The 245818-nt window shown below is 49.3% G+C and overlaps 9 protein-coding genes across 30 annotated transcripts; 5 read left to right on the top strand and 4 right to left on the bottom strand.

The window, feature by feature from the left end:
- Nucleotides 1-6026: 6026 nt before the first annotated feature.
- On the bottom strand, nt 6027-19826 carry LIMD2 (LIM domain containing 2). 2 transcript variants are annotated; one of them, XM_063354614.1, is made up of 5 exons: nt 19471-19826; nt 10295-10431; nt 7599-7643; nt 7224-7363; nt 6027-6796 (listed from the first exon to the last, which is right to left on the bottom strand). In XM_063354614.1, the coding sequence occupies exons 2-5, from the start codon at nt 10334-10336 to the stop codon at nt 6637-6639; spliced, it is 387 nt and encodes a 128-aa protein (XP_063210684.1). In that variant the 5' UTR covers nt 10337-10431; nt 19471-19826; the 3' UTR covers nt 6027-6636. The 2 variants fall into 2 exon arrangements, with proteins under 2 accessions (XP_063210684.1, XP_063210683.1); XM_063354613.1 differs by having other exon boundaries at nt 19511-19824.
- Nucleotides 19827-23032: 3206 nt separating this feature from the next.
- On the top strand, nt 23033-42111 carry LOC134524372 (E3 ubiquitin-protein ligase RNF113A-like). 3 transcript variants are annotated; one of them, XR_010073580.1, is made up of 12 exons: nt 23033-23150; nt 23492-23568; nt 23692-23796; nt 24757-24864; nt 25149-25258; nt 25464-25570; nt 26130-26219; nt 27084-27177; nt 27825-27931; nt 28415-28685; nt 37795-37952; nt 41916-42111. XR_010073580.1 is itself a non-coding variant. In XM_063354363.1 (10 exons), the coding sequence occupies exons 1-10, from the start codon at nt 23051-23053 to the stop codon at nt 28501-28503; spliced, it is 987 nt and encodes a 328-aa protein (XP_063210433.1). In that variant the 5' UTR covers nt 23033-23050; the 3' UTR covers nt 28504-29656. The 3 variants fall into 3 exon arrangements, 1 of the variants encoding a protein (XP_063210433.1); XR_010073579.1 differs by lacking the exon at nt 41916-42111 and having other exon boundaries at nt 37795-38268; XM_063354363.1 differs by lacking the exons at nt 37795-37952; nt 41916-42111 and having other exon boundaries at nt 28415-29656.
- Nucleotides 29760-42382, bottom strand: STRADA (STE20 related adaptor alpha). Of its 6 annotated transcripts, none has more exons than XM_063354354.1 (13): nt 42303-42382; nt 42047-42107; nt 40695-40752; nt 39790-39818; nt 36104-36206; nt 35460-35581; nt 35219-35327; nt 34976-35099; nt 33924-34095; nt 33140-33244; nt 32630-32871; nt 31908-31950; nt 29760-31241 (listed from the first exon to the last, which is right to left on the bottom strand). In XM_063354354.1, exons 2-13 carry the CDS (start codon nt 42056-42058, stop codon nt 31089-31091), a joined length of 1272 nt encoding a protein of 423 aa, XP_063210424.1. In that variant the 5' UTR covers nt 42059-42107; nt 42303-42382; the 3' UTR covers nt 29760-31088. The 6 variants fall into 6 exon arrangements, with proteins under 6 accessions (XP_063210424.1, XP_063210423.1, XP_063210421.1 ...); XM_063354353.1 differs by having other exon boundaries at nt 42023-42107; nt 42303-42378; XM_063354351.1 differs by having other exon boundaries at nt 42023-42107; nt 42332-42347.
- Nucleotides 42383-42762: 380 nt separating this feature from the next.
- CCDC47 (coiled-coil domain containing 47) lies at nt 42763-55066 on the bottom strand. Of its 5 annotated transcripts, none has more exons than XM_063354361.1 (14): nt 54930-55066; nt 53011-53192; nt 52560-52825; nt 52324-52431; nt 50795-50969; nt 50355-50476; nt 49607-49672; nt 48795-48896; nt 47892-48002; nt 47226-47311; nt 45817-45875; nt 44989-45098; nt 44658-44825; nt 42763-44348 (listed from the first exon to the last, which is right to left on the bottom strand). In XM_063354361.1, the coding sequence occupies exons 3-14, from the start codon at nt 52818-52820 to the stop codon at nt 44268-44270; spliced, it is 1449 nt and encodes a 482-aa protein (XP_063210431.1). In that variant the 5' UTR covers nt 52821-52825; nt 53011-53192; nt 54930-55066; the 3' UTR covers nt 42763-44267. The 5 variants fall into 5 exon arrangements, with proteins under 5 accessions (XP_063210431.1, XP_063210430.1, XP_063210429.1 ...); XM_063354360.1 differs by lacking the exon at nt 54930-55066 and adding an exon at nt 54741-54803; XM_063354359.1 differs by lacking the exon at nt 53011-53192 and having other exon boundaries at nt 54930-55055.
- A 39-nt stretch (nt 55067-55105) lies between these two features.
- On the top strand, nt 55106-74334 carry DDX42 (DEAD-box helicase 42). The gene is made up of 18 exons (XM_063354349.1): nt 55106-55200; nt 57077-57313; nt 58168-58318; nt 58927-58988; nt 60025-60061; nt 61495-61644; nt 61947-62051; nt 62645-62764; nt 63826-64002; nt 64456-64584; nt 65475-65574; nt 66249-66296; nt 66784-66881; nt 68187-68463; nt 69118-69344; nt 70642-70752; nt 71542-71643; nt 72270-74334. The coding sequence occupies exons 2-18, from the start codon at nt 57093-57095 to the stop codon at nt 73014-73016; spliced, it is 2862 nt and encodes a 953-aa protein (XP_063210419.1). The 5' UTR covers nt 55106-55200; nt 57077-57092; the 3' UTR covers nt 73017-74334.
- Nucleotides 74335-74509: 175 nt separating this feature from the next.
- On the bottom strand, nt 74510-83777 carry LOC134524368 (parathyroid hormone/parathyroid hormone-related peptide receptor-like). The gene is made up of 13 exons (XM_063354350.1): nt 83700-83777; nt 81659-81764; nt 81081-81191; nt 80835-80959; nt 80541-80635; nt 79992-80178; nt 79382-79535; nt 79133-79193; nt 78497-78563; nt 78110-78208; nt 77658-77795; nt 77499-77540; nt 74510-77258 (listed from the first exon to the last, which is right to left on the bottom strand). The coding sequence occupies exons 1-13, from the start codon at nt 83775-83777 to the stop codon at nt 76896-76898; spliced, it is 1626 nt and encodes a 541-aa protein (XP_063210420.1). The 3' UTR covers nt 74510-76895.
- A 1688-nt stretch (nt 83778-85465) lies between these two features.
- Nucleotides 85466-94551, top strand: MYL4 (myosin light chain 4). Its single transcript, XM_063354723.1, has 8 exons — nt 85466-85621; nt 87594-87704; nt 88548-88575; nt 91091-91240; nt 91807-91980; nt 92402-92479; nt 93168-93211; nt 94329-94551. The coding sequence occupies exons 2-7, from the start codon at nt 87606-87608 to the stop codon at nt 93194-93196; spliced, it is 558 nt and encodes a 185-aa protein (XP_063210793.1). The 5' UTR covers nt 85466-85621; nt 87594-87605; the 3' UTR covers nt 93197-93211; nt 94329-94551.
- A 3920-nt stretch (nt 94552-98471) lies between these two features.
- Nucleotides 98472-132262, top strand: CDC27 (cell division cycle 27). Of its 5 annotated transcripts, none has more exons than XM_063354485.1 (19): nt 98472-98804; nt 104875-104950; nt 108271-108418; nt 110604-110729; nt 111711-111808; nt 112326-112480; nt 112591-112805; nt 113470-113584; nt 117078-117193; nt 117632-117731; nt 118383-118590; nt 119426-119595; nt 120904-121056; nt 122314-122522; nt 123198-123315; nt 124411-124539; nt 127417-127491; nt 129325-129505; nt 131767-132262. In XM_063354485.1, the coding sequence occupies exons 1-19, from the start codon at nt 98778-98780 to the stop codon at nt 131847-131849; spliced, it is 2502 nt and encodes an 833-aa protein (XP_063210555.1). In that variant the 5' UTR covers nt 98472-98777; the 3' UTR covers nt 131850-132262. The 5 variants fall into 5 exon arrangements, with proteins under 5 accessions (XP_063210555.1, XP_063210554.1, XP_063210558.1 ...); XM_063354484.1 differs by having other exon boundaries at nt 119423-119595; XM_063354488.1 differs by lacking the exon at nt 131767-132262 and having other exon boundaries at nt 129389-129499.
- A 7946-nt stretch (nt 132263-140208) lies between these two features.
- Nucleotides 140209-244721, top strand: KANSL1 (KAT8 regulatory NSL complex subunit 1). Of its 6 annotated transcripts, XM_063354334.1 has the most exons (16): nt 140209-140239; nt 140873-141032; nt 160068-161454; nt 213047-213188; nt 218326-218430; nt 223624-223739; nt 225234-225429; nt 228406-228571; nt 232784-232969; nt 233333-233494; nt 233820-233971; nt 236240-236358; nt 237521-237578; nt 238667-238779; nt 241249-241495; nt 242435-244721. In XM_063354334.1, exons 3-16 carry the CDS (start codon nt 160151-160153, stop codon nt 242723-242725), a joined length of 3357 nt encoding a protein of 1118 aa, XP_063210404.1. In that variant the 5' UTR covers nt 140209-140239; nt 140873-141032; nt 160068-160150; the 3' UTR covers nt 242726-244721. The 6 variants fall into 6 exon arrangements, with proteins under 6 accessions (XP_063210404.1, XP_063210402.1, XP_063210405.1 ...); XM_063354332.1 differs by lacking the exon at nt 140209-140239 and having other exon boundaries at nt 140256-141032; XM_063354335.1 differs by lacking the exons at nt 140209-140239; nt 140873-141032 and adding an exon at nt 149200-149673 and having other exon boundaries at nt 236243-236358.
- The last annotated feature ends 1097 nt before the right edge of the window (nt 244722-245818 follow it).

The raw sequence follows: 245818 nt of genomic DNA, 5'->3' as shown, positions 1-245818 counted from the left end.
TTGGTAAGAGGACCAGGAGGAGGCGGTTAGTGTGATAATGTCTGGTTTCCTGCTGTGTTTTGCTTCCAGCTGGGAACTCGGGAATACCCCAGAGCTGCTTGCTAAGGGGATAACTCCAGCTCTAGCTTGTGAAGCTCAAGTTCCTTGAAAAGGTATTTATTCTAAATAGCTGGAAACAGTTGTCATAGAATGGTTCGGGTTGGAAGGAATCTTAAAGATCCATCTCGTTCCACCCCCCTGCCCTGGGCAGGGACACCTCCTGCTAGACTAGGTTGCTCAAAGCCCCCAAGTTAAAGGTTTTTGAATTGTTTCGCCTTTGAATGTGTTGTCTAGTCATTTTAGAAAGAAAAAAATTGGAGAAGGCAGGCCTCTGGACTTCAGACAAATGGGAGATATAATGAACTCCTTTCCAGAAATGAAGCCCCCCAGCAGAAGTGGAGGAAACTGGGTGTTCTTGCGTTGAGCATACTGAGGATTTGGGACAGGATAAGCTTTGCCGTCCCAGAGTAGGGCAAGGGAATGCGTAACCGCATTTCCAAATATTTTCAGGCTTTTTCTTTTTTTTCCAGCGTACTATCTTAGGAAAGGACAGAAATAGTGCTCCTATAAAATTTGTCTACGCTACTTGCTGAAATGCTCATTTTTTCCTGGTGCTGCTCTGTCTGTGCAGCTCCATGGTCTTCGGTGTCGCCGTCGCTTAAGCAGCGGTTTGAATGCCACCATGGTCCCTTGAGATGCCCGACTGCCCGGTCCCTGACCACAGCCTTCCCTCTGATCGCCTTTTCCCAGGCCGTGGTGCAGCCGGTTGCTATGTCAATTAAATACTGCAATATTTGTTAATGTTGAATAGGAACAAGTAAGAATAACTGGGTTAAGAAGCTGATGCAATAGAAAGCCCTGCACATGAGACAAGCACATGCGTGGCTCTCGTGTGCTCATCCAGAACAGATGAGAACCAGACAACTGAAGCTGTCCCAGAACAAAAAAATGCCTTGTGGAACCAGAAATAACCACTTCCCGCTGCTTCCTGACACCCTCCTTGTGTGTGTGAGGACCTGAAAATCCCGCTTTTGCTGAAGGGAGGATCTTAGAAATTCTCCGTTACCTTTACTTGAGGAGGTCCTTCCCAAAGCTTCTGCTTTCCGCTCGGTGTGCTCAGTGCTAGCGTTTGCTTTATGAACGTGAGAGTCACCTCTTGGGCCTGTGCGATGGCATGTTTTCTCCTGGACTCCCCTCACGCAAGTAAGTAGCTCTGTAGTAATTCTGCTTTCCATAAACGTGGAATATGTGGTCCTGACTTGAATCTTCGCCGTGCCTGTCCGTAGGTGGTGGCTGAGCCAGCGCTGGGAGAGGGAAGCATCTGGAGGCTTGGGCCGAAGGTAGAAATGAGCAGCCACAAACCCCTTGACCGACACACAAAAGAAATGCAGCTAAAAAGCTCTCCTGCCTTTTTCATTTCTGCTAATTTGTGTTCTCTGCGTAGCGTGGCTCCGGGGAAGGTGACTTAAGGTATTTCCTCTCTAAACCCAGTTCTGAAGCAAATATAATTTAAAATCTCTAAAGAGGTTGGCTACGCTACGCCGCTGCGGCTCTTTCTATGAGGCTAGTAAAGTCTGAACTAGGAACAATGTCTTCTGGATTTAATATTGCTTGGGTGTGGGTTTATTGCATTGTGTCCAGCAAATGCTGACGCGGTTAGCTGTCGTCTCGCTGGTTCTTCTGATGCTGATCTCTGCCTAGAGCTCTGTGTCTTGGCCAAAACTGGACATCTGGAGGGTATGGATGTGTATGGATTCTGACTGATTTTTATTATGATTTTTTTTTTTTTTTTACCCCAAACCAGTTTTTATTACGTGAATTTGTTGGCTTGAGTTTTTCGTCTCTGGAAAATGTCCTTTCTTGAGCTAAAAGGCAGGTTGGTGACAGAAGACTCTGGTGGAAATGAGAAAGAAAGTTGCGGTGTGAGTCATGCAAATAAAGGTTATGTGTTGCTCCTCGGTCGTATTGTTTCTTCGGTGGCAGGACCAGATCGGTGCTTCGGAGGAGAGGAAGCGCAGGTGGCGGTGTGACGTTTTCTGTGCTTCTGATTAAGGGTTGTGACGTTTTCTGTGCTTCAGATTAAAGGTTGTGACGTTTTCTGTGCTTCCGATTAAGGGTTGTGACGTTTCTGTGCTTCCGATTAAGGGTTGTGACGTTTCTGTGCTTCCGATTAAGGGTTGTGACGTTTTCTGTGCTTCCGATTTAAGGGTTTCGCTGTTTTCTGTGCCCCGGATTAAGCATTGGAGCAGTCGTCGGTCGCTGCACCCTGGAACAGCCCTTGGGCTGCTGTTAAACCTGCTGCTCCCGAGCTCTCGCCGCATCGCCTTGGAGCCCAGGAGAGCTGTAGCGTGCTCTGCTCTGGCTGCGACTCTTGCTGCTTCTCTGGCTCCTCTGCTGGAGATATTTTCCCCTGGAGCTGCTGCGTGGCTTTCCCTGGGCTGGAGCAGCAGCAAGAATCTCCACCAGGGACCAGGTCACGACTTGAAAGGAACTTGAAGCAGTTGATCTCTGCCGAGGGCAAGCTCTGTGCAGCATCCTCGAGTAGGTCGCAGGCGGAATCTCTCTCCCTTGCTCTTGCTTGGCTCCCTGGGGGCTGCAGGCTTCTCTGGGAGCCCAGCTCCTGTCTCCCCATGGCTCTGGACCATCTCTCACCCAGGCTGGCGTGGGCTGCCGCTGCGCGGTGCCGCTCTGCAGTGCGGCTCAGCCTCACCAGGGGGAGCGCAGGATGCTTCCCACGTCGATGGCTGGCGTCTGGCCGCTCAGAAATTTCGAATAAAAAAAAAAAAAAAAGCCGTAATAATGATGGGCAGCTATATGTGCCGCAAACCTGTGGTCCTGTTTCTCTTCATGGCTATTTACATTGTTAAATCTTACCCCAGCTGTGAGGTCTGAACATCCTGAATCCTGCTAGCGCCGTGCACACCGACTGCTGGTTCGGGCTGCCGGGCAGGGGAGGCTGCTGGCAGCTGGAATGAGAAAAGACGGCCCTTGTGCTTAAAGGTGGAGATTTGAAGGGAGGGTGTTGCAGTAGGAAGGCATCGTGTCTCCCCAGAAACAGGATTTGCGTGTGCGTTGCCCAAAAGGTCTGCTAAGGGTACGGGTGGTTCAGAAAGGAGGGTTCCAGCCCCGGTGGAGTGAGACTAGTGCTCATCATAAAATCAGCTGGATTTTAGCTAAACGTTAGGGACAAAGAGCTAATGTTTTGGGCTTTTTTTTTTTTTATCTGTTTTACAGAAACCTCTTGGTCTGAGACACTTTAAGCTGGGTTTTCTGCAATGCTGATGCTTCTGGTACACCCCGGCAAAGCGTGTGCTGTCACTTGTGCGGTGAGCCGCCTTTGAAATGTATCGGGCAGATAAAATAAGCTGAAAGTGTTGGGAAAAAACCTCCCCATGCGTGTGTTACCACTAGGGTTTCCCTGTGTGCAGAGCCCGGCGTGTTAATGGGGGAAGCAGGAGGTCGCCGTTCGCTGCTTTGCGGAAGCAGAGCCCTGCTGAACGTCTCTCCCCAATGTGAATCGGATCCTCCTCAGATTCCCTTCCCTCCCCGGAACGGTGGTGCCTGGGTCAGGTTGCTGCAGCCTATTTCGGTGATGTCTAGCCTGGTCGTTGGTTCCTGCTCTCAAAATCAGAAAAGCGATCATACAGCAGGCTGGAGATCTCACACCTCTTGTGCATGCACGTGCTCTCTCCATTTCTGCTCCATCTGCGAGAGTTTTCTGTGCACATGCAAGGAGATGGTGGGTGCTACTGTCTTTAGACAAAATCCCAAATTTCAGTTTTTGTGGAGGGAAGGAGAGAAATGGAACATCATCGTCCTTCTTGCTTGATGTTCTCTTTTCTAACTGAAAGCCCAACACTTAAAAGCTGGATTGGTTTTTTTTTCCTCCCTACCCTACCCCAAAATCATCTGGTATAGTTAAAAATGTTTTCTGCCGAGGTGAGGGAATCGGGAAGTTAGGCCGGCAAGAAACAGGAAGCGAAACCGAGGAGCCTGCTTTCATTTTCTCAGCCAGCCTTAGGAAGGAAGGGGCCTCAGCCTGCGCAGCATCACAAGACCCTCGCCGCAGAGCAGCCACCGCTTGGTTTCTCTTTGGTGGCGGCGAATGCTCAGGGCTGCTCAGGAAGTGGCTCTTGGCGTGGTGTCAGTGCATCGCCCACGTGTCGGTGTGAGGATGGGGACATACCTGCGAGATGGGGACAGTTAAAGCATTCGGTGAGGCTCAGACTCACCTGGAGCCGTGACAGGGTCTCTGTCTGTCGTCCCTGCTGTGCTGGCAGTGTAAATCCCCAGGCAGTCCCCACCCTGAAGAGCTCACAGACCTGCCTTTTAACAAGACCTTAACTGAAAAGGAGAAGTAACTTGTCCAACGGGAGGGACATCAGGCTTCTGGGGTCATCCAACACGTCTTCCCCAAGATCAGGTGTGACTGCGGCCAGCTTCACTGGCGAAGGAGAGCTGGGGTGATGTGCAAATCCAGCAGACCCCCCTGCAGTGCTGCCTGCAGCTCTGGGGCACCAACAGCAGAAGGACACGGAGCTGTTGGAGCGGGGCCAGAGGAGGCCCCGGAGATGCTGGGAGGGCTGGAGCCCCTCTGCTGTGGGGACAGGCTGAGAGAGCTGGGGGGGTTCAGCCTGGGGAAGAGAAGGCTCCGGGGAGACCTTGGAGCCCCTTCCAGTCCCTAAAGGGGCTCCAGGAAAGCTGGGGAGGGACTCCGGATCAGGGAGGGGAGCCATGGGATGAGGGGGAAGGGTTTTAAGCTGGAAGAGGGGAGATTTGGATGAGATCTGAGGAAGAAATTCTTGGCTGTGAGGGTGGTGAGCCCCTGGCCCAGGTTGCCCAGAGAAGCTGTGGCTGCCCCATCCCTGGAGGGGTTCAAGGCCAGGTTGGACGGGGCTTGGAGCAACCTGGGCTGGTGGGAGGTGTCCCTGCCCAGGGCAGGGGGTGGCACTGGGTGGGCTTTAAGGTCCCTTCCAACTCTAACCGTTCTATGATGCTGCCGGGCTGTTGGTGCACACCCAGAGCCCCAGAGGACCTGTACTGGGGGAGTGCCACCGCAGTGACCAGTGCTAAGAACACATCTCTATATGTACCGTCTGTTCCTCCTGGGACTCCTATGGAGTACCCATACCTGTCTTCTTCAATCCTTAGCTCCTTTTTTCTTTTCATGGCTGCATCTGGATTCTCCCAGACAGGACGTGCTCACTGGGAGCTGATGTTATCAGTCAGGGGTGGAATGGGGACTCTTGCGGTTGATATCAAAGGCTGTTGCTCTGCTCTGTGGGCTCTGCAAAGCCTAATTCCTGTAGCATTTGAAAGATGTGGGATTCCTGAACGCTTACTCTTTCAAGCCAGTCTTGCAAATCGTGTGTGGAGGAAGCAGGTAAATAATAATTAAAACCAGACTCACCTGCTTTCACTGTTTTCCCTGCGTTAGGCTCTCCAGCCTGGCAGGTCTTGTTGGGCTCATGGACTTGTATGGACGCTGCCATCCAAAGGTCACAGCTCAGCAGATGAGGTCGATCCAAACCAGATCTCGCGTTGCAGCCGTCAGTCCCCCTCCCATACCCATCCCGCCAGCTGCCGAGGGGACCGAGCCGGCGGCTGCCTGCGGAGGCCGGGCATCCGCAGTGTTTGTGGGTACGGAGGGGGAAACCACAAAATGTACGCGGGGCGAAGGGGCGGATCTAACCCCCAGGAGGGTGAATTCCCTGGAAGGGAGGTCTGGGCTCTGTGTGGAAGCTGGCATGGGGTTACAGCTGGGCTGTGGAGCTCACAGGGTAGCATTGCTGGCGTGCTATCTGAAATCCCGGGTTTGGTCCCCAAAGGACCTGTCTGCCTTGGTTGGAACATTACAGGCAGGTATCCCAGAATAGTTTCTTGATCCTGCAGGGGCCGAGGCTCTTTCCTCAGTAACTGGGCAGTGCGAGGCAGACCTGACCCCTCCTCCCCGCTCCCTGACCCCTGGGAACACAGGACAAGACAGGGAAGGCTGGGAAACCTTGTATTACAAAAATAAAAGAGCGCATGGCGCAGTGTCACGCGTGAAGCTGCCGTGCCGGGCTCCAGCGCAGAACGTACCAATCGAAGGCAAATATAAAAAAGACAAGACACTGTTAAACAGTCGCAGGGCAGCATCCTTAAGGCTGAACAATCCCAGCTGAACTGAGCTGATGTAAACCAAGGACCCTCCTTACTCAGAGCCCCAGCAAGGCAGGATTGGTGTGGCAGGCGCTGGGAGCTCTGCTGTGACTTACAGGCTAGGAAAAGCCCCCGGATCATCTCCTTTTCCATGGTGGGAAGCCTGGAACAGGTGAACAGGGCTGGGGTTCACGTGGGGGCAAATGCTGCTGGTCTGATCTCGTGGGGGAGAGGGGCCTGTGGGGAGAGAGCTCCAGGTCTGGGGGGTCTACCCTGGTCTCCTCTGCCCGCCCTGGGCCCCCCCAAGCATCCTCCAAAGAGGGCTGGGCTGCCTCCCTTCCCTTACCCACAGCCCCTTGGGTCCCCTTTGCTTTACATCAGCTCAGTTAGCCCCCGGCTCAGCGCTGCTCTGTGCCGTCTCTGCTGGGCTCCAGGGAAGAGGGGGGCTGGCCCCGCTCACGCCGACTTGGTCCCGCTCTCCACCTCCTTGTGCACCCACAGCTCCTTGTGCTGCTTGCGCCCAAAGCCCTCGTCGTAGTTGCCTTTACTCTTGAAGAGCTGCTGGAAGTGGGGCTTGCAGTAGAATTCCCCATGGAGCGCCGCGTAGCTGCCCAGGCTGGGGAAGGAGGAGGGCAGGGTTAGCTGTGGGTGGGGGGCACCGGGACAGGGGAGGAGACAACATGCAGGAGGGGACCCTTGGAAAGGGACAGCAGCTCCCTCCAGCCAGCTCAGGGTGTGAGGGGCTGCCTTAAAGGTCTGTGAAGAGCGAGGGGGGTCCCACAAGGCAGCTCAGCCTTGGCTCAGTGTCACCTAGAAGGGATGCTCCGGCTCAGCTCCATGTTACCTCGGGGCTGAACTTGAGGGGAAAAAAACTCCTTCCAAACCAGGTGGGATTTAGCTGAGACTTGGGACCAGGTGGGCAGATAAGCCCTTTTTTTTTTTTTTTTTGCTGCGATGAGTGGGCTGGGGGTCTTTAGCTACCCGATAAGAGGCGAGGCTGTGGTGCGTGTCCTCGCTGTCCGTGGCCACCCGGCCCATCTCACCTGAGCTTGGTGTGGCAGTGCTTGCAGCAGAAGCAGGCGTTGTGGAAGACAAATTTATCCGCCACCAGCCGCTCCATGGGATAGACGGTTTTCTGGCAGGCAGTGCACATCTCCTTCACTTGCGCCTTCAGGCTGAAGGACTGGGCAAGGGGAGAGCAAAGGGAGAGAGGGTGAGGAAGGGGTTTGGGGGATCCTGTGCGCCCACCCCAGCCCTCTTCCCTAACAGCCATGCTGCCGTTTGCTGGAGCATCGGTGGGTGTGAAGCTGCCCCGTCTCCCCTCGCCCTCCCTGTGCTGCTCCGCTGATGCTGGCCCGCGGGCTCTCGGTCCTCCCCCCCTCACCAGGCATCGGTAGGATGTGTAAAGCCGCAGGTACCTTGGAGCGCTGCACCGTGCTGCCTCCTGAGTTGTTCGTTGCCTCCTAAGGAGAGAAGGAGAAGAGAAATGAAAATGAGAGTCTGGACTGACGAGCCTGAGGCCGAGTTGTGTTTAAGGAGGAGCAGCAGAGGGTCAGTACAGCAGCTGAGCTGCAGGGACTTGGGCCACGCCAGCGGCCACTGCCTGGCTGTCACGGGCACGCGGTGGCCGTCTCTGAACTCACTTGCCCGGAGGCCACGACCTCCATCAGGCCCTCGTGTGCGAGTTACTACCTGCGCTGTGGCGCTTTTCCCAAAGAGAGGAGAAGGAAGAGAGGAAAATAGAAAAAGAGGAAAAACCATTTATATGTGGCAGTGAGGGAACTAGGCAGCAGGGGGCTGTGGGGGCAGAGCAGCCAGCTCTCAGCTGGCAGGAGGACAGGACAGGACAGGCCAGGAGCGGGTCATGGCTTTGTTTTCTCCATGGCCCAAGGCATAGCTGAGCTCTTTTATGGTGGTAGCACCCAAGGGGAGATCCAGGCGATGGCACAGCATAAGCATTGCAGAGCACGACCCCAGGGTGACAGCCCTCCCTTGCTCCCAGCCGCCACTGATGAGCAGCTCTCGCCCTCCGCAGCCATCCTTTACTGTCCTTGGCGACCCGGTGCAACCGCCCTGGGTGTCTCAGGGCACGGAGGGCTGGCACCAGCCTCTGGGAATAACAGCAGCAAAGCAGAGGAGACCCCGCTTCCACATCCCTGGGGGGCAGTTTGCCCTGGGGTGGGCAGAGAGGGGGAAAGGGCTTGGAAAGCTGCTGCAGCCCCTGGCAAAACTCCCGCTGTGACCGGCGCTGGCACATCGTCACAGCGCAGGTCACTGACAGCGTCTACTGACAGCAGCTCTGCTTTGGTGCAAGATGCTGCTCTTGCTCCTTCTAGCCAACGTGTACCCCACACGGCTGGAGAGTGGTAATTAACCCTTCTCTTGCCGGAGGCGCACAGGGCTCTGGCGGCGCTGTGGGGGGGGTGTCTTTCCCTGCAGCCGGAGGGTGGTAGCCTGCCAGTTCCCCCCATGTATAACCGGGGTGCCCCTCGCTCTCGTGGAGCAAGCACGTGGCGCTGGTTCCCCCTCAGCGGATGTTTTGTTTCCAAGTTCCTCCGCTCGCCCCGCTATCGGCCGGTCGCGCCGCGCAGGAAACGCCTGTGCCGTAGGGGAGGTCGAAAAGCCTTCTCGAGTCCCCGCGGGCCGTGAGGGTGCACGGGGAGGGCAGGAGGGGCAGTGGGGCACGCTCGGAGCTGAAGACCCGCTCCGTGGCGTTCCGCCGCATGGCGGGGGCGGATGGGAGAGGAGCGATTGGGCAGAGAGATCCAAGGACTGAGGTCCCAGGACCTCTGCCCCCGGGATCTTGGAGCAGGGTCTCTCCTCGCTCTCCCGTCTGCAGCTGCAACAGCTCGTCTCCTCCGAAACCACCTCCCGCTCCTCCCCTCGCTGCCCCACTGTGCAGCCCCACAGTCCCGCGCCCTCCCCGTTAGCGCAGGCTCTCACTGGGTCCACCTGCAAGTATTTCAGCCTGCCTTTGCACTGATGAAAATGCTGCCGCCCTCCTTTCACACAGCCAGGACCAAAGGGATAAACGCGCTTTTAGCAGGGTGGACGAGCCAGGGACGCTTTACAACAGACCTCTCACCCTCTGCACTGTTTGTTCCCAAGGTCGGGGCTGTGGGACCCCAGAACATCACCCCGCTGCCCCCATCACCCCGCTGCCTCCTTGCCCTTCCTCTTGCTGCCGGTCCGGCTCTGCTTGGCCAGCTCTGCCCCTTCTCGCTGCCCCCAGGCTGATCTTCCGTCCCCGTTCCTCCCGCTTTGTCCTTCCCCATCGTTTCTCCTCTGTATTTTTGGAAACGGTTTGTCTAAGAGAGGCACAGGAAACTCTCACTTCGCTGAGCCGCCTCTTCAGACGTTTCCCAGCTGCTCTCGTTGACTGAGGTCAGGGCCGTGATTTTCCTCTCACTCCCACAAGGCTGGAAGAGTGAGCCAAAGTCAACAGAGGGACATGGGCAGTGAGGAGACTCAGGCCGTGTAAAACCAGTTGCGTCCCTCGGCGCTGGTAAAACAACCGCAGGTGCTCTCCTGGGGTTAGCATTTAATATATTGTTTCCAGGCTCAGCTGACCAGAGCTAAGGAAAACGCTGCCTCGTTGGAGCTGGAAGACATCCGTTCCCAAGGCTACAGGGAATCCACCGGTGCTCGTCACTTCTCGGCAGCCTTCTGGCTCCGATCAGGCACACTATCTATTTCATATCTGATATATCCTCCCTCAGGGAAGGGCCATATCCTGTCCCAGCAGGAGATGTTCTTGAGCCTTTATGTTTTTCCATCTCTAATCACTCCAATCCTAAGCAGCTCGCATGCTCCCAATTGTGATCACAGAAAGCCATGGAAACACAAACAAACAGACGGCAACGGGAGAGGAGAGCGGGGTGAGCAGCTCTGCACGGACCAGCGCCTGGACGCAGGCGTTGCGATGTGCTCAGCAAACAGCACCTTCTGCTGGAACATTCCTGTCCCCGGTCTTGTTGTTTGAGGAGCAGTGACTGTGCCTTTGATCACCCTAAAATGTCAGGTCCGGAATACAGCTTCTGTACACAACCCCCCATCCCTGAGAACCAAAACCCGGGTTGAAATTCCCATGCCAACCGCAGGGGATGCTACGTACGTGAGCTGGGGGTGGGCTGGCGGGTCCCGTGGCCTGGAACATGGTTCCTTCCCCTCCTCCGTCTATTTAATCCTGAGCTTGAAGTTTGTGGGCTGATGTTCCCTGGGGAGGTGTCTAAGACAGACCTCTTGCAACACCTGGAAAGGAAATGTCAACAGGAGCGTGGCTGGTTTCGTCACCCCCAGCCCGGCAGCTGCGCAGCTCTGCAGGAGCTGGTGCGTGGCAGCGGCATCTGCAAAGCTTCCTCTGCGGGGTCAGCGCAGCCCCTTTGGGCTAGGGGTTTCTTGAGGGATCCAAGAGATTTATCATAGAATCACAGAATGGTTCGGGTTGGAAGGAACCTTAAAGATCATCTCGTTCCAACGCCCTGCCCTGGGCAGGGACACCTCCCACCAGCCCAGGTTGCTCCAAGCCCCGTCCAGCCTGGCCCTGAACACATCCAGGGCAGGGTTTTAGGCACACCAGACTCAACTGGATTTTAGGAAGCTGGCAGGTGATCTGGGGCACTGAGCTCAGCAGCTCAGTCCTCTAGTGCCATACAAAGATATTCATAGAATCACAGAATGGTTTAGGTTGGACCTTAAAGATCATCTCATTCCAATCCCCTGCCATGGGCAGGGAAACCTCCCACTAGACCAGGTTGCTCAAAGCCCCGATCTAGTGGGATGGGATGGGATGGGATGGGATGGGATGGGATGGGATGGGATGGGATGGGATGGGATGGGATGGGATGGGATGGGATGGGAGAGGGCTGCTGGAAACTTGAGCAGAAGGTGATGTGACGGCTTCTGCTCCAAACCCACTCGTGGAACGCAAAGGCCAAGCCGTTAGCAGCAACACTACGACTCCCAGCCAGAGCCGCCGTCCTGCCGAGGCAGCGAAACCAGCACCCAGTGTTGCTAAAGCCACTAGAGAACTGGTGCTGCTGGAGCAAGGACCGTGATTTCAGTCTAATTTTAGCCCAGAAAAGGCTTGTTGAACAGAGCGGATCACAGCGCAGCAGAGCGAGTGACGGGGATTTTTGTCTTCTCTGGGGAGCCCACGTTGCCTTTGGGCTGTGACCCGTAAGCTGTGGCCTCTGAGGGATGCGCTGAGGGCCCAGGAGGATGAGTTTGACAGGTCTCGGACCAGTTTTAATGCAGCGTAGAAACAAAACACCAGCACTGCAAATCACCCCTTTTGGTAAAAATCAGCTGAAAAGGCACTGACAGATCCTCGGGGGGTTTTCCCCATTGCGCCTTACCTTCAAAACACCCATAAAAGGTCAGGCTTGATGAGCCCTGTTTTGCATAAGCAAGATGGAGATGTGGGGTTGAGCAAAGGGTGCCGAGGGAGGAGCAGAGCAGGGAACAGGGGGGCGAAGGGGGGGCTGGGAACAGGGCAGCGAAGGGGTGGCTGTACAGTCCTGCAGTGACGGGGATGCGCTGGGGGATGGCAAACCAGCACCCCCACCCCTCCTGTCTGGGGCTGCTTTCATCTCCTACTGAAACCTCTCGGCCTCATGTTGTCACCCCAAAACCACTCCTGCTGCCCAAGGTAGACCCCGAGGAGAAAGCCCCAGGGCAGGAGACGTGCCGGGGTGGAGGGCTTGGGGCAGGGGACGTCTCCGCAATGCTGGTCTCACGGTGACATTTGCAAACACGTCATGGGGCTTGGGGGGTTCTTTGGCTGCCTAAAATGTCCCAGCAGCTGACACCAGGCTCGCGTTGTGCCCAGCAAAGCACCCAAAATTACTGGTTGGGTTCAGAGTTGAGAGACCTTTGCTCCAGGTTGTGAGCGGGGGGGGCGGGCAGCGGGAGCTGGGCTCCCCCTCGCAGCCCTGGGGGGGCTGGATGGCCCTCGTCACAAACATTTCACAGCCTCCTCTGAGAATACGGCTCCTCTTTTACCGAAATCATTTCCCGTCTCCTCTGCGGTTTGCTTGTTATTTCCTGCTCGCCGAGCGGGGCGGATGGCAGCACGCAGGCGGCTGCTGCCGTACCCCACGGCTGCTGGGGGCCGGGGCAGGGACAGCCGAGGAGCCACCCCGCTGGCAGGGGCTCATGGCCCAGGCCCACAGCCCCCCTCTGCCCCCCTGTTCCCCGGGACAGGACCTTCCCTCTCACACCTCTGGGGTCTGCACGGTGCCTACAGCCCAGCGCAGACCCCTCCGGTCCCTACCCCATGCAAGCCTCTAATGCAGATGCACAACCCTCCCCCTTTTCACCTGCCTTTCACCTTCTCCCCTGCCTTTGCCGCAAACATTTCTCCACCCCCAGGTTCCCTTCCTCTTCCCTCACAGCTCATCTTCCTCCCCTGCCCCAGACACCTTCTTTCCCTCGGTTTCTTCAGTCTCTCCATCATCCCCCTCTTGCCCTTCCCCATAAGCGCACGTTCCCTGGCTCCTTCCACCTACTCTTTGTTCCTTTGCTTCTCTTGTCCCCAAACCCTGTTCCCTTCAGTGCCATCCCACGTATCCCACCCCATGGCTTGATGTTCTCCACCCAGGCCCATCCTCCAGGTCTCCTTCCTCTTAACATCCCCCTGCCCCACCGTGCACTTCCCCTGCTCGCAGCCCTGCGCCCAGGCTCTCCCAACCTTCGTCCCAAACGAGAGGTCCCCTCGGTGGAGCTGCCCTACGGGCGTGCGAGTAGAAGTTGCTAAACGTCCTTCCTGCCGAAGGGCAGGAGGCAAGAACAGAAATCTCAAAGGGGAAGGGTGTGCTGAAGCGATAAGGGAAACAGAGCAAGTTAGAAACTGCGGGAGGGTGTCTAGGAGGCCCTCAGCTGCTGTCATTGCTCTTCCAAGGAGGCGTTAGTCTGCACAGGGTGGGATTTGAGCCCAAGGCAGTCCACGCAGGCCTCCGTGAGCAGAGGAACCCCAGCGGCACAGGCATTGCTTAAGGACACGCTGCCACATCGATGTTATGAAGCCTTCACAATTGCTAGGGCAGCCCTCCAGCGCGCGGGGGCGGGGGGAGCGCTCGCTGGTTTTCGGAGGAGCGCGGAGGGCATCTGTGACAAAGCAAGAACGCCAAATCCAAGTCTCCACGGTGGAGGCTGGCACCGTAACTGCTAGATCTGACTTCTCCAAACCTCCGTTGCCTAAGGCTCTTAGCCATCTATGCAGTATGGGGAGAGGATTGTCCTCTCCTAGTCACGCAGCCAGCAATTTCAGGTGTTTGGCTCAGGCAAAGGTGAGAACACCTTTACCTTACAGCCTCCATCTTCCTGCCCCTCCTGCGAGCATCTGATGGCTGGTGCAGACAGAAAAAAAACCTTTCTCCAAGGGATCTGGGCTTGTGTCATCTACACAGGGAGATGGAGCAGCTTCTGGTGGCCACAGAGGGAGGTGGATCTCAGTGTTCTCCAAAGACGTGGCACCAGAGCCAGGGGGAGGCACTTGGTGCCCGAGCTGCCAGCTCTGCCTGTCCACGGGTCACCGCAGGCAGCTGCCAGTCCTGCACTGGGGGCTTTTTTGGTGATCTCAGCAAGCTGGTGATCGACCCAGGACCTTGGGGCTGGAGCTGGTCTGGCACCCGCAGGGGACGTGTGTCTGCTGCCTTGCGAGAGCAGCTGGAGAGGGGCTCCCGCTCTGCCTTCGAGCACCAAATGGGGAGCAGGTTGGGGTGAGGAGGGCAGTGTCCGTCCCAGGAGCTGCTCACTTGCAGAGGTTTTGCCTATAGCAGCCTCTCCCGTCCCCTCTCACCTTCCCGCCTGACCCTGGGGCAGACGTAGGGAGAGGGAAGCACCTGGGGCGGCCCCTCAAGGAAATTCCCCAGTCCCCCAGATGGTGACCTGCCTCCGAAGCGTCATATTTCCCACAGCCAAGATGGGTGCTGGGGGCTTTTCCCCCCTTCCCCTCACCAGCGTGGCCGCCCGGGCTGCCGAGCCGGCCCTGCTCCCAGCGGGCCCCAGCCCAGCGCTAGCTAATGGCCTCTCCCAAAGCCGATGGGTTTCCGGCACAGGAAAGCAGCGTGACTGCGGAGGGCGAGAGGCCCCTCTCCACCATATGGTTCCCATTAGCAGCCCTGTGAAGTCTATGTTTACTGCTGGGATCACTGCACCATTGCGAGAGGCTTTCCCAAAGGCAACGCGCGGCGTGGGGGATCCGGGCCCCTTCCTCCTCCATCCTGGGAGGACGCGGAGCATCGCTGGCGGCACGGCGAGGCGCGGGCAGGGGCTCAACGCCTCGGAGAGGCTGTCAAACCTCTCCCCCGGGACATGGTGGGCTAAGCCGGTCGCCGTGGGGACTGACGTCCCCAGGATCGTGTGGAGGATTAGCGCGGCCTACGCAGACGGGGCAGCCGCTGAGCCTCCAGCTCCATGGCCAGCCAGGCCCATGGTGTCTCTCAGCAGGACTGCGTGGGAGGAGGTGGAGAGGGGCTGGAAGAACGCGTCTCCTGAGCCTGGGAATCACCCGGCTCAGTGTCCAGCTGGCCCTGCTTTCTGCGGCCTTGGGGCCTCACGGCTAATCCCCCCCATGAAAGAAAGCGTGCGGAGTTGGCGTCAAACGGGCCAGCGCCAGAACCGGGCACGGCACCGCCAGGGAAGGGGGCACAGCGTCGCCAGCGCTGCTTCAGCTTCTCGAGAGCGGAAAGAGACAGCAAGATGCAGTTTGAGGGGGGTGATGGAGCAAGCCTGGTGGTCGTGGCTCCAGCTTCAGCCATGGGAGACCCTAATTCAGCTTCAGATCTTGTGTGGCTTCGAGCCAACCGCTTGACCTTGCCAGTATTTGGGACCCCGGGCAGGTCCCTGCTGATGGAGGACTCCAGGGAGGAGCAGCTGGGCCACTTCTGCGGACACCACTACCCTGTTCATCAGGTTTCTGGAGAGCAGCCCCACCACAGGGACCCGTCCTTGCCTGCACCCCGCAGCACGGAGCTACCTTCCACCAGCCTGCCCCACTAATCCGCTTTCCATCCACGTTCTGCGCCCGGGCTGCCTCTTGAAAGGCTGCCAGTGGGCAGGAAATCTGCAGCCGAAATGCTGAGGGTTGCTGACAAGGAATAGTTGTGGGGAGGAACAGGGCTGCCTTTGTCAGGGCAACAATGGAGGACCCGCACAAGCGAGGAGGGAGCCCGAGGGAAGCCCCTGCCCACCCGCTCTGCTCTCTCATCTTCGTCCCTGCTCCGGCTTGCCTCCCGTCAGGAGGAGGTGCACGGCCCTGGAAGGAGCAGGGCCAAGGGAGACCCGGCTGGTCCCCAGCCCCTGCCTCTCGGCGAGGGGACAGGTGGGGCGGGAGGATGCTGCTGGGATCCACCCGTTTTCCAGAAGTGGAAACTGAAGGACGGAGCGGCCCATTCCTGGGACCGTGGCCATGTTTAACGGCATCCATTAAAAATCATGGTCTGAAGGGAGTCTCTGCTCCCTGGGATCTCCGGCCTTGCCGGGAGCTCAGGTACAGCAGATACAGCAGAACGCCCGCTGGGAGGACGAGAAGAGCTTCTTTCCAGGCAGAGACAAATCCTCCCCAGCAGTGCCTGGTGACAGAGCAAGCGGCAATGGCCAAGAATCGCAGGTTGGGCGGTTCAGGTCGGACATTAGGGAAAACTGTTTCGCTGGGAGAAGGACATGGAAGCTCTGCAGCACGGTACTAATTAAGTGCAATATAAACCTGGTGCAAACAAGCACAATAGGCAAATAGCAGTTCATGCTCCTTCCCTTCCTTTTCAGTTTTTCCATAGTCTGTTCCATAAACCGTGCTCCACCTGGAAACCTCACCTTCTGGTTTCCTTCATAAGCGTATATCCTTTCACCGTTATACTGGCATTACGTTCCTAGTTCTCCAACCATAATATTTGCCTCTCAGAGGGATTCATAAAGAGTAATTGCACTCTTTATCGGTCTTTTTTGTAGCAGGAGAAGCCAACTCCTTTTCATCTGTTCTCATAAGGTGGGTTTTCTCTGTTCCTACAGCCACTTTGGTGGCCCGCTGCAAGTAGGTGAGCTGGCCTGGATGCCCCACGCTGAAGGAGATCTCAGACCTTTGGATTCTGGTACGAATACTTCTCTGGCACCCCTGAAAACATGCAGCATCAGGTGCTTTTCCTCTATCGCCTCTGCCAGAAATCCTGGATGCTCTGTCTTCCTCAGTGCCCTCCACTTGCTGAGGTCCCTCCAGGCTACAGCAGCTTCGTGTTGCAGCTCCCCAGGTGCCTGCTCTGGCACAACTCTGCTTTAGCCATTTCTAGGACTCCGGTCTCGCCCTCCTGCTGCCAGTGTTTCCTCACCGTGGGTAGATCTCCTGGCTTCTAAAAGGACTGTTTACAAGTTCAGTCTCTGGATTTCTCCTTGAGGAAGGATCCAAGTGTCCTCCTTCCATTTTGCTGTCCCTTCCCTATCCTCTTTCCTGTCTCCACCTAAAATAATCATTTCCCTGGAGCACTGTATCAAGTGCTTTCCTTAAATCCAGATTCATGAGGCCCTGTTGTTTCAGAAGTCAGGTATCGTATCCAAGGAAGATACTGAGCCAACTTGACATGATCTGTGTTAAAACCAGGCTGCATTTCACTCTGCTTCCCAATGTCTTCGATGACTCTTCCAAAACCTACTCTAGAAACTCACCTTTTGTCTTACTCCAATTAATGGACCTGTAATTGCCTGTAATTTCCTCTTTCCCCGAACATAACCTGTAAATGTTATGCCAGCTAATCTCCTCTGGTGGAATATCAGCTGTAAAACACCAGACTTTGGACTGGCATTTCCTATGCGGGTTAGTCCATCTCTTGAGCTCTGAGATGGCCCCTCCTGAGAGCTTCTGCTGTTTCGCCATCTGCAGACGCAGCGCGAGCCGGAGCGAGTCCCGTTCCAGGCACCCGAACCACGGCACAAACACTTGCTGTGGTCCCTGACCCCTGCGAGTGCTGCTGCCTCCTCCTGCGTTTGCTGTCCAAATGCGGATTGTGTCCAAACCAAAACCAAAAAAAAAAAGCCACCAAGATCATATTCATAGATTAAATCTCTCGAAAGATCATTCTTTTTGAGCTGCCTTCGCCTCCATCTTCCCTCGTAGGATCCAAGATGCCGTACGGCCCAGTATAGGACTGGGAGCTCTGCAAGGCCGCGGGATTTCAGTGGAGCAATGAGTGTGCTGGGAAAAGCGAGCCCTGGAGACGCACATCAGGGGATGCTGGGGCTCCTTGTGTCTGAAAACCCTCGAGCGGCCATATGGGAGAGGGTTACGGGCACACCAGATGAATGAGAAATACGTCTAAAGTGTGCTTAATATTGATGGCAATAATCCCTTCACCCAGATTTAATGTTTTCCATCCCAGAGATTTTGCCAACGGCTAGGTAAGCTCTGCGACACCCCCGGATGGCAGGTAAAGATGAGTTGACTGGCAAGCGAAAGGCAGACACCTCTGGGGGAAGGTGGCAGCTGCCTGCCAACGGACAACAACCCTGCGGAAGCTGAGGATGGGCAAAAAGGAAAAGAAAAGCTCCACGGCCACGAAGGACCGGCGGGGGTGGTTGTGGGCTCACGGGACTGACTGGCTGAAGGAAAGCAGAAGAGGAACTCCCTTCCTTAATGAGAAGTCTCGTGGGATTTTTGTTGACCAAAAAAGGTCAGGAACCTAGTTTTGAGCTGTGTGAAAAAGATGCATCCAGTCACTTCGCAAAGCCCAAGAGGCTGGTTCTGACGGACCCTCATTTCTTCACTGGGGATTTGCTTCTCGCGGGGCTCCCATTTAAAAAAGACGTTAACGGTGGGGCCGTTTCGGACTAGGCTTGGTCGGTTGCCCTGCAATTATTCTGTAATCTACGTTAATAATGCTGCAGATGTGCTACTCCTGGCCTTAAATACACAACAGCTCAGCTGGGGCACCAGATGTCTTGCCGGCGAGAGCCCTCACACGATGTCTTTGGTGGACAAAGCCCGGTTTCCAAGCCATGATCGGGGCTGCTGAATTCTCAGGTTCTTTCAAAACCGATGCCCACCCCGTGAACAAAAAGCAGCAGAAAATTGATCAAAAATACGACCTAACAAGGTAGTTTAGCTGGTCTCAAGTGATCCAAGGGGATTAGACAGATCAGACTGGCTCAAAACATGGTAGGTAGAGCCCCACACTGGGACTTGGGAGACCTGGGCTTAATTCCCAGCTCTGCTGCTAATTTTGGGGTGCCAGTGGAGAAATAATTTCATTTTTTCCCCTGTTCCCTTCCCCCCACCCTGCGCCCAAGGAAAAGAGAGCGGCTCTCCTTTGTGAAGCCCTGGGAGATCCCTGGCTGTTAAGGGTTATGTCAGAGCTCGGGGTATTTGTGTTGTTATTAAATCTCACAGTCGTACAACGGCCTCCCCAGGGAAGTGATGAAAGACCCGTCGCTGGAAAGGTTTAGAGCCAGGCTGGATGAGGCGGTAGGAGACACACCATTGAGAATTAGCAGGCATTAACGAAGGGGGATAAGGCAGTCGGGATCTAACAGGTTTTCTTCCATCTCCGCTCTTTCTGATCAGCTTAATAAAATGGATCTGTCCAGCCCCCCTCCGGCACGTACTGCAGCACACAACAAAGAGGGAATTACAGCCCTAAAACGGGGAGCGCGAGCCCCGAAACACTGCACCCCAAGATGCCCGCTGCGACGGATCCAGCGAGCGCAGGCCTCCGCTCGCTCTCGTCCCCACCATACGCTGGGTGCGAGCCCCTTGCCTCCCCCAGCTCCCGCAGGGCAGGGGGTGCTGCCCCCCATCCCCCCCCCCCTTCCTCAGCATCGCTCCCCACAGCCTCCCGCAGCTCAGACAGCGTCCCCTTGCCCCCGCCTGACCCCGGCCGGGCCACCCAGGGCCGAGGACGGACCCCCTTGTGTTCCCCCCACCCACCCTGAATCTGCTTCCCGCGACCACCTCGGCCAAGCCACCTCCCAAAACCGAAAAGTTCCCAGGGCGTCCGGGTGGGACGTCCTCCCGGGGCGCTGTGCAGGGGGGCACGGACCCCCCCAGCTGCCGGGTGGCTCCCGGCCAGTGGTGCTGCTCCCCGGGGCTCTCTGTACCTTCGCATTCCTCCCTCCTCTCCATCCCTTTCTCCCCGGCCGCTTGCCTCTCTCTCCCTCCCCACCGCTCCGTCTTGGCTTTTCTCCCCCAGCGTCTCCCCCCTCTTCCCACCGCCCAGCCGCAGTGGGCGGCCGTCCCCGGGGTGGATGGACCCCCTCGCTCCCCACATCTCGGGGACCATCATTGTCTCCCGCCCAGCCGCTCGCCGCCTCTCAGCCCCGTTGTTCTCCACCAGCGATGGCTCACCATATGCCTGGGCTCCTCACGGCGATGCCGAACCGGAGGGTTTCACCCCGGGAGGGTGGGTGGCTCTGGCGGGCGGTGGGTGCTTCCAGACGGCCCCGATGGCGGGGTCTTCTCGCTCCCCTTCTCCCCGCCGCGGAGGCCGGGGCTGTGGGAGCGAGAGCCGTTTCCTGCGAGCTCCCACGGCCGCCTTCGCGAGCCCTTTTATCGCCGGGCCGCCGCGATGATTGGCTCTGGCGTCGTACCGTCTTCCAGCCGCTCGCTCCTTTGTGTGAAGCCAACCTCTAACCCCAAACCTTCCCCAGCCCCTCTCTTCCCGGCCTCCCTCTCCCCAGCCGCCCCCGAACCCCCGCAGCCTCCCCGACCCCGAGAGCTTTGCCTCCGTTTTCCTCCCCGCCGGCAGCGTAATTTACCCCCCCGGCGTAATTAGCTTGTGCCCAGCCTCTCCCCCCACCCCTTGCCGTGTTCTGCGTGTGCAGATGGGCTTCGCTCGAGCCTTTGGATGTGGCCTTGGGGTTTCTCCGCGTGGCACCAACCCACTTGTGTCAGGTTTCCTGCGAGCATCCCGCAGGATCCGTCCCTCCAGGGTCTGCAAAAGCCAAACTCACCCCACCCCCCCCCAACATCAGCAAACTGCAGAGGAAGGATCTTATCAGGCAGCGGCAGGAAAGGGGGATCCCAATGCTGCTCACCCCCCAGCGGGGCAAAACTGAGCCAGGATGGTTTTGGAAATCCCGGGTTTGCTCCGCGGAGGGGTGATGAGCCGTGCGTGGGAGCCGTGCCCTGGAAGGCGGTTGGTAGCTCGGCCGGGGCAGGTTCTCCAAATCCCTGCCCGGAGGATAAAGGCAGCTTCCCCCGCGCCGCCCCTGGGGTTTGGGCTGAAGGTTGGAGGGCTGGGATTTCCCCAGGAACAAGGCAAAATGTTAGGAATAAATAGGTTAAATATTAATAGTTAAAACCTGACGGGAACTCGGAGGTGGTTTGAGACCAGCCAAGGGAGCCGGGGTGGCCGCAAGCCTGAAAGGCAGAGGGACCCTGTGGCTCCTACTTTGCTTTAACCTCCCAAACCCCTCCGTGGGGGATAAACGGAGGCAAAACACGCGATGGGGTGGTGGGAAGAGCTTTGGTAACGCTGATGCGGGAACAAATATTCTTGTTTGAGCTCCTCAACACAGCGTGGTGCCGCTGGAAAGAGCCAAACGCCGGCTGGAGACGGCCCCAAGACTGAGCCCAGCAGCAGGGGCAGGTGATCTTGGTGTGCAGGGTTTGTCTGTAATTCCCCGTACAAAAAAATACGATTAAGGAATTTATGGCGGTGTTTACTGGGCAAGGGGACGGCAGTGATGTGATTTATCACTTCTGCCACTCTGCATCGCCCAAATAGCATCTGTGATGGAAAGCCTTGCTGCCACCCAGAGCAAATAAAAGAGGACTTTGACTCGATAGTAAAATTAGCTGTTGCCGAGCGGATCCAGAGCCAGCGCCGAGGACGGTCACACGTGTCAGGCAGCGGGAGATTGGCAGGGCTGCAGAAGCCAGTGTCCATCTGGGCACGGGGACGAGCGGGGCAGCACCCGAGGCACTGCCGCGCTGCCCCGCGACGAGGGCGAGCGGGCGGGAGGCCTGCGGGGCAGCGGCCTCGCTCAGAGCACGGCACCCACCGGCTGCCCTGGGCTCTGGGCATGGATGTGCAGGGAAAGGGGTCCCGTCTGCCCCCCGCTGCCCCGGTATCACCAGCGGGGACGCAGTGCGGAGGGGGAGAGGGCCCGCAGCCCAGCCTGGCGCCCGCCGGGACACACAGGGTGGGTGCAGCGCTGGTCCTGCGCCCCCCGCCAGGGGAGACCCCTGGCAGCAGCGTCCTCCCTGCAGCTGCAGTCCCCCGCCAGAAACGCCACGTCCCTGCCTGCACGGCACCGGCACACGCATGCACACACGTGTGTGTGTGAGCACACGCACACGGGCATGCACATATATGCACACATGCATGCACACCCACATGCATGCATACATACCCAGGCGTGCGCACACACATACACACACACACACGCATGCACACACATAGACACATGCACACCCACATGCACGCACACACATGCAGATACATGCAGACGCACACACAGACGCATGCATACATACCCACGCAGGCACACACACAAGCACGTGCACACCAGCACACTCCTGCGCTCTCACACGAGTGCACGCACATGCACACAGGTGTATGTGTGTGGGCACACGCACGCAGGCACACACCTACCTGGAAATACATGCGCATGCACACACACGTGCACGCTCACATGCACACGCGCATACACACATGCATGCCCTGCCACATGCACGCGTACATACCCATGGATGCGCACGCCCATGCACGTACACGCACACGCACACATGCACACACACGTGCACGCTCACATGCACACGTGCATACATGCATGCACTGCCACATGCACGCATACATACCTATGGATGCGCACACCCATGCATGTACACGCACACATGCACACATGTGCACACACAGAAGCATATACGTGTGCACACACACGTGCACATAACATGCTCATGCTCTCTCACATGGATGCACACACACGGCCCTGCCTACACACCTGTGCGCGCACACATGCACACACCCACTCACCACACCCCCACGCGCATGCGCACACACACACGTGCACACACATGCGCACACACACATGCACACACACACTCACCCACACCCCCACACGCGCGCGCACACACGCACACGCACGTGCATACACACGTGCACACATGTGCACACATCCACATGTACACATACGCACATGCACACACCCACACACGTGCGCGCGCACACACACACTCACCCGCACCTGCACCCACATACGTGCACCCACATATGTGCACACACACGTGCGCGCACACACACGTGCACACACCCACACACACGCGCGCACACACAGACACGCACACACACGTGCACACACCCACACACACGCGCGCACACACACACACACACACATCCGCACACACATACACGCGCGCACACACACGCACAGACACGCGCGCGCACATGCTCGTGCTCTCACACACGTGCACACTCGCACTCACACACACCCACACCCACGACACACACGCGCGTGGGGGGGGCGCTGGGGCCCGGCCCTTCCCCCGTTGCCATGGCGGCGCGGAGGCCGCAGCGGTCCGCCAGGCCCGGGGGAGGCGGCGGGGCCGGGGCCGGGCGCGGGGGGCGTATCTCGGCCCTCCCGCACCCGCCGCGCCCGGGAGTCGCCGGGGGCCGGAGGGGACCCCAGCGGAGGAGGCCCCGAGGGACCAGGAGGAGGCCCCGAGGGACCCCAGCGGCCCGGCCCCCCCCCGCTCCCCTCCCCGCCGGCAGGGGGCGCCCTCCCCTGGGGGCGCCGCGCTCCCCGGGGCCCCGACCCGCGCTCGGGCCGGCCGGTCCTCCTGGCCCGCAGGGGGCGCTGCGCGGGGCGGGGGGGGGGGGGGGGGGGGGGGGTGCCCGGCTCGCGCGCCGCTCTAGCCGCCGACGGCAGTGGTCGGCGGCGGAAGATGGCGGAGGAGGGCTCGGTTTGCAGCTTCGTTTTCAAGAAGCGGGGCCTGGCGGCGGGCAGGGGTCGGCGCAAGCGGCCCAGCAGCGACCAGGAGCAGGGTGAGGGCCGTCCGGGGTTCGCGGAGGGCCCCGGCTAGCCCGCCGGGTGTCCGGTCGTTACGGTACCCAGGGCAGGCGAGGGAGGTCCTGGTGCCACCCCGGAGCGCTGCTCCTACACGGAGGGGCCTCGCAGCCTTCCCCAGCCGTGCCGATGTCCGTGTGGTGGAGGGGGTGAAGGGCTCTTCCCCGGCCGTGCCAGCGCCCTCGGGGGTTCCCCCGGCCTCCCGCACCTTCCCGTGGGCCTCCCCAGCCCGCAGAGGTGGGAGGCTGCCGGCACAGCCTGCATTTGGGCCGAGGTCCTGCCCCCGGGCACAGCTTTATCTCTGGGTTTTACCCCTCAGAGAGCAGCGGTGAGGAGGGCAGCACGGTGGTGCGGAAGGAGCGGCGGCGGGAGACCCCTAACCCCATGATCCAGAAGGTAAGGGAGTCACAGCAGGGCGCTGCGCCATTCCAGGTGCATCGGCGGTGGCCTGCCGAGCTCAAGCGAGACACAGCGTTGGACCCTTCCGTCCTTCATACCTGCTGTCTTCTTGCCCCTCAGACCAGGAGATGCACGAAGGAGAGGCCCGCGTACGCGCTGAGCAGCAGTGACGACGAGGATCCATCAAAGGAGATCGGAGTCACTTACAAATCGACAAGGTCGGCGGTAAGGACTGGGCAAGAATGTGGCTCTAGGGTGTGAGGGCAGGTGGGACTGGCAGATCCCACACTTGATAGAGAGAATTTGCCTCTGCAAATGTGGGATCAGCCATTTCTTCTTTTTTATGTATAGATGCACCTCCCTGTCCCTTCCCTTTTAGTAGACGAGCACTTTGTGCTAGGTTTATTCTCCTGATACCCCCTGCATCCTCAGGAGGCCATTTAAGGTTGGCCGTTCCCTCTTAGAGGTGGGAATTAAAACTCCGAGATACCACTGGATTTGCTCAACATCACGCAAAACTTTCAGGAGAGGGAGCACTTGAATCAGGTTTGCCCTACTGTTGGGTTCGTGTTTTCAGTTTTAGACCATCTTTCTCCAGAAAGAATTCAAGGTGACTTAGGTGCTGTAGGAGAACGGGAAGGGAACGGGAGCAGATGTCACCTCTGGGGCTCCAGAACCGTATGGCACCTAAGTTGGATTTTGTTTTAATTGAGGCTGGCTGTAATTATTTGGTTTCTGTGCAGCTGTTCCTGAAGATCTGATAAAACCAGGAACAGGTGTCTGTTTAGTCTATTAAAGAGGAATCTGAACCAGATCCCTGTATTAAAACTGAATGTAAGCCACCCACAGCTGGGTTAAAAGTTCAGACGTAACATCCTGCGTGTAGGTGGGATCGTCTCATGACGGAAGTGTTGGACACGGGAGACCTGAGCTCAGTTTCCAGCTAAGCCGAGGCTGAGCGTGAAGGAGTAAAGTAAGGACAAGCGTTTCCTGCAAGCACTAGGCCGGATCCGGCCCACGGGGGATTCTCCCTGGCAGGTGCTAAGGGGTGGTAGAGACTGGTGGAAGGTAAAGCAGAGCATGCCCAGTACTTGCTCTGTGACCAACCCTCCAGGTAGCCAAGGAGCTCTCTGTCTTGTACAGGTTTTCTCTTCACTGTTGTCACAAGTTCTTCTTGCTTTTCAGAAACCCGTTGGCCCAGAAGACATGGGAGCCACAGCAGTGTATGAACTGGACACGGAGAAGGAGAAAGATGCTCAGGCCATCTTTGAACGCAGCCAGAAAATCCAGGAGGTGAGTCAGACGTGCTCTGTAAGAGTTAATGCTCTGCAACAGGAGAACATGTGCTTTACTCATCCCCCTTCCACACACCAAGAAGAGTTTGAGTCTCTTTCTCCCTGGAAGCTTGAGAAGCCAAGAGTGTAACTCTTGTAAATAGGGGAACTTTCTGGCTTTATTGGCATCTTGGTATTAAGGAAGGCAGGGGTGGGAAGGGAGTCTGGTGTCAGAGAGGTGAAAGCCGATCTGTGTCATGAAGCTTTCCTGATCCTTAATCACCTTTCTTTTTGCTTTCCTAGGAACTGAGAGGAAAGGAAGATGATAAAATTTACCGTGGTATTAACAACTACCAGAAGTATGTGAAGCCCAAGGACACATCAATGGGAAATGCCTCTTCAGGAATGGTCAGGTAGGTTGGGATGAGCCTCGGAGGACTGGGACCACAGGGCAGCTCAGGCACCATCCCCAAAGGCACCTGTTTGGGGCTTGAACTTTGCTGTTGCTGCCAGCTTCTTTCTGTCTTAACGAGTCCGGTGCCTGGTTCTGACCAGGCCCCCAGGGGCCTTCTCCACTGCAGCTGCGCAGCCGGCCTGAGCCTTCTCCCCCCCTTTCAGAAAAGGACCCATCCGTGCTCCGGAGCACTTGCGGGCCACGGTGCGGTGGGACTACCAGCCCGACATCTGCAAAGACTACAAAGAAACTGGGTTCTGCGGCTTTGGAGGTGAGTGGATTTTGCCTGCAGCTGAACGCGTGCGGCACCGGATCTGCAAAGGGATCCAGTCCAGCTTGTGAGCCCGTGTTTGTGGCACCGAGATGTGCACTTCCTGACTTACAGGCACTTGTTTGCAGAGCTGGTGTGTGATGCTGTTGCAGAGTTGGTTTATGTAACGTTCTAGTCATTTGTGTTAGCCCTTCCGAAAGCTGATGGCCTCTAATCAGTGGCCGTAAGAGTCCTGGGAGGGACCCCTGGGATTTCCAGTGACCCACATTCCCACAGGTGTTCTGGCGGCTGAGGCCATGTGAGGGATGGGATTTCCTGTTCCTCATCCTGCTTCCCCTGTGTGTAAATGCTGGAACTGTCGCTGTGGCACACAGCGCAGTCCTCAGGGCCTGTTGACCCTGAGAGGGGTCCTGCGCCTGCTCCAGGAGCACAGGCGGGCAGGGAAGCAATCGGGTCTCACCTGCTGGGCAAAGCTCGGGCTGCCCCTGAATGAGGTGTCCAGGTAACAGCTAGGCTGTGCCGGGTAGAGTGTTAATTCTTCTTTCTTTGTGCTGCTCAGACAGCTGCAAATTCCTCCACGACCGCTCGGACTACAAACACGGCTGGCAGATTGAACGGGAACTGGATGAAGGCCGGTACGGAGTCAATGGTACGGCACCACCCCTCTGCTCTCGCTCTCCCTAAGCTAATGGTGGATGAGGCCACCAGGTCTGCCTCTTATCGTGCCCTAAAGTGAATGTGACTTAGGGATACTGGGTCGCTAAGAAGGAAATGGGTCCTTTGCTGTCTCAAACTGCACAGGCCATAAGCTGAATTAATATTAGAGAGAAAGGACTCTATTCCAAAGCTGCGGAACTCACTGCTGCAGGATAACCTCAGGGCCAGTAACCACTGCAGTGCTGAGCAAACCTGCTGCTCTCACATAACCACTGACTGCCACCAGGGCAGATTATTTCCACTGGCTCTCTCTAAAAGGATAGCACTGCTGTTGTATGGGTCCCAGCTGGGGACCTATCACCATCTCCTGCCCCCCAGCTGCCCAGGAGGTGGGTTGTTTTCATGCTACATCACATCATTATTTCTTACTCAGTTTCCCAGGTGGCCCGAGGCTCATGAGTGTTGCTCGTGAACCGCTGTGCAGCCGTAGGGAAGAGGGTGTTCTGTGTTCAGTTGGAGCTGAAGAGTTTGGTGGCAGGTGGTTTGGAAGAAAATATAAAAAATAGGAGGGGGCTGGAGGATATGTCTCTTTATAGCAGCCAGTGGGCGAGGTAGAAAATAATTTGTTCTTGTGAGATGAGCAACAGGCACGCTGGCTCATTAGATCTAATTATATCTCAGTCCCACATGTGTTACTGACATCAGCAACACCCAGATGCCAGAGCTCTATTGTTTCCAGCGAAGATTCAATCCCACCTGCTGTACTCTCTCCATACCTAATATTTCATGCCCCACGCATGGGCTGGTCGGGCTGCCTCTGCTCTTCCTCCAGTCTGGTTAACTTTGTCTTGTGCAGATGAGGAAAACTATGAGGTGAGCAGCGATGAGGAGGATATGCCTTTCAAATGCTTCATCTGCAGAAGTTCCTTCAAGAACCCCGTGGTCACCAAGTAAGTGGTTGTTTTGGCATAGGGAGCCAAGTGTCTGCTGTCAGTCGAGTCTACTAGTCATTCTGTGTCAAGCCAAATACAAACACTGCCCACAGGCTGGTGGGTGGAACCTGCTTGTTGTCTGCAATGGCTTTCTGGTGGGTGGGGAAATCCTCTGATAACCAGGGAGTCTTGTAACTGCGTCTGGAGCATCTTCTTGGAAGGGATCTCAAGCCTTTGTTGTCTAGGCATCTCTTAAATCTCCACAGATGGTGCCTGATTACATCATCTTTCCCCTCAACTTTGAGATTTTGTTTTCATGCCATCGTTGCTCCTGGATGCTGCATGGCACGCTGCATCGCGTGAGCAGAGCAAGAAGCATGGGGAAGCCAAGAGCTTGCCAAGGCTGAGGAGCAGGCTGGGGGCAGCGTGGACAGCACGCGCTGCCGGCCCTCTCCCACACTGCTGGGAACCTGTCTTCCTGGGAACCTGGCGGCTCTGTGCCATCACATCAGTGAAGCACTGATGAAACCCCTTCCATGGGGACAATGCAGAGGAAGCTCTGCACGTAGCTGACTTTTGTATCCCCCCAGTAGTCGGTAATTTCTAACTCGTGGGCACAGCAATTGTTTCTGGTGACATGCAGCAGCATCTGTGTCTCCATACAGGTGTAGGCACTACTTCTGTGAGAGCTGTGCCCTCCAACACTACCGCAAATCCCAGCGCTGCTACGTCTGTGACAAGCAAACCAATGGCGTCTTCAACCCAGCAAAAGGTAGTGGGCCCCCGTGGGAGAGGGGGCTTTCAGAGGGAGCGTCTGGAGCAGCAAAGGCACCAGCTCCTGAAGTGTCTTCTTGGTGTTTGGCTGGAGCTCATAGCTCCTGGCTGCCAGCAGAGCTTCCTTTAGTGCCGGGAGACACTAAATCATGGCCTGGGTGGCTGCGTAGGTGCAAAATGAGCATCTGTGCTTGCCCAAATGGGGAACTCGGGGAGTGTGGCTCCCGGTGGGGGGATGTGCTGCAGGAGCGGAGGTAGCAGCTGGTCTGATGGTCAGTAACGCACTGATGGATTCTCTAACTGTAACATCTGTTGCCCTGGACTCAGCAAACAGTGGTAATTCCTTGCTGAGCCTTTGTGTGGGCAAATGCAGCTGCCCTGGTTCTTGTGGAGATGGGCGTCTGCAGGACCTGGGCACCTGGCTTTGGTGTGGGACAGCCCCTGCCCCTGGAGTCTCATCCTGCCTATTCCTGTTTTTCAGAACTCATGGCAAAATTGGAAAAACACAAAGGGGAGGAAGAAGAGGAGGAAGAGCAGCAGCATTCAGACCATGGAGAGGATCCACAATAGCAGAGCACCCTGTTTTGTATGTAGCTGAATAAAGTTTTCATAGGAGGAAAAAAAAAGCTCCCAGCAGTTGCCTTGGGGCCAGCAGCTGTACCCAGCTTGCGTATCCAACCAGGAGCTACTAAAACAGTGTCCCCACCGTGCCAGACTCCCTGCTTGCTGCTCTAAAGCATAAGACAGAACAGGTAAGGTCAGACTCGAGAGTCGTGGCCGAGTATGGCTGTCTACCACCATGCTGCCAGCAGGACCCCAGCAGTTGCCCCCGAGTGCAGCAGTGCACTGGGGAAGGAGGTGTTAAAGGCTGTGCATTCAGTTACTTCCTAACTTCTTTTTTTGACCAAGGTGTTGCTGTTCACTCCTAACTTTGCACTGATCTTGCTTGCTTGGGGTTGCTGTGTAAGCATAAAACTATCTCTAAGTTAATTTAAGTCCATAATTGTTAAGCATTAAGTGAGCCGAAAGCATGGAACGGGATGAGAAATATTAGCTTGCGATAAGTTCATCCTTCACCCTAAAAATGCAAGCTCAGGGGAAGGCAGGCTGGAGTGCTGCAGTTATTTGTGATTTATTATAGCTCAGTGTTTTCCCTCATGTCCTTTCTGCCTGCCTCTTGGTTCCTAGGAGGATTCAAGAGAGGCTTACAATGGCAGTGGGAACACCTCTGTCGAAACATCCCTCTTCTGTGAGGAAACCCATCTCCTCCTCGGTCCCAAAGGTTTTATGCTGAGTGTTACCGTGGTTTTTTTCTTGCTGTAAGTACCAGTGACCTAGTCTGTGCTCAGGCTTGTGGGAGAGGGAGAAGGATTTTTGCAAGCTGCAGACTTCATAACAAGATAGGAAATTAAGATCTACTTACTATAATACAATTAAAGCGGGAGCCAAACCTGGTCCTAGAGAGGAAGCAGAAGTGGGCTCGTCCTTTCCAGTAGAGCCTGCCCTTACAAACGCCCCTGCTCTGGCAGAGTGAGTGCGTTCTACTGAAGCTTTCAGAAGAGAGCAAGAGCGGTTGTTTGCAGCTTCTTGCTTTAGTTTAAAGAAATACAGTTTTGAAACACGAAGGCAGTTGCAATTAACAGTGCTGCAAGCTCCCGGGTGAGCTGTACACCAGCAGCTGCCTTCAGCTGGGTACGTTCTAATGGCACCCAGCTGGGGCGCAAGCAGCAGCCTTTGAAGTAAGGAAAGGAGAAGAGAGTAAGCGTGCACAGCCAGCCTGTGTCATCACTTGTGATCCATTCCATCATCTTGCAGCAACAGCAGACTTAAAAAAAACAACTTCAGAAATATTTTATTTGTTTTGGCAAAAAACTAGAGTAACAAACTTTATCTGGGTTCAAGTACAGTTTATAAACACAAGAAGGACCTGTTGCCAGCACCGCTACTCCCATCAACCACACCTACAGGACTGGATTCTCAGTGCTTCGTTACAGAGTAGAAAGACATCCAGCACCCATGGTCCTTGGAAGGGTCAAACTAAAAGCCTTAAATACACCTCCAAAAAACAAATACCATGGACTGGGGGAGAGCTGCCACGGCAGCAGGGCAGAGTCACACAGCCGTGAATCAAGGGGAGCCACGTGAGAAGCAAGCTTTTACCTGTCAGTCAGACAGGGAAGGCAGAACAGCAATGGTAATGGAAGGCTTAACATCAGTTCTGTACATGATGTTCAAGGAGGAGTCGTGAGCAAGAGGATTTAGCATGAAAATGGACTTATTTTTCCTCTGTGCCAGGGTAAGTCACGGAGAAAAAGCTGGTATGAGTGTTATGTGCTGTGAAACCAGCCCAGCTAATGGGAGGCTCAACAAGATGTGCTGTAGGGATAAAAGAGCTGGTACGTTGTACGGGCGTACACACTCGCTTTGGTGACCCAGGCAGCCATGGGAGGAGATGCTGGAATGCCCTGTCTGACCTGGAGTTCAGAGTGCTCAGCCTCAAGTGAGAGGAGTCTCTTCAAAAGCTCTCTCCAGAACTGGAAGATAAGAATCCAGTGCTGCAGAGGAATTCCTGATGCAGCAGATGTGCCTGGAACAGAATCTGGTTATCTTCGATCTCCCATTTTCTATCACAAAGCAGTGACTAAATTTAAGAACATAATCCCTTTTTTCTCCACCCTCCAAACTCACCCTGTAACAGTACTCGGACTAGTTCTAAGAGAATGCCCAAAACTAAGAGCTGCCTGCCTCCCCTTAACTCTAAGGCACCCTTAAAAGAGAAAGAACCAAAGAGGGTAGGGACATGCAGCCTTCGACTGTGATACGAGGAAGCCAGTGATTTTTAGAAACACATAAATAGAGACTAAACAGACTCACTCAACCCATTCAAGTGATCTACCAGCGCTCAGCTGTGAGAACTGGGGCTCTGGGCACTGCACCATCTGGAATACTCCACAGTTCCTTGGGGTTGATCCTTTTCCAGCTCAGGTCTGTCCCATTTGTTTCCAGGCTACTTCCTAAGTAAAGAGGCAGCTGAAGTTCCTTCCCAAGGACCTGTAAACTCTTCTATGTGTAACATTCATCACCTTTTATGAACAGGACCAATAAATTACAATGTCCAGAAAGCTGCTCCAGAACCAGGTGGAGTCCTTGTTTTTCTAGAATTCCCAGTCATCCACATCCAGCTGCTCCAGGTTTGACACCAGCCCAAAAATGCCACTGGGATCCTGGGGCCGCGTTCCTTCAAAATTGGTGATTGGGGTGACAGGGCGCAGAAGTTCAGGGAGTGCTTCAGAAGCACGGCGCTTGATCTGCACAGAAAGGAGAGAAGGGGGCTGCTGAAATGCTTCCCTGCGATCGCCCGTCACAGACAAGCAACAACAGTGCGTGGTTATGGGTAGAAAGTAAGAATACAGTATTATCCTCCCACCTGCACAGAGAGATATGCAGGGCTTTCGCACTGCGTGTCGTAACAAGGAAGTGCTTTGCATACAGTCTTGCCAGTAGCTCTTGGGTACCGTAGTGGTCCTGATACTCCCCTCAGTGAAACAGCCCCCCAACCCTCAGCTCAGAGCAAGCCAGACAAATCATCCCGGGGGCAGGAGAGCCTCTGCCTTTTCTCATGCCAGGGCTGGAGCTCGCCAACCTGCTGCACAGCTGGAAGCAATGCACAGGCCACCTCGGTTTGCTCTCAGTAAGGACGAGGTTAGGACTGCCTTGCCGCCGCGCTCCGTGGGTGAAAAGCTTCTGGCATACAGGACGGGCAGATTTATGTCCTAGAAAAGCCAGTTCCCCTCCCAGGACAATGTGAGGATCACCAAGCTGCACTACAATTAAGACACCCAACTGACGTAATCCTTTCAGATCACAGAAAATTCAGCAACTCGACATTCCCACCCTCAGGTTCAGTGACACAGCAAGACAACAACTACAGAAAAGCCACTGTTCTTTATCTGCAGATTAAATGAGTTCCTTACCTGCTTGAAAAAGGGATGATTAAGCAGCGTGCCTGCACTTGGCCTGTAGAAGGGAGTTAGAATAAAGTAAGCACACAAGAAATTGCATCAATGTTTAAAGTCAGTCAGTGGAACAAAGAAAAAAACAGGGTCCTTCCTGCCTCAGCTATAGGATATCTGCCTTTTGTAACCGGTAGCGCTGTTTATTATGTTCACATGATGTTTTATGCAAGTGGTTCAGCCTTCTGTGCAAGTTACCTACTTGTACACCCCAACATTTGGTCAAGGTAAAGTTTCTGAACAGTGTGGTGTGCTAGGGAAGTTTGTCATGGCTAAAGATGACCTCACACTCCCTACAGAGGAAAATACAGTTCCTGATCACTTTCCATCGATATCCTCCGCTGGCTGAGCAGCAGACATTCGCAGTGATGGGAACTGGGTAAACAGGGCCTCACAGGGACCAGAAAGTCAAGTTGTTCAGTTTATTTTCCTGACGTGTAGCACCACTCTACCCCCCAAAGAAGGCTGCAGAGTAATTCTTCTGGCTCTCTTATAGAAAGTGTCTAAAAGCGTTAACACCACTCTTAGTTTACATACTTGGACTGCTCTTCTCAATGCACGCAGCACATCCTCACTCCACTCCACTTTTGGAAGGAAATTCAAATACCCTCTGCTGGCTCTCACGGTTTCATCAGCCCTAGAATAGCACAGGTCCACGAAGAGCAGCTTTCACCTGGCTTTACCTGAAATCGGGGTTCCGCTGGAGGCACTGCTCTACAAAGTTATGGAAGTAGGTGGAGAAGGTCCGAAGATAAGGGTGCAGGGCTGGCTCTCCGTTGGCCGCTCTCACATTGCTAATAGCCATGCTCTCGCCCATCCCATAGTTAGCACTTGAACGGGAGGTTTTCATAGTCAGCTCATCAGCAGGAATTGTGGTGGTGTCTAGCAGGCAGGGAACAGTTCCATTCAGTTTTTCCAAGAGCATCTGTAAGAGAAGGGGCATAAATAACATCACAGACAAAAAGACCAGATGATTAATATTTCTCAGTGGATTTCTAACGTCCTCCGAATTTGGACGTGACCATTCTGACACCAGAGGTTCAATACAGAAGCACTGCAGTTCTATGAAAAAAGCTGCAATGAGATGGGAAATCAGGAAGGCACGGCACCCTCCTGTCTTCACAGCCCAGTGCAGCAAGGCAGTTCCCCGTGCCAGGATGAAGGATGAGAAAGGAACAGCTTTTAAACCTTACCTGAGTAGAAGGCATGTCTTTAAATGGTACGTGTCCATTTGCCAGCTCACAGGCTGTTATCCCTACACTGTAAATGTCAGATTTTGCATCGTAACCCTGGAGGTTCTAGATGAAAAGGAAAAGAAAAATTAGCCTTGTGGACTTACACGTGATGCATGGGCAATGCCCATGTTTCAATATGCAGAACAGCACCCCAAAATGATTAGAGCAGAAATACAACCCACATATAGGCTGGTTTATTGTGGTGGTGGTAGTGGTTTTTTTGTTAAGACACACAGTTAAAGGCAACATTTATTTAACCGAAATGAGCTAGCTGGTAGGGATGGCATCCACCTTAGGGTAACCGGCATTTAATGTAACACTTCGATAGTGGGAAGAATCTGTAGAGGTACCTACAAGAAAACTATTCAGTGAAACAGAGATCAGATCAAATTCTACCCACTCGCCCTGTGCCTACCCCAAGTCTCTTTCCTCTAGCCTCTCCCCTTCCTTTTCCTTGGATTTGCATGCACTTTCCTCTGGAGGGAAAGAAAAGACAATGCTGTAACACAGGCTTCTCAGCAACTGCCCCTTTTGACAGGAATACAGGTTTCCCCTTGCTAGGGATCATTGGTTTTACGGGAAAAAGGATAGAAAAAAAAAAAAGATAAAGCTCATAATGAGAAAAAGCAGCCTTGTGGCTTTTGTTGTGTTCCCCACCACACTTCCTAAACATGCCATAAGAACTCAGAAAATTATACAGATACCATATAACACTAAAAACTAGGATTTTTTTTTAACACACCTGCTGCAAGACTTCAGGACTGAGCCAAGGCAGGACTTTGATGCTGTATTTGGGGAAGTCATGAACAACCTTGAGTCGCTGCCCATGGTTGATCATACTTAGATTACTTCGCAGGCCAGAGAGGTACACCTTCCCATCCACAGAAATCAGGATATGGCTGGCTTTAACACTCCTGAAAATAAGTAAAAACAGTCAGCTTCTCTGGCCTCAAATGAGTTAATGTTCCTTACAGCTTTCCCAGAAAGGCTTTGTGCGGAAGGGCACTGCAAAGGATTTAAGGCAGGCACAGGCAAGCTGAATTTCTTGTACAGGGCATATAGTAAAAGTAGTAACAACCAATAACCTCAAACTTTCAGCATCTGAAATTTAAGAAGAGGGATGCATCAGAGAAGAGGAAAAATATGCTAAGGCGTGGAGACAGTGATTTAGAAAGAGACTAAGAGAAGCTGTAGTACTAAACAGAAATTCATCCTTAGTAAGCACCCATGGAAAGGATAAAAACCTCAGCTCAAAGTGCAGGACAATACTTGATCAGCCTCCTACCAGGAGTCTGAGACTCCTATCAACCATCCTGAATGCTGCGCAAAACCAGCTTCTACAAACGTTAACAGGACTCTATTCACTTTGCAGGTTCCCAAACAATGTTTCTGTGGCAAGGAGGAGTGCAGGACTGAAGGTTATGGACACAGGACCTTTAACAGGAACAGGGCAAATAACCACTCCGCCACTGTCAGTCTCAATTTGGAGACTATCAGTAGTATCTGAGCAGAGCCTTAACAAGTCAGCCTGTCAACACGAGCTGCAGTTGTGATTTTAGATACACAATGGTCTTTGGGATAAGTTTGTTCCACAGTGACGCTTTCACGCAGTTTAGTAAAAGCAAAAATACAATTTTTCGTAAGTACCAAACTGACTTGCTCTAACAGCAAAGCAATACAAAACTTAATAATGCATTCCGCATCTCTTGAACTATCCACTCCGCTCTAATGATGAGCAGTATTTCTGAGAACTTCCAACAGAAGGAAAATAGGTGGCCTTTTTTTTTTAAATACCTATGTACATAGCCCATATGGTGGATGTAGTCAAGTGCTTTCAATACGCCTTGGAGGATGTATGCGATAGCCAGTTCACTCATCCCATCCATAAAATGGGTACAGATTAGATCTTTTGCAGAACCTAAAAAGAAACAAAACACCTCTTAATTGGTCAGAAAAAAAACCCCAAGGATACTTCAGCTCTTAAATTACATTTCACAGAATGTGATGGTCAGACAAAGGTATTCCCTCTCCACCTACCATAGGCCATGAAAGATGTCACTACCCATAGCTCATTGTCAGCTATGAAAGTTGCTTTGTACGGCACAATGTTAGGGTGGTTGAAGAGCTTGGAAACATGAAGTTCCCCCTAAAATTAAAAAAAAAGATATTTTGATTCAATTTAGTAAATGCAGAAATATGAGTACTGTATTGCTAAGCACTGCGCCTGCTGTCTGTGCTCTCCTAAACTTGCATTACGGTATTAGTGGATTCGCGTTACCTGCAAGAATGTGACCATTTCATTTGTGCAGGCCTCCAAGTTCACTCTTCTGACTGTGACATACTCTCCTGTGGGTTTATACCTGGCCAGGTTCACAACCATCAAGTCTTCGAAGCCTCTGCCTGAAAGAAAAGGCATTAAAGCTTCAGCAATATCTCTGGAACCACACACTTCTGGAAAACTCCTCCAGTCCTTGACCCTTAAATAATCTTTACGTTCATTTACTAAAACTATTTTGGCCTTGTGAAAAAGGGTAATCGTTCCATCAGATACCACCTTCCTTGGCATGTATCCCATTAAGAGAAAACCTCCTAGCCAGTAATATTATCCTGTCTTTCAAGTTCAGAACTGAGGTAGAAATAAAATGATTAGGCCACAGCCCCATCAAGGACAGGGACAGGTTTCAAGCTGCTTCTGCTGACTTTGTACTTCACACTCAGTATCGTTAACCCACCACATGCCTCTTTCAATTGAAAGCCTCTAGGACTGGCATCTCATTTTTTATTAAAGTAATTTTAAGATCAAAGAGGACAGGAATCTAATGTAAAAAATAAGCTATCAATCAAGAAAAGGCCAACAAATACGCAGCAGTTATTTTCTTTGTGAAGCGGACTTCCAATCCTCTAGCCCACGAGTAGCATTACCTATGATAGTGAGCAACTCATAACAGCTGCTGTCTGGTAGGAAGTTGCTCATGGTGTCCCTTTTAGGGGAAGAAGCTATCGACTCGGAGCTCGCCTCATTTGCCTGGGGTGGAAAAAAAAAAAAAAAGTCAGGTCAAGAGAAATAAAGAACATGTGCTGGAAAAATCATCTGCTCCTTATATTATCATACACCTTAAAATAAAAAGACAGTACTGAATATAGAAGAGAGAATTTAATTGTTGTTAAAATAATTTTAAATAGTATTTTATCAATTGAAATCCAGGAGATGCCTCATTTCAGAAGATCCAGACATCTGTGTTTCAAAACATGTAACCATAACAAGTAGGTTCTTAATTACAGCAAGCTAGAATTTCTTGAGGAATATTTGGATACAGCCAATTACTATTCCCCAGGACAGCTTAAGCACTGCTTTGTGGTAACTACCTTTCTCCCGTTACTGTGCCACCATCCTGTTGCCTCAGCAAAGGCCGAAGGAAAGCTTGTTTATAGCACTTCTCTGCACGGTGGCAGTCAGCATTCCTGTCTGCTGCTGGGGCTTCTGGTTTTCAGCTGCTGATCTGTGATAAGACCAGCGCAGCTGAAGCTGCTTAGCTGAATGGTGGAATGACAAACTAACTTAGCCCAAGATATGAAGATCAGACACACATGAGAAGAGAAGCTCCAAATGAAAGCAAAAACTGCAAAGCATTAGTGCTTATAGGAAAAAAAAAAAAAAAAAAAGGAAAAAAGAAGGGAAAAACCCCACACCACAGAAGGAAGCAGCACTCCCAAGCCTGTAATTTTTCTTCACTACATCTGACATAAAGCTACCTGCTTTATTTACATACACATAAATCTTTCCAAGCAGGATTTTGCAGAAGACAAACTTCAATGTTCTTGCAAGTTCTGTTATACCTGCCAACTCCCTCAAATTTCCAAAGTCACAAGGAGAGCATCCTAATGGGGATCCAAATTTATTTGGTGTCTAAGATTGGATTTAGTTATCTCAAATTTCCAGCACATTAACTCCTCCTGACATTTGGAACTCCAGCTCATTTTTTCCACCTCATTCTTCATCAACTGCAAATGCCCTTTATCAGACCTTTTCTCATGGTACAAGAAGCAGAAAAGGCTTGTGCATTTTCCTATAGTGACAGCAAATACTCTTTTTTCCATCACTGAAAGATGGAAACAACACAGTGACAGCTGAAAAACAAGGAACTTGCTATTCTACACTCAGTCCAGGGTAAATGTAGTGCAATAAACACAGACATGAATTTGCTATAAATTACTTTTGGGTGCCTAAGTATATTTTGGGAGTAAGCTAACAGTCAGTCTTCCCAAGTTCCACCTTTTCAGCTGACTTTGAAAAGCACGCGTTTCACCTCTCTCTCCCTACATTTCAAATAGGTATATTTTTCAGTTAAGGGAAAAGGCAAAACTTAAGATTTGTGAACAGTGCTAGGGTATACTTTCAGCTCAAACAACTCCAGCACAGCAACTCAGTCGTGTTTCATGATAGCTAACCCCTGAGATCTCAGCAGTCCCAAATCCTTTATTCTAGTTGTAACATTACACAGTGCTGTTCCTGGGCTGAGAACAGGCAGCAACTTTCCATTCACGATTTCAAACTTCTGTTAAAGATGCCTGTCAATCCTGATCTCAATTGTATCATTCATTACTTCTTCCAGCAATTTCACACAGTTCTGTCAACAGCAGATTGCCAGGAGAGACACACAGGCAGATGGAAACCTCTGAAGCAGAAAGGCACCACCAAGGAAATGAAAGCGGGAGGCTCTGATAAGCAGCGTTATGGAGCGATGACAGCTGGTGAAACACTGAGCAATATGTAAGTGGTTTGCTTTAATAAAGTCCACTCCAGATATAGCATAAGCCAACAAAACAGATGCAGAAAATTAAAAAAATTTAATCTTATTAATGGTGTAGGCTGTGTCAACAGTAATGGAACAATATGGTAAATTCCCTTTTTAAAAGTCTTCCAGTACATCAGAGGTCTTCACTCACCTCTCTTCATGTTAGCAGTGACCAATAACTGAGAGTTAATGCAAAAGGAGCTCTACCAGAAATTTATCAACATCATAGAAGAGTTTAAAAAAAAAAGTTAAACTGAAATGTCATTTATGAAATACTGCAAAAAAGCTCCTCAGTGGTTTCACACAGGACAACTTTTGGTGTATGGTCAAAAGCAAAAGCAGTTGCAAAATGAAGTCAGATATGACTAGCTTTATGGCACGACATTCATTAAGAGCTAGCTTTCCGGCTTGTTGATTTGATTTTAATTTGAGATAGATTTAAGGAAATTAATCTTTGAAAGGCAACTACTGTTACAAATGCCATAAGAAAATCAGTTATGTGATGCTAGTGAGGATCTGCATTTGCCAAATGACATTCATCTGAGTTAGGAAGAGGGAATATCGGTTCTGTTCTGCTGCCTTCCTCTCCACCTCCTCATCCCCTCACTTACTTTCAGCATAAGCAACAAAAATTTTCCTCCCATCCCTCTCTCCAAATTATTTACCTTCTTCTATAGCCCTGCTGGAAAAAGTAAGCTTTTATTTAAATGTAAAAATCAAAATGAGAGTCAGCAATATCCCTGCAAAGGTGTCCAAACCCCAAGTGAATACTGTAACAAAACCAAAACAGATGCTAATCTCAGTTTGCTTCCAGTCCAGCATATGTGTAACACTCAGCAATTTAAAAAAGGTGTGAATTTACTTGACTTTATACGAAACATTCCATATACATCTCATATTTTGAGCTTTGTTTGTGCCAGTAAATTACAGACACTGGCACAAAAATCAATTATAAGCAGCTTGAACTGACACAGTTATAATCAAATCACACATAATTCATGTTTGTAATTAGCTTAAACTAGAGCAACACCTGCACAGAGAAATGTTTCAATATGGTGTGGGCAGGTGGGAAATAATTTAGACAAATATATTCTATTGTAAGTTGTGTTGAGCATTGTTCATTACGAAACGGATAGTGTGCAATCAGGGTCTGCAAAACAAAAAGCATCAAGGTACAGTTCTCAACTGCCACATTTTGGCTTTACGTTTTTGAACAGACATTCCATGTTTACTTGTGATTTTAATTTTTAAGAGGCAAAGCTCTCTAAGTATGCATGGAATTGGCTCTGAAGATGACCAGACAAGAGGAGATAAAGTCACTTCAAGCTGAAAATTACATGATATTTGGTTTTGATGTTGGAGCCTCTGTTGTGGCTGCACTACAGGGAAATCAGAACCAACGTGTTCAGAAGGGAACCCTGGTTTTGAATGGAGCACATGAAATTTTTTGAGCCTAGTTTTCAGAAGTCCCATAAACTAACCTCTTCCTTTTATTCTAAAAGACAGTTATAAGAGATTAGCATCTCTGAAGAATCAGATCTAAATCATCTCAAAAACAAGACCCCTGGGGGGATGGGGGAACAACGACGCAAATACAAATCCAAGAGATTAAGATTAAAGTTTTGCCTTGTGACATACAGTTTGAAAACCACACACCAAAATCTCCACTCCAGGGTGAAACCTGTTTCCACACTTGTAGAGCTAAATATAGAGATGAAATATATAACTAAGGTAAAAAGAAAAATCAAACTTCCACAAGGAATAATCTCCATGCAATGAACCACAGCACCACAGCCTGCAAAAGTCACTTACTTTTCTCCGAGAGTCACCCGGAGGCTGCTCTGGAGTAAAGAAATTAATTGTTCACCATGTTGTGTTCAACAGATACCCATTAAAAATAGAGTTGGAAAACTGAGTAAATAACCCTGCATGATACTTCTTGATACCAAATATATACAATATTTTTTAGACAAAGACATTTAATTTACACATAAGGTTGCAGCACTAAAAATAATCCAATGGTAGTACAGGTATGGGAACTAGAGATTCAAATAGTGCTACTGTTCATATATTCAACATAAATGTAAGGTTACAATTTTCTTACTATACCTCTAAACACAATTTCAAAATGACATATCTAATTCGCTTACATACAGCAGAGACTATCTAAAGTTTATTTAAAGTAGTGAAAATTCTTTCACTCCACCTGGAAGCTCAAGATCTAGACATCTTTCCTATGCTCTGATTGCTTTCCATGTCACTGACCAGGAATTACGCATCCTAGTGGGCAATTTTGCTCCTTATGCGCAAAGCAGAACAGAAACCAATCAGCTCTCCTGCAGGCACACTGGGGAGCTATCATCAGTTTCAAAATCCATTCTTACTTGAAATATTATAATTAACCTTCCCAAACCCTAAATCTCTATTTTGCATAGGAAAAAAGTGATTATGCTCAGAAATCCAGAATGCAGGGTCTGAAAATAGTACTGCCATCAACATGAAACTGATTTCCAAATAACTTGCTAGATCTCGGACGCTTCCATGTTAACTTTATATGGAATATAAATATTGAATAACCCACTTGAATAACCAGATCTGGTGCTACAACCAGATCTATTCATCTCTTTTACTGTTAAGATACATACAACCAAACTCACAGACCTTGCGGCTAAAATAAAACATTTCTAACAATGTCATGTAACAGGAGGAAAACTTACCTCCAAACAGTTCGAACTCTCTTAAGCCTTCAACAATGAATTTTTCAGACACCCACCGCTGAGAGAAAGAAAAAATCCCCCAGACAATTAGTTATTCCATCTAGAGACAAGTTTCTTTTCCCTTTCCCCCATAAAAAAAACATAAGAGAATCATAGCACTTCAAGGATTTTACTGTGGTCTGACACTGATTACCTGCAACATCAGAGCTACATCCTTACTTTGGACAAGGATATTCTCTCCTTGTGCCACTGCGATGGCAGGCACCCAGCAACCACAGAGGTGCTGTTGCTCTTCCTGACCAGCATGCACTTGCAATAAAGTTAACATCATTTTAGATACTCAAACAAGAACTGTTACACATGCACAGACAGCAAAAATAATAAGCACACTACAACTCCCTTATATAGGCAAATAAAAGTTATTTGCTTCGGTGTAATAGGGTTAAAACCAGCTTTAACTATTTACAATTAGGTGATGTCTTAAAGAACTTAAATATTTTGGCTACGTATCTATTGACTGAATGATGCAAAATTAGAACACAAGTATTTTAAAGCTGCTATTCTCTTCCCGAATTCATGCTTAAGATTCAGAGCAAGCATTAGGTTGTGCAGAGAAATGTTTCTACCAGTCCATTCAACTCTGTGATTCAAAGAAAAATATATATAAACGCACAATAGAATATGCAATTTTAGGCTTGCAGAGTGTTGATCATGAAGTTAGCATTACATAAGCAATCACAAACACTCCAACACTAGAATTTGTCTACTCAGTAGAATAACTGAAAAAAATAGCTTATGTTTTTCAGTGCAAGGGAAGCCAGTCCTAGAAAGCACCAATGAGTCTTTAGGTGATGATGACTCAAAACTCCTATATAACAATATCATTTTAAGGCATAAAAAGTGGTTTTCTCGCATGAAACGACCTCACTTAAAAATGCAGAATTAAACAAAGCTGTTGTGTTTAGCTTTCCAAGCTAAGTTTAGAAAAACAGAAACTCTGGATGGTGCAACACAGGTCAGACAGTAACTTCTTAAAGAAAGGTAGGAAATACTCAGCATTACCGCACTTTTTCTTAATTGCGAGGCTTATTACAAACCCCTTGCACCGCAGGTGCAGGTGTGCAAGCAATAAATACTTCGGCGCAGGGCCTTTTTAACTAGTACCTAGCTTGCACAGCGATACCCTGCCCTATAATTAGCACGTTTTCATGCGTTTTTAAGGTGCTTTCCAGGAGGCCGGCCCCGCCGCCGCTCCTCTGCACAAGCGCAAGGCAGACTCTCCCGACAGGCCGGCGTCTGAGGGAAGCTGAAAGGTGTTGAACACTCACCCTAATCCGTTCGGGTTTACTTACAAGAAAAGACATGGAATCCGCCTTTGTGTTACCACACGCAGCTCGTAAAAGGACGGGCAACCTGCAGGCACAACAACAGCGGGTCACCCCCTCACTGAGCCCCGCCACGGCCAGCGCTCACCCGAGGCCCAGCAGCCCTAGGCCGGGAGGGCCCTACCGGAGCGGGGGCGGCCGGTAAGAACCGCCCGGGCCCCTCAGAGCAGCGACCTCCCTCCCAGGGCAGCGACCTCCCCGCCGGCACCCCTCGGCCCCTCACCCGTTCCTCAGGCTGCGGCCGCCGCTCACCGGCAGGAGACGCTGCGCGTGTGACGCCAGCACGCCGCGCCACGTGATGCGGCTCGCACGCAGGTCGCGCGCGTGACGTCAGCTCGGAGGCACCCGCCCGCAGGAGCGGCGGGAAGCGGCCGGCGCCATGTTGGTTCCATCAACGAGCAGGCGAGGCCTCGCCCCGCACGGCCCCGGCATCAAAGGCAGGGGACAAGTCCTCCATCTCCACCCACCCCCGCCCGCACAAGGGGAGAGATGCTTCCTCCAGCTATGGGCCCTCTCCCAGCAACTACAGCCCTCCCAGGGAGCAGGTCCTGGTGGATCCTGTCCAGCAACACGGCTACTGCGAATAGAAAACCTACACTGAAACCTACCCAGGACAAAGGGGGCTTCGAGATTCTACTAGATGAAAGGAACAACGGAGTCCATCCAAGTAAAGTAGGCAAGCGGAGTGTTTCAATTACATTTTACTCTTCATTAGATTGTTCATTTGAATGTTCATATTACAAAATTAGCTGCCATGGCCCACAAACATATGGGACTTCAGGAAAGCTGTCCACTTACTCCAAAGAGCACAAACTAGTATTTCCTTTCAGAGAATTGTGTGAAATAATACCGTATTAATCTTTAAAGCTAAATAGTGCTAAAATTTCACATAATCTACATTAGTTTTGTTTTTAAATAATTTTACCAACCATTATAAAATTAATGTATTTGCATGTATCAGATTACAGACATTTGCATTTAAATCAGTGTGAAGTATCCCATGCTGGAACAAGAAGTTTAAGCAATTGCTGTTTCAACAGCAGCTCATTCTTATTGCCTCAGAATCAAGTTTGCACAAAGTACTGAACAAGAAAATGCAAGACATTGTTTCCCCACAAAACTGTTAAAAGTCTGTTACAAGCAACAATAAAACGCCTTCAAGACAAGAAGCATTTATAAAATGCAGTGCCCTCTCAGTTAGCGAAGTGCTTGCACGGGGGCATTCACTTCATTTTCTCCATTTATATTCAAAAACCTGAAATGATAATTTCCCAGATGAAGAGGATACATGTCCTCTGAAACTTTTTCACTTGCTCGGGAAAATTGGCAATTAGTAGATATCTCACTGAATCTAGCTCCTGGCTGAAGTAAACTCAGCAGCAGCTGCTGAAATCGGGAGAAAAGTTTTTGAGGCAAACTTGTACAGTTAAAAATATTCAAGGAAAGCTAGTTGAAGCTGTTAACTCACCATGCACTCGCTCCTGAAGAAACACCACGCTGACATTACAGACTTCACATTGTACTAAGCTTGCAGCATTCAAAACCACAAGTAGGAAACTGTTCATGTATTCCATTCCCTCGTATCTAACCCATCTCTATGTTTACACATATGCCAATCAGGTGACCGAATACTGTTTCAGTCCCTTGTTTGTTAAAAAAAAAAACAACCAAAAATAACTTCTATTCTACTGGGCTTAAATCCCTGAAGAATCCATACTGCGTATGGAAGGCTCTTAAGTTTTGTGCCTTTACAAGCTTGATGCAAATAAATGCACAGTAAATGTTTACTGCACAGTTTTCCTCCCCTTAAGTTTTCCCCCTTTCCCTCCCAATAACTAAAACCAAAGTTTAAAACCAAAGCATGAATATGTTACCAGCACACGTGGACAGGTTTACAATCTTCTGTTTTTAAAGAACAAATGACAAAGAGCATTCAAGAATATTGCAAAATTTTTTAACAGACAAGTAGCAAAAATTTGTACCACCTGGAATAAAACTGCCCAGACAAAGCTTTCTACATACACCTGCATGTTGCTGTAATACTTAAATAAGTAACACCAATGCAAGGAACATTTCTCTTAATGGCTACTCGTGTTGAAAGAAGTGTAGGATTATGGAGTTAAGTAGGTCTTTGTACCCTGTGAATTAAAATTCTGCAGGTGGCACTGAGACGCTTTTCACAATGGAGTCACATAGCTTTCACTTTGATTTGTTTCATCTTCATCTGCTTCTTCTCAAGTTTCTTCTGTTCACGCCGCAAAGCGGCTTCCTACAGGCAAGGACAGAAAGGTCTGAATGAACATTGGTGAGCTCTTCAAAGAGGAAGCTCATCATTTCAGAAGAGCCAAACAAAAAAGACCCTCAGTACTTGGGTTCACATCTCTAACCACATGAGCGGGCTCTTCACTGGCAGCCTTCGCATGTTTCAGAAAGCAAATGTACATACCCCAAAATTTGTCTGCCTACCAGCAAATAAGAAATCAAAGTTGGCCATTGCTGGTATGCCTACGGGCAGCCTGGGAGATACCACAAGAGAAATGTGCCAGTGGCTTCTAACAATCTGAAAAATGCATCTCACCTCCAGCCGACGCTGTTTTTCAGGATCCTCTTCATTCATGATTCGCTCCTTTTCTGCCCGTTTTTTCTCTTCTCGACGGGACTGGGCAGCCTCCTGTCTTTGCACGTGAGTCAGTTTAAGGAAGTTCTCTTCCACACGAGCCCTGTTTTTATCAGCTTTTTGTTTACCCTTTTCACAGAGAAAAGCAAATGCAGTTAATACAGATTCCCCATGAGCAGGATGCAGTATCTCTAGTAGTCAGAAACAAAAGGCTCCCAATCTTAAGGATCCAATGGTAATGGTTGCAATTTCATACAATACTCAGAAGACAGAAAAAATATACCCTACTTACTTCTCTGTTCAGACGGAACTTCTTTGCTTTGTCAATAGAGTAGATAACCATGCTCATCAGAGGCAGCAAAGACTCCATGTCCTTTGGGGAAGTGTTGCCTGAACCAGGCACTGAAATAAAGAGTTACTTGTTAATTCAGAGAGGTTGGCAGGATTCTTCTACTTGCTATAACGTTATTTCCTTATTGCTCACACCATTCATTAAAGAAAGATGTTATTAGCCTTCTCTTTAGGAAGGACATAACTATCTAAAAGAGGCATTTAGCTTTGGAGATCGCATTTAGATTCCTCACACAGTGACAGGCACACTTCCCACACACGATCCTTCTTAGTTTTAGCAGGACGGAATACAAACATAAGGGTTGAATTCAGGCTCTGACATTAATGTCACTTGGAGCTATGGCCTTGAATTTTGAAGAGAACTATGGGCCTTTTCTCGAATAGGCTTCCAACAGGCTGTTTTTCTTCCAAAACAGGGTTAACCAAGTAACTCTGTGGAAGTTCCAACTGCAAGGAGTGTGGCTTGAAAACAAGCCATCTTTCAATGGTGCCCTAATACAACCACCAGTAGAGATCGGAGCATGAACTAAGATCAATAATAGCAAGACTGAGTATCCTATTATCATGACGATATGCTGCCCAGTCCCCAGCGTTATTACTGCCTTATGTTTCCTGGTTAATCAATCAATGATCCTGTTACATGCACTGTTACAAGTCATTCATCACACATTGTCTTCCATAGATGACAGAACTTGAGCATGTAATTTGCACAAATGAAACACAACACTCCCCCGGGTACACATACACACATGTACAGCAGTTCTCTTACCGTTAAATGTAAACAAAAGTGTCTTTTTAGTTTCGGGCAGTTTTGTAAGCTGACCCTCCCTGGTAGAAAAGAAAAAAGTGTCTGGAATGAGTGAAGAAAAATATGGGCATACAAAATACCTAACGTTGTTAAGGAAAACCTCATTAAGAACTAAGAGACACTTGCAAACTACTCCAATAAAATAAACAAGATTAAAAGGCTGGCTGTAACCCAAATTTAAGTTTCAAACTATTCAGATTCCTGAAGTATTTAGTCAAAAGCACACAGTGAAAAGGCATTAACGTAAATACTAACAGCACCATCCAATCCGATTGTCAGAGGTCATCTGAGCTCTAAGGCAGCCTGTATGTTTTTAATGACATTCAGTTTTACATATGCCCTGTTGTTTATACTACTACACATCTTCTGTAACTACCAGTTAGGGGAAAAACAAAAAATTATTCAACATAATTCAAGTCTTCACTGCCCCAAACCCCACAGTATTCTAATGTAAGAAAGTCAGACCTACATTTCACAGATCCTCCAAAGCCTAGCAGTTTCAGTACAAGGTGCACATACTGCTGTCTTATAATTAAATCAAAGTATGTTCCTTTTTTGGAGGACGGTTTGAAGTTTTGATATGGATCATTTATTTATATGCCTGTGAGCATAATACACCCTTGCAAAAGTCTACATAGTAATTCAGATAAGATAAATCACCCACCGCTTGGCAATTCTGCAGCAGCGGCTAAAAGCACCTCAAGACTAGGAGGCTTAGAGAAACACAGGAGATACTGCATCTGTGTGTTTCTGAAGCACAGCTGAGAATCAGCCTGAACAGAAGTACCCAAGCGATGGGATTCAACAGCAGAATGTTGAATTCAACCAGGCAAGGGCAAGCAACCTTGATGGTTTAGTTTGGTTTTTTTGTTTGGGTTTTTTTTGGTTTTTTTTTTTTGTTTTGTTTTTTTTTTTTTTTTTTTTTTTTTTTTTTTACACTGCAGACTTTTCTCTAGTTCTCAACGCATTCAAATAGCATCCGAGTTGATGTGTTGATTCTCCTCCTGCAGTGTTATTTCTTGGTGCTTAAACTCTAACATGCCGTGTACCTTTAGTGGAATTACTCAGTTGGTTTCCATGCAGCTGTGTACACTGTAGGTGCCTGGTGTTATCTGAAATTTGTAGCTGCCCAAACTACAGCCTAACTAGCACACAAAAATAAATATTAAGGCAATACAGCACCTTGATCTTCTAAACTAATGCAGCATTTGGAAGCATTGGGAGTGTATTTATTCACCTGTTTCACCTTTGCTCCCAATTTCTCTTTGTGTGCATTCCAGCAGGTTTCACAGTGCAAACAAGTTTGTCAGCCTCTATTTTGCTTAGTGTTACAATAGCTACCGGGAGGAGAGATCTAGCTTTATACGTACTCTTGCATAAGTTTTGGACCGGAGAACTGGTCCGAGAATTGGACGGACTCAATCTTGTCAGCATAGTGCGTGAGGAAATGTATCATCTAAAAGAGAAACTGGGGTTAGTTTTTCCCAACACCAATCCATCTGCAGCCTACCCACTCCATATGGGTTTGCCAAAGTGCCCATGTATCACTCAGAAAATTGCTGTGCTCAGCTTGCCACAATGACACTGAAATTTAAATTGTCAATTATTTTAGCTTTTACTAGAATGGGCCAAATGCGTTGAATTAACACGAGCAACTCAGATATTAGATACACAGTGCTCATTTGGGATTTTCCAATCAATTTGATAACATGTCAACTTTGAGGACCTGCAAGCACACCATCAACGCCCTCCTTCGAACTGGCTGTTGAAGTTAACTTCCAGGCTTTGAAAGGCAGTTTTAACTCTGCAGTTCATGTTAGACTAACAGTTGCTATGTAAAAGGAGTAAAGACATGAGAATTGCATCCTTCTTATAGCCCTTAACCTTCCTTAGGGTCTTGATTTCTCTAGATCTCACTAGGGCCATTTGTCTCTCCTGTTGTGATGTTAACAGGAGATAAAGAGTAGAACTTTCTTGCATAGGCTGTAAGTACCAGGGTTACCAAGGAAGATTTGTACTAGTTCATTTGGGATTACCTTAGCGTCCATCATTCCCTCTGTGACCTCCCCCATCTCCGACAAGATAGCCAGCGAATCTGGAAGCCCGTATTTTGCACCAGACTTAGGTTTATCACTGCAGAACTCACTCTGTTTCAAGGAGAGCAAGGGGAAAGAAATAGAAACAAACACATGCTTGTAAGTATCTTATCAGACTGAACTGTTTCAGCACAGTGGGACCCCTAAGAGTATCTGATAAGAAACAATCAAAATACACTAACTTGGTCCCTCAGTCTGGCTGGGGACATTTCAAGCATAAAGTAAAGCATGCAGTACCAATAGTCTTTAAGTTAGTATTTCTCTTCAATAGTCGCTATTTTAAGGAAAAATATAAAACAACTGTAATACATCCACGCTGGAATGCTCAAAGTGGATTAAGGCATTTTGCTTACATTGTTTGATAACAGAATAAAGCCAACTGGCATCCTACCAACCACACTTCAGTGCTGTTACCTGAGACAAGTTATGAGTGAAAAGATTTGCAAACCACTGCATATTATCACTGGATTCTTTGCAAGCTTCAGGGCTTGAACATACGGAAAGTTTTAATTTCAAGTCATATAAAAGCAGATGACTTAGACCCAAACTTCCCACATCACATATCGCTAATTAGGTTTACTTTTCAATCCTTGAAAAAGTCATTTCTGCAAATTAAATGAGGTGAAGTGACACTCGTGTGTATCCCAAGACTATACTTCAGCCTCCTCCTAAATGAGCTATACACCATTTCCATTAGATGAAAATGTCTTTTCCCCACACACTAATTCCAACAGGTCAGTCACAAGTTTTCAGCTGTTCCAAAGAAAAAAAGCAATCTACCGATTAGAGGTTCTTACATCCTACTATTTATCATGTTAGTATTCCCACTGCGAACATACATACCAGGTCCTGCATCTCTTTCTGAAGTCGCACCAGTGCTTTTCTTGTTCCAACAGCAAACACATAGGTGTCCATATCTTCATCATTCATTGTTACTTTTATTTGCTGTGGGACAGAACATTATTAGCCCTTATCAGATTTATATGATGTACTCTGCCTTCAGACTACTGACCAAATGGAGACCTGTGTCTTCTGCGAGTTCAGTGTTTGCCTGATTTTGATTCGTAAGAACAAAGACTAAGTGAGGCCATACACAGCTAAGATAAAGGTTGTTGATTTAAATCATGGATACATGGAAAGAATATTCACAGTGTACACAGCCACTGTTCTTCCAAAATGTAACTTCTTTTGGCATTTATGCAGCTAAGAGATTCCCCTCATCTCCAAGAGCAAGAGGTGAGGCAAAAAGTAATATTATAGGATATAATAACCAGGTCGGCACACGCATTAAGCAGCTCTGTTCAGGCAGACTGAACAGACAGAAGAACAATAATTAAGTACTTCAGATCATAAACCCACTTTTTATCAAGATGAGGTCTTAAAGCATGATAGGACTGTTCACAAAACCACTCAAACAATAAAACCCATAGATAAAACAATTTCCAGTCATCAGCAGCTTGCCTTTCCCAGGCAGAAAAGAAATACGAGTGATTCTTTCAGATTGTTTCGACAGTTACTGAACTGGAAGATATGGAATACTACAGAAAGACACCTAGCAGTTCACTCGCGTGTCATAAGAACAATCAAAAGCAGCAGAGCAGAACCAAAGGAATGCAACAATTTATCACAGCTGATCTACAGGGCTGAGTACATACCACTTGGTCAGAAGCTGGCCTCATCATGCGTGCAAGAACGTTCAGTAGGTCTTGTCTCTTAAGAAACTAAAAACACAAGTTTGTAAACACAAAGAAGATAGCTGAATATACCTATTCAGTATAGGTATATAATATATATTATAGTATATAATAGGATACAGTGAAGTCTAGCACTTCATTGGCAGATAGCAGTGGGGCTCAAGGAAAAATAAGACAGTTATAAGCAGATATTTTTCATAGAATAATTTAGCTTTTAGGGGCCCTTTGGAAGTCACCTATACTGCTCAGAAGCAGGCCCCTACTTTTTGCATTAGATGGGTTTCTCAGGGCCTTGTTCCCTCAAGTTAGGAGCTGAACCAACGTGTGGGGCTGTTCCATCCCAAGGTGCAGAACTTTGTATTTGTCTTTGTTGGACTTTTTTGGAATTCCTGTTAGTCCATTCCTCCAACATACTAAAATGGCAGCTGGGCTCTTCAGCCTAGTTACCTGTGTTTACGCTATACTTCTGGTTTCTATCCTCTTTCTGTAAGCATTCACTCTTATCTACTTTGGTGGGCAGAAGGCAGGCCTGTATGGATCTTTAGTCCAACCAGTCTTCCCTTCACGTGTGTATATTCAGAACCCTGTATCTAAATGTGAGCGAAAGAGTTGAGCCGGGACTCCTGGCTACTCACAGTGGAATGGAAAAGCCTCTAGAACCTGAAAACTGGTGACAGGTAAACAGTACTACAAACTCACTCATCCTTACCTTTAGCTGGATGAGCATTCCTTCACAGCACACCCTTCCAGAGCACCACAAGTTATAAATGTGTTCATTTTCTTGATTTAGTTTCCCAGTGCTTGTAGCTTCTTTATTAGTGCCATCATCCCCTGAAGAAAACAACAGTTAAAGAGAACTGCAGTCTGAAAGTCACAAATCTAAACACCGAAGCTCATCAGTAGGCTTAGAGCTTGTTCCTGGATTACTTCAGTATCACTGCGATGTTTCTGAATAATTTATACTACGACACCATAACCTCATTTCAGCACTGGAAGACTAGCACACTATTTGTCTACACACGGAGTGGTCATTAGTGCTATCATGCATCTGCCCAGAAAAGATTACTCTTCTCTATAGCCTACATGGTGGTCTAAAACCAGCTTTATTCAAATAAACTAAAAATGGAGCCTAGTCATAATGGAACTCACCAACAAGAGCAAAGTTACTTTCTAGCAGCTCCCTGTGAGTATTGAACCACGCATGAGCCAGGCGGTTGTTTTTGTTCTTCCCAATGATGTAGTTCATGATGTAAGCAAGAAGACCTGTTACCATCAGGATCTCCATGTAATAACTCTCCCAGCTGTTTTGAAGGTGAGCAGGGACCTATGGTCAGTGAACAGAGACTATTTTACATATTGAATGAGCGGATTCCAGACACACAAACAATTTGAAAAAAAGAGTACTGGAGAAGCTTCATCCCAAACACAGCAGTAAGCTTCAAAGGCAACAGGACAGAGCTAAGCCGACATAATGCATTTGGCAATACTGGGGCACAGTAATCACACAGGAAACTACTGATAATAGCATTCCCAAAATACCTGGCTAATACAAACAAAATACGTGTCTCTTCCAAGTGAACCTGTGCTAGCACGCATCCCTCGCAGTAGTCAACAGCCCAGCATTTCAATCCCCGGATTATTTGAGCTTGATGCCTTGCTCATCACAGCATTATCTGATCATCATTTAACTGCTGTTGAAATCTGAAGTAATACCCAAGCACCTGGAGCATTTTCAGCATACCACCAAGAGCCACAGACTGCGTGGGGAAGCAGGGAAGTCTGCCTGGCCTTGCCATCTGCAGAGATCAGTTAGCTGTTCTGCTATCACTCTATCACCCTTCAATCATAAAAGCACCCAAGCCTTAATTTTCACTACCAATGTCAGCCATAATTCTTAAAAAGAGATCTCAGTGATAATAAAAACACTGGCCTCAAACGCCTGATCATTCTGTAAAAGACTCTCTTGGGAGGCAACAAGATGCAGGGTGGACAGAGAGATTGGCTTCAAAAACTGTCACAGGAGTCCATTTCTAATCTGAAATTTTAGCCATAGACAAGCTATTGTACACATATCGTCATTGCAACCTCTACTTTATGTCTTGACAAAGCACCCAGACGTTCTCGGATGTATGTTTTTCTCTGGATTAAATGAAGGTCATCACTCTAGCTCCTCCGCTTCTCCCCCATAGTCATAAGGGTAAAGGAAGCTGAGTCAGAAAATGCTTTGGTCAAAACTATGTTTCAAATGGTCTGTTTTAATGAAGAATTTCCTGATCTATATTCCAATTACAGTTCTCAGTTTGAACACAGATTACAGCTTTGATCCAACGATGGGAGTTCTAGTGGCTTAAAACAGAGATCAACAGACCAAAGGCACCTGCCCTGAAGTTTTACTTCAGGAGTTGATATTTAAAGTAGCATAAACCAATGAAGAGCAGCATGGAATTGGGAACGGGCACACCTGGATCACATTCTGCTGCTATCCTGTTGCATTATTGCAGGTATTTCTTGTCTCCACACTTCTTCCTATTTCTGCACTGTCTCTTTGTTAATTCAAATAGCAAATGCTTTAGGAAAGATTCTCGCTTATGTGTATGTTTGTACACCAATGACATTATTAGCATACTGCCTTAAAAAAAAAGTGATGAAACACCAAATATAGAGAAAAATATACCTACATTAACTATTGTTATGGGGTCTTTATTTTTGCTAGGAGACGCATCTGGTTTCTCTTCATAGCCTTCAAACTCCTCATCATCATACGGTTCGCTCTCGGTATCACCTTCCTAAAGGACAAAATCATAAACAGCATGAAAATCCAAAGCCCGTTAAGCAAAATCCAAAAAGATAAGTGAGAAAGTAAGGTGTAGAGATACTATTAGGAAACGCACAGAGAAAGGAGATGAGGCATTACCTGGGCATCTGCATCATCAAAGTCTTCCTGATTCTCGTCCTGACCTTCAAGCTCTACAGTGGCTTCTTCTTCATCATCTTCTGTAGTGATGATCCTCTGAGGAGACTCTGTGACTGCATCTTCACTAACATCTTCAAATTCAGCAAAGTCATTATCGTCATATTCCATAATGTCATCCCCATCCTCAAATTCATCATACTTTGCCACAGAAAAACTCCATGGGATAAACAGGACAGCAATAAAAATATATAAATTCTTCATTTTCACTGAAAAAAAAATTAAAAATTATCAAACACTGCAAAAAGTCCTTATCAATCCTGTTACATCACACCTCCAGTAATACCCAACTTCCACGAACAACTTAAAAACACTATGGGGGTCAGAGCAGAGAGAGAAATAAACCTCTGCCTGATCTTGCCATCTTCTGTAAAAAGAAAGTGAATACTCTTACAAGAAAAAATAACCGTGAGGTTCTAGACTCTCTTGCTTGCAGCAGGAGTGGCAAGTTCATATCTGGCAAGTTCAGATGAGCGAGTTCTGGAAGCGGAGATGTTCCGCTGAAAAACTGACTCTCCAATAGCATCTCTCAGTCAGTCAGCGTTGCCAGCTCATTTCAAAGACCACACGCTGTGCCTACAGTTATTATTAATTAGCAATTAGACACAGTCAGCTCAATGAATGTGTAACAGCAGCAGTAAATCTTTAAAATGCGCTGAATTCATTCGTTTTAAGCAGCAATGCTCCAATAGCCTCTGCTAGTTTAAAGGTGGTTTTCTAGACCGCATGCTCAGAATCAGGTCCTACGACATCCCAGCACTATTTCTGTTTAGAGGTAGAGACCTTTTGTTGTAAACTCTACCAAAAAAGTGCAGGAAGAGGATGGAAATTGCACTGGTCCCCAAACCACCAGAGTAAACTGGGGCTCATGAGCTCAAAGCTCTCTCTGCTGATTTGCCAGAAAACTGCAGAGAGTTTGTGAGTTCATCTTTTTTTGCCCTCAGGTTCCTACGTCTTCCTGTGTGAGCTCCGAACAGTCCCAGTCTCCCACTCCGACCAAGAATTCTACATTGCCAAGGTCCGAACTGAGCCTGAAAAGGCCATAATAACCTTACTCCTGCATTTTGCAAATACCTACAGAGGATCGGCTGCATCAGACTTGGCAACAAGACTCATTTTACTCCCTCCCGCAACCAGATCTGAGTGGGAACTTGAATGTTAATGAGCTCGTTCTCTTAGAAACTTGAAATAGAAATAATTTGTTTCTAAATTAGACCAGCACTCCTCCGAGTACCACACGCAGGGAACCCACTGCTACGAATAACGAGGACGGCTAAAATAAATGCCTATGTCACAGACTTCTCATTCTAGCAAAAACCTGAACAGAGCATGTTCCCAGAGACATTAAATGAGATGGGAAGTAGAGCAAGGCAGAGTGAGCCCAGGAATTTAGCACATTGTTTAGGCATGTTACAGTTTTATGCTAATTTAAACAGAAAAACAATGCACTATTTATGTATTTGCATCCAGAGGTTAAAAATACCAAGAAAACAGAGCCACCTGCTCAACCAAACCCCCAAGAGTTTCACAATAAGAATTTTGAGAGTATTAGAGCGTATCCACTTTCAAAAGACCCTACAACTCCCTAAAACCTGCAAAATAAACTTCTGCAGCTGATGGGTGAAAACCAGGACACGCTCCCAGCTCCGCCGTCTCTGCCACAGGGCAGACGGGCTTCCCAGTACCAACAGCTCCACGACACACAACGCGCTCTGCCGGGCCCTCCGCGACCCGCCGCCCGTCCCGGACCGACCCACCGACCTCCGCAGAGCCCGGAGGGACGGGAGCGGCGCCGGGTCCCCTCGGCGGTCCCCTCGCTCCAGGCACCCGCCGCCACTCCCCGCTCCTTCCAGGGACACAAGGTCAAGGTTAGACAGGGTGAAACCAGCTCCTGCTCCCGAGCCCGCCGCTCCCCACAGCTCTGCCCCAAAGCCCCCCGCGGGGCACGGCACAGGCCCCGCACGCCCGGTGCCCTCGGGGCCTGGCCGCCCCCCTCGGGGGCACTACGGGGGCCGGTAACGGGGAGTGGGGAAGGGGTTGTGATGCTGTTCCGGCCGCCCCCGGGGAGGCGGGAGCGCGGTGCCCCATCCCCAGCGGGGCGCGGGGCCGCCGCAGCCGCGTTACCTGACTCACGCGGCGCCGCCACTTAAGGCCCTGCCCTCACCCTCCGCTCCGCGCCCGCCGCCGCGGCCGCAAGCGGCGCAGCCTGCGTGCTTTGCGTAGCGGGGAGCATGCGCACTGCGGCGGCCGCCCGCGCTGCCCGTGCGCGGGGTGTGCGTAGAGCGTGCGTAGGGCGTGCATGTGTGTACGTACGTGTACACGCGTGGGCAGTGGGCAGGAGAACCCCCAGCCTCACAGCCGGGGCTGCCGATGACGGCGGCCCGGGACGCCCCGGCCTATGCCCGGTTCCTTCGCCCTCCTCCCGCGGCTTCACCCGCCGTCAGTGCGCATGCTCGGTGCGGCGGGCTGACCTCAGCACGTCACGCACGTACGCGCGTTGGTGCGTGGGTACGTCGCGTCTCCACCCCACCCCCCCGCCCCGGTAACCGGGGAAGCGGCGGCCGGCGGCTGCGGTGCCCGAGGGGTGAGTGAGGGGGCGCGGGGCCGGGCGGCGCGGCGCGGCGGCTCCTCCTCCTTCTCCCCGCCGGCGGCCCCCACGGGCGGGAGGTGCCGGGACCGCGGCCTAGTCCGGGCTCGGGCAGCCTGGGCCTGGTCCGCACAAAGAGCCCGCCCCCGTGCCGGGGCCCCGCGGGCGGGAAGGGCTGTGAGAGGCCCCGCTATCGGCTCCGTGGGCCAGGAGAGCGTAGTGAGGGCGAGCCGTGCCTCCCGCCGCTGCCGCCTGCCCTGGCGCAGGGGGCTCCCCGCGGCACCGGGCCGCCTGTCTCCTGCGGTGCCCGGGAAAGGGTGATGGCGGGGGGCGGGGGGGTGTCCCCTCCTCTCGCAGCCGCCGGGAACGGGAGCGGCTAAGACATATTGCTGCCTTTCTCTCACATCCAGGGAATCCGTAGAAAGGGTCTGTGCCTTCGCTTTTCCTCCCTGGGAGCGGCGTTCACAGGGAAGCAAAGCCTCGGCAGTTAGCCCGCGGTCTCACTCTGCGTTTCGTTGCTCTCACTGGTTGGCTCTGTGGGCAGACAGACCAAATTTTGTACATTTGCGGCTGTATGACAGAATAAAAGAATGTTTTCTTTTGTTTCCTTGGGTGTTGGGAGGGGAAGAACAGTCGATAAGTACAGCAAGGAAGATCCCTTAAAATCAGATGTGATAACTTAAGACTGCTTGCTGTGCTGTCAGCAGCAGAAGTGCGAAGTTACACCTTTCATCCATTTGTTGTACATTTTGTTCTATTATTTGCCACACATCTGCAGGTGTGAAAGCTGCAAGGTATGTCAGTGCAAGTGGGAAAACAGGACATCTCTGTCAGCTGCTGACATGGAGATCTGAACAGCAGAGTTTTCCCCAAAGTCTCCTAGTGAGCTTTGGTCTAGGCTTGAGATTTATTGAGCGACTCCCAAGCTGGCAAATGTTCTGCACAGGGACCAGTACCAGTATGTACTCTCAGATTATTTTGAAGTTGTTTCTCCTGACAGTGAATTCTGATCTCATTGGAGGATCCTCACTCAATGTGAGGATTTGTTTACTAAGACTTGGAGCCTTTGGGCCATCTAATTATAATGCACTTGAAAGCAGTGGGTGTCATACTGTCCTTGGCTGCCTTAAAGGTATGTCTCACTTGACCATGCAGATGAAATAATTAAATTACTTGGAACGGGAAGTGTGTATCTTAGTATATCAGTTCAGTCTGCTCTTCGTCTGACTTAGAAAACGGAGTTCCAGGGCGGCATGTTACATGGAGTATTTAAAATGCGGTATGAAAAATGTAGGTTGGAGAACATATACGTGGCTAAAGATGCTTTCTGAAGAAGAGGGAGTTGACTTTTAGGCAGAAGTGTGCCTTGTCTCATAATGGAGCGGTGTGCTGTGTGCTGCTTTGGGCCCCCTTTTTTAGAGGCTCCTAGATTGCAGTAGTGTGGTATTTACAAAGCTATGAAGCACTCAAGGATGGGGCTGTATGGACATGCAGAATATGTACTGAGTTGACTTTTCGTCTCTTGTTCCTCATGATGTTCAAAGTTCTGGCCTTGGGTTTGTTTGTCTTAGATTGCAAAACAGACAAGACAGGCAACATCTTAAGTACACTTGAGTAGTCATTGAGGGGCATGATCTGCTTTGGAAGACAACCTCTTTTATTCATTTTTCAAATAGTGGATGCATTCGTACTTACAAAAAAAAGAACAAAGCTCAGTCCCTTTTGGGAAACAGATTAAATTCTTGTCAGTCACATTTCCACAAGTCTCTTTATCATGACTGAAGTAATCCACTTACAAGAAAAATTGTGACAATTAAATATTTAACTGTCTAAAGCAGAAAGGGCATTAATTTGTCTTTTCTGATTTTAACAGATATATTGGGGACATCATGAATTGGAATAAAGGTGGACCTGGGACTAAGAGAGGCTTTGGGTTTGGTGGATTTGCCATAACACCTGGGAAAAAAGAGGAGCCTAAGCTCTCTCAACAGTCTCATAGTGCTTTTGGAACAGCCGGTTCTTCTGCTGCATTTGCGAAATCAGGACCTCCTCAGCTGCCTTCTTTCTACAAAATTGGGTCAAAGCGAGCAAATTTTGATGAAGAGAATGCGTAAGTATGGTTATTTCTTGTGTGTGTCCTAGCTCTGGATCTCAGTGTTTTAAAGTTTCCAAGGTCAGGGAAAGTATCTGTGACATTTATGAGGTTTAGTTCTTTAGAAAAACCTGCTCAAGAATCAATGCCTTAACACTGCATTATGGTGTAACAGAACCCCAGGAGCTTTATGGCAATCGGGTCAAGAAAAACAGAGCTAGTCACCTGCAGGTATCCTTGCTTTGCAGCAGACTTTTGGTGTCACTCTGGACTGATTATTTACCCTTTCTCTGGGTGTCAGCCCATCGTCTATAAAATGAAAATGATAATACATCCTTGCCTTTAAATGTATTTAAAGGACTGTGAGGTACTACAGCAGCCCGTGGAGAGCTCTCCTCTAGCTTTCCCCTCCCTAAGAACGTATCTCAGCTGAGCCTCAGTCAGCTCAGTCTCATTCATGCTGTGGTCTGAACAAGACTTTGCCTGAGGTGATGTGTTCAGAATTGGAGCCGAGCAGGATACATTTAGGGGTTGTTTGCACAGGGGAACATTCAACTCCACTTTTCTTTACTAAGAAAGCTGCATAAATGCATTGAATAGAAGGAAGGCCAGAAAATCATCCTATATTCACCAGCCTGGGAGGGCCACTCAAGAAGATCAGTTTCATCACATCTCTTTGCACTTCTACCACTTTTAGCTTACAAAATGAATAATTGTGAATAACTGAGTAAGTGTCAACATTTATTCCTGTGTACATACTGACTTTTGTTATCCATCTCTGTGTGGGAAACTTGACTCAACTCAGAAACCACAAAAGACAGCATGGTGCTGTAGATTATGTGTTGACTGAGCCATTGTTTGTTTCTTTTCAGGTACTTTGAGGATGAAGAGGAAGATTCCAGCAATGTTGAATTGCCGTACATTCCCGCAGAGAATTCCCCCACTCGCCAGCAGTTTCATTCCAAATCAGCAGACTCTGACAGCGATGATGATCCTCTGGAGGCATTCATGGCTGAAGTGGAGGCAAGACCTGGCTCGTGAAATATTTATTAATTTATGGGGCCATACTTCGCTCCAGTCAGGAGCAGCAAGTGTCACGCATGGCTTTGGCAGATGTATTCAGAGAGTCACTTAGCTTTTGGTTTTTATGTAAGATGCTATGTTAATTAGAACTCAAAGGTGGATTAGATGGGGAGAGGATGGATATGATTTACAGTAGCTTAACTAGCTGTTTTAAGCATGTCAGGGCAATACCACAAAGAGCTTTGTGTATCTCTGAATATGAAATTAAGGTTTTGTGCATTTTACACTACTTGAATTGAAATGATTTGTATTTATCAGGAGCTGTTCCTTAGCTACAGTTCTGTTACTCACTGGATTCTACCACAGTGTTTTCAGGAGGAATATGAAGAATGTACTTTTTCAACAACATTGCCAAGAAGTTACAGTGTATAAATTTCAAAGGAATTAGTAGACTTTATTTAGCATAGTAGGATATGGAACAAGAGAAAGTTTAGTCCAAAGAAGTGTTGTCTGTGTGGCATGATGGTCTAGTTATGTAGGAACATTTTTCCCTTCCATGTTTTATTATCTTGGGGTTTTTAACATGTCATAATTTTATGACCTGTTAGGATCAAGCTGCTCGAGACATGAAGAGACTTGAAGACAAAGACAAGGAAAAAAAGAATGTTAAGTAAGTTCTCTTTTATAATTCTCATGCCTGCCTGTGACTTGTATGGTGCTAAGAGAATTCCAATGCATTTTGTTGATGATGATTGTTTTGTAGTCAATATAATATATAGATAGTAAACAGCGTTAATCAGTGCATGATATCCCCCATGGGTAAAGTTCTGTGCAATACAAATTTAATAATAGGAGGGATGAATCCATTGCGGCATCCTGTGGTAAAATGTAACAACACTGCGAGTTATCTCATGCGAGAAGCCTTTCTAGGCCACACAAACTGGGGCAACGCATTGTGCTACTACCACCTTCCAGATCAGCCTGAATACTTTTTCTTCTTTCCACATCCTTGCAGTGATCAGGATGCTTTAGTTTAAAATTCCGTTAATGTGAGCAAAATAACTCAGTGCTGCTGTACCTGTAGTCCTGGAGATTCTTCCAAACTTGAACTAGGTTTTAAGACACTCCCTGTAAATCTGATGTATTAGGTAGCATGTGACAATTGGGATACTGTATTTGGAATTTAAAAACAGTTTACAGTTTTGCAGCTTATCTGTCTGTTTTGACCAAGAAAAATAATTATGCTATTGATTCTTGATATAAATGTCAGATACATTGTTAGAACTTGCATTGCATGGGGTTGATCAGATTATACATGGTCCTGAAACAGAACACCGGATCCAAATCACCACCTGGGGAAGTTCTGAACTGGATTTGCACTTCCTGGCTCATATTCCTCTTCAGTTATGGGACTTCTGTAGCATCAAGAGCTTAGACCAGGATGATCTTTGATGTGGCATCTACTGGGAAGACGGAGTCCTAATCTTTCAGTCTCGTTAATAGAAGTAAAAAGAAGTCTTTGCAGGGTCGCTGTTATGGTTGGCACCAAATACGAAAACTCCATGGGTTGGGATTATAAATGTTACTGAGTTATTAGTGTTGTGTCTTCCACGAAATATGGAGCTCAGCACTAATCACATGAAAGTATGGAGCTGAGTATGTGGAACACTTGCAGGGAAGTTTTTTTTCTCCGCTTGTTTTTCCAGGGGTATTCGAGATGACATTGAAGAGGAAGATGACCAAGTGAGTTCGTATGCAGTCTTTCTATCTTGTTTTTTTTTGTTGTGTTGGGTTTTCTTTGTATCTTCCGTCCCCAAATATATAGCTACTAGGTACAAACAAAACTCCAGTATCACGCACAGTAGCCGGACAATTCATCAGGAAGCTCTAGTGGCTACCCTGCTGTCTCTACCCTTCTAGGTGTTTCACTTAAAAAAAAAAAAAGAATATTAGGAGACAATTTCATTCTTTTTTGACTCCGTTTAAGATTTTTTTCAGTCAGTTTGAACTTCAGCTTCCAGTGTCTGAGGGTCTCATCAAATTTGAAATTAGCAGAATCAACTAACCTGGAGCACCAGTGAGAGGCTGTTAAACCATGGAGGCTATTTGCAGTGAAATTTCATGTCTGTTAAGGGCAAAAATTGTGCTTTTTGCTCTTTATTTTCAGAGGAGCTCCAGTTCTGATTGAGGATTATAGGCATCGCTGCGACAGAAATAATAAAGAGGAAAGACTTCATTTCAAAATGTACCTTACTACTAAGTTGTAATTAATAACTGTTGTGTTATGAGCAATAACGTAGAGCATGGAAGGGTTGTCTGGCCTCTAGGCCTTTGCTTCCAGTTTGGTGAGTGTAGCTGTGCTAAAGTTTGAGCAAAGGTGACTTACACTTGGAGACAGCTGTTGTTCAAGTGTGTTGTGTGCGTATCTATGTGACGGAGTGGTAGTTGGCCATGCAGATGAAAAAGCCAGATGAGTGTATATACACTTACTTGTAATGGAACCTTGCTTTAAAAATCTGAGCTTAAATAACTACTTGAAAGTCAAGTGAGGCTGATGTTTTCTCCATGAGAATGCCTTGGTGTGCCAGTGAGATTCTGAGACACATACGTATTTGTGAGCTGTACGTATAGCATGTGACAGTGACTTCTGACTTGGCCTTGTGTTGAAGGACTCTTCTGAAATAGCTTCTTTCCCGTTTGCTGTTGACTCTCTCAATGCAAAATAAGTGTATTTTCATTTCTTGGAGTCTAGTGAGGGGAAGTGGAGAACCTATTTTTGGCATAGTGAGTTTAAAAATATGTAAACATCATATGCTTAGTAACATCGTGTTGTTTTTTAAAAACCTGCAGCGTTTTTACTTGTGGAGTAGATTCTTCTATTGTTAAAGCCTAAGAAGTCTTGGTAGAAGGAGTTGTTAAGCAGACATGTGAGAGAAGAAGTTTGGTTTTTGAAAGCATTTTGTGGTTTGACACTTTAGTTGCTTTCTTTGTACTTACTGTCCTTCTTCTGGAGATAACTGTTGGTATTTATTAGAAGAATCAGGTCTAGTGAACGGTTTTTTCCTCCATGGTGGGTGTGAAAGCAAACAGCCATCTAGCATATACATCATTTAAACAAATATAGTAGTATTTTTGTATCCTATTGTATGTGATTTTACTGATATGTTTTGCTGCAGGAAGCTTATTTTCGCTACATGGCTGAAAACCCCACTGCTGGTGTGGTCCAAGAAGAGGAAGAGGATAACCTGGAGTATGACAGTGATGGGAATCCAATTGCGCCGTCCAAGAAAATCATTGATCCTCTTCCACCTATTGACCATTCAGAGGTAGGAAGGAACTTTAGTCCACTCTGTTCTGGCTGAGGCATTCTAGAGAGCAGGAGCTAAGATGGAGGTTGAAATACACTTCTGTCCCCCGTGTGTACTGAAGTCATACACTTCAGTATGACTCAGGCGGCAGGTGCTGTGCCACTTGAGTCATACTGAAGATCCTTCAAATGACTTCACATTAAACTAATGTTCTTGCAGATAATTAAGACCTTTTTCTCAAAAGGACCCTTTCCCTCCAAAACTAAGTGTACAGAGAGAGAATCTTGAGTCCTGGACTAACTGAGTAATTACCCTTGCAGATCGAATACCCACCGTTTGAGAAAAATTTCTATGATGAGCATGAGGAGATCACCAGTCTCACCCCGCAGCAAGTGGTGGAGTTACGTCATAAGCTAAATCTCCGGGTAAGCTGGTCGCAAAACTGTCCTCCTAGGATCTTCTCACTCCCATTTTTTTGACTGCCTTAGTAGTTTTAATGAAGATTTTCACAGGGAACACCAGTTTTTGAATACCAAGCCTCTTGGATACCTTCAGTGACTTTGATTTAAGGGAGCTTGGTTTTCCTCAGCAGTTCTTAAAAGTCTTCTCTGGACTTCTCAAAGTGGGCACCCAGGATTGCCAGTTGCATGGTTGCATTCGGACTAAAGAACTAGGAATTGAAACCAGAAATATTATATGCGAGAATTCTTTGCTATTTGTGACATGTTAATGTGGTGGCTTTCTGTGAAGGGAATTATTTGGGGAAGAAGGAGACCAATTATACAAGGGGGTAGTATGATGTTTAGTAGCTTATGTTGATTGACAATTTATCTGAATTTTTGTACCTGAAAGTCCTATTTACACAACACATCTGGAAATTGCACTTTCTTAAACTTACATCTATTAAAAAATAAAAAGCCATTTCCGGAGATAGAGAGACACTTTTTTCATCTTTCTACATATTGCTCTTTGTTTTTCTCTTACTTTTCGTGAACAAAGATATGTTTCTGTTTCTAAGGTCTCCGGTGCCGCTCCTCCAAGGCCTGGCAGTAGTTTTGCGCATTTTGGGTTTGATGAGCAACTTATGCATCAAATTAGGAAATCTGAGTATACCCAGCCCACTCCTATACAGTGTCAGGTGAGTGTTGTTACTTCTCTAACATCTAAAGAGAACTAATAGAACACACGCAAAGGTCCCTAGTCCGTATGACGATATGTAGTTTCCTATATAGAGCTGTCACAGAGAAATATAATTTCTATTTTTGTAGGAAAATAGCTATGATATTTTTTGAATAGAAGTATGCTCACTTTTATTTCTTGTTAAATGACCACTGTAAATAAATCTATATACTTTTCTTCATTTGTCTGTTAGTGAACAACATTCAAGTGACATCTCTTGCTTATAGAAATGTATGGAAGTTTTTTTAAGATCTTTTTAGAAATTTTATTAAAAATAACGATAGCAATAGCCGAGTTGAGTGCCATACATTGTCAGCTTTCTTCCTTTAAATAGCTTATATTTGGATGCCTTGTAACTAGACGAAATATGCAACAAGGCATTTTTTAATTTCTTTTGGCAGTTACAATAAATGCCACATGAGCTGGACCGTTTAACTGCTTATTCCTTGGAGAGCCTTGCAAGCAAAAGGGATTCTACTGCTTATGTAAACTGATTACCATAAGTAATTACGGTTATCAATAATGTGATTATAACCACACCGCTTCAGATGCTTGTCTTGAAGTAAAAAAAATGACATAGTGCTGTGTCCAAGGGATGTGCGTTAGGACCTTAGTCCATACTACTTGTAAAAACCTGTGGTTGAGAGATCCTTGTAGCAACCGTAGGGATTCAGCACTCAGAATGGCTAAAGAAAGAGTAGGGTCAGAGAATTTGTCTTTTAGTGTTCTTACAGCTGGTCTAGATGCGTTTGTGGACATGTAAATATATCCTTGGGGTGTTGTACTCTGCCCAAACATTGGTTTCATGTAGGACACCAACAGTCATAACGTGATAATTGCTTCCGGCCCTTAAAACAAACTAATTCAGATCTGGCAATAAAACTGTGGAAGGATCGATGTATGTTGCTATGAGTCTCCTGTAATGTGCTTTCGTCTTGTTGTCTGAGTTGTCATGTAAGATCTAGCACAAGAATATGCTATGGTAGGCATAATATGGGTTTAGAATCTCCTTATTTTTAGGGTGTTCCAGTTGCACTAAGTGGCAGAGATATGATTGGGATAGCTAAGACTGGAAGCGGAAAAACAGCAGCCTTCATCTGGCCGATGTTGATTCACATCATGGATCAAAAGGAGCTTGAACCGGGGGATGGTCCCATTGCAGTGATCGTATGCCCGACCAGAGAGCTTTGCCAACAGGTAGGTGTATAGAAAGCATGTATGTGCCATACGGTGTTCTTACAGAAGAAAGCAAAATTCTGGGCAGAAATTATCAGAAAACCTCAGTAAACTCTTACACCTGTTTTTGTTGAAGGATCATGACAAATCGGAAATTGTTAATTTTTGCACGGGGCTCCCATATTATTCCCAAGTATTAAGAATGCTGGGAATGCATTGCCACAAATTGTGTATGTAAAAGGATGTATGTCTAATAGGTTAAATTGCAATTGGATGCCTAAATAGGTTTCCCAAATAAAGTATTGGAAATTATCCACAAGTATTGAAGTATTTAGCCCAGAGGATTTCTGAATAATTTCATTAAGTTATTGGCTGAAAAGTGGATTTCAGGAGCTGGACTGTATTTCCGAGGTAGCTATATTTTCTCAGATGTGTCTAACGTGGACTGTGATGTGCTGTGTTTAAAATTCTCAGATCCATTCTGAATGTAAGCGCTTCGGTAAGGCATATAATCTACGCTCTGTAGCTGTGTATGGAGGAGGAAGCATGTGGGAGCAAGCCAAAGCCCTCCAGGAGGGAGCAGAGATAGTTGTCTGCACACCAGTAAGTACCTGAACGTGCACAGTGCAATTTTTTGCTGCTTAACTGAAGCTGAGTCAGATTTTTAATATCGTCAGCGATGCAGAATTTGTTCTCTGATTGCTGAAATCTAGGTTCTTCACAGGTTGTCGGATGTTGAGGGCAAATATGCTGGGATTATTTGTGTTCCAAAAGAAATTGAAAGAGATTAAGTACGATTTCCAATAGAAGAGAGAGTAGCCAGCAAGATCTGCTTGAATCAGTGTCAGTTGTGTGCAATACCGGTGTCTGATTGCTGAGCTTTAAATTCCTGAAGAGAATTCCCAGAATGTCATGAACCTGAGTGCCATCGTACTGAGTCAGCGTAGATTCAGTGGCAGTAACGCTGAAGGGTTGAAACATTGAATCGGAATGGGTGTTAATGCTGAACCAGGGATTTAAATGAAGACCTTCGTCAACTGACTTCGCTTATTGCAAAAACTAGTTGCGAACTTGTGCAAAACTGAGCAACTAATGATTGGGAGTTTTATTGTGGCTATTTATTGGGATATTAGGCAAGAAAACAAAGCATGAAGAACCCTTGTGCCAAATATTGTGGGATTAAATAGCCAGTTCATAATTAAAATTTAATTGTACTGAAGACTAGAGAATTTTAGGATCTCAGCGCTGTTAACCTTGAAAATCCAGTCCTAAAATTCAGCTTGTGCAGTACAGTTGATGAGAGTTTCAGGAGTCTGTTTCTGTGACTTGAATACTGACACTTACTTCTTTAGTGAAGCCTTAGATATTTTCTGTTCTAAGTCTCTGGTAAGTGAGGATAAAGTTAAGTGAGGAAAGTTAAGTGCTTGAAGGTCGCATGTATTAATGTATTTTAAAATATGCTTTAAAAACTTGGCTTTTTTTATTTTTAATAGGGTCGTTTAATTGATCATGTGAAAAAGAAAGCTACAAACCTTCAGAGAGTCACTTACCTTGTGTTTGATGAAGCTGACAGAATGTTTGATATGGGTTTTGGTATGTAATGAATGAAGGTCACTGTTTTGGAAAACAGCGATGTCTAGTTCCCAGCTTAATACGGTTGTTTATAACCCCTGTATCTTCATATACTTGCAAATACATTAAGGAAGTACTTAAGAGACAATATAGACGTATTTAAAGGTCTAATATCTGGTGGTATAGAGAGATCACCAATGTCCTGTTGATGTTGAAGTCCAAAAAACCTGATTTTTATTGTAGAGTTGTTGAATAACTTTTGGGAAGTTTTGTCTTTGATTCTATGTGTACAAACTAGTGGTGTTAAAAGAACTTTCTACTTTATTGGAAGAGGTTTGGTCATTCGGATCGGCATGATTTTGAATTTGTGCTCAAGAATCATGGGACACAGCAAAGATTTGACAGTACTCTAATACTGCAAACAGAGGGAGGCATTTTTAAGATGCACAGGGTATGCACAGGCTCAGCTAGGGTCTTTGCTTCTGGTACTTTTTTGCTGAAGGAACTTCCAGAAGTTTATTTTTATAGCAAAGGAACTTCTGTTGTGCAGCAAAGAGCAGCTGGAAGTCACAGTGTAACATGAATTCTGAGAGGCACTCATTCCCTCTGTGGTTATTTGTTAAATAAAACAACAAAGTTGCATTTTGAGTTATTCTGCTAAATAATGAGCATTACCTTTTCCCTCCCCTTTCCAGAATATCAGGTCAGATCAATTGCAAGCCACGTACGTCCTGACAGACAGAGTAAGTATAAGCACGTTTCAGGCTAAACTCCTGAGAGTCGAAGGCGGGTATATGGTGGGCTACCAGTTAAGAATCTGGAACAGAGATTGGGTTTCCTGTTCTTGATGCAGCCGCGCAATGAGAGTGTGCTGGTGTTAATTCTCAGTGTGGGCTGTTGGGAGGGAGCGCTTGTGAGTGTGGTTAAACGTCCGTACTTGTTCATCATGTAATCCCTCCGCAGACTTTACTCAGGGAAAAGATGATTAGCTGCATTAATATTAGTATGCCTTGAGATCCTGTGTTGTAAGCTGCCGTGAAAGAACGTTCACAGCGGTGCCGCTTATTATGCACTTCTAGTTTCTAATGCCATGAAATGCGTTTCCACTTTGAGGTATTTTAATAGTGTGATTGATAATTTTCATTAGAACCGGTAGAACAAACTGTAGCTTCAGATCACTGACAAGGAAAATGTATTTTTCACTGAGTTCGAATACTGTTTTTCTTTTAGCCCTCTTGTTCAGTGCCACTTTCCGTAAGAAGATTGAGAAATTGGCCCGAGACATTCTGATCGACCCAATTCGAGTTGTGCAGGGAGACATTGGGGAGGTAATTACTTCTAAGACAGAGAAACAGACCATCCTGGTTCTATTGTCTGAAAGTTATGTTAAACTGCTGTAGTCGTCATTTATATTTAAGAGTAAATACTTTGTGCCTAACAAAAAACAGTAAGGGTTTGGGCTTTTTCTTATTTTATTGAGCTTTCTTTCTGCCAACAAATACTCTTGTAGTGATGGGAGGTTTCATCAAGGAGTGAAACAACATTAATGCAGTGATTGATTTTTATTTTTTTTTTTTAATGAGGAGAATCAGTGGGTATATCCTTTTGTTTTAAAACTATAAATAAATAGCAGTTTTTGCAATGAAGGATTTCAGCTGGTTTATGTGGGAAAGTTGATTCTATACTTGCTTGACAGTAGCAGTTGAACTATTAGCAGACTGGGGATTCGGTAATACATCAGTGAAGTGGGCAGATTACACTTGCTGTGAAGAAACTTTGTTTATAATGTATGAAAACTGTTGAGAAGTTTCACAAGATGCCTTCAGAACATTCTTCTTTTAACCAGTTCTCTGCATATTTTTTTTTTTTTCAATCAGGAATGTGAGGCATCCCTTTTTAACAAAAAATTAATGGCTACCTGAAGCCCCTTCTTTGTGGGAAAATGTTCTTTCTAAACGTCGCTTAAGAAGCGAAGCAGCTTTCCTAGCTCAATCACATGGTTTCTTTTCTTTAATCTAAATTATTACTCTGTTAGGAGAGCATCATCCTTGGAATAATTAATGTGTAAAAATTAAATATTTCGGAGAAACTTCCAGAGGGCGCTGTGGGCTCCACGGCACTTTTATTACCTGCAATCGGGAACGCACAGGGAGTCTGTTCATACCTCCCTTCTTCCTGACTCCGAGCGCACGTCACAGCTCACAGAGGAACTTTCTCTGATTGCCATATGAATAACTTCTACTGATGAGCATCCTCTCCATCTCAGACCCTGCTCTTGCACAGCCTATTTTAGATGTTAGTAGCATCTGTCGCAAGAGCATCTGAACTGCAAGTACCCATCTTTAGATCAGTAGGGTGCTAAACTGCGCCATGCCAAAGGCTGCACTTTGCCTCTCTCAGGTTTAGCAGAGAGTAGCTCATTTAACCCCTGCCCTTTCTGCGCTGTGAAAATAAAGCGCTCGGCATTTAGACAGGAGCTGAAACCACTTTTAAAGGAGAATTTTGGTCTCCTGCTTCTCCACTTTGCATTCTCACACCTAGTTTAAATTCCTGGGTTTATTCTGCCATCTGTGTGTGTTTGCCACGCTGTCATTTCTGTCCTGTGTTATTGCTTGTCTTACTTCTCCCTCTAGGCAAATGAAGATGTTACTCAAATTGTGGAGATTTTCCCCTCTGGCCCTAGCAAATGGAACTGGCTGACTCGACGCCTCGTGGAGTTCACATCTTCTGGGAGCGTTCTCCTCTTTGTCACCAAGAAGGCAAATGCAGAAGAGCTGGCCAATAATCTTAAGCAGGAGGATCATAATCTGGGGCTGCTTCATGGTGACATGGACCAGAGTGAGAGGAATAAAGTCATTTCAGAATTTAAGAAAAAGGGGATCCCAATACTGGTAGCTACTGATGTGGCAGGTATGTGATGTTCTACGAAACAGCAGCTCAGACAAGATACCAGCAGAAAGGCTAACACATGTCAGTGGAAGGCAGCAAGGCTGGCGTCTACACCTGCTGGGCATGGTGTTACAGACATTTTTTCAGAAGTACCCAGTGTTAGCAAGGTGGTTTATTTTTAAAGTCTTTTAATGGTGTTTAAATTACAGTCCGACCAATATTTTTTAATATACAGAAAGAAAATAAGCTCATTCTTAAGGAAGTAGTTGCTATTTGTTAATCAGCTGACACATTATGCATGCTGAAATGAAGAGGAAATGGATGTGCTTGAAGCCTCCTCTAGAACAGCTTCTGTACCCAGATGTTTAGCTGAACAATGAGTGAATTTCAGTGTCCTTTAATAAAGCCCTCTCTCTTCCTTGGAATAACAGTCATTTAAAGAGACCTCTTCCATCTCCAGTCCTGGGAACTTGGGGATGGGTGTAACTTATACTGCTCTTGGGGAAGCTATTGCTGCACTTAAGGCACTAAAACTTGTTGTTATCTTAACTGGGGTGTGATCCTGTGGAAACTCCTTTTTATGCTGGAGCAGAATGAAGTGATATACTGGTGTGAATGGGATTGCTTTGAGGTCATTCAGGATAATCACGCTTACCTCTATGTTCTTTATTACAGCTCGTGGGTTAGATATTCCTTCCATTAAGACTGTCATCAATTACGATGTGGCTCGGGACATAGATACGCACACCCATAGAATTGGTCGTACTGGCAGAGCAGGCGAGAAGGGAGTTGCCTACACTCTGCTGACTCCCAAAGACAGTAACTTTGCTGGTGATCTTGTCAGAAATCTGGAAGGTGCTAATCAACATGTTTCCAAAGAGCTGTTGGATCTAGCAATGCAGGTATGAACAAGCAAGTTGAGTAGAGGAAGGTTCCATCCATGGTTAGCACAAAATCAGCTTTCTCGTTCCATCATGTGTTCGCAGTGACCTTTTGGCAACCTATACTGTTTTTAAGTAGGTTTTCTAGTGTTTTTAATGGCCCGTGAAAGAATCCATGAAGACATGAAGATTTTGGAATGCAGTATGTAATCTATTTTGGGGTCAGGCACTGCCGAGAAAATTAGGAGCTGTAATCTGGCTGATGCCAGCAGAACACCGCAGCTTCGGCGTCTCATTACAATCAGATTTTCGATATGCATTTGTGGCAGGCACCTGGGAAATGCAGCTTAGTTGAAAGCTAAACTAGAAAATAATTACAGGGGCATTCACTCTGTGAAATGGTTGTTGCTTGATCATTATACCTGCTTGGCAGTGCTGTCTGGCAGGCTTGCTATATATAGGTTTGTCAGATAGCTGAAGCAATTGTACTTGCACCTCTGAACTCACCAGCTCTTTAAGTTCTTGTCTTTTGCTGCCCGTGTAGCTGCAAGAGAGCGAAGGTTTTTTGGTTATTCCCAAATGCAGAGATTGATTAGCATGCTTGTGGCTTCATTGCCAAGCAGCTTGGGCACTCATCTGCTAGAAGTAAATATTTTTTCCGAGGTACAGAGGGAGCATTTCCAGAAGGGACGGAATTTGTGAGGCAGAGCTCCGCAGGCTGCCTTTGAGAGGACAGTATGGAAGCTAAATGGCTTGGCTCACGGGCTTCTTCAGGTTTGAAGAAACTACAGGACATAAAAAGAGGTGCAGCCAAGCATTATTTAAAAACCTGGTAATAGGAGGAGGTCTGGTTGGAGTGCCCTTTCCTGGCCACTGCATCTTGCAGGAAGTTTTGCTGACCGAACCTCATTTCTCCGTAGCTGGGCAGCGGGCTACATCGATAAAACCCAAGTATGAGCAAATGCAGAGCTCCCAAGTGAGTAGCATTAGAGATTGCATTTATTCCTGGGTTTATTAGAATGCAAACCCCCAAAACTTTAACATGGATGAAAGTTCAAGACAAAAAATGAGTTTTCAGAAAAAGCATTTGTAACAAAAAGCTTCAGACCCACATAACAGAACTGTTTACAGTTTACTTCCAAAGCGCTGTCTGTCACATCCCATCCCCTTGCAACAGCTGTGGTGTTGAATGGGGAAACAGTGCATTTTTATTGTTCTTTTGAAATGCTCAAAATCTTTCTTTTCTGAGCCTCATTGCATGCATTTATGAAGCTTCTTATTCCATGTGTTGAGAAGCATTTGTCCTTCTTTTGCCCAGAATCCATGGTTCCGGAAATCACGTTTCAAAGGAGGAAAAGGCAAGAAGCTGAATATTGGTGGTGGTGGCTTAGGATACCGTGAACGTCCTGGTCTGGGATCAGAAAATTCTGTAAGTAGAGATGCTGAAGAAGTTGTTTACAGATTTTTGTAACTTTTAAACTTAGTGTTGACTACTCTTTAATTTAAATAATCTTCTTAGTCTGGAGTATAGCCTCTGCTTTCAAAGGTTTTCATAGCTCAGAGTCTTGCAGTTAGTATCAGAAATATCTCAGGCGAAACTGTCCTGTGCTGTAATCCTCTTGTCAAGAAATGCCGCCTTTAGGGCTAGAGTGATCCAGAAGGTTTGGAGATTCTACTCAAAATAGACTGTCAATGCAAAATAAACGCTAACAAATTACTTGAAAAGCTGTTTCCAGGCTGGTTCTTGGCAGCAAAAAAGCTTGCAGCACCGGGAACGCTTACTAAGGTATGTCCACACTAGGAAAACAGCTCATTGCCAATGTGTATGGGGACAGAGTTTAACTGCAGACGTACTGAAAACACGTCACGTTCAGCATTTCTCCAAAAGTCACAGCTGAAGCCTTGTCCACACTTTGTCTTGGCAGTGACCTCTATGAAAATCTCCATTTGATTGCATTTTGCTTTTGCTTGTACTGTAAGGAGCTGGGAAACCCTCCCACTGTTGACTAGTGAGTCACTAAGACTTAATGCATCTTTACTTTTCTGTCGTCCTCAAGGTCATGGGACAAACTGTTCTGCTCAGTGCTCTCCAGAAGTTTGTCATCCTTAGTAGGTGTATTTCCTGAGTGCAGGGTCAAGGTAGATTTGGAGAAAGGCTGAATTGAAAGCGTCTGTGTTGGATAAATCTCTCCAGTTGTCGTTTTGTCTTTTTGCATAGGACCGTGGAAACAACAACAGTGTGATGAGTAACTATGAGGCATACAAGCCATCCACCGGGGCAATGGGAGACAGACTTACAGCAATGAAAGCAGCTTTTCAGGTTGGTTCCATCATTTTTACTCCAAATTCTAACTCAAGAGGAAAGGACATAACATGGAAAAATTTTACTACTGATGATTGAAGACAACTTTTTTCTCCCCTGAAAATGTAGAAACCCCGTTGACTTGAGGGAAGTTGAGTTTTTTGGTAGTTGTGGCCGTGTCTCATCCACTTGGAGCACGCACTCAGCATGGCAATCCAAAGTGGAAGAATTAGTATGCAGGCTGGACACAACATGGTCGCACAAAGTTAATTTACCAAACTTATTTTGTTTTCTGCTGCCTCTTTGCTCGCATTCCCTTCTGGATTCTGCTCCTAGGGTTGATCCTATTTAGGTTGCTTAGCAGCAGTAGTGTAATTGCAATCAAAAGAAACGGAGAACAGAGAAACCCTTTCTCTTCAGTGTAAAAATTAACCCCACAATGGAGGAGTTCCCTTGTTTCTGTGGTCTGGTAGCAGACATCCGTTACTAATTCTGGGTTCGTAAGCACAGCAGGAACGTAATCACTCCAAGACTGACTCCCCAGAATTCAAGACAGGCTTGTGTATGCATGATGACTGCGTGTTTTGTGGTGCAATGTAGAGGCAAACAGGCTCTCTTTTTTTCTTTCCGTTTCTTTCCGGCAGTCCCAGTATAAGAGCCACTTTGTTGCCGCAAGCTTAAATAATCAAAAGACTGGTAGCTCCGCTGCTGGTGCTAGTGGCTGGACCAGCGCTGGGAGCTTGAACTCAGTACCGACGAGTTCAGCACAGCAAAATGCTGCAAATCCTGACAGCCCGATTGCAGCCACCGCAGCAGCAAAGGGTGTTCCAGGTTTCACCAGCACGGGGAATTTGAGTAGCGTTCCCACTTTTCCAAGCGTCGGAGTACAGGGCTTCAACAACACCAATGCCAGCACCAACAATCGAGAAGGCATCGGCAGCAGCAGCACCGGCGTTGCTGCCGCTGGCGGCGGTGGTGGCGGTGGCAGCAGCGGCAGTGGTGGTGGTGGTGGTGGCGGCGGCGGCATTGTCAGAGAACGCTACAACGACAACCGGAACAGTCGCCACAATGAGATCCCGCGCCGCGGAGAGGGTGGTGGTCGCTACAATGATGTGCAACGCCATGGAGAAGGAGGCGGTCGCCACAGTGACGCTTACCGCCACGGAGAGGGCCGACACGGCGACAACCATCGCCACGGTGAAAGCCGGCACTTCGCTGATGTGGGCAGTGGCAATCGCAATAATGGTGATAGCAGGAATAGCAACGAAGGTAGGAACAACGAGAACAGGAATGGTGAGAACAGGAAGGATGCCAACAGCCGAGACAACAAGACAGATGGTTTTGCTGTCCCAGAGCCCCCAAAACGTAAGAAGAGCCGGTGGGACAGTTAAAAGCTGGTGTTTCGCAGCCTGGAATCTCTGCAGGTAGTATTGTCTTTTTCCAGAGGATTTTTTGGGGTTTTTGGTAACTGGTTGTTGAGCGTCTGGGGGAGGAGAAGGAAACCATGCAAACTACCTGTGCAAATCTGGGCCGGTACATCTGCGGACAGATTCACTCTAATGATGTGTACACACAGTGCTTAGTCAAAGAGAAATCATTTTGATAAAGCTCCCTGGGTTCTGCTTTTAAACATTCAGTGCTCAAGTGACTCTCTGCTGGATTTAAAGAGATCTTCTTGACAAGAAAGAAGCTGTTTCACGTCCTTGGAACGTTAAGAAACTGTTGTCCATAGAAGTATAAAGTAGTCTTTTCTTAACCAGCGTTCACATTTAAAAACACCAGTCCATCTAGCGATGCTCAGGAACCCACCTGTTAAACATTAATCTTTCAGCAATTTGTTCAGTATGGTGAGTTCTTCCCCAATCTCTTCCTTTTACATATTCCCTTTTCCCCAAATAATTTGGCCTCCAGGTTGCCCCTTACATCTCTCCCCATCAACTAAGAATGTGTCAATTTGCGTTGCTGAAGGTGGGATGAAGCAAGTTGATTTTTCTTTCCTTTTTTTTTTTGTTTTTTTTTTTTTTTGTTTTTTCCCATTTTTTATGAAGCTGTTCAAGGGATCCTTCTCCAGCCTGGCTAACCACAAATTCCCATGTAGTGTAGGATGGGCTCCCTGGCTTGTTTGTGGTCAGTACATCAATCCCAATCCCATTGCCCAGGTATTTTTTTGCCTTCTTTCCTAATAAACCTTCATTTTGGTGGAAGCCTGCATAGCAAACTCGTTTCTCTGCTGTGCCTACGCGCCCTCTGTTATGAGAGGGCTGAGCGCTTTCTTCTAATTAAAAACAAAAAAAGGGAAAAAAATGTAGATACACCACAACAGTCAAAGGCTGGTGCCCCCCGTGAAGCGTAGCTCGATGAAGAGGCTTCACCCAGAAATTCAGGGACCTGCTGCTCAGAAGCCTTTAGGGAGAACCTGAGAAGCGATTGATGAAGTGGAACAGCTCAAATATCGCCCCATATTGGACACGTGTAGTTAAAACTGTAAAATCTTGCTTGGCCATTTTTAACTCGTTGTGTGTATTACCCGTTTTTTAACATAATTCTTTTTTGCGCCATAAAGGTAAGGAAGAACTCTTTTGTTGAAACACGTCAGCACCCACCTCTGTCTTGTTTCTACCGAAAGAAGTATCAGAAACTGTCAGGTTTTTGTGACGTTGTGATGTTTTCTTTATCAGCTGTGCGTTTACTTTCTGCTTGCTCTAGTAAATGTTTTATTACTGGGACAAAAATACCTAGCACGTGCTTTTTATTCTCCACTTCTTCCTTTGGCTCTTCTGGCATTTGGATGGAGATTTGACTGACGGGAGATTTGACTGTGTCTCTCTCTTTCACCAGAAGTTGTGGGTCGTAGTTGATAAAAGACTTCCTGTGTGTTTTTCCTCAGTATCTTTCACCCCAAACTGTTTTACAAACCCCATTTTAGCTTCAAAGCCTCCCGGGGAATAGATTTTTCTCCATTTTACGAGTGGGGAGGATACAGCCCGGGACGCGTTGCTCATCCCAGGCTTTCGTGGTTGGCCTGGACAGAGAACTCAATAACGGTCTTGTGATCTGAGTCGCGTCTGTACTGGTTTCAGTTAAGACCCCAACTTGGTTATTTGGGCCCCCTCACTAACTAGCTCTAATCTGTTGGGGGTTTTTTTAAAAAATTAACTCTCACTTGAATTCTTTCATCACGGTCGAGGCAGAAACCTCACGGCACTGGTTTGAGTTCTGCCTGTTTAGTGTTAAGACAAGTATGTTTCAGGGCCGATGTGGCAGGGGTTTAGAAGCTGTTGCATTCCCCTTTGCTTATCCCACTTCAGGTTAATCACTCTGCACAATTAAAGATTTAAGTTTCAAAACAATCTAAAAAATAGCTCCACAGTCTGAACGCACCATCTGTTCCCTCCCTTCCTGGATCTCCGCTCGCAGCCCCTGGGACCTGGCCCCGTGTGTGGCTTATGCTTGGGGTTTCTCCCCTTCTTTTTAACGCATCCCTCTGCTGTTCGATGGGATTATCGAAATTCCTCACCCCTCCCTCAGCTACCGGGAGCCTCTTGAGACTTGAGCGAGTAAATATTGATCACTAACAGAGAGCTATAAATGTCAGTTCACGGGTCCGTGTTAGATACATAAGAGGGTCGATGCCTTCTCCGCAGAACAAGGTAGCAGTGTGAGCAGGCCCCCAGCTCCCCCGAACGAGAACCTCTCTCCTCGCGGTGCAGGCTGCGCTGCTTGCTTCCGAAGAGAGCAGAGCACAGCTCGCAGCTGAGCAAATCGATTACGGGAAGCTCGGGTTGGTTTGTAAAGTGCAACCCTGGGATTCTGCTCCTGCGCATCAGTCGCCTCCTCTGCCTCTCATCCCCCAGGGTGGGGGAAACGCTGCCAGCGCCCAGCTGCGCCTCTTCCACGTCGCGCAGTGCTCGCTGCCGCAGGTGGGAGGTGGTGCAGGTGCACCTGACTCTGCACCATCGTCTAGACCATTTAAAGAATATGAAGCCTGGAGCCCGTCCCTTCCCTGACGCGCCTCCTGGCTGGCTGTCCCTCCGCTGCTTTCTGATCCTGGAGACTCACTTTGTGTCTTAGCTTTTCACTGGAAGATCTGGGAACGCACAAGATTAGTTATATGTTTGCTGTCGCTCTTTATAATAAAATGACTGCCTTGAGGGACTGTGCATCATTAGAGCAGGTAGGAAAAAAAATTCTCCATGCTACTACCAACAAGCTGTTTTAATTCTAACTGGCGTATGTGCCCCCCCTCCCAACAACGCGGCAGTTCTCCCCTCCCCTGTGATCTGGCTGAATTGTCTGGGCTGGGCACCACAAGCTCCTTGGGAATGTCTTTTCCCATCAGGGTGATGATGGGATGCTTTCCCAGGCAGCGCACGTGTAGGCAGGGGGAAGTCAGGGCTGCCGTGTCCCCCAGCACGAGCAGTGGGAGCAGACCCTCGGGGCTGTGAACCCAGCTGCGTTTCCAGCCCTTTGCACCCTCTGCTGCCCCACAGCAACCGGTCGCTGGGTGTGAGTCCATAATGGAGTTTGAGGACAGAAGCAAACCTTACAGACTGTCTTTTTATTCACTTTTTAGCCTGCGAAAAGATCACAGGGCCCAGGCTCTTGCATGCAGTGGCCTGTTCATTTACAGACAGCCGCGACGTAAAGCCTGGGGGACCCAGGAGTTTTGCCGCGTCCTTCCCAGCCCGTAGAGCTCAGCCTCCCTCCCTGAGCCCACTGCATCCCGGTGACTCGTGCTCCCGGTTTGTGGCTCAGCGTTGTGGGGCTTCACGGTATCTGTCAGCTGCAGCAGGATGGAAGTAAGGGCAGGGTGAGCAGCAGAATCGCCCTGTGGGCACTCTCCACTGCCAGCCCCGGGCTGTACGACGCAGGAACTGGTGCTAAACGGGGGAGCAGGATGGGCTGATGGAATCGGCTTTATACAGGCTGGAGCTGGAGTCCCTTTCCAGACTGCCAAGGTAAGACTGAGCCTGGAGGATTGTTTCCTGGTGGTGAGTCAAGCTTTGCATGCACAGACGTCACTTACATCAATCGCTTGCGCGTGGAAGGAGATGAGGTTTCGAACTGGCCGCTCATTTTTAGGCCAGGTGGGTACAAGAAGGAGCGAGAGCACGTGGTCCCTTTGCAGCCTGGCTGTGAGGGAGAGGGAACTGTGGTGTTCCAGCTGCTGTCCCCTAACCCGGCGCTCCGTGCAAGCGTAAAAGGAGCCCAAAGCGGATCTGCATCATTCCAGGCACAGCTGGATGTCCAGATGGGAGACACCATTCACTTCATAGCATCGTCTCCAGCTCTTTGTTTAGGTTGGGGTGACGCTGATTCAGGTCTGTTAAGTCCACCGTGTTTTCCCCACAGACTTTCTGGCTCATCTCCTGGCTCGGACAGGACAAAAAGTGATCGGAGGCGAAGGAGCTGGGGATGTAGCCGGGCAGGCTGGCCCGGGCGGGGAGCAGCAGCCCCCGCTGCTGTGTGCTGCCTGCCCCGCGCCCGGCCAGGCTCATGCTGAAGCTGGTGGTGGCGTGGGAGGCCGGCCCGCCGTAGCAGCAGCTCCCCGCCGTGCCGGTGGCTCGTGCCTTCTGCTTGAAGTCCAGTGCCAGGCTTCTCCGAAAATGGGCTTTCTTAATCTCCGCCTGCACCTGAGGGAGCGAGCGGAGATGGCTGCTGGTGCCCAGAGGCAGCAAAACAGGCATCCCCTTCCCCTCCTTTCCCTGTGGTTTTCACTCCTACTGATTTCTTTTTTTTTTTTTTTCTTTTCCCCTTTCCAAATCCTACCGAGAGGGACGGATCCGAGTGTTCCCTCTGGTTATCCCAGCCTGGGTTAACTTCCCTGACCCCACAGGGGCTGTAACAGGGAGCTGCTCACGCTTCTGACTTACCTCCCCATTGCAAAAGCAGTAGATAAAAGCCACAAAGAAACCCTGCCGAAAGAGAGAGAGGTGGAGTTTGAGTCCTGGGCCGGGATGCTGTACGTGTGCCTCCCTGGATGAGCGTCGCTCGGAGTTCGCAGCAGGGCTGGCAGCCCCGTGCCGACGTACCTGAGAGGAGTTAAAGAGCATCTCGTAATGCATCTGGATCTGCCACAGGACCCCCGAGACTTCGGTGTAGGGCATGGCCATGAACACCACGTAATGGACTCCGAAGAGCGGCATCAGCACCAGCGTGGACTTCAGCAGCTTCCTGCGAGGAGAAACGCTCCGAGCCATTAGCTGGGACCTGCCACCCACCCTGCAGCCCCCCCTGGCAGGCGTTGGCAACCATCCTAGCAAAGAGGGCAACCGCTTCAGCTTCTGCTGGTGCCACAGCTGGTCTGTGCACCGCTATTGCGCCCTGTCCGGCTTGGAGAAGGGAGCAGGCAGAGCCCGAGCTCCTGAGCCCGCTGTTCCAGTCAAACTGAGCTGCCTCTTCGCTCAAGGAGAAGCCATCTCAGCTAAACAGGCAGAAAATGAGGCAAAACGGGCCCGGGACGTGGGTTTGCCACTGCCAGCACTTGCCTGTACTGCTGCCGGGGGTCCAGCTTCCCCGTGTTCGTCTCCCAGAGCTTGGAGGCCAGCACCCGGACGATGTTGAGGAAGAGGAAGAAGTTCACCTGCCGACAGACAGCCGCGGCCGTTTTGTTGCCCGCGGTGCCCTGGGTCTGCCCGAGCGGCCCCCCGGGGTGAGGACGGGCAGCTCGGGGTGAGCTGCAGGCAGGGACGCGGGGGTGATGCTGTGGTCGGAGCGGGGAGGGATGCGCATCCCTCCGCATCTTGTGGGCCCTCCCTGGGTGCCAGGGTGGCTGGGGACCAACCCCAGTGACCACAGGCCAGCAGCTCTGGGTCTCTATCGATCCCCTTTCCCCAAGAGGGATTGGGAGATTCAGCCACGGGATTCTTACCACGATGGCGGCCAAGATGGGGACCTGATAAATCCACTTCATGTTCCCCGCGCTGAGATCCCAGCACCTGAAGAGACCGGCAGAGACACCTTGGAAAAACCTGAACTCACTGGTGAGGAGAATCACCAGCTGGTGGCCCCCTGCGCCCCCAGCCACCCTCACCCCCCCTGGGGGAGAAGTTCATGGAGTTTGTGCAGACCTTGAGCCCAGCAGCAGCCATGGCACGAACATCCGTAACCATCCTGGTGCTGCAGATCGCTTTTAAATTAGCATTAACCTTCCTGAGAGCTCCTTGGCCCTCTAAAACTCTTGCTGTACATCCTGTGGCTTTTCTCATTTTAAAATGCTTAACTTCAGAACGTGCCCTTTAGCATTTATCGTTGCACTGGTTATTGATCAATTTATGGTGTAAACCTGCATCCGGCTTCCTCCCAAATGCAGAACAAAACCGTTGTTGGTCTGGATTACTGGCAATTTTATGAACAAGCCTTGTATGTGTGTTGATGCCTCTTGGGTTTTTTTGAAAATTTTAATATTTAAAAGTTCTGGTGCCCACAGATTTGATTTTTTTTGCTAAGCATTTGCAATCAGTCTTTCCCTGCCCGAAGGACTGTCAGAGAAGGTGGACCTACGTACTGCGTATCCGCCAGGGAGGCCCTGACGCTGGCCCAGACGGACACAAACACAGCGGGGAGACCTGGAGGAGCAGGAACCAGAGTGAGAACCATGGATGAAGCGCCACGTTTGCAGAGCGCGCCAGTTGCTGGCAGCTCGTCTGCGTCCCACTGCCCTTATCTGGGCACTCGGTGCTGCTCAACCATGGCTGATGCCACAGCTCCTAGCTGGTCTCAGCAGCCACAGCATTGGGTTGGGGTCCGTACTTACCCCAGCCGATGATGATGAGGACCCACAGGTAGTTCTTGTTGGAGAGGAAGGCCATGAAGATCAGGCTGTGCAGGTAGAGACCTTCCACCAGGATCCAGTAGTGGTTGGTGGCCAGAAAATAGAGGAAAAGAGTCACCACCACCTTGCAGCCAACCTGAGAGAGAGGTCGGAGGGGTGCTCGTGTCAGGCTGTCCCCTGAAAGCAAAACCTGGTGGCTTTTGCTCTCTGGCCAGCAAAACCTAGGCTGTGCCCCATGCATGGTTCGTGTTCCTCCTCTTGTGGGGAGATACATCTCCCCTGGGATATTCCAGCATCAGCCGTAGGGCAGGAGCTGTAGGTGTTTCCCATAGGAGAGGTATTTCCCAGAGCAGGGCACCCTGAGCTCAGACAGGCTGCGAGACCCATGTCCTCCGTGGGTCTGATCTCTACCGTGGGACCAGGACAGGGAGAAGCGGGCCAGAGCTAGAGGTGGCCCTTCATCCCTCCCCAGCTGCATCGCTCCGGAGCCGCACAGCCCCCATCTGGGAGGGTCCCAAGTGCATCCCCTTGCGCCAGGGCTCCTAAATCCCCTTTGCCCTGATCCTGCCCCCGGTGTCAGCGCGCCACTTGCCAGGTGGCTCCGTTGTCCCAGCGAGGGACCCATTTCTGCCTTGAAGTCGTCCTCTCGCATCTTCTCCGTCTCACTGGCCAGTGTCCCCGAGTAGAGCACCATGTCCTTCACGAAGATGCTGACCGCCCGGCAGATGAAGGAGGTGAAGAGGTGGACGTGGATGTAGTTGCGTGTGCAGTGCAGGCGCCTACGGAGAAGAGGTATGACAAGAACCCAGCCCCCACCGCCCAAGAAGCTCATGGCACGTGGGGTCAGGCAACGGGGGGGTCCCAGAGAAGGTGGGTTCCAGGGTGTCAGCCCTCCCTGGCACAGAAGTCAGATCTGGGGGCAAGTGGGGTGACAACCCCTTCAAGAGCAGGGTGGAGCGTTTGGGGAGCTGGTCATGCTGGCGGTGTCTGGGGGCTTTGGGAAATGGTCTGATGTTTGTGCTGGGGTTCGGGGCCGGTTCCCGTTCCCTCAGGGGCTGCTCCCCCTCGGGGGGTCGTGTGTGCAGGCGGTGGGGAGAAGGCGGTTCTCCCCCACGGGGATGGGAGTTCAGCTCCTCCTTACTTGAAGTACGAGAGGATGCAGACGGCGACGACGAGGGAGGCCAGGGAGATGGAGTAGCCGATGGTGTACATCAGGTGCAGGCGGTCAAACACCTCCTGGAAGAGAAGGGCTGTGCTCCATGACCCCTCTGCAGCCCCGGCCCCCTCCTCTGCCCCCAGCCTCTGGGGAGGGGCAGGGCTTGTTTGGGGAGCGGAGCGGGAAGAGCCCCCTGCTCCGGGCAATTCCCCCGGCCTTTGCTGCTTCCCTGCTCCCCATCCCGACCCCTTTCCCAGCACCTCCCATGAGCAAGGTCACCTTCTCGTGGCTCCGGCTCTCGGAGGAGAAGAGCAGAGCGCATTCGGTGTAATTGGCCCAGGTCTTGTTGATGCTGAGAGCCATGGCCCAGGTCCCGTAGGCGCTGCAGTACCTGTAGGCGTGACCTGGGAACGGCGACGGGCGCCGTGACAGCGGCAGGACCCGCGGGGAGTCCGAACACGTCCCTGTTCGGTGAAGGATTATCACCAAGGGGAGGTCACTCCCTGCGCAGGCGCAAGCGCTCACCTTTGTGGTTGAAGTCGTAGATGTAGTCGGGGCAGGGCACCGACACCTCCTGGCTGGGGGAGCCCTTTGGCCAGCAGATGATCCCGTCCCACTCTGGAAGGCAGCTGGTGTCTGGCCAAGGAGCAAAGACACATCTCACTTTGGCTCCGAATGGGGTCACGTCATAACCTCCGGCGTCCCCAAGCCTGCGTGGGACCAGGGCGAGGAAAACGCGCTGCCACACCATCACCCCTGGGCTGCAGAGCAGGGGGAGCCAAGGGGGGCCGGGGAGCGGGACGCGTCCCATCACATCCCACCTCCTCCTGGGGGGGGCTGTGGCCCATCCACGTGCTCTCCTTCGCAGCGCACACAGGGCAGCCAGCGCTGGCTACTCAGGGTGATGATTTAATTAGCACCTAATTGCACCCAGAGCAGAGACGGTGCCAGGAGCTGCACAAACCCACACCAGCACCCTGTGGCCCCCAGGAACCGCGCATCTCCCTGGCCCCATCTCACTCCCATCGGAGGGGACGGTGTTTCCCGGAAGGCAGCCAGCTCCACCGGGGCTGCCTGACCCAGGCGCCGAGGCGGGACGCTACCTTTGATCTTCTCCAGTTGGGCTTTTATGTCTCTCTGGCATTTCTCCTTAGCTTCCACCAGGAGATAGATCTGCTCTTCTTTTGTGAGAACATCATCGGGGTCGACCTGCCCAAGACAAAACCGAAGTGACGGCCGCTGTCTCTGCGTGGCTTGGCTTGGGCCGGGGGCGTCAGACGGCAGCTCGGCTCAGGTCTCCTCACAATTAACCCTCCCTGGGAGAGCTTGACCCACCCTGGTAATCTCCATGTCCCCAGAGAGCTGCCACCACCTGTTGGGTGACATGAGCCACCTGTGGCTGGGATCTGGGACCCAGGAGCTGGGAGCGGAGCTGCTCCTTCCCAGCAGCACCCAAAGGTGGTTGATGAGACACCCACAAACGCTTCCCAGCTCGGGGCAGGACCGGCGGCACTTCTGCTGCCACAAACCACCCCGTCGCCCCTGCCACCAACCCCTGAATCCAACCGGCTAATCAACACCAAGTCCAAAATCACAAGGGGCTCAAGGGCCGTTGAGGGATCGCCGTCTCCAGCCGTGGAAACGCTTTGCTGAACCCCACAGCCTGGAGGTCTCGCTCAGAGCATCAAACAGGACCAGCCTCGGGGCAAGAAACAAGAGTCAAAGCCCGTGCAAGAGACAGGCAGGGAAGGCAGGAGCACGCATGGAAAATGGATGTGCTGGTAGGAAAAGCTAACGGAGCAGGCACGGCGTGGCCGGGCTCTCCCAGCCCTCCCCAGGCGAGGTGGGTTTGTGTGACTTCGGGTAGATCCAAACGATACTGGGAAGAGAAAAGCGCTGCCACCCTTCCTGCTTGTGTTTTTCCCTCCTGCAAGGCTGAGGCTGACCACGAGCCCCCTTCCGCCCTGGCCGTGCTCCATTGAGAAATGCGTCTACTTTCATGTTTCTGGGCTAGAAATCAGGGCCGTGTCAGGCTTCTGCCCCGGGTCCTCCTCACCCACCCCACCAGCAGTGCGGGACGTCCCTGTTGCCCACGACAAGCCCTTCAGAGCCGGCTCTGGCAGCCCCTGGCTCCAGTGACTGGCGGGGGCTCAGCGCCGTGCGATGCAGACGGGGGCAGCCTGCGGCTCCCGGCCGTGCTGCACGGGCAAAGGTCTTTTGGGAAGTTTTGGACTGAGATGCTGAGTTTGGAGCCGGGATGGAGGGGGTTTCAGCCTGGAGAAGAGAAGGCTCCAGGGAGACCTTGGAGCCCCTTCCAGTCCTTCAAGGGGCTCCAGGAAAGCTGGGGAGGGACTCTGGATCAGGGAGGGGAGCCGTGGGACAAGGGAGAAGGGTTTGAAACTGGAAGAGGGGAGATTTAGATGAGATATTGGGGAGAAACTCTTTGCTGTGAGGGCGGTGAGCCCCTGGCCCAGGTTGCCCAGAGAAGCTGTGGCTGCCCCATCCCTGGAGGGGTTCAAGGCCAGGTTGGACGGGGCTTGGAGCAACCTGGGCTGGTGGGAGGTGTCCCTGCCCAGGGCAGGATTTTGGCACTGGGTGGGCTTTAAGGTCCCTTCTAACCCGAACCATTCTGTGATTCTATGGTGAAACAGCTTTGGAAGTGAAAAGGAGCCGGGATGCAGCGGTTTCCCGTTGACTCCCAGACTGCCCACAGGCGAGCCGGGCCAAATCCTGCCCCAGAGAGGGGACCCTGAGCTCCCGTTCATGCCCTTCCCAAAATCAGCCATGGGGGTGGGTGGGCAGAGGGTTGTGGGGGTCCCGTCTCTGCCCTCGCTGCCTCCCTCCAGCCTCGCCTGTGCTGACTGTAAATGGCCCCACTCCTCCTGTTCCCCCGACGCCTCCGAGGCAGCGAACCCTGCCCTGGATGCGTCTAAGAAATGGAAAAACCATCACATTGCGGTGTCTCCATGGCTGATGGAAAGCTTTTAGCGGGAGGGAGAGGCTCTTTGCTCCTGCCTGGCATCTCTGCGGAGCGGGACGTGCAGCCGGGGGGCACACAGTCCCCGACGGGAGCGGGTCGCACAATTAGCAATATTTAAAGCCAGGAGAGGGACCGGAGGAGCCCGTGGGGCCACGCAGACTTACCAGAGCCCACGTGGAGCTCAGGAGGCAGCAGCAGAGGAGAACCGCGGTGATGCCTCCCACGGGGACAGATGCCTCCATGGTCCCACCACGCCGCTGGGACGGGGACCTCAGGGATGGGGAGCTGGAGAAAGCAAAGCCTTCACCTGGGGATGGCTGAATTGCTGCCGGCCCGGGGTCGCAGGTGATGGAGAGGGCTGGAGCCTTCGGCAGGACAGGGCATCTTCTGGGAGCACCTTCCCGGCCGCGGTCCCCGTCGAGGCGAGGTGACGGCAGGGACACAGCCCGTCCCTGGGTGCTCAGGGCTGGGGGAGCACCCCAAGGGGAGTCCCCTCTCCTGGCAGCGCTACAGGGAGCCGCTCGCAGGCGTACCAGGCAGGGGGGTTTCTCCCCCCACCGTGCTCGCTGCTATCCGGTCTCAGCGTCTCGCCTGCTTTAAGCAGCTCCCGGGAGCGTGTGCAAACAATTCCCATTCGGATGGGGACGGCAGAGGTTTATTGGCTTAGCCCTAGGTGCTAAAATCCTCTTCGTTCAAGGCAGATTCCTCTTCTCTTTTCAGAAACTTCTCTCACTGCCTGGTGGCTCATTTGTCAGCTGTCAGAGCATCCCCCCCGCTGCCCCCGCGCTGCTCGGTCCCCACAGCCCCGGGCTGCTCCCAAGGAGCCGAAAAGGAACGAAGGACGGTGGGGAAAATCCCAGCGAGGTGGCTGGAGGCAGAGGGTGCAAGCACGTGAGCGTCACCTCGGCACTGATGCTCCCGAGATGGGATGGCTTTCAGGCAGACGCCAGTTTAACCCTTTTCCTTCTCTCGGGAGGATCTTGGGGAGATGTGCCGGGATCGGCCCCGCTCGGACAAGCAGCGCCCCACTTTGTGCGCTTGTTTGCCAAGGGACCTGACTGCGCAACGGCGTTCAGCCCTCTGCGGAGGGACGCTGGTGGCAGCGAAATCAGCGCTGCTCCGGCCCAGGGGGGAGGCAGGACAGACGGACAGGCCTGGCACCAGGCAGTTCCCACCCTGATGGGTGCCCCACGCAGCCCCTGAATGCCACGAGCCGAAGCGGCAGGGCTGGTGGGTCACAGCGGGTCCCACTGTCCCCATCGGAGCGGTCCCTTGTCACCCGCACCCCCTCGGGGAGACCCCAGGGCTGTCCCCTGCGTTTCGGGATCATGCGGATGCCCGGCTTGCTCCCAGCGCCCCGCCAGCTTGAACACCTTGTGTCCCCCGAGCATCCCCCTGGGGAAACGGGGCACAAAGCGAGGAGTCCGGGTTGTCATCAGCGGGATGAGGCTGAAATTCCCAAGCCCAGTGACAAACCCTGGGAACAGCAGGATCCCAACCCGGGGCCTCACCCCTGGCCCGTGTAACCCATGGCCGGGCGCAGCTATTGCTGCCTCCATGGGGGCAAAATCCCGCGCAGGGCAGAGCCCCCGCAGCCTCCCTCAGGATTTTCCTGGCAGGGTGGCTCATCCCGCTCCCAACCACCCGCCCCTGGGGCTGCTCGGTCAGACTTTTGCTCAGGTCCTGCGGCGAGGGAAGGCACATCAGCCGGCTGAGAGAGCAAAGCAAATCCGAATGACAGCGCTCCGGAGGTGCTGCTGCTCCCTCTGATTAAATCAGGCAGGAAAACAAGCCTCCCGGTTGCTTCCCCTGCCACGGCAATCAGCTGGAAATCAAGGAGGGATTAGGAGCATCTTTGGCAGCTGCCCGTCTCCCCGGCCCAATTTAGCCACCACCCCGGACCATGGCGTGGGTGCCGACACCAGCCTGGCGACATCGGCTCCGCAGCTCCCGCGCATGCTCAGCAGGATGCTGCATGGGCAGGAGACAGGAGCAGCAGTTAAATTGCAGGACTAATGTCTTCTGAAGGCTCTTCTGGGTACCGATTTCCGACCCAGAAGCTGCCAGGGATGAGGACGGAGTTGAGGTGAGGTTATTTTGGAGTCGGATGGATGTGTGGATGGATGGATGGATGGGTGGATGGATGGATGCTGGCTGAGGGGGAGGCAGCAACGCTCAGGGGCAATTTGATTCCCACTGCAGGCGAAATCTGACCCGCGCTCTGAGTTTGCAGTTAGCAAAACATGTTGTGGTTTTTTTGTTGGTTTGTTTTTTGTTTTTTGGTTTTTTTTTTGCTAAATTACTTGCTATATTATAGAGAGATCTGGAAAGCAATCATTGCAAATGACGCCCACCCAGCCCCATCATCCTGCCCCCTCAGCTCCCCGAATCCACGCTAGCAAGCGCCAGATGACGGCAGACGGCAAATTTCCCAGCAGTTTGCGGCTACTGCCTCCCCCCAAAGACCCCCGTAACCCGGCTGGCGATGGCTCAGCCTCCGGCTTGAGCAGCGTTTTGGCAGGGAAGAGGTCGGGGGGGTTCTGGGCACTGGGCTGAGCTGGTGACACCCCCTGTCCCCATCACCCCTAGCCCTGCAGCAGCTCCGGAAGAGCAGGATTAGACCTACCCGGCCATGCCAAGCCTGAGCCGCTGCAATACAACACGACCTGAACCAGCCTGACTCAACCACCCGAAAATACAAATACAGCTGCATTTTCTACATCTATGTATACAGCAAATTTAAATATACACGTATAGAATGAGTGTATATATGTGCAAGTATAACGGCTCAGACTCCAGCCAGCACCAGGATCTCGCAGCTCTCGCAACGGGACTGAGCATCCCACAGGATCCTGTTCCACCCAGCGGCTTGAAACCGTCCCTGCAGCCCAATTTAAGCAAGCGCCGGCCGGAGGCCGTGCAGCATCTCCACAGCAGAGAAGATGCTCTCATCTACTGTAATTAATTTTTCCCCATTTATTTCTGCTACCAAAATACCAGCTCTTGAGACTTCACTGCAAACTAGGGATGGGTTTTCCTCCTCCCATGATCTGTTGCGATCTGGTTATCTTTAAGTTGATGGTTTAGGATGTCGCGGCGTAACTCTTGAGCCCCGTTTGCTGGGATGCTGAGCCTCGATGACTACTTCTGCCTCTCCGATTACTTCTTTCTGCTTCTACCCCTTCCGCGGGTCTCCAAGCAGTTGGGAGAGGAGGGTGAGAGCAGGAGCGTCTCCCACCGGAGCCTGCCCAGTGCCTGGAGAGGAGCTGAAAGGAGACCCGATCGCCCGCTCTGCCCTGCGGGTTTTGGGGATGTACAGGACCGTGAAAGATCCTGGGCTGAGGAATGAAATGCCCGGCCTTAACCATCATTTGCATTACCCTCATCGGCCATCCTGACGAAGGTTACATGGTCCCTTGCCCGCAGCGTGGCCACGCAGCTCCTCCGAGGTCCTGCTGGAGCCTTTTCCAGTGAGCACAAGCTCAGGCCTGGGGAGAGACTGGGGCAAACCAGACCCTGAGCACGAGCCGGGGGGACGGTTCAGAGAGGACTGAGCTCCTTTGAAGCAGCACTTCATGAATCCCGGTCTTAAAAACGGCTCTGCAGCTTCCCCCCTGGCAGGCCTACCTAAAAACAGACGTGCTTTTCCCGTGGCTACGGCAGAGGGTTTATCAGCCGTTGTGTTGCTATTTCCTTGCCAGGCACCCGGGGCCGTTCGCGTTTAGGTTTTCAGTGATCATTTAGCGAGCGGCCCCCGTGCAGCCCACCCGGTGCAGGTGCCGGGGGGGGAAAGACATCCCCCCTTTTGCGGCTGGCGGGGGGGGCAGCTGGTGGCTTTGCTGCGCTGGGAGCTGATGACAATGGGCAATTGTCAAGTTGGGGCCCCTCTCGTTTGAGTTTTCTTCCTTTTATAGTAAGTAGCAGTTGCTCCAGCAGCTGGCCTGCCCCTCCGGGGTGAGGACAGGGCTCCGTATATAAGGGAAGGAGCAGACTTTGCCTTTCATCCCCCCGTTCGGTTGCTTCGCTGCGCGGCAGGACTCATCCCTCCACCTTTGCAGAGACCCAGCGTGATGCCGCTCAAGAAACCCGACCCGAAGAAGGAAACAGCCAAACCGGCTCCAGCCCCGGAGCCTCCCAGAGAGCCTGCCTTCGACCCCAAGAGCGTGAAGGTGAGTGAGGAACGAAGACGTCACCGTCTTTCTTCGTGCCTGTCATCGGCCAGGCACGGGCCACGCAACGCGCCACGCGAACGGCATTAGCCAGGCTGAGCGCCAGGGTTGGGAGGGGAAAATGAGCAGATTGCTCTGATGCTGCGGGCTGGGAGCGATGCTCTCTGCGCTGGGAGGAAGATTCAATCTTCCCCCTTCCAGCCCTGTGCGGCTCTCGCCCAAGGAAACTGCTTCGTACTCACACCGGGACGCTGCTGCCCGGAGCTCCGGCTGCGGAGTCGAATGCCCCACAGCTCCTGGCTGAGACACCGCGAGGGGCCCCAGCAGCATTAAAAAGCTTTTCTGCCACCCACTGTCTCCATCCCAAAGTATTCTGCCACCTGCATTGCCTCCTCCACGTGAGAACATCTTTCATCCAAGTCTCTGCAACGGGAGATCACTTTTCCTGTGATTTCCCAGGATATAGTCACATTTTTAAGCCAGAGCTGTGGCAGGAGAGTTATTAAGAGCAGGCTCAGCACGGAGGCTGTTCAATCACTTGAACTAGGGATCAAGCCTTGAAATAACATCCTTTCCACCCAAAATAGCCCTGACCATGGTCCGAGCATCCCCAATGCCTGCCCACCCTCTGCCAGCAGTGCTTTCCATAGGGATCTTGGCTCCGCAGGGAAGGCGGGAGTACTCCCGGGCACAGCATGCCTCGGACATGGCTCGGATACGGCCCCGTGCCCCGCGCAGGCTGCGGAGCCTGGGGAGGGAGAGGGTCAAAGGCAGGGGAGAGCCCCTTCATTCCCCGGTGGTAACGCAGCCCTCACGCCCGGCTCTGTCCTCTTCTCCCCACAGATCGAATTCACCGCAGAGCAGATCGAAGGTAAGCGCAGATTCACCTTCTCCCAGAGATGGCATTAGAAACGGGGAAGTCCTTTTTCCAGGTAGTTTTTTTGCAGCAGACATGAAAGCCGAGGCTCCACACATCAAATCCTCTCCGGGTACCCCATTCCCCCCAACACACTGCTCATCCTCCAGGATGGGCTCCTGAGGTTTCCTAGCAGGTAGAAGGGATGTATGAAATCAGAAAGTCATGTCCCCGACATCAGGCCAGTAAGGAGATGGGGAAGAGCACTGGTGGGAAGGGAGGAGGCAGGAGACGGAGATGGGAGCGATGCCGGAGGGCAGCGGGAGCCAGCACACGGATGTAGCTGGGGCTGCAGCACCAGGCTGTCGGGAGCAAGGAATGGATCCTGGCTCCTTGCTCTGTGCTGAGGATGCCCCAGTCGAAGAGGATAATCCCCGGTTCAGAGCCTGGCAGGGAAAAGGTATTTTTCCATTCATGGTGAGAGATGCAGCCTGGTTCAAAGGTGGATTTGTGTGTGAGGAGCAGCCTCTGGCGATGCAGGGACAGCCCCATGCCGAGGGGCTGAGCTGGGATTGGGATATCTTATCTCTCCACAGGCAGTTTTAATGCCTCTGTACAGGCTAGGGAAGGGACAAGATCTGTGGGCAGATCCTGGTGGGAATACTGGGAGGAGGAGACCCAGTATCCTGCAGGCTTGGCCCCCAAACCAGCTTTTGAAAGGAGAAAAGAGAGCCTGTGGGAATGTGAACAAGTTAAAACGCGCAGATGTTTGAGTTTAACCTTCAGCAATGTCCCAGAGCATGTGACATGCTCCCACGGCTCCAGGTAGTCAGGAGTGGACATCGCCAAGCACCCTCGTAGCGGTGCCTCTTGACCCAGGGACTCGCAGGCGGTGATGTCCCTCCCTGGACACCCCCAGAGCCAGATGGAGGGACCTCACTGCAAAGACGGAACCACTGTGAGGTCAAGCAGGATAACAGCAGCACCCCGAGGTGCTGGCGGGGATCGTGGACAGGACTACAGGGACATGGCATGGACATCGTGGGGACGGGTCCAGGGGACGGTGAGGCTCAGCAAAAGATATAAAGATGCCAAGTAGAAAACAGAGCAAACCCAAAGCCCTGGGCAAGGATTCCCACCAAACCCAAGGCAACGCCTACCAAACCAGGACATCTCCATCTCCTCATGGAGACTGCGATCATCTCATCCCACCCAACAGCAGGAGGAGCAGCAGCTCCACTTTGAGTGAACTATTGTTGGACATCATGAAGAAGATGGAGCAGAACCTGGAATTCAGTAGTGCCATGGACAAGATACTCACAGCTCTGAGAGTTCAGGTGGAGAGGCTGGAAACGCTGATTACCCGCTTGGGCTAGTCAATTGCTCAGGTGGACTCGCTGGCCTGGAGGCAGCAGGGTGAAATCCAGAAGTTTGTGGAGCATCTGCTGCAGGAAAACCACCATCCTGCTGCCTGCGTGGAGCAGCTGGAGAGGCAGGCACTGGCCTCGGGGTCCTTGCCTGCAGAGGAAGAGGGTAAGGACTTGGGGGGGATCCTGGAGGACTGGTTTCCCACGTTTTGCACCCCAGCGCCAGTGAGGAGCCTGTTGTAGTGGAGAAGATTGAAAAGGGTTGAAAAGACAGGCAGAGACCAGGCTCCGAGCAGTGCAGGTGCGTGGTTGTCTGCGTAGAATCGTAGAATTAGAGGATCATAGAATCGTCTTGGTTGGAAGGGGCCTTTAAGATCATCGAGTCCAATCATTGACCTAACACTGCCGAAACCCCCACTAACCCATGCATGTAGCCAACACTGGTGTTAAAGAGAGAGCCCAGCAGCAGGTCAGGCAGCTGAAAAGCATCACACACAGAAGGAAAGCAATCCTTAATGGTTCCTAATGTAGGTCCCCTTCCTCCGGGTAAAATGTCACACTCCATGGCACAATAATTTATGGGACTGAACTTGGAAATTAATCTCCTGTGTCCTTCCACGCAGGGCTGGCATGATATGTGGTCTGCAAGGCTGGGGTGGACATGGTCACCCTTCCCTGAACACAAGCAACGCCGTGCTGTGTCTGCCTGGCTGGGGCTGGGGGGACACCAGCAGAGCGGACAGGGTGTTGCAGGCGTCATGGGGGTGCAGCAGGACAGTCATGGGGTCCCCAGGAGGCCCTAGTCGAAAAACAGACGAGCAAAGGGGATGTTTTGCAGCAGAGACAGCAGCCTGCACCTGCAGCTAGTGCTGCCAGCACAAGGTGGTGCACGAATCCCAGCAGGATTTGTCCCGCCAGCTCCCCGCGGGTGGCAAAACCTGCTCGAGAAGCTGAGAGACTCGTTGAAGGAGTCTGGCAAGCTTCGGTGGCTCCTTGCTCAAGCTAGCGCAGGGCTGCCTGCCCTGGGCAGCAGCCATGGGTGCAGAGGGCATTCATCAGGCACATCTTCATCCCTTCCCTGCCTGCCAGGCAGGACTTGCTCCCGGCGGGGTGGGAAATGGGGCCAGCATGGCAGAGGACATCCGAGCTCTTCTTCCCTGCAGAGTTCAAAGAAGCCTTCAGCCTGTTTGACCGGACGCCCACGGGAGCCATGCAGATCACCTACACGCAGTGCGGGGACGTCCTACGGGCGCTCGGTCACAACCCCACCAACGCGGAGGTCCTGAAGGTGCTGGGAAAGCCCAAACCAGAAGGTGACAGCAAACTGGGGCAGCGGGGACAGGGTGGGACAAGTAATCCCTGTGCTCGCTGGCAGCAAGTGAAGGATTACGTCCCCTCCCTGTAGGAACAGCCCTGCAAGACTAAGGATTTGAGAAGGAAATGACGCAGAGAGGCTTCATTCCTGCAAAATTCCTTCACTCCCCCTCCCTGTGCCACGGCTGACGTAAGGGATAGGCTGTCCTCAGCTGGGGATGGTGGCAGCTGATGCTTAGCAGACCATATCCTGAGCTGGTGCAAATTGGTGTAACCTGAGCAGTCCCAGTGCAGCCTCATTGCTCCGGTGACAAAGGACCGACCTGCTCGTTTTAAATTTTGGCTGATATCAGCAGTCTGTGTGCAGTCCCCAGATGTTAATGCTTCATTCCTCACATGGACCTTCCCATCTCAAGTATAATATACTAGTAGTCCCATCACCTTGTGGGGTTCTCCCCTGTACTTAGACGGAAATGAGAGCAGGGAGGTTAAGCAGGAGGTCCTCAGAGGGGGACTTCAGCCCAGTGAAGTTAATCTCTGACCCCGTCTTCTCCTCCCCTTCCAGAAATGAACACAAAGATGCTGGACTTCGAGACCTTCCTCCCCATCCTGCAGCACTTCACCCGCAACAAGGAGCAGGGCACCTTCGAGGACTTTGTGGAAGGGCTGCGCGTCTTCGACAAGGAGGGCAACGGCATGGTGATGGGGGCCGAGCTGCGCCACGTGCTGGTCACGCTGGGTATGGGCTGGCCCTGGGCAGGGGAGAAGGACACAGACCACCCCTAAGCTCTTCCTGGGCAAATGACCTGGGTTAGTTTGCTGGTCTCACGCGTTGGAGAGAGCCTTTTTATTCTGCTGCTTGTAGGTTTTAGTAGGAGTGAACGGCTCCTGAACGCGTGGCCTTTTCCGTCTTATGCCACACCTTCATGCGTGATCTAGGTGAGGTGGAGGGTCTGCAAAATCCTCAATTATCAGACAACTGCTGCAGCTTGGTCCTCTGTCCACAATCTCCCACCAGCGTTCCCCAGTTTGTAATGGCACACAACTCCTTTTCAATCCCTTTTTCCTTCCTCTGATGGCTTTGGCTCTCTGCAAAAAGGACAGTAGGGTCCTGGCATGCTGAGAACCCTTCCCCTCACCTCTCCATCCTCCTCCTCCAGGGGAGAAGATGACGGAAAGCGAGGTGGAGCAGCTCATGGCAGGTCAAGAAGATGCCAATGGCTGTATCAACTATGAAGGTAGGAGCAAGAGATGCCCATCAGGGCCATCTCAGACACGGTTGTCTTGTCTTAGGGTGCAAAATGTGTCCTCTGCAAGGACGTTAGTGATTACTGATAGGGAGGTGGGGATCAGCCTCCAAAGCTTCTCCGAGGAGAGTGGCAAGACATGGCAGCTGGGGTGGGAACAAGGCGGTTGTGCCAGTGATTTCCAGTAAAAGCAGAAGACAGCATGTTTCCAAGGGTTTCAGGACTGTTTTATCCCCAGTTTTCGCACTGCTTTGTTGTAAGCTATCAAAAATAAAAAAAGCCAGCATCTTTCACAGCAGAGGCTAATTGGGAACATTTGGAGACCCAGACCGTTCACGGCTCCAAGAGGGCCAAAATCTGGCATAAGAGGTGGTTAAACCTGGGAACCCCTAAAATTGGGGAGTATTGAGGAAAAGAAGGTACCCATTTCCCTTGGCCTCAGAAAATGGGATAGCGGTACCGTCTTATCTCCAAGAGGGGTTTGGTATCACTAAACTGGTTTGGAATGGCAGGCATAAGGTGGGAACAGAAGGGGAAATCTCAGTCCTGGCAGAGCATGTCCTCTTCATCCTTGGGGTGCCGCGGGCTGGGGGTACCCCCCGCTGCCCCTCTGCCCACCCCACCACAGCTCACAGCATCCCTTGACCTCTCTTGCTCTCATTTCTCATTTCCTCCTCAGCTTTTGTCAAGCACATCATGTCTGGCTGAAAGAAGAAACTTCAGGTGAGTTTATCAATCAGGGTCTCCTGCTGCTTACTCCGAAATCGGAAATCCTGCAGGTAACAGCCAGGGGCAGAGGAACCAAACCCCTGCAGCAGACTAATGCCACAAGAGTAATCCCAGCTCTGAAAGCACAAAAAGCTGCATTCATGATAACGGACCTCACTTGTAACTCATGCCATTCAAAATTTTCGGGACAGCATCAGCCCCGTGACTGTCAGTCGTGATCTGGTTAATTGTGGCGATTCTCTGCTCAGAAAAAAAAAAAAAAAGAGGTTGGTGTGGTTTATGACGGTACATTTTCTAACCCACCAGGAGCTCAGGTGGTCATCAAACAGCAGCCAGTGGGAATACATAATTAAAAACCCGCAGCAGTGAATGACTCGATGCTAAGAAAACACGAAGTACATAGCGAGGAAATTTCTGACCTAAGTAATACCAACATTCCCATTAACATTAGAAAGAATATGGAAAATGTACCATTGATGCTTGCTAAGCTTTTTGTGTTTCTCCAAGTCTGTCTGAGGAAAACAGACAAAGAGGTTTCTTTTAGGGTGAAACATCCCCCTGAAATCTATTCAATTTAAAAGAAAATCCAAACTACTAAGAGCTGGCTTCAGTCTCCCCTGCCAGTTTCTTATGGCTTCGTTATCTCACTTACTTTCCTTAAACATATTTCTTCTCCTCAGCTGTGTGAAAGGCAGCAGGGGGAAAAAAAAAATAAAAAAAAAAAAAGAAGAAAAAAATATGACCTTCAGATTCTGCTAAATACACAAATTAAACATTTTAAAATCTCTTTCTTTCCCCCCCTCTATAAATCTCTTTAAACATCAGAAGGTTAAAACAGAGACAGATGGAAATCTGAACTTTGAGTGTTCAGCATCCTTTTATCTTTTTTTTAATCCATTTCTCTCCGGTTCCTGTTCATCGGCTCAGCAATATAGGTGGTTAGGTGGCAAACGCTGCCAGGGAGATTTAATTCTACACAAAACGATTTGCATGAAACACTGGCTTTTTAATGGTGTAGAATTATGGCTATTGACATTTTGGGTTCATCTGAGAAGGCGCATTCTCGTCTCAAAGGTTCATTGCGTTAAGCCCTCTCATGCTTCTCTCCCAGGCTCTCGGAAGTGTTTGAACCCACCTGAGCACCACGAACAGCAAGATTCCTCCATCCACGTCCCTTCCTCCTTGGATGTCACACATCTGCGGAGATGTTTCACCTGAGCCACCATGGAGAGTTGGCCTCGGTATACAGTGAGAGATCTCCCACTTGGTTTTAAACCTTAAGTTATTCTTTTCAGGTTTTTCCTGTGACATTTGGCTCATTAAATTTCATTCCTTCCTCCCTTAAATGGTATCTCCGTCTTGGCTTTGGACTACTCAGTGAAGCAATAGATGGAGGAGACGCCCTGGTCTCCACCAGCTATCAGAGATAGCAGGATGTTCCCACAGAGAGGGGAGAAAAGGCAGGTTTTATGACCGTGAGGTTTTAGACGTGAGGGAGGAGTTCGAACTTGGGGGTGAGGGTCTTTGTTCGTCACCCCACCCTCGGCGTGGGGCCAGGAGCTGGGCTGCAGTCTGGCCACGTCTTGCCGATGGAGGTAGGTAGGCCTGGAGCAAAGCGAGCATGAGGGACAGGTTGCATCAAACAGTCCCCCTGTTCTCGGGAGGTTCTCCACCTCCTCTCTGCCCTAAGCCCAGCTCTTTTTCAGACCTGTAGCCCATCCACCCTACAACCAGGCTGCCCCACGAGCATTCCCTCCAGGTGCAGGCTGAACTCCACTGTGGAGCAAAGAGGGACCTGCTTAGCCCTGCCATTGTCCCTGTCATAGGAGAGACCGGCAAGCACCTCTCCTTCACCAACGCGCTGCCTGGCCCAGCCAGAAAAGGCCAGAGGCCCTTTAAAAAACCAGAAACATCAGAGAAAACATTAAAAACATGATTTTTTTCTACGTCATTGACAGGTCCAAAAGTCTAGTTTCAAAGGTGGGTTTCCAACAAGTCGAATCCTGATGAATCAGCAAGAGGGAAGGAAAAAGGGGAAGTGACGGGTATTTCTGGGCCAGGTCCCACCTCCACCCTCATGGCACGGGACGGCGGGTCCCCGGGGTGCGGGTAGTGTCCTGCCTGGGATGAAGCCCAGCCAGGACAGGGCTCCCTGGATGGTTCCTCTCCAGGCAGACCGTGTGTTTGCAGCCAGAAGCTGTCTGGGGGCTGTGTGACCCAAGCCGGTGTCTCTCTCCCTCTTCCTACCTGCAAAAACATCACCATAGCATCATTAGAAGTGGTGAATAATTCATGACAGATAACACAGCCCTCCCATCAGCAGAACACCTGGGAGCAGAAAACACTTTGCTTTGCTTTGTTCCTTATTCCAACGTTCTCACTCTGTGACTTTGACTAGAAATTGAAGGCGTTTTGCTCTGATGTGGTTGACTTCAGCTGCCACTTGCTCATTTCTGTGCAGCGACTGAGTAACAGCTGCTTTCAATTCCCACTGCTTGATTCAAATGCTCATAAAAAGCAACATAAGCTGTTTATAGATGCAAGATTAGATTTTAGCTTCTGTCTGTGGTGTTTCGACAGCTCCCATTAGGGAGAATCTGGGCATCTCGCATCTTTAATGCACTATCTGTGCTTTAACCTGTTAAAGGACTGCGGTGGCAGGGTGAGCAAGGACGCTGCTTGCTGCACACTCGCTCCGGGGTCACGTTTGCCCTTGCCACCACGGTGGCATTGACTCCTGCAGAGGAACGTGCTGCTGCAGAGAGCAACGGAGCAGAGGAGAGGCGGGGGACCTGCCCGATCTTGCAGAGGAAATCCATAGCAGAGACTGGAGGCCCTGCTAGCTGTGATATTCCTGCCCTGGCAAGCCAAGAGGCTGCACTCTCGCTCCTACATGCAGAGTACAAACCCTGCATTAGAGCCTCCAGCTTCTGCGCAGACAGGACTGACACTGTAAATTAAAACCAAAGAGACTCCTGCAAAGAGACAGGCAGAAAGAGAGCAGTGGAAAATGACAGAGAGAACTAGAGAAAAACGTGAGGGCTGGAAATCCAGCCTTTGAAGCACCCTCGGGGTAACAGCCAGCCAGGCTTTGCTTTGGGGACCTGTTCTGTCTCTTTAGGATAAGGCAGAGCTGATTTGTAGCAAAGCAGGTTGGAATGATGCACTTGAACAGGCACAGGCTGTGCCTCTATATAGCTATATACCTCTATATCTCTATAGCTATATACCTCTACATGTGCCTTCATGTCCTGCCTCCTCCTCTGGAAAAGCTGAGGATCCCGAGGAGCAAGTGGGTTTAGTCCCATGGATATTTATAAAATCATCTGTGGACACCAGCGAGTGATCCCCCACACGGATCTGCACTTAAGGACTGGAGGAATCTCCATAAATCGAGATGTCCCAAGACAATAGTCAACAGTGTCCTTTTATAGTTCAGGCACTTTACTTGGAGTCCGGGGGACTCTGAGGAGAGGTAAAAATAACCCCCCCACACTCCAAGGAGAGCCGATGGCTGTGTCTCCTCAGGCTGTGATAAGACAGAGAGACTCATACCAAAGATGGTCTGGATGTCAGGAGAGTTAGTGCTGTGTCCTGTCAAATGGAAGAGACAGACGGAGCCAGCTTTCATCCTAAGGAGTTATCAGCTGCGCACGGCAGGGCAGTGAGATGGGGATGGGGCTGATGAGTACGGGCTGCGCTCCCTCGGACCCCCGGACCCACGTACGCACACGTCGCCATCATCACTGTCAGCGTGAGGGTAAAGGCCTCTAGGGAAGGCAGACACTCCACTGCGTCATGTCGTTTGTACCTTTCGTGTTCGGCAAAATGACTCGGGTCGACTCGATAGCGAGCCAGGGGGAAAGCACTGCTCCATGACCCACTTTTTGTCTCAGGTCAGGGACTGAAAAAGGCTTTGCCTTTCCGTGCCAACCTGCTCACACCCTGAAAGCAAACACCTGCAGATTTACTGGAGCGATAACAAACTTGTAAAAAACGCTTTTCAGAAATGCAGAGAAAGACGCGTAGAGTGGGGAAGCAGGCAGGCCAAGCACGCAACTTTTCAACGTAACCCCCACGCACGCAGCTTTTCTTCTCGGGTAAAGATGCAGCCCCCTGCTCCCCCCTGCGCTCTGCAGCACACCAGGCAGTGCCAGGATCCGTCCGCCAGGCAGTTGAGTGCAAGTGCAAAAGGTATCGGAAGGAGCAAGCGAGAGCAGAGAGTCCATGTGCGTAGGTGTGCGCGTGTGTGCTGGGGGTGGCGTTACGCAGTAGTTGTATTACAGGAAGCCCGCGGAGGGGTTTGGAAAAGGACAGCCTCTGCTAGTTGCAGATGGCTACTAATAGGTCAGTGTTTTTAATAAATGGAATTTTAGTTGTGCATCTTTATTCCATCCCTTTGGATAGGGAAGAGAGCTCTCTCTGTGCCAGGAGATAGAATCATAGAATTGTCTGCGTTGGAAGGGACCTTTAAAATCATCGAGTCCAACCATTAACCTACCACTGCCAATGTCAGTGAGATGTCAGATAAACCGGCACCTGCAGATTCAAGCTGTAATTGTCAAATAAGCCCCCTTGTCCCAGTACCCCAATCTGCCCAATTTAGTCCTGGCCATCCTGGGGAGAGCTGGCAGCACATGACCCCAGGACACCCCTGCCACTGCAGGGGGCAAGACCTGCGCCGTGCTGTCCCCCTACACGGGGTGCAGAGAGGAGCGAACCCCCAGCCAAAGCCAAGCACTGGGGCCTGGGCCAACACCGCCCACAGCAGGCCTCCCCTTACGGTGGGAGACGGCAGGCCAGCACTGCGAGGGGTCCTGGCGGTTCCTGACAGGCTCCCGTAGCCAGGATACCCCAGAACCCCGGTTTTTGGGTACAAAGTGCAAGTTTCTAACTTGCATGGGTGCAAAGGCGCTTTCAGGGAGGAGCCTCAGGCCCCGCTGGGGGTTTCACCTCAGCCCCCTCACGCCGGGCGCCAGCGCTGACGGCCGCCCGCCCCGCTGTGAGGGGCAGAACCCCCCAGCTCCGTATTCTCCCCCTCAGCCGGCCCGTGTTCGCTGCCGTGCCGGCGATCACGGGCACCGAGCAGAGGCCGGGGAGGCGGCACGGCCGAGGGGGCCGCGGCCCCCCAGGGCCCGCTCCTTCCCTCCGGCCGCCTCGCTCGGCTATCTCCGGCCGCGCTCGGCCGTATCCGTCAGCGCTCGGCTATCTCCGGCCGCGCTCGGCGCTTCCGCCTGGCTGATGACGGGAGGGGTTTCCCAGCTGTTTTCCGTCAGCACTCGGCTCTTTCCGCCTGGGGCTTCGGGTATTTCCGGCAGGCAATTCGGGTGTTTTCGCCGCCAGCTTCGGGCGGACTCGGCGCTTGGCCGGCCTCGTTCCTTCCCTCCCCGCCGCCTGCCCCGGTAACGGTCGCTGGGAGTTTAAATGAGCAGGGGCCGGGTCGGGCCGCGCCGCCGCCGGGACACGCACTGAGGCGGGGCCGGGGCCGCCCCGCTCCGGGCTCGGCGAGGAGGAGGAGGAGGAGGAGGCGGCGGAGAAGGAGGAGGCCGGGGAGAGCAGGATGACGGTGCTACAGGAACCCGTCCAGGTACCGACCCCTGGGCGGCTCGGGCTAGGGCTCGCCGCCGCGCTCAGGCCCCAAGGCCCGGCCTGGCCTGGCGGGGGGAGCCGGACCCGCCGCGCTGCCCGCTCCCCGGGGAGGCCTCCCCGCCGCCGGGCCCTCTCCTGCGGCGGGGGGCCCCGCTCCGCTCGGGCCGCTCCCGGGGCGGGGGGGGCTGCGGGCGCTGGGCGACCCCTCCGCCGGTGGGAGCGGGCCCGGCCGCTCTCCGCCGCCCTCCCGGCTGGGAGCCCGTGGGGCTGCCGGCCTTCCTCTCCCCTTCCTGCGTCCCTTCCTCATCCCCGGCGCCGCTGGGACGAGCTGCCGTCGCCCTTTCGGGCCCCCGCCCGGGGGCAGCCGGCCTCCCCGCTGAAGGGGTCGGGCTCCGGTGGCCCCGCAGCTGGGTCGGCTTCCAGAAAAGGCCCTTTCGGCTTCCCCCGTAGATCCCCTGGGAGACCTGTTGATACCTCTCTCTCTTTCTCTCTCTCTCTCTCTCTCCGTCTCGCTTACCTTTCTGCATTTGCTGCTGTTTCATTTTTGAAATGCTCACGGCGTGCTCGGCTCTGTACGTGTCGTGCAAATGAAGGATGTTCCTTCTTCCCTAGGACTTGGTATCTTCAGGTTGATGGGAGACCTAGGAGAGAAAATCATGTAAATCTTGTTTTTAATACCGTATTTTAGTCTCACTGCAATTACCCCGGCGTTCCTGCTCTTGTTCTTAGTCTTCCCATCCAAAAGGCACAATTCACAGAATTAAGAGTTGCTTCTTTCCACCTTTCCAGTATGCCCATTACACTAACTATTCTGTAATCTTCTGTTAATCAGTCTTCTTATTCATGTTCCCATTCTTTATTTGATTTTTATCGTTTTAACAGGATGTGTGGGGGGGTCCTAGTTATGTTAGGAACCTCTGACTCTTAAGTGTCTTGGTAGTATGAGACTGTGTTCTATAACAGAAATAGTGAAAATTCTTGCTTTTGGCTCTCCTCTTTCCTTTTACTGAAAAGGTGAGAGGGGAAGAACAACTTCTCCTGTGGAAGACCACCCTGCTGACTGGACCCTGTCTGTGCAAGATGGTGAGAGTGATGGCACTCTTGTAGGGGTTTGTGTCCTTGATGCCACCATTCTGTTCATCCACTCTGAGAGCAAGGGTCAATGTGGTGCTGGAAATGCTTTCAGCCACCTGATCCCTCTTCTGCAATGGTCGTACTTATGCCATTGCCGTTACCCTTGGAGCTTGACTGGTGTTTTGCACCAGCTGGGTATTCTAGGAAAACATAGGATTACAATAGAAAAGGAAGCAAAAATGCACTGCAGAGTGAATGACAGGAAACAATATTTAATAGTTCCGGTACTGTGCTAATTAGACTAACCAAGTGGAAAATATTTGCTATTCTGAGAGTTCCCGGATAGAAATGTGCAGTCTTGTTTTCATTTTTCAGAAGGGTAAAAGACCTCTCTAATGTCATTCTCTATTCTTCAGCTCTTATCAGCTTGGATGTTCTGATGCTATGTTAAATATATCTATTTAGATTCTGCCCACTTTCAAATGCCAAATAATTCCTTTATCAGTGGTTCTACTGCTGTTAGCTTTGCTGCTCTTTCTTGCTTACAGCAACAGTGGTAAGTGCAGGATTAGTTATTTGTTGTGGCCTTGGTCGTATTGTTGCTTTTAATGGTAAGGAGGCCAGCAGAGCATCATCCTAAACAAGGTCAAGGTTTGAGTTCTGCCTGGATCTGCTGTTGGAGCTGTGCTCCTCTCTGGGCCGTGGCTGTCAGCAGCGCTGTAGAGATCGGCCCGCTGTACTAGGGGACTCTTCCAAACCAGCTCACGCTCGCTTTCTCACTACTGTGATGTGTCCACTGAGCGGTCTCCACTTTGCGGTACGCATCTGGGCGAAGTCAGTTGCATTTCTGAATTCCCGTTTTAGCTGGAGACCGTGCACTTAGCTCTGTTTTTCTGATTATTTTTTTTGTTAATTATATGATTGGAAAAATTGACGCTACTTCTCACTTTTGTCATTGCAGAGATTTTTCCTGTCTGTTTGTCTGTTCTCTCCCAGCCTTTCGGATGTCTACAGGGCTTAGCATTCCAGGAAAAAACTGTCATCTTTACAGTTGTGATATGCAAAGCATAATAGAGAAATAGCGGAATCTGTGTGTGCCTGTTGCCTTATAAATGTCAGGTTTTAATTACATGACATGAATGGCCTAAAAGGCATCCTGTTCACTGGTTGGATTTTTACTAACTTTTTTAATCCCTTAAGATGAAGAAAAGTGCCAGCATTTACAGAGACAACAGACCTCTACTGTGCTTCCTGATGTGGTAAATTTAAAACTCCTCACCTCAAACATAAAGCCTCGTATCCCGTGAGCTGAGAAACAGACTGGATGCCTTCCAGATATTTCTGAAAAACATCTTGGAAACAAAATGAACATTTTCTTTGGAATTTAGCTGTTCAAGGTGATCATCTGCCGTGACCCACTTGAGTGGTGTTTGAACTCCAAGCTGAAAACATGCGGTGCCAGTGTCTGCTTATTTAACGTGCAGAATTTGCGTAACTAATAAACGCAGCACAGCTTATCACGGAAAACTCTCCTCCCCTCTGTCCACCCTGAAGAAGTCTTAAATCATGATAGAAACTGCTTAGCATGTCAGTAGGCTATACAGCTTTGAAAATAATTTCCAAGGCTATATAACTGTCAGAAGAGAACACCTGTCTCTTAAGAGCTCTTTGGCTTAGATGCGAAGTGACACTTGGACAATGCACAGGATTTTCTGGATAAAAGATGGACCTGTCTGAATCTGCTTTTATTTTCTTGCTCTCCTCTCTGAGGAAGCTTTGCTGCAGAGCTGCGGCTGGTATGGTAGTTTTGGAATTCCCTGTTCACTTTGCATTTGCAAATTAATGCATATTTAAAATGAGTGACTAGGACCTGGAGATTTATCTGGTCTGCAAGCCTGCTTAAATAAAACTTAGACACGCTTCAAGCTTCCCTCCTGTCCATGTTTGTAGCCCTGAGAACAGTCATTGCAACCGAAGTCCCTCAGCTGCTTTGTGTACCCTTGAGGAGGCTTCTTTGGGTTTCTGTTGACACATTCCATGTAAAATTTGATAAATACGGTAGGGAGGAAACCAAGACTGCATTTGGGTTGTACCTTTTGTCCTGCTCTGAAGTCTTTGGGGACTAAATAGTTTTTATCGGATAAATGCCCCCTTTAGGTTTTTTCTTAAGACCGCTCTTCTGGTGTGGTTTAGCAATCATCATGTGCCACTAATGCTGCGTTGCTGCCTTGGACTTCTGCTCGAACAAACTAAACTACTACCCTTATAAAGAGATGGGTGTTCCTGAACAAAATTTGCTTCTTGAGAGGCGCACAAGAAATTTTCATTTATGGTAGTTCAAGACATCTGTTCTCGTAGAAAATTGTTACTGCCTAGGTGTGGCTGATTCCCTGCCACCATCCTTTCCTCTTCCTGCTCTTTTAGGAGAGTCCAGTCTCCAGCATTCGTCTGCTGAAGGCATGAGTCCAACTTGCACCTTTTGGGTTGCAAAATGACAATTATCATACCAGGGACGCTACCAGCTGACTTCTGGCTTTCACTGGGATTCTGCTCAGCAGTGATTGTTATTTGAGCCAGTAGGTAGTGTGACTTTTATAACGTGGCTGCGATATAGCCAAAAATTACTTATGTCCCCTCTTAGCCTTTGGCAAGGTTGTTTCTGGCAACTTGCTGCTGTTTGAGAAGTCAAATGACACTGATTTCACCACCCCCACCCCCATACCTTTGTTTTGTAAGCAGGCTGAGTTACATCCCTGTAAAGACAGTATTTTTAACCTGAAGACGACACAACTTGGATAGATTCATCTAAATGTCACTCGTGACTCAGTAAAGGAAGAGCTGCTCCTGAGAGCAAGAGAAAAAGGAGGCCTTAGGCTGCTCTGACTTGGGTATACTCTGAAAGATTTTTAACACCCTCCTTCTGTCTCATACTTTTTGTACCTCACTGTCTGTGGTGCATGGAACAATGTACAGCCTTGGAGCTTTTCAAGGTAAAAGGGAGTAATCACTTCGGGCAGATGCTGTGGCTGAAGTTATCTGAAGTGTGGAATACAGCCAGAGAGAAATAATAAGGTGTTTGTATTACAATAATCAAACTGAGAGAATTCATTTTTAAATACTTTCACACGAGCTTAAAAGGACCTGTTGACTCTTTAAGTATATTGTTGGAACCTACTGACAGAAGAAAATAGTATGTCTGTAGAGTCGTTGTGTATAATATTCTATATAGTAATTGGAAGCGCTGGTGTGTACTGTTCATGACGGCTGTGTAGGCTTGCGTGAAGAGAACTCGCACATTTTTCACACCCTGAGTTTGTCAAGTTTGTGTTGGAAGAAGTAGCATATGGTACATGTAACTCTATGAGACGTCTGAATTTTTTTTTTTAGATGAAATTGGTGCTTGCCTTTCCTACTGGGAATAGCATTACAGGGCGCTGTTTCTTTAGCTCTGGAAAATTTCTTTTAGTTCTGGATGTCTGATAGGTATCAGAAGCTAATTCTGTTTGTCTTCAGTTACTGATGAATACTGGAAAAATACTAGACCACAGCGCCTTGAGTTCATAAGTTCAGATCTCGTTTGGATTGGTAATAACAAAACTACTGTAAAATGGCTGTTTGCTGCATATGGGAAACTGGTTTGGAGTGGAGCAGGACTGTCTGATGGGAAGGAACCACCATCCTGATACCAGCCCTGCTAACCTCGAACACAAACCCCGATAAGCATGCACACCGCTGCTGGTAACAGGTGGGGAGGAAAGGCTGAATAGATCTTAAAAGGAATTATTTTTCCCATCCCACCCCTCCCTTGCAGATAACAGAAGGCTTTTAATCTGATCTGAAGAAAATTGGCTGAGTAGTGTTTGCGGTGAAGCCTGCGTACCCCAGCCCTCTTCTTTTGCTGGGTGGCTGTTGCTTGTAGTTCAGCTGCTGGCGACAGCGGTGCAAGTAACGATGACAGCTACTCTAACGGTGTACGCAGTCGGTACACCTGTATGTGCGTTTCATTTGCGTTTCACTGGAGTAGTGCCATCTTCCCAGTCTGCACAAATATTGACAGTCCCACACTCCTGCAAACGATAGTACCCTCCAGCAGGTAGCTGGTTTTGACCAAGTATGGGTATAGGAGCAAAATGCAGGAGGAGGTTGCCTTCATATATATCTGTACATATATCAATTTGTCCATCTCATTTGCATTACACTCATTCTTGTGCAATACCTCACAAGCTTAATTAGTGGCAGTAAAGAGGTGGCTGATGAGCAAAGACCGAAATGAAACACTGCAACAAAAAGCAGTGGATCGTGTTCATCTTGGTTCTTAAGGGAACACTGATATCCCTTCAAGGAGAATGCTGCATACCTAACGTAATTAATCAACATCAATCTTATATGGACAGCCTTGGATACCAATGTGATTTCTAGTCCTGTTGGCTTCTGGTTTGGCATGTCTCAAGAGGAGGTAGTTTAAATGGGTTTACGTGTAATGCCATTAATGGATTTGGCACCCTAGCTTTTTCCTGCCTCCGCTGGCCCTCCTTGGGCAGAGCTAAGACCAAACAGAATACTCTGGTAACCAGTTGGGGGGTGTTTTTTGTTCTTACCCTTATTTAACATGCTCTTCTTTGGTGGTAGTTGGCAATAATTCATGCCCAGTTATGCACCAGGCTAAAACTCACTCACTCCACTCACAGTAACGAGTGCCGAAATAACAGCAAGTACTTCCACGTGTTGACTGAGGTTTAGATGGTTGTGTATGGTAATTAGCGAGCAACGCTCTTAGATTGGTTCATGACTTCAGTGCGAAGTTGTTGGGTTTTTTTTAAGTCTCCTTACTAGCAGTTGAAACAACTAAAACTTGGGCTGCGTGCTTATCATTCTCCATTCTTACTATGACTCCAATAAAACAAAATTGAACTTTGCCTTTTGACAGTAGGAGCTGACGAGTTCTGCATTTTTAAAGCTTCTCTCTAAATTTAGATTATTTTCTTGTCTTGCAGGCTGCTATATGGCAAGCGCTTAACCACTATGCTTACCGCGATGCAGTGTTCCTTGCAGAAAGATTGTATGCAGAAGGTATGTACTTTGCAAATATAAAGTTGATGATTTTTCTTTCAATTTTCATTTAGGATTTTTGAGCCTCTGGTCCTGCTTTGTTTTACTCTTCTTGTGATAATGAAGTTTAACTTTCTGCTTGGGGAAAGCGGAAGAATGCTTCGCAATTAGGTTGGAAAATCAAATCATGAAACGGCAGCAATGTTATTTTACAGCAAAACCTCCTTAAAAATATTAAACTCAGAATTGTGTGTTTAAGTACAATGTTTACAGTGATCTGTTGTTTGGTATCAAATGGGAGAGATTTTTTTTTTAATAACCTTGAGCATTACATGTCTTCCAAGGGCACTTGAGGATAGATGCATACACAAATTCTGCAAATTGTCTTGATGGTGAAAGCTGTCTTTGTTAATAACTCTGTTCAGATATGTTGATTGGTGTGTTAGCTGAAAGAGATAATCTTGTGATGATGAGAGAAAAGTGTAGTGAAATTGAGACAATGAGAATCAGAACATATGGAATGGGTATCTCCTGTTGAATTCTTGCTAATTTTTACTTCATTGTAATGCTGTCACATCTAGGACGTCTGGGATACTGAGCAGGCAGCAGTAACACAAATCTATGCCTTTCCTGGTCCCTCAAAGAGCTCTTTCTTCTTGTGTTCTAGTCCCTCTTCTTCCTTAACCTTTCCTCCATGACCTCAGATAAGGTTTTTGTTCTTCTCTACTTCTTTCTCCTCCAGCCTGGTGTTCAGCTTTTCTTCTCTGTTTTGAAAGGTGTTGTCCCCTAATCACTAACATATTTTAGCTTAAGGGTTGGGTTGGTTTTTTTCATAAGTGTAATATAATTTCTTATGCTAAACAACTTGAGCTTATAATGTGAATTAAACTGCATAACCTGTTTCATGCTCTGTGTTTTGTGACAAAATATTTTGCTTTCAGTGTTTTGCCTGACATGCCCACAAAGCATATCTTAACAATGGAAACACAAATCTAATTTTTGAGAAATAAAGACTTTTTTTTTTTCTCCTTATGTCAAAGTTACCCGTGAAATCTGAGGTCTTCCAGATGGTGCTCAAATGAGAGGTGTTGTGTAGAATATTATGGAATCTTATAATCTAGGTGTATGGAAAGGAAATAGTGTTTTAAGGATGACTTCTGTCCCCTGAATACAGCACGTTGGGAGATGCAGGGAAATGCTAGACTGAAGGTAGTTGCCAAGGATGTAGAAACGAAGAGAATCCACTTTTTGCAGCAGCCAAGAGAAAAATATACGACTTGATACTGACTCTATCTTTGCAGGATCATCTCTGCAAGAGTACTTCAAACAGCTCTTTTCAGTGACCAGCAGTGCTGAGAGAGAACAGCATGCATGCTGTCACTGGGTTCAAGCAATTAACTTGCTAACAAAACATCTGGCTTCTGCTTAAAATAAGTTATACTGCAGAGGAGAAGCTGCTGGCCTCAAATGCAGTGACTCCGTATGGACGGTGGTGATTTTTACCCTGAGAAGAACTTCTTTGAAGTCCACCTGCAATTACTGTCCTTGTAGGGACATCTGTGGCTTGGTAGTTTCCCAGAACTCTTGAAGTGTGTTAAATTTAGTGGAGAAAAAAAATTGATTTAACTTTAATTTTCGAAAAGATCGTAGTGTTTTTAGGCTAAGGCTAATAAAATGTCCTCACTTTGGGTCTTCAGTTTCCATTGTCGCTGTCTGGGTGATGACACAAACTTAAAATAGTCAGTTTTCAGCGTAGCGAAGGATTTGAGCAGGTTGCCCAAAGAGGTTTTTGTACAACGCTCATATTGATTTTTCTGTTGAGTTCCATGTAGGTAGATAAAAAAAACCATCATCAGAATTGTTTCTTTTAAGGCTGAATTCCATTTGCACAGCAGTGTGTTCTGAAAAGTATAAAGTAATGCGGGTTTCTTAATTGGAGAGTTAAGTTGCTTGCCTTTATAGGCAGCCTTTCTTTGATTTCAAAATACATCATTGCATAAGGGTGACTTGAGTGTAACATTTTGAGAAATGCAAAGAATAGGGTAAGATTCCATGGTTGTTTATAATCCGTGAGCGTCTCTGGATGTCTCTCTCTAACTCAGGGAACAGTTAAAATGAAGACATACAGATATTTCACATCATCGTAGCTTAATGCTCGCATTAACACCACAGCACGGTAATGCTCACTGTTGCCTCACGAAAGCGCATTCTCTGGCGTTTAAAGTTTCGGCTGATAATTCTCAGTAAGGTTTTAAGTTACTCCAGGGGTTAGCTCTGTCCTTTATGCTGTAATCACAAGTAAAATCAGCAAGTCTGACCTCAGTCTCAAATCTGGATGCCAAGTCAAGCTCTGGGAATAGAACATTCTCGGCGCGGTACATAATTCATCTCTGCAATGGAAGCAGACATCAAATCTAAATACTTCCCGTTTCTGCCATAGAGAAGTGTTTCTATCTTGATTATTCCTGTTTGCTGTTTAGATAAAGATGATTTTTCCTGAAGCTTGACTACTTCATTCAGAATTTAGAAACCTGTGAGGATTCAGCTTGGGAAGAGGATTTGTAGGAGCGTTTGTCCCTATCACTACTTCCTAACATAAAATAAAGTATTTGAATGGTAATTTCAATGTCTCCAACGAAATAACGAGTGTAGGCAGCAAGAAGGACAAGGCTTGGTGTTGGGGTAGAGGTGACTGGTAATTGATGGACTTTAAAAGTCATTAAAATTGGAAAATCTGCTTCATTAAGTCACATGAAGATACAGCATCAAGCGCTTTAGAAAAATAACAGAAGTAAAATTGCAAACAGGAAAAGACCGCTTGAAATTAGGGTTAAAACTGTTAAATTAGGCTACAGTTGATCTTACTTCTAAAAGCTCTTCTACTTCCTAAGAGTCAGTGTTGTGCCAGTGCTTATGCGCTGGTTAAGCTGGCGCAGAGCGTTACCAGCGGTGTGATGATACTCTGAGCCAAGTCTTGGTGTGGCCGAAGACTTGTTAAAGTTGCTGTGTTCTGCTGGGAATGACTGCTTTGCTTGACTTGCTGTTATTTTTAGCAACAAGCTGGCTAATCACTTATTTAGATCAGGTAGCCAGAAAGATCAAAGTTCTCCTACAACAGTAGATGTTACGAGTTGGTCTGATTATACAAGAAAATGGCGTATGGAAGTCTGCGATATGCTGACAAATAAAGAAATGCGCTTCGTTCAGTAATGAATTTCTCTAATATCAATAGTTGGTTTCTTTTCTCTTATTCCTAGCTGGCTTCTACCCCCTGCCCCTAAATTCTTTGTATCAAAAGGGTAAATGACCAACTGATTATTTTTCTTTATTATTTTTTTTAGTACATTCAGAAGAAGCACTGTTTTTACTGGCAACGTGTTACTACCGCTCAGGAAAGGCATATAAAGCATACAGGCTCCTAAAGGGACACAGCTGTACTACCCCGCAATGTAAATACCTGCTTGCAAAATGTTGTGTTGACCTCAGCAAGTAAGTAAATCCTTTATGTTCAGTCCAGGGTTACAAATGCATCTCTTCTTTTTTTTTTTTTTTTTTGGATTTCTCTTTAAAAGCTGCATAAACTTGTAATTCACTGGTCCTTCAGCTCTAAAGATTATAAGTTCAATTCATTTTGCTTACAGATGTGGACCTAAGGAATATTAGCCCATATTGCAGAAACCCCTGAAAGGTATTGAATAACTTACAAAGGAGCTGTCAAAGTGTATAGGGGGAGAAAAACGTTGATTGCTGAGATGACTCAAGGAGATCACTCTGGGAAGCGTTTGGTTTGGTTTTGCATTTCCTCTGATACTTCGCTTATTTCATTAAGTGTTTCCAGTATGAATTTAGTGGATGGGCCACTTCCCTCAAACAGTAAGCTTGCTCCTCTTGCCCAGTGACTGTTAATGCCTGGGTGGGGGAAAAGGTGGCAGACAGAAATATATTTTTTTCTTTTTAAAAGCCAACAACAAACCCACCTTGAGTCCTCATCCAAGAATGCTGCATTCGATGTCAAAATTAACCTTGAGAGGGACATAGGAGCGTCAAGGTGTCTTGCTGGTTTGCTGGTGTCTCACAGGAAGAGCATGTAATGAAGTAACTCAAGCTCCAGGCCCTAATGCCCTGAGAGGTTGTTGGTGAGGGTATTTCACTTCTGTGTAGACCTTCCAGGCTATTGCAGCTCAAATGTAGGAAACTCTGGCTGAGATACGGAATGGCGGGGATGAGGCACCAAAGCCAAAACCTGAGTTCAAAAAACTTAGTTCGAAATACTGTGGCAGTTATTGACAGAAGCTAAAATGTCTCTCTGTAAAACCTTGTGGTTATGTGTTGTGGCTTTTTTGGTTTGGTTTTTTTGGTGGCCCTCTTCCAATGACCAAAAAAAAAAAAAATTGTTTAATTTCTTTAGAATAGGTAATATGTGACGTTTGGTATTTCACACAGTATGATGCGATTATTTTGCAGGATTTGTGATCCTACTCACAACACATAACCAAAATGCGGTGCTCTCCGGAGGCAGCAGGGGAAGCTCTGTAGTCTTTGATAATCTCTTTAGTAGGCGAGTCCTTTGACATCTTTAGCAAGGATGTCTTGACTTGTTGTGTTTCTCTTGACACTCTTTTAACACTTTTGGAGCTGTTAGGATACAGGTTTCTTTGCATCTTCTGTTGAAAGGGAAATCATGTTAATGCTCTTCTTGGCAAGATCCCAGTGGAATTAGCTTGAAGCTGATCGTTCCCTCCCTTGCTTTTACAAAATCTGGTGTGTGCATGTAGTACATCAGCTTCTGAACTCATTTCCGTTAGATGGGTGGGATTTCTTAAATGTATTCTTTAGAATCTGTTAAATTTAACTGTCATTGCTGCTGTTACAGTTATATGAGCCCGTTTATATGGATGTACCTTGTTTTCTTGTGGGAATGGTCTATACTGATGGAAGCATCTAACCACAACTATAATTTCAAGTTGAGGCAAGAAGAGGTGATTTGTTTATGCAGGTGTCAGTCTCAAAACCCAGAAGAACACCTCCCATCCCCACAAGTTGTATAAAGTTGTTTTCAAGCCTATTAGCGAGTGGCCCATTCCATGTGAGCGGTGCTGCTCGCTGTAGGTGGAGTAGATGCAAACTGAGCCTTTGTTCTCCTTTTGAGCAGCTCTTGCAAGAAAGCAAGGCATTAAAATCCAAATTCTGTGCCATATCCCAATATTGAATCTTAACTAAGTGCATGGAGCCTTACAGATTGTGTTTCTTAGTTGGGATACAAAGCCAGGCTAAGTGTTGTCTTGGCTTGTTACTAAGTAAAGTACCTTCAAAAATCAAATGTCCAGAAGATTTTTCTTGTCCTCTGTTTAGTGTTCTACCTAAGATTAGTCACTTCTGGAAAAGTATATTGTATTAGCGTCTCTGGTTTTGGAGTGGGCTGGAGTTTTGGGATTTGTTTTGGTTTTCTTCGCTCCCAGTAGAGAAGTTCGGCTTCAGAGTACCGCGTACCTCCATGTTGCTAGAGGAATCCGTCACTTATTTAAAATTCATTTGCAGGAACTAGCTTGTGTGTGGTTTGAAACTTGTGAACACTGACAATGGATTTCTGTTTTTGTTTGCAGCAGCGTGAAAACACTGGACTACCAATACTGTGAGCCTTGTAACCCCTTTAAACCTCTTGTTTTTTAAAAAGGCTTGCAGAAGGAGAGCAGATCTTATCTGGTGGAGTCTTGAATAAACAGAAAAGCCATGATGACATTGTTATGGAGTTTGGTGACTCTGCATGCTTTACACTCTCCTTACTGGGACATGTCTACTGGTAACGTTGCTTTTTTATTTTGTCTCATAAAGCTTGGGGGTTTCTATTTGACCAAGCCAAATTTTAGTCAGATATATTTTTAGTCACCCCAGGATACACCTGTCTTCGGGTTATATGGCCTGCACAATTTTGGACTGCGATAGATGCAGGTAGATAGTTATGGAAACCATCTAATTTGGGGAATGCGAGAATGGTTTATCTTTCTCCTAGAGTTTATGACTGACTGAAAACAAATTCTTCTTTTCTGGGTTGTTAAGCAAGCAATACAAGAATCTTTTTTTTTATATATATATACCTTTGGGTTTGTTCTGTATTCTTCCCTAAGAGACACGCTCAAGGCCTGTTTCTCCGTGTTGCCATTTTGATTTTTCTGTATCTGTTTTACAGATGTATAGCTGTAACCTTCAAATGAAAGTTTTGAGGACTGTCAGTCAGAATAACTTTACAAATTTAAGTGTTTTGCTTAGATGCAAGAAAATGCTTAGATGCATTTACCACATCTTGGTAAATGTGAACAGATTGAATAGGAACAGTGGGGTTCTGGAGTTCTTCCCTGGTATACCTGTTCTCAAAAATATTTATTTCAGAAGAAGCCTATCTTTGTAGCCAGATACTTAAGTATTCAATTTACCCCCTAATTTAGGTGCAAAAATATTATCCATAGATATATAAAATGGCTGGAAGGCTAGCAATTGGGTTGCTGTTTGCATAAAAGAAAAAAGCTGTTGTGAAGAACAGCATCTGTCTGAAACGAAAATTCTCAAGCTCTGTTAGTGCTTCTGTAACTTTTTTTTTGAGGACTGTGTCTAAATATGTCAAATAACTTCAAAAGCACTCAATATTACTCTGTGGTTTGAAAAATGAGGACTGTTGCCGTGACTCTCAATGTGTTTTTCTTTTTCAACTCCTCTTCTGGAAAGCTATCTTGAACAAAAGCGCTGTTCTTAAGTTTCCCTATAAACTGTTACATTCTTTTTGCAGCAAGACAGACCGGCTTGCCAAAGGATCAGAATGTTACCAAAAGAGCCTTAGTTTAAATCCTTTCCTCTGGTCCCCTTTTGAATCGCTATGTGAAATAGGTAAGTCTGCAGAACCATTTTACTAGTGAAGATGTTTTCTGGTTAAGTCAAGCTTTCTGATTTGCTGTCGCCATGTGGCAAGGTTTGTTTTACTTCTTGTCCAGAACTAGTAAGGAAAATGCTAGCAGAATTATTCGGGAGTAGTTTTGTGAGCAATCACACATTCGAAAACTCTACCAGTGTTTAGAGCTTTTGTCTTGTTTTCATCTATTTTTTGCTACTTATACGCTTTTGGATCTAACAACACTACATGCTTTGCAACCTACAGTTAGTAGACCCTTAGCAACTATGCTTCTGAGAATTACTTAAAAAAAACAAGACTGTTTTTTTAATAAAACTGATTGTCCAGGGTTTTGTAGTGGAAAAACACTTCTGATTTAGTGTAAGGGGTTTTAAAACAATGAAATTGGAACACACCCCTCTTAAAATACCTTCTCCCCTGTCCTCCTTGTTTCAGCCTGAATATTCAGTGTGTAGACTTAGGAATAACTACTTAAATCTCTTTCCGATCTTACAGGTGAAAAACCAGACCCTGACCAAACGTTTAAATTAACATCTTTACAGAACTTCAGCAGCTGTCTGCCTAACACTTGCACAACGTTGGTATCTAATCACAACATATCCCATAGGCAGCCTGAGACTGTCCTTATGGAAACGCCACAAGACACAATTGTGAGTTTTGCTAAAATCATTGTATTTAAAGCAGTCTTTCCAGCTTCACTGAAGAATGCTAATCAGAAACTACACTTTGTGAGTATCTAACAGCCGCCTTCCATTTTCAGGAGTTGAACAGAATCAACCTAGAATCCTCCAATTCAAAATATTCCTCCTTGAACACGGATTCTTCTATGTCTTACATTGACTCGGCTGTAATTTCACCAGATGCTGTCCCGCTCGGGTCAGGAACTGCCATATTGTCTAAACAGGCTCAAAATAAACCAAAAACCGGGCGGAGTTTACTGGGGGGACCTGCAGCTTTGAGCCCTCTAACTCCAAGGTAGGTTCCTGAGAGAGACAATTTCTGTCTACAGCCGTGTCTGTTATTTGAAACAGGCAAGATGTCTGGTGCCCCACAACACGCTCGAGCACGCGTGTTGGTAGTGTATTATAAATAATGCTGCAGAAGTGAAAGCTAAACGACTTTCGTAACTGCTCTTGGTCCTAGTGTTCATCTCTTCTGTTTTTTAAACAAGCAGTTAGTATTTGATTAGAAGAGAACTGTTGATTCAGTATATTGCTTCTTGTGATGGTCACACTGGAAAAAGTGCTTAAAGGAATATGTTCTGCTCTGGAATAAACTTTATTATGAAAAGCTACTCTTAAGAGCTTTCCTTGAAGAATAGCTCTCTTCTGAAGAGCGTGTGTGTATATATTTTTTTTTCTCTATCCTACATGCCATCAGAGTTAAACAGTGTTATATTACAAGCTGTTAATCTTTGGATGGTCTGTGTCTATTAGTTATTATGCAGGCTGGCAAAGTTGTCTCTTTCAAGTGTCTCTTTATGGATGAGGCTAGTAAGATATTAGAGGGTTAACATAAATCCATGAAGTAGTTCTGAAATAAAGTTGATCATCTGGGTCCCGGTTTTAATCCCAGAATCAGGCCAGCTCTAGTGGTCTGACATTGAGACATTGACCCTTCCTCTTTGTTTTGTTCTCAGCTTTGGAATTTTGCCACTAGAAACGCCAAGCCCTGGAGATGGATCGTATTTACAAAACTACACAAACTCTTCCTCTGTAATTGATGTGCCATCCACAGGAGCACCTTCGAAGAAGGTATCTTGCGTTTTAGAATGTGATTGCTGTTCTGTGGATTTGACGTTGCAGTGTGCTTTTAAAGAAGAACCCATGTTTCAGGAAAAAAATCCCAACGTTGTACAGGAGCTGAGTTCTGCTAACAGTGAGGAGAACACAACTTAGCCCCTGTTCACAAAATTTGTGTTGAAAAACAACTTGTCTGAGCGTGGAACTGATTGCAGCCGCCTTTAGTTCTAGAAACGGTTTGGGTTTAGTGAGAATTAAATTTATGTCTAATTTGTCTGCAAAGTGTGGGGTTTTTTAAAGGAAAAATACCTGCTCTTACTAGTAATTATTTAACGCCGCAAACTAATATTGTTCGCCAGCTCATGTATATTTATAGGCTAGTGAGGTTGGGGGGTAAGCGGAGCAGTTTAATTTGACTACAACTGCTTGGGTGTCCTTTGTTTCCTTACAAAACTTTTTAGACTTTTCTTAAATGTTAGTTGAAATAGAATTTGTTGTAGAATAGTCTATTACATTGAAACAACTGTTTCTAAAACCTCACTAGTTTGTTTTTCTTTTGAAAAATCTTCTTTTCAGCTAAGCAAATGAGGCAGCAAGAAAAAAAAATATACCTTATCTCAAGTAAAGATGTTTGCGTTGTAAATAGTTTCAGCTTATCGTGTCACTTCCTTTGGCTAGCAAAAGAGATTTTTGTTTTCTCCACTCTTATAATGATACGCAATAGTCTCTTATTTCTCATGAAAACAAGCCCTTTTCCCCCCTCCCTCAAAGCGCAGGGGCATGTGCAGGCTGCCCGGCTGGTGGTGCCCGAGGCAGCCTGAGAAGGTGCTGTATCTTCTGCCCACCTGCCATCAGAGGGGAGCGTTTGGACACTGATGAGTCTAAACAACAAAGGATTCGTAACTCTTCTGTGTTCTGACTCTGAAGACAGTCCAAACTTGGAGTTTTCACTTTAAGATATATATTTTTTTGTTTAATTAATGTCTCTTCGGGGATGATTTCAAATAATCCTAGAAGCCTCAAGTGAACTGAAGCCACTGCTTTCTTGCAAGCTGTTCTTGAGTTCTAATCTGCGGACCAGCGTAATCAAAATACTCCTGCTGGTCTGTGGAGGGCTGCCTGATAGAAGGGTGCTGTTTCACTCGGCTAAGTCTTGTGTAGAGGAAACTAAAAATTGTCTTTTTTGCTCAGTAAGAAACTGCCATAGTTGCCATAGTGATAAATGAGAGGTGGAATGTTGATGACAGTTGAAGAACCATTTGTTCCTTTCTAAAAACAAAAAACCTGAGGATTTTTCCCTGTATTTTTAGTAAATCTACAAGCTGCACAAGGGATGCTAGTGTTTTATAGGTGGCTAGCTCTTTAAAGCTTAGTGCAAGTAGTAGTGTTGAATTCTTCCAAAAGTAGAATTCGAATTTCCATACTTGATGCTCTGGACAAATCAGTTGGTGCTCAGTTTGTGCCATCCTGCAAGTGAAGTTTGGGAGCTGTTAAAAACTGCATTTTTCTTCTCTCATTGGCCCAATATTTAAAAGAATAAAAGCCAGTAAGCAGATAACTTTATTTTTTTTCCTTCCCCTTTGGATGGTCTTCCACGGCCTGTGACTGGGAGCTCTGGAGTCTCATTGCAGGAGCCATTATGGTATCCTGTCTCTAGGCATCTCGTTATGCAACAGTTTCTATCGGTTCTTAATTGTGCGCTTTTTTTGCCTTTGTGTTGGGGCTGGACTGTGCTAAAACAGCCTGCTAGAAGGATGCTTTGTATGGTTCATCCAGTTCCCATCCTGTAGTGGCTCAGGACCAACCAGTTTTCGATGGTACAGCTGAAAACACTGGCTTGTGGTGGGTTGTACATACGTAGGAAGGTAAACTGTCATGAGTCTGAAAAATTGAAATAGCAAAGTGCAGCTCTTCAGTGTAGTACTCGTCTGCATTTAATGTCACGCGTGTGCTACTTGCTAGGTGAAAAGCTTTGGGGAGTCAAGTCATGGTTGCTGCTGCTTTGTTGCTGAATTTTGCTAATCCATGCATCTGCTTTCTGCCCAGATGCATCTGTGCTGCTACCTAAACACAAATATTTAATACATCTTAATAAACAGCTTAGAGTTCTGATGCATCCAAGAGTTCTGATGCATGCTTTGTCCAATGCAAATAATTACTTGGCCTGTTTCATTTCTGCTCTTCAAATTACTGACTTAGAAAAGGTTTAGTGTAGCTGTGGCTAGAATGTGCACGACTTTACGGAGGCAGTTTCCTAGGAAACACTTACGTAAATGAATGAAACATCAGGACGGATCCAAAGGCTTCCTATCTGAGTGGGCAAGCGTGCTTGCTGGCCGCCTAAACTGTCCTCCGATAACAAAGAAACTGAGAAGGGAAGGACAAAACGTTAGAAGTCAGAATGCATAAACTGATGTTGCATGTGCTGCCGTTGATCCCGCTTGTCGATTTCTGGTGTCTTAAGGAACATCTCTTCTAAGCAGCATCACTGGGTTGAATGTTAGCGTCCCTGGAGGGGGGCAGAAAGATAGCGTTTGAGCTTTCTTTGAAAGGCAGGGAGGGGAAGGACCGGTTCTGAATCCTTTATCGGAAGTCTACACATCAGACAGCGAATTTCTATCTGAACTTGTGCCTTAGGTCTCAGATTCACAGTCACGTTATCACAGCTCTAAGCCCCCACACCTCAGCTGTGCCAGGGTAGGCATCAAAGTGCACATTTTGGTTCTCCGAAGATGTGTGAAGATACAAGACAATGTTCTGGTGCTAAGTCCTGTTACATGCTTGTAACCTGTGGCAAAGAAAAGGTACAAAAAACGTGCGTGTGAACACAAAGCATTAGTCCACTGGCACGTAGGAATGCGCTGCTCCCTGTTAGTGAGCGTAGGACTCTGCGAACTTTCAGTGCTGTATAATGCAGGTCCCTTTTGAGGAAGCAGTTTAGTTCTGTATCGGCTCCAAAGGCCAAAGCAATAGTGATTTGATTTGTGAAATACCGATTTACGCTATGAACAAGCGTGCTAAACAGGAGAGCGGCGGGCTCAGACGTTGTGCGGTCTGCGCCTCATCGAGGTGTTAATGCTGAGTGGCTTCTGGATGTAATTGTAACACGATAATTCAGAAATCTCTTCTCGTGGTTGCGGGGTTTTTCTTGTACAACTTTCTCTGTAGGAAGAACTTAAATATGACATCTTTTAATTCCCTCTTATTCTTGCACAAACATCTTAACATATAGTTTCCTGCCACTAGATGGAGATTTTATATCTTTCAAATAATGTGCATAAAGTTGGTAAACTCGGTGTTACTGGCATTTTAGCAGGTAAAAGGAGAAATGCTTTGGATGGCTGCCCCTTGGGATGGGGAAACCCCTCACTCCTGATTGAAAGAATCTCTATTTATCCTCGTTTGTTCAGTGTCTGATAGGCACAATGGGTTTGGTTTCATGTAGCAGAGGTTGTGACTTCTTGGTGACATAATAACAAACCTGTAGAAACTTTGTGTTATGCAGACTGTCAGCAGGATAAGCCAAGCTGGAACAAAATCTGTCTTCTCGCAGAGCGGCAATAGCCGGGAAGTCACTCCAATTCTTGTTGCACAAACGCAGAGCTCCGGCCCACAGACAAGGTAGGGGAAAAAAGATACCTTGGTATTACCTTTTGCATCTCCTTTCTTGAAGGAATTTGGTGCTGTATTTGCCCAACTTGTGCGGATGTTCCTGCAGAATTTCTCTCTGGATGAGGAAGGAGTGAATATTTTTTTTTGTGAGGTAAAATAACTCCAGTGTGTAAGTGGGAAGCTTGTACATGGTGGTTGGCCTGTTTGTTTTAAATCTCCTTTGCAGTTAGACCACTTCATCAGTAAATGAAAAAGTAGCTGGAAGGAAATTCTGCTCATGTTCTTGCCATGCAACAGGTAGATTTGGGGTTTTTATCCCTCAAAATGGGAACATCTGTACTATAGTACTTGGGCATTTTTCTTTAAAACAAAGATAAAAGCTGGTTTTATTAAAAATGGAGTGAAGAACTTTAATTTTTCTTTTTTTAATGTGCCGTTTGTTTTCAGTACAACACCTCAGGTATTGAGCCCGACAATTGCTGCTCCACCAAACGCACTGCCTCGAAGAAGCTCTCGCCTGTTTACTAGTGATAGCTCTACAACAAAGGTAACAAACTTCAGTACAGTTTCTTACCCGTGCCCCTGTACTGACTAATAATTTCCCATATACGTAGCAATTCTAGCAGCTTAAGAACAGGTCCTATAATGAGAGGAGCTTATGAAATATCTGGCTCTACAAAAACTTGTCATGATGCCGTAATATGTTATTTTTTTTTAAGCACTCAAGTGCTCAACTGGAATAGTAGGAAGAAGACTATCATGAAGAAAAGCAAAGGCACGTACTGGGTTGAAAAATGCAGTGGTGCTGTCAACCCGTTTGAAAAGCGGTTGTGTCATTCAGATATATTTATTGAATTCATTTTGAGCAGATACTTTTTTTTTTATTTTTGCCAAAACAAAGTTATGTTCATCTGTTTTCCGCTCTTCAAACAATGGAGCGGAACACTAAAGCGCAAATACTCGTGGACTGTAGTTAGGTGATGTGAACTCTTGCTGTTTAAAGATGAACTACTAAACATTTGTGAGGTTATTAGGTGCCTGCATACTTAAGTTTAAAAGTCAAACGGCTGGGCATGGTTGTCAAAGCTGCAAAGAGGCATAAATATAACTTTACACAAGTCACTTCCAAGTTTAGTCTTCTGAATTGAAAAGACTTTTTTTTTTTAATATACGTAACTCTTACTTTTCTTAATTGCAGGAAAATAGCAAAAAATTAAAAATGAAGTTTCCACCTAAGATTCCAAACAGAAAAACAAAAAGTAAAACAAATAAGGGAGGAATAACTCAACCAAACTTAAATGATGGTTTGGAAATTACCAAACTGGACTCTTCCATCATTTCAGAAGGGAAAATTTCCACTGTTGCACCACAGATCCAGGCTTTTACGCTACAGAAGGCAGCAGCAGGTCTGTTTGAACACTATTGGACTCCAGTAGAGTAAAACTTAGTATATCTCTATTTGAAGGTTGAATGGGGAAAAAAAAATGTTGCTCCAGTGTTCGCTTCTTTCTTGTTTCGGTTAGCCTGCAGCTATCGCTTTTGTATAATTATGAAAACTGATTGAATTCAGTATCTTCTAGTTAACAATACGAACATGTGAAGAAGTATTCAAAGCGGCTAGCTGTAAGCAGGTGTATCTTGCGAGCGCTGATCCTTATTAATGATTAAAATATTTCCAGGCAAGATTCTTGGAAACTGATTCGAAGGCGCTATGAGTAACCCAGTCATCTTCCCTCAAAATCGGGTTTATACAGGCTGTTCTCCCTTCATATTTCCCATTTGTTTAAAAACAAGTCTTTATTCAGATTGTCAGAAAATCCTAGACAAACTGCTGAATTCTTCTCTTTTTGGCTCAGTAATGTTTCCAGGCAGCAAGAAGATGTATCCATGGATACCAGACATGTGGAAACTGTGTTCAGACCTAACAAAATGTTTGAATAGCTGCTGTAAATGCAAAACTCCAGTTGCCCTGAACTTCAGAGTTTCTCTGTGCCTGAGTGTTCTGTTGCTGGCTTAAGAAGTCGTTACTATCAGACTTCCATTAAAAAGGTTGATCTTTGGAATATTATGCCTAAATTAAGAGTGTATAAGCCTGTGTTTGGGAACTCCTGAGAGATTTTCATAGGCGAGTTCAGGAGCAGTGCCTGCCACAATGGAGAGCTTACGGGATTAGCAGTCTCAAGTAAATAAGTCTCAGCCGTCTTTTTTCCACTTTCATTTATTGTATTTTTCTCCTAGAAGGTTTGATGAGCCTTCTTCGTGACATGGGGAAAGGTTACTTAGCCTTGTGTTCGTACAACTGCAAAGAAGCGATAAATATTTTAAGCCATTTACCATCCCACCACTACAACACTGGCTGGGTGCTGTGCCAAATTGGGAGAGCTTACTTCGAACTCGCAGAGTATATGCAGGTAGGAAGGGTGTGGGTTGGTTCTTACTCTTTGCATTTTCACATTGCACAGCTTTGCCCAAAACCTGCGGATGTCCTGTAAAAGCAACGGGGAGTTTACAGTTGAGATGACTGTATAAACACGAAAGTTATATCTGAAATTGATTTGGACCTAAATCTGCATCAGTAGTCGTTGAACTTTCCTGAAGAAGCTGAGTTACACTTTAGATTTCTTTTAATGTTATTTCCTCTTGCATCCAACCGTTGGGGTCTCCTCCTTGCTTTTCCCCGTCTTCACCCACAGCTGTGCTGATGTAATTGTTCATACTGCAACGTTGTAAATTAGATTCCCTGAAACAATTTGAGTTCTAAAACCAAAAACTCCTCTCGCCCTTTTTAGGGTGACCTAGTTTCCTTTGCAGCCTCAGAAATGACGGCGTTGGCACGGCTGAGGTGATGTCAAACCGCTGCAGAAGCGAGCGGCTAAGGGTGATCCAGAGTTTAACTCTCCTTGTCGCTGATGTCCTGAGAGCTGGTGTGCCCGCTTCCTCAGAAGTTTTTTTAAGCACACTTCAACAGGTCGTGTGCAGGAGACAAACAGAGTAGGCTTCAGAAGCGGTTTTGAAACTGTGCGCAGAATCTGATTAGAGATGGAGCACGTTGTGCTGCTTAATAGTTTATTTTGAAAACTGAGGCTACAGACTCTAGTGGTTTCCTAAAGCCAGGCTTCTTCCCTTGTTGCTGCTTTGAGTGTTGTAACCTGGCACTTTATGGAATAGATATCTATGTCAGAAAGACTTCATTAGCTGACAGTTGATAAGAAGGGTGGCTATTTCAAATGAAAGTAAAACACATGTGTGTGTTGTCGCATGCTTATGCATGCCCGTGTCAGCTGTGGTCACTGCAGTGACTGTCATGTTGCCTTTTGCCTTGTAATTATTATGCACAGTGTCTGGAGGGTGTCGCACTCGCTGTGAGCGCGATACCTGCCATCTGGAAGAATGGCTGATAATCACAACTCGCCCATAAATGTAGGCTACAACTTCCTGATTTTTGCGGATAACTTTTTTTGCCTCGCTTTTGTGCCGTGATAGAAACAGTAATGTAATGAGTCATCAGTAGGGAGGACTGGCCGCGTTTCTGGGGACGCAACTATTGGGGTACAGTCGCTTCCTTCGCTTGAAGGGGAAGTTACAGGGCTAGTAGCTCTGCGTAGTACACCGAAAACAAAGAGGGTGCTCAGTCTGGACACAGGAGGCTTCTAACCTTGACTTACGTGCTCTGCTTTGGTGGGTGGTATTTTGTTTTTAAGTTTAACTTCTGTTCCTAGGCTGAGAGAATATTTTCCGAAGTAAGGAGGATTGAGAACTACAGAGTAGAAGGCATGGAGATCTATTCGACTACGCTGTGGCACCTGCAGAAAGATGTTGCGCTCTCAGTTCTCTCAAAGGATTTGACGGACATGGATAAAAACTCACCGGAGGTAAAAATGCTGTGGACGTGAATGAGAAGAGGGGAACTGTATGGGGCAAAACCAATTATTCGGAACAAAGCTCTCGGCTTTAATCTCTTTCAAGTGTATTCTCCTGTGTGAAGTGCGTGGCAAAACTGGAGAGGGAGGTGGCAGGATTGTCTGTTGAACTGATGATGCCTGAAATGGCTTCTTGGAATTAGAATATCAGCTTACATGGAACAGGTTGAAACCTTTTATCTGTTAATGGTTATTTAAATTTGCATTGGCACCATTCATCCAGGAAGATCATGGGTTAGTCAGTCGCTCCTGCTGCTGCCAGTGTGCAAAGATAAGGAATATCTGTTTCCTGTACCACCTTTTAATTGCTGTAGTTAATTCAATGGCACTGTAAAACATATTTGCTCTGGAACTTATTTTCAGACCTAATGTTGCACTTTTTTATGCCAAAGTCCATTAAACTGCAGAGTGTATGGTAACATAAAGTTATGATACGCAAAAGGCCAGGCGTCTTTTAACAGGTGCCACAGTAAAAGTAATAGATGTATGTGTTTATAAATGTTTTCTTAATAGTTGAGGAAACTCTAGATTATATTGGGATTATTTTTTTTATTTTTGGAGGAGAGAATCCTGTTCACGTTGTCTTGTTCGCTTGGCTAATAGTGAGGAAAATAAACCAACGAAGGAGTTGCTAGTTGTATTAAGATATCCTGGAGAGAAGAAAATGCAAATTCTAATACAAGGAGCAGAGAACTGTTATGCAATTTAGCGGTGATGCTAAAAAATATGGGAAAGCAAGGAACCCTGGGCTGTGATGCTCTACAACCTCGGTGCTGAGCAGGAGGGAAAGAGGAGGCTGCTGCTAAAATTGTTGTTCTGCAAATTTCCAGATTTGTCAGTTGGAGGCAGCTGAAGAGTGAAATTGAATGTGCCGTCTCCCCCTTCATTATTCTTAAATATCTAAGATGTTTTATTTCTAGCCTTTTCAACAGTTGTTAGTCATCAAAGTATCTAATTGGCACAAACGTCTCGGGTGTCCTTAAATTTTTGATTTCTGTATTTCAGCTTGTGTATCTGTAAGGTGTATTTAGGCCTGTCTGCCTCTCAGGAATGAGACTTAACTGTTTTATTAATATTCTTATTTTTTAATCTAGGAGGGAATTTACATATAATCATGTAAATCAGTGTGGAAAAAAATCTGTTCAGCTCAAACTTAGTCACTCTGGGTTGTAAAAAGTGTGCTGATCTTGAGACGCTGTTTTTTGCCAGGCTTGGTGTGCTGCAGGGAACTGTTTCAGCTTGCAACGAGAGCATGACATTGCAATCAAGTTCTTCCAGCGAGCCATTCAAGTTGATCCCAACTATGCTTATGCCTACACCCTCTTGGGGCACGAATTTGTGCTAACGGAAGAACTAGACAAAGCATTAGCTTGTTTTAGAAATGCAATCAGAGTCAACCCTAGACACTATAATGCATGGTGAGTTTTGCTTCATCCTCCTCTTCATTGCATGTGATACAGAACTCCTTTTGGAGAAGTAGCTTTTGGATGCTGTCGCTGCTGTCGTTTCCCTACCGCCCTTCTCTTCTCAGAGAGCAAAATTATTTCTGTAGACGATGTGGGCCTCCGATATTTATTAAACACTTAGTTCCACAAGGAGGGCAAGAAATTGGAGGGTTTTTTTGGTTTCCACAGATCTTCTTGGCTGTATAACCCCAGCTGTTTCGTTCTTGTGTGCAGCACTCCTCGTGCGTCTGGTCGATTGTTCTTTAATTGCAGTGGGAGGAATGAGGGATCTGCCCTCATAGTCAGTTTCTTACAGCTTTTTCTGTGGAAAAAGAAAAAAATGGATAAAGCAGTCAAAGTTAGATCTAAAAGTCACTTAGTCTTGAGAAACTTTTGTATGCTTTTTACTTTGCGGCTGTTTAGCCAGTCTTCCCCTGTATCAGATACCAATTCTTCAAACTACCCAATTCAGCAAAAAAAAACCCCAAGCTAACTTTAGACATAGCTTTTTGCCCCACAGGAAATAGTTTCCCACTCTGGATGGGGTTGGCAAGTCTGTAGACTGTTTCTGCCAGGTCATACTCACTGCCAAAGACTAGTTTGATTACGATACAGTCTTATTTAACGGGATTGTTTCTCTGCTTGCAGGTATGGGTTGGGAATGATTTATTACAAACAGGAAAAATTCAGTCTAGCAGAAATGCATTTCCAGAAAGCACTTGATATCAATCCGCAGAGCTCAGTCTTACTGTGTCACATTGGAGTAGTAAGTAGATTGCACTTGGTCCTTGTGTTTTTATCTGCTTCTGTACTTTTTTTTTTTTTTTTGCAGTAGAAAAGTCATTGTGAATGTTTTTAGGGAAAAAGCCTAACAAATTCAGAGTACCTATTGAAGGGTCTTAAGTGCCACACGAATGAATAACCACAGGATTAATGTCTCAGAAAAGAAACCCTCCTCTCTCTCCAAGTTACTTTTAGCCAGTAATGAAATTATACTGTCAGGTGATGTTTGTTACTCAGCCAAAATAGTAGTGATAGGAAAATCAAGACTGTGTGCAGATATTAATGTGAACAGAGTATTTATAGGGGTTTTTTTATACTTAATAGGTAAGAAATTAAGTGTGTTTTTTTAACTGCTGTCGTATCCACTTGGATGAGCATTTCCAGGTCTATAAAATGCGAGAGCACCCGTCTCTCCTTTCATAGTGCAGTATTTTTGTCCTGGCTGTATTTCCACATTATCCTCATTCCAGTCACTTGTAGATGTGACAACTTCCTACTTAAGACACTTTACACCAAACGAAGCTTAAGCAGCAGGCAGCTGCTTCAGCCACCGTCCAGTCAATTAAATTTACAGGGCTGTTTGAAGAGTTGGTCACTTATTCATCTGCAGTCCTTGGAAAACAGCAGCCTCGCTAGCGGATGCTCCTTTACGAAGTTGGGTAGCAGTTCTCAGATATTTGTGATGGTGACTTAAGGCTGTGTAAGGGTGATGGATCGTTACCTGCTGGCCTTCACTTGCCTTGGATGTGGTAACAAAGCTGTGTCAAATATTACAGGGATAGTGGCTGCTTCTCACTTATATACGGAGAAAGGCGTTGAGTTTCCCCCTGGCCAAATGTTAAATACTTTCCGTAATCCATCGGGTGGGGAGGGAGTTTTGAGGTGGAGACGAGGTGAGGTGAAGTTTTCTTCTTGTAAGGAAGCTTGTTAAGACTTGGTCTAGAATTAGACAAATATTTATTTTTTTTTTTTAAAGGAACAGATTGTAAGTAAATGTAGTCAAATGGATTTGGCCTTGTCTGGCAAATGAGCTGTTACTTTTTTCCCCTTTAAAAATTGTTCTCTCTTTCTGTAATAGGTCCAGCATGCACTGAAAAAATCCGAAAAGGCTTTGGATACTTTGAACAAAGCTATTAACATTGACCCCAAGAACCCGCTATGCAAATTCCATAGAGCTTCTGTATTATTTGCGAATGAAAAATACAAGGTAAGATTTGGTACCTGTAGACAACCTTAAGTTATCTTCAAATAGCTGTAGCTAGGAGTGGGGATGCACTGGAAGCCAAATGTTTACAGATTAATGCCGGGAAGCATCAGGGCTTGCAGGAAGAGCCTGGGACATTGGCCTGTCTTGTAGAGGCTAACGTGAAGCGTTAGCTTTGATAAGTGCCACCTTCACCAAGGGAAATATGTTAAATTTTTTGATGGTGTTAAAATCTGGGGCCAAGAGGTGATGCTTTTTAAATTATTATTATTTTAGTCTGACCCTGGAAAAAGAAAGGAAAGAAGGGGAAATCATTGCAGCTGTCACTGACACTTGATTGTATTATCGTGAGTTTATACTAAATTACTAAAAAAAGGTCGGTAAACCATAGTAATTACAGCAGTAAGAACCAGCTATTTCAAAAGCTGTGTTATTCCGGTGGGCTGACCCTGGCTGGACATCAGGTGCCCACCAAAGCTGCTCTGTCGCTCCCCCTCCTCAGCTGGACAGGGGAGAGAAAATAGAATGAAAGGCTCATGGGTCAAGAGAAGGACAGGGAGAGATCCCTCACCAGTTACTGTCACGGGCAAAACAGATTCGACTTGGGGATTAGTTTGATTTATTGCCAATCCAATCAGAGTAGGGTGATGAGAAAATAAAACCAAATCTTTTAAACGCCTTCCCCTTACTCCTCCCTTCTTCCCGGGCTCAACTTGACTCCTGATTTCGTGACCTCCTCCCACCGAGTGGCACAGGGGGACAAGGAATGGGAGTTGTGGTCTGTCCATCACTGTTGTCTCTGCCCATCCGTCCTCCCCCTGAGGAGGAAGGAGCAGCATCCTCGCACTCTTTCCCAGCTCCAGCATGGGGTCCCTCCCATGGGGAGACAGTTCTCCACAAACTGCTCCAGTATGAGCCCTTCCCATGGGCTGAAGGCAAGTTCCTGAAGAACTGCTCCAGCGTGGGTCCCTTTCATGGGGTGCAGTCCTTCAGGAACAGACTGCTCCAGCGTGGGGCCCCCACGGGGTCACAACTCCTGCCAGCAGATCTGCTCCAGCGTGGGCTCCTCTCTCCATGGGGCCACAGGTCCTGCCAGGAGCCTGCTCCAGCACGGGCTCTCCACAGGGTCACAGCCTCCTTCAGGCACTTACTTGCTCTGGCGTGGGGCCCTCTGCGGGCGGCAGGGGGACATCTGCTCCACCCTGGACGTCTGCGGGCAGCAGGGGACAGCCTGCCTCACCATGGTCTTCACAGGCTGCAGGGGAATTTCTACTGCAGTGCCTGGAGCAGCTCCTCTTCCTCCTGCACTGACCTTGGTGTCTGCAGAGTTGTTCCTTCACTCCTCTTTCCTGGTTGCTGTCACGCATATTTTTTTTTTTTTCCCCCCTTAACCCTGTTATCCCAGAGGTGCTACCACCATTGGTGATGGGCTTGGCTTTGGCCAGCGGTGAGTCCATCTTGGAGCCAGCTGGCTTTGGCTCTGTTGGACATCGCGGAAGCTTCTGACACCTTCTCACAGAAGCCACCCCTGTAGCCCCCCTGCTACCAAAACCTTGCCACGCAGTAAGAAGCAAAGCAATTTTGGTCTCGTCTCCTGCTGACCTGTATCCTGTTTGGAATGAGTTAAGATCTTCTGGCTTTCGAGTGACTCTTGTCCTCTGGCCTGGGTTTTTTTGGCCACAGAAGACAAGCCGCGGTCTGGCTTTTGAAACCTCGCTTCAGAAATGCGTGTGCACACGGAAAGGGAAAACTTTACTTAGAACGTTTTCTTTTAAAACTCGTAACTGAACCAATTCAATATAAAATGCATTAAGATTAAGGACTTACTGAAGTGCCCATTTGTAGATTGGTTTTAAACTTTAAAAGCAGAGGATAAACACAAGAGGGGAAAAAAAATAAATCTAATAGTCCACTGTCTTATTGCTAGTGAAGGAACTTGTTGACCATGGTGAAGTAATGTTTTAGGAAATAAAACATTTAGACTCTTTCCTTTATCGGACTTGATAAAGTAACACTAAAGTTAACGCTCTTCACATAAACTACGTAAAACTTAATGAAACATTTTGGTTTTTAGCACCAGTACTAAGAGAATTTTGATAGTGTGATAAATATGGCTAGCGTTCAGTAAATAAATGCAGGCTTACGCTTCCATTTATGTGGCAAGCCCTAACTTGAGATTGTGTTCACGTCGATAGGTTTTAGGGGGTTGAATGGAACTCTTTATAACTAAAACCAATGTTTACTTTGAACTGCGGAGTAATTAGGTGGAACTTATTAATAATGCCAGGTTACTGTCACAGCAGAATAAATTAATTGTGTCAACAATTAGTTGTTAGTAAAGTAGAACTTTCACTAAATATTTTGGACTTTGAATGCCTCATATAAATCTGGTCATCGTTTTTAAAAGTCCACAGATAGATATCTAAAACCAGAACTGCTTGAGAGCAGTACATCCAGCACAAAACACATCCATGTTCTTTTTTCGGAAGCTCGGTAATCTGTAGGAAGTGCCCACCGTAAATACACTGTCAGCCGCTTGTCTTCTACCCTGTTACGCTTTTTTGGGGGTGATGGGGGCATTTAATGTCAGTTAATGCGTTGTAGGAGACCAAAGCCCAATAAACTTGCTCAATTTGTGTAATAACGTGGTGGTAATATGCTACAATCTTTAATGGGGAAGCTAATGTAAAAAGAATTTTAGATGTTTCTCGTGAGATTGCACTGTTGTTCTTGGTGGAATATACTGTATGTAAATGCCAAATTTATTTTTTTTTATTTCACATTGGTGCTAACTCACAGTTTAGTGATGTCATAACTGGTTGCAGACCGCTGGCTTGTACTTAATAAGCTCTTTTTTTTTTTTTTTCTCTTCCTCTTCAGTCTGCTTTACAAGAACTTGAAGAACTGAAACAGATTGTTCCCAAAGAGTCTCTTGTTTACTTTTTAATAGGAAAGGTAGGTAAAACCTAACGGTGCTCATGAGTCCTTTGGTTTCCCTTGTTGCAGAAATGTGTGCCTAATGAGAAAATTTGATGCCTGTCACCAAGCTGCTTCCATGCAGAGCAGTATTCTAAAAATTCCCAGAGCTTTAAATAAGGCTCACTGCTCACAGTTTTATTATGTATCAGCTTTTAAATGCAAAAGACAGTTATTACCGGAGCAGCCTTGAGCTGTCTTTAAAACATACCAAGAAAAAATAACCCGAGCTAGTGTTATTCTTTGCCTGCTTTGATTTCACCACTGTCACCTTGAAAGATAATTAATTAAAATAACTAATCGGTCCTGATAAAGATACTCCACTGAAAAGACATACAGTGGTTATGCACGCAGACATGTCTTTCACAGAATCAAGATTTGGTTCAGTACGATAGCAATGATGTGATCAATGGAAAGCCTTAAAATTTTGAGGGATAGTCCGTCCCTCAGTCAGCAGTGTTGGGTAGTTGCGTGTGTAGCTATTAAAACGTTGAATCGCCTTCTAATTTGTTGTATCGGAAATGCTGAACAAGGGGTAAGTGTAGAAAACTCCTAAGTCTCCATCAGTAGCCTCGGTGTTCTTTTCAGCTGACGGCCTCCCCGAAAGAGTTGAAGGTTATCGGTTTGAGAGAAGGAGACTAATAAGAGTAGGGTAGCACAGGAAAAGGTATTACTAGTTTGTCAGCTGCGTTTACATTCCAGTCTTCTTTGTGTTCAATGCCAGGGAAAAGTAATCTAGTAATAGAAATCTCCCTTCCCACCATCTTCTCTGCTAATATGTTTTAAGTAAGTTCTGCACTTTTCTTCCGTGGGGTGTCTGTTCAATAGGAAGCCACAACACAAACTTTACCTCTAGCGCAGTCCTGGAGAGCTCTTCATCAGCCAGATTTCTTTATTTCTTTAAGCTGGAGAGAGGTAAAAGGATTTGTGCTGAAACTTACTGACTGGTATTTGTAGCTGGACCTCTACGTTGACGTTAGAGTTGCCATGTCCTGCCAAACTTAAGTACTTTCACTGTTTAAATGCTTAACACAGATAAATTACTTGCTCATCTGTCCCTAATGATAAGGAGAGCTTCAGTGCAAGTTGTGGTGACGAGGGAAGTGAAATACGGGCTGGATTCTGCAGGGCAGTGTTGTCTTGGAAATGTTGCCGTTCAGTTTAGCAGGACAAGCTGGGCGTCACTTAATGGCCCGTTATTTTCTCTACCTGCCAATGAAAAATGCCACTTGAGGATGTAAGAACGGCCACGCTGAGCTAGATCAAAAATCTGTCTGACCGTGTGTCCTGCCTTTGCTAGTCCTCAATAGGAGAGCTGTAGGGAAGAGTATAAGAGTATCATTGTGTGCACGTGGCGATACTACCCCAAGCAATTCTCTGGGCCTCTGACACTGAGAGTCTGAGACTTTGGGCTTTTCCTGAGCCACGAGTAGATCTGGGGTAACAATGACTCAGGAAACTGAAAGGGTGGCGAAGGGGGTAAGACAAAACAAAACATGTACGCTAATAGCTCTTACACCACCCTGCTGCCAAGTTCCAAAGCTTAAATTTATATCTGAAGATCCGCCGCCTCGTTTTGTTTTTTTTAATCTGTCAGCTGCTAGTTTAATTTTTTGGAGACTTAACTAGAAACACTTGCTCACTCTTTCTACACATATTTGCTGTTTCCCTTGGGACTCGTATAATAAATCTTCCATATCTACCCTCTGGCTTTTCACAAAATATCAGTTAACTGTGGCTTGGCATGTTTGTTGTCCAAACCTTCAAGTAGCAACTTCATGTAAATGTAGCATTTTACGCTTTTTATTTTAGGTTTATAAAAAACTGGGTCAAACGCATTTGGCCCTAATGAATTTCTCATGGGCAATGGACTTAGATCCCAAAGGAGCCAATAACCAGATTAAAGAGGCCATCGATAAACGTTACCTACCAGATGATGAGGAACCAATAACCCAAGAAGAGCAAATCAGTGAATGTTACCCCTATGAATCAGGTTTGTATTTCCAACCTTTTGTCTTTCAAGAAAGTATTTCCACTTAGGTGGTAGGAAGAATCCCAGGTTTCACAAGTGAAGCACACCCCTCGGCTGCTCGGCACGTGAGAACTCCAGAGGCTCTTCGTTCGGAAGAATTCATTCATGCTTCCTACAGTAAGCGTGGAATAAAGGATTGCGACATTTCTTTAGAATCTGTAGATGGAGTGGGACAGAGATAATGATGATTGTAAATTCATACAAATTGTGGTTGGCTAATAGTATCTTAGGAGAGCAAGATGTTCCCAGAGCCGTACATCTTCCCTCATGGAAGCACGGAATCATTTGAAGGTAACTGAATGGTGATGGCAGTTGTCTGTAGAAGCTTTGTCAAAAGTTAAACAAACTGGATATTGGGCAAAAATATTTGGGCTGCTAAACATGACAGTAGCTTTTGATCAAAAGTCATGGAAGCAGTTTCATTTGAATCAAGAGAAAATAAACCATTCTGTTACAATACTTGAGAATAACTCCCAAGAAGGAATGGCCTGGGTTTCTCTTCTCTCTCAACTTTTTATTACGAGCTAAAATGCCATGAAGCATGGGCAGCTCTAAAGCAAGCATCGTCATAAATGCTGACCTCCTTGGTGCAGGCTGAAACGGCGATAGAAAATAAATACTAACAAGCAATTTAATTCTTTTCCTCCAAAGAAGACAGATTTTTTTGGTTTTGATTCTTATCAGTAGATGTATGCTATGTTCTGTAATTCTGAATCTTGAGCTGAAAAAGTTGTCACGTTTTCCTACTGTATATCATGTTGGTTTTCATTGAGCCTGTGCACAGTGTGCTTTTTAATATTGGAAACTTCTCCTGCACTGCACTTCCTCAACGAGCAAGAGGTTTTGGGTTGGTTTTTTTTTTTCCTCTCCCCGTTGTTGCGGTTGGGTGAATTTAGAACCCTGGCTCGCTGGGGGCTGAGCGTGTTTCTGACCAGAAGATGGAGACAGAGTACTGGAACTGCTCAGCGACACCTACACCAAACAACCTCCCCAAAACAACCAAAAAACACAACTCCAAAGCCCACAACCCACACCCCCCAAAAAAAAAAAAAGAAAAAACCATCAGAAAACCCTCATGCAACACCCAAAACCAACCAAAAATCCAACCCCCAAAAGAAAACAACACCCAGCCTAACACTCTTACTTTGTTTAAGCAATTCCCTTTCCCTGGCGGTGCAGATAAATTGTGAAGAGTTTCACGGTCTCGCCTGAATAACTCTTGGGACGTGCGAGACAAGCTCGAGGAAACTCCGGTAGCGCTGGGGGAACTGGCTTTAATATATTGGCTGGTGGAAGTCATTTTGTGCGTTACTGGGGCTAGCTTGGGCCTGGCTGTGGCCACTGTACAGAATCAACGAATCGTTTATTGCATTAAAGCACTAAAAGGCTCCAGTGTTTCTCCACGTCAAGCAGCTTGGATATTTGGGAATTTACACTTAATATGCTAAATTGTACTATGGAAAGCAGACTCGAGTCACGTTCCTGTGTGTGAAGAATGACCATCATTAGATATTTACCTTCGTTCTAATTCTGACAAGTAGAGAAGTTCAATATTTAAGGGTCGCCTCTCAGTATGCACGCGTTTATCCTGCGTGCTGCGCTCTCCTTACTCAAATACCAGTAGGAATCCGTGTTTTCCCGGAAGCTCCGGGTTAACCGGCATCCGAGCTGAGCGAGCAGAGAAATCCCTCAGCATCAGCAAGGTCTCGCTGCCTTTACTCGCAGCAGTTCCCTTCCCACCGGTGTTGTGCGGTATTCCTTGTCACGGAAGCAGGGAGCAAGTCGGGGCTGCCTAACGCTACTAATTGAGTATTATTTGATTGTAAATTGAGGGGTCGCAATGCAGCGGGTAACTAATGCGGGCGTTTCGTGTGGCTGGTGTGTTTTGAAGGAGGGGGAAGGTTAAATTGCTCCTAAGGCAGTTTCGGAACCCTCCGGACCCATCCCTACGTAACCAGGTGTTTGGGATTGCAGATTTTTAACAGAAGATGGCTAAGGCAGCGTGTTTTGTTAACGTGTGCTACATGTTAATTCCTTTCTAAATGCATTTATTAGACTTCATTAAGCTGGCAGGGGTCAGTGTATTAGAAGGAAAAAGGGAAGAGCCGTGTGGCTTTAAAGCATTTTGAGGGGAAGCCCAAACCTGGAGGTGATCGTGGGGGAATCTTTGTAGTGGGAGCAGCAGAAGTGTTTGACCGCTCCGTGTTTCTTTTTCTTTCAAGTTGGCACAGACGAGTCCCAAGAGAGCAGCATGACGGATGCAGATGACACGCAGCTCCACGCCGTTGAAAGCGATGAATTTTAACCTCCGAAAGCCAGTATATCTGGGCTTGAGCGTGAGACTGGTACTGTTGTGTTCTCCCCTTCCTTCGCATCCTGGGTCTTCACGTCACTGAGCCAGCATTGTCGTTGTTCTCCACTGACACCATGAGTGCACCACTCAGACTGCAGCTGTACCCAGAGTTAATGGCAGTGCAATGTTCAGCTGCTGCTGACTCTGCCGAGTTGGCTCTTTTACGTTTATGAAAGCGACTGAGGAGGAAATGCTATTTTTGGAACTCCCCTTTGCTGGAAAAAAAAAAAAATATCATGGAAGAAAGACTTGTGGTTTGCTGTAACGAAGCCAGTAGATGTGGGGATAGTACTAATGAAGCAGTGTCTTGTTCTTTTTCCAGAAATGTGTCTTAGTTTGGTTCTTTCTTGGTAAGCAGAGTGCTGAACTTCGTTTCCAAGTTCTTCAAGGACAGTGTTGACAAGCGCAGGCTGTTAAAGACTTTTGCGTATTGTAGTGTAACTTAAATGCCAGGGAATGTAAATGACCTTAAAGCCGCAATGTCTCCAGTGAACAAACCCGATGCACGTGCTCAGGACTGGGAGTGCGTCCGACTACGTAAAATACCCCCCGTCCCTACTTCAGAGCGCAAACTTGCAGGAGTGGAAATCACATGGCAGAACCAATGCTTTCGTGTTCTAACCCCGAATTAATTTATTCACCTAGTTTCCGAAAGGTCAGTGTTTACTTTGTACTTCAGAGCAACGAGTCAGCACCACCTTCCTTCATTTCACACGTACCCCTTGACTTGTTCTTCCCCTTTTGAGAATAAAAATTAATAAAGGGCAAAAATCACAAGAGAAACGTAGGTACCGCTGTAATGTGAAAACATCAGACCTTTAATCCGGAGTGACTGTTTCTAAGCCGATAGACCGGGAAGACCGTGGAAGCCTTAACACAATCAGAACCTTAGTCAAACGCATCAAATAATCACCTAAGATTAGTATCATTTTTAAAACTCTTTTGTAAAGTGTGGTCCAAGCAGGATGCAAAAACGTGCAATTATCCGTCTTTCTCCTTTTTATTTTTTAAGCTGTTCTTTAAGAGTCTCACCCCGGGAACACTTTCCTCTTCTACAGAGGCTGCTTCTGTGAGAAGAAAGCTCCGCCACGTTCATGAGTCCAAAATCATCTTTTTCTGTCGCATTCTGCAACGATTGGTGCCCTTTACGCGGGGATGATAAAGAGAATGTACGGTATAAGCAGTTTTAAAGAGCAATTTATGCGTAATAAATTGGGAATGATATAAATTTCATAGAAACATATTTGTCGTGATCGGTCTTAATGTTTGTGGGTTGTTTTGGTTGGGGTTTTTTTTTTTTTTTTAACGTATTGGTTTTTAGGGCTCTTTTAGTTACCTTTAGAACTTCAGGTTTTTAATTTCTGTCCTTGTCTTAACACTGGGCACGTCTCCCGTCACAGCTTCTCTCTGGTCATCAGCCACACGGACACCTTTATCATTTGAAAAAATAATCCTCAAGTGCTGAGCAAAAATATAATTCTCACCTTTTTTTTTTTTTTTTTTTGAAGTAGGAGGATAAGCAGTGGAAAATAGGCTTAAATTCCCCTAATGGCGTGAAAAAGAATTTCTAAAATCTGAGGAATGATATTAAAGGAGCTTTGTGCCTCTGCCACGCGCTTCTGACCAGTTTGTGTCTGGAAGGTTGATGATTTGACTGAAAATCGTGACGTCTTTACGCTGGCTGGAGCGGACCCCGTCTTGCACGGCTTTTTGTGGCCATGGAGATTTTGGGGTGATTCCCTTTTCCTGAGGAGCGCACACACACACACACACCCCCCTCCCCGCCCCGAGGAGGAGACGGGGCTGAGGTGTCCCGAGAGCCGATGTGCATCCGCGGCGGAGCCCGCGCATCCTGCTCCGGAGCGACCCGCGTCCGTGGTCCCCTCCCGCAGCCTCCGCGAGCACAGCCCTCGCCAGGAGGAGACTCCACGCAGCACCTCAGCGTAAGGTCTGGAGGCAAACGCCACCGATTAACACCTTAATTAGCCTCCCTTTGCTTCCCAATGTATTTTCCAAGCAAAAAGCAGGAGTACGCAGGTGCTCCTCGCGATTCTTTTTCCATAGGAAAATGCCACTTGTTTAACTAGGGACCAGAGCTCTAGGAAATTGGGTGGCTTTTCCCCTTTGGTTCTCTAAAAAACGTGAACGACTGTACTAAAACTTTCAGCATCCTGGAAGAAGCTCTTCATTCAGCCGGGATGTTGAAAGGATGCTCATGCCACCTGGGGGATTTAATACTCGCTTTATACGTACATCAGAGCTTAAAGTCATTTTTTTTTTTCTTTTTTCCCAAGAATCTCAACATTTTGACCACGCTGCTATTTTACCTTCTACATAGATACACAAAACGAGTATTTAATCGATAAGTTGTTGCTCCCTTTGAAGAGGGGCGGGGAGAAGGCGGGCGAGCATGAAGGCACTCTGGCGGCCGGGTTAGAGCAAGTGAGTTCACTGAAAAGAATTAGGGAACTGTCATTTTCTTACAACAAAACTATGGAAAAATGCAAAGTGTGGGTGTGGTGTGTACTATTTGCATTGAAACAATGTAATTTGTCTTTTTCCTTTTTTTTCTTTTTTTTTTTTTTTTTTTTGCTTTTCCTGACTTTTTATTTCGAAAATTGTACAGTCTTGGGGGGGGGAAAAAAAGTCTTTTCTGTTAATATATTTGCGATTCATTAAAGGATGTGGAAAATCCAAATAAACTACTTTTAAAAGCAAGGCTTATCCCCAGCTCCTTTGGGTCGGTGTTGGGATTCATCCGTCAGGCGGTGGGGGAGTGTGGGGGAGCTGGAGGGGGGGTTCAGGACACACCTCGGGGTAGGTGGGGGCCGGTTTCCGTCCCGCGGTCGCTGCTGATCCTGGTGTCGCCCGTGAATCTGCCGCGGGCTTCCAGCAAAACGGGCTGCAAGCGTCATCTTCCCGGGCTGGCATTTGGGGTGAGGTGTGGGGTGTTGTTACACCTGATGTTCGGGGCGCGCGGGGAGGTCTCTGTTCATCACTGGCTTCGTCCTGCAGCTCGCTGAGAGATGCAGCTCGCTCCCAGGTACGGAGTGGATTGTATTTTTTATTCTGCCTTCTACGGCAGGTCGTAACATCGTTTGTGGCTGCAACTGCTGTTGGCTCAGCAGAGAAAAGATTGCGGACTTGGCTGTACCTTCCCAGAATCCCAGAATCCCAGCCTGGCCGGGGCTGGAAGGGCCCTCTGGAGATCACCCCCTCCAACCCCCGGCCAGAGCAGGGTCACCCAGAGCAGGTGGCACAGGAACGCGGCCAGGCGGGGTTGGAATGTCTCCAGAGACGGAGACTCCCCCACCTCTCTGGGCAGCCTGTGCCAGGGCTCTGCCACCCTCACAGCAAAGAAGTTCCTCCTCCTGTTGAGATGGAACTTCCCAGGGGCAAGTTTGTGCCCGTTACCCCTTGTCCTGTCCCCGGGCCCCACTGAGAAGAGCCTGGCCCCATCCTCTTGCCCCCTGCCCGTTAGCTCTTGCTGAGCGTTGCTGAGCTCCCCTCTCAGCCTGCTCTTCTCCAGGCGGAACAGCCCCGGGGCTCTCAGCCTTTCCCCAGCACAGAGATGCTCCATCCCCTCAGCATCTCCACAGCCTCCGCTGTCCCCTCTCCAGCAGTTCCCTGTCCTTCTTGACCCGGGGAGCCCAGCACTGGCCCCAGAGCTCCAGCCGTGGCCTCCCCAGGGCAGAGCAGAGGGGGAGGATGAACCCCCCTCCACCTGCTGGCCACGCTCTTCTCGATGCCCCCCAGGATGCCATTGGCTTTCTTGGGCACCAGGGCACATTGCTGGCCCGTGGGCAACTTGTTGTCCCCCAGGACTCCCAGGTCCCTCCGCAGGGCTGAGGAAAGACTTCCCTTCAGCCCTGGAGGAAAAGCTCACCAGGAGGGTGATGGCTGTGTAGGAATTCCTCTTGCTGCGTACGCCCTCCGTCGTCTTGGATTAAAGCTTTTAGCGCTCATTTTTGCCCGCTATATTGGCCTAATCCAGTAATTGTTGTGAGAGCCAAGTTTGCCTGTAAAAGTGACGCTGGACTTAACCCTTTCCTACAGCCAGTTGCCTCCCCTTTTTCTTCCCCCGTGTTTCCTTTAATCCTGGATTCTATGACTGCGCAGTACAAACGCAGTCCCGTAGTTACATTCCCTGCTCCGCCGTGACTTCCCGCCCTGCTCTACGCGCGGCGGCGAGAGCCCAGTTATTCTTCCTGTGTCTCGGCAGCGGCGGCGTCCCTGTCGCTCAAACGCGGGTGACGACGGAGGCTGGACGCTTCCTAGCGGCAAAACGACGCTTTGTTAACGGCGGGCTGAGCTTTAGGTGTCTCCAGGGAAAAGCAAAGCATTCGTGAAATTTGACTCGCGAGCTGCGATAACTTCGTTCCGTGTCTGAACCGCAGCGATACGAGTTGTTAGTATCGGGATTGCCAGCTCGGGAATTTTTTTTAGCACCTGGACTTTACAAATACCTACAGCTTCTTTGCTGGTGCGTCGCGCTCCGCTCTGTCGTTCATCGGTAACTTTGCTGCTGCGTCACCTCCCTATTTTCTGTCCCTCTAACGAACTTAGTGACTTTATTTGAGCAAGACCTGGTCCGGGACCAGGCACTGGTTCATATTTCTTAAAAAATGGAGTGGAAGAACGGGGTTCCTAAGGCAGGAAGCCTGGTATTCCTGAGCCTCAGAGGAGCGGGGATTAAAATTATATTAATGCAGAGTAAGATTTCCTCTGCTGCTTTCGCCTGTCTGCTTTTCAAATACAAGCTTTTCAGTATTTGTGGAGCTCCCGATTTCTCAGTTGGGTCCAGCTGCCGGATAAACCCCGGGAGACGTCCCTTGCTTTGAAGTCCCGCGGCGGCGGGGAGGCAGGGACAGGAGGGGACCCGGTCCCTCGCTCGGGGTCACGGCACTGGCCCCAGACAGCAAACGCCTCTCCAGCCTCTCTGTCCTCGCATCCAGCCAGGCGGAGTCACGGAGCAAAGGGATGGACCGGGAACGCTGGACCCAGAACAGCCCGGGGAGGTGGAAAGGGGATGGAGGAGGGTGGAGGAGACCCAGGAGCTGCTGTGGCAGCTGGAACAGAGACCTGAGACTGATGAGAAACGGGGAGCGGGCATGGTGGGGTGACATGTGCAGGACCTGGCTGGGTGACCGTCCCCTCTCCAGAGCCAAGGATTCACCCCTTCACCCAGGATCGGACCAATCTGGGGCTCTTTTGGGTTTCTCAGGACTTCAGCGGGAGTGATGCTCAGCAGGGCCAGCCTCTGCTCTGCTGCAGCATCGCGGCACCCGCGAACCCGGACACCGATGGCTTCTGCATCCGCCAGTGCCCATACGTCTCGTCCGTGGCTCTGGCTGCGTTCCTGGTCCATCCATCGGGGGTTTGGGGGTCCACCCCCGCTCTCGTGTGATGCTCTGACCCATCCTCATCTGGAACCTTCTCTCCTGGCCCAGGCTGTTGTATTCGGCCTTAAAGGATGGGTTTTAAATATCCTAATAGTACCAATAAGGGAAGTCTCAGAAATGCCATCCAGATCAGAAAAAAAAACACTTTTAAAGGTAAATTCCATCAAAAATACCCCAGAAAACCACAGCCAGAAAGGAAAGATGAGTTCCTTTCTGACAATCTTTACATTCAGACATTTTACCGGTTAAAAATCTCCTCCTTTTTCAAAATCCAGCAGTTTGTATCCACTCACGTGCGGAACGACAGAAATTGTTGTCGGGACATTTGGGAAGCGAGCTGAAGGAGCCAAGGGGATTCCTTTGCTGCTTTCTGCCTCTTTTGGTTTCTCGGGTGTCGCAACAGATTTAGAAAAGGCACTTTCCGGTGAGTGTTTCTCCCCCAGACCCGTCGCGCTGGGTGAGCGGCGCATCAACTGCACCCGCTTTTACACCCTTCGTTAAGGCAATCTGCTGCGTCGCTGGCAATGGCCTGCAGAACACGGCCATGTTCTGGATTTTCTGGGAAAACCAGGAGAAAGAGCTGGGTTTCAAGGACAGTACAAAGCCCACCTTCCCTGGGGAAGGAGAGGCAGAGGACGGTGTGTGTTCGGGAGACGGTGAATGCGGCTGCGCTGTGGAGGGCGTCTCCCAGCTTTCGTTCAACTATAGAGGAGTTTGGCCGCTACGTTGAGCAGGGCCAGAAGTTCCCCCCTGCGCCCTCCCTGCACCAGAAGTGGTGGGGAGAACTTCGCGTTGGTCCTTAAAACCGAAAACATGGGACGAAGGGAAACAGCCTGCCTGTATCCAACACCAGGCGTGTGGTAATCCTCTGGCTGAGATGGAAGTCTCCTGCCTCCCCACGCCGGATGAATGACCAACGTCTGGCTAATCCTGCGTAAAGCCTCTGGGTCGTGGTGTCTCTCCCTCCATCGGCATCGGCCGGTGGATGGACCTACCTGGATTTTGGGGAGGCGCAGGAGCAAGAAATCCCGGCTCAAACCCGTCACAGCTCGGCTTGCCCAAGGAGCCAGAAACGGGACTTTCTTCCAGCAGAACTCACGACGTTGGAGATATTGGAGACGCTCAGACGTTGGAGACACTTTCTGATGGCACAAAACCTCCTGGAGATTCCTGGGGTGGGGTGGGGCACTGAGGACCGGGATGTCGCCCGGGATGTTGACGCTGCTGTTGACGTATCTGGAGCATCCCAAACGTCCCCTCTGCTGTCCCAGAGGGAAACAGGGACTTGTCGCACAGAACGACCATCAGCAAAAAGTCAAGGAGCTTGTCTTATCCTCGGGCTGTGGGACGGGGAGTCGTGTCTCTTATTTGAATTAAACCCAGCCCGTCGCTGGGATAAAAGCTAAAAGGCAGGAAAAACTCCAACAGAAGCAGTACCTGGGCGAAGAGCCCCACCGTGGTGTGTCCCGGGCGAGGAGGTGGAAGGAGATGCCAGTGGAAGGGATTTTCTTCTCTGGGAGAAGAAGGTGACGCTGAAGCTGTCCCCGCGCCAGCAGCGTGGGGCTCATGGGGGCCCGAGGAGCCGCTGCTGCGTCGCGTCGGTCGGCTGGAGCCTGGGAAGCACAACACGGCTCGGGGACAGCCCGGGCACGGGGACACGGGGCAGCGATGCTGGCCCTCCTGCAGCCCCGGGGTCACCCATGGGACTGGGACCCATGTCAACTGTGGGACAGGACCCTGGTGTCACCCATAGGGTGGGTGCTTGTGTCTCCTATAGGACACATACCTGGTGACACCCATGGGGTGGCAGCCCGGGTCACCTATGGAATAAGAGCCTTTTGTCACCTTTGGGACACACACCTGATGTCACCCATGGGGTGGGAGCCTGTGTCACCTCTGGGACAAGAGCCTGTGTCACCTGTGGGACATATACCTGATGGGTGACAGCCAGCCCATGTTACCTATGGAACAAGAGCCTTTGTCACCCATAGGACATACACCTGAAGTCACCCACGGGGTGGGAGCCCATGCCACCTATGGAATAAGAGCCTTTGTCACCCATGGGACATGGGCCTGGTGTTACCCATGGGATAAGAGCCTTTGTCACCGGTGGGACGTGGGCCTGGCGTCACCTCTCGGACAAGAGCCTGTGTCACCTGTGGGACCATACACCTGGTGTCACCCATGGGATGGGAGCCCATGTCACCTATGGGACACAAGCCTGGTGTCACTCGTGGGACAGGAGCCCACGTCACCTGTGGGACGCAGGCCCAGCATCACATATGGGACACGGGCCTGGTGTCACCTGTGGGACACGGGCCTGGTGTCATCTGTGGGACGTGGGCCCGGTGTCACCCGTGGGCCAGGAGCCCGGTGCCAGCTGCGTGGCCGGCGTGCCTCGGCACCTGTGGGACGTGAGCCCCATGTCACCCGTGGGCCACGAGTGGCCTGTGGCCCGCGGGACACCCCGCATCCCCCGTGGGCCACGCTCCGGTGCCACCCGTGGGGCAGCGCTGCCCCGCCGCCCGCCGGCCCCCCCTCCGCATCCCCGACCCCCCCACCCGCGGCGAGGCCGCCGCCGCCCCCCGCCCGCCGGTCCCGCGGCCCGGCCGGACCCGCGGCTGCCCCGGGAGCCGGCCCAGCGCCCGGGGCCTCGGGGCCGGGCCGGGCCGGGCCTGCGGGGGGGAGCGGGGGGGCGGCCCGGCGGGGTGCGGGGGGTGGCGGCGGCCGGGGGGTCCCGGGGACGCGGGGGGTGCGGGGCGCGGGGGGGGGGGCGGGCAGGGGGCGAGCCGCGGCACGGCATCAATCACCGCCCGCCCCGCCCCTCCCGCGCTGATTGACGCCTCGGCGGCCAATGGGGAGGGCCCATGCCCCGCGCTCAGCCAATGGGGGCGGGGGAGGGCGGAAGGTCCCCACTTCAAGGCTGGTTGAGCGGCGCAGGTAGGTGCGGGGCGAGGCGCTGCCGGTGCGGGGCGGCCCGGGGGGGCGGCGGGGGGACACCGGGCCGCAGCGGGGGGGACACCGGCACCGAGCGGGACCCGCCGCCTCCCCCCCTCCACCCGCGGGCGGCGCCAGGCCAAGTCCTGCGCCCCCCACCCTCCACCGCCGTCCCGCAACTTGGCTGCGGGGGCCGGGCCGCGGCGGGGCTGGAGGGGGGGGCGGTGGCGGCTTCCCCCCCCCTCCGCCCGCGGCCGCCCGGGGAGTTGGGGGCCGGGGGTGGCTGCGAGACGGGGGGGCCCGGCCGCAGGGCCCGGGGCGCCGGGGAGAGCTCCGCCCCGCCGCGCTGCCCGGGGGGGCCGGGCCGGCTCCGTGCGGAGCGGGGACCCCCCCACCCCCCTCCTCCTTCTCCTCCTCCCGCCCCGGGCCTCCATTTTAGCCCGGGGAAACGAAGCTGGGCCCGGGGGGCTTCTAGAAGGATCCGGGGGTGGCAGCCCCCCGCACCCCCGGCCCGCAGGCCGGGCCCCGTCCCTCCGGCCGGCCCGGGGCGGGATGGGCGGGGGCGGGGGGGGGGGGGGGCGTTACGGAGGAGCCGGGGTCGCGGCCCCCTCTGCTGACAGCTCTTTCTTTCCCCAGGTCCCGGATATTTATTTTCCCATCTCCTCAAATAAATAAATAAGAAACTTGCCGAGCTGCCAGGCGCCGGGGGAGGCTGGAAGGATCCCGAGGCCCTTCCCTGTGCCGACCGCTTGGACCGCAGGTGGCGAGGATGGGCCTGGCCAAGATGCCCAGCAAGGTACGGCCTGTCCCCTGCCCCCCCCCATCCCTCTGTCCCCCTCCCCGCCCGGCCAGGCCAAGCTGTGGGTCCTGCCAGCCCCCACACCGGCCGGGCCGAGCCGCCTTTGCCGGCGGCCGTGTCGGTTCTGGCGGTGCGGGGTGAGTCTGGAGCCCCGCACGTAGTTTCTTGGCCAATCCGGAACTTTAAAATGGAGGTTGGGGAATACGGCTGAAAATGTGGCTTCATCCCGTGTGCGTGCAGGGTGTTGTTTTTTTTTTTTTTTTTTTTTTCCCTCTAAAACCGTTCCAATGCCTGGTACGTAGTGAAGAGACGTGTGGCCTCCTCTTGGGAGCGTGCGGGTGTATTTCCTGGTGTTACCTGTCCTTGTATGTGACAGCATCGAGACATCAAGGTGTGACTTGCCCAGAAAAAGAAAGAACTTCTTTTTCCCCCTTATTGTGTGCATCCTTAAACCCCGGGTTTACAGCAGTTGGGTCCTTTTTACTTGCTGATACGATCTGGTTTATATATGTAATATTGAGAGTTTTGTGTGTACCCATCAGAGTGGTCTTGGCTTCATCCCATGAAAATTGAAGGTCTAAACCTAGGTTTTCACGCTGATATTTCCGTGCCTCCGCCTTCCTGACGTGCGGTGCAGCCGTGGTGCTTCTGGGTCTGGAGTGGAGGCGGCAAGGGTTTGCTGATGCTTGTTTTGAGAAGTCACTTCCTACCTTGCTAATGTTACTACACATTAAGAATTGTGTCCTAAACACTCAGGTACAGCACTCGAGTTCTGTGAAGCTGAGTAAAACCTAAAGGGAAGTGCTAAAGGGAAGGATATTTCCCTCTTTTCATAAATCTACAAGCCAAAGCAGCCTGACTTTAGGCCAATTATGGAGGCTGAATTTAGACAAATTCTCTTGTAATGGGAAAACCAAAAATCTTTACTCAATCCTTTCACTCTGACCTTAGGCAAATCTGCTGTGGTATCTGATCTCCAGTTGGCTAACCCAACAGTAAAGGCTCTTATCCTGTGTATGCATAATAACAGCAAGTTGTTGTGTGGGCTTTAAAAAAGGAATTAAAGCTCCCTCTTATAGGTTTTGGAGGTTATCACTAAATTTCTGGGAAGCCTGTGCTCGTAGGACTGCTGAAAACTGGTAGGAAATCGGCAGATAGCTTCTCTGGAAACTGGTCTTTATTTCCAAAGTCCAAAGAGGGGTTTGGCATGTGGCTGTGTGGAGCTTGACACCCGTGTGGGCGCTTGGGTCGCTCTCGGGTGTTGCCAGCCCTGGCGTTTCGGTGCGTATGACAACTCGTGAGGGTCTGTGGCAGTCGGCAGAGGTGTTGCTCTGTCTAACGAAACCTTGCGATTCCCAACGCGAGCTCGTTAGCCTCGTGCTTCAGTCTGGGAAACTTGGCGGAGTAAAAAAAAAAAAAAGGTAAAATTTAAGACCACTTAAGCTATTGTGAAATGGAGTGGCAGTGTCATCTTCATGTTGGTGGCTGGGGAAGCTGGAGGCAGTGCCAATGCCGTGCAGCCTGGCCGCTGGAGAGGGAACCCTGGCTCCGGATTTGGGAGGGCACCGGAGGCACCTGCTTTCCCCAGCGGAGGGGCCAGGGATGGGCACGTGGGAGGGTGAAGCCGGGTCCTTTCTGCATCCCGTGGGCTGGCAGGAGCCGAGGGGAATGAGTGGTGGCAGTGGGTCACGTGTAACCAGCCAGCGTCTGCTGGAGGGGGTGCCGAGGGGGATGTGCAGACCGTCGTCGTGTCACGACATAACTCTGCTCAGCATTTTCGCTCAGAGGTGTTTGCTTCTTGTGGCCAGGATGGAGTTGGACCTTGGTTTTTTGAGTGTATGAGCGTGTCATCTGTTCCTGTGCCAACTGCTTTAAAGCTCTGATTAATACATATTTGAGTGCTTTTGTACACTGTATCCCTGAGTTGCGCTCAAACTCTAGCGCCTAATATTATCGTCACAGTTTGCAGTGCTTTTTCGTCATAGAATAGAGCAACTTATAAGTTGTAAGTTTTGTAAAGCTCTTTGCCTGCAGCTCCTCAGAGGGGAGGGAGGGTTTCTGGGAGCAGAGGAGCAGGGAACGTCTGCCTGGTCCTTCGCACCTAACGGGCACAGGAAGAAACGTGCAGGCTCCGCTGCTCCGAAGCTCTCTGTGCTGTGGTGGTGGTCGCAGAAACGGGGCACTCGCTGCCTTATTCCTCTTGCTGGTGTTTCCCTGTCTGGGCACTGGTTCTGCTGCGCTTGACTTGCCATAGGAGGTATCCTTAATAAGGAGAACATGGAGGGACTTGACTTTTTCCACCTGCGATCTCCGATGTTTTCCTGTGGTGCTGAGGATTTGAAGGCAGGTGGATTTGGCTGGGACAGAGGAATTTGTGTGAAACCCTGAAACTCGGGGCTCAGACTTGCAGATTGTGTTATCTCTGGAACAGACGTGCTCGGAGCACAGCTCTGATCTCAAGATGCTAGCTGACTCTTGAGCATGACCGAAGGAGTAAATAATCTAATATCCTGGTCATCGACTATGCTTCAGTCTGGTTAAACTGCTGCTCCGGTTTGGGATTAAACTGAATTACAAGCAGCTACCAATAGAGCAGTAATTTTTTTTTCCCTGAGTCTGGAAATCCAAACAGCAATAGGATTGTTCCAAGTGCCCTACAGCAGAAGTAGAAACTAATTCTCCTGTTAGAGGACCTGTGAAAAGCCACGTGAAAAAGAAGCGTATAACGTGAATTAACGAACAGAGACTCTTAAAACAAGTGTTAATCTTGCTTGTGGCAGAGGGAGAACTTCCGTGTCCTGGTGTCAGCAGTGACTGGGGGTCTCGGGTTTGCTGTTGACTCGTGAGAGGGAGCGGGAGGTGCAGGATTTGGTAGAAATTGAATCTATGAAGATGTTCAGCGAGCCTTAGCCATGGCTGGTGGATAAAGGAAAGTACACCGAGACTTTCCAACTGGAAGGCGGAGGAAGGGTTGAGTTGTGCAGCAGGGGTAAACCTGGTCTTCCCCTCAGCCCCGTGCTGCTGGTACCATACCCAAGCTGCTTACCAGTCGCTGGGTTCCTAACTAATTCTTCTAACTTTTATTTAGATGAAAACTCCTTAATCTATTTGTCCATCATACAGTGGAACTGAACGTTACCCCGAGCAGTGGGAACACAAGCGTGAAATCTCTATGCTCTAACGATACCTAACCCGTAAGGTGTATTTCAGTGTTGAGATGTGAAAGGGTTGTCCCCTAACACTCCATTAGCCTGTGTCTCATGGTTTTATAAGACGTGGGCTTTTACATGATTAGTGCAGGATCACATTCCCCTCTTTTGCCTTTATTTTTTTTTTTCTCCTCCTCTCCCACGATATAACTACCTATAACCTGAAATGGGAAGAATTCAACTTTTAAAAAGTGTGCCATTACCTTACTTATTCTGCTAGTCATTTGTATTTTATTTTACTACTCACATCATTAAATGTCTGGGATCGTATAGCGTAATCTGCACAAAACATATTGATTTCCATAAGGAAGCATTGCCTTAATTCCTGCCGTCATGTGTTTCTTAAGCAAATACCCAAGAAAACTGATGGGATCTAAGGCATCTGGGATCTCTGGGATCTTTTGTGCCGTTTCATACCTGTGGTTTGGATGGATCTAAGCCAACGCGATAATATTGTTGGCAATTCATGGGGACCTACGTGATATAGGGTTACAACTAAATGAGGATTTGGATGCTTTACCCTCTGCAAATTGATAAAGCCTGGCTATCAGTCCCCAGCTGGAATAACGGCTTAAAAATTCAGGGTGCTTTACTGAGTCCTCAGCTTGCCGTTCTGCCTTGGAATTCTTCACTGTATTCCCCAAACTGGTACAAATAGAAGTTCCCATGAGGACTTTGGGAAGTCGGGCTCTTCTGTACAATGTGCGTCGGTCTGATGCAACAGCGTGGAGTATTCGAGTATTTCTTGGCACGCTGAGACCAACGTCTCTGGCAGGCACTCAAACATACAGTTACCTTCGTTAAAGTCTTACATTCCCAGCCTCTCATCCCTACAGAAACCACGTAAATATGTTTCACAGTGGAAACCATAATTGATTCAAAATAGCTTATTGCTATGTCTTAATATCAAATGCCCCTTAACTTCGCAGCAGATGAAGAGAATTTCCCCCCTGGCATGGGTAACAATGGAGCTGTGACCTTGAGAGGTACCGATGGAGCCTCCAATGTGAGAACAAGCAACGCGTGTTGTCCTTGGAACGATGAATGTCTGTATCAAGTGGCTTGATCTAAATCATCAAGGGGCTTTTCAAACAAGTGGTGGCACTTCTTATGTGCATCAGTTGGCTTTTTAAGTGACTAGTATGTCACCTTCCTGTTTATATCAAGCAAATTAAAACTTAATCCATTGATTTGGAAGCGTCCCAAGGAAGATCCAGGTTTGTAGCCCGACCTCGGGATACGTTAGTAGAATAGAGACCTCCCCGACCAGGGAGGTATCTGGGTTGCTGAGCTCTAGCAGCCTCTGCATGATTTACCTTCACGTGGCTCTACTTTCTGGTTTTTAAGGACTTTGCTCTTTTTCTTTCATTCTTAGTGAGCATTTTCAGAATAGCTGGCTGGGATGTGCTGTGTCCGTCACAGCTAAGGAGCGGCTTTCTTAATGTCATTGGACGCTTTCTCTAATGTTGAAGAATGTCAGAAGAACAATGATCACTGCAAGGGTTTCTTGTTGTTGCTACAGCTTACCTATATTTAGCTTTAAACCAGATGAGTCTTGCATCTTCTGAAGCCTCTGTGGCCATGGACACTCGAGTTTGCTGCTTTTTGGTGGGATATCTAATGACCTTGCAAATGAAGATGCAAAAGTTGTGGTTGTATCTGTAGGGAGTCTCATCAGTGTGTTCTTTGGTGGCTGTTGCCTTCTCTACCTTCAGGATGTTTCTCAAGCCGATCTAGTATCTTTGCAGGCTCAAGAGTCTCCCTTCATGTGTCCTAGTATATTTGTTAATATATGTACAACTAGGCGTATAATTATTGCGTAGAGGTGGGTACAATCAAAGCGAGTCATGAGGATTAATTGGTAGAGGCAATGAACGCGTGTGGGAAAGACAAGGTGATGACCAGGTACGAGCAGTTGAGCACATAACGCCATGTATTGAACCCTGTGGTTTGTATGTTCTTGATGCTTTGCAGAAAGGGGGGTGACTTCAACAAAAGATTTAAAGGCGGGTGCTGTAAAAATGTGGATTCACTGGGGAGAGCTCCTCTTGCCCACATGGGGCGTCTCAAGAGTAGTGACGAAGCTGTGGGAGGGACTCGTGGGCGAGGGCGGCTGGTCCAGGAGTAGCTGGGTGACCTGGAGGAGATGTTGCGGTGCTATTTTGCATGGAAAATGGAGCTTGGAAGGGCTATAAAAAGGTATATGATGTGCCAGAGGCCAAAGTTGTATTATCTTAGACTGCACGGCAATTTTTGCTACATCATCTCCAGATCAGGTTGGATGATGAAAGCTGTAGATGTGTCTGTGCTGCAGGAAGATCCAGATCTGTACCAGGCTGTCAGGCTGGAGCTCTCGGCTCTTGGGGAGCCTTGCCTCAATTAGCAGAAAATTCTGCACTGCAGAATGTACAAATGATTAAAAACTTCCTTGCACGGGAATTTCTTTTAACTTCCTCCACGACAGACCGCCCTCCTTCTTCTGTTCCAGTATAGAAATGCATTTGTTGCTACTTCTGCTTTTTAGCTGGACTGAATTCAAGGTATTTTTAAAAAAAAAAATATATAAATAAAATCCGAGGTATGTATGCTGTTGTAGGGTCCTGGCTTCCTAAAGAGCTGCTCGAATGCAGTGGGGAGAAGCAGGTCAGGAGAAAGCGTGAAGTCTGAATTCATTGTGTGATATCTTTCAGAAACTGTATTTCTGTTACCCTCAAGAATAGAATTTATCCTCCCTGTGACCCGGTTCCGTGCTGGATACAGGGTTGCTGATAACACGCTGTCCTCCTTGGCACCATTTCATCGTTGACTGGAAGCCCAGTTCAAGGTCTCCAGACTCATTTTCCAAGGCTCGGCGTGAAATTGCTGAGCCTGGGTAAGTGGTGCGTTGGGACGGGGATCGGCCACCCGGGAGGGGAGGGCTGTGACTGCAGGGGACAGGAGCAGAACCGGCTGCAGCTCCCTGCTGGGGCACAGCAACCACCACCGGCCTCTCTGCTGACCTCAGTGGCTCATTTTTCTTGAAAAACACTTAATTATGAGCTAAGTTTTGAGCACTTGTGGTGGTCAGCAGAGGCACGGTTGGGATGTGGTCTCTAGGGCAGTTTTGGCAGTGAGTGTAGGTGGCCGCCCAGGCCCTTAGAAAAATGATGAAATGTGTTGCCCGTGGATTTCCTGACCCAAAAAGACCCAGTTCCACAGCGTGATTTGTTAAGCCGTATATTGCATTTTAAAGAGCAATAGTAGTATCTTGACTCTGTATCTCCAAATCCTTCTTAAAGGAGGGGAGTGTTGCTTCCCCCCCGCCCATGGTGGTGGGATTTGACTCTGTATCTCCAAATCCTTCTTAAAGGAGGGGAGCGTTGCTTCCCCCCCGCCCATGGTGGTGGGATTTGAAGCAAGAGGAGGGGGGAAAAAAAACCTGTCTGCGTGTGCTGCGTAACCAGAGCGGGGTTGCCCGTACTGCCTACGGAAACAGCCTTCATAGTTCTTACCTAATTCTGCAGTCGAGACAGTACAACTCTTATTTGGTTGTGTTTTTTCTTTTTTTTTTTTTTTCTTTTTTTTTACTCTAAACCCAGCTCCCTGGGGCAGGCGCTGCTCTCCGCCAGTATGTAACAGCACGCGCTGTTGTAGCTTTTTCCCGTTGCAGACAAATGTTGGTATAAAGTACTTTTTTATTGGCATAACTGCATTCCCACTGTAGAGGCAGCATAGCTGTAGTGAGGGGGAAGTACTGCGCTGGCTGCAACAGAAACCGAATCAAAATCATCCCGTAGACCCGCCTGAGGGGGGAGAGCGCCTTCGCTGCGCAGCGAAATTAGGCGGTTTTGTGGCATTTGGTGTGTCGGATGAACCTGTGCAGGGGGACGGATCGGCGTCACCCTCCTGCAAATGGCCAAAAAACCGAAGGTCAAAGAGGTGAAATGGTTTCTGCACTCCCAAAACGAATTCCTTCCCGCCTGCGCTGCCTGTCGGTGCGTCCTGGAGTTTGTCGAGGAGGGGGTGAAAGTATCTGGATGGTGGGGGGAGAAACCCCCTTCTCAACGCCGATCACACTCCCGGGGTTCAACCGCTGAGGTGTCTGGGGAAAAAGCCCATTGGTAGCCCTTGACTAGGGGAGAGATGGATCTCTGTCCGCGGGCGCAGTAAGGGGGGGGGTCCTCGGGTCGTCAGCCCATGGCCGTGACCAGATTTTGCAGTAACACCCCCCAAAGCTGTGCTGGCTTTGGCATGCTGGGAACTTTAAGGATTTTAATGGAATTCTTACGCATGATTTTAGGGGAATAAAACTGAAGCACCTGCCAGGGGGAATGCGAAACGAGCCAGTAAAAAAGCTCCTGGGGGCTGCAGGTGGAGAGGGAAGAGTGTTGTTTTTGGGGCAGAAAACCCACTTAAAAGGGTGAAGGTTTTTCGGCTGAGAGCCAGATGTGGATGGAGAAAGGAGATGGAGTGGTTTTTTGAGGGGGGAAATGCTTGAAACGGTGAAAGTTTCTGCAGGGGGCGGACCCCGCGGCGGCGCGGGGTGTTGGACTACATCTCCCAGCATGCCCTGCGCCCCCCCGCCCCTGCGCGGGGCCGAGCGCGCCTGCGCGCTGCGGGGCGCCCCCTGGCGGGCGGCGGCGGGACCGGCAGCCGCCCGCAGGGGCGTACGCGGCGGCCGGACAATAGGCGGTGGCGGCGGCGGCTCCGCCCCGTGTCGTGTTTCCTCCCCCCCCACCGCTGCCATGTCCCCTCCCCGGCGGCGGCCCCGGCCCCTCCCGCACTGCAGCTCCTCCGCGCGGCGGGCGCCCGGCGCTGCGGCGGCGGCTCGGCGGGGCCCCCTGGCTGCGGGCGGGCGGCGGGCGCCGTGCGCGGCGCGTCCGGTGGGGGCGCTGCGGCGCCGGCCCCCCCTCCCCGTTCCCTCCTCCTCCTCCTCCCCCCCCCCCCCCCCGGTGCATTCTCCGGCTGACGGGAGGGGGAGGGCAGAGAAGGAGCCCGGCCGCCATTTTCCGAGCCGCGCCGCCGCCGCGCTCGCCCGGAGCGGGGGGGAAGAGGGGGGAAAAGAAGAAAAGCGCCGCAGCGCCCGCTCCGCCGCGCCCCGCCGGGCCCGCCCCGCCGCCGCCTCAGCGCTCCGAGCCGGGGGTGGGGGGGCCGCTCCCCACCCCCCCCCCACCCCCCTCTTCAAGCAGCCCCGCCGCCCGCCCGCCCCAGCCCCGGACTGCGGCCGCCGCTCTGCGCCCGCCGAGGGAGACGGCCGAGCCCATCCCCCCTGCCGCCGGGGCGGGCCCGAGCGGGCGGGGGGGGGCGCCGGGGCTGCGGCCGGGGCTGGCGGCGGCCGCCCCGGTTTGCGGCACCGCGGCTGCCCCCGGGCCGGGGTTTGTTTGCAAACTGCGCCCGTTCGGCGGGGGGGGGCCGAGCCCGCCCGGACCGCGCTCGCCGCTCGTCACGTGGTAGGTGCCGCTCGCCCCGCGCCGTTCGTTCCGCTCCGCGCCCGCCGCCCCGCGCCTCCCCCCCGCCGCCCCTTTGTTACCGCCGCCGCCGCGCCCCGCCGGGCCCCGCTGCGGGGCGGCCGCCGCGCCCCAACTTCTCCGCCCGGCGGGAGGCGGCTCCCCCCCTCGCGCCCCCCCCCTCCCTTCCCCTCCCTTCCCGGTGGCGGGGGTCGCGGCGAGGGGAATGACCCGGTGGCCCGCTCCCCCCCACCCCCGCCGCCCCCGGTGCTGCGGTTCCCTGGGGCGGGGTGCGGCGGAGGGGGGGGGGGGGGGGGAGAATGGCGCCACTTTAAATTGAAATCCCCGGCCCGGAGGCGCCCGTAGGGGGGGGCGGCGGGGTCCCGCCGGGCCCCTCACGTGGCCGGCGGCCCCGGTCCCCCCGGGGAGGGAGAGGGACCGGGCGGGGTGTGTGTGTGTGTGTGTGTGTGTGTGTGTGTGGGGTGGTGGTTTGGGATCATCCTTCCCTGACCGGGGAGGGGATCACCAGTCTGTGACCGGGGGGTGGGTGGGTGGGGGGGGGGCACACGCGAAGTTTTAAAAGTAAACAGAAAAAAAAAAAATATTTTTTTTTTTTTTTTTAAATTGCATAATCTCAATCTTGCAAAACGCGCGGAGGGGAGCGCGGCTCGGCCGTCCCCAGCCCCGCCGGTGGCGGTGGCGGTGGCCGGGGGTGCCGCTGCCCCGGTGGGCTCCGGCGCTGTCAGCGGGGATGTGTCACGGCGCGCTCCCCCCTTCCCGGGGCGCACAATAGCGTAATTTTTCATCCTTAAGCCATTTTCCTGTATTTACTTTCCGGTTGCTTTTTTTTTTTAATTTTATTTATTTATTTTTAAATTTTTAATTTTTTTTTTATTTTTTTTTTTTTTTTTTCGCACCGGCCGTGCCGATCCGGAATTATTTTTTATTTTATTTTTTTTTTTCTCAGAACAAGCAGGCAGAGCCTGGCTGTCCTGAAATCCTTTCCGCGATCTGTACGTGTGTTTACTTCCATCACGGGATTAGCGTCTCCCAGTGCTTGATGACAGAGAAATTTGCCTCCTTTGGGGTACAAATGAGGGTCGAGCGAAAAAGAAAAAAAAAAATACGGCGGCCAGATTTAGTGGAAACTAGCCTTATTTTCTACGGAAAAAAAAAAAAAAAAAGCAGAAGGTCTTTACAAACCGAGGTGTTATCTCTCTGCATATTAAATTTGTGTACAGGTGGATCAAACCGCCGGCACGGTATAGATTATATTGCCTGTTATGTAAAATGCACTTGAATGACAAACTGTAGTTTTCCATGAAACCGGTCAGGATATGGGAGGAACTGCAGGGCTTTTTTTTTTTTTTTTTTTTTTATTTGTTTTGACTGACCATTATATTTTGAACTGGTTTGGGCCACGTCCGTGTTCGCGGTTACATCATGTCATGTGTTGGGTGCAGTGTGATTTGTGCCTCTAAAAATAAGGGGAGGTAAAAGCCCGTGTCTCGGAGGTGGGAAAGTCGGAGAGTTTTTCAGCCCCGGTACGGTCCTGCTGGCGACGGGGAAAAAAAACCACTTTGGGGGGGAATTAAGGTGTTACGTGTGTGTGACTAATCCTCTGCCGTAGTTAGGAATCCAGCGATCTGTTCGTATCTAAGCCTTTTTTCTTTAAAACTGTATTTGTCCCTTTTATGGCCTTTGTTTTCATGGAGGAAACCTCTGATGCTCTTCCCCCGGCTTTAGCCTAGTCCTCTTGAATTTTCATTCTGGTGCAGGTAGCAACGCTGTTCGATCTGATCATATTATTTCTTTAATTAGGAAGCCAGCGGCCTTTTAAACCGGCAAAGGGGGAGACGGAGCGGGGGCTGTAAAGGCGAAACTGGGGGATCCCCCGATGGCACTGGGATCCTTTCCCTTGCCGCGGTGTCCGCTCTCGGCCACCGTCGGAGGCAAGAGATGGGCGGCATGTTTTTTGGCGCGGGAGGGATGGGTATGTTGTTGTGGTGGTTTTTTTTTTTTTTTTCTGTAGCCCCACTGCCAAGGTAGCACAGCTGTGTGGGGCTTAATGGATTGATATGCTGCAGGAGCAGTTAATTGTGGAACTCGGTTGTGATACTGTTATAGCTGATTTGTAATGATTTAGCGATGGGGATGACTTGTGTTCCCTCTTCAGAGGTGATAAAGCAGCAGATGACCAGGCAGATGCGTCTGTGTGTTGCTTTTATGTTGGTTTTTTTTTTGCCTCCCTCTTTTTTTTTTTTTTTTTGTCCTTTTATTTTTTTTAAACGCTGTATTCGAGTCTCATTTGCTCTCAGAGATCATCCGGTAACTGGAGAACTGGTGAAATTCTGACATCACGCAAGGCAGGGGTGAAAACTGAGCAGTTCTTTGACCAAAGTCACTTCCTTTTGCCCTGTTTATAGCTGTGTTTTTGTGAACGCAACTGCCATTATCTAATGAACCCTCGGAACAAAGACTGTCTCTGGAGTTTCAGCACTCCACCCTTTCTCTGCTCAGGCAGCGAGTGGTGCGTGTCCTTAGGAACCTCAAAAGACTTTTCCAGGGAGGATAAGACTTCTAATGTATAGCAAAGTAAAGATAAGGACTTGTTCCGTCCTACCAAGGCAGGGAAAAGGTGAAGCTTGGGGAGGGGGGAGGAAGGGCGAGCAGCACGTGTTTTGATTTGTGGGCCTCCCCCCACCTCCCCTTCCATATAATTTTCCTTTTCTGGAAAACTGTATTTTTTCTGGAATTATTTTCTGAGAGTAGGTCAGCAATATCCCTGCCCATCCCTGTTTAACAGCACCTGCTTTTGCATTTTTGTGTGTGTGTTTGTTTGTTTGTTTTTCTACTGGACCGTGTGGGGAAACAGGTGGGCCCACTTCTGCCTAAATGGGAATTTAATTCAGCGAAAGTGTCTCAGGTGGATCACATACCGATTAGACCAAATAATAAGTAAGTTCTGCACGCATGCCTCGGTTTAAAAGTGTTTATTATTTCATTAAAAAGAGCCTCTTAGCAGTCGGGCAGGCAGGTGATCTGAGAAGCGCCGTTTCCGCTCCTGCATTTTATAAATACCATGTCCCTGCTCATAACTTCCAGGAATACAATATCTATCTGGAATGAAAAGCAGCAAAGACTCGAGCGAGAATCCTTCCCGGCCCTGTAAATAGCGGTTTAGCTGCGTCTTCAAGGACGTAGTTTTGTGTAACAAATCGTTTAAATTGGAATAAAGGCTTTCTGTTTTTTCTCAGCTGGCCAAGGAGTTGTCGTTCGCAAATCAGCGAGAGTCCTGGTGAGGCAGGACTTGAGTAAACATAATTCCATTAAACCCTGCGCCTGTCCTCTTCGGCCTGAGTTCAGAGCCGCGTTTTTGGCAGAGGACAGTTTGGATAAAGTCCTCTTCAGGTTTCAAAGAAAGTTAGAAAATAAGTGTGTATCTGCCCCTGCCACGAACCGCTGGGAGCAGAAAGCTGCCAAAGTGTAACTCCCTTTAGAGAACGAGACAAACAGCGAAATGGGATATGCTAATTGCCGGGAAGGCTTGATTCTGGAGGACGGAGTTTTGACAGCGCGCTAGCTGAATTTAAGCGTCAAACTGCGCTGTTTAGCTCACAAAACGAGGAAAAAAGGTAACAAAATCACACCTGAAGAGACGGCGCGGGAGTAGCTGTCAGCCTGAACAGGCCGCATCTTCTTCTGTCCCTTAGTTAATCCCTTGCTGCAAGCTTTTTTTTTTTTTGCAGGTTTGGTGGAAAGACAAGTGTTTTAAAAAACCACAAAAACCAACTAGCTATTTTAAAAAAAGTTTAAGTGAAACGTATCCTTCTGTATCAGGAGGTGCTTCGGGCCTCGGAGACGTTAGCAGGAGATGGACCTTAAAGTTTCAGCTCTATCAAACGTTGGGAGTTCTCGCTCTGAAATCTTTATAACTTCCTGCCGAGGTCTGCAGCGACAGAGGTGCGATGGGAAAGGTTACCCTCCAGTTGCCTTCACGCTAAATGAGAAACAGCAAACCGGGTTCCCGCTGTAATTATGGCCTGTAAAAAAGAATCTGGGAGGCGTGATTGAACATCGCCTTCTTTTACACGGGTATCTCTCTTCTGGAGTTCGCGTCCTCTTGTTTTCAGTGGCTGCCATGGCAGTCTTTGTGGATTGTTCTCTCTCCTCTGAGATCCGAGGAGCAGTCAGAGCTGAGATCTGCCGTTAGCTGAGCGGACGCGTCCCGGAGAACTGCGTTATGAACTCCATTCAAAATAAGGTATTTAAACACAGCAGGAGGCTGGTCTGAGATTGGGCAGGGATCTAGTGGTTGGAGATGCTTAATTCTGCTCCTCTCTCTTCTCTTATTTCCTCTTGAGGATGTGGATGGTTAACGCAAGGCACTCTAAAAGACTTTGTAGTGACAATCTGTGCCTTGCTTTAAAATATCGACATATTAAGGTGGTGCCATTTATGGGGCGGGGTTTAAAAGTTTTGGTAACAATCCTAGGCTTTTGAGCAAAGGTTGGTATGACCGCACCTAGTGAATGAAAATGTGCCTTTAAAATTAAAAGGCAATTCTGTTTTTTGTTTAACTTGCTCCCTGAGTCCTGAGTTCAGGTTTTCATATTTCCTGGGCAACTTGCCCAGATTATGCGAAAGAAAAACAAGATTTCTCAGATACGGGATAGGGGGAGACCCGGATTTCACAATTAAAGCTTGCTTTTTTTTTTTCTTTGTCTCGATCAAACTGCTGCTTTGTGCAAATGTCCCATTACTGTTTTTTAAACCACGTTTCTTTTTATATGACTGTAAGCGGTAACTTCATTCTGAAGAATAACTTAACATACCCATACCCATAGCGATGGGTATTTTTATCTCCGGCCACTTGGTTTTCCAGGTGAAGGCATTCTTCCTTACGGTTATTCAACTTGCCAGACTTTTGAGTGGGGAGATGACAGTTAATCTGGCTTTGTGGCTTTTGTTTTTCTTTCTGACATCGTATTGGTAAAACCTTCTCTACCTCCGGTTGTGCGATTGATTTGGTTTATTTAGATCCAGTGAGAATTCACAGGCGTAAGAGAAAATTCTTCTTGAAGGAGGCCTCACCTTGCTGTTTCCAGAGCTGACCAAAAGATGCTGCCACTTGTGCGGACCGGCAAGTGGAAACAGCAGCTTTTCTTTTAATCTGGAGGGCTTCTGGTCAGAAACAAGGGCTATAAAAGCTCAGTAATATCTTTCTTATTTGCCCCGGTGTATAAGTATGGGATGTTCTTAATATTAAAGTTCTTATTTTTCCCAGAGAGATTAGGTGCGAGTCTGTAGTGTTAATAGATGTGGAAGGTACTCGTGTATTTATTTGAAAAAAAATAATCTGTGGTTCTTATGTGTGTTCTCAACCTTTTTTTCATTAATATTTTTTTTTAAAAAAAGCCTGTTTCCCAAATGTAGGTCACTATAAGCGTACAGTCTGCCAAACGGCACGTGATGGCTGGATTATCAATAAGTTTATCGTCCTGTACTTGCCTGTCACGTTTCCTTAATTAAAGCCTTGAGAGTTACTTCTCATGTAAATCCTTCTCTCAATTGGTAAATATCTGTCTTACAACTGTAAAATGTTGAAAGGTGATAAGAAAAGGCATGTAGAGGATCTGTTATGCATAATAGGTGTAACCTTTGGTAGACGGACATTTTTGATGCGGAAAATATTTCTAGGGCTCAGGGTGTGTTGAGTTATCTGCATTTTAAGTTACTCTGCTGAGGTCAGAAGCATAGGTGATGTATTTCAGTTGCAAAATTAAGTGTATAGGGATTTTATTCTAACAGTTTTGTTTGTTGGGGTTTTTTTTGCTTTTGTTTGGTTGTTTTTTTTTCTAAAAGACTTCTGTAACCACACGAATTCAAGAGTCGGCTGCACTCTTGATTCGTAGTGGGGGAGGAGAGGGGAAGTGGGAATCGGTATAACACTCACTTCCTTCGGGGTAGCTCTGCCTTTGCTGCTTCTGACGCAGCAGCACCTTCGTGTACGTATCCCCTGCAGAACCTGTGTGGTGGTAGGACAGAGCTTTGGGGGTGAAGTGGTCTCAGCTGGGGGGAGCCCTGCATCTAAACAGGGGTTATTTGTCCTTTACGTACGTTGAACTGAAGTCTCCTCATGGCCACCCGTAACCTCGTCTGTCTTCATTTCTTGTGCAAGTTGTAGGAAAAGGGGAAGGCGCCCAGGTGGGTTTGGGCAAGCGCCTCGTAGGAGGAGATCTGGGGAAGGAAGGAGACCTCGCAGCAACTATAAAGAGCAGTCCCGGAGCGGTTTGGCACGTGATGAAACTAGACAGTAGGTGCAGGAGTTTGGATATAATGTCAGGGGTTTAAGCTGTAATTCGGGGAACATACATACGCAAGGTAGAAGCGTGTGTCACCGAGGGATCGAAGGCAGAGGTGATGTGGCCAGGCGGGTGCAGGACTCGGTGGCCTGAGAAGGGTGGCCATGGGGGAACTTGTGTCTGCAAGGAGATGTGCTGGTGGGAAGGCATGGAGAGGAGCTGGAATGAGCATTTAGCTGGGTGGGCAAAGCAGGGGCTATTGATACCTCCTGTGTCCAGGACTCTGAGCAGCTCCCCAGATCTTCTCATGAACCTCCCCGGAAGCACAGGTGCCCAGTTTGTCCCCAGGAAACTCTAGTCACAAAGATTTCTGAGAGCAAAAACTTCCCGTGTTCTTGCTGGGCTTATTTTTCTGAGGTGTTGCACAAAATCATGTGCTTGGAAACCCATGATTCTGCTTTCAAGGTCTGGTTGTAAAATTGGGTTTTAAAAGCAGACGGTCTTGAATAAGTCAGCATGCTGAGGGATTGTTTTCAGGGGTGTTGTGACCTGATAGCTTCTCCGGGGTATAGTGTGACTGGGCACGTTCCTCGTGCCTCTTCTGACGTCCCGTCGTTGCCTCGACCTTATCCCCACTTTTCCCTTTGCTCTGGGTTTAAAAAGCTTTAAGAGTTTGAATGTTGGTGTAGTTGATGTGGAATCGTGGGTGAAGCCACCTGAGTGGGACTGGTGACTTTCCTCCCTCGGTGGCCTCGCGTGCACTCGGGAAGCGAGGGAAGATGGGCGAGTTACGATTACCCTGTTTTTACCTGCTTACTAGAGCCTTTCATCTTCCCTCTGTTAATTAATGCTAACTGCTCTGCAGTGCTCTAGTTTTAAAGTGAAAATGAAGAACGTGCTTGTGGATGTTGAGTGTTATCTTCAGACACGTTGTAAATGCCACGATGGTCTTCCAGGAGCAGCTCCTTTTGGATCTTCCCGAGTGAAGTCCAGCACAAGGTGTTGAGCAGGGCTGGAGCTTCTACTGCAGGAGACCCGTTGCGGTGGTGGAACTGGAGCGGTAATCCACTGTCTACCAGCAGGACTTCTGCAGGAGAAGCCTCTTGGTCAACTCAAGTGCTGGGAGCCGTAGACCCTTGGCGGAGAAACACTGAAAAAAGGGACCCGTGGGTGCTCACATCAGTCTAGTGTTGACGGGTGGTAGCAGTTTGGTAGAACTTCCCAGAACGGTTTGAGCCCTAGAGGCAGACAAAAGATTCAGGATAATTCTTGGAAATACTGTCAAAATTCTCAAAACGCCTTGAAAGTTCTTTGGAGTGGGAACATGCCAATGGCCTTTCCTTTTCTTTATTCCTCCTTCCTATGGTCACCTCCGAGATGCCTTACCAGCCTCTTCCCTCCGGTCCCCTGTTAGGAAGAAATTACTGATAAATGCAATATGGCTTTAATAACAACCAAAACTTATAAACAGAGCTGGGGGGAAACATACTTAAAATATTCCTTAATGTTTTTTCCAGGGGTTGTTCGTAAGAGTAGAGGTCTAATTTGGTGTTAGGAAAAACCAGCGCTGTCTGGCACGCAGGTAGTTTATAAGGACTTAAATAAAAAAAATGCACCCAGTAACTTTTGGAGGTCATCTTTAAGCTACTAGAACAAAGCCTTATTCTTAAGAGAGCTTTCCAGGCTCCCAAAGTATTTTAAATGCTGTCCACCCAACTAAAAGTGAAGCCAAGGAGGGCTGCAGCAGCCGAGCGAGGAGGATTTTCTTTTTAAAGTGAGTTTGCTAACCCGGAGGAAAAGGCCGTATGAAAGTTTTGCTTCCGTTTTCTACTTCTGTTATTTTAACTGAAGTTGATGACCTACAAATTTGCTGTAAAATGCTCTGCAGCCTAGGTAAACTCCTCAGTGGCTGCAGCGTGGTGCAGATACGTTGATGAAGAATGATTGCATTCAGCGCCCGAGTGCAGGTTTATCTGCTTTTTTTCGCAACTTGGCTATTTCCTGAGCGGCTCTCGGTACCTCGCGGTGCTGGGGTGGGGGTTGCGGTGAGGAGCACTGACCCGGGGGCTGCCTTCGGAAGGCACAGCGGCGCGTTCCTGCAGAACTGAGAGCGCCCGTGGAACACTCATCCCAGCGTATGTGTCTCCGGTGAAGGTCCTGGTGGGAGGCTGGAGTGGGGGAAGTCCTTTATTCTGACAGTCTTCCTCCCTCCTCTCCCAAGGGCGTCTTAGCTACAAGTGGAAAGTTCCCTGCAAGTTCCTTTTTTTTTTTTTTAAATTTTTTTTTTCTTCTCCTCCTGAATAGTCATGCTCAGTCTTTATTTATGGACCAAAGTGGTGACTAAAAGCCGTTTTCCGTGAGGGTGCAGTAAATTTTTAGGCCTGCAGTATGCTTTGTTTCAGTCAGGACAAGGTGTAGTTGATTATGAAATACGCTGAGCTCTGTCAACGGGGGGCTTCTGAAGTCTGAACCCACCTCTAGCATCTCTGTATTTCTGTTACAATAGCTTCAGTTTATTTTTTTTATCTGTTCCTCTGTGAGTGTATCCTTTCTTCCCCGCCTTCTTCCTCCGTGTCACCTAACTGGCTTGGGCCAGAGAGTTATCAAGGCTGTAGATGGTCTGAATCGTAGACGTGGTGAGGGGCCTGCCAGTTGGCCAAGACACCAAACACAGCGAACAATTGAGCTTGCCCTGTGGGCCCTCCCTCCACTGGGGCGGTGTGGGTTTGTTTCTCTGACTTTTCGCAAAAATCCAGTCTTCGGTACTTGGTGTTTTTCAGCCCCGCTGTCTGCCTGTGGTCCCTGCGATGGGGAAGCACCTGGTGCGACGCCGGGGGAGCAACTCGTGGCGCAGCTGAACGAGGCTGGAAACAAAACTGGCTGTTAAGTTTTGCTCGTTCAACATAGTCAAACTTGAGATAGTCCTCACTTTTCCTGTAAAGTGGTATATTAATTTGGCCGTTGGGGTGTCTTAATGAACAGCTACAACAAGCTTATGCAAATTTATGTGAAATGAGAGGATTGGCACATCAGGCAAGAGATCAGGGCAGCTTCTTATTATTAAATTGACATTGAAATAGCTTATGAAGGTGCTAGATAAATTTTGCAGCAAAAGGAAAATAAAGAAACTGTTGCACTGCTAGCACAGCCTGTGCTGTGGGTTAGGTGAATGCCGTTAAAAAAAAGGAATTAAAAAACACTGATGCTTTGAGTGTTAAAGGAAGGAGGGAAGTGACCAGAAATGTTAAAGGTGATGGAGGGGGAAAGGTTGCGATATACATGAATGAAAGGTCTGTGGTTATTTCTCTTGATTTGTTGGATCTCGTTGAGTTAAGCCGGTGGCCGGGTAGTACAGTGAGAGCGTAGAACTGCTCTGTCATGGTGTGCGGGTGGGTTAATCTTTATCTGTGCTCTCGAAAGAGAAATGGGATTTGTGAACACTGGAAATCACCTGGCTCATTCGGAAATGTACTTCTGGGAAAGTAGGTTTCATATACGCCAGGGAAACGACTTTCTTCAAACCCCAGGCTTTCAGGGAAGCGGTTGGGGTTGCTGGTGGGTGTGGGGTGGAGGGGTTTCTCCAGCCTCCGGGAGGTTAGGCATATGGAGATTTGTTCCCCTCAAGCCCTGTCTCTGTTACGTTTCATAGTTCTAATTTGTTATTTTTAACGCACCTGAGCTGGTGGTAGAAGCGGTGAAAACTGTTTTATAGACGTAGCTCAGGGATTTTAAAGATGGAGTTGGTGAGCTGCTGGCTTTGAGGAATGGGTGTAACCAGGGCCAGACCTGGTGAAGGCCTGGAAGGATGCGGGTGTGCTGGGACAGAAAGGCCAGGATAGTTGTTCCAGGCAGGCAGTAGCTACGGGAGATCCTGAGGACCGGCTTGCGTCTTGTTACTTCTGTTTTTACCAGCCTGGTGCCCGGGTGGCTCTGCCGGGCGTGAGGCTGGTGGTCGCAGAGGGAGGATGCTGTGCGGGACGTGAAGCTTGTGTGGTGTTATCAAGCGTCGATAAGTCTCACCGCTGTTGTCTGTCCTGTTTTATTTTCTATAAACACGATGCCTAACTTTGTGTTTTCCCTTCCCTTCCGCAGGCTGCCCTCGGGAGAGGCAGTGGGAGGCAGCGGAGCTGGCCTCGGCACCGGGAGAGGCTGGACTTCCCGTCTCTCTGTGCTGAATGGCTGCGATGGCGCCCGCTCTCACTGACGCAGCAGCTGAAGCTCACCACATCCGATTCAAGCTGGCTCCCCCGTCCTCCACCTTGTCGCCTGGCAGTGCCGAGAGCAACGGCAACGCCAACAACATCCTCCTGGCCGCCAACGGCACCAAAAGGAAAGCCATTGCTCCGGAGGATCCCAGTTTAGATTTCCGAAACAACCCTACGAAGGAAGAGCTGGGCAAGCTGCAGCCGCTAGTGGCCTCTTATCTCTGCTCGGATGTAACATCTGTTCCTTCAAAAGAGCCTCTGAAGCTGCAAGGAGTCTTCAACAAGCAGACAGTCCTTAAATCTCACTCTCTCTTATCTCAGTCCTTCTTGAAAACAAGTGATCTGTTGGGGAGGCAACCGGTGTTGGAATTCACTTTGGAGAATCTAAAAACAATGAGTACTAATAGCCAGCCACCTCTCCCGCAAGCGCCTGTAAATGGCTTGGCCAAGAAATTGGCCAAAAGTACCAATTCAGACCATGAAAACTCTAGTTCTCTGAATGGTGGGAAGTGTGCTCCTCCTCCTGCTGCCCTCCAGGGTGTTGACTATAACGCAGGAGGTTCTGAATTGGGGGACTTGAAGACCGGGTTGACCAATTGCACTCTTCCACACAGAAGCCTTGATGCAGAGCACACAACTCCATTTAGCAATAATAGCACTGCAAACAAATCTTCCCTTAATTCCACGGAGCAGCAGCGGGTGCTGGAGGGTGGCGGTGGAGAGACTAGGTTGCCCGGTGTTGCCAGTCACTCTGACTTTGGGAGCAGTAAGTTGGAGGAGCAGAAACCTTCTCTGTTGGCCGGTCACCACAGTGCTCTCGACTCGGAGATGAGGACGAGGGCATTGCTGCGACGGCAGGCAGACATTGAGAACCGTGCCCGCAGGCTGCAGAAACGCTTGCAGGTGGTGCAGGCAAAGCAGGTGGAGAGGCACATCCAGCAGCAGTTGGGTGGCTTCTTGGAGAAAACTCTGAGCAAGCTTCCAACTTTGGACCCCCTGAGGCATCGGAGCCAGCTGATGTTGACCAGGAAAGCAGAAGCAGCCCTGAGGAAAGCTGCGAGTGAGACAGTTACTTCAGAAGGCTTAAGCAGCTTCTTGAAGAGCGATTCAATATCGGAAGAACTGGAGAGATTCACGGCCAGTGGTATGGCCAACTTGAGATCCAGCGAACAGGCGTTTGACTCGGATGTGACTGACAGCAGCTCGGGAGGAGAGTCTGACGTTGAAGAAGAGGAACTGACCAAAGCAGACCCAGAACAACCCCACGTACCACTGTAAGTACCAGTCACGCTTCGCTTACCGCTGGCGGGGGGGGGCGAGGTGAAAGGTGGCAGATGAAAAATCGGGATTTTTTAGGAACACTCTTCTCTCTTGATGGGCTCAGACCAAAGAAGTAATTGTTAAAACCAGTGTGGTGTGATTTGCAGCACGCTTCCTAGTTCAGGCAGCACGTGCAGCGTTGAAGGTAAAATTCTTCGTGCATTCGGTAGTCGTTGGTGGTTTTGTGGAGCAGCAAGACCTGGAAATACTGGCTGGCGGGAGCGGTGCAAGCATGCCACCAATCCAAACCCGAAACACTATAAACGGTTCTCTCCATGATGGGTTGGACCTGTCCCCTGAAGTGAAATGTTTGTCTTTTTACAACGGGGATCTTTGTTGTAAACCAGTTATGTAAAGTAAGGCCAGTCTGAATCTTTGTAGCTGACAACATATTTCTGACTGGGGAATTATTTTTTTGGTTTTTTGTTAAATGAGCTGCCTGGAAAAAAGAAAAACTCTGAAAGGATTTGGTCCAAGTACCAGTGGAAGTGTGAAGCGAGCGTGTTCGCTCGAATGCCTGGGAAATTATTGTTGGGAATTCTCTTCTTGTCTGTGAGTTGAATTAAATGATGACAACAGCCTCATAATTATGTTGTTAACTCAATGCTGTTTGCATAAGTGTTAGGTGTCAGTTTGTGTGTGGAGGAGGAAGATCCTCATCAAGGGAAAAGGTCTTGAGACAGGTCAAGGAAGAAGGGAAACTTTCCTTCCGAAGACAGGAATTTTCCCTAGGAGTGCATATCGCAGTATTTTGCACAAAGCTCTTAAAAGGCCATATTCTGTGTGTAGCCTGTGTAAAATCTCGCTTGCATCAGTAGATGATCTCTTCCACCCTGATGGACCTATTGAACTTAAACCTCAGTCTGTGAAGTATAGCTACGGTCGACAAAAACCTCCCCGCAGCAGCCACAGGGGTCCTGTTCGGAACGGGGACGGCTTTCCCATCGAAATAGTCACCAGGACTTTTGCATACCTGCGCTATTCCGGGTTTGTTCAGATCCCTGGGGAGGAATAACTGTTGTCCGAAGTGTGGTGTTAGTGGCCGGTCCAGTACGGCGGGACACAAATTTGACTGAATTAGGTGGGTGGATGTGAACGGTGCGTGTACTTGGTAACTTCAGTGTCCTCCAAAACCACGCTCATATGGATGAGTGCCGATAAACAGATGTTACAGCTCTTGAATATTAAATTCCAGCTGAATGTCACATCGTGTTTTGGGATGTTAGCATAGGATGAATTTGTGTATGTGAAGTCTTAAACGTGGCATGAGTTCGGCTTTCTCCCAGTGCAAAACTAGTAGCTGAGCATGTGATCCCTGCTGGCTGGACATAAAGGCGTTCTTGCGCTCTTAGAAAAGAGAGTTTAATAACTTTATTCCTGTTTTATGATGTCCACAAACTTGCTGTTGGGATTAGTCGTGAAATTGCGTTTATAAGTATTGTAATTGTTATTGGAGGAGACATTTGATTAAAATTCTGTCCAAAGTAATATTAAACTTCCCATATTGTGGGTTTCATAGATTCACGTGTTGTCTAGCAAAGTGAAATTTCTTTGCCACTCATCTTAATCCCAAGAGGAAGTGCGGTATTCGGAGACGTGATGCGTGAAATTCTTTGCTGACTTTTCTGCCCTTTGTGTTAGTCATGCCTTTACGTTCCCCAACCTCCTGAGCACTCTTTAAAAAAAGCCAAATATTTTAAAGCTAATAAAAAGAAGGCTCCTTCTATTGGCCGTAGGTTCAGAAGCTGGTGTGTACGCGTACTGGCATCTAGGCCAGGCCCACCAAACCTCCTTTAAAGTTTTTTGCCCGTGGGTATTTAGTAATTAGTCTGCCCGGCATTGACTGTCCTGTTGGCATGAGTGCTTTGACATTGGGTCTCGCCAGCTCTGGCATCGCTGGCGCTGAGGCTGAACGCGCGTTCCTGCTTGTTAGCAAAACTCCCAAAGTCAACCTTAAAAGCTGGTACAAGCCTCTGAGTGCGCCTAAATATCATTCTTTTCAAAGCGGTGCTGAGGCAGGAAGGGGAAGAGCTGACTTTTCCACTGGGAAGCCGCCTTGGGCCAGCTCATTGTACAGAACCATTGTTTTACGATGGGTTTGTGCGTGAGCACAGAAAAGCGAAGGCTTTTTTGCAGGGTTATTCTGCAGCTTGCGGAATTTTACTTATTAGGGGGAAGATTTTTACCCTGATTATTTTCATTTCAGTAACGAGACGGAATATCTTAATGAGCGTAAAAATTTCTGTGTCATCCCTTGGCTGTGTTTTGCTCCTGGGTGCTCCTGCCTTTTCCCAAGCAACTGCTCATTTTTTTTTTTCTAGATCTTTAGTGAGAGTTATGCTCTGAACGCTGCGCCTTGTAGCCTGCTTGCAGTAAGTGGCCATGTCGCTGACTGCCTCTGGGATTCAAGTAGAAGCATGCAAAAGAAACAAAGACGTGTTTACATCATGCTTAGATAAGAGTTGACCTTTGAGTTTTTCTGGCATGGTGACATTCCAGAATCGGTATCTGGTCAAGGACGGACTTCGAAGCATTTGTACTGTTCCGGCCCGCCTGATCTCGGCTGTAGAGCAGCGTCTCCCTGAGGAATTGCATCTTTCCAGTAGAGTTAGGGATCTGTCAGAACTTGGTGAGTCCTTCTAAAGCAGTGATAGACCTGCTGCCCAGGAAGGTGCTGTGGTTCAGGTGCGTAACCAGGCCATCGTGTAACGCATAAACAAAGCAGGGAGGTATTCGTTACACCTTTGTTGGGAAGCCCTGCCAGCTAGGGCTTGGTTTAACGAGGCGCTCTTGATTCTCCTGCCGCTGATGGGGAAAGAAAGTGTGTACAGGCAGGGTTGGTTCATCTGCGTTCTTAGGTTTGTGTGGATCGGGGACCACCAGGTTGCGTTTCGTTCGCTCTCAGATTGATAAGACACAATTCTTTGCTTCCCAGCTAAGATCCTCTTCTGTGGCGCAGAGTTAGGCTGAGGAGAAGCTCTGCCTCTGCTCGGTGGTGGCGAAGGCAGGTTGGAGCCTCCCTGGTGGAGAATGGGACTGAACTTCTTCAGGTGTGACGGTAGGCAGCAGCCATCTGCAAAAGCCCTGCTGCTTCAGAAGGACCTGGATGCTGCTGTTGGCACGGTCGGATCAGGAGCTGCTGGTGGTGGAAGGTCGCTCGGAGCAGGACACGTGAATCCCTCCTGGTGCTGGGGGGCTCTGGCTTGGGTGGCCGGGCGATGGTTTAGCAAGTCATCAAAGTCCTGGTGTTTCCCTGGCCCTGTGTTAATCCACAGAAATACTTCATGCAGCTCCTGCATCTTCACAGTTGTTGCTTTTCTCAGGCTGGTCGGTTTCTTTGCTTGTCTTCCATTTCCCTGTAGACTGGTTTTGTCAGAATTCACCAATTATTTTTGGCTGATTAGTTACCTCTGTCGAGCAGCAGCATAGGCATTAGCTGGTGCGCGGTGTGTGATTCAGTCTCTGCGATCCCCAGCTTCAGTCCGTGTACTATGGAAAAATTTTCTGAAAAGGTAGCGAAAACAAATATTTAATTGGAACTTATCTTTTAGTTCAGGTTTCTTATCTGGAAAGTCACTTTTCACGGCAGTTACATCAAGCTGCTGGGAGTGAACTGGAGTTCGTAGTGACTAACTTCTCACAGCAGCTTTTACGAGGGTCGGAGAATACCGACGGCGTGTTCGGCTGTGGTTGTTACAGTGCCTATGGCCACGATGCCTAAGCACACTTTAATTATCCCCATTTACTGGTGGGAAATCCGAGCACCTTGTGCACTTTGGTGTTGCAGTGAATCATTTCGCAGCCTTGGAACCCGTGCGGTGACTCCTCCCTGGGCCGCGTCACATCGCGCTGCCCGGATTTCAGAATTGCTGGACTTGGAGCAGTAATGGAGATTTCTCACTAAAACCTGCTTTTCTCGGCGCGCCTTTCCAAGTCCTGTGTTGGAGAGGGATGTTGGAGAGATGGCTCTTGCATCAGTGGTTGGTCGAGGGGTGGTTGCGGTTGGTGCATCAGTTGGCTGAGAAATAGGATTTAGAAATTCTGATTTTTCCTCCCTTGATTATATTTTTTCAAGGGAGAGCATGATAAGGAAGCCTATATCTCGAAAGCTACTAAAACAGCATTTCTCAAGCCTGTGGCAGATCCCACGCTGTGGGGACTAAGGAAGCTTTTCCAACTGGTCACAAACGGGTTTCACTAACTCTGGATTTATACAGAGCAATCTCTAAAAGTTTGTCTCTACTCTTTGTGACTCTTTCAGTTACCTGCTTGGCTTTTTTTGGTGTTTTTCTTGGTTTTGATTTCTAGCTGTGATTGTAGCTACCGACACCAGCTCGGTGCCTGACCTTCTAGTTCTCAGCTATTTAGGAAAACGTATGGATGTCGTACCTGAATTGCTGGTAATCCACGTGCTGCTCAGCAGCAGTATGTTGGTTGAGAGATGTCTCTCAAGCGTCTTTCATTTGGTAAGAGAGAAAGAGAGCAAATCCTCAGCGTGTTCTTGCTTTGCATTTGAAAGCGGAAGAGCGGAGAGCAGTTCATTGTTCAAAAATGCTTAATCAGGTATCCGGAGTAAGTAGGACACTCCGCCAGTCCCTCTTGCTTTTAAGCAAAGAGGGCAAACGAGAACACTGCTTGAGAAAAGATCTTACGAAAAACGAGTCAGTTATTTCTCCCAGAAATGTTGGTCGTTGTGCACCTTTTATAGATAAAATGGGTGTCTAATAAATCGTGTCTGATTTATTGGAGTCTGGACCCTGGCGCACAGGGGTGTGGAAGGGAGGTGAAGTGTTTCGGTGTCCGTGCTCCCGTGTCCGTCCCCAGAACTCGGTTAAGGCAGTGCTGTTGGCTTTCATCCTAGAGGGAGTTCGATGCGTTGGGTTAAATTTATCTTTCGAGGATGAAGTCACAGTTGTTTCGGCGGTGGGGGGGGGAGCAGAAGGGAACCAGCCCTCGGTGTTGGGGGGAATAACGGCAGAGTTGGGTGCTGCGGCGCGGGAAAGCGTTTGAATTTGGTGTAGGGAAGGTTGAATGCAGGCAAAGCATCTTTCTGCGCCTTTCTCGCAGATGTCTTTAGTGATGGTGCAGGGTTTTGGGTTGTCCTGTTTGGACTCAGCTCTTCTCTGCCTCTTTCTTGGGCTGCTGGGCTGGTGTATGAAAGGTAATTGGGAGGGCTGGACGCGGTTTGGTGTCCGGCACTACCAATAAACTCCACTTTGTCTGTATGTAGCCCTTAGACAGCGGGGCAGCGAGCGAGAACAGGCTCTAGGTCAGTGTTTTTTAGGACTTGTGGGTGACACTTTGGATAGGGTTGCATAAATACGTACTTGACTGTTCATTGGAAAAAGCCTGTCACAGCATCCGAAGCAGCAGAAAAAAAAAAAACCATTTGTGAAGTTTGTGAATGTGAACTGGCATTAAAGCCCTGGTGTGGTAACTCATCTGCTTCCCTACGGTCGCGTGTGAAATTGAAGTTAGTGTTTGAGCAAGGGAAAGGGGCCCTGTTTAGAGCTGATCTCTAATATTGAAGTCTAATATACTGATGTGGGGGATGGGAAAAAGACTTTTGTATTACATTACACCAGCACCTGTAAGCAGCTACGGTTTAGAGCTGTGTTTTTATTCGTGCTAATACTGACACAAGATGAAAAGTGACTGTGTGGCTGAGATTAAAACTGGAGCAATGGCAAACATGGCATTCCTTAAGGAGATTGTAAAGGTGCGCTTCACAGATGTGCTTTTCGTCCTGAAAGATTTCGGGTTTCATTGTTCACCCCATAACGTGGGCTATTTTGCCCCCCCTCCTTTGTTCTCTCCTTCGGCAGATAGCTTCTGGTTGCGCTAGCTCGGCAGCAGCAGACTTCCAGCTGGGGGAAAATGTTTTCCTTGCTAACCTGGCATTACCCCAACAGATTTTTCCACGGAGCATGTTTTGGGCACACCCTGGATATGGTGCGTTTTGCAAGTGTCTTGTTTCAAAGGCTCGGGGAGCTGGATGGCTTTGCTGGGCCATCCTCGGATAAAACGCTTCAGGTGGAAGAGAACTTAAAAAACTGACTCAGGTTTTACTTGCTGGATTTCAGAATGAAAGGAAGGACTTAAAAATACAAATAGGTGAAGGCCTGGGTATTGACTAGTAATTCATCTGGGAAGAGGAAAGAGAAACTGGAATTGCAGTTGAGTCTGTTGCAGTTGTCCGTCGTGCCTGTGGAGCCAAATCGGAGCTGGGGATGGTTGGATTCTCCACTGCCCTGGAGTTGTCTCCAGCATCCTCTGGTTGTTCTCTGCTTTTGGAAGACATGATCATGGAATCATAGAATGGTTTGGGTTGGAAGGGACCTTAAAGATCATCTCGTTCCACCCCCCTGCCCTGGGAAGGGACACCTCCCACCAGCCCAGGTTACTCCAAGCCCCGTCCAACCTGGCCTTGAACCCCTCCAGGGATGGGGCAGCCACAGCTTCTCTGGGCAACCTGGGCCAGGGGCTCACCACCCTCACAGCAAAGAATTTCTTCCTCACATCTCATCCAAATCTCCCCTCTTCCAGCTTAAAACCCTTCCCCCTCGTCCCATGGCTCCCCTCCCTGCTCCAGAGTCCCTCCCCAGCTTTCCTGGAGCCCCTTTAGGGACTGGAAGGGGCTCCAAGGTCTCCCCGGAGCCTTCTCTTCCCCAGGCTGAAGCCCCCCAGCTCTCTCAGCCTGTCCCCACAGCAGAGGGGCTCCAGCCCTCCCAGCATCTCCGGGGCCTCCTCTGGCCCCGCTCCAACAGCTCCGTGTCCTTCCTGTGCTGAGGACTTCAAAGCTGGATGCAGGCATGTGATGATGTGCTGGTCGTTGATGTTGGTTTCCTTAAGTAACATCCAGCTTTTTTTTTTCTTCTCCCCCCTCTGACCTTCTCTGTGATAAGGTTACTGCCTGGAATGCCTGCTCCGGCTCTGACCTCAGCACTGAAGGAGCTATTTATGGGAAGGGTACCTGGCACCGGCGCGCAGAGTCAAGGATTTGGTTCATGGTGCCTGGGATTTCCATCTAGAACATGTTTTTTCATTAAACTGCACCACATCAGCAGTGAGGGGGATGATCCTTTGGTGAAGGAATATTTAAACGGATCAGGGACTTGTGCTGTTGAGAGCTTAAATTCACCGGTTTGGTTATGAAGATGGGGTGTCTCAAAAATTCTCCTGCAGATTGGTGGTGTTGAAGGTAACTCTCTTGTTGTCTGCCCCTCCCCAAAGCCAGCCTCCAACTTCACATGCCAAAACACACTTACTCCAGCAGTTGGCCGTGGAGGTCATCACGGTGATGTATTTAAAGCTCTTCTGTTAGTTGTAAGCCGTCAGGTTAGTGAAGGTGAACAACTTGGCAGATGGCTGTTTTCTCCCTGGTGCTCATGTGCAACCATGATGTCTTAACGGCAAAACGAGATGTTCCCTGTGATAGTGGTGGCAGAGTTCGGCTGGCACATCTCGTGACGCTTCAGCTCCTGAAACAGATTAATTTGTGCTTGTCTTATGAATGAACATAAGCGTGCTCTTTCCAGAAGTGTTTATTTCTGATACTGAGCCCATTTTAAAGAGTTGTAGCTCCCTTTATCTGTGAAATACGTGCATCCTTACGATGTAAAATACATAGTTGGAGTTGTCTCTCACTCGTGTAGTGGAACAGCTGGGGGAACGGGAGAAAGGGGTAGCTTTTGACAGAGATCTCGCTGCAGTTTCAGGTGTCTCCTTGCGGCACTGTACAGCACTGGGTTTGTCAGGTAGTTCCGAGTGTCGTTTCACTTCTTAAGAAGTGCCTCCTGACGGGGTGGATTTGTGAAGTGTGACTTCATTTGGCTGCTTGCTTAATAAAATATTCAGTAACTTAAAGCATTGAAAAAAAAAATAATTATATACCCCCCACTATAATGGTGGCTTTTTTTTTTTTTTTTTAATTAACATTTGGTCATCAAATTACCAAAAGAGGGAAATAAGGAGGATCAGGGTACTCCTTATGCAGCAGCGCTTTAGGCTTCTGTATTTGTGACATTTTAGCAGTTTCCATAGTAACACGTAACGATGTTGTAAGAAATGTTGCAGGGATTTTATTTGTATAAGGGAGGACTTTAAAATATTAATGGAAGGCAGCATGAATCGGAGGGAAGCCTAATCATATTTGGGAGAAAAAAAATTGATGCTAGGTAGAAGAAAATGACTTAAGGTATTGTCTGGAGCGAACAGCCGTCTGTAGATTGAACTCGTCTTGGCCAGCAAACAGAAAATAAGAGAACTTGGGAATGTTTGCCACAAAGCCTCTCCTCTCTGATACTATAGGTAAAGGTTTGGAAATATTCTGCTGTTGCTCGGTCGCCAAGTCTAGGTAAAAAATATTTTATCTCAGAAATAACTTTTTGTCCCAGCCCGTGTGCAGTTGGAGCTCAGTTCCGGTCCCTCTTTTATGATACTGGTTAAATGTTTGGAGCCGTTACCCCGTTTGCATTCATGGGGGTTTCTGTAAACGTAGTTGGGTTAAAAATTGGCTGTCTCCGTGTAGAAGCCTTTGTAGCAGAGTTGCTCATGCAGCTTTACAGGCAATCTGCATTTAGCGAATTCCCTGGCGGCTCCTACTTAATGACCGATATCGAGCTTTTGCTGTTTCAGGGCTGGTGACGTTACATTGCGTTACCAAATCCGATCCACTCTTGTGTAAGAAGCAAAGGGGTTTTGTGTAGATGCAATTGGCAGAAATCACAAAAAAAACCTGGTTTCTTGGAGGAAGAGGGTTCAGAGAGGGATGTTTGTGTGTATATGTTTAAGTTTCGGGTAAGACTGAGTTGTGGGTCAGCAGCCATCCACCTAGCCCCGTATTTCCACCCAGTTACGCAAACGGAGGCAGTGGAGGGCAGAAAAAGGCACTGCGGTTTAGACGGCTTTGCAATTAAATCACTTGGAAGAACCCGGCAAGAAATTCCTACTTTTCAGATTCGCTCAAACGTCATTGCACGAATGCCTCACTTCTGTGTATCTTAGCTGTGGTTTTCTCTTATCAAGTTAGATGTTTAATCTTTCCATTATAAAGATCGGTATTGAGTCTTCTGAGGTTCTGGCCGTGCCCTGGTAGCCCGGGGAGCTGCCGTGAGCCCGTCCTGGCGATGGTTGGTGCCCTCTGGACTCGGCTCGCTGCTGCCCGGGGGTTACAGACAGTTCCTTGCCAGGCTCTTGCACCGCCACTTTCTCATTTTTCTCTCTCCTAATTACAAAGCTTGGGTGTAGCAACAGCCTGTTCTGCCTTGCCCTTGTCTTCTCTCTGCATCTGAGTAATAGTTAACACATTTCTTCTGCCCATTTGGCTTTGGAGAAGACACCTCCTTTTGATGCAGCAGCGCTCGGTCCTGGCTCATTCCTGGGCCTCTGGGTGTTGTGGACGCTGCTGCTCCTTCTCCACGTGCTTGTGATCTGGTGGGATGAGCGGATTCACTCCTAGGAGCTGTGTGGACATCAGTTCTCGCTATGTTATGCCAAATCACAGACTGGCAGGGGCTGGAAGGGCCCTCTGGAGAGCATCTAGTCCAACCCCCTGCCAAAGCAGGCTCACCCCGAGCCGGTTGCACAGGAAAATGCATCCAGGGTTTTGAATATCTCCAGAGACGGAGACTCCCCCACCTCTCTGGGCAGCCTGTGCCAGGGCTCTGCCACCCTCAGAGTAAAGAAGTTTTTCCTCATGCTGAGATGGAATTTCCCGTGTTCCAGTTTGTGCCCGTTACCCCTTGTCCTGTCCCCGGGCACCACTGAGAAGAGCCTGGCCCCATCCTCTTGCCCCCTGCCCATTAGCTCTTGCTGAGCGTTGCTGAGCTCCCCTCTCAGCCTGCTCTTCTCCAGGCGGAACAGCCCCGGGGCTCTCAGCCTTTCCCCAGCACAGAGATGCTCCATCCCCTCAGCATCTCGGTGGCCCTTTGCTGTCCCCTCTCCAGCAGTTCCCCGTCCTTCCGGAACCGGGGAGCCCAGCACTGGCCCCAGAGCTCCAGGTCCCATCCTGCCCTGGTGCTGTGAGTGTCACCATAGAGGAAAACAGAGTGTCCCTGTGTCCATGGAGAGAGGCAGGGTCTGATCCAGAGGGAAGAGCTGAGCTGGAGATAGGCGGCTTTGAAGGTGTTTTGGTGATCTTGGCTCGGCACGGCTTCGGCAGCTTCCGACCAAATTTACCTCCTCTGGTCCCAGTTCCTGATCTGTCTGGTTTGATGTGCAGAGGTAGTGGCTCTCCATCTTCCCAGTGGCATTTTTCACTGCTGGAGGCTCACATCCCAGTGGCCAAGGGGAGAATATTTCTGTTTCGCAGCTGTTACTATTCCTGGGCTGGGGCAGTAGCATGAATAAAAGTTGCACCAGCTAAATCTGCCTATTTTTGTGTGAATTGGAGCCCTTCTCCATGTGACTTCTGCTATTCCAGTGCTGGCTATTTCAGAAAAATGAGACAATTAGCCTTCTGTGGATCTGCATTTCGAATGCAGAACACTTGCAGGGCTCTTGCTCCATGTATGCCACATTTTGTGGTATTGGCTTTTTACTGTCTCAGACTAAAACAAGACAATTCTTCTCTCTCCGCTCCTTCTGTGTCGTACGTAGCTCTCCGACCACTTGCAGAAATTTTTGAAAGTCAAAGGGAAGATGCTGTTTATACTGAGATAGCAGAAAATAATGTGAAGAAACAACCACATTAGGAAATCTTTCAAGGCATTAACCACTTTTCCCGTGTCAAGGCAGATTACAGTGATACAGGCTGATTTTCAGCAATTTTTCATCGCAGTGTACACACCTGAGTGTTGTCTAGTGACCTCTGGAGGGTTGGTTTCCCACATATTGGTCAAAGCCTTACCTTTTTAAAGGAAATAATTCTGTTTGAGTAGTAGCCGGCTACTTAAAGAAGATTCTTCAGCGCGATGATTCATATTGTGCCTAAAGACAGCTTTCCATATCCAGCCCTCGCTCACTCCCCCTACCATCCCCCTCTCCCTGCCTCTGGAAATGGGCTAGAAGCCCGAAACAACTTAACTCTTGGTTATTTAAACCTATTTTGAATAAGTGATGCTTGTTGAAAATCTTAACCTGAAGGCTTTGATTGACATTGTCTTGTGCATTAGGTCTTAAACTGGCTTATGAAGTGTGTAACTTTGCTGTTTGGGTTTTTTTTTTTATTTATTTTATTTCCAGCTGCTTTTTTATGACCATGAGCCGTTCTTTGAATTCTTACGAACGGGCTGAAGTTACATCTGTCTCCAGTTACAGCGGTTCTGTGCTCGTTTGCTCCTTTGTGCGAATCTTTGACTTGCCGAAGGTGCCCTGCTGCCCCTGCTCTGCGTTAGCTCTCCTCTGCTATTGCTGCCCAGCTCTTTTTAATATAAGGAGGTCTGGTTACTTCTGCAGCTAATTTTCCTGCGTGCTGGCTGTCGCGGTAGCGTTTATTTTCAAAATAGGATTGTTTGTGGAGAGCAAGCTTTTGTAACCCATCCTAGTTGTCATGGCACGGATCTGCCTGTTTTTCCCCCCTCGCCGCTGTTCCCGGGTGCGCTTTGGTTATGTTAAACTCCTGAAACCAAACGCCTCTTCAGCCTGGGTACAGGTAAGCCCTAATCAGATTAACCGCTCTGCAAATGGAGTTGCTTATTTTGCCTGTGTTTTCTTGTGCTTGAGCAAGTGAATTTGTGTGCGAGGGCAGGGCGCTCTTCTGTGATGAATGAAAGTAAAAATGACTCAACCAAGCTCTTGGTGGCTGTATGAAGATCTAGTGAACGTTATCGACTGTGTTTACTTGAATTCCCTATCTTTGTGTGTATGATTTTCTTTTCCCTTTGCTCTTTCCCTCTCCCCCATGGGCAGTGGTTGCACGTTTGCCATCGCCTCCGCTTTACGTCCTTGGGTAATTTCTGCGGCACAGTTTCTTCTGAACCAGGGTTTGCCCACTGCTCGGGTGGGTGGCTGGGATGCGCAGGGCCTCTTGTTGTCTTGCGCCCACTTTCCTCTCTGTTCCTTCGTTTTTCCATCCTTTGTTCCTTCATTTTTCCATCCTTCCCACCATTTAAAAAGATAGTATCTGAAAAACTTCGTGGCGCTCAGCGATGCAACTCCTGGAGAGGCGAAGATGCGTAGAAACTTTTATGTGGTTGTGGTTGGTTTGTTTTTTTTTTTTTTTTTCATCATCGTTGTCATGTCTGAAGGCTTTGGTTATAAATTCCCAGAAGCTCTTAGTTGTGATGCTTGGCGCAAGCGATGTGTGCGAGACTTCGACGCTGGGGAGGTGACCTCCGCAGCCTCTCGTAGCGGTAACGAAATGGTCCCCGCTAATGAGAGGCAGTTGCTGTAGCTGAGCATTACTCGAATCTGCCGTCGGAATCCTCTCTTCATTGTTCCGCTCTGATGTTGCGGCATTCCTCAAAATCACTTTCATGTAGTTCTCGTCTTGCTTGTTAGCAACTATCTGCATCCAGAGCACTCGGCTACTTTAAATTTGCCTTATATAATTGAAATCTCCCCCCACCCCCCCTTTTGGAGCTTTCTAGTAGGATTTTTTTTAATTTATTTTTATAGTTTTTTCCCCTCTCTGATGTAGGTGTTTGAGTTTCTCAACTAGCCAAATTAGTACATAAAGTAATCTTCCTGTTCTGGGTCTTGCTGCAGTAGTCTTACTGGAAAAAAAATATTTGTTTTCACCTAAATTATTAGGCCTGGGAGAAAACTCCTTAATCTTCCTTCCGCTTTGAGAGACTGAAAGCAAAATTTCAAAGAATCCGTATCCGGTGAAGCCTTTTCTCCCATAATATTTTTTTACTCTGGTCCTGAAGAGATTGGCTGGAGTTGTGAGGCGAGTTGGATGCTTATTGCCCAGCGACTGGGGATTTTGGTCGGATGAGAATTACTGGGATGTGTGTGCGCCTGTCCTTGCTGCCCTTGAGAACTGCTGACCTGCTACGAATGGGAGTATTAATTGAAGTAACGGAGCTCTCGTGCGTTTCGCTTCATTTCTGGGAGTAACTTGGCCAAAAGCATCTTGCTTTATTTGTTTAGCTGATGCTTGGCGAGATAAAGGAGGTTCTGAGAATTTGTGATTATCTGCTTAACTGTGGCTTATGCTGTTGTCTCCTACAATGCAGCGGAGCAGATAGGTAGCACCCCTCCTCCTCCTCCTCCTCCTCTCCGCAGCGAAGAACAGCAGCTGCCCGCCTTCCTCGAGGATTAATCATCGCCATCGTACCTCTGATCAGGTTTTGACACACATTAGGGCAGAGAGCTGAACAGAAAAGTGTCGTCTCGCTTCACAAAAATGTCTTGGAGGATGAAAAAAAAAAATAAAAATCCTAGTACTTTATGTACTAGTTTGGCTAATTGAGAAATTCAAACACCTACATCAGAGAAGGGAAAAAACTGTAAAAATAAATTAAAAAAGGCGCAAAAATCCTGCATAGATATACCCCTTTTTTAATAATTGTAATTGCCTCTTAGCTTAGTGCTGGCTAATATCACTTCTAAAGTCCTGGCATTTATTGCAAGAGACTGGACGATAATTTCAGAGGGACGTTTTCCCTTTGTACCAAGTTCTGTCTGTATTTTATTTTTTTAAGCTTAAAACATCCTGTCGTCTCTAGCACTCGTCGCGAGCTTCCTCGCCCTTTGAGCGCGATGAGAGTCCGGGAGTACAATGGCTGCATTATGGTTCTGGTTCTTACCGCAGCTCGTTCCAGCTCGGCTAATGAAAAAAATTTGTCGTATCTCTTCCAGAGCTGGGAATCCTCTAGGTCTGGGGAAGCGAAAATGCGTAATAATTTGGCTGCTCAGCCCGCTTGGCCCTTTGGACCCTTGGAGGCTGTGGAGTAATCGACTTGCAGCGATGGCTCTTTGTTTCCGACACAATTACTTTTGTGTTGGCTTTTGTTGCGAAAGGCTTGGCTTCAAAGTTTTTGAATGCGTTTGAAAATGTACCATGTGTTTTACGCTTTCTTCTGACATGTGCAAATAACGTTGACGCCAGTCAGGAGAAGGGCCTTGTCCTGAAGCGGCGAAGTCTCAGGTTCGGCCCAGTATAATTTGCTCCGACGGCGAACGATGCTGTTCACAGTGGCATCGTCCATCAGACATGGGGCTGTTGAGTCTCCTCTCAGCCTGACAACGTCGTCTGCAGCGGATTTTAGAAATCTCAAGAGGTTGAGAATCTGCCTTCTGTTCTTTGCTTTGTGTGAACCTTTTTAAATCTTACCAAGCATCACGGGCTGGGAGATGACAATGTACTGCAAACTGTTTTCCTTTGCTGCCTTTGCTCTTGGGTTGCCTGGCTGAAAGGTGACACAGCTCGATTTTTTGGGGCTCTCGTCCTGTCTTGTGGACACGTCGACGTGACACGCTCTGCTTTTGCTTGTAAGGAAAAAAATAAAAAAAATCTAGTATTCGCTTCTATAGAAAAGCATAACTCCTGGAAAGTAGTGAGTTTAAGGCAAGTAACGCTCCGTTCACTCCCTCCCTCTCCTCTAAAAGAATAAGAAAAACCTTCTGAAATAAACACTTCTCTTAGGAAAAACTCCTGAGGAGATTGATCTCATGATGTTCTGAGAAACTGAGGAGGGTTGGGGTAACGATGGAAGCCCTGCCTCTTGTACGAGATGTTTCAATGCTGCCAATCAAAACATCTTCTAAAAATATCCCATCTTCTAGAAGAATCTACTCTTGCAAATCGGAGCCTGATATTAAATAACATACTGTTGATTGCGAAGGATCCAAATTAAAGAAACAGACCAATAGTCATCTCTCTTTTCTCCCTTTCCAGCTCTTTATTAAATTGCTGGATATTTGTTGCAGGCTTCACACAGGATGCAAATAAAATTAGTCTGAGCACGAGCTCCTTCCAGAAATGTGGTACTTGGACTGCAGGAGAGTTTGCTCAGAAGGTGGAAACTGGCTGGCTTTTCTCTACGGAGACTTTTTTTTTTGTCCTGTCGTATGCCTGGTGTCTTGGCATGAAGGAGACATTATCTAGTCCTCTTCAAAAGGCCTGAAGTAGAGCGTGTGTCTTGGCTGAACCTGATTGAAAGGGCTGGGGAGAATCTATCCAAGAAAAATAAATTTCTGGTGGAGCAGCCAACAGCGTGTGACATGAACCGCTTTGGGAGGGATGGGGTGGCAGGAATAGAGCGGTTTGATTTGGCTCTGGGAAATAGGAGGATACAGTTAAGATAGAACCATCTCTTTTAGCCTAAAATAATTCAGTTCTTGGTGTTTTCTCACCAGTTCTTGTTCCTGTGGTATCTCTTTTCCACCTTGTACCCTGTATTTTCTAATCTTCTGTAGAAGAAGAGCATCTCCCTGCTCTCCCGCTCTGTAGACCCTGGAGCCGGGTACCTGCCGAGGACGGGGATCGTTGCTGACGTTGGGATCTGGGCTCCTGCCCACCAGGCTCTGCATCGCCCAGAGCCCTGGCGGGGAGATGGATCCCGTGGAGCTGCTGGTGTTGGGTTCCCGGGGCTGTAAAAGCTCGACGGGTTTATTAGTTTGCAGAGGTGCAGTTCGTAGGGGTTGGTTTGCTTGGGGAGGGAGAAGAGCGTGGGTGGTGTGGTGTTGGACTCATCTTTTCTAGCTTATCCATGGTTGCCTCTTCCCCGACCCTGTCCGGCCCCTTGCTCCCAGCGTTGTGATTTCGGGACTCCCCGGTTTGCATTACCATCAGGGAGGAGCAGCGTGGCGGCGGCAAACCTGCCACATCGGCTCGACACAAACCCGCATTGTCCTTGACAAGGAAAGAGCCTTCCAATAATTCACCTTGCCAGCAAGAAAGAGGATTTTTTTTCGTTTTTGTTTTTTTTTTTTTTTTTTTTAAGAGCCAGCTGAGTTGTTTGAAATCAGCGCAATGTTTAGTGACACCGAAGGAGGATATACTTCTGCGGATAGGAAAAGCTGCTTAATTGCTGAAGACGGCAGTTTATTCCTTCAGTCTATGGAATTTAAGTCTGTGTGAAAACCAGAAATGTGGCTGTGAACTCGTTAGTTTGATTCCTTGCTCACTGCCTCAACATAGTAGAAAGCATCTTGCACTTGCAGAATGAAATGATGCATCTTTTTGTATCTACGTGACATTAAATTAATACTACATTCCGTGTGGCTTTTTTATAAAGAACCAGGAGCATTCCGCTCTCTTGCAGGATTGTGTTAATCATTAGCAACTTAACGAGTTGAAGTACCGTGGCCACCTAGAGATGTGTAAACAGCCAACAAAAAGCTGAGACGCGCTGAAGGATATTTCAGGTAGTGTTGGGATCAGAACCAGGCAGCGGAAACCCTGAGTCACAGAAATAAATGGGATTGCCAGCGCGTTTACCAAACGGTAGCTGAATCCGAGTGTTCTAAAATAAAAATGGTCTTGTTTTCTCTCACACGTGTTGACGTACAATCCTTTTTTTAGCTGTTTGTGGGGGTTTTTTTTAAACTATAGGGAATTGTGAATAACTTGTAGGGATTTATAGTGAGTTGTGGAAGCCCTGAAAGATGTCCAAGCGTTTTGGAGTGTATGTGTGTATGTACACAATGTGTGCGTGGTGGACAAGAAACTTTTTTTTTAAAGAAATCTCTGTGTTTACTTATATCCCAGCAGTTTGCTTTTGAGGCCCTTGCTCCCATCTTAGTTACAGGAATGGTTCGGTTCATTGGCTGTGAGGAAGAAATCTGAAATCTCTTTGTCAATGTAATCAGAATATAGTTTTATTAAAGCAGGTTTTAAGAAGAGTGGGGAGCGAGGCATAGGTTAATAGGTAAAAACAAGTGCGTTTTGAGAGGTTGAGTGTGAAATCTTCCTGCGCGTAACAAGTTACTCATAGTACAGCCAAGTCACCGAAAAACGCCACCTGCTTGATTTCTTCAAATCCACAACTCAGTCTTGCTTTTTCTCTATGTGTCGATAATTTTTTTTTTTATGGAGGGTTAGGCTGGGCCGCATAACTCTGTTCCTGTGGCCGTTTTTGTGTGCTTTAAAAGAAAGCATAAAAACAAAGTAGGAGGATCTGCTCTTTGTGGTAGGTTTCACTCACGTTGGTTAGAGGTTGTTTTAAATTTTGAAATGTGACGTTTAACATCTCTTCTAAAACTTGTCATAACTTCATGTGGGTAACGGTATGCAAAACACTTAAACATGGCTAAATTCTTGGCTTGTTTGGTAGCCTACTGGAGGAGAGGTTAATAGTCTTGGTTGTTTTGGGTGTTCCTTATTTGTAACTTGCAGTTTTCAGAAATTCATTGAGGTTTCTTTTCACTGTTGTTTCACCATCACTTTCCCGGTGAGCGCTGCTGCCAGAAGCAGCGCAGCGTAGAACACGCGCCGTGGAACACGCGCCGTGCTGCGGCTCGACCTGCCGTGTGTCTCAGCCCAGCCTTTGGGATTGAAGACAGAACTGTTTAACCCCCACCTCCGAAAAAAAAATAAAACCCAACCTTCAAAACTGAGTTTACCCCAAACTCGCTTAGCAAGTAGAGCATCTGGTATTGCATGAAATTGTTTTTTCAACAACATTTTGCAAATAGGCCTGGAGATGCGTGGGCAGCAGGTCCAGGGAAGGTGATTCCGCCCCTCTGCCCCACTCCGGTGAGACCCCCCCTGCAGCGCTGCCTCCAGCTCTGGGGCACCAACAGCAGAAGGACGCGGAGGTGTTGGAGCGGGGCCAGAGGAGGCCCCGGAGATGCTGGGAGGGCTGGAGCCCCTCTGCTGTGGGGACAGGCTGAGAGAGCTGGGGGGGTTCAGCCTGGAGAAGAGAAGGCTCCGGGGAGACCTTGGAGCCCCCTCCAGTCCCTAAAGGGGCTCCAGGAAAGCTGGGGAGGGACTCTGGAGCAGGGAGGGGAGCCATGGGACAAGGGGGAAGGGTTTTAAGCTGGAAGAGGGGAGATTTGGATGAGATGTGAGGAAGAAATTCTTTGCTGTGAGGGTGGTGAGCCCCTGGCCCAGGCTGCCCAGAGAAGCTGTGGCTCCCCCATCCCTGGAGGGGTTCAAGGCCAGGTTGGACGGGGCTTGGAGCAACCTGGGCTGGTGGGAGGTGTCCCTGCCCAGGGCAGGGGGTGGCACTGGGTGGGCTTTAAGGTCCCTTCCAGCTCTAACCATTCTATGATTCTGTGCTTTGCCTTGGTCCGAGAGATTCTGAGGAACTTGCAGTCTTGAAGGAAAGCTGCTGATGGAATGGTGTTTCATGCTAGCCATAAAACCCATTTTTTTAATATGGATGTCTCTTAGCGTGAGGCAGCTCTGTGTTCAGTGTATCTGGGAATAACGGCTATTTGACTGTTGGTCTAATTTGTGAGAAAGCTGAAGGTGGAATCAATTAAGACCTTTTTTATTCAGATTTGTCCTTTTGATTCTTAGAGCATTTGAATATTGGACTTTGTAGCTCCAAATGTCAGAGTTTGCTGCCTGGCTTTCAGGAGTGAGCTGCTGCGGCAGGTAACGGAGCGCGTGGTCTGGCTTCGGCGCTGCTGGTATTTTGGTTTTTATAACTTGCCATGGCAAAAGCGCAGGGCTGTTATATAAGTAGCTTGCGAAGGTGGCACTTGTCATTAAGAAGAAAACAGCCTGTAAGCTTTGCTTAATAAGCCTTCGAGTGGAATTAAGGGGTTGCAAATAAATTTGTTCTTAATAAACTAAACTGAGTGCAGTTACCAGTTGGTCTAGGGCTTCACTTGTAAAATGGAATAGACTTCTCTAGACTTCTCGCAGCTTTTTTTGGAAGTTCTGGTAGTTTATCAAAGGATATAAATCATGAGTTCTTTGTCACCTTACGAAGGTCAAAATCCGGACAGGTGGATCTGAGGAGGGAAGCTTTGCTCAAAATGGGTAACGGCTGCTTTTTAGCTCCCCTGGGCCTTACTCTGTTGTTTTTTTCTTTCACCCTTTCTTTTTTTTCCTCCAAACTGGAGACTCTGAAGTACATGGTATTGCACTTTTAAATAGAAGGGGGTGTATTGCCCATGTGTCTTCTCTGTCTCCGGCTTGCCCTTGTAACAAGCATGCCTAGTCAAGGATGCTCTCAAGGATGAGGCTTTTGCAGCCTGTTAGCATAGTTTACTTACAGAGTTTTCTTTTTGAAGTAAAATAAGTATAGATGATTCTTGACCAAACCCCAAGTGGGCTTTGCAGTGTATTATTTTTTTCCTTAGAGAAATAAGGGGAAAGTGCTACTCCGGGAGGTAGACTTTATCAAGGAAATGTAGCTAAATATCCTTCTGCAACTCTTCCCTGGTGAGCGTGAAGCATCTGTGCCGTCTGTATAACAGTTTATATCGGGTTGAGAAAGAGCAGGAGACTGTTTGGATCAAAAAGAAGCGAGCGTGGGGGCATCTGGAGCCTCGCTCACGTGGTGTCATCGTCCCTTGGCCTTGTGGAGGTCTGAGGGTCACTGGGCCACCGTGGCCACCTCCGCTCTACTCAGTGGGAGCTTCTCTGGTCTTAACAGGTGTCTCCCTGAAAATATGTGCCAGTATTTTCTGTCTGCTGGTAAAGAACACTGTTCCTTTGTTGCCGTTTGGAGAGAGAAGGGAAGGCAGCCAAGTTCAGTGCTGCTTCACAGCGGAACATATCTCATTGCTTTGAAGTTGTCTACTTTTTAAAATAAGATCACCTAGACTGTAGCTCTGAAATTCTTTATTGCAGTCACTGAAATATGTACCAGTTAGTAACACCTTCTGCTACTAAAATTTATTCTACTAAAACTCAGTCCATTTTTTTTAATCCTTTTCTTTTGTTACACCTCTGATGTTTGAGAGAGGAACCGGTTCTTTTGCATTGTTTTGCGTGATGTATAACAAGCCCCAAAACACATCTAGCCCAGTCCTCTTTCTCGGTCTCAGATGCCGACTCTGCCAAATACCCGTGTTCCAACTGGGTAAAGAGACACTCAAAGACTGGGCGTCTCTCTCGTTCCTAGGAGACCAAAGCAATGAGCCCGATGCAAAGAAATAGTGCCTGTCACAATCAGCGTTAGTAAAGCCATCGCATAGGTGGTATTTTCTGGAGGGTGTTCCGATGAACTTGGTGATTTACCCATTCCTTTGCCTGGGAGTCTCTGAATCCGGGTGCAGTTGGGAAAGACCAGGGTGTTCCGCGGGTGGGAGCTTGTGGGAGGGAGGGTGCGGGTGGCAGTCGAGTGGTTTTGTGAGGATTTTAGTACAGGTCCTGGGAGACAGAATTCTTGGAACATGTCACAAAATATCGTCTCCCTTTATAGTGGTTGTGTTTCCACGTGGAGGTTTGTGTGTGTGTGTCCTCTCCATGTCCCTTTCTCAAAAAGGAGCTTACTGTGGAGCTGGGGGGGTGTGTGTGTTGTGTTGGGCTGCTGGAGTTCAACAGCAGCAGATTTAGTTTAACAAACCCCACCTTGAGACCCAAACCTAAGAATTCCCAGCACAGATTAAGCTCCTTTCACCCAACAGTTCTCCTCTATGTCTGACTCGGTTCTAACTTTCCCCGTCCTGAAGGATAAGGAAGGGCACCTTGGGGAGGGGTGTGGAAGGCTGACCACGCTTGATCTGAGCATCCTTCTGGTCTCGGACTCTGTATACAGAGTACATGGGATTCCCTTCCTTTGCGCTCCCAGATTTGCGCTCTCACCGTCCACATTCTCAGGCTGCTTGGTCATTGAAACAACTTTGGTAATTTTATGAAATTCTTGTCAGGTTTTAGCTTGCTTTTTGAGCATCCTTCCTTTGCAGTAGCGATAGCTTTCCCGTGCGCTGCAGGACAGCACAGCTGATTGTACCGAAAGACACTTCTTTGAGCCTTTGTTGGAAATAAAAGCCTTTGGGAGGGAGAAGGGGGGGGTTAATACGCTGTTTGATCAGATGTTGGCTTCCTTCCCAACCTGGGGGCTGGGACCCTTTGGAGCCCTATTCCGTAAGAACAACAGAGCGGGGTAGATTTAAACCAGCGGCGAGCCCGTCCCGGCGCTGCCCTGATCCCCCGCTGGTCGCGCTGCTCGGCCAACTTCAAATAGCTGGTGCTTCTTTCTGAGAATGTCATGAACTCCGTGGTTTGTGTTCTTTTAGGAAAACCTCTTGAGCGAGTCTTAAATCGTGTGTGTATGGCTAATTTAAAACACCCCTTAAACTTGTAGTGTATCCTTTCCCCATGGAGGAGCGTGCTCGTGCATACGGCGTGAATTTGTCTTCTGCGGGAAGCACTAAGCACGTGATTTGGACGCTGCTGTTGGGAGGATGATCTCTTATGGCTGAAAGTGCTTGTGATCATTCCTGAAATAAATTGCTTTTATTTCCTGCTCTTGTCTTGCCAAATATCCTAAAGCTATACGTTCACCTTCTTTCCCCAGCAGTATGGGGAGCTGCTGGGTACAGCCAGTCCCCCGCTCCTGTTCCAGTTACTCTGAAAGCAAAGAAGAAAAAACTTTAATGGGTACTTCTTAATTTCCTTATTAGACAGTTGAGAATCCGTATGGGAGGGAGACTTCATGATATCCGCATTCTTACTGTGTGGGGAAGATTTTACTTCACAGCTCCTCCCCTCTTAAACACCAGAGCCTGTAGTGAAGCCGTTCTGTAGAGAATTATGCTTAAATGGCATCGTGAGCACTTGGATGAGCATGCTCAGACCATTAAATTCATCTTGCATACTGAGGTGTGTGTGAAAATACATAAAAGCTGTTACGTTCTTCACTAGTACACACCCTTTCCTCGTTTTCCGGAAAATTAGAGTTAATATCTCACTAACTCTTGCAGCTGTGGTTTATGGCCTCAGCGACTGCTTATTTTTGTTGTGGTTGCAAATACTTGAACATCATCTTGTTCTCATTAGGTTAAGGATGGCTCCCTCTGTCAGTAGTGGGGCCTTGAATCGTGAGCTTGGGATTCAGACATGGGAAACCCTTGTGGTGGGATAAATTGGAACGTAAGCGGCAGCGTCCCAGCTGCTTGGCAGTGGCTGTGCGTGTTCCTGCCCCGTTGCGTTTTTCATGGAGGGGGAAGGCCTTTACGTTGCTTTAGGATGGGAGAGCGCGAGAGGCGGGTACTGGATGTCCCCTACCCCAAGTCATGCTCTGCCTTCCTTCTTCTGTGCCGGGTTGCTCCAGGGTATGAGCTCCCTGGCTCCTCGGAGCAGCTCGAGCGGTGGAATTTCAGAGTTCAGAAGTTAGCCTGGAGATGTACAGCTATTCCTATTTTCTAATGTTAAATCTTTCTCTCGAACAGATTAATAAATAAAACCAGTGGGCAATTGCACGCAGATGCCTCTTGTCCTCCTGGCACAGCTAAATAAATCCTAAAGGTGGATTTCGACCTCTCTTATTCCGAGGAAACTGCTCGGCTTCTGCTGGAGAGCGGCTGCTGGTGGCGTCTCGGTGCCCGCGGCGCGGCGTCGCTCTGCTCGCGCAGCCCTGGCAAGGTGATTAGTTTATTTGAGAACTGGGAGTATGTTGAAAAGGTTCTGTAATCAGCAAAATACTTGTCACATAAAAATTGGGCTTGTATTTTCTGTGTTGTGGTATTTTAGGTTGAAAGTTTAGAGTCGATTGTTATTTTAGGTACACATAAGCTCCGGCAGAGCTAGCGTATCACTTATTTTTAAATACATTTTATATATATGCGTGTGTGTATCTCTGAGACGCTGATAAGGAAAGTAAAGCATGGGAGAGGTAATTGATTAATGTCCTTCCATGCTGAGACAGGTAGTTCAAATTAAGGTGGACTCTAATTGATGGAGTTGTGTAAGAAGTTTCCTCTTTAAGGTCACGTTTTTCTCTTCTGGATTTTCTTTTGACTGGCGTTTGAAACATGTTCCGGGATTTCCTTGTCTTCGTTCAGCCCGTCCACTCCCTGCGTTCGCTCTCTGACCGTTGTACTCTTAGCCCAAGGTTAGCCCTGGATTTGATGGTGCCGTGTGTTATTTGGCGAGCTGGAGGTGTCGGGTGTGTTTAACTTGTTCTGCGGAGGATTCCGGTGCTCCGGCCCCGGCGCGCCTGCTCACAGACCGCCCGTCCCGCTGAAATTTGGAATCCGGCTCATCCCAGACTGCTGCCTGGCTTCTCCAGCTGGTCATCATTAGTCAGCAAACGCGGGTTTTTTTCCCTTGCTCCCTTCTCTGCAGCGAGCTGGTCTGGGCTCTGCTGCTGGCGGGGGGAATTTTCCCAGCAAGGCTGTGGCCACAGTTAAGGCTCGGCTCTGCCCTGCTGCCTCCGATAAGGAGGGAGCAAACAGAGAGGGGCCGTCTGCGGTGGGCCAGAGCGATTGTCATACTGCACCTTTTGTTAAACAAATTCCTTTCCTACTTTATTTTAAAAGAAAAAGGGGTGCGTGTGTCAGAATTCCCCTCCTACATAGCAGCAAAACTACTGATTCTTCTTTTTTCCCCTGAAACTTGCAGTCCCCTCCTACTTCTTGCCTTCATGTCAGAACCAACCTTTTCGTTCCAGCTGATGAATGCATCCCTCCTGATATTTTCTGCATTCTCTGTCGGTACTCCGGGATAGTAGCATTTGTTTGTTCCCCTCCCTGAAATGCGCAGGAAAACAGGAGTGGCGCAGCGTTACGGCAGGAGCGGGCTCAGCCCGGCGTCTCGCCCGCGGGATGCTCTCGGAGCAGCGGTCCAGGGTCTCAAGACTTACAAATCACCGTAACAAGGACAACATTCACAACTCCAGCCAGGCTGGTTTTCATTAAGGGTAAGAAAAATGTGAATTCCTAGGAATTTTGTGAAGTCTTTTGATATGCGAGTACTCAGTGATGTACTACAAGATCTGGAGGAAAATAAACCTTTGATTAAAGAATAAACTCTGTTCCAGAAACTCCCTGCGCAATACTTGGAGGCTTTTTCAGGTACGAGGAGCGAGACCTGGGCTTGGATATTCATTCTCTTGAAGAAAGCCGCCTTGCCGTGGCTTTCCATCAAGCTGCCATGCTTTCTGTCTAAGCTTGTAAGCTTCTTTGAGTGCTCCTTGTCTGAACCTCATTTTGGAACTTACTATACGTAAATATTTATATAAATATTTAATATTTATGTGTAATGTTTTGGTTAAACCTTTTGGAGCTTTTCTTTCACTGAAGCTTCTCATGGAAGGGGCTTGCTGTCTCGCTGTGGAGGTCAGAAAAACTTTATGTCCCATAAAGTTGGGACTTTTCAAGCTCTGCAGGTATCCTCTGACGAAAGTTAAGCTGCTTTTTTGCCGGTTTTAAGGATAATCTTCTGCCAGGCAGGAACGGGGGTTGATATTATTTCATTTAGGTTTAGGGTTGGAACTTGGCTGCGTGGATTTCTCTACTGTGTCTACAAAAAAGCCGACATTTGTGTAGCTGTGTACTGACAAGCAGAAAGACAAATTCGGAATGATCTGCTCTTGGAAAGGATCCAAACGTTTTAATTTGTGTGTATGTAATTCTAGTATCTCTGCTGGAGCCAAGTCTGCTCTCCTTAGACTTGATGATAATGCTTAGCACATGTAGTGTTTTCATCTCGAAAGCGCCACACAAACATTAACTAACCTAGCAGTTAAGGTTTAAACTTTCTTTTAGCGAACATTTACTTAGGTTTGAAAGCGGGCTGCTGTCTGCCCTGCTCCGTGCAGGCTCTGCTGCGTTATATACGTTGACTGGGAGCGCGTCGCAGGATGGGCTGGCGCAGGGGGCTAAAAATACTTGCTGATGGTTCCTCTGGGCAGTGGAGGAAAAAAAACCTCAAGTCGCTTTGGAACGTGAATTGCTTTACTGCTCTGACCAGAAACCCAGCGACAGCATCGCAGCTACCGCTCCGAGCGGAGCCCTGAATTGATTCTCCTGGCCAGAATCTTTAAATTTTCATGGAGGGGCCCAAGTAAGTGGTGGCATTTCGAGTGAAATGACGAGGCAGCAATGAGTTCTTGCTTCCACTCGCTCTGCTCGGGGGCCAGATCCGACTACTTTCCTGGCATCATTGCGTGTTCCAGAAACCACGAAGCTCTCCTGCCTCAGTTGCCGTACCACTGGTGGTGGATTAATCTCCATCGGAGATCATTCCAATACCAAAGGAATGAATTTGGTAAGCGAAATAGTTGAAATAAACACAATTATAGAATCATAGAATGGTTTGGGTTGGAAAGGACCTTAAAGATCATCTAGTTCCAGGGGACTCCTGGAACGCCAGGGACACCTCCCATGAGCCCAGGCTGCTCCAGGCCTCATCCAGCCTGGCCTTGGACACCTCCAGGGATGGGGCAGCCACAACTTCCCTGGGCAACGTGTTCCAGCCTCACCACCCTCACAGTAAAGAATTTCTTCCTGATATCCAATCTAAATCTACCCTCTTTCAGTTTGAAACCGTTACCCCGTGTCCTACCATTACACTCCCTGATCCAGAGTCTCTCCCCACCCTTCCGCCCCCTTTAGGGACTGGAAGGGGCTCTAAGATCTCCCCAGGAGCCTTCTTTTCTGCAGGCTGAACCCCCCCAACTTTCTCAGCCTGTCCTCATAGGAGAGGGGCTCCAGCCCTCCCAGCATCCTTGTGGCGGCCTCTGAACCCGTTCCAGCAGGTCCATGTCCACCTTACTCTGCAGGTCCTTCTGTCAGGACCTCTGGAGCCACATGGTGATCCATGCGTGGGGGAATTGGGCAGGTCGGGGACGCTTTGGTTTCCAGGGAGGAGAGGACACGTTACAGGGGCGTTCAGTCCTTGAGAACCGTTCCTGGCTCCCTCGGCATTGCGGCGAAGCTTTAAAAACCTTTATCTTTGTGCTTTTGCTGGTGGGTTATTGTTGCTTCCTTTAGTTCGCTTAGTGGAACAGGTGGCCTTATTCTTCGGTGTCTTGGCAGATTTCCTCTTAAGCCTTATTTTAGAGAGTTGAAAGAGGAAGAGGGCATGGGGTGCTTTTTGAAGCTGTATTCACCAAGGGCTGTATTCCCACCAGCGTTGTGAAGTCCAGAATAGTTACTCCAGGATTCTTTGCTCTTTGGAAGCGATTACGGATTCTCGTCTTGAAGTAGGGGGGGACGTTGTCCTCTAAAAGAAGAATATAGCCAGGAGAAGCATTGAAACGTGGAAAGCAGGATCACAGGTTTTATTCTCTGCCCCAGGATTTATCCACTTTGTCTCAAGACACGCGCAGGGCTTGCAGGAGCTTGCGAAGGCTTGGAAAGACGAAAATAAACATGGTCAGCACTCTTCGTCTTTGAATAGTAGGTGGCTGAACAGAATTGCTGCATAATGAATTTTGACGTTTATTAACTCCCTCCTCCCTCCCACTTTTGTCCCACTTTCTGTACCTTTGAGTAGAGCCTGACCCAAAGTGTCTGGGGAGCAGATGTGGGGATGCTCTGCTGCTCCAATTAGATAATGCTTTTTCTGGTTTTACATATGTTTTCTGTAATAACAGTTGAAAATGGGTGCAGCCTGTTCTTTTCCTGCGATGTGAAATCAATAGAGAGGCTTAATTTTTCTTTTTTTTTTTTTTTTAAAAAAAAAATAAAAACTTCTGTTATTACTAAATACATTTCAAAAGGCTATAGGTTTTGTCAACAGTCTGAGCAGCAGAAAGGGAGGCAGGTGCTCGTGACAGGACCTTCCGTGTGTGCTTGAGGGAAAACTGCACCCTGATATTGTAGGAAGAGTCCGGCAGAGTCCGGCTGTGTCACCTCTGTCACACCATGTCTCTGTTTCCATTAACTGCAGGACAATCTGAGTAATCGGATTCTCCGGTGAATTGGAGCTGGGACACTTTCGGTTGCGGGCTCTTTTCTTGGTACGTGATTCATTTAGTTTAGACGGGGACTTTGGGCGGATGACTGTAGCTGTGGTGAAGCACCGGCACTGCTTATTAGGAGTAGCTGCAAGAAGAGGTGCTTGTTCCAAGTCTGTTCCACCTCCCTGTTTCCTGATGACGTATTTGAATTTCTCCCTGCTCGGATCACCTGTAAGAAATCAGACACCCACAGGTTACGTGACCCCGGTCTCTCTCTCTCCTCACTGTGAGGAGACTGGTAAAGGTCTTTAAATGATGTTTCCAGTCAGATTTTTAGCAGTCAGCTGCTGGAGGGTTGCTTTTCAGGACCTACCTGCACTTGAGTTGTCAGCTGTATTTCAATTTTGACCCAGCCCAGACATTTTGGGATGCTTCACACGTGGCTGTAGGGCTGTAACCCCGACACGCAGCTCGGAGACCTGCTTGAAGCTGTCCAGGTAATGCGCTCGCCGGCTATAAATAACTAGTGACTTCCCAAACATAATTAGTTTCTTTATTGTCCTCTTAATAATGAGTGAAGCGGGTGTAAGCTCCTCCCAGGTCACATCCCCTTCCAGCTGAGGGAGGCAAGCACATCTTCTGCCCGTGCCTGAGCATCCCTTGCTTAAAGGGTGGATATTTGGGTACCAAACGTTCCTCGCTGCCGGGTGCGAGGATGGCGACGGACGCAGAGCTGAGCTGAGCTGTGCTCTCTTACAGGCTGGTTTCCCAGACTAAGGTGCCCACTTCTGCCCTCCAGTAGCCACGGAGAGAGACTCTGAGGCAAGTAGTAAATCTACGTAAGGAATGGCATCTTGCCTGACAGTCGCCTTCATTTCAGGCTTTTCTTGAAGGCGTCGGATCTGATGTCGGTGCTTTCTTGCTGGATCCTTGCCGTCTGGGTACCTTTTATTTTCTATATGTGCCTTCAGGCAGCCTGTGGTAAACAAAACTTGCTGTTCCTGATCCTCATCCAGCCATCTTTCAAATTCTCATTTCATTGATGTGCGCGACAGTGAGTTGAGGGCCGTCTCAACACTCTCTGCACCTTTTCGGGGAGAATTTAATGGAAGCTAGAATGGAATCCTTGGATTAAAGCCTCCCCGGTGGAGCTGATTCCATGAAGTGATCCAAACACTTGGCTCTGTCTCTCAAAAATACCGCGACAAAGTTAGCACGGCTGAACGTTTGAGTACTTTTGGTGCTTGCTGGGTACCGATGGTTGGGACGCGTGGCTAGGACCGAAAACATTTTCTGCCGGAGTGCTCCCCGGATGAGCGCACAGTTGAGTGTGGAGAGCCTGTCTTCATCTTCCAGCCGCCGGCCTTCGGAGCAGGACAAGGCTGAGATGGATAGGGCGGCGCGATGCATTGGGCAATGGGACAGAAAAGCCACTGGAAGGAGCCAAAATGATCCTGAGAGAACTGGCAGGAAAAGAAGGAAAAAAAGCTTAAAGAAATGGTGTCAAGAACCATTTTTTATTTTTTTTTCCTGTAGCCTTAGATCATAAGGCCAGATGAGATCATCGTAGAGGCTGTGTGATTTCGCTGAGTAAATTCCTGTTTGCTTGAGCTAGTGTGGATTTTCAAAACCACTTTTTACGTCTGGCTTGAATGTGTTTGGTTTGATCCCGTAGCCATCAGTTCTTGTTTCCTCCCTTGCCCGTTGGGTTGGGAAACCGTGTAGCAAATACAAGTGCATGTGGACGCGATCTCATTGCCTCTTGCCGCCTGAAGAGTGCTCAGATTTGAATACGAGATGTGATGGCTTTTAAAGTCTGGTGTCATTGTGACTTGACTTGGAGTTTTCTTGCTGGTGGATGAATCATTTCTCTGTCTTTTTTTGTTGGTTTTTTTTTTTTTTTAACAAGGCTTCATAGTGGTGGTCAAATGCCAGCAATGTCTTTCCTGAATGACCAGAAAACCCTTTAAAACATCTTTTCCCGTCTTTATTGGGATTTAAAAAAAAATCCCAATACTGTAATTCTGGCCTATATTCTTTTGTCTGCTAAATATGGTCAGAAGTGTTAAGTGTGTTTTCCTGCTTTCATGTGCTGTCAGTACAAGTAAGCCGTCTTGCTGTCAGTGATGCCTCTTACTACTTTTTGTTCCTTTAATTAAGGTTTATTTAGAGCTTTGTTTCTCCACAAACTACTCAAAATGCCTCCTGTTCCTCGTCTTGCCTTTGGGTTGCTCATCACCTGGGATGTGGTTTGTCTGCTCTGTGTGTGGCTGATGCCTTGGTCGAGAAGCTGTGGAGTACCAAAGATTTTTTTTTTTTCAAAAAGAGTTACCTTGAAACAATTAAACACTAAAAAGAAAAAGTTGGTTTGTTTTTTTTTTTTTAAAAATATATGGAGCTTTAGATTTGAAAAAAACCAACCGTTTACAGAAGATACTGAAATGGGGCTGCAGTTCTGACGCGCCTGGTTCTGCGATGGGAGGGATGTGTCGGGATCGTGTCAGACGATGAGATTAAGCACCCTTTTTCTGACCGATAGCTAAATGTGCCGGCGTAATAATTCCCTTTAATGCGCACAGGTGATAGTTGTCTTGTAAAGTTTGCACAGAGGTTATATTGACGCCAGCGGGAGTTTTGCTGGAGACTGAAGGTAGTGTGCCCTAAATTCGCGCTGTCCTTTAGACCGTAATTATAAGTGCACTTTGGCTCCGTTCCCAGGAAGACGTTGACACCTCTGAATTGGAGTTGCTGGGAGGTGAACGACGTCTTGTGCTCCGAGATGTGATTTCCGCGTACAGGGGGGCCCCCCACCCAAAGTAAAACGGACTTTGCACTTCACATTTACTACTCGTCAACTTTGGAGCACGGGGCGGTGAAACCAAACTGGGGTTTCATTGAAGAATTCCTCGGACGCTTCTTTCTTGGCTGAGATGCTCTTGCCCCCTTCTTTGTCCTCGCCTCCTTGCGCTGTGCCATCTGTCTGTCATTTGCTTTTTCATTTCTCTGACCTATTTATGAAATATGTTTGCACAACCCCTTTATGCAATGGTTGCAGAGGAGGGTTTGAATTGTGACCAGACTGATTTCCTCTTCGTTGAATTTGTCGGCTCCGACGACTACCCAGCAGATTCGGTGGGGTATCTCTGGTCTCGTTTTAAGTTGATGTGTTGTTTCAAATCCAGGCCTGTGCAGAGAACTTTTTGGTTGTGGTGAGGCAGGACACGGCAGCAGGGCAGCCCTGGAGGTCGGGGTTTGTCTGCCCGAGCCCTGGCAGGAGGTGGGATGGGTTTGGGTTGCAGCGTTTGCTCGCTGGAGTTCAACTTTCACAAAGAGGAACTTTATTTACGAAGCTTTGGACAGTGATTTCATTGTCCCAGAAATGCCTGGCATGAAGGGGAGCATTGAGGCTCTGTCACGAGTCCAGGTCCCCGAGTCCACACCTGTCGGTGGGCGGCCGCAGCCGGTCGCTCCCTGTGCCCGGGGTTCTCGCCTTTCTCACGTCGAAGGATTAAGGCTCGGATCTGCTGCAGCTGGTCTCAAACACTGCAGAAGCCCAACAGCGGACTCTGGAAGCAGTACAATTGCTTTTAGCACACAACGTTAATGATGAGACGCGCTGCTGCAGTAGCAACCAGTGTTGACGTGCCTCCTTTCTTGCTCTTCATCGCATATTCCAGAGAAAATGGAATATTCTGCCCCTCTGCTCCACTCCGGTGAGACCCCCCTGCAGTGCTGCCTCCAGCACTGGGGCACCAACAGCAGAAGGACACGGAGCTGTCGGAGCGGGGCCAGAGGAGGCCCCGGAGATGCTGGGAGGGCTGGAGCCCCTCTGCTGTGGGGACAGGCTGAGAGAGCTGGGGGGGTTCAGCCTGGGGAAGAGAAGGCTCCGGGGAGACCTTGGAGCCCCTTCCAGTCCCTCAAGGGGCTCCAGGAAAGCTGGGGAGGGACTCTGGAGCAGGGAGGGGAGCCATGGGAGGAGGGGGAAGGGTTTTAAACTGAGAGAGGGGAGATTTAGATGAGATCTGAGGCAGAAATTCTTTGCTGTGAGGGTGGTGAGCCCCTGGCCCAGGTTGCCCAGAGAAGCTGTGGCTGCCCCATCCCTGGAGGGGTTCAAGGCCAGGTTGGACGGGGCTTGGAGCAACCTGGGCTGGTGGGAGGTGTCCCTGCCCAGGGCAGGGGGTGGCCCTGGGTGGGCTTTAAGGTCGCTTCCAGCTCTAACCGTTCTGTGATTCTGTGAAACCAGTAAATCACCAACAACCCTCCCAAATCTCTCCGTAGTAAGTGTTCATGGTAAAGTCGGAGCTTAATGCACTTGGCGAGCTGCGGTGCAGGACCTCGTGTCCTACCTAGCAACTCATGTAGCAGGGAGGGAGTGCTTTTCAGTTTGGGATTTTTTCATGCCTTGTATAAATAGTTGAAAAAAACTTAACATAATCGGGATTGGATGGTGCCATACGCATAGGGAACAATGCAGTATGGTTGGATTTGTTCTGGAAAGGGTATTATATTGTCTAGGCTTTTCTGCTCGAGATAGCAAAGGAAAAAACAGAGGGAGAGGGAGGAGGACGCGGAGCAGCGCTGATAAGGCGGCTCCCTTTCAATTTCCTGCCCGCGCGGTGGGGAAGGGATATGTCCTGCCCCTGATGGATCTCGGGTTAAGCACCTCCATTCATACATCTGTGTGCATTTGCTTCCAAATAATGCGTTGTTTCATTTATTTTTCCCGTAATTGAATGTTACCCGGGCAGAGGTGGCTGCGAAGGGATGGCAGGATTTTGAAAACTTACAGGACTTTCCGTGCCCCCGCTCTCTCAGGGCTTTCTCGGCAAATTTATCTAGGAAATTTTGCCACTTCCTTTGAAACTAATTATTGGCCGGTCTCCGATGCACAAGCTGGCAAGGTCGCTGTGAAATCAGAGCTTTGGGGGAAGGGTGGATTTAAAAAAAAAAAAAAAAAAAAGGGGAGGGGGGGGGAAACCTTGATGTCGGTGGATCAGATCGTATGTTTTCTTTTGTAGATCAGGCATGCTATGAATAAACATATTCTAGATTACTACAGGAGAGGAATAGCTATGGCTTTTTTGCTTTCTTTTTTTTTTTTTTTTTTTTTTTTTTCTTCTTGAGACATTGAGGAAAGAAAATGGAGCACAAGGGGGACAAAAAGAGTTGCTGAACAAAGCGTGTCCTTTCCTCGGCTCTATGAAATAGCCGAAGCGTCTCTGGGAAGAACCTGAGCTGCGGGGAGGGAGCGAGGAAGCGGCCGGGAGCATGTAACCGGTCGTGACATACGAACGGCTGCGCATTCCTGCTCCCCGCATTTGCATAGAAGATGCCTCGTGTAGCAGAACTAATAAAAAGCCCGAACAATAGCTCTCGCCTACGAGTTACTACAAGGAGTGGATTGTTAACCTGCTGCTGACCTCCTCCCTTTTTCTTTGATATCAAAAAATGAAATCAAGTCCATATAATCACTTCTAAACTTGTGCGTTTATATGTATAAGAGAGATATTTTGCTCCAGAAGAGGCATGCTTGCCTGCAAGCTCCAGCCCTTGCAGTCGGAGAGGGTGGCTGTGTGATTAGCGATGAAATAAGGTGAAAAACCTCCCTTTGTTCTGCTTTTTCTTGCCGACCTCCATCCACCCTGCTTGGGAGGGTGTGCTGTCTTGATCAGAGGGAACCTTTTTTGGCATGTGTTTAATTAATTAAAAGAAAGAAGGTAGTAAATTGATGGTTACAGTGGAATGTCTCCTGTAATACTAAATCCATTCCAGTCTAAAAGCAATCTTCTGCCTGGGACAATAAATACACCAGAGATAACAGCTACTCTTGAAGGTGAGCCAGAACTCCTCTGGCCATGTTATAGATGAGAAAAAGATGTCAAGCAACGCGTCCAGGATCAAAAGGCAAATCTGTGGTGGAGCAGAGAATTAGCAGATTCAGGACTGGAGTCCCAGCTTTGAGCTTCCTAAACCCTAAGACCTTCTTCTTCCCCGCCACCGCTCTGCCATGTTGCAGAAGAGGGATGTCGGATGTTCTGTAGTGGTACATCTGTAGTGTCCTATTCCCGAAGGGAAGGCTTTCCTGCATGATATAGTAAATAAGTTCAAGTATTAGAGTCCCAGATACATCCTCACGGATATAATCAATCATATGCACTGCTATCAACTTCTTGTCCTTATTTTTTCTGTTCTTCGCTTTTCTTCCTGGTCAGATGCGGATTTCCTCCTTGGAGCCTACCTGGGGTTAATTCCCTATTTCTGCTCTCGGTAATAGTTCACGTCTTCTATAAATCCTGTGGGCTGATACCTTTTGGCTCTGTAGAAGAAATGTGGCTGCACACTTGTGACTTCATGTATTTGGATTCTCTGCGTTATCCAGAGCTTATCATCTGAAGCTTGTCTCCACTGCCCAAAGCACGAGCGGAGACCTGATAACCATTTGGTAACAGAGAAAAAAATATGTTTTAGAGATGTAAACAGGTCACGAACTGAGGGAGTGACATCGAAGGAGTTTGGATCAAAATCACACATCACCAGGAGGTTTGTGCTTCAAGCTGTGCGCTGTAAACGGAGTAATTGGCGCGCGGTCTGGGTATCTGGGGTACGGCAGAGTCTTGCCCAGCGCAGCAAGAGTTGTGAGGGAGGCGGTAATGACAATAAATGTGGCATTTAGTGGCACAGCCTGGGATGTTGTTGTCTTACCAGAAGAACTGGAGAGAAAAGCCAGGAGTTGATTCTCCAGCCCGTTAACTTTTAAGCTAGTTTTTGAAAGTGCTCAAAAATCACATCGTTCATTTCCGTGCCCTTCTGAGCGCTCCGGAGTGGAAGCGAGTTAAAGGCTTCTATGTGTGTGCATGTACTTGAAATAAAAACTGCGTTTCATATGGAACTTCCATTATATTGGGAGGTGCTGGTGGTCTGTTTTGCTCTGGCTGTGAAACCTGCATGTGGTCTGACCAGAAGGGCGGGGGGAATTTGTATTTTAGTTGTTGAACTGCAGCTCGTATAGTGGAATTCCTTTGTCTGAGGTACTTGACTTGAGACTAAGTGGATTTTCTGAGCGTTGCGAGAGGCAGGTTTGGGGAGAGAACAGGCAGCACTTCAGTGTCACATCTGCTTACGCCTGCTCTGATGTCCACCTCGGCCCTTGGTGACGCTTGGAGTGAGGAAACTCGTATAGCCAGTTTTTTCTTGCCTTTGCATAATGTTTTTTTCCGTGTTGAAGATGTAAATGTGCTATAAATGATGACTGCAGAAAAGCTGCAGTTAAGAATTTACTGTTTTCGTGAGCATCTCTGGTTTTGAGAACTTACTTCGTCACCCTTCACAGCGGATGTGAGCGAGGGGGTGCTTTTCCCTTTATCCAAAGGAAAACTTACACCTGAAATCTGGTGCAACTCTGGGATGATCAAGCGAAACGGAGACCTGTGTTAACTGCTCTTTCTCCATTCCCACGTGGCTTTTAGCTGGGTGTTGCTCTTGAAGCTGATACCGTGGCCATCGAAATAGCAACCTGGGGAAAGAGCAACCCGCTTTGTCGCTGATCTGCCCCACCACATACTTCCAAACTGGCCCAGCATGGCCGCCTGTATTTGGCACGTCCTGACTGCTCCTTTCACCGGGGTGGCCACGGGGCTCATAGCCGCTGCTGGAACCAGATGTAGCCCTTCGGCCAGCGAGCTGCCACCGCCGGGACGTGTGACACCGAGGAGCCGTTAGGATGGGGCACCGGGGAGCGCCGGCGGGTTTCTCCTCTGTGGGATCTCACGGGGATTCAAGGGGCTCCTCTGGCAAACGGTGATTTTCAGTTTGGACGGTTCTCGTAGGAATTCCAGCGTTTGTCAGCCGCGCTAGCTCTGAGCCCCGCAGAGAAGAGCTCTGCAGACTCATTCAGGTCCTGCTTCCTTCCCTCTCCGAGGCGTGCGTGCTCTCTCAGGGTTTGAATTACCCCATACTCTTTTCAGGAAAATAAATAGGGTATCTGTAAGTTTAAACATTAAGGCCTTTGTCAGCCCACAGCGAGTAGCAGAGGCCTCCTGTGGATAAAACTATGTTTGGGGGGAGGTCCTTGTTTTACAGTGCATTGAGTTGTGCTGAAGGATGGAGGCTTGACAGCATTGAGACTGAAGTCCTCTGTCCGGGAGACAGGTGGAGCCCCAGCAATGAGCCTTTTCCCCCTTTTCTTTTCCCCCTTTTCACTCCAAATCGCTTGTGCCAACGTGTTTTGTCCTTGCCCCAAAGGGCAGTGCGTGCAGCCGGGCTGGGGGAGAGGACGTCGACTGACATGGCTCCCTCGGCAGCCCTCAGGTGGCTTGCCAAGTGGAGTGCTCGATCCTTTTTGTCTCGATCATTTCCTTGCAGATCATCCAGATGTTGTTTTTCAGCAGAAGCGTGTGCCGCCTCTTACCTGGGCCGTGCCGTGCTGCTCGCCGAGGGACAGCCTCGCGGGGACGGGTCTGATCCTGCGCTCGGGTCTGTGCTCAGTCAGATACCCCCCTTCTTGCTGCTCTCCCTGCTGTCCTGAACAGCTTTGCCAGCCAAAATTAAAGTTTCTCCAGCGCAGAGTGCATCTGTTACTGGTTAGGCGCGTGCACCGCCAGTATGACCCGCTCTCCTGAACTCGCCAGCTCCCGCTGAAGCTGGGGATGAATCTGGTTTATAGTTACTTAAACGGAAAAGACGGATCACGGCTCAGCAGTGACGCTGCTTCCCGCGGTACGGTACTGCATCGCCCTGCTCTGTGATGCACAGACCAGCTCCAAGGCGCTCCAAGGCAGACTTTCGTACGATTAAATCAGCATTTTGTTCTCGTAGAAATCGCGGAGTTTTTACTTGCTGCTGGCAAACGTTGTTCGGAAGATGATAGTACAGGCTGCAGTAGTGGTTCTTAAACTGTGCTCTGCGGGGCCATGCAGAGGGACTTGCAGATTCATTAAATAAGCTTTTTGATGGAAAACTTGATAAAGGAGCCAGGAATGCCCAAGAAATTCATGGGTGTTGGCAGACGTCCGCTGGTGTGAAAACTGTGGCAAGCGCGAGCGGAGGGAAGTGACATGATGCGTCGGTTTGCTGCATGCAGATGAGAAGTTCCCTGAAAACCCTTCATTAGTGACATTCATTAGTGGCCAGAGTTGCTCTTCTGGAAGGTTCTTCGACCTGGTCAAAGCTCAGTCCTTTCTTGGAAAGCAGAGATGCTCTTTTGTGTCTCCCGTTTGATGTTCGAATCCTGTGTTTCTTCAGTCCTTTGTACGCCGGAGCGTCTGCTATAGAAGGGGTTTCACGTGGCCGAACAATGCAGATTGTGCCTTTCTTCTCCTAATGGAAATAAAACTCGATTTTCACAGCCTCCAACAATGCTGTGTTTTGGCCATCCTCAGCCACCCCTCCAGGACAGCTCTGCCCAGAGCTCCCCCCAGTTTATCGACCCCAACCCCAGCAGCTACCCCTGCATCCTTACTGGGATCCTGGCTTCAGATTTGATCCAGGGCCGTGAAATCTTTCTGCGTCCTTTGCTGTGGAACATAATTGCTAATTCCTTAATTTATGCCTTCAGATCATCTGTCTCCGGTGCTGCTTGTCCGCAGCTCGGTAGCCAGAAGCCCTTCTCCCTGTCCCTGCCCCCCCCCCCAGTGCTCCGTCACTGCTTTGTGCTGTGGTTCTCCATGGCTCCGGGCAGAACTGCCCGTAGTGTGATTCACGTTAGTCTCCTGTCATTTCCCCCCCCCTTTCTGTTTCTCTGTGGACTTTTTCATGCTCCTGTGCTGTAGAGTAGTCCTTCGGCCAGGATTATTTTATCCCACTTCTGGCTCGGAGGCCAGAAACGTATTATTTCTGCGTTAACTGGAAGGGCTCTTTGGGTTGAGAGAGGAAACTTCTCTTGGATCGGTGCCAGAAATAGCACGTCTGCCCCTTCCCTCGACTAAACGACCTTCAGATTTAATATTGATGTGTAGCTTTATCCTCGCTCTATTTTAGACTAAAGAGGCGATCTTTGTCTGCTGGGGGGCCGCGTTAGGGCATGCCTCTGTGGGGACGTGTATTTGCGCGAACTCTGCGCGGTGAGCTGCCGAGGAGCCGAGCGCTGCCACGGCAGAGGGCATGGATATCTGCAGCTTTACTCACGTATCCTCTTTTCCGAAAAGGCTGGTGCTTCTAGGACTCTGAACAGGGATGACCTCCTGGTCCTCCAAGCAAAAAAAAATGCCACATTTTCATTTTTTCTACAAGTCTGAAGCAGCTCGGGTGGAAGGCTGGGCAGTCAGGGCAAGCCCCCGGGCGAGGGGGATGCGCTGGGATTGCTCACCTCTCCTCCGGCAGCACAGCTCTCCCGCACCCCCTGGGGAAGCGGATCGCTTCTTGCTTCTCCCCTGGAAAACAGGGAGCTCCGGGAGCCCTGGGACGGCACCTGAGGGATGAACGCGTACCACTGATGCCGTTACACGTCTGTTTGCTGCTTCAACATTCCCTAAAATGCATGAGTTCACCCTTACTCCCTGCCCACCCCAGCCCATTTCAGCCGTATTTGGCATCCATGACAGCTTTGGCTGGAATTCCTTCTGCCTGTATTGTCCTAATGTTACTACATGCTCCAAACAAATGTGTTTTTCTTGATTCCTACCTCTGCGTGAGCTTAAAAACCCACTTGCTCTAATGAGCAGTGAGAAGACTGGAAAAAAACACAACTTTATAGAGACTTTTGTGAAAAGGGTTTAGGGCTTTTGTGCTTCGGGTACGGAGCAGAGCTTAATTTTGTGACGCTCAGAGCTGTATTTATGACACAAACTTCACGTTTTGGAATTCTGCATTTTGAGACCTGTATTTGCAGAGCTCTCTCCTTTTCCTCCCAGGACGTTAAAGAGCAGATAGAGTGGATGAGGTCAGCTCAGCTCTGCAGACATTTCCCAGGCCGGGGGGAAGCAGCCTGCTTCAGTGGAATCACTTATCCTGAACTTTCATTTTGATCTGGGGCCGCAAAACCTGTGGAGTTCAACAAAAACACCCTCCCCCGGTCCCTGTGATCCGTGACAAAACACCCTTTGACCTCTCGGGCCTTAACGGCTGCATAATAAGAAGTGAGGAGACTGGAGCTGCATTTTCATTCCGGGAAGGATCAGAATATCCAATGCTTCTCACTCTGTCCCCGCTTCCCAGGTGCGGTCGGTGGGGGAGAAGAGGAAGACCCTTCATCTCCTGCAAGCTAAACCAAGAGAATAAATAATGTGATTGATTTGTTGACAGTGATTGCTTCAATCCTGCTTGGATTGATGGGGATCAGAAGTTGAAAAACAGTTTGGGCAGACGCCTGCATCCCCCGTTAGTCTGTAGCGAGTCCTTACCAGCTCCATTGCTGGGAAGCGTGGTCAGCAGTGAAGGAGAAGTCATCTCCTCCTCCTGCGAGGAGAGCTGGGGCCTGGGGATCCAAGGAGTTCTCCACTTTGGGATTAACTATAATTTTTCTTGGGTATCTCATCGTGAGATTGTTTTGCAGGCGCTGCCGGAGTGGAAAGCTTTGCAAGGCTGAGACGGCTGTAGTTGCACTTGCTTGGATCAAGTTGAGTGCAGCGCGATGAGGAACCTGCCTTTGCCGGTCCTCTTCTCTTTATGGTGTGAGCTGGAAGGTTTTAACGTCCTGGAGAATAATTCCATAAATTCAGCCTTCAGTAAACTCTTCTGAACAATGAAAAGCATGTCCCAAATAAGTCCTGTTCTGACACGGTGTTGTATTAATGCTGTTCACCAACCGGAGCTCTGAGCTGCCGTCCTCGCCCTGGCAATAATTTAACATAGTTTCTGTATTATGGAATATTGATTTACTGTGGAGCATAAAAATGTGCAGTACTCAGCAGAAGGGCCTCACCAATTGTTATGCTCCAGGAACACTGCTGCTCAGGAATGTGAAATAAATTTTCCCTTTTAACAATAGGCCCTGATTTGCATAGTCTCTATTCTTGTTTCCCCAGGGATTGTGCCACTAATGGTCTGTAGCGAGCGCTCCCCCACTTTGACACCGAAATACTCTATTTGCACACATACAAAGGGCTTTGCTGTTGAACAAGTGTAATAACTTTTCAAACGGTTTACTCTGTGCTGTGATTGTCTCCTCTCTGTTGCGCGCTTACTTCTGTTTGAAGAATTTAAGACACCGAACACCCCCTTCCTTCTCTTCTTTGATGTTTTAACTGCATTAATTTCAGGGAAGTTTGGTTTACAGCAATCCGAAAAGTCACATCCTCCTGTGCTGCCACGTCTGAGGTGGTGTCTTGTTGCTGGTTGAAGGAGACCAGGAGCTGGGAGGTGGCTTGTTTGTTCGATCATACACCTTCTTGGAAAACATCGACTCCTGCTGCAAGCCCTGGCTGTCCCAGCCCGTGGGGTGGGTTTTGGCCGAGGGTATCGCAGCAGCTTTTATTTATTTTACAGCATTTTCCTAGGGAGGATGGTGGTTTTCTACAGGCATGGGTTGGGGGATGCTTGGCTTGTGGTCTTTGCTGGTGAGTCCGCCTGCACGCACTTCTCTGGCGCTTTGGCAGCAGACGGAGTTTTGGGATGGAGTTGCAGTGTTGTGCAATTTGTCAGGTTATTTTCAGGACCTCTTACTTTAAAGCAATTCAAGAAGATGGCTTGTTGTAGTTGTTGCTGGTTGTGCTCATGATGCATTAGCGCAGATGGTAAAACCGGCCTCTGTTACCACTGTATCCTCCTCTTACTGCCCGGGAGTCGCTGGTCCCCAGCTCCCGAGTCTGCCAAAGGAAGGTGGGAAATCTCTTCTTGAAACCCCACCTGTAATGTGAAGAGGAGGGGGGGAAAAAAAAAAATAGTAGTGAAAAATTTCCATTGGCTTAGTGCTTCTGCCACTTTCTGCTTTCTAATGGAAGAAGTCTAACTTCTGATGAAAAATACGTGTCTAGAAAAGGTAACGATTGTACTGCCCTCTGCAACCCAGCGCTGCTAGGAAGCTGTTGTAAGCAAAATTATCATATTGATAGGGAGCCTTCGTCGCCAAAAAGGAGGATATGCTCCTGCAAGAAATGGGGTGTGAGCCTGAGCAATCCTACTGTAGGCATTTTGGGGGGAAAAGTGGGCATCTTGGTACTTAGTTCGTATTGTTGCCAATGGTGTGTTAATCAGAGCTTTAAGGGGGAAATTCCCAATGAACTGGAAGCAGAGGTGGAGCAAACTTTGTTGTTCAGTTATAAACGCCTTTCGTGCATGGTATGGTCTTACCTTCTCGTTCCTGGATTTAGCTGCAGGGGGTAACAAACTGCCTTGCGTTTTCTGGTACGATGATGATCAGGCGAATTCTGCGCGTCGGCAGTATTCGCGGTCCTGCCGGCTGCCGTGCCTGCAGAGTTGCTTGTGAGCATGTGGAGAACGGTATTGAAAAGGTGCTCCAATAAATTCTTCTTGGAAACGTGGTATTTTTCAGCTGGCTGCTCTGCTGTGCATCCGGAGAGTCGGTTCTGCTGGCGTGACAGCCAGCTCTTCGTGTCCGCGCTCCTCTGATTCCCACCTCCGGGCCCCAGTTTGCTCCTCAACCTTCCCCTTCTCCCCACACCTTGCTCCCTAGTTCGTGGGTGCCGAAACGGGATTCAGATGTGGGCCAAAATACTTGCACTGGCGTAGCTGAAAGAATAAAAATCAGAATTTTAGGCTATTGTCACAGAACAATTGTTGCTGTTAAGGGCTGAAGAGCAGCTGAAGTTTGGAATGGCTGTTTTTCAGACAGTCAGCTGCAGAAATGCTTGGGGCATTGCATAAATGTCATAGCGCGAAGATCTGGGGCACTCGGATTTGAAATATCGCAAAAGTTCAAACCTAGCCCTGGCAACCAGCGTGAAGAATTTCAGCAAAGATCTTAAAAGCATTCAGGAAACTAAGAAAGAAAAAACCAACATCTGAAGTCCAGTTCTGAGTCTGAGCAGAGCCTTCTGCTGGGCCCTGCGATTTTGCGTCTGCCTGGTTGATGTGCTGCCAGATTTGTGCGTTGGTCATTGAACTCAACAGAAAGCGAAATCGTAAGGGTACGATGGTCATGTCGTTGGGATCTCTTTACAGTTAATGGGTACACCACGTCGCAGAGCCCTTATGGTCAGGGGGCGTTCTGGGCTTTGGAATATTAGGGCTTCTTTTTTTCTTCTTTTAAGCAGGTGACACCTTGAGATAGCTGAAGAAGTTAAGCACAGGAACCGGGGGAAGTGAGCTTGTTGGGAGCAGAGGGCTGGAGCTGCATCGGGGGGTGCATGTTGGCCTGGGGAGTCGAGCACTTTGGGAAGATCCTCTCCGCGGTAGTCTTTGGGAACAAGTGAGATGGAGGTGTTAAGAGGAACACTAGTAAGGCGGTAGCACGATGTTTTGAAACCAGGAAAAGCTGGGAGTGCTCTCCAGCGCTGAAGTGGTGGTTTCTAGTCTACGTGTTTTCCCCTCGTGCTTCCATGTGCCTGCGGATTCACCCATTAATGGAAGGAAGCTGAGGCTGACAAAGTAGAGAGTGCACATTCTTCACCTACGCAGGGCTGACGGGAGACTCCTGTTGAAGATCGGCACTAGGCCATCGGTGGCCTCTGCCTTGGCCTCTTTGCCTGGAAAGAAAGAGGAGCAACTTTCTAAAAGTTGCTTTTGCTGCAGGTCAGCTGAGGCAGAGGAAGGCAAGTTCTGAAAAAGGGTCGTAAGGTCCCTAAATACCTGTTGCAGGCAGATGTGGGACAGTCCAGACCGCTGTGGGCTCTGCTGTGCAAGTGTTGTCCGGCAGGGCAGGACCGAGCGGAGACGGGAAGCTCTGCCGGGAAAGCATCACCCCTTACAGCTCTCTGCCTGTTGTCCCAGTGACTGGCTCCCGTGTCCTTGTTTGGAAGGTGTCTTCTTAGTGTCACGGTGCCGTCAGTACGTAAGTCACGCTGTCAGCTTGGCACGGGGGACAGGAGTTTATTTCTGTCCTATGGGATTCATTCCCTGGGACTCATTCTGACGCCCGCTGGCACGGAGTTGAGCCGGGCCATGGTTTGGTTCCCGTTGGCTTGGCCATAGGTGACGTGGGAGCAACAGAGGGAAGCACAGCAGTGTGTTGACGAAGCATATTGACATCCCATGCAGACTCCGCTTGGGAGCTGGTGTTTGAAATCCCACAGATCCTTCTGCTGATGGCCTTCATGAGTATTTTAGGATCACCATCAGAACAGATGATGTTTATTGTGTCCTTCTTAAAACCAAAACTAGTTATGGGTTCATAGAATCATGGAAAGGTTGGAGTTAGAAGGGACCTTAAAGATCATCCAGTGCCACCCCCTGCCCTGGGCAGGGACACCTCCCACCAGCCCAGGTTGCTCCAAGCCCCGTCCAACCTGCCCTTGAACCCCTCCAGGGATGGGGCAGCCACAACTTCTCTGGGCAACCTGGGCCAGGGGCTCACCGCCCTCAGAGGGAAAAATTTCTTCCTAATATCTAACATAAATCTCCCCTCTTCCAGCTTAAAACCCTTCCCCCTCATCCCATGGCCCCCTTCCCTGATCCAGAGTCCCTCCCCAGCTTTCCCGGAGCCCCTTTAGGGACTGGAAGGGGCTCCAAGGTCTCCGCGGAGCCTTCTCTTCCCCAGGCTGAACCCCCCCAGCTCTCTCAGCCTGTCCCCACAGCAGAGGGGCTCCAGCCCTCCGGCATCTCCGGGGCCTCCTCTGGCCCCACTCCAACAGCTCCGTGTCCTTCTGCTGTTGGTGCCCCACAGCTGCAGGCAGCAGGGGGGTCTCCGCAGAGGAGAGGGGCACTCAGCCTTTTTTGAGAGACCATTCTCCCATTTCCAGGCTTTTTGAAAGCTGCTGTGTGTTCCTCTTGAGGTTCATGGGTTTCTGTTGGGATCGTGGATGGGACTGAGAAAGGGCCAGCACAGACAAGGCGAGTGACTCAGCATCACCGACACATCGTGAGTCACCACTGCAGGTTCCAAACCCGGGAGGTGGTGGGCTCCAAGTTGTTACACATCGGGATGAAATGCTGTATCATCAGCACACGAGCCCATGTGCCTTGTGTGATGCCTGGGGCGGCGCGGCGTTGCCCCCTCGGGTGGTGATGTTCTCCAGCTGCTCTGCTTTCGGCTGTTAACTCCATTCCTGCAGCACAGCCAGACCCTGAGCTTGGCATAGGGGTGTGCGAGAACTAAAGTTCCGTGTTTCTGCAGGTGATGCGGGTGGTGGCTCTCCAAACGTGAGGTAAATAAAATGATGGTTTTCAGCTTCCCGATGAGAAATGGAATACAGTTTGTTCGCTGTGTGTGTCCCTCCATAGAATTTGCTGGCTTATTCCATGCCTATTTTCTGGGATTCCTCTTACATGGCATGTGTTCTTCTTCAAAGTATTACATTTAAGGAGAGAAGGATAGTTGTGTAGGGTGGCTTGTGTTTTACTTCCTTTTCTGAGGATGCTTTCTGAAACCATTTGCACTTCAGAAGTATAAATCTCGTTAAGATAAGCCTGAGGTGGCGTAGACGGTGATGATGGCGTTCAACAACATAAATATTTCCCCATTTTATTTCAGGGGAAAACTGCTTTCTCAAAGAGGGGATTCAAGTATATTTTTGTTAATGCAGCTTCTAAAATGGGTGGAATTGTCCTGAATCACAGTAAAATCCGTAGTAGGCAGGAGGGGCTGTGGAGGTGGTTCGGTAGCTTTGGTTTTTCAGTGCAATGCGCAGGTTGGGGGGTGGGTGTCCCCTGCCACCCCCCGCCTTGGCAGTTGTTTCACTTCGGTATTTTTCATTTCCCTGTTTTGTTTCCCCATCCGTGTGGGTCCGTTTGTGGATGGAGCTTTGCAGCCTTCCAAGGGTTTTTTTGGATCCTTGGGCTGCACTTACCTTCCGTTAGGAAGGGATTTGGGGATATTTTGGGGACAGAAGCTGCCATGAGAGTGTAGCCTGGGGCAAAGGCTTTGGCTGCAGCAGTGAGAGGGGAGAAGGCAAGAAATGAACTCCAGTATGGAGCATTGCCGTGGGCTGAGGGCCTGCTGGGACCTGTGGGTCCATACTGGTGCTGAGCCCTGGGCTGGACACCGATTCCGCAGCTGGAGTATCAGCAGTTTGGATTCTGCTGTGCACGGCTGCCACAGGCTGTGCGGTCTCGTCCTGCCGTAATTTCTATGCAGGAGTTCAGGCATCTTTTCATGGCTGGCCTGGGCCAAGTTTTTTTTCTTCTTTTCTTCTCTTTTTTTTTTTTTTTTTCTTTTTTAATAGAAATGAGCTAGAGATGCCAAAACAAACCTTTCATATCCTGATCCGAGCGATGGTTGCTCTGTAGACAAAGCCTTGCATGCTGTGGCCGGTGGCGTGGTTTGGCTGGTTCCTCGTCATCAAAAAGGAGGGCGGTTGGGATCGGCTTTATTTGAATGCGACCGATGCGTGGCCCCCCCGGGGTTGCTGGTGGCCCCCCCCGGTGTCACTGGCGGCCACCCAGCGCTGCCCTCTCGCTTGGGCAGAAGCCTGGCGTCCTTCCTTAGCTCTACCCAGGATCAAAATGCCTTAGGATTTGTGCTCCCGAATTTCCCCCGGGCAGTGGGGTGTTTTTTTGTTTTGTTTTTTTTTTTTTTTTTTTCAGTGAGGAACAGTGGAAATAACTCTTTACTCCCAGCCTCTGGAGGTCTTCGTTTTTTCTGAATACGGGAATGAATGAACCGAGTGGAGGTTTGAACTAGATTTAGCTCATTGCCGAACACATGCTGTGAATAGAAGAGCCCTTCAGAAGCTGATGTTTCTGTCCGCAGGGTGGGGGCGGGTGTTCAGCTGAACAAATTGTTCGCTTTGGCTTCTTCGCAGGCAGAAATGTTATGATCAGCTAATGAGATTGTTCTTGAGCGCTGGTGGGGTTTTCTCTTCCTCCCTTGGAGTTGTCATGCAAGTGTATTTGGCAGAGTTTTAACTCTTGCTCCACCCAGAGATCTGGTTTTGCACTGGTCTGGAGAAAAAAAAAGTATAAAAGCTTGGTGGTCTGTTGTAGAGGGTTAGGGCAGAGGAATGAATTTGGAGACTATACGGGGACAGGGGCAAACTGGAAAAATATCAGCTGAGTTGGGCGCGAATCTCTTCCTTCCTTTAGTGAGGCACGATTGAAGATCATGAGAGCGATTGAGAAAGTTGCAGAGTTAAAAAGTAGGGCTTGAGGGGGTGACAGTTAGATTTTGTTTGTTGCCAGAATTGTGTATGCGAGCAGAGCAGATGGTGTTTTACTTGGGCTCGTCCTGGGTTTCCAGGGTGCGTTGGTAATGCTGTCCCTAGCATGGACTTTTACAGCAAGTGTCCTGATATTTTATTTTCAGTACTGGCATTTGAGCCCCTCAAAAGATAAGCAGAGAAAGCGAATGGGGAACTTTTTAAAACCCGTTTTTAATGCTAATGTTTCTCAGTTTCTGGTGGATCAATGGGAGTTGATTGAACCACGGGATGTCTCTTGGCATCTCACTATTGTTCAGGTGCATTGCCATTGCACCAGTACGGACATGAACCATTGCGTTGCATTCGCGCTACTAAGCTTTGCCCTGGGGCTGCTGCCCTGTGGTAGGTAACGCAAGGAAAGCACGCGGAATTAATATGGAAGATTTGCCCTTTAATAGAGTTGACAGCTGAATGTCATAAACTGTCATATTTGAAATCGCTTTTGTGGTCTGTTGGCAGGTTTTGTCCCTGCTGAAGATCCCAGGTGGAAATGGGAACTGAGCTCTGGTGTGCCCCGTTTTTGTTCGCTGTAGCTGGCAGCAAGATCCTTCTTCCAGTTACGAAGAGTGGATTGCATCGAGTGCTGGTACTCGGGCAGCTCTCAGGAAGGCACGAAGTGCACCTCTGAGCATTTTGGCAGTGGCGTGATGCAGTGGGATGTGGAGTCGAGTACAGAACTGGGAAGAGGAAGGCAGCTTGTGCAGAGATTTTTGGAGCAGAATCAAATTTGGCATGGAACCGTGGCTTCCTGCAGTTCCAGATTGGCTGGTGCGGTCGGAGAGATGTGTGTGACTGATGAGGAGATTGCGCACGTGTGTTTCTTCTTGGTTCCTCCAGGAGAGGACAAGTGTGTGAGGTGCCATACGAGGCCAAAAGCAGGTTGCTATCAATCCAGAGCCAACGAGCTGGGATGTTGGGAGCAGTTCATGGCAAACCAGTAGCACCCAAACCCCCCGTCAGATCCAAAGCCTGGTAGACCCATGAGGGATGAATGTGGACAACAGCTCTGGAGCAATCCCAGGTTTTCAGTGTGGGCCATGTCTTTGGTGGGAAAGAATGGGTTTTGCCAGGGTGGGACTGTAGCAAATCAATATAGGGGGTGGGATCGGATGACCCAAGAAATGGAGAATTTGGCCATATAGCATGAGAGTGGATTGGGATGGAGACCTCCATGAAGAACGAGCTCCATGCAAGCAGTCTTGCCAAAGAAGCTCCATGGGACATTGTTTTACCGTCTTCACTCTCTTCCTTCTCCTTCAGGAAGTGAAACGTTGACCCAGCTGTGTCTCGACCGGGTGTTAGAGACTAAATCCTTCTCCCCACAGCACAGGCACATTCAGGATTGCCAAAGTTGGAGCCCTGGTTGTAGGTCATCTGGCAATCGCCTCCAGATTGCCAGTACTGAAGCCTCATTTGGTGAATAGATGATGAATTATCTTATTCAAGAAGTGTCCTATACTCTACCTGTTGCGTTCTGTCCTAATGCCGTGGTGAGCCTCCCACATGAAGTCAGATAATACCTAACCCAGCCCGCCGCTGGCAGGCGAGGGAGGCTGAGGTTGTAGGACTTTTGGGAGAAGGTCTCAAAATCTGGGGCTCTGAACTGTATCTGGTCATCTTTGGTGGTTTCTTCCATTGAAAGCTGCGTGGGAAGGGGGAGAGTAAATATAGAATGGCCTCTGTGTTGGTAGGCGACTGCATTTCAGGGGACAGAAAAGCCCCTGGGTATATGCCAATAAATAGTGGAGGAGGGGAGCCATACGGAAGGTGCCTGGAAAGCTGCAGCATGTCACCTCGTCCTGCAGCATTGGACTGTGTCCGCTGGGAGGGAGATGCTGGCGGTGCAATGGCTGGGGACTTTCCTGCTCCTGCCCGGCCGCAGGAGGGTGAGGAGAGCCGGCAGCACCACACCATGGGGTCCAGCTTCACTGCCCAAAGCTCCTTCTGGCTCCCGGTGACTCTCTCCCATTGCTGTTCCATTCCGTAGGCTGCTTGGAGGCGGGAAAAGTTTTTTAGAGTTTTTCTGTGTCGTGTTTCTCTCTCTTCCTGGCATTGACTCTTCTTTCTGCCAGTGCAGCCTGTTACTCCTCATTGAACATCAGGATGATTTGGGTTTGCTGAAGTGCTCTGGGTGGCAGAAACAATCTCACTCAGACCCTGGCGGCTGCTTCTCATTCATTACTGCTGACTCCTGGAAGTGGTTCTGGTACCTAGTTCCCCTCCGGTCTGTAACTTTCCAATCTAAAATCTTGTAACTTCATTTTTCTGTGCTGCTCCGTGTCATTATCAGGATGGTTTAGCAGCAGCTGGTTCATCTGCTCTGTTCGCTCTGCAGCTGGGCCTTTAGTAGGGCAGTGTCCTGGTGGAACATAATTCTGCTGATCTCCTGTTCCCTCAGTTTGGTGCCATCTCTGTCTGCCCCACATAGAATCGTGGAATGGTTCGGGTTGGAAGGGACCTCAAAGATCACCCAGTGCCACCCCCTGCCCCGGGCAGGGACACCTCCCACCAGCCCAGGTTGCTCCAAGCCCCGTCCAACCTGGCCTTGAACCCCTCCAGGGATGGGGCAGCCACAGCTTCTCTGGGCAACCTGGGCCAGGGGCTCACCGCCCGCATGTGCAGGTTCACTCCACGCAAGGGGACCTAAGGCTGCTAATTCTGTGCGCACACTGTTTACGATAACCACCCACCGCTGCGGTTGGTGGGATGCTCTCCCCGTGGTCCAGCCGAGCACCGCGCCGGCTGGGCGCACGCGGGCGAGGGACGGCTGTCGTTGCCATCACCTCGGCTGCTGCGGCCGCTCTCCTGTGCACACCGACGCCTGCAGAAGGGGAACAGGTCAACCTGGGAAATCGTTGGGGTTTTTTTTAAGCATCGGACCCCTAAATAATTCATTTTCTGTGCTGTTTCATGAGCTTACCCTCCTGTCCCAGCGGGAGGGGCTGTCCCGTGCCATCAAAATAGGCTGTATTTTGTGGAGGTCGCCCGGCGCATGTGCAGCAGCCTGGTGAGCGGTTTCCTTGGCGGATGCAGGATTTCACCGCGCTGCTGCTGCTGCTGGCGTTACTGCCCACACCAGCTCTGCCTCTCGAAGCACAGGACTGCTCTCAAGACAAGCCATCACCGACACCGCTCCCTGCAGCCATCTGGCCGTCTCTTCAGCCGTCGTCTTTGGCTTAATCCAAGCCCTGTTTTGGGCAAGTGCAATAAACTCATTTATTAGTTCAAGTCTGTAATCTTTAGAAAGAAAGGAAGTGGGTTCCCTCCCCAGAGCCGTGTCTGGCCGAGGTTTCGGGCGGCTGCCGGTGCTGACTGCAGCGACTTGAGATGCTGCGTTTTGTGCGTGGTTGCCGCTTTCTAGTGCTTGTCGAGAAAAGAATCGCTCCTGCAAAATATTTATATAGAGAGTAAAGCTAAAGAAGCTCCAGAGCTTGTTACCCAACAGCTGATTACATGAGCAAAACACATATATGTTGCTGACAGCACATGGCAGCAAAGGGTGTAATTGAACAAGCTCCGAAAAAAGCTTAATTCTAAATATAGAGGACCATGCTACGCTCAATACTGTTTTGGAAAGTGTGGCTGAGCCATCATTATGTATCTTCCCCTCCTCCACCTATGCCGCAGGGTGTCGGAGGATGAAGTACACGTTACTGTGTTTCGCTTTCTTGGTTTATTTTTGGTTTAAATCCAGTGGGTTTTTCTGGGGTAGGATGTGTCCTGGTTTTAAGGTGAAGAGCAGGTCTGCTGCTGGTTACCCTGCCCTGTCGCTTAGGAATCTAAATGGGCGTAAAGGGGTTTTTATACGCAATCTCAATTTCTGTGTAATCTGAGCAAAAAAATGAGATGTATTTAATGGACCCAGCCAGAATTATTCCAGCAGGCGCAGGTGCTTTTGTAACATTGCAGAAGCAAGCCAGGGGGCTGGCAGTTTGGAGGTGCTTTCAGCAGCTTTTGATATTCCTAAAACAATTCCCAACGCTACATGGATCCCCTCCCCAAGAGCAAACTGAAGCCTGCTGAGATCTGGCTTAGAGCCCTAAACTTTCTAGGGGTCTGGATGGTCTGTCACATCCACACGTGCTGAAGATGCCAGAAAAGCAGCCACAGCCATTGCAGAGGTCTTTCCTGATTTTAAACTATAAAAAAAATTAACCCTTCTCCAGTAAAAATGGTTCTTAGCTTCTGAAATGCAGAGCCCCACCATGGCAGGGGGATTAGAACAAGGTGATCTTTAAGGTCCCTTCTCACCCAAACCGTTCTGTGATTCTCTGGAAGGAGAGGATGGTAGAATTTCACTGGAACTTGGCTGGCAGAGAAGTGACGTGTTCTGGAAAGTCTTGTGGGAAACTACGACGTGAAAACCCTGCCGGTGCCGCAGGTGATGGAGTCAGAGCCGCGCCGTTTTCCAACGATGCTCGGAGAAACGTCTCTGCGAGATACAGCAGATCCGCTCCCCAAACGCCGCCTTTCTGGCGGGGGGGGGGGGGATGGGAATTCCATGCCATCCGGGCTCAGGCTGGAGATCCCTCGCAGGGAGGAGGGACCGTAAAGCTTTCGAGGCGTCATCCTTCTTGGAATGGAGTGAAACGTGACGGGGCTGAGGTCTGGGTTAGAGCTGCGTGATGGGGTGATGCCGGGGTGGTGGTGGCAGCTGCTCAGCCCATTGTAAACCAGATTAACCCTGTGGTCACTCCGCCTTGCTGGGAGGGTATGTCGGACCTTTACCCAGCCCCGGTGCTCAGCTGCCTCGGCCACCTTTTGTCTTGGGCTCTGCCGACTGTATCCTCGGTGTAAGCGATGGAGGATTAAGATCTGGCCTTGCTGTGGCATCCACAAATACTAAAATGCCCACCAAACCTAAGGTCAGCATTAATCAAAATAGAGCGGGCACGTTACGCAGGGAAATATTCCAGAGAGAAGGACTTCAGCTCCTAAAAATGCTTTGAAAATGGTCTTGGAGAGGGATTGGGAGGACGGAGAGGGCTGGGAGGACTGTAGGCAGTGGATACGTTTGCCCTTTTTGGTGGAAATCTGGCCTCGTCTAAATTGGCACTGAAACGGCGTCGCCCACGCAGCCGCGAGGTCCAGCAAGAATACGGAGAACGTGTCTTGTTCTAAATCTGTGGGTTTCGCTTGCTGTTCGAAGGCACCAACTCCTCCTCTTCAGAGTATTTCTATCAGTAGATCTGAAACTTGTAATAACCCTGGTGCTTTTCTGGGTTTTTTTTAGGCAAGTGCATTTGGTAGCAGGGCGCCTGAACAAGTGCGGGTGCATAGGAGGTGTAGATTTTTCTAAGAACTTGATTATTGCTGTTGCTTACCCTCTCTGCAGCTGGGGGTGCTTCAGCGGTAAATCTCATTTTCCCACGTGCTGCTTTTGCTGTAAGGGCTGGTTTCAGCTTTGAAACGGGTTAATCTCAGCAGCAAACTTCTGGGTTAGATTTTGGAAGAAAAATCTGGACGTTCCTGTGGCTCCCCTGCCCCGTGCGCTCTCGCTGGGTTCCGAAATGCGACAGAAGGAGGGGGAGATGGGCGAGGGGAATTATTTCGTGATTAATTTCTTAATTGCTAAACATCCAGGTGTGGCAAAGGCTTTGTGCAGTGGCACTGGGTTTGCGCGTGCGCTTTCTGCTGATGCTTTGTTTTCTGCACCATGTTGTGGTTTTCTTCCTTTCTGGGTAGCCTTAGTATTTATCCACCGGAATCAGAATGCTTGGGGTATATTTTTATAATATTATAGCTTTTAATGTGAGAGGGCGGAGCCGTGGATTTCTACGTACCTTACGGTCTTTGTGTTCCTTTCTGCCCTGGCGTGCGGTAGTTTTTGTAGGGTGTTTTTGGAAGAGTGGACCGTAAAATGCAGTGGTGTAGTCCCTGCCCTAGCGAAAGCATATTTATGCTCCTGCAGAACCGTACCTGGTGTTCGCAGCAGAGATAAAGACGGTAGGAAACCAGTCAAGAGTTGCAAAGGCTGTGGGTTCCCCCCGTGCACCCACACGTCCTCGCCTTCTCTCGCCTCGCGCCGCCAAGCCCCGCAGATCAGGAGGAGCCGGTGCCTTTGTGATGTTTTTTCCTGCTCGCTCAAGCCGTCAGATGCAGAAATCAAGTTTTCTTTTCTATTGCCCGCTTTCCTTTGCAATGCCTCCTTGCAGGGCAGCAGCCTGTGCAAGGCCCTCTTACCTCCGTTGCTCCTCTCCGAGCGGTGGTTACTCTTAAAACCGAATGATGGTGTGTTGTGAAACTTGCCGCCGAGTTCTAATGGTGGCCACGTGGGACGCGCTGGTGTTCAGGCGTATTTTGGGACTGACGCCAGAGGTCTTTTTTTCTTTCTTTTTTTAAGAGGCTGCGTCAAGGAAGGGAGGGCAGATGGGTTTTGTTTTCTCCAAGCCTTGGAAAAGTGGGGCTGGCAGATGTGGCCAGGTAGGACTGGAGCTGCTGGTTCAGCGAAGCGTGGAATAAAATCTTAACGCTTGCATAGGCAGGACTTCAATCACTGGGTACCAAAAGTTGTTTTAATGTTGCTCTGCGGAGGCATGGCTTTTGTAGCACGTCTGTAGTTGGGTTGGTAATTATTAGCAGTGGGTAGATGGTATCAGTCATGCCATTCAGTGTGTAGCTTTTGATCTATCTGTCAGTTCAGCTAGGTTTTTTTGTGGACTGTATAATTAAAATCACACTCAAAATAATCCCCCCCCTTCCCCTCTCTGTTTTTCCAGGAGGCGAAGGGCAGAGTGGAGATGGGCAGCAGACCGTGCAGCCATCGTCAGTCGCTGGAATTGGCTCCAAGCCCACGTCTCAGACCTGGAATACCGAATCCGGCAGCAAACGGACATTTACAAGCAGATTAGAGCCAATAAGGTGAGGACCAGGAACGCGTTTGGATACGTGTGGTTTTGCTATCTGCCTCCTAACGGCTCTCCTTTCTGATGGAGCGGAGACTACGCAAAGTCTGATGCTTCCCCCCGCCCCCCGCATCTCTCAAAAAGCATATTGCACAGTTGTGACTAATGGTAATGCTATTTGGCATGGGCTGAGTGTAATTCTTTCCCCCGGTTCAATATGGTAACATAAAGTGAGCAATACCTTGCTTTAAAGTCCATCTTTGGCTACTGAACAACACTGTTACTGTTACAACAGCACGCGTGTTGCTGTTCCCCATTGTTTGAGCCTTTCTCTTTTTTATTTAAAAAAAACCAAAACAAAACAAACAAAACCCTTCCCATTCTTTCTTTTTGGGAGTAGCTGAAGATGGGGATAAGGAATGACTTAACAAGAGGTTTATTGGGGAAGGGAAGGGACTGTGGAGGAAGTTAACTTCAGATGCCATCGCATAGCGCAGGCTTAAAGTTGAGTCCGTATCATTAAAAAAAAAAAAAAAAAGACTGTTTCTAGGTGCTGACCTTTCTCTGTGGAAGGAATTATTTTTTTCAAACTTGCTCTCAGATTTTGGGAGAATGGGGGAGAGCAGAGGAGGGCTGAGGAAGGAATTGTTAGCCAGGCTTGTTCGGGCATGCAGGTCTAAATGTCAGGCCTTGGAGGGAGGGATGTCTGGAGTTCGTGGCAAGAAGGCTCGGGGTATTGCATCAACTTACAGATCCTCAGGAGTTCCGAGTCCACCAAAGGCTTTTCCCAAGAGGAGCGGTGGGGAGAGAGGCTTCCGGGAGGGTAGAAGCACAGGCAGGGGAGGGAGACTGGACTTTTATGCAGCTATGTAGAAAAACAGGCTAATTGAGTGAGTGAGGGCTATAAATGAGGAGGCGAAAGAGCGTGGCTTGCTGAACGGAATACGTTACCGAGATCAGAGCAAAAGGTTTGTGGGAAGCGGTCTGGATGTCAAAGTAATGAACTAGTTTCAGAATCATCTTCCTTCCGTCTTAAGAAAGCCGATCATGCAAGATGGTGTCTAAATATAAAATACAAAACAGCTAAACATTTATATCCTGAAAGTTAAGTAATGAAAGAAATGAGAAAACTCATCTAACGAAGCGGAAGATTTCAGTGCTTTCACCAGATGATGACAATTTGACAGACTGGGGAAACGGCCCGAGAGCGGCTACAAGCATCCCGTGTGTTTTTATCTAGGGCTGCAGCCTCGAGGTCTGGAAGGAGAACGTCACGGTATTGTGTCAAAGTTGAAAAGCACAGCTGAGGTTTCGGAAAACAGGATGTCATCTTTTTTGATTTTTTTTTTTTTTTTTTTTTTTCCTCCAAACAAAACCTCCCCCACTGCAATAACCTGATGCGTGAATTTAAGATCCAGCACACCACTTAGATCCGATGTGGAGGGTTTGGCAGTGGCTGTCCCGCAAGAACAAAAGCAAGGAAGCGGGTACCGAACACCCCGTCTTTGTGGTAGGACTTCACAGAGATCACTGGACACCCAGCTCTCGTCGTCTCGGTGTCGTTGTGTTCAAGGATGCCTTGTGAAACGTGTTCTGTTTTCATCCATGAAAAACTCAGAGTAAGGGTCATAAAAGCAGCTTGGGAGAAGAGGAGGAGGCTGGAGAAGCGAGTGCGGGTTTTGGTAATGCAAGAGTCTGGTTGGAGTGGGTTTGGCTTCAAATTGTACAAGGACAACAATTAAAGAATTGGGAGGCACCTTATTTTTTCTGTCAACGTAACTTAACTCCAGCTTATTTGGCCATAAGGAGATTGAATTCCTGCAGCAGCCACGTTTTAAAGTTGCTATTCTATTTTATTCCGTTTTTTAGGCTATTTACCTTTATATGTTACGGTTTACATCCCAGTGTACCCTTCCAGAAAGATGCATTGCTTTGCCAAATGGAAGCGAGAGAAGGGTCAGGCGGTCGAAAATAAAACCTTCTGTTTTGAAGGTGCGCTGCTGCCGGGGCGTCTCAGCAGTAATTGTGTTTTCAGCACATTTGGAGCGGCTCGGTCGGAGCCTGGTGAGATGCGGGAGAAAACAACAAACCAATAAACCTGCATTCAAAGTTAGTTGTAAAGCACTGCGTTTTCTGGCGCTTAAAAATAGCAGACTGTTGTGCCTTGGGTTTTGTGTTGGTTTTAAAGAGTGCATGCAGTTAATTTAAGGGGACTGGATGTCCATAAAAGCAATAAGGTGGTTTTTGTTTCCCTTCACAAATGTGCTTTGATGGGCCTTTTTTAGACGGGGTGAGGCGCGGTGCTGGTCCCCCCCCCACGCAGAGTCTTTGCACCTCCCTGCGTGCGTGGGCGGCAGATGCTCCATGTTTGAAAAGGAACAAACGGCATTTTTCATCTTTTTTTGTGTCTCTTACGAGTTTCACTCTGAGATGGTCTAAGAGGTAAATTAGGGCGAAGGGCTCCTGCAGGAATTCTGTGCCGTGGTGGAGTTGGGTGACATACAGTGACTGTAACTCCTTGAAGACGGGGTTGTTTTGCACATCGTCTCTGCAGACCCGGGTTCGACTTGTTCCCGGACCATCCGAGATGGGTTCGCTGTGTCCATTTTGAGCTTTTGTTGTGGTGTGTGTGTGCAGCTGGTCCCGTGGGGGGGGGCGGGCTCTGCTTCGAGCTGCTGAGTCAAGAGAAACCCCGTGATGGGAAGGGTGGGATGGGAGCGAGGAGGAGCCTCTTGCTGGAAGAATTTGCAGCTCTCGCATGAGTTTCCCGTGTCTGCAGTGGTATGTCGGGCTTAGGGCACCATAAGAGATGCTGCTGTCCCTCTGCGGGGCTGTTTAGGACATTCAATCTCTTTCTGATGTGGCTTAATGTGTGTCAGCCCTTTTCGTCGCCCATTAGTCCTTTGGCAGAAGCTGCTGAGTATTACAGGACCACGAGACATCTGAGATCTATCTCTGTATCTGTCTCTGTCTGAGACCTGTACGACTGACTTCTCATTAATACCATAATTAGTGATAAAAATGGAAGTAAAGAACCAGCAAACTTGCCCATAAATATTGGAGGGGGCCTTCCTTTTCCCTTTGTTTTGGAGAGTGCTGGTGAAAAGCAAGTATTGTGTGACCTTGGAATAGATCAGATGTGCTGCTCCTTTCCCTTTCCTGAAATGGAGATGGAAATTTGATGTTGCCCTTCTGATTCTTCTCTCTTATTCAGAAGCGTATAAATAACAGAGTTTTAAAACTCTTAGAAGCAAAGCGGAGAGCATGAGCCCTCAGTAGGAAGATGCTGCCCAAGCTGTAGGTCCATAGAGGCTGTCTGGTGGGCCAGGAGCTGGGAGAGGAGGACTGGTGTGCACGGTAGGTTCGGGCAGCGCGGTTTGTGTACGAGGGCACGAAAACCCAAGCTGTGACTGTCACAGGGAAGGCTGCTTAACTCCTGCTCCTTCCTGCGGCGTGGAGCAGCTCCCTCCATCCTCTTCCTTTAAACTGAAGGCAGAAGTCCTTGGTGGCTGTTTCTGTTCCTGACGCCCATGCCTCCCCATCTCCCCTCCCTGAGCAAATGAGAAGCCCAGGTGCTTTCTGGAGTGTCAAAGGGAAGCAGTTTCCTTGGTTCCAATTTTGGATTGGAACCAGGATTTTGGATTTGGAAACCAGTCCCAGTTTCCCTCTTTTTCATGTCCACTGTCTCCTACACCTGACATCTGGAGATGAGCGCCCTCATTGCTGAAGCGTGCCTGAGGATGTTTCCAGAAGCCATGGTGAACTGTCATGGGTTGCTTTTGGAGAGGGATCTTTCAAGAGTAGAGGGAGAAGCACAGCAGCATTTAATTGAGATTAGACTTCCAGCCTCTGACATCCACTAAACGTCCTTCTGGGATGTCAGAAAAATCGAGAAAATCATCATCATGTTTATTCTGGAAGCTGGCTACTTCCTCATTGCTGGTCAGAGGCCACGTATAGTTGTATTTAGTTTATGAACTGCTTTTAAATAAAGTATCCCTGAACTATGGGCTACCACAGTCTTTCTGGAAAGCCACCGATCTGTTGTATAGAAAATTGTGTCAAGGCATAAGATGAGCCTTAGAAACGACTTCCATGGCCACGTGCCGTGGCATCGGGTCATGTACGATTTGACTTTGTGGACTTTGAGGGAAGCTTGGTAGCTCCCTCCTCTGTCCAGATAACATGTCCAGGTTCTTTTCCGGCCTCACTTTCTTGCGACACACCGTGCAACCTCCAGAATTGTTTTCAGATGACTGGTCTGACCGTTCTTAATCCGAGCAGCCCTTTCCGTAGCTCCTTGTTTGACCAAATGCAAACTTGTTCTGGCTTGTCCGTTCTGGACTATGTTCATGGCCTGTAGGTTCCACCAGCTCTCTAATCCCTTGCACATTTTAGCCTGCTTTGTTATAAAATATCTCAGGATATGCATAATGATAATGATTTTCTTTTACTTTGTGTTGTTTAGAGAGAAAGCAGTCCTGCCTTCAGAGTAAGCTTCACTGAGAGTAAAACATAAATAGGACAACATATGTTAAGTCTGATAAAGCAGTGCTCTGCCACTGTGCTTTGTCCCGCTAGGTTTATAGCAATGGCTTGTTTATCAGTGCTTTTCTTTCCTGATTGAATTTTGTGAATATCACTTCTTCGAAAAAAATCTGCTCAGAGTAACGAGTTTGATGGTAGGTTTTTTGGCACCCGCTCAAAACGCTTTGCTTGGCTGCGGTGGCGAGTTCCACTTTGTACTCCGAGCGCCGTCGTTTTCCTGCTCCGCGCTACGGCAAAACGTTCTCTTTGGTTTTGCTGGCGGGCAGCTCGCTGAGCCTCCTCGCGTGCAGGAGGAGGGGAAGGGCTGGGAAACGGGACGGCGTTTCAGCAGTTTTGCCCGAGAGGGAGCTAACCGTCTGCTGTCAATGGGCTGAAGGCATGTGATGTGGCTTCAGCCCCCGTCCTTCCCCGCTCCGAGTTCAGCGGGGATGTCAGGAAAATCCAGGCAGCGGGGGATTCGGTTTGGCATCGTGTCTGAAAAATGCGGTGGGAATGCAAGCCTTGCTGCGCGGCGGGTGTAGTTTCTGGGGGATGACGGATGAGCAGTTTCCCGGCTGAGACCGAAGGACCTGCAGTTAATTCCTCTTCCCTTCCCTCTCTTCCAGGGGCTGATAGTTCTTGGTGAAGCATCAACCCCTGATCCTGCTGTAGATGATGCATCCCGTCCCGTTAGTGCTGAAGTTAAGCTGGAGCCTGGGGCTGACCGGCTGGTAAGTGCCAGCAGCAGAAGTGACTGGGTCCAGATTCTTCACGGTCATGAATTTTTGGGTAGGGAAGTTTCGTCCTTTAAGTTTCGGTGGAGAAAGATGCGCGAACCGCGTGTGTGGCGTGGGACCGGCCTCCTGCAGAAGGACTTCACGTGGGAATTCACTGTTGGTCTGCGTAGCTCGTCCCCTCCCAGGTTATTTTGGGGTTAATAAACGACAGGATTTAAACACCTTTTAGCACAGAGTTCCTCGGGGTACCTTTATAATATGCATTAGCATTTTGCGAAGCTTAAAAACCCTAACTAATCCTTTCCCTCTAGCAAAAAAGTACCTCAAACTGAGAGCAGCACAATTAGCAAAGGCTTCTAAAGATGCGGCTATTAATATCTGCCTGAGCGTTACCCCTTGGAAAGGGAACTAATGATTTCAGTGAGATGCACTGGAAACGTTGCGGAGTGCCAGGTATTTATTATTTAATGCAGAAATGTAGGCCACGGACTAAAGGCTTGGTCGTACTCTTCAGCCTGGCTGTGATTGCTTTTGATCCTGGGGGACAGGTCCACGTATTAAAATGGAGGATGTGGAAGAGGTGTTGTACTAGGAAGAAGGGTGGTCCCTGCGTGGCTCAAATCCCTGCCGCCAAACCGCGGCGCTCCTGCTTTTCTGTCCTAACCCCGCTTTTTGGGAGAAACCGAGCGTCACTGCAATGGCAGTGCTTGAGCTTCTTAGACCAATATTCAGCATCGATACAGATAAAAAACTTAACGAGAAGTGACCATAAAATTGTACTTCGAGTGTTTTCTCTTATCGCTGGCAAGACTTTGTCAGAGTTTTCCTGATACTGAGCGATAATCTGAAATACTGTGAAATTTTTGATTAACGCCGGACCGCAAAGGGGTTATTACGAGGGATTGTAACGTCTCCTCGCTTGACGCTGGCTTTCAGATGGCTGGTTGGAATTTAAGTCTTTAATTAGCAGATTAGCCGAGCCCAAAACTCCGCTGTGCAATTTGGTCCAACGCACAGGTTTTGCTCGCGACGGAAAATAGTAGATGGTGCTTGAGATGAAAACAGAGCCACGCCGGGGGAGCGAGGGGAGGCTGGAGCGCCGGGACGACAGGGGCTGCTACAGATCGTGATTGAATCACAAGCATTACGCAGTGTCTGGTTTTGAGCAGTGATGTCTGTCTGTCATGTGTCATCGTCCCGCCCCCCCCAGCCCTTCCCCTTTCTGTGCTTTAACCCAAAAAGCGCTCAGAGAATAATAAACAAGTGCGGTGACAGTGTGCTCCAGTTCCCGTCACAAATAGCGTGTTCCTGCAGTGATGAATTGGCCGTTATTTGGGAGCTAATCTGTATATAGCAGGCTGATAGCGGAGATAAATGATCAAATTTAACAGTGATAGGAAGAATATTTTCTTCCTTATCTGTTTAAATCAGGCTGTTTATTTGACACAAGTGTATTTTCAGCCTGGAATCTGCAGATGGAAGGACTGTGTCCCACCTGGCTTTGTCCCTGCACACTAAAGATACGTTTCATATACTTAGAAAATCATCACATTGTCCTTTTTTAGGTTGTCTTAGACATCGCCTCTGTATGTAGAGAATAGAAAATGTCTGTAGATTTCTGATGTATGGGAAAAAATCGCTTGGCCAGTGGTGTCTGGTGTGGCTGCTCGCAACCATCTCGTCGTTGCCGTGTTTATTTGATTTCCTGCTTCCTCCCCTTTCTCAGCCCTTTCACTCGGGTCTAAGCTCTTCAGAAGGAGACCTTTATTACTGCAGCACTAGCGCGATGGAGATCCCATCTCTCTTGCAGGTCTTGGAGGCAACAGTAACACAAATAATAGCCACCGAGAGCAGTGAAGAACATGATTTTCGGTGTAAAGCAGGCTGCAGGCCCCTACTTGGCACCTTCTTGGGGCTGCTCCTGCAGCCGCGCTTGCCATCGTGGAGGGTAACTCCTCCTGGAAAGGACTTTTTGTTCCCTTGCTGCGCGTGGCTGCTGGTGGACACGCACATCGCTGCGTGCTGCCCGCTCCTCTGCAGCGGTGCCGGAGGCGTCAGCCACCAAAACGCTGCCTCCAGGCACCCGGCTTCTACACCCCTACACCCCGCTGCTGGAGGGCTTGTGCTTAATTAGACTGGCTCATCAGGGTGGGGCGTTGAGTCAGAGCCTTGATCTGCTCCCAGCCAGAGATTAGCCCAGAGACCATTCCCGTTGCGGTGGGACACTTACTGGAAGGGTATCTCTCGGGCCTCTCCTGAAGAGGTGCTTATCGTGTTGGCACTCTTTGGGCTGCTTAGAATTAGGCGCCCTTTTTTTTTTTTTTTGCCCTTTTTTTTTTTTTTTTTTTTTTTTAATTTATTTCCCAAACTGGCAGAGTAAGAGACAGATCTGCAACGTGGAGTGAGGGGAGGAACCCATCCCATCTCATCCCCAGCTCCTCTTTGGATCTCATCCCCTCACGGTACCTCCCTTGGCCGGCGTGAGTGCGGGATACGTGTCGTTGGGCATCGGCTTGATACGTGGGATGTGGCTGATAATCCCGAGGAGGAACCAATCCTATCATCAGTGGGGGAAAGGGCTTTGCAGAGAAGGCCTGGGAATGTCTCTTGGGAACTGGAAGCTCGGTATGTGAATAAATATTTTTGCCCGAAGACGGGAATAGCACAAAGCCCTGAAGAAATCTCTCAGCTGTTGATAATGGTTCGCTGCTTGTATTGCTCGTCTAGAGAGGGGGATGCACTTAAGTTTTTTAATAGTAGATGAGAAAAGATATTGATGGAGTGTCTCGGTAAGACTTTTTCCCTGTGTTAGGGGTTTGTAACTAGTAGCAGGTGAAGGTCTGAACCTGTCTGGGTTTTGTCTGGTTTTTTTTTTTTTTTTTTTTTTTTTGGGAATATGGGGGCCACTTCTGGTGCTGGGTCAGGACTGCCCACCTGCCAGCACGCAGCTTCTTTACTGCCCTGAGAGCCCCTGGTAGTCTGCAGGCTCCTGGTTTCAGGTGCAACAAGCAGGTGGCCAAAGCTGTATCTTTGACCCCCCCCGAGGGTCTTAGGGATCCTAAAGACCTGGACTTCCCGACCCCAGGCAAACCCAAATGAGAGGAGAGCTCACTCCGGAGCATCGATGTGATCCTGGTATGATGAACACTCTCTGGATCCCAGCCAGCCCCGGAGGAAGCCCGGCGTTGGGAGGTGCGTCCAGGAGGAGCTGGTGCAAGAGCTCGGCCTCTGCTCTGAAGGCTGGAGACGGCAGTTCATGCCGTCCAGCTCATTCCTCCGCTGCTCGTGTCAGAGCCTTGTTAGGGTACACCCATCTTCAGTGTGATAAGGTGAGCGTGGGCAGCTTCTGATAAACAGGCTTTGGATTGACGCTCTCCAGCTCACCCGCAGGAACCAGAGAGGGCACCCTCTCCCATCTCGATGACCCACGAGGCCGGAGACAGCTCTTGGAGAAGAGGTTCCTCCTTTAAGACCCTTTCTGGAGAAGATAATAAATATCCTATTTCAAAAGAGCTTATGAGTCATGCGTACCCACCCTCCCGAACCGTGGGTGCCTCTGGCGGAGGTGTCATGTGAAGGCTCAGCCTTGCCAAGCCTCTGGAAACCAGGGGGAGAAGGTTGAGCTCCTGCTCTGGTGTCACCTCGCTGGGCTCTTGTGTCGCGCTGCTGTGATAACGCTCCGGCGCAATCTCATCTCGCCCCGACATCTGGGCGCTCAGACGGGGTCTGCGGGTCTGATCCTGTCACTGCTCGCCCCCAGGAGAAACGCCTTTTTTTTTTTTTTTTTTTTTTTTTTTTTAGCAGAAGTGTAGAAAACCCAGCAAAGTTCCTCAAACGGGCAACAGGCAGAAGTTGTCTGCGTTAGAAATTGTTCTGCCCTTGATGAGTCAGGTCTCTGCTATGCTGGAAACCGTTAGTCCAGCACCGCCGTAGCCTGATTTTAGTTGTTCGTTGGGGTGGGGGGTGATCGCAGGTGGAGATGTTAATTGATGCCGTACTGATGCTTTTGAGATGGAGTATGTGATGAGCCGGGGGGAGGGGGGGTGGCTGATTGCACATCCATGTAGATAAGTCAGAGCTTTTCTTTTGTCTTTTTTTCACTAGTATTTGAAACGCACCACCGCCCTTGCGTGCGCAGAGGGGGAAGCCCAGCTCGGGAGACATTGGCAGGGAGTGTAGGAAGCGCTGCGCGAAGGGAGAAATGAAGCTTAACCCTGGGGAGGAGGAGGAGGAGCACGTCTGAAAATAAAAAGAGGGGGCTGCGAGGACGATGAGATTGGGGTGATGAGTGCTGGGGTACGAACGTGCTGGACCACCCTGGCACCTGCTGGAGTGGAGAGGGAGAATGCCACCGGCGTCTCCTTGGAAGCTGCGGTGACAGTCCCCCCATTGGGGCCACCGCAGGGCAGGGGGAGAAGTGACACCTCCAGTGCTGCGGCCACGCAGTTACTGCTGCTCCTGCAGGGCGAGAGGGTCGGTATTTCAGACCTGAGGCAGGAGGCTTGGGGAGCTCTCTGCCTTCCGCTTAGATCGATCTTACTTTCCTCTGACAAAAAAATAGTGTTCTTTTTTCAGCCTTGTGTTTATCCGGCAGTTTTAGCTTTATAGGCATGGCCTGCTTGTATCCAAAACACGCAGCTTGTGTGCATACTCATTTAAAATACTTTTTAAAGTGCTGTTGGGACCGTGTTTGCACAGGTATTTCGTTAAAAATGCAAATTCGGTTTTGCAAGTCTGTTCTCCTCTCCCTCTCCTCCCCTTTTCCTCCGAAGCGCCTGGGCAGGAGCTTGCAGCCCTGTGCCTTGGAGCACAGCATCACGCTTGGGAAGGCGCCCGCCAGCTTTTACAGGTGGTTACGGACTTGTTTGCACTATTGAGACAAAATGCTAAAATCCCCTTAAAGACCTCAGCCTCTCATGCTCCGTAGCGGTTCCCTGAGGGGAATGGAAGTCCTTTGTTTCTCACATTGAAAGTGCTCCCGTGTATCCGTCCTCTTGCCAGAGCTGTTCCCTAAGAAATCCTTACGTCTCCAGTCTCATAGTGACTTCGGAACCCTTGGTTTGAAGTTGTATGTGGAAACCCACGGCTACGGTGCAAAATCCTCAACCAGAAACTGGGAATAAGAAAGTTGTGGCTATTTAAGAAGCTTTTTTTTATTAATTTATGCTCTTTCTCATCTTTCCTTAGAGTGTTTGTGGATCCCAGCCACTAGAGAACTTGGGTATTTCTCCTGCAAATACTCCTGAATCCTATCCTGCCAAGCCCTGTGGAGCACCAAGACCCGTCAATGGAGTTATTAACACGTAAGCTGCTTGCGTATTATGGGAAGAGGTTGATTTTTATGATCTTAACAAAGTCCCATTGGAAACCAGACTGTAGCATGCTGCTGGGTAGTAACTGGGTCGGTAACGGTATAAATGGACTCTTTTTGAAAAAAGCTCGGTAGTAGATCGTGCTTGGAAGCATTCTGGAGGAGATTGCTTGCTTGAGGTTTTCTGCTGCATTGTTTTCCTGAAAATGGTATTAAACTGAGCTGTGTTTACATGAACAAGCCCCGCAGGCAGCCGTGCAGTGAGCGTGTTCAAAACTGTTTCTTTCTGGGTATTTTTAATACACTTGCAAATTGTATGGTTCAAAGGTACTAGTGGCCCACCTGCAATTATTTTGCAGAAGTATCTGTAACCACTGGGTGGCTTTTCTGGAGATAGTGAGGCACCCAAATCCCATTGATTTGGGGAGTTAGACTTCCTGAATTCTTCGTTTCTCCAGGTTTTGTTGGGTAAGTCTTTAAGTGGATGGATGAAAACAAGTGAAAGAAACTCTCCTGTGCTGCAGGATGATTTTAGGATTGAACCACTTGAAAACCCGTGAAGGCACGGTGCTTCGAAGTTGCGGTAGTGCCTGGAGAGGCATTGCCGGCACCGGTGCAGTCGCTCAGTCCCTCGAGGAGGGAGGGATGCCGCGCCGGCGCAGTGTGAGCAGGCGTAGAAAGCACCGATCAACCAACTCATCGCTGCGGCTGGAACACTGCAGGGTGTAACGGAGCCCTTTGTACGCCTGTAGCCTTTGAACTACAGAGCCTTAGAGCACAGGGCTTTAATGTTTTGCATTTATAGAAATGAAACACTTGTAAAATATACATGAAAAGGTTCAGTAGATAAGGAGGTGCGCTGGTATTTGGTAGGTGGCATGGTGTGTCGGTGCCGTGGTAGGGCAGGGTTACTGCGTGCGGACGGGGAACTCCTTTGTACGTAAAACAGAAAGGTTAATGGTAACATCGCACCTTTCTGGTGCCACTGCTGAGAGTTGTTAGAGTTCTCAAATATTAATCAGAATCAGGTTTTACATCTAGGTTAAATATTTTTTCTACAAATTTATACGTTCTCTGTCATACGCTCTCTGGCATTTAGACTCGTTGTATTAAGACTGTTGTATTAAGACACGCTGAACTGTAATTCTGGGGGAAGCTGAGTTCCAGGATTAAAGCTGTTCAGGGCTAGAGCGGCTTTCGGGCTTGCTCTGTGTCCAGCTTTACATGCTGGTTTTTGTTCAGAACCTCCAAAGGTATTTTGACAAAGGTTCAGTGGTGGGAGAGTGTGGAAAGTGGCCAAAGTCAAAGCAAAAAATTAGAGTTGCCTTAATAAAAGCCATTGCCTTGTGAAACGGCAATGCTTTAAACTCAGCTTAGCGTGTTTGCTGAGGTCTGAATCATGAACCTGGCTGGTACTGCTGGCCGACGTGGGGGGGGGGTGAATGAATAACACTTACCTTTCTTATTTTCTTCTCTTCTGGGGCAGTCTTCAGCCTGGCCTGGCAGAACATGCTCAGGGAGATGGCCAGGAAGCTGAGGAGCTCTTGCATAAAAAGCAACGGCTGAACATGGTTTCTTCATCTTCGGATGGAACGTGTGTAGCAGCTCGCACTCGCCCAGTACTGAGCTGTAAGAAGCGACGGCTTGTCCGACCTAGCAGCATTATGCCCCTATCCAAAAAGGTTCGTGCTGTTTGGGTTTTGATGTAATATCTATCTGTCTGTCTGTCTGTCTATCTATATCTCTAAAGCTCCACACCAAAGAGCTGGGTGAGATAGCGATGCATTGGTCCATTGTGCTTTTGCTCTTTGCCTGAAGAGCTCTCCCTGTCTTGGGAATGTTTGTGGATATTAAGCGGGTAAAAATAATGGAGAGGAAGATGAGGACAGCGAGGCTTCAAAGGCTGTTGGAGAAGTAAAGGAGAAATGAAGGAGAAGCTTTTAATTTGTTGTGAGACTTATATTAGCTGTCACTGGGGAGGGGAGATGCTGAAGTCTGATGTGGGTTTTCTTTTCTAAAACCAACCAGCCTGAGGTGAACTTCAGGTTGGGCAGTTCAATATGGCACGGGCTGAGCAGTCCAAAGAAGCTCTGAGAAGTCAAGTGTCAGGAAACCTTGACTCTGAGCACAGGATTTAACACCGCCCCAGGAACTCGCTGCTCCTTGCTCGAAGGAAAACTGCAGTTCTCTGAGCAGGCGTATGTGGGCTGCCTTGCAAAAGGCCTGCGGACGTGATGGTGCTCGCTTCCACTGCTCGAGTTTGGAAATCACTGAATGCCATTGACTCTTCCTGGTTTTGTTTTCTTTTTTTAAAATTTATTTTATACTCCTGTCCCTTAGGCAGAATTCAGTTCAGTGGAAATGCAGTTTTATTGCCTGTATAAGGAAAGGCCGTGCTTAATTCTTTTTAATTTCTCTTAGGAATGCCGTAAACTGTCGGTTGGAGGATAGTTAGAAATTGAGGGAATAAGGGCCTTTTTTGTGCATGCAGCTCTCGCGATTGCAGAACCGTAGATGGCAAAAATCCACTTACCTTTGAGTCAAAGTCTTTCCAAGTCAAACTCCCACAAGGGTTTCAGGGTTTTTCGCTCTGTGGGTGCTGGAGTTTTAAAGAGAAGCTCAAAAAAGCAACATCTTTCTGAGCAAAATAGATTCTGGCTCGGCTGTGTTGGCTTTAGCTGATTACTCGTTTGCAGTTTTATCTGGGGTATTTGTGGTAGAGCTCTGCAGTGACTACTTGCAAGGTCTTCAGTGACTTGGAAGTTTATGAACTATCTCGTGGGTGATGCTGACTTGGGCACTCAGTCTTTGAAGAAGTAGCTGTTAATTCTGTGTTAGATCTTGACTATAGTCATCAAATACATTTAAAAATCGGAGATGGTTCAGAAGAGCCGTTCCAAAGGATGGAAGGTGTGCCAGATCGCAGAGGATTTCTGTGTTATTCAAGTGAAAGCTGAGTCATGGCCGGGTCATGGTCCACAAACACCATGTCCAGTTGACCGCGCTCTCCTGTCTAGCACAAAGTGGTTGTGGATTGTTGCGACCAGAAATTACAACCAGGAGAGTTCACTGTGTCCATAGAGGTTCTCCGTAACTGTGCCTCCTCTTGTACAAAATCTGAATGCAACATCACTTGAAATTTTTAAGTTAAGAGATGTCCTGTAGGAGAGAAAAGCAGCTAAAAGGTTGAGTGGGTCTGTAGCCTGCATTGGGTTGGAAACGGGATGGGAAGAGATCTCCTGCAGCATCCCCACGCCCCAGGGCAGACTGCTTTATCCTCATACCCTGCCAGTCGGTTTGTCTAAACCTCCTTAGCCAAGCTACTCGAGTGCTTAGCCAGTCTTGTTTCTCAGACAGCAAAACCAAACAAACCAAACTTTCTAATACAAGCTGCCTCGGCTGCCGTTTCAAGTCATTACCAGTAATCCAAGCGCTGGTGTAAACTGGTCAGCTCCCCATGGCGCTTCGGAAGCTCTCCCCGAAGCGTGGAAGTTGATGTGGTAATTCTTAATGTGGTCACCTCTACACTAAACGCGTCACGGGTCTTTCTGGTTTTGCCCATAGGACGTTATTTTTATGGATCTTGTAATTTTTTCTGTTGTTTTCCTCTCTGTTTCTTGAACTGTGCGCCCAAAGCTGGGTGCAGCCCTCCAGCTCAGATGTTCGCAATGCCGAGCAGAGTGGCAGGATTACCTCATGCGTCTTGCACAGTCGTCCTGTTTATAAAGCCCTGTGGGGTGTTAATTCTCCGTGGTGGTACGACGCTGCTGATTCATGCTCATTTTCTGATCCGTAACAACCACCGGATCCTCTGGGCAGAACTGCTGCTCAGTAACCTCTTCCTCCTCTTCACTGAACCATCTGCGTGTTGCGTTTGCCCTCAGTGAATTAAATTCTATTTATTTTAGATAATTTCCAGCTCTTTTCCTTCAAGGTACTTGCAGCCCTTCCCAGTTCTAGTGTTATTTGCTAAGGCTTAAGGATATTATCCCTTCTGCCGTTGAAGTCATTAATGGAAATGTTTTGAGTGATACTAGACTCAGAACAGAGTTCTGCAGGATCTGGTTTGATACATCCTTGAATTTTGACGGGGAATCATTGGTTACTTTCTCTGAATGGGATTTACATGCAGTTCTGCATCTGCCTACAGTGGTGTCATATAAATGAAGTGTATATTACAAATCCGTGAATTGGAAGTCTGTCCTGGTTTAGGAAACGAGGTTGAAAAGGGCCCTTTTTCACTCTGTAAAGATGTCCCCTAAGTGGCAGCTCTTGGCATAGAGTGATGGTTCTCTGACCCATCTGAACTCAAAAAGGCTTTTTTTTCCCCCGTCTCTGACAACTGAATTGTGCTGCCTCATGGTTTTTATAAATGAGGTTTCAACCTAGATAAAATTAAACCCTTTTAGTCAAATTTAGTAGCTGTTAAACTGTCTGTGCTGGTGAGTAGTAGTTTTCAGTTGTGTCTATGCAAAGTTAAAGCACCCTTTTATGAGTCCAGACTAAATGAACAGGTTTTATACAAGGTATAAAAAAAACCCAAAGCCAAACCAGCCTTTGGGATGTTTTTCATGAGCTGTCAAGGGGGAAGGTGTGAAGAGAGCTCTTAGGCACGTTGACCTCTGATGTGTTGACACAGTTCTCTCTCCCCTTCCCAGGTCCATCGGAATAGCCTGGCGCGATGTAGCTGTGACGTGAACCCTTCATGTGCTCTGTGTGGCACCCGAAGCTCGACGACTCTGGAAATCCAGTACGATGCCCCTTTGCTGGAGCGCCTCTCCCAGCTGGACTCCTGTATTCATCCTGTCCTGTCATTCCCAGATGGTAAGCCCAGCACCCACGAAGCTGCCGGGGGGTATTCTCAAAGTCGGTCCTGAGATGGCTTCCAAGAGACCCTTGGAGGTGGTCCAGAGCCTGCTCCTCCATCCTCAGCTTCCAGAGGAAGTGCAGATCTGCTTGGGTTCGACCAAGCTTGTTCATCTGCAGGTATTTTCAGGAGTAGAGCATGAACTGGAGCAGAAGGGTCTGGGAAAGCATCGCTATGAACCTGTGTTCTGGGAACCCGAGCTGGAGCCACGCTCAGGGTGGGGAGACCAGGCAGAGCCTGGGAGTCTGTGCTGGGACCTGGGTCTTAGGCTGATGTCTTCGTTGCTGTAAACGACTTGAGAAATACTTGCTTCCGCAGAGTTTATTCATCTGTGTAAAATTATTTGTGGACTGGTTTAAGTCACAGGAAATTTTGTTGACCTTGTAAGGAATTGTAAATGATCTTCCACGGTTCAGAGGGTACAGTAAGGAGGGATGTTCCCTTTAAGACACTCGTTTCCCTGTGTTACGGTATCAGGGTTAATCATCATTAAGAGGAATAACTAACCAACCCTGACTGTGGGCTATTCACAGATTTCGTGTGTAGGGACTTTTCCCAAGGGAAAAGAAGTAGTTTCCAGAGTTTTTTGCTTCATGAGCTGCCAAATTAAACACAAGCCTGTTCTTTGAACAAAAACTATTGGCCTGCGTGAGACTGGTGTCCATCTGTCATCTTCTTCCTCTGATCACAAAATACAGCACCACAAATGATAGGAACGGGCATTTTTATCAGGAGAGACCAGCAGTAAATAGACCGTAGTCGTTCCTTTCCTCGGTAGGAGTGCCGGGCTGCTTGAGGTGTAAAATGCTGCTGGTGATGTCCCCCAGGAAGGTGTCTGTCCCTGCTTCCCGTGAGGATGCGGAGTGGTTGGTCTGGGTTAAGATACTGGGCTAATGTATGTGTTTGTGTCTAAATTCCAGCTTCGCACCAACTTTGTGCAACAGTAGGAAATGCACGGAGTGTCTGGGAACAATTAATCCAGCATCTTTCGCTAGCACTATATTTAAAACAGACTGGAATAGTAAATTGGTGCTATTTTTAAAAAATAAATCCCCACTACCCCCCCGTCCCTGTTAAGGAATGCTAAAGGGACTCAATGCACTGAACTCCGGCAGCAGAAATTTTGTTTCCTGATTTCACAGCGCTTGTAATCCTCTGTCTGTAGTGTTAAACCTAATATCCTCGGAAGCGGTGAGAAAACCTGGTTGTGTCCTATTGCAGCGTGGCCACCAGGCAAATGATCTCGTCCCACGTTCGCTTTTCTGTTCTCGGAGGGTCAGCTGCAGCCAGCTCGCGTGGTGAAAGATGCATTCTGGCTGCGGGAGATTAAAACCTTGGGTTTTAAAACTGTACGGTGTAAAGCTTAAAACACCTATACAGAAATACCCATTCCTGCCCTCCCTGCCCTGGATTAACTTTGATTATTCACTGAAGCTTAACGTAGTTTTGCTAGGGTTGATTTTTGGGGATGGGGATACTTTATCCAAAGGGAAAGCCAGATAGCGTGTTCAGGTAGGGAAATTGCCTAGGGAAATTGTCTGCGTGGAGGCGTCTCCCTGCCCAGGTTGCTGGTGGGGCTCCTCCGTGATTATTTTGGGGACGCACCTTGAGAGGGGGCTGGGTCGATGGGCAGAGGCTCGGTTCAGCCCTTCCTGGGGGAGGTTGTTAGATGGAGCCTGCCCATGGCGCTGGGAGCATGTGCTGACTTTCGCTTTGAGCCCGTCTCTCCGGGGCTCCGCGGTGCCAGCAGCAGCCGGGGATCTCCGCTGCAGTTTGCCAAGGGCAAAATTGCCAGCCACCGCAGGAGGAAAAAGATCATTTATCCTTCTGGCAAGCTGGGCGCGGGCACGGCGGTTTTTAACCCCTTGCACTTGCGCTTCGTAACCGCTTTGTCCCCTTCCTTTTGGGGCTTTTCTTTTTTTTTTTTTTTTTTTTTTTTTTCCTGGTTCATCTGATTTCTCGCTGGGAAATTTCAGATGATGTAATAACCTTGGTGGGGAGGATGAGAGCCGGGGCTCCGTGCGGTTGCCATCTGCCGGTCCCCGGGAGGCCTGCAGCGCTCGGCCGAGGACGAGTGACGGTGTCACTTGCTGCACAGACTCTGGTGCAACCGGTGCTGACAGCAGGGCAGTGACAAGCCAGCAAATAACTCATTTTCTGCTGACAGTGTTTTGTCCTGCATTTTCCCCCTCCCTCTGACCTGTCTCCTCCTTCCGCAGATGTGTGGGCTGCTGGGATGGGATGAATTTCCAGGAGAAAGCAAAAGATTAGCAAAGAGAAGAGGCCGTTTGCCCAAAGCCAGACCACTTAAGCACGGCGATGTTGCAGCCTCACCGGCAACGTCCTTCAAGGACTGGCTTGGCCCCTCTCTGTTCTTTGGGAAAAGTCCCAGCAAACCGGTGGCAGTGGCCATGGAGCTGCCATTGCACTGTGAGAGCCCGTCCTTAGCAAATGGATGGGGCTAAACCAGAGCTTTAACCATCAAGGCACTCAAAAATGCTTTTTTCCTGGCATTTTCCTGAGAGTCAAGTTCCCCCTGTTAATAACAGCCGCCTCCAGCCCAGCTCTCTCCATCCCATTTGCCTGCCCGGATCTGCTGGGCCTTTCCAGTCCCTGGAATTGGTGGGGAAATTTCGCAAGGGTTCAGATTACGGCCGCTGAGACTACCGACGCATCTTGAATCTCTTCTGCTTGACCCCTGAGATTATCTAAACGCAATTTCTAAATCCCACGGCAGCTCCCGATTGCCTCTGCGTCCCCTCTGCAGGGCGAGGAGCTTCATTCCTCCTGCAGGGCCTGGCAAGGTTCGTCTCTGCTCGGGGTCGCTTTGAAATCCCTGTGAAAATGTCGCCTGAGCTTGAGAGATGCGGAGGGGGGACATTTGTACCACTGATGCTCGTCTTAGTGCTTTTAACTCCTCGTTGTGGCAGGGCGAGCTTGCACCGGGCTGCGTGTCCTGCTGGCGACGGGCTACTGGTCTGTGCTGGGGGAGGAGAGCGGATGGGTGGCACGTCGCCCCTCGAGTGCCCGTGTATAACCGTCTTGCAGGTGGAGTCGGAGAAGATAAATTCACATCTCAATAGTTCTCCTCTTCACCCTAAAAGTTTTAAAGCTTTTCCGAACTAGGATTTTATTTTGGCCCTCAGGCATATAAAAGTGAGCTGGGTCTTGGAGGAGATTTGGGCAGCAGTATTTGGTGATCAGATCTGAACTTCGGAGCCGAGTATGAAAACAAGGCTTATTGGTGGGATTCCTGAGGCTGGAGTAGTTTGCTACTCCATTTCATGGTTTTTATAGTCTACCTTAGCCCATCTGCACAAGTAACGCACGGAATAATCTCCTTAGCATTCCGTCTGTCGGCTGAGGTCGGGAGCGCACGTCTGTGTGGGACGGGGGAGAAACGGAACCTGAGGAATGGGAGCACAGGTAGCGCCTGCCGACTTTCGCAGCAGTGCAGCACGCGTGCGCGCGCTGTGAGACGGCAGGAATAAATGGGGACAGGTACTCTGGATTACCGCTGAAACTTCAGGCTCGAAATGCCTCAGTTACCCAGCTAATTACCCGGGAGTTTGCGGGCTGGCAGATGGCTGCGTGACCCGGCCCCTGCCTGGGGAGCGAGCAGCAGTTCTGCTCTGCGAGCCTCTGAGGTGCGCTCGCTTACCCAGCTCTCGTTAGATGATTGAGGTGCCACATCAGGCACATCGACGTCGTACAGTACTTGCTTGGCTTTTGACTTGACCTGAAATTGGGATTTAAGCTGAATTTCTCTCTTCCAGCCCCTTCCCTCTGTAGATTTGATGTGCTGAGATAGCTCGGGTTCTTGGAAGTCAGATCTGAGATAGCAGAATTGAGCGTGGCAGTCCAGGAGATACCTTCAGTGGTAAAGGCACGTGGTTTTTCTCACAAAGGCTTCATTCTCCTGCCGGCATGTACTTGGGCTGTGAATCCTGTAGGAATGTCCTTCAGATTAGAAACGTTGGGTCCTAACATTGCAGGTCCTCCCTGAAAGCGAGGAAGGCGTAGGCAAGCCCAGGTTCTCTAGTCAGTCGGTGCCTGTGTCTTTGTCCAGGGCTGTTCTTACTGGGGGGGCTGGGAGAGGATTATGGCATCGCAGCTTTCTGGTGCGTAATTTAGTTAATTTGACTGCCGTCTTTCCCGTCTCTCTGCAGATGTGCCGACGAGCCTGCACTTCCAGAGCATGTTGAAATCTCAGTGGCAGAACAAACCCTACGAGAAAATTAAACCTCCCAAAAAGCTGTCGCTCAAGCACAGAGCCCCCATGCCTACCAGCAGCCTGTCTGACCCTGCTCGCAAGGACCGCCACAAGCTGGTCAATTCGTTCTTCACTGCAGCCAGTAAGTGTCCTCCCTGCCTCCGCCGTGGCCAGAAACGTTGCCCTGTTTTGTATACAGCCGTGCAATCTGGGAGGAGAGAGGAGGAGGATCCCCTTTAAATTCATCTCTCAGGGATGAGGCCGTGGTTCAGGCTGGTCTCAGTTCGTAGGGACCTCTTTTGACACGGTCCGAGGTCGTGCTCAGGTGGCACGGGCAGTACTGCAGCTCGTTCTGCTCCGAGCACCTCTCTCCTGCGCCCTGATGGCCTTGAGCCCGACCTGTCTGGATTTATGGAGCCGGTGAACTCTGCCCGAGCCTCCCGTGCCAACAGAAAGAGAGGTGAAAACTGGCGTTTCATAGCTCTTTCTCTGTTCCCCTCCTCAGAGCGCTCACATCAAAAAATCCAACCAGACAAGGCACACAGGCCACCTTTAGACGATTTTACGGCCGTGTCCAAGGCCGAGAGAGCGCCAGAGCGCTCGCTTGTCCAGCCTCCTGCCTATGACAAAAAGCGATTGCGAGACAGCTCATCTGAGAGGAGTGAAGGTAGGCTCCCACGGCCAGGTCTCTCGGGGGGAGCTTGGGCTTTGCTGCACATCCAGCCTCTCTCCCCCGGCTTCGGAGCAGGGGGAACGCACTGCTTCTGGGCCTTGTCGCCACCGCAGCAATGCCTCGTGTGCTCTAACTGCTTCTTCCCCCAGGGCCTCTCAGGCTGGCAGCTCTCCATCAGAAGGTGCTTCTCTTTCATGCAAAGTTCTCCTCGGCACTGGCCGTTTCTGGTGCACATGGTCCTCTTCTATCCGCCGCCGCCAGCCCCCTTGGTTTCTTTGGCTAATGTCGTTCTTCGTTTTCTCCCGCCCTCCTTGTGTAGTGTTGAAGCATCACACGGACGTCGGTGGCCCAAGCTACTTGTCAGCAGCTGCGACCCCCACACCTCACAGCCCCATTGCGCGGCAACTGTCCACCTCCTCGGAAGGCTCCGCTCCTGCCAGCACGAGTTCACAGGGCACCTCCAGCACGGCCGTAAGTATCTCGTGCCTTTCCGGAGAGGTTTCTGAGCTCAGCTCCACCACGGGGTCTCAGCTTTCAAGCAGCTCATGCATCTGAGGCGTGAGAGTGCTCAGTATTCCTCCCGCCACGCTGGACCCCGTGGTTCAGCTGATGCTTGGCCCTCTTTTTTACTCTGACTTCGTGTCTGCTGGGGTTCCTGGATTGTCGTTGGCTGTGCAGAGAGCCACCCAGCTGCATTTGGTGTCAGCTCAGTAACTGCTGGTTCCTGCTCTCGGTAGTCCCCTGGCGTTGTTTCACGTCTGGGTTTTGGTTTCGGAAGTTGTCTGGGGATGCCAGGACAAGAAGCAGAAGAGCTGAGCACCAGCAGCTGAGCACCTTGGTGGCACTGGGCTGTAAATGGGGTTGGGGCTGAGTCGCAGGGCAGTGGTGGTTGGGACCTTAACATTGACCTACACACAAGCTTCAGCAGTTGCTCAACTCACTGTTGTGAGACACACTCAGCCTCCCCAGATGCTAAAGGATGACAGGACTGGGGACCTTTGTGAAGCTGTGTCTAAAAGCCGTCAGTGAGCAGGACCGTAACTCCCTCCCGCTGTGCTCTGAGACAGATCGGTGACGCAGCTCCTCTGCCAGACGTCATCCATCCTCCCAGCTCCTGACCCACCTTAACAGAAACCCGTGATTAAAGGACTGAATTCTGCTTAAGTGTCCCAGTGAAGGACCTGGCCCCTGTCCGACCACTCCAGTTAGGAGTTTGTGCCAGAGCCGAAGCTGGATGTGTCTGAGGGATCAGAGAGCAGAGTTCCTCAAACCCTGATGGTGAAACCAGGGTGGTTAAGAGACACCTGTCCATGGCAGGGCTGAGGGCACCCCTTCCAGCTCAACCTTGTGTGCCCTTGTCCTTTCTCTCAGCTAACAAACAACAGCTCTGGGGCTGCTGGGTCCCCGGGTGCGTTCCTTCGCTGCGGAGTTTGCTGTTGTGACATGTTGTGGCATGTTGCGAAGCCATCACAGGGTGTCTGAAGAACCCAACAAGCAGTGGTAGTTTGGCTTGAACGTGCTGGCTGTTTTGGAGAAGCAGCTCTAACACGTCAAGGTGACATTTCCTTGTGCTTCACACACGTATCTTGGTCTCCTCTTGCTGCTTTTGCTGCTGCTCTTTCACAAGCAGTAGAGAAGATGAAGAGTCTTCCCTTCAGTGGCCGAGTCCTACACTGGGGGCACCTGGGGTCTGGGCTCAAGGGTCCGAGTCCTCGGTTCAAGCATCCCGGCCTGGCACAGGTTTGCATGTGCTCCCCAGCCGGTGGGTTGGGCCTCACTGTTGACAGTGACATGTCAGAATTTCCTTGCTGCCATGGCAATAGTTGTCCACCCAACTCTGTCCTCATCCAGCATCACGCGAGTCCTGGACTCTGCCGGTGGCAGATCCCTGGCACTTGGGTTTCCACATCTTTTTACACCGTAAGCCACGGGGATCAAAGGAGGCGGAGAACATGGTAAATGGCAGGTGACTCCGTTAGGAAGTCGGGCCGTTTGCCGGTTGAGCTGATGGGTGTCACTGTACCGGCAGCGCTGCTGTCACAGGTTTGGGGATAGACAGATGGTAGGAGAGCACCCAGCGTTCAGCCAGGTTTAAATAGATAAGTGTGGAGCTTATTTCTGTCTTGGAAAATCTATTTCCGTCAAAAGCGCGATACAGATGGAAGCCGTTAGGCTCTTAGTACAGCTGTCAAAACCTGAGATGAACTCCTCTGTGACTGCTTCACCTTCCTCCTCTGTCACAGTGTCACCTGCGGTGGGTCCAGACCCCTGCAGGGACACGAGCTGTTTCCAAACAGGATGGTTCTTCCGTCTTGCCTGGTGGTCTCACCACTTTCTTTACCTTGGCAGTAGGGAACTGGATTATATGGGAGACTTTTCTTCTTGCTGGGTCAGTTTATCAGCCGGATTGGTCTCCTGATCTCCATGGCTGTGCAGCAGCTGGTGCCAGTGCGGAGGTGGTGGCTGGTGCCAGTGCGGAGGTGGTGGCTGAAGCTCAGCAGCCCTTGTCACCTCGCTTTGGTGCCTGCAGAGCCACCGCAGCCCTTGCCCTCATTTGTACCCTCCAAACTAAAGATTTTTGGTGGGGAAGAGGAGGTGAACTCCGTTCTGGTGCGAATTGCTCTTGGTTCTGGAGTCATATGAGGCCATTTCTTATGAGGCCACGTCCTTTTTCCATTAATGACTTCACATGACAAAACCTACCACTCTTTCTCACTTGGTTCTTGTCTTACGTTCCAGCAGCCAAGGAGGAGGAGAGGCGAAAGTTCATTTGATATTAACAACATTGTCATCCCGATGTCCGTCGCTGCAACGACTCGTGTGGAGAAACTGCAGTACAAAGAGATCCTCACACCCAGGTACGTGCCTCATCCCTGGCTCCAGCGGGGTTGTCACATCCTAGACTTCTACTGTGCAAGTGTCTCGTCAGAAGTTCAGCCTGGCCTAGGGCTTTGCTCCCGGTGGCTGCTAATGCTGCTGAGGAAAAGGGCATTCTTCTGCCTTGGAAGTAGGAGGAAGTTTGGAGAAGTTCTGATCATACCGTTGATGCAGACTTGCTGAGTTAGGGAACGTGTTGCCTGAGCATCCCTCCTGCATGAAAGCCAGCTGCCCTGCCCAGGCCCCCGTGCAATCTAAAGTCATCCTGGTTGTCCTCTGTCCTGCTGCAAAGCTGCTGAGTGTGTTGAGCCGAAGGTGCTGGTGGTTTCCCAGCTCTGCACGTGTCCGGGCTGGACAAATGTCATTGCCTTGGGTGGCAGTGGCCAGGAGAAGCTCTTCCGTCCTGGGCAGTGGTAGGAACCAGAAGTTTTCTCTGCCCGAGCTGAGCGCAAGGGGTGAGCTCTTGCCCGTGGTTGGCTGTTCTTGGATTAACGCCGTGGAGGAGCTCAGTCGCTGGTTTTCCCACCTGAGTGCTCGGTGGGAGCGTGCCAACGTGCTGCAGCACCGCTGCAGCTTCTTCCTCCAAACCGCCCGGTTTCCAGTCCTCCTTTTCCCTCCCAGTTCTCCAGGTCTCTTTCCCAACTCTACCTCTTTCTTTCTCCTGGTCCTACACGCTCTTCCCGGGCCCTGTCCGGAGCGGGGTGGGGAGGGAGCCTGTTGCTGAGCCAGAGGAAGAGGAAGAAATGCTGCAGCATCTGCTCTGCTTCCTCTGCCCTTGGCAGGCTTTGGCCGCGCTGCCAGACCAGTGCCGGCTGCTGGGCTGGGAGTCGGAACGGCAAGTCCGCAGCAGGAGGATGCTGGTATCCTCGCTCTCCATTCCTCACCCTCCCGACGTGGAGGGACGTCCCCTGCCTGTCCCCCGGCGCCGCACTCGGCGGGATCAAAGAGGGAAGGGGAGAAACCGTTGTCTGATAGCGCAGGAGGGATTTTGGTAGACAAATGTGGCCGCTTGGCTTAAAACTGAGCCTAAATATGTTGCTCATTGTGGCAGGCTTGGATTTTTTTCCCTCCCAAAATACATAGTCCGTGCGTGCGGGGCTGCCCGTGCTGGGATTGACTGTCCTCTGGGGTTGTGTGTTGCAGCTGGCGTGAAGTGGATATCAGCGCTCTGAAAGCGAACCCTGATGAAGACAGTGAGGAGGTAAGAAGAGGTTTTGTTGCGAGTTGATGTGGGATGGGGTTGGTAGCGACTGAAGAGCGTCCACGGAGGACCCCGGAACGGGGTGGACACAGGGAGCTCAGCGGGGAGGTGCAGAGGTTCTTCCTTTTTTGCAGCAAAATGCACACTTGGCCTTGCAGAAACCAACCTGGCGTTGGTTCTCTTTCAGGAAAGGCGCGGTAGGGCAGGAGTTGGATGAACTGGCTGGGTACAGCTGAATCGGAGGTCTCATTGCTGTCAGGAGAGCTCTCTGGGCAGCAGTCTTCTTACGGAATAGTCTAATCGTAGAATCACAGAATCGTCAGGGTTGGAAGGGACCTTAAAGATCATCTAGTTCCAACCCCCCTGGCCCTGGGCAGGGACACCTCCCACTAGATCAGGTCGCTCAGAGCCCCGTCCAGCCTGGCCTTGAATGTCTGCAGGGATGGGGCTTCCACCACCTCTCTGGGCAACCTGGGCCAGTGTCTCACCACCCTCGTGTTGAAGAACTTCTTCCCAACGTCCAGTCTGAATCGACCCATCTCTAGTTTTAATCCATTCCCTCTAGTCCTACCATTACCCGACATCCTAAAAAGTCCCTCCCCAGCTTTCTTGTAGCCCCCTTAAGATACTGGTAGAGCCACTAGAAGGTCTCCTCGGAGCCTTCTTTTCTCCAGACTGAACAACCCCAACCCTCTCAGTCTCTCCTCATAGCAGGGTGCATGACCAGTCGCGCTGCTCTAGTTATTACTTGAGCAAAACTGATAATGATGGTATTTCCTTAAACCTCTGTGTGAGCGCTATCACTCTGGGATCATAGAATCATAGAATCATTTAGGTTGGAAAAGACCCTTGGGATCATCGAGTCCAACCATAAGTACTTCCCTTTGGTTTTCGGTTCTTAATCTCTTCCGAAGCACTGCAGACTCAGTTTAACAAGGTGCTCTCACACTCGCTGATAGCATCTGCCCTCCCTCCAGATAGAAACGTTTATTTCAATTCATGCTGTAGCTAATGCTGGAAAAACTTCACGTAGATGCATGTGTGATAGAAGAAAGCTCTGACCGGGCCGTCTACCCTTCCCTTTCCAGATCGAGGACTTGTCTGATTCGGCCTTCACTGCTCGCCACGGCAAGTGTGAAGAGATGGAGCGAGCCCGGTGGCTCTGGAGCACGAGCGTGCCCCCGCAGCGGCGGGGCAGCAGGTACGTCCTGCCGGCACCCTTCCTCGGCCCTGGCACGGGCTGTCCCGGTGCACCAACGGTGCTGGAACACAGAGAGGATGCGGTGGGTTTCTCTTGGCCAACGTGTCCTTCCCAACAGAGCGGGATGCTCTCGGCAGCAGGTTGGCTGATCCATAAAAACGCTTAAAAGCTTGTGTGGTGGTGTTGGGAGGTTGGATCACCGTCCACAAGAGCAGGTTGAGGAGGCCTTGCAGGAGCGGGGTGTAGTCTTCCTTAGGTGGGGTGAAGTTAATTGCGGACAACCAGCTCTTGCACCCTCTGTTCGGATTCTGCTTTCTCAAGCGCTTGCGCCGCTCTAGAAGCGCGGAGGCTGCTGCGCCAACACGAGCCCAGAGAAGAACAAAAGGGCCGAGGCGGGCATCCTTCGTGCAGGAACAAGGCAGGGTGGTTGTTCTCAGCGTTACGCTGTCTGTCGCATCCCCGCTCGATTGCTTCGGCAATGCCATTTCTCTGCTCCGTTTGCATACGCGTCCTTACGTTCCTCTGATCACTCAACTCCCTTTCCGTGGTGTCTTGGTGAGTGGGCGTCTAAAACCGCACACGGTTCCCAACTGTTGATCTCATCATAAACCTGCGTAAGAGGAGATTCGCTCTTCTGCATTTGATTTCCGATGCTTTGCTTGGTTTTGAACCACTCCGCGCTTGGGCAGGAACGCTTGTGAAGGACAGCTGCGTGCCAGCGTGCGCCCGGCCGTCGTACTCTGGTCGTGGTTTGAGTTCAGCCCTCTCGGGTGTGCGCGATCGTGCGAGGTTATTTCCGCAAAAGCTTTTGCAAGTGCAAAGGTGACATTTGTCAAACCCTGTGCTGCTGCCGCCGCCGCCTCGTGTCATCTGCAGCGGCATTTCCCGGTGCTGGCGGAGTGTGGGTCGGTTTTGGTGGGTTTTTTTGCAAACTTCTTCAGCCAATTTCTAACGTCTGGTAGCACTCCCACCATAACTCCGTTTCTCTAAAGACCCTCTTGTAAGGCCGCTGGTGAAAGATGCTGTGTTGAGGTCCTGGCTTGGTCATTGAGGTGAATTCAAACTTCAGCTCCTAGGTGTGGGAATGCTGGTGGGAAAAGACTTCCAAACATTTCCAGTCCAGCCTCCTGCAGGGCTGTTCCCAGCAGAAGAGCAGCTTGGCCATGGCTTTGTCTGGCCATGGCGCAAATGCCTCCACGGATGGACGTTCCCCCAGAACTGGGGGATCCCAGTATCCCAGTGCAGCTCCCAGCACGGAGAGCTGGGGATGTGAGTGTCCCTGCTCCGCTGGACGCCTTCCTTGGTGCGACCCAGGAGGTGGTTTGCTGCGGTTGTGCCGAGAGCGGCTTGGGGCCAAGCTCAGCCTGGCGATGGCCACGTCCCGAGCTCCTCCTCACCGCGATCCTTGTCCGTCCCTCAGTTCCCAGCCGGGGGTTGTTCTCGGTGGCTGTTTAGTCTTTCCTTAGAAATGGCTGGAGCCCCTCAGCGCCTGGTCACTTCTTCTTGCTGTGATTCAGCCACTGCCCTGCTCCTTGCCCGCGGACTACCCGGTAAAGGCTGGGGTAAACTCGCTTCGTTTCCCTTAAATGTCATCGTCTTTGCAACCTCCAGCAGATCTGCTGGGTGTCGTGTGGTTGTCCTGCCCCGTGTGTGTAGCAGAAGGGTTTGGTTTTTTTCCTGCAGCAGTTTTTAAACTGCACCTCGACTCGGCACACGGACCGCGCGTGGCTCGCTGCAGGTGTAGCTGCTTCAGTAGCCGCATTGGGGCTGGGTTTGCGTCTTCTGATGGACGCTTCGGCCAAGGTAGAATTTGGAATCTGATCCTTGGGAGCCCTTGATTGCTGTCGCAGTTCATCTGGAAGAGTCGCACACAGATACGGGGACTCCAGTCAGGTTCTCTGTTTGCTGCCCATGGGACTTTCATCTGGAGTCTGTGTAGGTGCTCAAACTTTCTTAATTCTTGGCTTAAATCTTCTGAAGTCGAGGGGTTTTACAGCGCTCCTCCTACGCCCAGCTCTTGAACTTGCTGCATTTTCAGCCTTACTGATGCGCTGCGCTCGGTTCTTGAACTGCCTGGTGTCACCTGGCATGTGGATGGTGGAAACACCTGGAGAAACCGAGTGTGAAGTGTCTGATTTCATGGGGTGGCTTCTCATCGTGGTATTTATGCAGCGCTCGCGGCGCAGGAGATGTGGGGGACAGCGAGAACCTTCGGAGAGCAGCGTCAGTGTGGCAAAGCTGCGCCGAGACAGTGGGGATGGGGCAAAGATGAGCCTGGATGAGTTTAACCTCTGGGCTTCGGCGTTCCCTGCGTGAGTGCGCCCCAAATCCCCGCGTTCCCCACCGTAGGGCTGCTCCCGAGGAGGGACGGGATCAGGGGGTGGCATCAGGTGGCAGCGAGCGGCCTGAGCCCCTGTATCAGTGGGGGGGGGGACTGGAACCGGGCTCTCAAATGTGCTCCTGTCTCAGGTCTTACAGATCGACGGACGGACGGACGACCCCCCAGCTGGGGAACCCCTCGACTCCCCAACCGGCATCCCCTGACGTGGGCAGCTGCCATTCCCACTCGGAGCTGACCCACACCCACTCTCCGCGCAGCCCCATCAGCCCCGAACTGCTCTCTGCCCCCCTCACCCCCCTCTCCCGCGACTCCATGCGGCTCCTGTCCAGCGAGGACACCCGTTGCTCCACGCCCGAGGCCGGCCTTGACGAGCAGGTGGGTGCTGGCTCCCGCTGTGGCCGCTGGCTCTGGTTTTGTTCCCGGCGGCTGGCGGGAGGGTCCGAGCGCTGCCTCTGGCTGGGTCACTGCAGTCACTGCTGCGGGTAAAGGGAAACGGGAACCCTGTCGGAGCGGGGCCAGAGGAGGCCCCGGAGATGCTGGGAGGGCTGGAGCCCCTCTGCTGTGGGGACAGGCTGAGAGAGCTGGGGGGGTTCAGCCTGGGGAAGAGAAGGCTCCGCGGAGACCTTGGAGCCCTTGCCGGTCCCTAAAGGGGCTCCGGGAAAGCTGGGGAGGGACTCTGGAGCAGGGAGGGGAGCCATGGGACGAGGGGGAAGGGTTTTAAACTGAGAGAGGGGAGGTTTAGATGAGATCTCGGGAAGAAATTTTTCCCTCTGAGGGTGGTGAGCCCCTGGCCCAGGTTGCCCAGAGAAGCTGTGGCTGCCCCATCCCTGGAGGGGTTCAAGGCCAGGTTGGACGGGGCTTGGAGCAGCCTGGGCTGGTGGGAGGTGTCCCTGCCCAGGGCAGGGGGTGGCACTGGCTGGGCTTTAAGGTCCCTTCCAGCCCAAACCATTCTGCGATTCTATAAATGTGATGCTCACACTTGGCTGGTTTGTCCCCCTCGCTGCGGGGAGGCAGCTCGGAATCCTGCGTGTGGGAAATTCCCTCCGAACGCTCAGCTGGATGGAACGTCGAGCGGGTGCCGTTCGGCATTGACAGCCGGCTGCTTTTCCAGCGGTTGGGTTGGTTTGGAGGCTGCCGCGTCCTCACCACGTGTGCTGAAGTTTTCCGTGCCCTGGTCACGGGCTGGGCCAAGTCCGTGGCTGTCACAGCACCGTGGAGCTGCCTCCCGCTGCGGGCGGCCAGAGTCGCGCATGGAACAGGAGCAGAATAGCCTTTCCAGAGGATTTTCCATAGCCTGGTGTCTCTTCCCTTTAGGCTGTGCAGCCCTGGGAGCGACGCACCTTCCCGCTCTCGTACGATCCCAGGACAGAGTGCGAGGACCAATCTGACCCCCAGGACCGGTCGTCGCGCTGCACCCGGCGCACGTCGGGCAGTAAATCCTCCCGGGAGACCGATGGCACTTCTGCTTTGCCCAACCTGGCCAGCCTCAAGAGCCGAACCCCCCTGGTGACACCCTCTTCCTCCTCCTCCTCCTCCTCCTCCTCCTCTTCCTCCTCCTCCTCCTCCTCCTCCTCCGCAGCAGTTCAGCGGCCAGCGCACAGATAGAGACATACGGGAAGACATGAGCAAAACCAACACACAGAACTAACTCTTGGCATTAAAGCTTCCAAAATCTGCGTTTGATATTCAAACATCCTGCCGGGAATTTTCACAGTTTTTAGTGAATTTAAGGAGTTTAGAAACTGTTTTTTTGTTTTCTTTTCTTTTTCTTTTTTTTTTTCTTTTTCGTTTTCTTTTTTTTTTTCTTTTTTTTTTTTTTTTCTTTTTTCTTCTCCATGTCTCCTTGTCACATGAATGAGAGCCCCCGGATTCCTCCCAGCGGAGTGAAGCCTCGGGAGGGGAGCAGCCCACCAGACCCCCCCTCCCTCTTTCCTCCCCTCCCTTCTTAGGTGTATAAAACTAGAGCACAGGATTTAGCTGACTAGCAGACTTCGGGGATAGTTTTTCTCAAGCAAAAGGGTGTCTTTTTCTCTTAACCCGCTCCCCCCACCCCCCCCACCCCCCGCTCCCCCCTCCCTGAAAGGTTTTAGTGGAGTGAAATTAGTGGTGAAAAGTGATGTCTTGGGATTGCAGCCTTCACTACCTGTCTGTCTGTCCCCACCTGCACCTCCGCCCTCCGGCGGTTTTCTCCCCTGGGGTGTGCAGTTCCAGGTATCCCGAGGGGTGACTGTGCCCCCCGCCATGTCCCCCCCGCCCCGATCTCCGCTCTGCCCCCGGGACCACTCGTCGCCTCCTCCTTCCTTCTCCCCGGGTTTGGGAGCAGCCGTTGGCGGTGCCGGGGGGGCAGGGGGGGTGGAAAGGAAGGACCCCTTCAGCTGCTTCACGCACAGCTCTGCCCGGGGTGTGCGGGGTTCACCCCGGCGTCTTCCCGCGGGGCCGAAGGCAGGGAGGGGACGGTCCCCGGCCCCGTGCGGTGGGATGCGCGGAGCAGGAGAAGTCACGACGCCCTTTGGGGACACGGCTGTTGGCCGAGGCCAGCGGCAGCTTTTCCAGCTGGGAAACGTGGCGTCCGCCACCGCCGCTGGAGCTCTGCCCTCGCCCCTGTGTCCCCCCCGCAAAGGGCTGGGACGTCGGGGCGAGGGCGGCTCTGGGCCGCAGCACCCGGGGGCAGAGGGAGCGTCCCATGGCGGGAGCGGGACGTGGCAGGGCCAAGGCGGGTCCTGGTGGGTGGGTTTGGGGTGAGAAAAGGGAACATAAGAGAGGGAAGGAGGCGCTGGGGGGGACGGGGATCTGTCACCGCTGCTTCGCTCCACTCCCACACCCGCTCCGAGAACTGGTGTCGATTCTGTTTCATTTCCCGGGCGTTGGTCCGACCTGCCGCCTCCTGACAGGTATTTTATTTTAAAAACCGAGTTCGCTGTTGTTCCTCCTTCCCGCCCCCCCACTCCCCGACCCCCAACTCCTCCTCGGCCCTTCGCACCCGCAGTGACTCCCGGATCCCGCGCACCGTTCCCACCTGTAACGCTTTCCCATCCCGACGGTGTGGCTATCGGTCCCTGTCCTGTCGCTAGCATTGTGCCTGTCTTACGTATAATCACATCACCGAAAAAAAAAAAAAAAAAAAAAAGATAAAAAAAATAATACAAAGGACATTTTTTTTTTTTTTTCCATTTTGTAATCGTAAAGAAATAGTAGCTAAACTGCTTAATGGTTGGGGTTTTCACAATTTTCAACATTATCTAGTGGTTTTGGTTCTGTTCTAGTTTAAAGGATTTGTCATCGTTTCTTTAAAAAAAAACAAAAAAACAAAAAACACCAATGCTACCATATCCCTCTGCATAAGTGCTTTTCTATTTATAAGGTTGAAAATTCTGAATAACCCTTTTAGCATTATAAAAAAAAAAAAACACACACAAAAAAAAAAAAAACAAACCACCTTGTATTTTGTAAATATTTTCTTTTCCTGCTTTGAGCTGTGTAATGTCCTTGTTATATAGAAATGCTTTTCTTCCGAGAAGCTGATCTTTGTTAATGTCTTGATTCTGTTGGCAAAGCACAAATGTGCTTATAAAAAAAAAAAAAGAAGAAAAGATTAAAAAAAAAAATTAAAACGGAATATTCTAGGCACCGTGTGTTTGTGAGACGCGGGGCTGGGCCGCGGCGGGGGCGGATCGGCCGCTTCCCTCCCACCCTGCCTTTCAGTGGCCTCTTTTTTTTTTTCCCTCCCCCCTTTATAAGGTTATTTCCCAGCGTTTATTGTCAGTGAAAGGGGGGGGATTGTTGGGGGGACGGCGGGTTTGGGCTGCGCACAGGAGCTCAGGGGCGCTGGGAGAGAAGCGGGTGCTGCTTGTGAAACCCCCACGGTGAGCGAGGGGTTAATTTTACTTTTTTTTTTTTTTTTTTTTTGGAGTTTTTATTTTACGTTTTTGGGGTTGAGCAGCCGCTGCCCCTTCACGCCCGGGTGCCGTTCGTGCAATCGTCTGCCCTGGGTTTGCTGTGGAAGTCGGATGTTTGCAGGAGGCGAGCGGTGGGCGCCGACTTCCGTGGGTGCGCTTAAATTCCCAAGAGAAGAGAATTCCGCTTTGTTCCTCGTTACCCGAGTGGACGTGGCCGGGAGGCAGGAAGGCGAGGGGCGACGATTAGCCAGATGATCAAAGATGGTGGCGGCAGCAACCTGGGCAGCACCGGGTTCGTTACACGTAATTAACGGGAGGAAAAGCCAAGCTGAAAAGCGAATGGGGCGGCCGCAGCTGGAGTCTCCTGGCTGGGTCCGGGGAAGGGTGCGGAGCGAAGGGCTCGGGGTGGTGCCGGTAACTGGGGGGGGCTGGTGGCTGTAATGGGGTGGAACTGGGGAAGGGGAATGAGCTGTGATGGAGCTCTGGGGCAGAGCTCTGGGCAGTCTCACAACGAGCTGAAAAGAACCCGTGGGCTCCCGGCACAGGGCAGGGCCTCCCGCTCCCGCACCCCGGTTTGCCACTGGTGACGCTGGGGCCTGGGCTGCTACTTAAAAAAATTAAAAAAAGGGAAAAACCAGCCCCTGCCCGCCCTTGCTGGCCCTGCAGCCCCAGCGGCAATGCCAGCGCGTCCCCTCTGCCCAGGGAACGGACAGACCCCGACTCCAAAACCCAGCCTGAGCCAAAGCCCCTCCTGCGCCTGGTCCCGGCCCCCTCCCCCTGTGCGAAACAGGCGGCTGTTTAT

Source organism: Chroicocephalus ridibundus, chromosome 17, assembly GCF_963924245.1.
Source record: "Chroicocephalus ridibundus chromosome 17, bChrRid1.1, whole genome shotgun sequence".
NCBI classification, from domain to species: domain Eukaryota; kingdom Metazoa; phylum Chordata; class Aves; order Charadriiformes; family Laridae; genus Chroicocephalus; species Chroicocephalus ridibundus.
Note: the sequence above shows the minus strand (reverse complement) of the source record. Positions and strands in the feature narration are given on the sequence as shown.

Excerpts from the sequence above, each read along its gene's own strand:
- MYL4 (XM_063354723.1), top strand. The coding sequence starts at position 87,606 with ATGCCGCTCAAGAAACCCGACCCGAAGAAGGAAACAGCCAAACCGGCT. Across the intron at positions 88,576-91,090 it reads CACCGCAGAGCAGATCGAAG|AGTTCAAAGAAGCCTTCAGC; the intron begins GTAAGCGCAGAT and ends TCTTCCCTGCAG. Across the intron at positions 92,480-93,167 it reads TGGCTGTATCAACTATGAAG|CTTTTGTCAAGCACATCATG; the intron begins GTAGGAGCAAGA and ends TTTCCTCCTCAG.
- DDX42 (XM_063354349.1), top strand. The coding sequence starts at position 57,093 with ATGAATTGGAATAAAGGTGGACCTGGGACTAAGAGAGGCTTTGGGTTT. Across the intron at positions 60,062-61,494 it reads TTGAAGAGGAAGATGACCAA|GAAGCTTATTTTCGCTACAT; the intron begins GTGAGTTCGTAT and ends GTTTTGCTGCAG. Across the intron at positions 64,585-65,474 it reads AGATAGTTGTCTGCACACCA|GGTCGTTTAATTGATCATGT; the intron begins GTAAGTACCTGA and ends TATTTTTAATAG.
- LOC134524368 (XM_063354350.1), bottom strand. The coding sequence starts at position 83,777 with ATGGAGGCATCTGTCCCCGTGGGAGGCATCACCGCGGTTCTCCTCTGC. Across the intron at positions 79,194-79,381 it reads CCTCATCATCATCGGCTGGG|GTCTCCCCGCTGTGTTTGTG; the intron begins GTAAGTACGGAC and ends CTGCTCCTCCAG. Across the intron at positions 78,564-79,132 it reads GCCTCCCTGGCGGATACGCA|GTGCTGGGATCTCAGCGCGG; the intron begins GTACGTAGGTCC and ends CGGTCTCTTCAG.
- STRADA (XM_063354353.1), bottom strand. The coding sequence starts at position 42,058 with ATGTCTTTTCTTGTAAGTAAACCCGAACGGATTAGG. Across the intron at positions 35,100-35,218 it reads GACATCTTTCATGGCCTATG|GTTCTGCAAAAGATCTAATC; the intron begins GTAGGTGGAGAG and ends GTTTCTTTTTAG. Across the intron at positions 32,872-33,139 it reads AAGACATGCCTTCTACTCAG|ATGCTCTTGGAAAAACTGAA; the intron begins GTAAGGTTTAAA and ends CTTCTCTTACAG.
- CDC27 (XM_063354484.1), top strand. The coding sequence starts at position 98,778 with ATGACGGTGCTACAGGAACCCGTCCAG. Across the intron at positions 108,419-110,603 it reads TGTTGTGTTGACCTCAGCAA|GCTTGCAGAAGGAGAGCAGA; the intron begins GTAAGTAAATCC and ends TTTTTTAAAAAG. Across the intron at positions 127,492-129,324 it reads TTTACTTTTTAATAGGAAAG|GTTTATAAAAAACTGGGTCA; the intron begins GTAGGTAAAACC and ends TTTTTATTTTAG.
- KANSL1 (XM_063354334.1), top strand. The coding sequence starts at position 160,151 with ATGGCTGCGATGGCGCCCGCTCTCACTGACGCAGCAGCTGAAGCTCAC. Across the intron at positions 236,359-237,520 it reads AAAGAGATCCTCACACCCAG|CTGGCGTGAAGTGGATATCA; the intron begins GTACGTGCCTCA and ends TGTGTGTTGCAG. Across the intron at positions 237,579-238,666 it reads CTGATGAAGACAGTGAGGAG|ATCGAGGACTTGTCTGATTC; the intron begins GTAAGAAGAGGT and ends TTCCCTTTCCAG.
- LOC134524372 (XM_063354363.1), top strand. The coding sequence starts at position 23,051 with ATGGCGGAGGAGGGCTCGGTTTGCAGCTTCGTTTTCAAGAAGCGGGGC. Across the intron at positions 27,178-27,824 it reads AAGAACCCCGTGGTCACCAA|GTGTAGGCACTACTTCTGTG; the intron begins GTAAGTGGTTGT and ends GTCTCCATACAG. Across the intron at positions 27,932-28,414 it reads CGTCTTCAACCCAGCAAAAG|AACTCATGGCAAAATTGGAA; the intron begins GTAGTGGGCCCC and ends CCTGTTTTTCAG.
- LIMD2 (XM_063354614.1), bottom strand. The coding sequence starts at position 10,336 with ATGTTCCAGGCCACGGGACCCGCCAGCCCACCCCCAGCTCAC. Across the intron at positions 7,644-10,294 it reads CCAGCCCACCCCCAGCTCAC|GAGGCAACGAACAACTCAGG; the intron begins GTACGTAGCATC and ends TTCTCTCCTTAG. Across the intron at positions 6,797-7,223 it reads CACTGCCACACCAAGCTCAG|CCTGGGCAGCTACGCGGCGC; the intron begins GTGAGATGGGCC and ends CTCCTTCCCCAG.
- CCDC47 (XM_063354361.1), bottom strand. The coding sequence starts at position 52,820 with ATGAAGAATTTATATATTTTTATTGCTGTCCTGTTTATCCCATGGAGT. Across the intron at positions 45,099-45,816 it reads ACTTTTGTTTACATTTAACG|TGCCTGGTTCAGGCAACACT; the intron begins GTAAGAGAACTG and ends TCTTTATTTCAG. Across the intron at positions 44,349-44,657 it reads AAAAACAGCGTCGGCTGGAG|GAAGCCGCTTTGCGGCGTGA; the intron begins GTGAGATGCATT and ends CCTTGCCTGTAG.